This window comes from Pinus tabuliformis, chromosome 3_1, assembly GCF_031772625.1.
Source record: "Pinus tabuliformis cultivar Carrire ecotype Pingquan chromosome 3_1, CPIR1, whole genome shotgun sequence".
NCBI lineage: Eukaryota > Viridiplantae > Streptophyta > Pinopsida > Pinales > Pinaceae > Pinus > Pinus tabuliformis.
Window position 1 is genome coordinate 927,078,682 of NC_142301.1, and position 288,358 is coordinate 927,367,039.

At 38.7% G+C, this 288,358-nt stretch overlaps 1 protein-coding gene and 1 pseudogene across 1 annotated transcript; one reads left to right on the forward strand and one right to left on the reverse strand.

Moving 5' to 3' along the window:
• Nucleotides 1-5,250: 5,250 nt before the first annotated feature.
• LOC149190781 (uncharacterized) lies at nucleotides 5,251-234,842 on the reverse strand. Its single transcript, XM_089410591.1, has 8 exons — nucleotides 234,825-234,842; nucleotides 234,482-234,637; nucleotides 169,713-169,799; nucleotides 85,788-85,883; nucleotides 84,868-84,888; nucleotides 34,677-34,769; nucleotides 5,720-5,750; nucleotides 5,251-5,604 (listed from the first exon to the last, which is right to left on the reverse strand). The coding sequence occupies exons 1-8, from the start codon at nucleotides 234,840-234,842 to the stop codon at nucleotides 5,417-5,419; spliced, it is 690 nt and encodes a 229-aa protein (XP_089266717.1). The 3' UTR covers nucleotides 5,251-5,416.
• A 30,300-nt stretch (nucleotides 234,843-265,142) lies between these two features.
• Nucleotides 265,143-266,708, forward strand: LOC149190782 (putative E3 ubiquitin-protein ligase ARI1 pseudogene; annotated as a pseudogene).
• Nucleotides 266,709-288,358: the final 21,650 nt, after the last annotated feature.

A 288,358-nucleotide genomic window follows, 5' to 3' on the forward strand; every position in this document is an offset into this window, starting at 1 on the left:
GCAGTAATACCTCTCTATTCTGAAGCAGATATTCAAAAAATCTGCCCCATGAAACCCTCTCCAGCACAACTGAAGCACTGCGTCAACCCTCTTAGCCTCTACGTCAGCCTCAAAACCCTTTGTGTCAGCCCTCTGAGGCACTGCACAGCCTCTACAGCCTTCTGCATCACTCCTGCTTCCCTCTGCATGGATGATTCAGGCCCTCTGGCCTCTGTGTAGCTGCTCTAGCTTCTGCATCTGCCTCTTTACCTCTGCATTGGTCTCTCGGCACTATCTCTACCTCTCTATCTAGTACTCACTGCCCCACTACAAACTGATCACTGATTCAACTTTTCTTAGCAAACCCCGCTCTAGAAAATCGAATGTCTAATCGCTGGTGTATTCTCCAACTGACCCTCAAACCTCCTCATATACTTTTCATGTTGGTCCTTCAACAGCAAAGATTACATCTCTAATCAACCGCTAAGATTAGATTTCGCTTGATCCATGTCATTTAGAACCTTCTAACCCAGTTTTATATTAATACCTATTAATATTTTATTTTTCCTAAGTTTAGACTTAGGAATTCCATTAAAAATATTAATTATTTTAGTATCTCCTTAACCGGGTAGAATCTGCCCAAACCATTTAAGGGTCTTGGAGATCTCATGTGCTTTAGCCTCTCCAACAATTTTCATGGCTAGAGCACATCCGATGCTACCCCAAATCAACATTTTTGCCTCTACTTGGGCCCTTATTTCCTTGCACAACTCCTTGAGAAATTAGGCCCCTATTATTTAGGAATTTCTCCAAAAATGTTTGCCCAATTCCCAAGTTTGATCATCTGATGCAACACTTATACACACAAGACTAGTCTACAACTGATGTTACATTGCCTTGGAAACTCCACCACAACCGAGGAACTCGAATTCTTTACATGCACTAGCTATTTTAGGTTGATTGATCAGTTAATTGGATGATCACTGAGTTAGACTGAAGTCTCACTGCACAACTGACCTTCCACTAGTTCTTCCAATAGTCAGAACTAGTTTAACTGAAAACAACTTGAAATAACCGTCCTTGATTACTACAAATTAGCAATCACACATGCTTAACCAATGTTGCACGAAGCGGAAGCGTTTTTTGGAAGCGGGGACGTCGAAGCGTCATTTTCCAAAAATCTAGGAAGTGAAGCGTCCGCGGAAGCGTCTGCTCTATATATATATATATATATATATATTTATATTTATATTTTTTTGCATTTATACTCAAAACAAACATCCCAAATACCAAATTAATTGTAGAAGACATGAAAACATGCATATTTTTGCATAAATCAAGATAGATATAACATCCATTGTACATTAATGATCTAGAATCTAGATTCTTCTCCTCTTGTCTAGCCTTTGCCTCTACCTCGATTGTCTAGGGATATTAGTCAACATTGCCCAATTTTGATCAAACTACCTAATTCAAGACTTAAAATATGGTAGAAAAAGCTTAACATGTTTGATCGATGATTTTGACTTGATTGAAAGGTAATTTTTTGCTAAGGGCGTGCCGCATGACAAAGGAGTTCAACAATTAACACCACCAACTCTAGGGTACATATAGGGCTTGGTGCTCTTGATTAAATGCTAATCGCATACCTTCATACTTGATATAGTCTAATGAAATGCCACAATCCCATTGATCCTAAATTCCTGAAAACTGTTAAGTCTGCTGAATTCTGAATAGGATATGAAATTATATTTTCTCCATATGAAGTCCAATGAGGCTGGAACCATTTGAGAGTGGTTTAAGTAAAAGGATGAAAATGAAAAATAAAGGAGAATGTCACTTTTACTTTAAGAATTTAACATTACCATGAGGGAGCATTTGCTATATTTATATTTTTTTTGCCTTCATTCGTCACCCTAACCCAAGGTGGACCCACCCCCAACAACCAAACTCACCTAAAATTAAAAGAAAAATTGAAAAAAAACGATTTTCTAAACGCTTTTCTGGAAGCTTTTCTGGACGCGTACGCTTCCTCCTCCGAAGCGCCACACTTCCGACGCCCGAAGTGCCATACGAAGCGCGCTTCGACGCTTCGGGAGTGGCACTTCCGTATAACGCTTCCAAATTTCCAGGAAGCGGCTAAAAAAGCCAAACGCCGCTTCCGGCCAAGCTTCCTAGGCAATTCCCTATGGGACGCGCTTCGGGGCTTGGAACCGTGGGGGGGGGGGGTGGGGGGGGCGCTTTGTGCAACACTGTGCTTAACTGAACTCTAACTCCTCCAACTCGAATTTACTGAGTACACTGGGTGACACAAGCCATGTCACATAAGTTAATCGCATCCAAGTTGTATGTTGATGTGTAAATTCGAATTTTCTCAATTTAATCAAGGCAAAATGAAATTGAGAATTTCTTACTGCATTTTTCAACAGTCTTGCCAGGTAGCCTAAATAACACCTGGATCTATGTTGAGTTAGTGTCGTGGCAGGTAGCCTAGATGACACTTGGATCCTATTGAGTTAATATCTTGGGAAGTAGCCTAGATGATACCTATTGGTACTTTTGTAGGAAGCCTAGATAGTACCTAGATACGTTGGTAGTTAGCCTAGATGGTATCAAGATCTCTAGCATTGTATACGTTGATTGTAATACTATTCTTAGAACATTTCAACTTGAGGTCATTTTTGTATTGTTTGTACAATTATGAATACCTCCCTAGTTAAGAAGGAGTGTTGAAATATGTAACTAGTTTCGGTCTTCACAATTGTACTTCTATGCATTTTATGTAAAAAGAAAAAAGAAGGAAAAGAAAGAGAAAAAGAAAAATTCTTTTTCAAGCATGGGTTTCATGCTCAAAAAGAATTTTATTATTATTATTTGTATTAGAATATCATGTTCTTCATGCTTCTACGATTTGTTGAGTCAAAGAGTCAAAGTCCTATTTGGACCTCTTGAAAGGAAAAAAGTAAAAAGAATTTTTATTATATAATTTTGGGTCAAAGACCACTCTAGATGCCAAGTTGGCCTACATGACAAGTCGTCCCTGCCCCAATGGATGTTTATTTGCACCCCTCTGAACAGTATAAATAGAAGATGATATGAGATCATTTGGACACACACTTGGAGGTGTTCCTAGTATGAAATTTTGCAGAAGAAGAAAGACAAAGTGGAGGGACGAAAATGGGAGATTGAATTTGGAATCTAGAGGTGGTTTTTATGTGGTCATGGGTCTTGGATGTCTCACTTTGATCTGATTTATAAGAAGATATTTTGATTGGGTTTTCCCTCGCTAAAATTCTATATTTTGTGTTAGTTTGATTCTATGATATTCATGTTTTGCATTTGATAATTATTTGATGGAGAAGAACATAATTAATTTAAAAGATGCCAACAAAATTCACAAATAATTATCAACAAAAGAGAAATCTAATAATCATAGGAAGCCTCCCAATTTCTCAATAGGGTGATGTTGCAGGTATGATCAAATTTGATACTAGATTTAGTTGTCTTTGAGATGAGTTTGGTAGATCTAAGAACCCTTGGATCATGTTTCTTAAATGACTGAAACCAAAAATAATTTTTTCCATCTCATCCTCAAGATTGTCAAAGCCTTGTGTCTTTACTCCAACTCTCCTTAACCACTTCAAATAATTTATCCAATCAAGATTTTAATTCTAAATTCATAACCATTTTAGATTCCCCACAATGAGCTCACTCTTGAAAAGTCTGGAAAATGCTACACAAGTGCACATGGGATATTAACAAATTTTCAATATCTAGTTTGGTAGAATGGGAAATAATGAGTAGGTGGCTTTAAAACGATATGTTAAAGTAATTTTTTAGTTATTGATACAAATTTTACTAGAAATGATAAAATTTCAAAAATGGATTATTTATAATATAAAACAATTTTACCATAAAGGAGGATGAGGTCAACTCTAAAAAAAAAGGCACAACTCTTACAAGTCCAGAAGGTACATGGCTTGAACATTTTTCACTATGTAACCCCTGTGAAGGTCCCACTCAGATTTTGATATCTATTAATCGAGATAGCTTGAATATCTATTAAAATTGAGTGGCTACAATTTGGCCTAGAATGAGAGTTTCCATGAATTTGAATCTCCATGAATTTCGACATCAACGAAATCTTATATCCAAAAAGTGTCCTCCATGAAATTTGGCATTCACAAACTGTGGTGCAAATTCTTGTAGGGTTTCATGAGAAAATGACTACTCTATATATAAATTCTCTTCTTCAAGTGTTATAACAACTTCCCTTGAATTAGGCTGCCTAAGTGGTAAAATCTCTTCTAGGTGGTCCTATTAACCCCAAAGTGACCAATAAGAAAGTTTACACATTTTAATACATTTGAATAATCCCATCACTACCTAGCATGAGTCATTGCCTTTGTGGAAGCATAAAAAACATGGAATACTAATTGCAATTCAATTTCAATCCTCCTTGAATGGAGTTTACCCATAATAGATTGGTGTCAAAATATATTGAATGACAAGAAAATGAGACTAGTAGCCAGCATTGACAAAAGCATGTGAGCTCATCTGACATTGATACAAGGGGGTTCAAATTGGCTTATTGGTCTTTTGGTTTCCCATTTGGAAGATGCCTAGAAATTTTTGTTTATTAAGATTAAGAAAAGTATTTTCAAATGCATGGATAAGGCTGCTTTTTGAATCATTGCTCCAAGATGTTGAGATCCTTGAGCCTATGACTTGTAGATAGGAGCTCAATGGACTGCACCATTGAACTTTAGCATGAAGCTGAGCACCTTCTCAACAATTGCAGCACCCCTCTCAAACAGTGCCTCGACCTATAATCAGCTTAAGATGCCAATACTATTAAGTCTCGACCTTTCAAGATATCAGGATTTGAGAGCATAGAAAACCAACTAGATGATGCCACCGTGAGGTAAACAATAGCAGCAGCCCTTTAGGATTGATATATTATTATGTTGAACAAGTCTTCAGGCCTAGTTATGTATTTAAGCTTTTGTTCTTAGTGAAGTGTTTCTAAAGACAAAATCTCAGTTTTTATCTCAGGCAATTAGTTGCCTTTATTTTCCTCGTCTCTTTTTCAGGTTGACTAGAGTTAATTTGAAGTACATTTGAAAATTATTGTTTTCCGGTTAACAGAGTCATTTAGTGTTTAAAATTCCAAGCTGCAGCACAAACTTAAGACAAAAGACGTTTAAAGAAATTTAAAACTGGATTTTTTAGCTCAACCTTTTTGAGATTTCAATGTTAGCACAATTGAGGTGCACACTGCAAATAAATAGAGTGAATGTTGGTTGTCATCCAACCAGATGATAATGAAAAAGAATGAATTTTACACAAGTGTAACTGAATACATCATTTACAATAACATACCAACACTTTACAACTTTCATCAGCACAGTATCAACTAGGTGATCATATGATATCACTAAATATCATGAGTGTTTACAATAGGCTCCACTTTAACAATCAGTGGTTGTTGAAGATCTAAACACGGTTCACTTGCAAGTGCAGAGTCCGTGAATGTGCAAATGATATCAACCTTTCCCTCATTTTCCTGGATTGCATCATTTAATGCCTTCCTTGCTACTCGATCTACCAAAACCATCAGAACCACTGAAAAAACAAGGAAAATCTTCAAGACTTGATATAGGCTAACATGATTAATGCACAGGGGGGAAAAGTCCTGTGTTGTAATATATATGTAAAATTGTAATGGAGGCCAACTTACCAGTTGATACAAATCCTACAGTGAGTAATATCTGCATTATAAACAGGCAAAAGAGAATGTTAAGACTATAGTAGCAATATGTAAGGATGACGCTTCCTATTCTGAGTCCCTAGGCCTATAAAGCCAAATATGAAAGATGAACTAGTCTACAAGTCCAGGAAGTATTTATTTCAATTTCAACTGTGTAGATGGTTGCTTAATATGGTGTCCACCTATAGAAGAAACAAGCAAAACTACTTATCTATGCAATTTCTTAAATAATCATAATTTCATTTTACAAGGATAAAAGACTAAGAACCAAAGCAAATGTACAGATATGGAAAACCTGGGAAACATAACTGAAAGCAAATCTGAATAATCAATGTTAAAATCAAATAGATATACTTCTCGAAATAATCTCTCAAATAACTTCATCGAAATAGTTCTAGGCATTCTGCTTATGTAAGGAACAGAAAGAAGCTGAATACAAATCTCAACCATCCCATCTGATTGATAGATATTTCAGTAAAGCTTCATACCAACTTGAAGAGCACAAAAGACAATGGAAATAATTATACTGTAAATAAGGAGTTGTAATTTTGCCAGTTAAGAGATTTTGCACATTTAAAGATTCACAAGACATATAACAGTGTCAAATCCATTCCTAATGGTCTGAGGAGCACAAAAATGTCCCTACAACATGGATCATTTCAAAAACAATCAAAAGAGAATATTTGTCCAAGGCTTTTGCAGATTGAACCTTAAATAGTGGGTTGAAGGAAATGTAACTAGGTTCGGTCTTCATAAATGTACTTTTGATATTTTTATTTATTCAAGAAAAGAAATATTATTTTCATAATATATGTCAATGAGTTTCTTGCTCATTGAAGTAGGTGTAGCACATGTTAAAGTGCTATAGGTGAGTCAAAGAGTCAAAAGAATTATGTTGAAGACCTTAAGGGTATGTTACGTTATGTGTATTTATGTATAAGAGTCAAAGAAGACACCTCCAAGAAAAGTCAAGTCTCCTCCTAGCAAAGACACCATCAAAAGAAGCAATGGCACCATTAAAAGCACCCATCGAAGCAAAGGAAGTCAAGTCGGCCTCAAGGCAGCAAGTTGGCCTAAAGGAGGGACAGTCCTCTATATATAAAGGCTGTCCACTCCCTCAAATGACAAGAAACTCACTCTGAAATCAGCGAAGGTAGAGGGCCGAAAAAGGAGCCAAGAAAGGGACGAAGAAGGAGCCTCTAGTGCAGCGAAGAAGCAAGAAGGAAGAGTGAAGGTTTTGGGACTGTTTTAGGGCCAATACCAGCCACACGTGCGAAGAGAAGGAAGGGCTATCTGCGGTTAGGACAGCAGCAAGTCACCTCCCATCATACCTCATTGTTTGGGCTACAAACTAGGCCTACTAGGCCTCCTATCTAAGCGAAGAAGGAAGGACCTCAAGCAAAGGAAAGAGGAGCCATATAACATCAACAAGACCTCTCACACGTGCGAGAATTAGGCCTACAGTGTTGTCACACTAAGCCTACCACTATACATCAAAAAGGGACTCGTTGATCAAGAGAAGGAAGGAGTATCCTTAGGTGAAGGATATCATTAAGTACAAAAGATAAGTATCTCTTCTAGAAGGTCTACTAACAGTGGAAGGAAGAACGAAGTACTGGAAGAAGGATGAAGTGCCAGGGAACGAAGTGCCAGAAGAAGGTGGACAAAGTGTCGGGAAAACATAGTGCAAAGAAAAGGAAGGACTTGACTTGTGCTTGGAGGATCTTCTAGTCAAGGGTCTAGGGTTTGGCATTGATCAAGAAAGAAGATTCAATAAGAGAAAACTTACCGAAGGGTTTTCCTCTCAAGAGAAGAGAGGTTTTGGCCCTGGCAGAGAGCCAACATCTTGTGTTCTTGTTTTATGTTTTGATAGCAGTTTGATGAAGCACACACACATGCATTAATAAGAGAAGAAGAAGATTAAGCTAACAAAGACAAATTGTAAAAATACTTCACAAATTGTTATCTAGTCCCAAATAATCACTCTACACCTAATTTCAAGGGATTCTTCAACACAACACACCATAGGGATGTGGCCCCAGGGTTTGATGATGCATTTACCACATCTTAGTGACAGGGTGATAGATGAGGATGTCCAATAGCATCTCCAATTTCAGACTTCAGAGGATGGCATGAGAATGCCCCCCATCAAAGGGGGTTATTCTAGGGTATTCCAAGGATGTTCGTACGAATTGGAGACTTTGGTGTATCTTCCGATTAACACAAAAGACAGCCAACCATTTCTTATGGCTTCCCTTCATATAATAATAAGAATAAGAAAATTATGCACGGAAATAATAGTGGCTTTCAATCCTAAAGAAATGTGGGCCCTATTATTTCTCTTGAATAGCACACACCTTCCAAAAACAACACTTTTTGAGCTTCGAGGAGCATTTTAGAGCTTACTGAAGCAGCAGAGTTTAAGTTGGAATGTTGAAAGGAACAAGTTGGGACTGAATACAAGTCTAATTAGTAGATTTATATTCATATTTCCAGGTTTTCTCTTCAGTTTGAGAATTTTAGATTTAAAAGTTATTATTTATCGTTTCCTCTTGTAAAGCCCTGCATTCAACCAAACGCTACAATTTCAAAATATCCATTCAAGATAAACAACTCAAAGGCAGAATGAATCACACTTCTGGAAATAATGAATGGGAGGAAAACCATATTGGATAAACATGAAGTGAGATTGGAGTTGGGAATGGAATCTCATGCCCATTCCAATCCCTACCGTCAAAGGCCAAGAATACTTTCAATGCAACAAAACATCTTGTTCTTCTGTGATCATCAAAGGCATGTGAGAAAAAACATAGGGCATCATTGTGAAAACACGTGTACAATATTATCCTGTACGAGAAGACTAGTGAGGAAAAGGTTTTAAAGCTATGTTGCAGGAAATGGTCCCATGGTGTTGTGCCGGTGCCGAAACTCCACAAAACATGGAAACTTGCCCGAAATGGCAAAACGCCGTCGGCCATAACATACAACATTCCAAAATTCGGAAATGTCATATGGTACAACCTGCAACATTTTAGTGTCATTTCAGGCCAATTCTGCGACTTTTCAACACAATTTTTTTCTTTTGTGGGCCGGGCCCATTAAAGCACCCAGTAAAGGCATGAGGCTCTTCTACAACCAAGAAAAGATACAATTATCATTAAATTTAATTTTAATTAACTCCACAAACTAATTAAACCAATTTTACATTATTTTCCAAAACACAATTACAAATGTCTAGAAACCCCAATAGCCTGCTTTATATAGGAAAGAACTTCATTCACTCATTTCTCAGACATTCCTCAACAAGAGGAGTTTTGATATAAATCTGATATGAAAATATAAGACAATGCAAATAAACCAAAGAATAACAATATTTGAATATAGAAATGCTTCTTTATTGATCAAACCCTTAAAGTAGGGCAACACCATACATTCACTCCTTAAGGAGAACACTCCACAAGCCATATGCCTGTTCATACAATAATACTTGACATCCCTCTGTTAGCGCTTGAATTTGGCCTCAGGCTGAAAAAAACAAAATCCAAGGCAACATCAAACCACTTAGCCTCGTAGCTAGCCCTACGGGGCAGGAGAGGGCTCTCTACGGGTCTATCTCGGCAAAAGGTCTTCAAAGGGCGGAGATGACCAATAAAGAACACTGATCTTAGGCTAGTAAACTCATTGAGAAGGTTTGATTTCAGATTTTTAGGGTTTTGGTGGAAAACAGAGGGAGAGCAATTTCGGGTGCAGGGATGGGACACAGCTTTTGCAGAGGTCTTTTTGGGGCAAGGTAGGAGATTGTCTTGATGCCTTTGATTTAAGTGAATGGATAGGATTGACCGGTGAGGAGCTAAAGAGAGCAAGAAACCATCGAGAGTTCTCTTTAGACAGAGGAAAACATAGATATTAAGCAAACTTAAAGGCAGAGCATATAAATTATGAATTCTACCTTAACACTTCATTTACTTAATGTGCAGAAAAGAAAAGTGGAAAAATGATACACATAACAAATCTTACAAGTACATGAGAGAAGCACACCATCAACACAAATAACCACAGGAATCCCAAATAGTGCTGCAAAACCCTGGTCTTTCCTTTGCCAAAATTGCAGAGATACAAAGTGTAATACAATAGAAGCTTATCCCTCAAGAGTCCAACCTCTCCAACCTCTGAAAATGATTGAGAAAATACATAATATAGGCAAGCCAACCTCTTCCCTTGCCTCTAGGGGTCGAGCTCATCATTATAGGAGCTGTTTCAACCAATTCTAAACAAAGAACTACAATCTAGGCAGTCAAAACAACTTGCCTCTATAAGCTAGGAAACCAATTCATTCATTAAATGTTTGCCTTTTTATGAATGAATCTTCTAGAAGAGATAAATAAGTGCCATGACATCATAAAATTACATCAATTACATCAAAGAGGGTGAAAAATCCCATCACAAGTCAAAATTGGTCAAAGTTGGGCGAATTCCTGAGCTGAAGGTGAAAAATTGAGAAATTGTCCTGATGCGTAGCGCCCCAATCCTGAACGCGTAGCGCGCCTTTGAGCCAACGTTTGAGGCACTTCCCGGCATTCAAATGAGGCAAACGTAGGCTTGTTGGAAAGGTCTAGATGCTGAATTTCCAACCCAAGTGGAATTTCTCAATTTGGTGGTCATTTTCCCCTGCAAAATTGCAAGCTCCCAAGACTGCTTCTTGTGTGTCCAAAAAGTGGCAGAAAGTCATTTTTTGCATGTTTTTTGACCTTCTGAGGGCTCAAAACCTGATGAAATGTCTTGTCCATTGCTGAGCAAGTGTAATTTTTCATGAAAAATCCAAAAATGCTGAGTTTTTGAGAAATGGACTTGCCCATCTTCAGGGTAGCGCGCGGCGCGTTACGCGTTCAGAGCAAAAACCTGTGTGTGGCACAAAAAATTCACAATTGACAAAATTTTCTCCAAATTTCTTGAAACTTCCGTTGGGAGTCCCCAATCAAGTACCATGCTCAGTCAAAAAGGCTTTGGCCAAAATTTGGAGTGGATCGGGCCTTTTCCGTCGTTTTAGTGCCTTGGCCAACCTCCTTAGATCTGACGATTGTAATTTTGACATTTCTCTAAAACCATGACACCTGTGCAAAAAGTGAAGGAGGTTTTTCTTCCTTGGCCTGTTGTGGAAAAAAAACTCTCTCAGTTTTCCAAAATTCATATTTGATTGCTCTGAAACGGCTTTTGAGTGAAACTTATCCCGATGTGTGGAACAAGGGATTTTGTCGAAATGAAGCAAAATGAAGGGGATAAGAGGCTTCTAAATTCTTGGGGAAATTTTTGGAAGTAGGGAGGGATGTTAGGAAGTAGGGGAAAGTGGAATCACGGAGATCGAGTGAGGGGAAGGTGTATGAACATCAGGATACAAGTTTTGCCGATGATTTGATCGTCCAAGAGAAATTGCCTTCAAAACCCTAGGAGAGGGAAATGACCTTACCTAGGCGCAACTGAAGCATGGACAAGGTGTAAAATGACTCATTAGACACTGAGATGATAATGAAAACCCTATGAATGATGATAGACTCAGCTGAATAGTGACATAGATTGGCATTTGGGCAACTTTGAAAAGAGTGAGAGCAAACCCTAGACCTAATGCCTAGTGACCAAATTTTGCTTGAAGACTCACTGAAATGACAAAATTTGACCTTGACACTTCAAAATCACTTTGTAAGAGCACGTTTGATCACTAGAGGAAGACTGGAAAGACTGACACTAACACCCTCCATGTGGAGTCTCTAGCCTCTATATAGGCCTCATACATACAATACCATGGGTCTTTACCATGGTTCCCTCATACCATCGAAGTAATATCATGGACCCATTACATTATTACTAACTACTTGTGGTCCCTTACATGATATGGGTTAACCACCTTATTTATTACTATGGCCTATCCCATTATTATATTATTACCTTGGGTACCTCCCTTTCTACCCAATATTATCCCCCCTAGGTATATAACATTCCACCCCCCTTAGCATATTTCATCCCCGAAACATGGGAAGAACACAAATAATAAGATCTACTCAAAAGAGTAGTCCACTGGTGCCATGCACGTGCATCTAGCCATCCAAGAGAAAGGTGAACCCTCGATTTCGCTGGTGCCTCGCTCGCTTGAGATGGAAGTTGACCGTGGCAGCTCTTCTGTGTTGATGTGTAGTAGGTGGATCTTCGCTCCGCTCTATCTATCATGTGGGGGTTGTTGTCCTTGTGGCTAATTGGTTGCCATCTTGTTGGTTGTTGTCTTGCGGGGTGATGTGGGTGATGATATGTTGAAGTTATAACCCACGGTGTCTTTTTCTTTAATTCACCCCTTACTGGAGCCTGACTGTTATCTAGTGCATGTTGTGGTGCTTGCTGTGGTGTCTTATCTTCTAATATTACTTCAACCACTGAACCCTCCTCTGATGTATCAGCACCTGTAACCTTTTCTACTTCAGCCTCTATTTGTGTTTGATTGTCGATCATCACTGGCTCATCATCTAATATGTCAGACCCTGGAACATCTTCTGCTTCAGCCTCTTTGGACTCTACCTATTTATTAATGGAAATATCCTGTAATGTAATTTTCTTCTTTTTATACCAGAGCTTCAGGAATTTCTTCTACACATTAATATTGATAGTACCCATTGATTCCATCCAAGGGTATCCCAAAACAACATCCATGTTATCCATATGTGAAGCATAAAAATCACCATGCAACACATACTTATCCATAGAAATCTTCAAATCCTTATACAATTGAACATTTTCATCATCCACTTGTGTGTGTTCAATGTGTTTTGCTAGAACTTGCAATTTTTTTGCCAAATTAACATTGATAAAATTATGCTTGCAACTAGGATTTATAGAAACAATGATCTTCTCCTTCTGAATCAATCCATGAACCTGCAATAAGGATATACCAGTAGGAAATAACCCCACATGTTTCCCCTTATCTTGTTTTCTAGCCTGAGACCATTTGTCCATAAGGAGTTTTTCCATTTCTTCATTTGAGAATTTGGACAAGCCTATGATGCCCAGTGAGTTCCACCATATGGCGGCCTCTTCTTTCAAACCAATTGGTACCATAAACTTCCATCCCTCCTCAAATATGTTCTTTAGTTTTTGTATGAATTCTTCAATAGTAGGGCTATCATCTTTTCCAGTAAAATTTTCCATGAAGAGGGTTTGAGAAAAATTCACTTACGTGGCGAAAATTTGAAATGGCCACAATTCCATCAATATTGCTCAAAATCCCTACTAAGACCTGTTTTTGGAAATGGAGCAACCATTCTGCATCTACCCATGTGATAGAAATCCTGATCCAGGAACTGGAATTTCAGATTTACGCTACAACTCTCCCGTCGTCACCAAAATTTCTACAAAAAAGAGCTGACTTTAAATCAGCGATATCTCCCTCATCCGAACTCCGATTCGACTGATTTTTTTTTGAAATTGGGTATTTTTTCTCAAAAAATTCAGATCTCCAATTAGATTCTATAGATCTTGCACCATAACGTCCAGATCTGTGCCGCAAACTCGCTGCCCCGAAAAATTGTCTGCAACACCACTGATTTTTAGATCAGTGATATCTCCTTCATTCGAACTCCGATTCAACCGATTTTTTTTTGAAATCGGGTATTTTTTCACAAAGAATTCAGATCTGCAATTAGATTTTGTAGATCTTGCACTAGGAGGTCTAGATCTGTGCTGAAAACGCGTTGCCCCGAAAAATTGTCTGCAACCCCATTGATTTTTAAATCAGCGATATCTCCTTCATCCAGACTCCGATTCGACCGATTTTTTTTTGAAATCAGGTATTTTTTCACATAGAATCCAAATCTCCAATTATATTTTGCAGATCTTGCACCAAAATGTACAGATCTGATCTGCAAACTCACCGCCCCCGAAATCATGCAAAAAAAAAAAAAAATTCTCCATTTTTTTGCCCAAGAAAGTGTTCAGATACCACTTGATATAGATCTTATATGAAAATACAAGACAATACAAATAAACCAAAGAATAACAATATTTGAATATAGAAATGCTTCTTTATTGATCAAAACCTTAAAGTAGGGCAACACCATACATTCACTCCTTAAGGAAGGAGAACACTCCACAAGCCATATGCCTGTTCATACAATAATCCTTAGCATCCCTCCATGTGGAGTCTCTAGCCTCTATATAAGCCTCATACATACAATACCATGGGTCTTTACCATGGTTCCCTCATACCATCAAACTAATACCATGGGCCCATTACATTATTACTAACTACTTGTGATCCCTTACATGATATGGGTTAACCACCTTATTTATTACTATGGCCCATTCCATTATTACATTATTACCTTGGGTACCTCCCTTTGTACCCAATATTATCCCCCCTAGGTATATAACAAGCTTTCTACAACAACAGCAAGCATTTTACTTGTGTTTTGGAGCACTGGAAGCAAGCTTTGGTGCATTTCAATCAAAAGTACAGTTGTGGGCAGCAAGAAGGGTGTGGGCAGCAGATTTCTTTGGTGAGTGAGTTTATTTACTGCTTTTGCAGCATTCATGTTAAGTTATGGTATGTTCTATGCTTATAACATTTTACTTCTTTTTCTTATTATATTCCACAGATTAGCAATCACATGTACATAAAGTAAAGTGTAGATAGAACATTAAACGATCGATAGAAAACAAGCCAAAACAAGAGACACAAGATGTGGCGGCTAGCCAGGAACAAACCCCACAATGTGTGGGGAAACCCTTTGATCAAATCTTCTTTTATCTTCAATAATTTAGCAGAGAGAAATATTAAAATAAATCTGATTCATATCAGCAGTAGCAAACCCTAGATCAACAACATCATCATTAGCGGCTGCATTAACAAACTAGGGCAGACGATATCTCACAAACCGGTCGTCGGATCGGCTTGATTCCACCACCAAAAGTTGCGGCTTCCAGAGGAGGTTCAGATGAACCTACAACGCAGTTCAGATGAGGAGATCTTCTAGTCCAGTCAACATTAGTAGCTTCATTATCAAACTAGGGCAGTCGATATCTTGCAAATCGTCCGTCGGATTAACTTGATCCCACCACCAAAAGTTGCAGCTTTTAGAGGAGATCCAGATGGACCTACAGCGTAGTTCTAAGGAGGAGATCTGATGGTCAACACTAATCAAACTTTGGATCTGCAATTGTAGGTTCAAGTTCAACAGCTTCCGGCTTCACATGTGTGAGAGAGAGACCCTTTTCTGTGTAGTATAGAAGAGACTCTTTTCTGCGCAGTAGAGAGAGAGAGAGAGAGAGATGTGATGAGATGAGTGAGTTCAAATGAGGAAAAGTCTTATATTTATACACAATGTTGGTGTTTGAATAGATGCGACTGTTGGGCTTTTGAGCCTACATGAGTTGTAGGTCGGCTTGATAATAATTCCATAATCAAAATAAATTCATATCTCCATGAATACTTATCGGAATCGGATGATCTTTATATCAATCCTACGCCTCTCGACAAGAGGAATCTAATAAAAATATTATCAACCATGAATAAGATGACCCACATGAAGTTTTGCCCTAGTTTCCAATTTTAACACTCCCTCTCAACTAGGGAGAACTTCATCTACAATCTGTCTATCGGTCGTTACTATTCATCCATCAAATGCATTGCCCTGTACAGCCTAACCCTTGACCTGCTCTTCTCTATTCTGCCCTGTACTGATCTGTATGGCTCTGCTCTGTTATGTGCTGCTCTGCTTTGTTTTGTTCTGCTCTGCTTTTGTTCGAATTATGAAGAAGAAGAAATGATCGAGGATGTATCATATTGACTCAAAGTTAGTCTCAGAGTATGTACCACTGGTCCCAGACCAGTCTCAACCGACCCGAAGTCAGCGTCATAGTGAGTACAACTCCACTAGTCCCAGACCAATATCATCCTCCACTAACTCAAAGTCAGTCTCAGAGAGCGTACCACTGCTCCCAGACCAGTCTCAACCGACCCGAAGTCAGCTTCATAGTAGGTACCACTCCTACCACTCCAGACCAGTCTCAACCAACCCGACGTCAGCGTCATAGTATGTACCACTCTCATTGGTCCCAGACCAGTACTACACTGGCACGAAGTCAGTCTTAGAGTATGTACCACTGGTCCCAGACCAGTCTCAACCGACCCGAAGTTAGTGTCATAGTATGGTACAACTCCTACCATGGGTCCCAGACAAGTATCATTGATCCCAAATCAATGGAGGTCATCCTAGCGTAGGGAGTACAGTAGATACAACGATGCATCCATCGGTACTACTATGGTCCCTAACTTCATTTCCCTGCTCATTGATCAAATGAGAGGTACTTCCCATGAGTCCCAGACTGCATGGGTAGGATGCCTCGACAAGAGAACTAATCAATCCCATCCTCACAGGAGAACACATCAATCCTGCTACAATCGCCATGGAGAACACATCAATCTAGGCCTCACAGGAGAACACATCAATCCTGCTACAATCGCCATGGAGAACACACCAACCCAGGCCTCACAGGAGAACTAATCATCCTTCTACACAGGAGAGTGAATCATCCTATTCCACAAGAGAGCGAATCATGTTGTCCCACAAGAGAGCGAATCATCTTGTTCCAGTGCGCACCACCAGGGGAGCGTGAGTCACCCTGTGGTCGTATGTTGCTCCAATAAGAACCACAAGCCCTCAAAGCTCCCAGAGCTCAATGTATGCAACATGTAGGACCCTTGTACAAGGGTTTCTTGACGACTCCAAGTCGTTTGGGAAAATCACAGCTTAGATCTTTCCTCAGGGCTTTAACAAGGTGTATCGACCTGTACATCATCTTAATGCGATGGAGCCTCCTTCCTCATCGACTTACCATATCCTAGATGATGTCTATCTGTGGGAGAAATTGATGAATACGAGATTCCTCAATAATCGAATCCCACCTCTGGTTGTTACAGAGAATCACAGTGGTATGTGTTCAAACAGCTCACTGAAGAGCTTCCACAACTAGGCAGCTTCATACGAGATCATACTCGTAGATATGTATCCGATCTCAGCGGTGTTTATGGCAACCAACTTCTGCTTCCTGCTCATTCATTATATCGAAGCAGAGTCCAAAGAGAAACAACACTAAAAAGTGCTCCAGTGATCCTCCACACTACCTGCCTAATCAGCATTTGAATAATCATGCAGTTTCATATTTCTGGCAGTGTATCTAAATCCATGAGAGATTGTGTCCTGAAGACATCTCAAAAGATACTTGGCACCAATCTAGTGAGGCTCAACCAAATATGAGCTCATAATGCTAACTGCAAAACATATGTTCGGATGGAGGTTCACCAAGAACATCAACGCAAATGAGTTTTTGAAACTTAGAGGCATTTCCCAAATCTGGTCTGACATCACTACCATATAGCTTCTGAAAGTTAAGATCCTTGAGATAGTCACAGGCTTGCAGTCCACCATACCAAATCTTTTCAGAATCTTCACCACATATTTTCCTTGAGATAGGAAAATTTCCCTTGGCTTCTGCCACACTTCAAGTCCTAAGAAATAGTGCATCAGTCCTAGGTCCTTCATTTCAAATTTAGAAGCCAACTCCCTCTTACATTTGTGAATGAGAGGGTATGCACCTGTTAGAAAGAGGTCATACACCAACACCTAGTATGAGAGACTTGTCATCTTCAACCTTAAAGTAAAGGTTAGGATCGGCTTCACTCCTAGTGAATCCCAGCTTCACCAAGTAGCTACCGATCCTCTCATACCATGCTCGGGGTGCTTGCTTCATCCCATAGAGAGTCTTCTTCAACCTGCATACATGAGATTTTCGATCATAAATCTCAAATCCTTTGGGTTGCTCCACGTAGACCTCTTCTTTGATCGAGCCGTGCAAGAACACGGTCTTGACATCCATCTGATGTAGGTTCCATCCTTGTGCAGTGGCAAGGGCTATGATCGAGCGGATGGTCGTATATCTGGCAACAGGTGCAAATATCTCATCATAGTCTATACCTTCTTTCTGGGAGAAACCACGAGCAACAAAACAAGCCTTATACTTTTCCGTACTTCCATCTATTGCATGCTTTATCTTGTAAAGCCATTTGGAAGTAACAACTATCTTGTCCTAGGGTCTAAGAACTACTTCCCAGACATCATTCTTCATGATAGACTCATATTCTTCAGTCATATCATCCTTCCATACTTGATGCTTGATGGCATCTGAGAATGATGAAGGCTCATTTTGTATGATCATGCTCATGATGGTCAAGTATCCTTGATACCTATTAGGTTTCTTACTTTCACGAAAGGTTCCTCGAGGTGTAGCATGTCCTTCAGCATCATCAAGTAGCCCCCTAAGCCATGAAGGCCTCTTCCTAGAAGAGGAAGGCTCATGTGGAGGAGGATCAATCGGATCCATGGGTTCTTCTACATCGGGCATTGATTCATCATCCTTTTCTTTCGGTTCCCTAGTGTCGGCTTCTTGAGAGCTTCTCAATGTCGGAAGATTGTTCACCTTGTTGAGAGCCATATCTTCATCAAAGGTGACATCATGACTAATTACAACTTCCCTTTGACCATTACATAGATTCTATAGCCTTTAGTATTTTCACCATAGCCCACGAAAAATTCCCTTCTTTCCAAATGCACCCAATTTATTTCTTTTCTCTTTCAGCACATGAAAATATACAGGGCTTCCAAAAAATTCTATAATGAGAAACATCAGGTTTCTTACTAGTGAACTTTTATTCAGGAGTCTTGGAACCCAATGCTTGATGAGGGCATTGATTTTGTACATATACAGCAGTGTTTGCAGCTTTAACCCATAGAAACTTCGGAAGTCTTTGATCATGTAGCATGGCCCGGACAGCTTCAATAATTGTGCAGTTCTTCCTTTCTGCCACACCATTTTGTTTAGGAGTATATGGTGTAGTAGTCTCCTTCTTGATGCCAGCCTTTTTACAAAAATAATTGAACTCATTAGATTCATATTCAGTCCCATTATCAGTTCTTAAGATCTTGATCTTCTTTTCGGTTTGATTCTCGATTAGGGCTTTGAAGTGTCGAAACCAAGAGAACACTTCATCCTTCTTTTTCAAGAAGTATATCCAGGTCTTTTGAGAATAGTCATCTGTAAAAGTGAGATAATATGAATATCCTCCCAAGGATTTCTCAGGCATCATACCAGATATGTCTGAGTGAACTAGTTGCAATATATCGGAGCTCTTGCTTTGACTTGAAGGGAATGGTCCCCTTTTGAGCTTTCCTTCGACACATCCCAGACATACACCTTCTTTCTCTATTCGGAATTCGGACATCCCTGTCACCATTTGTCTTACACCAAGTAGAGCTTTATAATGAAGGGGGGCAAACCTCCGATGCCAAAATTTGGACTGAAGAGATGTGTCATAAGACATGACACCTATTAGACTTCCATCGACTTGATATAATGAATCAACACGAAACCCAGGAGTAAAGGCATCTTTATCATTATTTTTCCATATACGTACCTTGCCATCGCTAAAGGTTACCTTGTAGCCTTTTTCTTCCATTGAAGAGATGGACACCATGTTCTTTTTGAGGTCAGGTGCATTTAATACATTCTGGAATTTCTAGCCTTCTTGAATGATTGTCCTCTTCCTTGATTCCTAGCTCTCCTCTTACCTTTGCTATTGAATTTGTCATTCCTTTGAGTGCCATCAAAGGGATTTTGATCATTGTCCCGGTGTGAGTCTTTTCTATCAGGGCACTCCCTTGCATAGTGACCTACTTTATCGCAGATGTAACATCATCCTTTTCTTCCATCCTTAGGTCCAGCCTTTCCTTTTGATTTAGTCTCGAAATTATTTATTCACTTAGCATGAGAAGAAAAGGTAGCAGAAGGACCTTTAGGCAAGGGCATTTCTTGCTCTTCTACTCTTGTTTCTTCTTGAATTCCTCGAAACCAGGAATTATATTATTGTTCAGAAGACTAGTCCTGAACACGTACAATTTGGATGGTAATCCTCCAAGAGTCGTGAGTGCCATTTCTCTATCAGTAATAGTCTCCCCAATAGATAGGAGATCGTTCTTCATCTCGGTGATTCTTAAGAAGTACGCTTGCATACTCTCATCTTTACCCTTATGAATTTCCTTCAGCTTATTTCTAAGAAACAAAACTTTATTTGCATCATTAACTTTAAATAAACTCACCAGTCTATCGTAGATTTCCTTGGAAGTGTCCAGTTCAGAGATGTAGGCCACCAAGTTCTTGTCAATAGAGTCCCGGATGATCTTCTTTGTTTTGACTTCTCCATTTTTCCATTTGTTCTAGGTAGCAGTGGATGCATTTGATGGAGGCTCAACAATATTGCCTCTTACATGGTCTAGCACTCCTTGATCTTCTAGGGTTAGATCGATAGACATCTTCCATCCGTGATAGTCAGCTTTCTCACAGAGCTTGTCTTCGACAGGAAAGAGTGTTGAGGGCCCCATAGTTCTTTTAGGATAGCCTTGTCAATCTTCACTTTGGTGATTGCTCTTGCTCTTGCTCGGGCTTTGTCTTCACCACATCTCTGATCCCATGTTAAGTTATGGTATGTTCTATGCTTATAACAGTTTACTTCTTTTTCTTATTATATTCCATAGATTAGCAATCACATGTACATAAAGTAAAGTGTAGATAGAACATTAAACAATCGATAGAAAACAAGCCAAGACAAGAGACACAAGATGTGGCGGCTAGCCAGGGACAAACCCCACAATGTGTGGGGAAACCCTTTGTTCAAATCTTCTTTTATCTTCAATAATTCAGCAGAGAGAAATAGTACAATAAATCTTATTCATATCAGCAGTAGCAAACCCTAGATCAGTAGCATCAGCATTAGCGGCCTCATTATCAAACTAGGGCAGATGATATCTCACAAACCGACCGTCGGATCGGCTTGATTCCACCACCAAAAGTTGCAGCGTCCGGAGGAGGTTCAGATGAACCTACAACGCAGTTCAGATGAGGAGATCTTCTAGTCCAGTCAACATTAGCGGCTTCATTATCAAACTAGGGAAGTCGATATCTTGCAAACCGTTCGTCGGATTGACTTGATTCCACCACCAAAAGTTGCAACTTTTAGAAGAGATCCAGATGGACCTACAGCGTAGTTCTAAGGAGGAGATCTGATGGTCAACACTAGTCAAACTTTGGATTTGTAGTTGCAGCTTCAGGTTCAACAGCTTCCGACTTCACATGTGTGAGAGAGAGACTCTTTTCTGCGTAGTAGAAAAGAGACTCTTTTCTGTGCAGTAGAGAGAGAGAGAGACATGTGATGAGATGAGTGAGTCCAAATGAGGAAAAGTCCTCTAATATTTATACACAATGTTTGTGTTTGAATAGATGCGATTGTTGGGCTTCTGAGCCTACATGAGTTGTAGGTCGGCTCGATAATAATTCCATAATCAAAATAAATTCATATCTCCATGAATACTTATTGGAATCGGATGATCTTTATATCAATCCTACACCTCTCGACGAGAGGAATCTAATAAAAATATAATGAGCCATGAATAAGATGACCCACATGAAGTTTTTCCCTAGTTGCCAATTTTAACAATCCATGGCTTCTAAAAGTGGTATTTTTAGTGCTCATAGAGATTCTCAAGCAACCAAGAAGCAAGAATACCATCCACTTTGGAAGTATGTTGCTATGTAAAAAACTAAAAAAATATGTAATTAGGGTAATTATGTGATTGGGGCATGATCAAAATATCATGCCCCTTCTCGAAAAGCCGCCCAAGGGCCTATTTAAGTCGGGGCCCTTCCCTTCTTGTAAAAATACATCATTCAGCTTTTAATACTATATATAGATATATATATATATATATATATATATATATATATATATATATATATATATATATATATATATATATATATATAGATATATATATATATATATATATTTCTCTGTAAAGTAAAAATATTTTTGTTCCACATGTTACCAAAGTCAAGCAAATAGGTGATGAAAATTCATCGGAATGGAGGTGAAATTTATGAAAAATTCTTAGGACCTGTTGACCATGTACATGTCAACCGTCCAAGCTGCAGATTATAAAGTAGTGGATCAAAATTTTTAAGTAAATTTCATCATTGTAATCCCAAATTCTACAAAAATTTTGTAAATGATTCTAGTATGACTATTAAGCCATGTAACAACACCTAGGTAAGCCTATGGTTCTTTTCAAAGGGTTTCATCCTAGAGAGTTTTTTAACCTCCCCAAATTATGTGTTTGTAAACACAGATAACTAGCAGAGTTTTTCTCCCAAATATACCCCAAATCTAGGGTGAAGCTCATTGACGAAGTCTTGGGTGAGTCCTAGTGTGTATCGAGTCTATCTATTTTCTCATGCTATATCATGTGTCTTGTCACAAAATTTGATTGACTCTCAAGTGGTCTATGTCTATGTGTATTTCCCCTTCTAAGGGTTGATATTGTAATATTTTGAGAAAAACGTTATCTAGGAATATTTTTGGTAAATGGTTCTTCATAATTAGAACACCATTACCAAAATATTTTTTAGATACACATAGAGAGTGGAAAAATAATTAATCCCTTCTTGAGTCTTTTTCATTTAATTTCTAGCAAAACATAAAAATTAAATTAGCCAGAAATTATCCAAAAAAAATAAAATGAAGCAAAAATTAATTACCCTCCAAGTTGAAAATTCATCAAAAAAATTATTTGAGGCTACTTTTAAAGGAAAATTTCAAGTCAAAGATAAAATTCCTCATTTCCAAGGCAGGAAGACCCAGTCCAGAAATTCATTGGGGCGGAGAAGAATATTTTCCTACCAGATCAATTTTTTTGGGGCCAGACAGAGAATTATTTTGCAAAAGTAACGATAATTCTATTCTTTGAGGTCCTCCAGCACAGAGAACAAGGAAGGTAGAATTATTTTGGAGATTTGTGCTAGCTAATCAAGGGTTGGAAATTTTTAGACAAGGATCAAGCCATAGATCGATGGAACTAGTCATTATTTCCACTTGAGGGATTTTTCCCTCTCCTTTCTTGATATAAGGAAGGTCTCAAGCTCCTCATTGTATTTTTATCTCACCAGATCAAAAAAAAAATTGTACTGAGCTAAGGTTTATTGGAATTTCTGCATTAATAAAGACTTTGGGGTTTCAATTCAAGTTGTCTCTCGCTTAATGATTCAAGGTCTTTGTTGAATGTGTTTCATGCTCTAATTTATGTTATTATTGAAGAACATTATTTCATAGCCAGTGGTTGGACTATTTATCAGCACAAACTTGCTTTAGGTGTTGGGCTAGAGTAAACAATTAGAAGTTGGTGGATCTAGCAAGCATCTCTAGATCACTAGCCTATTTGTATGAATCGTGTGAAAAATCGCTTGAAATGCAGCAACTAGAATTAACTCTTCTGACTGAATAAATTATGAAATTTATTTTGTTACGAAAAAATTACGAATTAATCACACCGCAATTTCTTCACAAAAAAAAATGTTGTAGGAAATAAATTGTTGGAAACTGAGAAATGCTAGCACACAATAAAATTAACACAATTATTTTTGGACAATTGTCCCCGAAAAACCCAATGTGGGAAAACCGGTGCAACAACTAAGGGTTTTTATTAATATGCAGCAATGAAATTCTGAGTACAATAAAATGACGCCAAACTGGCGTTTCTATTTGAGAGAAATACTGGAAAAATCAATTGAGGGAAATTACCCTCCTCTCCAACTAATCCCGCAAAAAACTGAGCCTCAAAAACTGGATCTCCAAACCCTTATGTAGACCTTTTTGCACTGCCTCTGCATAAACCTACTCGCATTAGCTGGAAACAACCTTTGAAGATAACGTCTAGCCTATTGTTGCCTCTGGAAGTGATTCTCCCGGCCTCCTAGAAATTTTCCTGGCCACTGGAAGCTGAATTACCCACTCTCCTAACTGAATCAAACTTCCTTTCTTAAGGCTCTACACAACACCTGTGCAACTCTACACAACGCTTGTGCAACCTCCTAGAGAAATAACTCGACCTCCTCTCCTTACTCTCTGAAACTGGAATCATTGTCTTCGTATCCTTTCTGGCTCGAACTCTCTTCATCTGCTCGACCTCTGAAGCTGAATAGCTCGACCTACCAAGGAACTTGAACTACTGGCTTTCGCTTTGTATGTCTCTCCATCTACCCATTGACCTTCTCTTATAATCTCCAGTTGAGTCTTCAACGACCAAGATTAAAACTTAATCGATGGCTAAGATCATCTCCAAGTCAATCCATGTGAGTTTCTAGAGAATTCTCACTTTTCTCAATTAATTACTATTAATTAACCAAATTTCCTAAGTTAAAAAATTTAAATGATGGTCAATTAATTTAACTGAGCCATCTCTAAGTGGAATTTCCATAAACGATTTCTAGATTTTGAAGAACTCATGCATTTTAGCCTATCCACAAAGTTTGAGACTAGAACACCATTTAATGCTACAAAAACCAACACTCTCTCTTAGCGAGGAAGGTGTTCTCCATGGAAAATTTTAGGGGCTAATGTTCGCCCAGTGGGCTAATTTTCCATGATTTTTCCACAAAAAAGATTCGCCAATTTCCAATTTTATAAAAGACGATTCGCCCAAATTTTAGAATATAAAATTATTTTACCTTAGAAATCGCCAACATTGTATAGAGGCTATATATAAAATCATTATAAATTTGAATAATTTTACAAATATATCAATAAACATTTTATAGTTTGCATATTAGGGATTAGTGAGATTCGCCAATGTTTCTAAACTTCAAGAAAATTTTCCATCCTTAAAATTTTCCTTGGTGTTCTCCAACTGTCTCCATAACATCCTCTATAAATGTTGCTAATGTATGACAATTGTAGCTACCTGCCACTTTCCACCAACAACTGTGTTAACTCTGATTCATCTGCCAATGATTATAGCTTAACCATGTTGCATTGTGTTGCTACTGACACTACACTGTACAACCTACATTGTTGCCAACTTTGCATCGGCACTACAATCCAACTAATATCCCCTCTTACTATTGTTGTTGGTACTGCAACTGAGAAGCATGCAAAAATACTAAATCAACTGTGTTTTTGTGCTGCAATTCTCTCTCAAGTCTCTAATTGCTACTAGCCTCTACACTGTCCACTAGGAAATCTGTGTTGTTGTTGATTCTGCATTGTGCCTCCTGCACTGCAATCAATACTGCTCTACGCTCCTCAGCATTTGACTGTGACTAATCTACAACTATCACTCTGGAACTGACTGCATCAACTAACACTGATCCTCCTACTACTAAACACTATGGACCCTTGTAGCAAGGGAAATGATCCAAGAGAAAACACCAACTGATGCTTACCTCGATGGACCCTGCCTCGCTTTGCACAACTCTGGAATCTAGAACTCAATGTCTCCCCACCTCTCGCCTGGAGGTATAGCTGCATACAAAGAAAATTGGTCCTCTAATCTAGAAGACAATTGATCTATCTCTACGAATACTGTCGCCTGATCCCGCTTCTCCTTCTTTTCCTTCTTCCTTTGAGGACATTGAGTACTGTAGTGGCCAAAATTGCCACACTTGAAGCACTTATTTTTGATAGATTTTTATTCTTCTTTTTCTCTCCCTGTGAGCCTTGTCCCTGACTAGGACCTTTTGCCTTCCCTTTCGATGCAAGGGCTACATTTTCTTCCTCCTTCACACCCTTCGATCCTCTACTGCTACTACCGCTTACGGAGCTCTTTACTAGAGCTCGCCTCATCTCCTCTTGTGTGATATTTTCCCACATCTGGTCCCACACAGGCAGGCGATCTCACCTAGAATTCATTGGACAAAATTCTCCCATTCCTCAGTGACACTATTGTGGGCTAAATGCACAAGTTTTGTATTTGGAAGTGCTCTTCCTATGGTTGCAAGCTCATCTAGGATATCATGAATTTTGGTGGGAAAGGGGTTGATGGCTTCACCCTTCTACATATGAACATTCCTTAGCTTCTCCTTTAGGAACATCTTCTGTTGCTCGAAAGGATTCTGATATAGTGAGGAAATAGCGTCCCACATTTCTTTGGTCGTATTCTTGGCCACAACATGTGAGACTATATGATCTCGAACTCCATCAAGAATCAAACGCTTTTCCTTGGCCATCTCCTTATTGTAATTAGATAGCTAGTCCACATTTGTAGGTGTTGCAATAGCTTTTTCTGTGTATGTCTCCAGACCATACTCATCCAGTAGGAAGGATATCCTGGCCTTCTAGATACAACAGTTCGATGCACCCTCTAATATGTCCTGATATTGGAGTCTTGCTGAAGCCATCACTGCAAAAACTCGACCTAGGACATAAATATCCCTCTTTAACCTGCTCAGTTGTTGACTTTGCCATTCGCACTCCTTTCTAGAATGAGAAAATGTGTCTACTGCAACTAGAAATTTTGCATTTGTGAAACTAGAAACCCTCTGAGAGAAACTCCCTCTATGTGTGAAATTTCTCTTCCACCCAACACTAATTCTTCTACTGAAAATTGTTGCAAAACCCTATTGCACCTAGACAACAAATCTGCTCTGCGAAAAATACAAGTTATTGTTCTCTTTGCCTACTAGAATCATAGTTTTAAAATTCGGCCAAATCGAATCCGAAACGGCCAAGTTGATCCGAGTCATTGAAGAATTTTATGACTCGGCAGAAAAACCAGTTCGGGAGGCCGAGTCATGACTGACTCGGCCGAGTTATTGCATGACTCGACCGAGTCAATCATGACTCGGTCAACCCGGCCGTTTCCACATCTACGCGGTCAAGTCATTAAATCTAGCCAGTCCCCACAAAAAAACAGCGATTTTAATTTTTTTTGAACTTTTTAACATTTAGCTGATTGTTGGGGACTCCAAGGTGTTTTCTAAATTGGTTAAGTGCTATTTGGGGTCCATTCACCTCTCTTAGTATTGATATGCTACTCAAATTTCATGGTAATGTTAAATTCTTAAAGTAAAAGTGACATTCTCGTTAATCTTCATTTTCATCCTTTTACTTAAATTTTTAACATTACCATGAAATGACTCAGGATGTTTGAGAGTGGTTCCGGCCTCATTGGATTTCATATGGAGAAAGTAGAATTTTAGATTTCATTCAAAATTCAGCAGACTTATCAGATTTTCAGGATTTCAGGATTGGAGGATTGCAATGTTTCCATTGAATTTTGTCTTGTATTAGGGTATGGAACTCGTATTTAACCAAGAGCACCAATCCCTCTTTGTACCTTGATGTTAGTGACATTGGTTGTCGAACTTCTCCAGGATTCGCTCCCAAACCAGGAGCTTCTGAAAATGTCGCTCCAACTCCCGTTTTCGCTCTTGCTCCCCACTTTCGCTCCCGCTCCCAAGTAACACTGAGCCAGATGATGTTGGCAACTCTAGCAGTAGCCAGTAGTACTGGTCATAGAGTTTTGTTGTAGAGGCCATTTATAGCCTCCTTGGTTATTTGTTTTTGTTTTGATCTCTACATCATCATCGTGTATGTATTGGACAATGCACTGGGTGACATTTTGATATAATGGATATATTCATGAGCCTACTTTGATAATATGTTGTCTTCTATCTATATTCTAATGCTGTGTGTTTGGAAACATGAATGAAAATCTTTAAAATTATGTGTTTTTATAAAAAATAAATATTTAATGTATTTTTTACAATGACCGAGTCATTGAAATCGAGTCGGCCGAGTCGATACCGAGTCGGGGTCGGAGTCGGAGTCGACCCTCGGCCGAGTCGGAGTCAGAGTCAGAGTTTTAAAACATTGACTAGAATCACTTCCCCAAACAAATCAAACTTTCCTGTGACCTGCAACTAGAAAATCGAACCCTAACCAGCAATTTGTACTGTTTGGCTAGGCACTGTGTAGCATTTGAAAAATTCGTTCTACTACTCCCTATGAACAGCAAAAATTTTCTTCTTCGACTCTGAGTCTCTTGTCCGTCAATTGTGCTCTGATACCATGTGAAAATTTGCTTGAAACGAAGCAACTAGAAAATTCTTCTAATTGAATAAATTATGCAGTTTATTTTGCTACGACAAAATAACAAATTAATCACACTGCAATTTCTTAACAAAGAAAACGCTGTGAAAAATACAATGTTGGAAACCAAGAAATGCTAGTACACACAAAAAAATCGACACGGTTATCTTTGGACAATTTTCCCCGAAAAAACTCAACATGAGAAAACAGGTGCAGAAGCTGAGGTTTTTATTATTATGCAGTAGGAAAATTCTGAGTACAATAAAATGACACCAAATTGGTGTTTCTATTTGAGAGAAATACTAGCAAAATCAATTGAGGGAAATTACCCTCCTCTCCAAGCAATCCCGCAACAAACTGAGCCTCATAAACTCGCTCTCCAAACCCTTGCGCAAACCCTTCTGCACTACTTCTGCGCAAGCCTAATCGCACTAGCTAGAAACTGCCTCTGAAAATGACGTCTAGCCCGTTGCAGCATTTGCAAGTGATTCTCCTGGCCTCCTAGAAATTATACTAGCCATTGGAAGTTGAATCACCATCTCCCCTAACGGAATCAAGTTGCCTTTCTTGGGGCTTTGCATAGCCCTTATGCAGCCTCCTAGAGAAGTAACTTGGCCTCCTCTCCTGACTCTACAGAACTGGAATCCTCCTCCAGAATCACTGTCCTTTCCCCTCTGCATCTAGCTTGAACTCTCTTCCTTTGCTCGTCCTCTGAAGCTAGATACCTTGACCTGCCAGGGATATTGCACTATTGGCTCTCACTCTGTGTGTTTCTCCATCTACCCATCGACCTTCTCTTATAATCTCCAGTTGAGTCTTCAACAGCCAAGATTAAAACTTAATCAATGGCTGAGATCATCTCCAAGTCGATATGTGTGATTTTCTGGAGAATTCTAACCTTTCTCGATTAATTACTATTAATTAACCAGTTTTCATAGGTTATACTTTGGAAAAATTTAAATGATGGTCAATTAATTTACTTGAGCCATCTCTAAGTGGAATTTCCAAAAATGATTTCTGGGTATTGGAAAATGTGTTTTAGCCTCTCCAAATAGTTTGAGACTAGAACACCATCTGATCCTACACAAACTAACAAATCGAACCCCTGTGAAACGAATGATCTATTTTTCAAGTGTATAGAGATCTTTCAGATGATTCGGCCCTTGGGGAAAACCCGAGTTCATGAACTTTGAGGTGATCACTTTTTGTTTGGACACCGATCTTATCTAACGAATCTATTTTGCAGAGTTTAGGTTTGTACATTAAAATTTAAAGTATTTCTATCAAATTATCTTGCAAAATCTATTCTTGGGCCTGTTGACCAAAGCTTGTCAACAGTCAAAGGAAGAAAAATGCAAACACATGAAGAAATTTTTTCAGAATTCAAAATCATCAGCCAACATAGTTTTATAATTGTAAACCCAATTTTTACAAGTTGCAATGAAAATTATGCTAGTTGATCCAAAAATGGATCCTGAATAAACCTCTAAGTCTAAAAGACTTCATATAAGAGGTAAAGGGTGCCAAATGGCACAAATCCTTCGTAAATCATAGGAAAATGAAAGTCGCAGGATGCTCTCAAAAATAGTCTCATTGCAGAGATCTCTTCATTCTGAATCCAACGCAACTTGAATGGGCGAAAACGAACTTCAGATGCAGAAGTTATCGCATGCAAAAGATGCCCAGTTTCTTTGGAAAAAGAGGCAAATCTTCAAAAAATAGCCTAAAAGGCTTTATGAAGAAAATCGCATCGGAGGAGGTCAAAGGCGGGTTTAAGTGGAAAAGGGGAAACCCCCGATCGTTGATCCCCGACATATCGGGTCGAAGGAAAACAGACGATGTTGCATAAGGAACAGGCCGAGCGATAAGCCGATCGCCGATATCAGCGAATCGCAATCGGCAATGCCATATGGAAAGACCCCGGGCTCATGCAATATGCGATTGTGATTAGTTGCATCGGAGCTACGCAACGACGCGGGGCTATATATATATATATATATATATATATATATATATATATATATATATATATATATATATATATATATATATATATATATATATATATATATATATATATATATATATATATATCTATATATATCTATATATATCTATATATATATATATATATATATATATATATATATATAGATATATATATATATATAGATATATATAGATATATATATATATATATATATATATATATATGCGATGAATCCGGACCAGAAGGGCTTCCGAAATGTAAATGAATAATATTTCAAATCTGCCATAAGGTCGTTATGCGAGAATTTGCATTGTTTTAATGTATTTTAAAATACAAAGGGGAAACCGTGAAACATGGGCATTGCGACTTGCGATAAGCGATTTTAGGCGGACCCGATAGGTTTATAGATGCCACTGCATATTATTTGAAGTCCAGCTAAACGGCCAAAGATGTGTTTTTCGTGTGTTTCTCTGTGTATTACATTAAGGGTCCATTTCTGCACAGGAAGGCAAAACGACCAGTTTTCCCATGCACCGGTCCCTTTCCATTGGAAACGGCCATCACACCTGTGCGTTATGAAGCTCAGAGAGCCACAGAGGCAAAAGGGAATGATTCCTCATGATTGGGGACAAAGGAACAAATGGAAGCCATAGAGCCGAGGGTTCCTCAAAGGCCATAGAGCCAAGCGAAGGAGAAAAAGGAAAAACAACCGAGTTGCCCATGCCGTCAGTTCCTTTCCATTGCAAACTGCTTCTTGTGATGAAACAATCGGTATTTGATGATGGAGGTGGAATGTAACCGATGTGTTACAAAAATCACAGAGAACACAGTTAAAGGAGCCAGAGAAGTGCAAGCAGAGGGATGCTGAGAGAGAGCTGTAACTGATAGAGGGCCAAAGAAGCCAGAGTCGAAGAGCTAGATCCAGAGCGAGAGCCGAAGAGCTAGAATCAGAGCCAAGAGCCAGAACCAAGAGCCAAGAGCCAGAGCCAAGAGCTAGAGCTTCAAGAGTCAGGAGATAAAATGGGATCGGAACCCACTGTTTCTGTGTAAAACAATAGGAGTTGATGTAACGACCCACTATATATATATATATATATATATATTGTTTTAAATAAAATTAATTATAAAAAATTATAATTAGATAAATTAAAAGTAAATCATTAAAATAAATAAATAAATTTTATTTCAAATTAAGATCTTCAAATAAAAATCAAATCACATTTTCTTTATAAAAATCAGACACGTATCATTATTTTCACACGGTGATGGAGGATGTCGGCAAATGAAAACATATAAGGAAGGGACGGTTGGAGGCAGGGTAAGGAAAGGAGGAGAAAAACTTATACACAGAGTTTGTTTATCATCAGGAAGAGTTGGGCCTTACTTGTTATGAGCTTTCTGGGCACGAGGAATAGTCTGCTTCAACTTAGAAGTTTACTGGGCTAAATGGCGAGGTTCTACTCAGTTTGCCTGGGTGGTTTCAGTCTTTTGGTAACCGAAGCAGGAATAGTTTAAGGCCTCATCGACCATAGGATTATAGGTAAGTACTTCCATTGGTTATGTCAATTAAATTTATAAAATTCAGAAATTATTATCACAGTGTCTTGATGGGTAATTATAGAATCATTTATTATCTCTGCAACGGCTGTAGGCTGTAATATTCTGTTAAGTCATACTCTGTTCATATGGAATAGTTAATAAAATTATTCATAGTCTTTACAGTTGAGCCAAGAGCTTGTAAAAAAGACTTATACCATAATCCCAAAGGGCCTAGTCAAGTCGACTAGAGCTCATGGAAACGTAGCCCAAGAGTTGTGGGTGAACTCCTAATTAAATTGTTGTTTCTATGTGGTTGTTTATTGCTGCATTGTTTAATGTTATATGCATTTATATATCATGTTAAGCACATCAACTTACAACACAGACAATAGATTTTACAGCACATAAACAGCCCACAATACATATAAGCATACACCTATAATTGCAAGCATATTATCATTTCCGCATTGGTTAATCAATAAGACTTGGGACTAATTAAACTTTGGAAGTGGGAGAGGTTCTTGTAAGTTAGACAAGAAGCCTAAGTGCCCCATTTTCAGATCACTAGTATGGTTGAGCAATTTCTAGGACTGATTATGCATATTGATTTGTCATAGCAGCTCTTGTTAAACAACTTAGCAAAGATATAAAAACTAAAAGGGCAACTGTTGTTCCAATATGTTATAAGTGTTTTTCAAATCTATTATATGCTTGAGAAGTGTGCCTTAAGGAATGAAACATCATTGCCTTGAAGTAAATTTGTTTGGTGTTTATTTTCCTATGTTTCCTTCTGTGTGTGTGTGTGTTTACACAGGTCAATTCCAACTACTACCACTATAACCTCTAGGTGCCTATGTATTCCCCTTCCATAGGCACAGGTGAATTGCAGGGATTTGAACCGCGAACCTCCTCACACATAACACTTCATTTTCACGGCCACCGTAAATTGAGCTACCCCACAACAGTTACTTGTTTGGACATAACATAAATATGTAACACTATAACTTATATTTTAGATTTAGCCATAAAGCTGAAATTTCACAGGAAATAGATTCAGGAAACCTCAAAGTTGAGACGAAATTTTCTAAATTTGCATTAAAAACCATTCCTCAAAAATTCCAAAGGAAATATGTGCATGTTAGAAAATATTTTCACAGGAGATAGATTCAAGAAACCTCAAATTTGAGATGGAATTTTCTAAATTTGCATTAAAAACCATTCCTCAAAAATTCCAAAGAAAATATGTGCATGACAGGAATATCTATTTTAATTTATGTTGTTTTAGCCTCCTTTCTGCCATCGTTTCAAACTATCAATATCTATGGTACTAGCATGTCTATCTGGTATAAATAAACCCCAATACGAGTGGTGTTACAACAGAGGTTTGGACACCCTGCTTAGGGGTATTCAGACATTTTAATTACCAAAGCCATCATGTTTAACAAAGAGCTCAGATTGAAGCCATACTAGCACCATTTGATAGAAAATTTGTGTGACTTCAATTTCATTTATTATATACTATATGCTCCAGAAATATCCAAAAACTTACAGCCTGTGAAATTCATCTTTCTGCAACTACCATTTTTGTTGGAAAAAGAAGTTACCTAACTTGCAGAAGCTACATATCTCTGCTCCAACCTCTAGTTGAATGTGAAAGTTCTATCACTGCAACATCTGATTTACTTTTCCTACTTATTCTTCAATAAGTTATTTATGAAATTCCTTCAATAAGCATTAAAATCAATTATGTTGCAGATATCACACCATAATACAGAAACAAACACATGTACCATAATCAACACATTGACACAGATATTTTGGACAATAGTCCCCGGAAAAACCCAATGTGGGAAAACCGGTGCAACAAGGGAGGATTTTATTATTCAGCAATTCTTCAATACAACAAGGTGCCAAACTGGCTTACCCACAGAAAGAAAAATTCTCCAGCACTTCTCCTAGTCACAGCGTTAGCTTGGTTGACCTCTGCATGGCTCCCGGACACTCTGCGTCAGCCCTGGGCCTCTCTACGTCACCCACGCAAGTCCTCTAGTGACTACACAGTGTCCTACTACCTCTGCGTCTACCTGAAATTCCTCGCATCTGCTTCTCCTGCCTCAGCGCTGGTCTCTAGTGGCTGATCCCTTCTCTCTGTTCTGTACTTGTTGCCTCCTCACTGCTCACTAGACCACTAGTTTGAATTTTTCAGCTAACCAAGCTCCAGAAATTGAACTCACTGGTCTCCCTCAGTGTGTCCTCCAAGTGACCCCCAGGCCTCCTCTTATACTTTTCTCATTGACACATCAACGAACGAGATTAAGTCCCTAATCAACGGCTAAGATTAATTATGGCTTGATCCATGACTTTTGGACCCTTCTAACACAGTTTTAAATTAATTCACATTAATATTTTATTTTCCCTAAGTTTAGACTTAGGGACTCTATTAAAAATATTGATTATTTTAATATCTCCCAAACTATTTAAAATCTGCCCAAACCATTTATGGGTATTGGAGATCTCATGTGCTTTAACCTCTCCACCAAATTTCGTGGCTAGAGCACATCCGATGCTACCCCAAATCAACATTGAAGCGATGCAAACACAATTTAGAAGAGAAATAAAACAAGTTTCATGTCAAAATTTAGCTCATCTAGACCTGCTTTACAATTATATGAAAAATAAAGGTCATGGTACAAAATATTTTGGAGGTTATGGTAACTTCTCAAATTCTGGATATTGGCTAGAAACCCTCTCTGTGGATCCTAACTTCATAGTAGAATTTAAAGCTTTAATAAATCATAAAGAACTATGGATAAGAGAAAATGAAGATGGATATTATTGGAAAAAGATGCAAACACAATATGAAAATGTAATAGATGTGCAGTTAGATCTAAAAGATTAATATTGTGAATGGCATGATCAAGTGCCCAAAAAAGAACAAAAGCACGTCAACTTTGAGGTAGACTGAAAAAAGGAAAAATAAGTTAAAGAACCCATAAACCATATGTCGCACAGTATTCTGGTTGTATAAGACTATTGAACACGGTGGACAACAATCAGCCACATACCCCATGATCAGTTTTGGAGGAAATTAGCAGAGAATGATCAGGGATAAAGAATGCTTTTAAAGTATAATACATGACAGCTCACTAGTTCTCAGCCTTGTAATCTTGGTAGATTGCATAAACAAAGACAATCCATCATACCCAAAAGAACATGAACATTGTTCAAGGAAATTGACATATTTACATATTTCTATGATCAGCACATTAACTACATAAAGAGAAAGGATCTTACAAAAAAATAGTAGTCTTTTTGCTTTTTCTAATATCCTACAAAACTCTTATATAAAAAGTACCCTGTTCGTTTATGAGCCTTAAGAGATATTTACTTACCCAATGAGCCAAGGAAATGTCCTTCCATCCATGGGTGACATAAGAGAGGTCCTTGATAGTAGTTCCAACATACACGAGAGCAAAAGTGATGGGCTGTAAAAATAAATAGAAACTGTAAAAAAAAAAACTTTTATACATGATACGAAAAAAAGCATTTAAGATGTGACAATGAAAACACTATCATATTGCTCTTAATATTACATTAGCATGTTGAATGTGCAAGTCTAGTGTACAAATGGACAGTTATGTAGTATGTACAAATATCAAAGAAAACATTTGAGGAATGTTCACCCTAATTCTGATTAATTGAAACACATGTCAAGCATCTTGATCCTATGAATGTGTTTACATAGAAATTGGAAACCATAATAGTTATAATTATATACCAAAGCATAGGTGTACATCCATTCTGTGTCGATCATTCCTTGGTTCCATATTTGCAGCCAAAAAATAAAAAGCAACATAAGGAATTGATGGATAGTGTAAACATGATAAGGAAAACAGAATCTATAAAAATATCTAACAAAGTACAGTTCTAATGTATTTAAGTAGATTTGAAGTTAATTGTTACATATATAAAGATAATCATAATAAAATAATAATAACAATAAAATAATGAAAGGTCACGTTTACAAAAAGACGTGATTTTAATGAAAAGGCACCCATTTAGATTATTCATATGGGGTATGTTGTGGCACAGAATGTCTAGGCACCGCGACAACAACTTAGATCGGGAGCTATCACCTTGATCCCCAATCTCTCCATTTAAGTTGTCTCCCTACAACAGACTAAGGGGGGTAGACCCTACAGAAATGAAATGAAGAAGGACCAGTTGGGAACCAACCGGTCTAGGAGACATAGTTGAGCAACCAAATACTTCTTTAGATCTAGCAAGAATTAAATGATTTGATTTAGACAATTGATACAAGTGCCTTGTGGAGTCAACTATCTTGCTAAGAAATTTAGGACCAAGTACAAGATGGACAACTACGACTAAGGAAAATGTTATTATGATGAAAAGAGATGCAATATGAAATTAGCAAAGGGATGAGTGAGCAGTCTTGAGGTAAGATCGTTTAAGACTCAAGTACTTAGTATTGATTAAATTTAGGACAAGAGTACTTAATGAAACAAAGATACAATCTTATACAAGAAAGTGTGCCAAATATCTCAAGAGCCAATAAGATACACAAGACAACCAAGATGACTACAAGATATATGCTCTTAAAGAAAGATCACTAATATGCCAAAATTTATGATAACCACAAACTAATAATGATATTAGTAATACAACGCCACAGACCGCTAATTTATAGATAAATTCTCCAATGGCTAGTTTGTTTGATCCTTGTCAAAGTAATCTCGACCGTTGAAAGTTAATTGATTATCTTTAAATCTCGTTCGTCGAAATTATTTTTTTTGATAAATTTCAAATTTTTCATTTAATTCACTTTTAATTAACTCAAAAATAATAATTTTGAGTTAATTACCTCAAAAAATTGACTTTGACTTAACTACCAAGGTCCAAGATTTCTTAAAATTTTCAAAATTCCCTTCGCCCGGGACGTCTAAAAAATTATTTTTTTAAGACCCACGAATTTTGCCTTTGAAAAAATTAAATTTACCTATAACATAAAATTAATTAAATTTCCAGCTTAGGATTTTTAATTTTACTTAGCCAGTAAAATTTAATTAATTGACTTATGAAGGGATTAATTATTTTTCCAACCCTCTAATACTTAGCCATGGTGTCTAATTATGAAAGACCATGCACTAAATATTTTTTATATCAAGATTTTACATTTTAATTCATGAAGAGGGAAAACCCGTTCATTATAGAACCTAAAAAAAAATAAAAAACCCATTTATGGGACACAAAATATAATCCAGTAGACCAAGTGACCTATAATAAAATAATCTAGCCAATTAACTAGGATTATTCCCAAATCACTTTTGCATAGACTCGATCTAAAACACTAAAACTCACCTAAGATCTTAGCGACAAAATCCATTCCATCTTTGGTGTAAGAGTGGAGGGAAAAACTTTGCCGATCATTTGTATTTAGAGACACAGATGAATTAGTAAGACAAAAAATCTCCTAGAATGGAAATCGTCACCAAAACCATAGGTTTACCTAGGTTGTTACATACAGACGTGATCATACTGATATTATTTACATTTTACATATGCAAAATGGATTGACATATTCCTAAAATTGTCGGTTGATGATGAAGTATGAATGGCACAGGCACCCGAACACAATGGATCATTTTTGCGACAAAAGAGGTGTACTGCTATGGGGTCGTTGACACAAAGTGGTCAACATCTGGCTCTACTTGGGGACACATTGCTTCATCAGAGGAATGTGAGAATCCAGAATCTGCATCCAAGCAACACACAAGATTATATAAGTAGTGTCCATCCAAAATTCATCATATAACATTAAGCACATGAAAATAGAAGCTCTTCATTTATTAACTATTCTACTAACATGAAAATATAAATTTAATCTAACTACAAAGTGAAAATGCTGAAATAACAGGGTGTAAGGTTAGAGATACAATACAAAGGATGCCTTGTGGCATCAGATGTGTTCAATATAGTGCATACTGAGCATTTGTCTACTTTCAGGCAAATCTGTGGGTTGTTTTTCGGATGTGCCATGTCCAATACTGCATACGGTAGGACTTTGTCTTATCCAAAAATCAAGTTGCTCGGGCCATCAAATGCATCAAACCACTTTCTTTATTCTTTTTCTTTTTTGCTTCAGGGTTTTCTTTATTTGAAGGTGTATCGCTGATGATGTGGAACATTCTACTTGAGAACTTTTAGACGAAGTATTTATGATATTTGTGACATGCCACTCTTCATTCTGCATTTGTTCTATGATAAATGATGGATCAGTTTCACAAGTGTTATGAGTTATAACTTGATTCTTTTCAATTTCTTCTCTGATCATGTCACGCTAGCTAAATCTTCGTTAATGGGGTCAGCCTCTTTCTCAGGATATTCACAACAAAACGGGACCTACTTTAATGGATCGGGATAGTTATGATCTATTGAAATCTCCTTGATTTTCTAACATCTATCATCTGGATCAGAGTGAAACTTTTGTACCTGTGATTTCCTTTCTTCCAACCTTTTATGTATTTAACTCATTTCTTTGGCATGCCTTACTATTAATGTCGCTCGATTGATCTCAATTTTCACGAATCTGTCTTGCAAAGTGATATGATTGGCCTCCATAGTTTTCATTTCCTATGTGCTTTGCTTCCATTGCAACCATATGATTATGAATAATGGACATCTGATTAGAATGATTTACTTCCATTATCTTTAATCTGTTCTGAAGAGATATTTGACTAACTTCCATGTCCTTTATAATTTTATAATTCTTCTCTTTCATGCCCATGAAGCAATTTTGCATATAGTTTATCTCTTTCTCATGATAATTCTGCATATCGATCCTCATAGCCTCCATCTTCTGAACACACTTTTCTACTAGGGTGGCTATGCGATCAAAGTGATTAATTTCCATGATCTTCATTTCCTTAATATGTTTTTCTTCTATGGCCAACAACTTATTTTGCATAGAAATCATTTACCTGGCGTCATCTTCTATTAATCTAGCTTGGTTATGTTCCAGGTTCTTAATGAGATGAGTCTGGTTGTCTTCCATATTCTTGATTACCTACACTTGATTTAGTTGCATATTCTTCTCATGATCAAAGTTATTGATACTATAGGAAGATGTAAAAGATCTAATTTCTTGACTATGCTCTTTAACTTTTGCCCAATTTTCCTGAGACAAATTATATTCTTTACCAACAACATTGACTTGATTATTTGTTCTTGCCATTCTACTATCTATGATTCTTTTGACAACATGGCAACTAGCCTCTTCATGAAAAGCATTGCATGTCCTGCAATAAGGCAGAGCCTCATTCACTCGATTAGTAGATTCACGCGGATTGGGAGGCCTCTGCTCACTCTATTGGCTTCTTGTCTGCCAAGTATTATTGCTTTGTTTATTATTGTTAATCCTAGGCTGAAAATTATGTGTTTGAGCTCTTTCCATCTGGATCAACCTACACTGCAAAGTACTTATTTCCTTGGCATGGTTAGAGATTAATTTCACTTGGTTAAGCTCCATGCTTTCAAGTTTTTGCAGTAATTTTTGTATAGGGTCGTCATCTGATTCTTTAACCTCTTTTTATTTAGGTTCTTTCAATTTGGTCGAAGCCCTATCAAAACCTGGGATTTGAGTCTTCCCAGATGCCTTCTTATCTTTTTCAAGCTCTATAGCTAAAGTCTGAGCAACTTTATAATCACGATTCTTAGTTCGTCTCAATTCGTAAGATGTATCAGGATTTAAGGCATCAATATAAAAATATAGAAGAGATTTATTAGGAGGCTTATAATCTGTAGATATTTCTTTAATAGATTATAATACCATTAAATCTCTTGTTGAACTCTTCAACCATCTCGTTTTCTCTTTTTTTTATGGCATTGATAGCTTTTACGATATGTCTCTCTTCTCTCTTATCTCCATACTTTTCCTTAAAGGCATTAATAATCGCTTGCAAAGAATCAAATGAATTATCAGGATTTTCCGTAAATCAATCCAAAGCATCTTCCTCCAAGGTAAGAACAAAGAGGCTCATTTTAACATCTTCGTGATTATAATCAATATCTCTTGCATACTTACCTACCCAAGAACCAAAAGCTTTCAAACGAGCATCAACACTAATTGCATTATTGCCCTAAAAAGAAGGCAACCATTTGTCAATCCCATTCTCTGGAAGATCATTAGGATAACCTTGAACATTACCAAAGTTACAGGGGGGGAACACATCCATGATGCCTTGCCCAAAGGGAAAAGGAGAGGCGAAATGGATGCTAGAGAGAGAGATCCTTGCTCAAGAAAAACAAGACATCCACAGGAAGCGAGCTTCTAGCAAAAATTCTTGTAAGAAATGAAAGAAGTGGAGTCGCCACTTAAACATGAATCGATATCCAAGATCCAAATGAAAAAAACGAAAGGCTAGTCAGGGAGAAGCAGATGGATATCAAGGAGGGCTTCTTGCCTAAGGAACAATGGATGAATAAGTGGAGTTGCCATCCAAACAAGAAACAAACTGAAATGTCCAGGTGCTAAAAGTGCAGATGAAAGGATTAATGAAATGACGAAAGATAAGGTGATGAAAAGATGAAGAAAAATAATGGCGCCAGAAAATGTGCCATTGATGGGAGAAATGATTAAAAAACTGACAAGATGAAGATGAATGTCGTAAAGCCAAGGTCCAATAAATTGATCCCCAGAAATGGCACCAAAAAATGTTGGTGTTGCCGACAAAAATAATAAATATGAGATGAGGAGAATGAAGATAAAATGTTGTTGAAGTGCCGAGAATAAAATATCCCCAGCAATGGCGCCAAAATATGTTGGCGTTGCTAGAAATAATGATAAAGATGATATGAGGAGAATGAAGATAAAATGTCGTTGAAAAGCCAAGAATAAAATATCCCAGGTAACGTCGCCAAAAAACATTTTCACACAAAATATCTACGCACCGCAGCAATAGCTCAAATCAAGGGTTGTCACCCTAATCCCCAATCTCTCCATTTAAGTTGTCCCCCTACAACAGACTACGGGGGTAGACCCTACAGAAGAAGGACCAGTTGTGAAAAACCGGTCTTGGAAACACAGCTGAGCGACCAAATACTTGTTTAGATATAGCAAGACTTAAATGACTCGATTTAGACAATTGATACCCATGCCTTGTGGAGTCAACTATCTTGCTAAGAAATTTAGGACCAAGTATAGGATGAACAACTGCCACTAAGGAAAATGTTATTATGATGAAAACAGATGCAAGATACGATTAGCAAAGGGATGAGTAAGTAGTCTTGAGGTAAGATCGTTTAACGTTCAAGTACTTAGTATTGATTAACTTTATGACAAGAGTACTTAATGAAATAAAGAGACAAACTTATACAAGGCAAAGTGCCAAATATCTCAAGTGCCAATAAAATACACAAGATAACCAAGATGACCACAAGATATATGCTCTTAAAAAAAGATCACTAATATGCCAAAAATTTATAACAACCACAAGCCAATAATGATATTAATGTCAAGAAAGAGAACTAGAGCATTTATCCAATTTATGCTTCAATGACAATTCTTCAATAAGATTATCAACGCTCCCTTTAGACAATTAGGATTCTTCCAAGATAATGCCAATGACAATTAGATTCAAACCATTCAATTATCTTCATATTACTCAATATTATGCAAATGGAGTAAATCAACTTCAATGCTACTTAGCTCAAAGATAAGTATATTTCAATATAATTACCATTCACAAGTGAAGGCATGAGAAATGCTTTAGAAAGATAAATATCGACTATTCCCAACTTAAATGTTCTTTAGGGAAGCAAGCTTATATATGTGATTTTGAAGTAGAAAATCAAAAGACAACAGACACTTAGACTCAAAATCCAAAATCCAAAAAACCACTAAAATTTGCTGATGTAATCTATGCAAACAACTGCCCTTACAAATGAAACAAAAGCACTTATTTTCAGAGATGATATCTATGACAGTAGTTATGTTTTCAGAGACAATAAAAGTACCAAAAAAGAAAAAAAATTATGACAGCAAAGAAATCCTTGTTGCAAACAAATATATTAGTCCTATGAAAACTTGTGACAATCACCTTCACAATGATGTTAGAGCACTTAATTTTCAGATATTGTTTTTTAGGACAGCAGTAAGAAAAACTTTAGGACAACAACAAACAAATGTTATGACAACAGCAATATGACAATGAAAACAGTAAGTTATCAATGCTATCTTTATGCCAAAAATTTACCAAAAATTTTCCAAACTCGTCCACATGAATTATAAAAGAAATTTCGAATCTGATATACTTATTACAGTCAACAATTAAAATATGAAATAGGCTTAATGATAGATGCCAAACTCAAGAAATTAATTCCTTAATGTATTAGACAACTTAGGAACTTATTTTAGGATAACCCACATGAAATTTTGCCACTGTTATATTTCAGACTTCATAAATAGAATGATTCAAAGATAACAGTCACCCAAAAATGTAGATCTAGAACAAATTTTTGATACCCATCAAACATAGGTGACTTATTAATATATTTAGCAATTTTTTGAACTAATTTCAAACCACTTAGGTGTGTTTTTCACCACTATTAGAAAGTTATATGACTGTTGTAACAAACAATGATAAAAATACGGTTTAGAGATCAAACCCTTAGTCCCTAGGCCTTAAAGATCACTTGCCCAAGTTGCCAAAAAAAAATCAATACCTGAAAAACTATTTTTTACCAATTTTTTTACAAAAATACACCAATGATCAGTTTCAGAAAATTTAAATATTCAGATCAGAATTGGGGCAAGGGGAATCTAGGGCCAATGAGGGCTAGCAATAGGTCCAATACGGCTAGCGATGGGCTAGGAGAATGCAAATCTGGGCTTAGAAGCCCCAAAACTTGAAACCCTTTTTCTGAAAACATTATTTTGCCTTCAGATGCAAAATCTTCAATGGCTGGCCCTGCAAAAAATTTAGAAACTAGATCTTGCCCTTCAGGGCCCAGATCTATCTTAAAAGCCAAAACTTTTCTCAACTAATCTCAGATTTGAAACCTTTAATGAAAGATCTTATCGTTTCATCCCTATAAACAAAATTTAGAGGCTAGATCTTGCCCTCTAGGGTCTAGATCTAGCACAGATCTAAAGATCTCCTTGGTTGATTTCTCAAATCTATTCCTGCAAACAATCTTTGAGCCCAAATTTTCCCCTCCGGAATCTAGATCTAACTCAAATATGAAGATTTTTTTCGCTGATTTCTCAGATCTATTCTTGCACAATGAAATGAGAGAAACCCAATACCCAATATCTACAAAAATAGAGAAAATCCCAAAAACCCAAGTGTTAAAATTCAAAATTATGTTACAAAATTTCAGATCTACACAAGTAAATAACAGATCTATACAAACAAAATTACAGATCTGAGGAGTATGACTCGAACTCCACTCCCAGATCTGTAGATCTAAGGCATTTTCTAACTAGATCTAGCTACTTAGCACAATTTTTTTTAAGATAACTAATTTTTTAAATTTTAGGTACTGGCCCAGAAAATCCCTATAAAATATATTTATTTAGATAATCTCTGAGTTTTAATTCGGAAGGCTCTCTAGATCTTAAGTTTCGGGAGTCTGCTAATCCAACCGAGGACTTCCCCAAACACCCAAAATCTCTGAATAAAGATGACTTTTGCACACTTAAAATATAAGCCATCAAATAAATAGAGGTATAAAATAACGATTAAATCTTCAAAGATTGGAGATACCTGCCAATCAAATAAAAATCTTAATGTTATCATAAAACCCAACAATTTAAGCAAGATACATGTGTAATAAATTAATCTACAAGAGTTATTAACCAGCGGCTTATAAATAAAATCAACAAAAAATTAAACACACATTACCATAAGATACTAGAGAGGAATATTGTCATCAAGTAAAACCCCAAAGACTTTGCGTTGTATTATTCCATAAAAGTTTACAAGACCTTCAAGAGCTAGTACATGATCAAAAGATCGCATGAAAAATAAACTGACACCGACCTCCAATTTATAGATAAACTTTCAATGGCTAGTTCACTTGAACCTCGTCAAAGGAATCTCGACCGTTGAGAAATATTTGATTATCTTTTAATCTCATCCGTCGAAATTATTTAGTTTTTGAGGAATTTCAAATTTTTCAATTAATTCATTTTTAATCAACTCAAAAATAATAATTTTGAGTTAATTACCTCAAAAAATTGACTTTGACTTAATTACCAAGGTCCAAGGGTTCAAGGTTTCTTAAAATTTCAATATTCCCTTCTCCCCAAATTTTATTTTTTTAAGACCCGCGAATTTTGCATTTGGAAAAAATAAATTTACCTATGACATAAAATTAATTAAATTTCTAGCTTAGTTAGGATTTTTAATTTAATTTGGCTAGAAAATTTAATTAATTGACTTATGAGGGGATTAATTATTTTTCCAACCCTCTAATACTTAGCCATGGTGTCTAATTATGAGGGACCATTCACTAAATATTTTTTACATCAAGATTTTACCTTTTAATTCATGAAGGGGGAAAACTCGTTCGTTATAGACCCTAAAAGAAAAAATGCTCATTTCTGCGACACAAAATATAATCCAATAGACTAACTGATCTATAATAAAATAATCTAGCTAATTAGCTAGGATTATTCCCAAATCACTTTTACATAGACTCGATCTAAAACACTAGGACTCGTCTAAGACCTTAGCGACAAAATCCATTCTAGCTTTGGGGTAAAAGTGGAAAGAAAAACTCTGCTAATCATTTGTGTCTAGAAACACAGATGAATCAATGAAACAAAAAACCTCCTAGAATGGAGATCGTCACCAAAACCATATGTTTACCTAGGTTGTTACATACAGATGCGGTCATACTGAGATTATTTACATTTTTCATATGTAGAATGAGCTTACATATTCATAAAAATGTCGGTTGATGATGAAGCCTGAATGGCACGGACACTCGAACACGACGAATCCCTTTTGCGAAAGAAGGGGTGTATTGCTATGGGGTCGTTGACATAGAGTGGTGAACAAAGCCCATCATTGCAATGCATCATCATCTTATTTATTTCTCTTTTTATTGATTTTTCTTTGTATTACTACTACTCGAAGCTCTAGGGAATGGGAGCATGTTGTGAATGATGTGAAACGGTTATTACTCCCTTAAAGGTGGGGCAGATCATCACCCACCAAGGGTTGGGACATGCATGGGATCCTTTAATGATGTAAGGGGCACTCATGGGCCCTAGAAACTAGGGTGATGGCCATAATGATAAGGGGTAGGGCTCATGCTTGGATTTTTCCCATGTGCTATATTAAATGTCCAGCCCATCTTTTGCATTTTATAATTTTCCTTTTCTTTTGTTTCTTGCTTGTGGCCATGATGTGCTTTTAACTTTTTTTTAGCTGCATCAACCTCTAGGGCAATGTTTGCAAGCCCGACCCATATATGTGGCCAAGGGGATGGGGTGTGTCAGTGCCTTATGGACCCAAGTGTCATGTGGACCCATGGAAGGGAAATGGTGGAATAGGGCTTGTAATGTGCGGAGGAGAGTGAAAAATGTGGAATGTCAAAACAGGACTATGCTACCAAAACCAGGATTTCCCAAGTAGTATCTTTCCTAAATCCATGGCCCAATAGGGGAGATCCCACGGGACTAGGATTGAAGATTAACCCCCATTTAAGGTGAGGGAACAAAACCACAGTCAAAGCCCTTCCTTTCAAGTTATCTAATAATCCATGCCCAAGATGCCCAAACGGAAAAACAAGCATAAGCACCCAATTGCACAATGAAAAACATAGCTTTTGGATCGAATTGCACACCTTCTAACATATGATCTTGAAAAATGGGTGAGGAAACATACAACTGATGTAGGTAGTAGAGATAAAGTGGCACATCACATCGGCTACAAGGTGGTTGTCAGGGGTTGCTGGCCGCCAGCTAGAATAAGATGAATAGGAGAAAAATTCTCGTAGCAGTAACCACTTTTGGTGGGTAACATCTGGCTCCAACTAGGACATGAGCTCACCATAGAGCGTATGATCCATGTACTTGAGCGGGGAAGTCATGAGAACTCCAACAACCTCCTGGGATGTAGACCTATATCCTGCACACCACAAAACGACTATTAGAAGCATGTGCACTGGGCGTACTTGTATCACCCATATTTTTCATCAAATAATAAACCCATACATAAAAGTAAATCTATTCTAAGATGTAAGATTAATCTAAATGCAATCTATTCTAGCATGAAGACATAATATAATGATAGTAGTTATGCAAACATGATATGCAATGCATCCTACACTACTATTTATAACATATAATGTCACATATCTAGGAAAGAGTGATTTGGTTAGCTTTGACCAGTGAAGGCCAAAGTTTACCATCAAGATTAGCTATATAATAATATCAAACACCAACCTTCCTATGGATCTTGATAGGAAGAGCGTGATCACCCACTAAAACCATCTCTCCAACTTGGGTCTCCGTCTTAGTTTTAGGGACACATTGCTTCTTAGGTTTTGGTGGTTTCGAGGAAGGCCTTTTTAGGAGACATAGTTCCTGAAGAGGGAGAAGATCATTGGGCTCATATGGCTTACCTAGGTGTCTTGTCTTAGGTTGTTGATGGGCTATGGAAAGGGATCTAAATCCTCATCATGAATAGGGAGTTGGGGTTCCCTATATAAGATGAACGGGGTTCCATCAAGTTGGGGAATGGTAGCATATGATAGGTCCATTTGCAATTGGCCACCTATAGATGCGCCCCACTTTATAGATAACAACACGTCCCACATATTCCAAATATCAATCACAACATTCATTAACATAGGTGTATATTTGTTTTGAGCTAGGGTAACCTTGGGATCTTTAATAATCCCTTACACAGGGATGGATCTAGAGTCAAAACCACAAACATTCTTGTACGGTCTAATAATTTCTAACTCTAATTGATTCAGGACCTTTAATGGCATAAGGTTCGCAGCGACCCCAGAATCCAACATGCAATTACGGAGGAGAAACTTATTTATAGCTAATGTTAACAAGAATGGCTCATGCCTGATATTAGTTTTGAACATATGGATATTTTTTAGCATAATACGAGGATATTCATCATCATCAAACCCCAAGGTTTTCTTGACCTATCTTTTTTGGGCGGGAAGCTTCACAATCTCTTTTATGGGAACTTGCATGGTCATTTTTCCCACAACACTGCCAACACCAATGTCTAGCTCAACCTCTTTGACCTTGGATTGGTGCTTTGGCTCGCTTTATGTAACTTTTTCTTGGGAAGTGGTTTCTTTTGACTTAGCTTGGGTGTGTTTTTCATTTTTCTTCGAATATTGCATCCCCTTGAACCTTCCATTATTCGTTGTTTAAAAGCGTAATGACATGTGTAATCATAATTTTATGTAATTGATGTAAATATGAAAATAAAATTACTTTTTGTAATGCTTGATTGATGGGTTTCATGCTCAAGGAATTTTATTTTAGTTGAAGCTCCCATTGCGAGCTATTAGGTTTGGTCATCAAGTCATAAAGTCTAGTGAGTCAATGTCAAGGATTGAAGACCCATTTGGGCATGTTACATATGTATTTGAGTCTAGAAGACCCTCCAAGACCGAGTCAAAGCACCTCCAACGATTCGGCCTTCATCGTCCAACAATTCATCCTAGAAGCAATTGCAAGTCGGCCTCAACTCATGGTTAAGAAGCCTATATAAAGAGACACTCGGCCTCTCTCAAGGACACACATTACACTCATCATTCAAGCTCAAGGAAGAAGAAAAATGTGTGAGATAAAGGAGGATGAAAGAAGACAAAGAGATCGAAGTTTTTGGGATCAGTCTTTGGGTTACTTTTCTCCACATGTGGGAAGATATTTAGGGTTTCAATCTGTTGCAAAAAGGTCGAGTTGTAGCCACATCAAAATGTCAAAGAGTGGTGTCAACAAGGTCTAGTTTCAAGGATGAATTCACTCGAAAAGAGAAGGAAGCATGGTGAAGGAAAAGGGAGATAGATCTCCCCATTATCTTCTCTCTCATGTGATCTAAGGTTTCTGAAGTTGGGCCGAAAAGTTCCAAAAATTGCACAGAAGCCAAAGTTGCTGGAAGGAAGGACAAAGTTGCAGTAAGAGTGTTGTTGAGGTCAAAAAGTGAGGTCAAGGAAGAAGTTGCTTTGACTTAAGGATTGACTTGGTCTTGGAGGATTCTTGGTCAAGGGTCTTGGTCTTGGTCTTGGTATTCATCAATTGAAGTTTCTATAAGAAGAAGAATTCATCTAGGTTTTCCTCTCAAGATTGGAGAGGTTTTGGCTCTGGCTGATCGCCTACATCTTGTGTCTCTTGTCCCTTTACTGTTTATGGTTTGGTAGTTGTTTCTTGAAGATGAACACTATAATAACATAAGTCAAAAGAAGAACCTAATCTAAAGAAGGAAAAAGCATTCAAAAATAGTTATCATTGCTAGAGAAGTCCCCTAATATCTCTGCCCTAGATTGCTCTACATGCTATCAAAGCTAAGGTGACAAATAAAGGAAAGGGCATCTCATCAAGGTGTTGGAATTTCTAAGTCTATCCATTAGAAATTCTTCCTGTACTATCTGATTTATTTCTTCCTACTTGTTCAGTTACTTGACAAGTTATTTACCATGTAAATACTGAAAATAAATACAAGTACAGTGTCAACACTTACAGATCATCAATTGAAAGAAACAAGAACACAAATGAAACCATTGTTTTTGGAATAATGTCCCCAGAAAAACCCAATACGGGAAAACCGGTGCAGCTATTCAGAGGGTTTTATTATTATGCAGTTTTCATAATACAACTTGGGTGCTAGAAATGGCTCACCCAACAGAGAATGCCCTAGCAATAATACCTCTCAGTCGGAGACAGATATTCTGGCTAAATCACCGGATGAACGATCCCACAACAACAATACAACTTCTGTTGCTTTGCGTTACCTTGATAGGGACTACATCACCTTCTCCAGCTCTCCAGCTCCAATCTGTCCCATGAAAATCTCCCATCGCTACCTCTAGGGCCTATGTCAGCCTCTCTGGCCTAGCGTCAGCCCGGCATCAGCCTCTCAGGGCTCTATGTCAACCTCTGGAGCCTCTACATCTCACACATTAGCCCTCTTTGGCTCTGTGCAGCTCCTGGCTGCCTCTGCGTCAACCTCTCCCGACTTCTGCGTTGATCCTCCTGGTACTAACTCTGCCTCTCTGCTATGTATTCACTACCCTCAACTGCAACTCAGATCACTTCACTCAATTTCCTCAACAAACCCTGCCCCAGAAAATCGAGTTCTTGATCTCTCTTGGTGTGTTCTCCAACTGACCCTCAAGCCTCTTCTTATACTTTTCTCGTTGGTCCATCAACAGCCAAGATTAAATCTCTAATCATCCGTTAAGATTAGATTTGGTTTGACCCCTGACTTTTGGACCCTTCTAACACAGTTTTATATTAATACTCATTAATATTTTATTTTCCTAAGTTTAGACTTAGGAACTCCATTAAAAATATTAATTATTTTACTATCTCCTAAACTTTTTAGAATCTGCCCAAACCATTTCTGGGTCTTGGAGATCTCATGTGCTATAGCCTCTCCACCAATTTTCATGGCTAAAGCACATTAGATGGTACCCCAAATCAACACAAGGGACACACAAGCACTCAAGGATCAAATCTCAAAGGATATCAAATCAAAAGTCAAGATCTACAAAGAAGTGTCAAAAACCTAGATCGAAGAAGAAGTCTACACTAGAAGAAGTCTTGGGATCGTCAAAATGTTGAGAAATCTAAGGGCCTGATATGTTAATGATTTCTCTATCTTAGATAACTGCTTATGAAGTATTTATATCCTTTTACTTATTCAAACAAGATCCTTTCATATGTGTATGTTTATTAACTTCATCAACCACCTATCATGCATAATAAGCAAAAGAACAATAACAGAAGATATAGGCAACAGCCAGGGAAAAAACTCTCCAACCTGAGAAGAAAACTTGCGGTAATTCTTCTTATAGAATCTTCACTTAACAAAATTTCCAAGACCCATACAAAGACCCTTTGACCAAAGTCTCTCCAAGATCAAGGCTAGAACCTTCTGCTATTACTGTCCTTTGACCTATTGTACCATATATCAGATATGCAACTATAGAAGGAAGGATTAGCTTCCTTCTTCCTCCAAGCTTCACTTGTCCAAAATAGTTCACTTGTCAAGCTTGTTGTCCTCAACGCTTGCCTTTAGACAAGATGATTTGCTTCCTTGATGTGAATTGTTCAGCAACCCTAGCAGCAGACCTGAAGATGTCATTGTCTTCGCACGTGTGAGTGAGCTACTTGATCTTGTAGCCTCCTCCTTGCCTCTCTATACTTGGAGCTTCCTTGTAGACCAACAACCAAACTCTTTAGGCCTCAAATCAACCCTTTTCATGAAGATGACCTAGGACTGTAATGCAGCCCTAATTGTGACATGTTCCTTTGCACGTGTGAGAGGTTTAGGGCTCTTCTAGCCCTCCTAAACTTTCACTCTACTTGTCTTTGCTCTTCAAATAAATCTGCCCTTCAAATAGACCCAAGATCAAATTGTTTCCTTGCTAATGAGAGCATATAAGATGATGCCCTAGCCTCGCACGTGTGGACAGATTTCCTGTGGTTATAGATGGAAAAACAGAGTTCTTTCTTGTTGACCTGCAGCTCCTTGATTGACCCTTTCTTCGCACCCTTAGATAGACTACTCTGCATAGGAGGGAGACCAAATTGAAGTGATGAGAGTATATATGAATGAGGGAGGTCAGGCCCTTATTTATGGTCCTCTCAAGGTTGCTCATTAGGCCGACATGACTTTTCTTTAGGCTGAATTACATAATTGATTTAGCCGACATGAATATAATATATTTTTGCCGAAATTACAATGCCTTTTTATCTTCGCTTGGAGGAGACTTTTACTAGCCATTTGTCCCTGAACTTGGAGGAGATATTCCACATGTTTCTGTCCTTGATCTTGGAGACACAAACTATATCTTTTACAAGTGTAATTGTTTACATCAATGACACAAACCTATCACCTAGCATAGAGCTCTTCAATGGGAGCTACTACAAACAAATTCTGAGCATGAAACCTAGGACTCAAATTTACAAAATATTTTTCTAGATACAATTTACATCATTTACATTGGAATGTGTCGTTATGAAGACTGAACCCAGTTACACTTTCTTCAACACAAAAGACCACAAAGACCCTACTCAAATTGAAGATACCTACAAATCAAAGAATCTTGAAGGCTATTCATCCAAGAGAAGCAAGATCAAGGACGTTGTCATCATATTCAAAAGGTTCTAAGGAAATCTCCCTCTCGTTGAAGCAAGGTCCTTACCATTGAATAAGATCATCAAAGAAGTGTCAAGACACCATCAAGAAGTCATTGATCATCATCAACAACGACATCACCATCAAAAGGATCTAAAATGATCTCCCTCGTTGTGGAGTCAAGGATCATTCTTGAAGAAAACTATCTTCATCAAGGAGAAGCTCTCTATTATCCATATCATCATCAAATTCAAGGAGGTAGCAAGTGGAAGAAGCATCTTCATAAGTAAGTATATTTATGTCTACATCTGAATGTATCAAAATGACTTTTTGCAAGGAAAGCAACAAATTGGTTGGGGCTTCAATCTATCTTGCATGGAAGAAGAGGACAGATATGAATCTCATTGAAAATGAGGTTATGGATCATGTCAGAGGCTCTATCACCAAACCATCAGAAGAAGATGCTCAAGCACTTGCAATGTTTATGAAAGGGGAAGTAAGGGCTCAAAGGATTTTCATAGAATCCATCAAGAATCCCCTCATCCCATATGTATCTAAACTCGAAACTTCAAAAGAAATATATGACAAACAAGTAGAGCTATTTTATGTAAGCACTACGGGAGAAGTTATCTCATTAAGGCAAGAACTCTGCAAGTTAAGGATATCAAAACAAGAAGAAATAGCCTCATACTTTATGAGGATATCTGAAATTAGGTATCAGTGTCAAGATCTGGGAGAAATAATATCTAAGAAGGAGATGCCCACCGTAGTACTAAATGCACTACTAGAGGAATGGGGTAACTTTACTTCAAGCATTTATGGGAAGAAAGAAGCTACTCCATTCCAGGATCTGCAGTCACTATGCAAGATTGAAGGAACCAGGCTGAAGGAAAAAACTTATGTAGGATCAAATGAACAAAATCAAGCATACGCTGCTATGTCAAAGAGAAAAGGAAAGTTTGGAAAGTTTGGTCCTCAGAAAAGGAAGAAGAATATGGCCAGGGTTCAATGCTATGGATGTCAGAAATATGGGCATTGCAAGAAAGATTGTCCCAAGCTCAAGAAGGATAATAATAAAAGAAGTAGAGAGGAAGCCCATCTCACCAAAGAAGTGGAGGAAGTTGAAAAGAAGTCCAAGAAAGAGGAAGTAAAAGATCTCTACTATGACTAATATAGTCTTCATCACATAGTTATTTTCAAGTTTTTGTTTCAAATTTTTCTGTTGTAAGATATGGCCATCATGAGTTACTATGGAGCATGATAGCATGCATCATGGCATCATAGAAGCATGGAAAGCAAGAGCTCGTGAAATCATCGTAAAGAAGCTGAAAGATAGAAGTTTGTGGCAATCACCTATGGAAGGATATAGCTCTTGGTAACCTCATTAGAAGCATAAGTGGTACTTATGAAAAAAGATAAAGTCATCTAGTACAAAGCTCATCATACATCAAAGGAAACATCTGCTAGATAAGGATATTCAAGATCCTCTGTTGGAATCTTCATTGGAAGGCTCACCAATCAAAAGGAAGCAAGTGTTTCATCAAGAATTCCAACTTGTGGGAATTCATGGGATGGTGGAATGATGTCAAAAGAAGTGAAGCAAATCAAGGAATTGAAGGTCTTTCAATCAAATAAGTTGTTGAAGGGAATCTAGATGACCTAAAGGAAAAATGAGGTATGTATGCTTGTATTTGACAAAATAGAGTCATGTCATATGGTTGTAGGTAACATGAATGAGTGCTTTACCTCAAGAGCATGATTAACCATAAGGATCTCTTCCTTTGAAAGGATGCAAGAAGGCATGGATCACACATCGACTAGATGAAATCAACATAATATGTCCTCATATGAAATATGAGGTGGTTGACGAAAATTGGAGGAACTCTAATTGGAAGTTCCTAGAAAAGAAATGTGTGAAGAAAGAAAGGAAGAAATCATGAAATATGCAACTATGGAAAAGGCGATCAACATCCAAGGACTGAAAGGTTTGACTATGATATCTCCATGAAAGATATGAAGACCCTGATGAAGTCTGAAAAAGAAAGAGACCCTTGACAGTATATATTTTTTGGAGATTTGTCAATATGTATGTAGAATGTTGATGCTCACAAGAATATGTCATGATGAAAGACCATCACAAAGGTAATTTTTTATTTAATGTTCATTTCTTATTTTTGAATAATATCTGGATGGGCTTAAGCAAGGCTTCCAAGGGAAAAGTTGTTGATGTCTTCCACCACTAATGACCATGAAGCAGGATGGAAGATCCTTAAAGAAACATGGCACGAAGGAAGACCGGATATGGACTAATAGATCACTTTCCGATGAAATGAATGATGACATGACTGACATGACTCATGAATGAAAGTGATGGATGATTTGTGCCCTACGAGGAAGTCCCAAAGATGTAGACTCTATGACAAAGAAGAAATTCATGACATCAAAGGAAGGAATTCTACAAGCAAACTTTACATCTCTTCTAATGATTACATTTTTGGATTTAAGTGGAAGAAGTCTATATCATTTGACATCTTTAGAATATCCAACAAAAATACATTTTTCACTCTTAGGTTCTAAGGCTTTATGTTTCTCATCTGGAATATGGGAACATGCTTCACTTCCAAAAACACGAAAGTGACTTACATCTGGTTTAATTGAGCTCCATGCTTCTTCTAGAGTGATATTCTTTAAAACCTTAGTAGGAGTGCAATTTGCTATGTAATTTACACAGTTAATTGCTTCTGCCAAAAAATCAAGACTAAATCCTTTAGATTGAAGCATACAATTAGCCATTTCCTTTAATATGTGATTCTTCCTTTCAGCTACACCATTTTGTTGTGGAGTATATGGAATAATGTGTTGCATTTGAATTCCATGCTTAGTGCAAAAGTTGATGAATTTGTTGCTAACATATTCTCTGCCATTATCAGGTCTTAGCTTAAGAATTTGATGTCCAAATTGTTTCTCAACAAAGGCCTTAAAGGCCAAGAACATGTTAAATACTTCACTCTTGAGTTTTAAGAAGTATACCCAAGTGCGTCTGGAGAAATCAACAATGAAAGTTAAGAAATACTTGTAGCCAGAGAATGAAACAATTGGAAGTGGACCACATAAATCACTATGCACAAGCTATAAAGGCATTGAGGCGTGCCAAGAGGCACATTTTTCAAAAACTATCATGATGATGTTTTCCGAATACACATCTAGAACAAACACCAACTCTGCAAGATATCATAGGAAGACCTGTCACCATATTTTCTTTACATAGATTTTGAAGAGAGCGATAGTTTAAGTGACCAAATCGCTCATGCCAAAGTTTGCTCACTTCATCATTATGAAAAAAAAATACCGATGGAAGGGTTGATGACCCAAAGTTGTTAACCTTATACAACCTTGTATAATCATCAGCAATTCCAATAGCTAAAATTTGTCTAGGATCTCTTAGGTCCTTAATTACAACATCGTGAAGTGAAAATTCAATGGTTTTACCTTCCCCTGAATGAGTTATTAATATACAAATAGAAGGTTGCAGGATAAGGTTGGAACACATAATACATCATTAAATTGGTCATTGCCTAGAAGAATAGTTCCAGTCCCTACAACACTAAGAGATCTATCATCACCAACATATATATTTTTGATGTTACAATCATTTAAAGAAGAAAACATGGTTTTGTTTTTTAGCCATGTGATAAGAAGCTCCAGAATCAATGAGCCACTCATGAGAATGAGAAGAAGAAGATACGTTTAGTGCATAACCAGACCGAGATGCTTGAAAACCACATGCAAAAAGTGTTATTCCTGAAGATGAAATTCAAGTTGAAGAGAGCTCCAAATGGATGTTATGTTTCTTCATTGTTGCTTCCAAGGCTTTCATCTTCTTAAGGCATTTGGATTCAGAGTTGCAATGTCTGTCAGTCTTCTTCCCTTTGTTTTTATTCTCCTTATCATTTTGTTGAATTGATTTTTCATTTTGAGACTAAAAGTGCTTAGGACCCTTGGTTGGTTTAGGACCATTCTTTTTAGGATGTTGCTTCTTAGGATTCTTTGAAGTTGGTTGCTGCTAGACGGCTAAGGCTTTCTTAAAAGAGTTTCCAAGATTAAGAAGACCAAAATGTAAGAGTTTCTCTTGTTCTCTTATTAAAGAATCACAAAAAGCATCAAAAGAGCGGGACTTGTAGTCTTGTCCTTAAGAAATAAAGGCTTCTTTAGTAGAATGGAAGGTGGAAACAAACATAGAGTAGGCTGGTCCCAACTTAGTAAGAATAGAATAGATAAGGCTGACATCTTCTTTCTTAACCTTAACACCTTCCATAAGAAGTCCAAGCGTCTTGAACTTGGACAAAAAATCTTCAATGGAAGAAAAATTATTGGGGTCCAACATAAGCAACTCATTTTCGAGTTGATGGGCTTTAATTTCATTTTTAATTCCAAAAGCTTTATTGAGTTGTTTCATTGCTTAATCAAGGGTATCAAGTTTTGCGATATGAAATCTAAGATCTGGAGAAATAGACATCCCTATCAACCCGCATGTTTGATCTTACCTATTATCCCATTTTGCTTGCTTATCTTCATCTTTAGGTTTAGACTCTTGGCCTGAGGCTATTCTATAAAGACCTTTACTTCTAAGTAAATCCTCCATGTAGGACACCCATTGGAAGTAGTTGGTGTTGTCAAGAATAACTTGGCATGGACTTTCCATTTTAACAGAAACTAAAGCTATAAATGCTGAAACTAAGTGTTCCAATGGAAAAATCTTGAAAAATTAGGCCGATTAAAAAAAAACGGCTTCCGGATGAAGAAGTTATGGTTTTTTGAAGAAAAAATGTTGAAGATGTCAACGAAGTACGTGAATGTGCGGAAGTGAATGATAATGTTATATTTTAAAAAAAAATCCCCCCTTTCCAAACTTAATCTAATTAGCTCACTTTAAAAAAAAAAATTATGTGACCCACTTTTATAAATAAGTGAAAGTCACTTTTACAATGGTACTTTATGAGTTACCCACTAAATTGTAACTTAAATAAAAGATAAAGAGACTTTAGAATTATAAGTGACTCACTTTTTATAATGGGTAAGAACACTTTTACATAAAGTAACTTTAAAACATAAGTTACATGTGTTTTTGAAAAAGTAACTCAACAAAAAGAAAGACTTGAACGCAAGACCTCTATTCTCATAAAGTAACTTTGGACCAAGTGAGCTAGTTTAAAAAGTTAGTAATTTTTAGAAAAGAGGAAAGGGTTTTTTTTTAGTCACTGAAACTTTGGAGTGCATGCTTACTTGAGAAAACCTGTTTTTCTACAAAACAAAAAACCACACAAACCAAAACAGACATGCAAAAAAAACCAAACCTTTTGTCTTGAAGTTAGATTTCGTTGAAAACTAAATATTTCCTTGAATGTTTCTGATTTTTCAAGATCACAGTAAGGTACAGCGGAAAAGAGCATAAGCATGAGAAAAATCCTTCCTGTTTCTGATTTGTCCAGATCGCACAGAGTCGCGGGGCAAAGAGCATACGGAGAAATGAAACGTATGGATCCAATAATAAAAAACAGAGAGATAAATAAACCGAAATAAATAGAGAGATAAATAAAAAAAAACTACAAATAAAGACTGTATACCTCCAGATCTTAAAAATGACGTAGCTATGGCTACCAAAAACCTTTTCATTTGAAACGAAAGGGGTTCCTCACTAGAGCAAATGCTCCTAACACAATAGAGCAGTCCTCTCGGCCCGAAAGCGGTCAAAAATAGTAGATCTAGGAAACGATAGTGTACTGGCTTCGGATTTGGATCATCAACAAAGGCGACCCTCAAATAGCTCTGATACCATGTAGGAATTTACAGGGTAAGTTCCTCAGATAGAACACCAAAGGACACTGCTCACAAACAGATCACAAATCAATACACTAGCATTATTAACGTGGTTAAAACACTCAAAGAGAGAAATAGTCCACGGCTTGAGCCAACATGGCCACTTCAGGCAATTTATTAATGTAAAAGAAAGAAAATTTACATAAGCTTCTCTCATGAACAGTCACCTTACAAATGACCCTCCATTCTCTTTAAATAGAGATCATGGACCAATTGGGTATTAAGCCACGGATCAAGTGTCGGTAATACCGAGGAGAGAATGAACCGTCAGATCACTTCATGTCTAGAACATATCGTGACTGTCGGATTGTAGGTTACAAAAGTACATAGTAAAGAAACACACTTTACCTAACTCTACATTAGACCAAGTTATACTTAACTATTTCCTATGTGTCGGAATATCCTAATAAGTGTAACATGCTCTTAAGGTCTTCAACATTTTCTTTTGACTATTTGACTCAACTATAGCACTTTAACATGTGCTAGACCTATTTCAATGAGCAAGAAACTCATTGACATATATTATAAAAAATAATATTTCTTTTCTTGTATAGATACAAATATCAAAAGTACATTTATGAAGACCGAACCTAGTTATATTTCTTTCAACAAGGAGCGCCAAAGACTGAATAGCGCACAGCAGATTTGGCAGCAGTGCAGAAGGCATAGAGTAGAGGTCAGCAGTAGCGCAGAAGATTCTGAGGGTCAGGGCAGAGACTAGCAGCAATCAGGTTTTAGCATTCACATGGTATCATACTGAACATAGTTAGTTTAGTAATTTGGAATGTTTTTCCATTGTTGATGCAACAGTAGCAGCAGTTTGCAATGCAGGGGAATTTGGCAGTGGCAGTGCCAACAGCAGCACGAATGTAGAATTTTAGAGGGAGTTGCAGTACGGATGCAGTGTTGATAGTGGCAGGGTCAGCAGCAGTACAAATGCAGCATTTGCGTAGTGGTTGGTGGACAGCATGTCAAACATCAATAGCGTAGAGGGAGATGTTATAGAACAGAGTGATGCTTCAGCAGCTTGCATTGCTAGAGCACATTCCTCACTAAGGGGGAGAGTTCATTTCTGGTAGTGTCGAATGAGATTTAAGTCTCAAATTTTGCAGGTAGGCTTAGGCACATGTATTCCAAAGAACCCAGAAAGGGTTTTGGGAAATTCCACCCAGAAAGAGTTTTATTAAAATAATTGATTCTTTTTAATGGGACCCTAAGTCTAAATTTAGGAGAATAAAATAATTAAAGGGTATTAATATACACAGTGGGTGTAACTTCTAGAAGAAGACGAGGATCAAGCTGAAATGATCTAGTTATTGATTAACTTTTAATCTAGGCCATTGAATGTCAACGAGAAGATTATTTAAGGAGGCTTGAGGGTCATTTGGAAAGACACATGGAGAGAGTTCAGTGAATCGATTTTCTGAAGCAGAGCAGTTGCCGAGAGATTTTCGATAGTGAGCTTTTGCAGTGAGGGGCAAGGATAGTTAGGTTGGAGTATCTTCTCCAGGACCCAGGATCAGCGGCAGAGAGGTGGAGAGACACCAGGAGGAGGCAGCGCAGGCCCGAGAGGGGTTGAGACTAGGCTAGAAGGGCCCACACAGAGCTGGCGTAGAGCCAGAAGGGCTCACGCAGAGGCAGCGCAGTCTTCCAGTGCAGAAATCCGAAATCTACCGAGGAGATGAGATTTCTGAGCCGGGACAGCTGGAAACTACTCCAGAGGGCAGTCGTTTTCGAGTTGGGCTGACACAGAGCTTGTTGAGCTTGACGCAGTGCCAATGCAGAGATAGTCAGGGACAGTTGGTTCAGCAGCCAGAACAATCAGAATTGCCGAGTAGAGTGAGGTAATCTCACTAAGTTTTATGCCAGTTTATTTTTCTCTGTAACTGGATTGTTGAAAGGGCATCCAGAGTTGTATTCAAAAACTATTGCTTAATAATATAAAACCCTCAAAGCTACTGCACCAGTTTTCCCGCATTGGGTTTTTCTGAGGACATTTGTCCAAAAAATATTGTGTCACTTGTGCATCTTTCTTTATTTGTTATGTTCTTGTTTTGGGTAAATTAATTAATTAAGTGGAGGCCGCAGTGTGTTAGCTTTGATATTTGTTGTAGGAAACAGTAAATAATTTGTATCAGTATTTAATAGATAGGAGATGTTTAATCAGTTGCTGCAATAGGTGATGCAGGTGGGATTCTTGAATTTTCACAGTAGCTGGGAGCAGAAAAGTGTGAAGTTCAAGAAGGAAGATGGAATCAAAGTTTTTAGGTCTCTCTCTGTTAAAATTGGAAACTAGGGCCAAACTCCATGTGGGTCATCTTATTAATGGCAGCTGATATTTTTCTTGGATCCCTCTCATCGAGAGGTGTAGGATTGATCTAAAGATCATCCGATTCTGATAAGTATTCATGGAGATATGAATTTATTTGTGTTATGGGACAATTCGTCAAGGTCGGCCAACAACCAAATAAACCCCACATATGCTCAACGTTTTAGTATAAATAGAGGTACCTTGAAAGTCATTTGGATACACTCACTTGGGATCTCTTCCTCTCTACTTGTCTTTGGGTTTTGGTGACAGGGGAAATCCTAAGGGATAACGCTGCCCTCATGGAAAAAGGTTCTACGATATCTAGAGGGAGTGCACTAGGCTCTATGTTGCCCTAATGAAGAAGCCCTAGACACAAGAGGAAAGGGAGATCTAGCACGGTGAAGGAGGCCTAACAGCAAACCCTAACACAATCCTATCATGCCCTAATCTATATGTTGTTCTGGAAGGGTTTGAGACATCCCTTAGATGCAGCAAAAGGGATACCCTAACAGCAATAAGGAGGCTCCCATTCGCTGCCCTAACCTACCCTCATACGTTGTCCAAAGGAGCCCTTATATGCTGCCCTAATCCGCTGTCATAAGGAGGCCTTAAGTATGCCCTAGCTGCAGATCTAAGGTAGGCTTACAACTGAGATAAATGTGCCCTAGCCGCAGATCTAAGTGGAGACTTAGCCACAGATGAAGGAGAGCTCTAGCAGCCGTTAAGGGAGAGGTCTGGCCGTAGTTAAAGAGAAGCTAGATCCACAGCAAATGAGGAGACCTATACGCAGCTAGGAGAGGAGGCCTAATCTACAGTCAAAAGGAGCTCCTATATGTTATCAAAGGGAAGTCCTAATCTGTCGTCAAACATAGCCAAGATCTGCAGCAGAAATCTAAGTGTTGTAAGTGACAGCATGGAAATGTGTGTTGTAGGTGTTACAGTGGGACAACAATATAGTTGTGCATGATCATAACATGGACAGCAAGGTACAGCGTGTCTAAATAGGACAGTTGCAAGCATGATGACAATGGGACAGCAATGAAGCTTGGTGGAGCAAGCAAATAGGACAGTTGCAAGCATGATGACACATGGGACAGCTACAAGCATGGTGAAACATGGACATCAGTAGCATGGTGAAGCATGGACAGCAAGGTACATCAAGTCTAAATAGGACAATTACAAGCATGATGACAATGGAATAGCAATGAAGCTTGGTGGAGCAAGAAAATAGGACAGTTGCAAGCATGATGACACATGGGACAGCTGCAAGCATGGTAAAACATGGACAGCAGTAGCATGGTGAAGCATGGACAGCGACAGCATGGTAAAGCATGGATAGCAACAAGCATAGTGCTGCAAGTACACAAAGCAGCAATGGTGCAGCAAGCACATGGATGACAGCATGGTGCAGCATTGGCACAAGGTACAACAGTGCCAAACACTGGGACAGTAGTGCCGCATGGTGCAGCACGGTGACCTGCAGAATGATGACAAGGTCCAACATAATGATAGGTGAAGGAGTCACCTTGGAGAATCAGTTGAAGCACCATGTCTTCAACTGATCTCATGTATCATCTTCTTAGAGATGATCTATGCTCTTATCTAGATAAGTCAAAGCGTTGTCTTCTATTGTAAATGTACTATCTCTCTCTCTCTCTCTGTTGAACTATTGAAGAACGTATAATAAGAATTGATCAAGGGTTTCCCCGCATTGGGGTTTTTCCCTGGCTAGCACCACATCTTGTATCCTCTTGTCTTGGCTTGTCTTTTGCGATTTATGTTTATGTTCTATCTGCAATTTACTTTAATGCTGATGTGATTGCTAATCTGGAAAAGATATTGAGCTAACTGTGAAAATTGAATTAAATTGCTCTAAGCATAGAACATACCTAAACTTAACATGGTGTCAGAGCTGAGGTGAAGAAAATGCCCAAGCAAGAGTGAAAGAGCAATCACCGAAGATAGTTGGGAAAGGACAAAAGAATCAATGGACTCCTCATCCCTCTTCAAATTAACCAAGGGTGAAATCGAAGCAGAGAACATTATCAGAATGGCGCAGCAGAAGCCTATTATGGCCTACCTAAAGATCACTTCATTGGGAAGTTTAGATCTAAGGGTGGAAGGAAAGGCATATGACTTGTTCGGCCATTATGTGAAGGAGTGTCCAAATGGTAGGGGCACATCGCTTGATGATGATAGCAATCATTCTAGGGACATCTTCAATGATCAGAGGAATGACAGGTAACAGCTGACTCTTCAGAGAAAGCAAGGAACTCTAGGTATGAAGAATCAAATGTTGTTTCTGATAAGATAAAGAAGCGTTATCTTGTATTGGCCCTCTCCTTCAGATTCTTTGGGAATCCAGCTTATTGATTGTAGTGCTTCAACACACTCCATCGGATAGAAGGGTGTTGTCTCTAATTTGGTAGAGATGGAAACAATCGTGGGATTATACTTGGAGCCGATGCCACCTATCCTGAAAAGGGTGTAGGGAATGTTACCCCTCAATTGAATCAGGGTAACTCGATTCATTTACAGAATCTCTTTTATGTACCTGATCGCAAGAAGAACCTGGTGTCCACTTCGGCATTGAAAGTCAAAGGTCACAGGGTGGCATTCATCGATGGAAAGGTACGTGTTTGGAAATAGAATTTTCAAAGATGCTTTTATCTTTGAGTTCAGGGTTGGCAATTTGTATCAAGTTGTAGTATGGTCCATTGGGGACCATGTCAGTTGACAGATCTCATCTATAGCACCAGAGGTCTACTTATGGGGCTCTACCCGATGTGAGTCAGATGGTGACTCGGATGCCTAAATTCAAGAAAAGTATGAAGGTACATGTCTAAGATGTACCGAAGGAAAATCTTACAAGGGGACCATTATGCTCATGTAGTAGGTCCACAGGTTTGGAACATCTGAGGAGTTTGAGATTCATGATTGGGAATCTCATGTGTGCAGGTAAGCCCTCTATGGCTTGAAGAAAAACACCTCGAGTTTGATATGAGAGCATAGTTGTCAGATGAAGTTGAGATTCACTAACAGTGAAGCCAACCAAATCTTTGTTTGAAGGTTGTGGATGATAGACCTCTCATATCGGCACCTTCTGAGGATGACCTATTTCTGAAAGGTGCACACCCTTTCATTTACAGAAGTAAGAGGGAGTTTGATTCTGAATGTGGAATGATCAACTACAACACCGTGACTACCTCAAGGATCTTAACTTTCAGAAGTTATATGGTAGTGATGCCAGACCTAATTTGGGAAATGCCTCTGATTTTCATAAACTCATTCGCATTGATGTTCTTGGTGAACTTCCGTCCGGACATATGTTTTGCAACTAGCATGATGAACTCATATATGGTTGGGCCTCACTGGATTGGTGTCAAGAATCTTCTGAGATATCTTCAAGGCACAATCTCTCATGGATTGAAATATAGTGCCAGAAATATGATGATGCATGATTACTCAAATGTTGACTAGGCAGGCAGTGTGGAGGATCACTAGAGCACTTCTTAGCGCTGGTTCTCTTTGGGTTCTGCTTCAATATCATGGATAAACAGGAAGAAGAAGTTGGTTTCTATAAGCACCACTGAGACCGAATACATAGTTACGAGTATGATCTCGTATGACGCTACCTGGTTGTGGAAGCTCTTCAGTGAGCCGTTTGTACACGTGATGAATACCACTGTGATCCTTTGTGACAACCAGGGGGGATTCGATTGTTGAGGAATCCCGTATTCGATGATTGCTCCAGCAGATAGACATCAGATACTACCTTATGTGGGATATGGTACGTCGATGAGCGAGGAGGCTCCATCACATTGAGACTGATGTACAGGTCGTAGACATTTTGTCAAAGCCCCAGGGAAAGGTCAAATCTATGACTTTCCTAAACGAATTGGAGTCATTGAGAGACCTTCTTATAAGGGTCCTGCATGTTGCATGCATTGAGCTCTAGGAGCCCTGAGGGCTTGGGGTACTTACTGGAGCAACACACGACCATAGGACGACTCACCCTCCCTTAATGGTGCACTGTGTACAGGGTGAATGGCTCAGCCTTCTCCTGTGATACCCCAAGGCGACTTTGGGACATGATGATTAGTTACACTATCGAGGCATCCTACCCATGTAGTCTGGGACTCATGGAAAGTACCTCTCATCTGATCAATGAGTATGGAAATGGGGTTAGGGACCATAGTAATACTATTGATGGACACATCGTTGTATTTACCGTACTCCCTATGCTAGGATGACCTCCATTGATCTGGGATCAATGAAATTGATTTGGGATCAGTATGAGTGGTTTGAGACACTCTCTTGTGATATTGATTTGGGATCAATAAAATTGACTTCGGGTCAGTAGAGAATGGTATGAGACATTCTCGATCAATTCTTCTTCTTCATGGTTCAGCAGCGAAAAGCTAAGCAGAGCAATGCAGAGCACTGATGGCAGAGATAGTACAGTTAGACATATGGATCAGCGGATGGAGTTCTCCCTAGTTGAGGAGTGTTAAAATTATCATCTTATTAATAGCAGCTGGTATTTTTCTTGGATCCCTCTCATTGAGAGGTGTAGGATTGATCTAAAGATCTTCCGATTCTAATAAGTATTCATGGAGATATGAATTTATTTGTGTTATGGGACACTTCATCAAGGTCGGCCAGCAACCAAATAAACCCCACATGTGCTCAACGTTTTAGTATAAATAGAGGTGCCTTGGAAGTCATTTGGATACACTCACTTGCGATCTCTTCCTCTAATTGTGTTTGGGTTTTGGTGAGAGGGGACGACCTAAGGGATAAGGTTGCCCTAATGGAGAAAGGTTCTATGCTATCTAGAGGGAGTGCACTAGGCTCTACGCTGCCCTAATGAAGAAGCCCTAGATGCAGGAGGAAAGGGAGATCTAGCACGGTGAAGGAGAACTAACAGCAGACCCTAACGCAATCCTATCATGCCCTAATCTATAAGTTGTTCTGGAAAGGTTTGAGACAGCCCTTAGATGTAGCAAAAGGGATACCCTAACAGCAATAAGGAGGCTCCCATTCGCTGCCCTAACCTGCCCTCATACGCTATCCAAAGGAGCCTTTATACGCTGCCCTAATCCGCTGTCATAAGGAGGCATTAAATATGCCTTAGCCACAGATCTAAGGTAAGGTTACAACTGAGTTAAATGTGCCCTAGCCAAAGATCTAAGTGGAGACTTAGTCGCAGATGAAGGAGAGCTCTAGCAGCAGTTAAGAGAGAGGTCTGGCCACAATTAAAGAGAGGCCAGATCCACAGCAAATGAGGAGACCTATACGCGGCTAGGAGAGGAGGGCTAATCTACAGTCAAGAGGAGCTCCTATAAGTTATCAAAGGGAAGTCCTAATCTGCCGTCAAGCATAGCCAAGATCTGCAGCAAAAATCTAAGTGTGCTGTAGGTGACAGCATTGAAATGTGTGTTGTAGGTGTTACAGTGGGGCAGCAGTATAGATGTACACGATCAAAGCATGGACAAATAGGTACAGTATGTCTAAATAGGACAGTTGCAAGCATGGTGACAATGGGACAGCAATGATGCTTGGTCGAACAAGAAAATAAGACAGCTGCAAGCATGATGACACATGGGACAGCAAGGTACATCATGTCTAAATAGGACAGTTGCAAGCATGATGACAATGGGACAGCATTGAAGCTTGGTGGAGCAAGCAAATAGGACAGCTGCAAGCATGATGACACATGGGACAATTGCAAGCATGGTGAAGCATGGACAACAGTAGCATGGTGAAGCATGGAAGGCATCAGCATGGTAAAGCATGGACAGCAGCAAGCATAGTGCTGCAAGTAAATTGGGACAACAGTATAGTACTTGGTGCAGCAAGTACACAAAACAACAATGGTGCAGCAAGCACATGGGTGACAACATGGTACAGTAGTGGCACAAGGTACAACAGTGCCAAACACTAGGAGAGTAGTGCAGCATGGTGCAGCATGGTGAGGTGCATAATGATGACGAGATGCAACACAATGATAGGTGAAGGAGTCACCTTAGAGAATCAGTTGAAGCAATGTATCTTCAACTGATCTCATGTATCATCTTCTTAGAGATAATCTATGCTCTTATCTAGATAAGTTAAAATGTTGACTTCTATTGTAAATGTACTCTCTCTCTCTGTTGAACTATTGAATAACATATAAGAAGAATTCATCAAGGGTTTCCCCACATTGGGGTTTGTCCCTGGCTAGCGCCACATCTTGTGTCCTCTTATCTTGACTTGTCTTCTACGATTTATGTTTATGTTATATCTACAGTTTACTTTAATGCTGATGTAATTGCTAATCTGGAAAAGATATTGAGCTAACTGTGAAAATTAAATTAAATTGCTCTAGGCATAGAACATACCTAAATTTAATACTCTCTCTCTCTCTCTCATGTGCAATGAAATTCGGAAGTTGCATCGAAGTTGGGAAACTACATCGAAGCTATGAAGTTGCATCAAGGTAGAAGTTGTGAAGCAGCAACGAAGTTGTGAAGCTGCCTCGAGGTCGAAGATGTGAAGTTGCTAGGTTGAAGCTACTGAAGGTGCTAGATTGAAACTACAGTCCTAAAGCTGGGTCGAAGTTATGAAGCTGGGGCTCGAAATTCTAGGTTGAAGCTGCATTTGAGAAGCTGGAACTTGGTAACTTTGGAAGAGATTTGTTGATTTGGGGTAGCATTGGATGTGCTCTAGCCATGAAAATTGGTGGAGAGGCTAAAGCACATGAGATCTCCAAGACCCAGAAATGGTTCGCACAAATTGTACCCGGTTAAGGAAATATTAAAATAATTAATATTTTTAATGGAGTTCCTAAGTCTAAACTTAGGAAAAATAAAATATTAGTGGGTATTAATATAAAACTAGGTTAGAAGGTTCTAAAGGACATGGATCAAGCCAAATATAATCTTAGCCGTTGATTAGAGATGTAATTTCGGACGTTGAAGGACCAACAGGAAAAGTATAAGAGGAGGCTTGAGGATCAATTGGAGAATACACCAGAATGATCAGTCATTTGATTTTCTAGAGCAGGGTGTGCTAAGAGAAATCGAATCAGTGATCAGTTGCAGCAAGTGGCAATGAGTACGAGACAGAGAGGCAGAGATAGCATTGAGAGACCAGCGAAGAAGCAAAGAGAAGTAGACACTGAGCCAAAGGGGGCCACGCAGTGGTAGCAGAGACTGCGCAGACGCCAAAAGGGCCTACGTCATCTATGCAGAGGCTACAGGAGTTACGCAGAGAATCGTAGAGGCTGCACAGAGCCTCAAAGGGTTGATGCAGTGAGTTTCAGGCTGACGCAAAGGCCAGGAGGGTTAACTCAGTGCTTCAATTGTGTTGGAGAGGGTTTTGTGGGGTAGACTTTCTAAATATCTACTTCTGAATAGAGAGGTATTACTACCGGATAATTTTCTCTGTCGGGTGAGACAGTTTAGCACCCAGTTGTAGTCATAAAGACTGCATAATAAAATAACCCTCAGAATTGTTGCACTAGTTTTCCCAAGTTGGGTTTTTTCGGGGACGAGTTGTCCAAAAATAACAATGTCACTTGTGTGTTTGCTATTTCTTTTAGCAATTGATCTATAGATGGTTGAGACTATATTGTCTTTATTTCGGTATTTATATGTTTTAAATAACTTGTCTGTAATTAACAAGTAGGAGAAATAAATGAGAGAATACAGATAAAATTTCTAACGAGTGATACCTAGAAATTTCAACATGGTATCAAAGCCAATTTGCAGATCACAGGAGAGCTGAAGGCACCAGCTAAAGTAGAGCATTTGCAGCAGAAACAGTTGTCCCAAGTGACAGAAGTTGTTCCTTCCAGAAAGCGGCACAAGAAGGATTGACGCAGAGGGACTGCCTCATTAGTTCGGGCCCAAGAGAGGCCAGCGCAAAGGTTGAGGAGGGCAAAAAAGGCTCATGAAGAGCCATGCAGAGACTAGGAGGGTCGACGCAGTTGGCTAGGGGAGCATTTCAGCCAGTGTCGGGATTGCGCAAAGCCTACAGGCTTAGTCCTTAAGTTGTTAGGGCAAAGGAAGTTGTGCGCAGATTGCAGGGAGTGAAGCTGGTGGGGTGTTGTTGCTGCTGAGATAGAACATTACCTAATGGGGAAAAACCAAGGTAGAGGGAGTTGGTACCTAGGCGGATTTCTAGCCAAGAAATCTAGACCGGTGTTGCAGGTGAGTAGGAGATCGGAGAGGTGTGACTCGACGGTTGGTAGGTGGATTTCCAGGAGGGAAATCGAGACTCGGAGGGAGTCTAGCAGAGAACTTCCAGAAGAGAAGTAGAGACTCAAAGGGAGTCGAAGAGAGAACCTCCAGAGGGAAATAGAGACACTGAAGAGTCGAAAGGGAGAGCAAAGAAATGGCCAAGAATGGACTGAGGGATCAGGACAGGCTGCATGGAGCATCCAACTTTTTGGTCTTGAAGACCAGGAACTTGTCCATTCTAGATAGACATTACATCAAGGCCTTCGCCTTGAGAACAGTGGGTATCCCAGTTGACCCAATTGACAACGAAAAGTACGAGGAGGCAATGGCCAAGGTGAAATGCATCATCCTTGATGGGGTCAAGGATCATGTGGTCCAGCATATTGCCGAGAAAGAGATGGCAAAGGAAATGTGGGACACCTTGAAGACATTGTACCAACATACTTATGTGCAAAGGCAGAAGTTACTTGAGACTCAGCTACGATCATACTAGATGCAGAAGGGGCAGCAGATACATCAATTCCTTGGTAGATTGAAGGAGATCCGGGACCAACTAACTTCCATAGGGGCCACGCCGGATCAGGAGTTGATGGTGAGGACCGCTCTAAACACAGCCTCTGAGGAGTGGGACTGTGGGAGACATTTGTCCAAAGGATTCTAGGTAGAGCGAATCTTCTAGATTGGGAAGGATTGTGGGCAGCTCTTCGCCAAGAAGAGATCAGACGGTTGTCCAAGACGGGAAGTAACAGCAAAGGAATCCGAGTCAAGAAAGAGGAGGAAGACGATGCAGCTCTGGCATTTGCAGGGAAGCAAGAGAAGAAGAAGAAAAAGGACCTCTCCAAGATAAAGTGCTTCAACTATGGGAAACTGGGGCATTATGCGAACCAATGTCCAAGGAAGAAGAATAAGGGAGAGGCGTCTAACTCCAAGGCAGCGCCAGCGAAGGCGGAAAAGGAGGTATAGGAGGATGACATTTGTGCCATGAGTGCTCATGTACCTATAGAGAAGAGGTGGGGAGACATCGAGTTGTAGTCAAGACGACTACAAGCAATGAGGGGCAAGATCCTTGAGGTACCCAAACATTTGGATCATACATTGATACGGGAGCCCCGAAGTGAGAAGTAGCAGTTTGGCGAATGTCGGTAGAAACGGATGCAAATGAAGCGACAGAGAGTGCTACAGTGTAGTAGTCCCAAGCAGCGCAGAGAGGGTTGCAGTAGTGCGAGAGGCATAGAAGAGGTTGCAACAGTGCAAGATGGCAACAAAGAAGTTTCCATCGGTGCGAGAGGCAGGTAGTTGTTGTAGCAGCGCAGAGGCAATAGAGGGAGCATGAGATAGTGACATAAAGAGCTTCAGCATCGGGAGTGTTTCTAGCCTGACAAGGATGTCAATAGTTGGGTGGATCAGTTACTTACTTCTTAGTTACTAACTGAGTTGCAATGCAATAGCAGTAAGCAGTAGCACGATGCAACATGATGAGAAGGGGTTGCAATGCAAATGCAGTGTTGGGAGAAAGGACCGGCAGCAGCACAGATGCAGAGGGAGTTGTCATACGGATGTGGCAGTGGTAGTGGCAGAGCCATGGGCAGCAGTACAGGATGCAGTAGTGCAGAGGATGATGGGCGGGGAGACCTAGCATCAACACAAGTATCGGTGTTGTATAACCAGAGTGATGCTCAGTGTGGAGTATTACTAGAGCATAGTCCTCGCTAAGAGGGAGTGTTTATTTGGGGTAGCATCGGATGTGTTTTAGCCATGAAAATTGGTGGAGCAACTAAAACACATGAGATCTCCAAGACCCAGAAGTGGTTTGGGCTAATCCTACTCGGTTAAGGAGATATTAAAATAATTAATATTTTTAATGGTGTTCCTAAGTCTAAACTTGTGAAAAGTAAAATATTAATGGGTATTAATATAAAACTAGGTTAGAAGGTTCTAAAGGACATGGATCAAGCCAAATCTAATCTTAGTTGTTGATTAGATATGTAATCTCGACCGTTGAAGGACCAACAGAAAAGTATAAGAGGAGGCTTGAAGGTCAGTTGGAGAATACACCAGAGTGATCAGTCATTCAATTTTCTAGAGCGGGGTTTGCTAAGAGAAATAGAATCAGTGATCAGTTGCAGCGAGGGGTGGTGAGTACGAGACAGAGAGACAGAGATGGTGCCGAGAGACCAGCGCATAAGCAGAGAGAGGCAGACATTGAGCCAGAGGGGGCCATGCAGAGGCAACAGAGACTGCATAGAGGCTAGAAGGGCATGCGTCATCCACGCAGAGGCTACAGGAGTGACGCAAAGGGGCATAGAGGCTGCGCAAGGGGCTAATGCAGTGAGTTTCAGGCTGACGCAGAGGCCAGGAGGGCTGACGTAGTGCTTCAGTGGTGCTGGAGAGTGTTTTGTGGGGTAGACTTTCTGAATATCTGCTTCCGAGTAGAGAGGTATTACTGTCGGATTATTTTCTCTGTCAAGTGAGCTGGTTTGGCACCCAGTTGTACTCAAAAAGACTACATAATAAAATAACCCTCAGAATTGTTGCACCGGTTTTCCCAAGTTGGGTTTTTTGGAGGACAAGTTGTCCAAAAATAACGGTGTCACTTGTGTGTTTTCTATTTCTTTCAGTTGTTGATCTGTAGATGGTTGAGACTGTATTGTGTTTATTTCAGTATTTATATGTTTTGAATAACTTGTTCGTAACTAACAAGTAGGAGAAATAAACCAGAGAATACAGATAAAACTTCTAATGGGTAATACTTAGAAATTTCAACAATTATCTATAAGAAAGAAGAGCTAACTTGGTGGAGGAGGAAGGTCTTTTGGTCTAAGGTCTTGGTCTATCTCAATTTAAATCTACTAAAGGAAGAGGTATGGCTGGGTTTTCCTACATCTTGTGTCCTTGATCTTCATGTTTTACTTTGATAATTGCTTGATGTAAAGAAGATAAAAGAAGAACATAAAGAAGTTAATAAGAACATAAGAATATCGCAAGTAATTATCAATATAAGAAAATATTTTTTCCTTTCCGATTTTCTAACAATGCATGACAAAATCAAATGGAAACATTGCAATCCCCTAAATCCTGAAATCCTGAAAACCATCAAGCTTGTTGGATTTTGAGTGAGATCTAAAATTCTAGTTTCTCCATATGAACTTCAATGAGGTCAAAACCACTCTCAAACATCCTAAGTCATTTCATGGAAATGTTAAAAATTTAAGTATAAAGATGAAAATGAAAGATGCAGGTAACATCACTTTTACTTTAAGAATTTAACATTACCATTGATTGTCAGCATTGCTAGGGTTGAGATGAGTGAGGCAAATGAGAGGGGAAGCATGCTTTTAATGGTTTGGAGGGGTTGCTTTTGGAGGGAAACAACACGTAGTTTCCCTCAAAACCACTAATGCATGCCCAAAATTGTTGCACATGGGGTTTGCTACCACCCTGGTAATGAACCGGCTGGATTATGATAAACAGAGACAATTTATGGAAAAACCAACAGGTTTAGTCATAAAGTGGTCGATTTATGGTCAATTAATAGAAACATTGGCCCCTATAGATCAAAAAACCAATTTTTCTACCAGTTCAATCCCTCCAGGAAATCAATCGGCCGGTTTGACTGGTTTCTGGTTTGAACCACTCAGTTTTCATTCTTTGAATATTGTGGTCATGTCCCACCCTTTGAAAGCTTCACCTAGGCAATCTCATCCTTAATCGAATTGTAGGACCTTGGTGGGATTTTCATGAGGACTCGTGGTTTTATTGGAGCCTGCATTGGTAGGGGTGTTCATCAGTGTATGGACCAATCTAGCCTGCATCATGGTGCACATGTCATTCCACATGGTTAGTGTCTATAGAGTCTATAGGTGACCTAATGGTGCAATATTACTATGACAGCTCTCACAGTGAAGTAATCTCATGTGACAACTTTCATGTTTCCCAACCTAGTTCATGATTCCCAATGCACAATGGTCCAGGTGGTCAAAATTTCAACCAAGTCTCATATTAGAGATCATGATGAGAGGATTCCATGCCACGTGGAATTTTCCCGATTTAAGCATCAGGTGGCTAATTATAGTTCAATCAAACTTGGTCAACATTATAGGAAAAACTTCCAGGGGAATTTTCACGTAAAGAATTTTGTTGTTTGTGACATGCATGATGTTGTCAAAAATGGTTTACTCGATGAGATGAACAAAACCCATATTTCAGATTTTGCAAATCCTCAAGGGCAGCACAGATCATCCACTTGGGCATGATGATGTGGCAGGATGATTTTTTAGGAGGCTTGACTAAAGCAAAACTTCACAAAATTTGACGTATAATATGTCAAAATTGGTCTACTGAATGAGAGGAGAAAAACCCATGTCTCGGTTTCTCCAAATTCCCAAAAGTGTAAGAGCTTAAGCAAGGCATGATGACAGGACATGCAAGTGATGATGTGCATAATATTTTAATCTAATTCTATCTTGCTAACAAGTAATTATGTCCTAAGAAAGTTCTCTGTCATTGAGGAGATAATACGCTATGTGGAAACAAACAATTAGATCCTTCCCACTTGTTTCTTTTATTTTGCAAGTGAATTGATCAAAGGATTTTAAAGTACTTCAAAATGTGGATTTACTACTCCGAGAGTTTTTTATTTTGTCACACACAGAGGTCAGAGGTTGGAGATGCCACGAGAGGAGGCTACTACTAAAGAGGGTTGAAAATTTGCAAGATGTGTTAAGCAATACTGGGGGCAGTTTCCGAAAGGGCCAGGCAAACTCTCTTGACAATAACTGAGCATAACGAATTAGAGAGACAACTACTTCACACTATGACAAGAGGTGAGACTCCAAGGCATAGTTATTGTTAGCACCTAAATCTGCCTTAGGCTGAAGGAAGGCAAAAATTAGGGTAACCACAAACCACACTCAGTCTGGTAGCTAGCCCTACCAGAACAGGAGAGGGCTCTCTCCGAGTCACGCTCAGCGAATATATAAGCAAAAACGGTCTGAGATGACTTACAGTGAAATATTGATCTTAGGCTAGTAAGTGAATAGGGATACAAGAAACAATTTTCATGAATGACCGAGCTTCTGGGATGGTATGGGACCAACGGTTAACAAGGAACAAAGAATTTAATACAAAGGCACAAATTATTCCGAGAGGCAAGGCAGGCGGAAAATGTAGCAATTTAGTTTGAGGTAACATGGAATGAATAGATTGCTGAAGAAAGTGAAAAGGGCATAGTTACATGAATCCTTTTCAACAGAAGAAAAACACTGAACATGAAATTTTCCCACAGGCAGAGCAATAAAATTGAGTTCTACCTAATCTCACTCAGATAATTTCACTGGAGATGAACATGAACTGAATTATGAGACGTAAAGAAATACATATGAAAACATAAGAGACACATATGCTACACTCACAACCACAAGAATCTCATGAAACAGAGTCGCTACCTTTCATTAATTCTCTGTCAAAATTACACAGTGAAGAAACAGAGTTTCTTTCCCATAGTCTCCCACAAGTTACAAGCCAACCAACCCCTTGCAAATAGCTTGCATACAATATATAGAATGTGTAAGGAAGAGATAGAACGCCCAAGGGTTGGGGAGTTACTCGAATCATTGCAAAATGGAGATGGACAACCAACCATCAGCTACAGGTGCAGCGCTACAAACATGACATTTGGCTTGGGTGACCGTTTTCCTTCCTTCGCCACTTGGATAGAAGCCAATCTGGAGAAAAAATACTTTAAATTCCGACTTTGGTGCCAAAAAACCTAAGTGTAGATGAGCGGGCCCACTTGGAGAAGTCACGAACCGAAATTTCGTGAAACGGAAGCAAATTGGGCAATTTTTCCTCTGTGCGCCGCGCTACTTTGGGGCTTGTTTTTGGGCACTTGCAGGTGTCCAAAATGTGCCCAAGTGGGCTTGTTAGAAAGCCTGTCCTATCTACTTTCTAACCCCACTGGAATTTTTGAATTTGGTGCTCATTTGCCCCTCCAAATCTCCATTCTCCCAGGACTGCTTCCTGTGTGTCAAAAAAGGGGCAGAGAGGCCATTTTTGGGTGTTTTTTGACCTTTTGGAGGCATACCTTGCCAAAATTTCTTGTTCGAGCACCAGTAGTCGTGATTTTCCATGCTGAATCCAAAAATGCAAACCAATCCTCATTTGGAGCTCTAGAATTTTAGCGTCGCGCCACTGGGAGAAAAACCCTGTGTTTTGCCCAAAAATTTGTCATGTGACCAAAAATTCCCCAAATTTCTTGAAATTTGGGCTAGAGATTCCCTATGGGGTGTTATGATGGGCCAAGGAAGCCTCAGCCAAGATTCGAAGCGGATCTTGCTCTTTTGCCTCTTTTGCCTTTCTCGTTGCTTTCCTCAATTTCGCCTCCAAACTCCTTATCCGGGCCCTTGCACTCATGTTTCGTGTCCTGTAACGATAAGCCATGTGTCTTAGTAAGGCAAGGTCCTGATCAGCCTTGTCCAGAAGCCTCTCCAAGTGCATGTTCACGCTCTCGAGATGGGCCTCCCGATCCTCATTGATTTCTTCCTCCAATGATGTGAGCTCAACCCTTCTCCTTTGAGCAGCTTGGCGATGTTCACAAATGTTTTGCAGCTCCATAATCGCCTGCTGATCCTCAAGCTGCTTGTTTCTCTGCTCCAGGTACTTCATGTTCCACTTGGTCCTCTCCAAGTCAAGGGATAAGGACTCAATCACTGATTGCTGCTCTTGGATGATCTCTGTAAGCTCTACATTTGTTGGTTTTGTATCTGTCTCATCATCATGGAGGAGAACGAATTCGGTCTCTCGTTCACCTGATGGCCCTTCCTCCTGCACTGGCTCCTTACCTTTGCCCTGCTCATGTGATGCTGATGTTAGAAGCAAGGCCCCTTCCACCCCGGTTGGAGATAACACTCGCTTTGCTGCTGTAAATAAGGGTCTTCTGCCTCTCTTATAGGTGATGACTGCTGGCATAGTAGCAGTCTCATGGCACTCATACTGATGGGATGGGCCACCTATCTCATGCCCTGCCTTTGATACTACCTGTGGAGCGCTGAAGAAGTCACGGGAGATGAAGTCCTCCCAAGCAATACCCTGCAATCCCAATTGATGATCTACCAAAATCCGGATAAGAGCAAAGTGATAAACACTGTTAAGCTGTTGTCAAGGGGTCTTTTGCTGTATGAAATTTTTCATCCTCTCTATGTTCCCGCAGATGAAAAATGGGAGGTTCATCATTCGCACCCTGGTAAAGTGCATGAGCAACCTGATGTGATAGGCATAAAGGTGAGAAAACCTCCCCTCACAACTGAAGTATTTCATGATCAGTTTCATGAGCGGAGCATACTCATCTCTCAAAAATATGAACGGGAAAACTCTCGTGAGCTGACTCAAACAACTGCCTTAATGTAAGGCTCATAATGATGCCTCTCCACCTTCTTCTCCTTATGCCATTGTTCTCCAACATTTGGTATGCTTGTTGCCACTGATATGGCTTCGGGTGTCAATGTGAAAGTGACCCCAGCCAAGATAGACTGACCTCCATGTAGGTGAAGTGCAAAAAGATGGGCCAACTCATGATGAACTCTGACATTTGCCACCCTTTGACAAAATTCAAAACATGCTAAGTGCTAGAAACATGACATAACAAGAGGGCATGCCTGCAACTCGGTGAGGGTGTTTGGCTCATCTCTAACATGTTTGCCACTCCGGTGATGTCTCCTGGGGGCCTGTTCTCCTGAAGATGTATCACTGTGGGTCCCCTCCTCATATTCTGATGAACCCTCGGATGCCATGACTGTTGTTTTGTAAACTGAATTGAGGCTGCCCTTTGATTATAGTGAAGCTGGAGGTTGCTTTGACAATCTGCCACCAAGGGGACAATTAAAAAGGGAGTATTAGGAGGGAGATAATATAATGGGAATAGGGGTTTATAGGAGAATTTTGTTTAGGGATATACATGGGGTTTTGGGGTATTTTGATAGGGTAGGTTTTGTGTTTTTGGCAAGGTAAGGTTTTAGGGTTTGAAAGGTAGGGTTTGGGATTTATTTAGCAATAGGAAGAGGGGAAAGGGAGTATGATTTTGGTAGTGTTAGGGTAGTGATTATGGGGACAATGGCATAGGGGAATAAGGAACAGGGGTAGGGTAGGAAGAATAACCTTGGCAGCAATATCACTGTAGCACAAACCCTAGCATAATGGTTTTCTTTGGTGTCTTCTTTGTGTTTGCTTTATGAAAATTTTTTGCATTTTATTACAGGCATAAAATCATCATATTACCCATAAAAATTGGTGCACAATTGAATTTAGGTAGCCTACCTTGCAAATAGAAGAGCTCCACAAAAAATTTGAGTGGATTTGGTAGGTTCTGGGCGCTTTATCCCTATGCGCCGCGCGCAAAGCCCAGTGCGCCGCGCGCTCTGAGTGCGCCGCGCCAGTGGTAATTTTGAACTGTGGGCGGGCTCTGTGTGCGCCGTGCCTGGTGAGTGCGCTGCGCCCGGTGAGTGCGCTGCGCTCCTGCCTGTGTGCGCCGCGCACCCAGAAATCGCCTACACCTGCTCCAAATTGCTCAAATCCTCAACTCACGACCTTGCAACGTTTTCCCAATGCCTTTGATTGCACAATGAGCTTGTTTCATGATGGTATTTGTGTATATAAGCTTGGAGGTCATGTTTTAAATTAACTTTTTCAAAAAACCCACTTTTCTAATGTCCTGTTCAACACCTTTTCACTTACTTTAATATAACCCTGATTTTAACTTTTCCTCTGAAATTTTGGCTCAAACGATGAAATCTTCGACGCTTTTTGCAGGGATTGCATGACAGAGCATCTGGTCACGGGAACCATGACTGCCCCTGAAGAAATCAACTGTCGACTCTTTTTGAAAATTTTTCCACAAATGACACTATTTGACTTTTCTTCAAAACAGAGTTTTGAAGAACCGTCAAATTTTATCAATAAGATGATGGAAATCTGCAGATCGTTACTTTGCAAGAGCATCCCTCTGGCATGCATGGCTTTACTGGACATATTAAAGACCAAATTGATCAATCCCTAGACCTAATGACCAAAAATGACTTTTGTCTTTTAAAGGACCAGACCTTGACTGTTATGGACCTTTTGATTATTTGACACAAAGACATAAGCCAGCAGGAGCCATACATGAGGGGAAATGACTAGCATGACTTTCTCCGTCAGATCATCGCATGCCCCTAGTGGAATGCAGCTGAGTGAATGGAGCGGGACACCTAAAATTGAAATGCATAAAGAGTTTTGATCTCTGACGGAGGACTGACCAGACCGACTCTAACAGTTATAATTTCAACTGTTGCAAATACTAAGAGGGGGGTGAATCAGTATTTCTTATCAATTAGTATATTTTTAATTCCACAAAGCATTAATGGTTATTAGCATCAGATAAAGATAAACATCATCAACACCATTCAACAATGCATAACAAATAGAGACAATAGACATAGAGACTTTTAGGTGGAAACCCCTTCAGGACAAAAACCATCGAACGCTTCTTAATATTTGTTTTCAAAATATTTACATCAAGTTTCCAACTCCAACTAAAGGAGTCTCCAACCCCTTGATTTACAAGCTCCAACCTATAGGACACTCCAATGCCCTTTTTACCACTTGCAACTGGGAGGATGCCCCAACCCCCTATTTACAGGCTCCAAGTGAAGGTGCTCCAACACCCTGTGTACCAAATACAATTGGATGGACGCCCCAATGCCCTATGCAAGCTCCAACCTACCCTAGCACCACCCTGACGCCCTAGAATGTTCTCAGGCTCCAACCTAAAAGGAGACTCCACTCTCTTGCCTTGCACCACCCTAATCAACTGGCAGACCACATTTCACAATTTTCAAATTGGATCCACATGTGCTCGCTATCAATACAAAGGAGTTACTATACAATAAATTGTTGTATAATCAATTTTGCCTCTACTCAAACTGCATATCAAACCGTAGTTGTTGAACAACTTTTTCCTCTCTTTGTTATGTCCAAAACCTTAGCTTGCTTTTGCATCAAACTCTATCAGTGATCAATTCACTAGTTCAGCATCTCTGCAACAAGTAATCAATCTGATTTCTTCACAACTGTTAAACCCTAGCACTGCTCAGCAACACATCAATTTCAAACAATGTCAAATCTATAGATCAACAAGAAGCCCTAAATCGACATCATCTCAACTTGTGAAACAAAAATCCTTAAATGAACATCATCTCAACTTGTGAAACAAATCCTACTAAAACCCTAGTCGTAGCATAGGCATCAATAATCTGCTCTGCATACTTTTGGTCAAAGCCCTAGCATATCCACCCTCAAAACTGGACTGTTATGCTTCTTTCAAATTCCAATTTTGAACAACCAATGCTCCCAAAAATCAAAAATACTATATGTAAAATTAAATGTTTGACAAATTAGCCCTTCTAAAGTGCCCCTCTACAAAATGGCAATGATTTGGCACTGAAGCTACAAAATGTAAAACGTTGATCCACTAACTGTTAGACAAAATGAGAAAGATTGGACTTTGACTTTGACTAATGTATTGAAGTCCACAACCAATTGGGCTCCACTATTTTGATTACCATAAATGTGCTTTATTCAAATTTGATGTCCGATTACCTTTTATCAGCTCACGCATTTATCAACAATTAATATTTCCAGCCAAATCAGCATAGCGCTACAGGTATGTATGTGTCAATTCAGGCACCACTCGAGCTGTCAATGATTTAACGTGTTAACAAACTGAAGCTACAAATGTTTAAAACAGTTTCTCCTTCAACTTCAAGTAATCCGTGAATATAACCTTTATCAACAGCGCACAAGTCTCATGCTTTTAGCTCATACGCACAGGTCTCACATTGATATAGAGTTAATCATCTGTTCCTCTGTCTTTATTGCAGGGGTGACTGTGGTACAGGACTTATTAGAAGCAAAACATGCCTCTATAAATGTGAGCTAGAGTAACAGAACTTCATCGTTTTGAAGCATGCCTTTCGTCTAGCAGATGTAGGGCTAAATCTATTACAAAAGTTTCACACAAAAACAATTTGTATCAAGTCTTCAACTCACTGCAAACGATGTCACTGTAATTATGGTCTTTACCTGAAGATGTCACTTAATTAACTGGTCGAACAATTGTTGATGTGTTCTAGAGAAAAGATCAGATGGAGCAATTCTTCCTTCTTGTTCAAAGAGCCACAAAATTTGGAAGCCTTATTCTCAAACTCTTGCTTATACAAATTGTGAATTTACATCCACAGAGGTAGCTTACTGATGCCGCAGATCAGATCTCTTGCAAACCTTTCCCTAGTGAACCGAAACTCCTTCCTGCAAGAATCCATATTCTCCTTGGATTCGCTGATCAAAAATCATGAGACCGAGCTTCAGAGATTGGTCTTCTAAGGCTAAGAAACCTAAAACAAATTGATCCTTATTGTCCTGTAATAATAGCTCAAGGATGAATGCCCTAGAGGGTTGAGTAGGATAGCCCAGAACTTTCAATCTTCAACCAAAACGAAATTGATCCTTGTGCACAGAGACGTTACCATTGAGAAGACCGAATCTCATAAATGAAAACAAGGCTACTTTGTTGGTTTATAATGATAAGTTTTTGCTTCATGGTTGTTGCCCTAGTGAGTCGAAGACATAGACAAATGCGCATAGAGAACTGCAACCAAATTACCAAATTAAACCCTTACAATCAAATAAAACCAAAACCCTCTCTACTGATCTTACACTATCTCCTCAAGGGCCAAAGTATTTCAAAGATTAGTCACTAGATAAGCAATGAACTTTCATATTTTGGAGGTGAATATGGCTTCCTTTTATAGACTTAGGAAGGGTTTCAAAAGATATAATGAGTTCCTTATTTTCAGGGAGACTCCAAATTCAAATTTAAATTTTGGAGGGAGACACCACTCATATGGTTTTGAATCTTGACCTTAATTTGCCTTTTAGGCCTAAAACCCCTTCTCTTCTGATTTATGATTAAGATAGACTTGTAAAATCCTCCATAATAAACTTTTGCCATAAATAAAATCTTTTGAGAAGAGCCTTGTAGTTTTGACCAAAGAGATGCTGCCACCTCAACACCTTTTGGGGCTTTTGCCCCCAAATTGGATCCTTCAACTTCAATCAAGTGTAGTTTACAGACAGTGAGGGCTTTTATGACGTGCCACATACCATTGGAAACTACTCGACAAGGAGAATCCATCAAGGATGATTTTGAGTTCAATTTCACAGCTCTTCATCTTTAAAAACCACGACGAATGCAGGGCTACTACGGTTTCCATCCATCCTTTGATTGGAGCTTCCAATTGACGCAATCTAGACAAATATTAAGAGCGTTCATTAACTAATGCTTGTTGATTTGGGGTAGCATTGGATGTGCTCTAGCCATGAAAATCAGTGGAGAGGCTAAAGCACATGAGATCTCCAAGACCCAGAAATGGTTTGGGGAAACTCCACCCGGTTAGAGAGATATTAAAATAATTAATATTTTTAACGGAGTTGCTAAGTCTAAACTTAGAAAATTTAAAATATTAATGGATATTAATATAAAATTGGGTGAGAATGTTCTAAATGACATGGATCAAGCCAAATCTAATCTTAGTCGTTGATTAGAGACTTAATCTCGATTGTTGAAGACTCAATGGGAAAAATATAAGAGGAGGCTTAAGGGTCAGTTGGAGATACACCAAGATTGATCAGTTAGTTCGATTTTCTGGAACGAGGTTTGCTGAGAAAATTCGAACAAGTGATCTGAGTTGTAGCGAGGGGCAGTGAGTGAATAGCAGGGAAGCAGAGATAGTGTCGGAGGGCCAGCACAGAGATTGAGGAGGCTACGTAGAGCTAGCACGAGCCATGCAAAGGGCCAGAGAGACTGCGCAGAGGCTAGGAGGGCCTACATAGGTGACGCAGAAGGCCAAAGAGCCAATGCAGAGCATCAGAGGGTTGACGCAGAGGGATTCAGAGCTACTCAGAGGCTAGGAGGGTTGACAAAGAGCCTCAGACAAGCGTTGGAACGTTTTTCGTGGAGTAGACTTGCCGAATATCTGCTTCCTAAGAGAGGTATTACTGCCAGATAGAAATCTCTATTTGGGTGAACCAGTTTGGCACCCAGTTGTACTCAAGAAAGTTGCTTAATAATAAACCCCTCAGAACTGTTGCACGGGTTTTCCCAAGTTGGGCTATCCTGGGGACGATTGTCGAAAAATAATGGTGTCCCTTGTGTGTTTGTCTATTATTTCAGTTGATGATCTGTAGATGAGTTGAGACTGCATTTGTGTTTATTTTCAGTATTTATATGCTTAAATAACTTGTTAAGGAATAAACAAGTAGGTGAAATAAAACAGATGATGCAGGAATAATTTCTAACGTGTTAGACTTAGAAATTTCAACATGGTATCAGAGCATTGCAGGGCACAAGAGAGCTGAAGGCACCAGCTAAATCAGAAAATTTGCAACATAAATAGTGGTCCCGAGAGACAAAAGTTGTTCCTAAGCAGAAAGCAGCAAAGAAGAATTGACGCAGAGGGCATGTGTCATCATTTCGAGCCAGAGAAAGGGCCAGTGCAGAGGCAGTCGAAGGCAGAAGAGGCTCACGAAGAGCCACGTCATGATACTCAGTTAGGTAGGCTTGACGCAGTTGGCCAGAGGAGCAATTCAGCCTTGCTAGGATTGCGTAGAGCTAAGAGGCTCAGTTTCTTCAGTTGTTCGGGCCTAGGGAGCTGTGAGAAGATTGTGGATTGGGAAGTTGGTGGGGTGTTGTTGCTATCAAAACAGAACAATGCCTAACGAGACAAAACCAAGGTAGAGGGAACCGCTGCCTTGAGGGACTTCTAGCCAAGAAATCCATATTTGAGTTTTGCAGTTGCAAAGAGGATCAGAGAGGAGTAGTTCAATAGTTGGTAGGAGGATTTCCAAAAGGGAAATTGATACTTAGAGGGAGTCCACGAAAAGAGCAGAGATGGAAATGAATGGACTGAGGGATCAGGACAGGTTGGATAGGGCGTCCAACTTTGTCATCTGGAAGGCCAGGATCCTGTCTGTTCTGGATACACATCACATCTAGGGCTTCACCTTGAGAACTGTGGCTATCCCAGTTGACCCAGCTGATAATGAAATTGATAATGAAAGGTATGAGGATGTAATGGCGGAGGAAAAGTGCATAATCCTTGATGGGGTCAAGGATCATGTAGTTCAACATATTGTTGAGAAGAACACGGCAAAGGAGATGTGGGACACTTTGACAACATTGTATCAGGACACTTCCGTGCAAAGGAAGATGCTACTGGAGAATCAGCTGCAGTCGTATCAAATGCAGAAGGGGGAGTAAATAGATCTATACCTCAGCAGGTTGCAGGATATTCGGGACCAACTTACTTCCATAGGGACCATGCCGAATTAGGTGTTCATGGTGAGGACTGCCCTGAATGCAGTCTCCGAGGATTGGGAGACATTTGTCCAAAGCATTTTGGGCAGAGTTGATCTTCCGGGATGGGAAGAGATGTGGGCAGCTCTTTGCCAAGAAGAGATCAAATGGTTGACCAAGGCAGGAAGTAGCAACAAAGGAGGTCGAATCAAGAAAGAGGAGGAGGATGCGGCTCTGGCATCTGCAGGACAGCAAGGGAAGAGGAAGAAGAAGGACATTTCCAAGGTGAAGTGCTTCCATTGTGGGGAGTTGGGCCATTATGCAACTCAATGTCCCAGGAAGAAGAATAAGGGAGAGGCTTCTGACTCCAAGGCAGCTCCGGATAAGGCGGAGAAAGAAGTTGAGACAGATGACAACTGTGCCATGAATGCTCATGCACCTCTAGAGAAGAGGTGGGGTGATATCGAGCTCTAGTCAAGAGGACTACAAAAGATGAGGGGCAGGATCCTTGAGGTACCCAAACTCTTGGATCATATCCAGCTATGGGAGCCCCGAGAGACAGTAGTAGGATGACAGATGTCGGTAGAAGCAAGATGCGGATGGAGCGACAAGGCAGTGCTAGAGTGTAGTGGTCTCTAGCAGCATAGTGAAGGTTGCAGCAGTGCGAGAGGCACAGAGGTGGTTGCAACAATGCAGAAAGGCACAGAGATGGTTGCAGCAGTGCGAGAGGCACAGAGATGTTGCAGCAGCGTAGAGGCAGCAGAGGGAGCACAGGATAGCAGCAGAGGTAGCTTCAGCATCAGGGGGCTTCTAGCCTGACAAGGATGTTAGTAGTTGGGTAGATCAGTTACTTACTTCTCAATAACTGAGTTGCAGAGAAGCAATTAGCACTGGTAGTGTTATGGGAAGCACAACGCAACATGATGAGAGAGAATTGCAGTGCAGATGCAGTGTTAGGAGGAAGGACCAACAGCAGAACGGATGCAGAGGAGCTATAGTACAGATGTAGCAATGGCAGTGGCAGAGCCATGGGCAGCAGTACAGAAGGCAACAATGTAGAGGATGTTGGGCAACAGGCCAAGCATCAGCACAGGAACTAGTGCCGAATGATCAGGGTGATGTTCAGTGATGGAGCATTACTAGAGCACATTCCTCGCTAAGAGGAAATGTTGATTTGGGGTAGCATCGGATGTGCTCTAGCCATGAAAATTGATGGAGAGGCTAAAGCACATGAGATCTCCAAGACCCAAAATTGGTTTGGGGAAATTCCACCCAATTAGAGAGATATTAAAATAATTAATATTTTTAATGGAGTTCCTAACTCTAAACTTAGGAAAATTAAAATATTAATGGGTATTAATATAAAACTAGGTGAGAATGTTCTAAATGACATGGATCAAGCCAAACCTAATCTTGGCCGTTGATTTGAGACTTAATCTCTGCCATTGAAGACTCAACAGGAAAAGTATAAGAGGAGGCTAGAGGGTCAGTTGGAGATACACCAACACTGATCAGTCAGTTTGATTTTCTAGAGCGGGGTTTGCTGAGAAAATTCGAACAAGTGATCTGAGTTGCAATGAGGCACAATGAGTGCATAGCAGAGAGGTAGAGATAGTGTCAGAGAGCCAACGCAGAGATTGAGGAGTCTACACAAAGCTAGCAAGAGCCATGCAGAGGGCCAAAGAGACTGCGCAGAGGCTAGCAAGGCCTGCGTGGGTGACGCAGAAGGCTAGAGAGCCAACGCAGAGCATCTGAGGGCTGACGCAAAGGGTTTCAGAGCTACGCAGAGGCTAGCAGGGCTGACGCAGGGCCTCAGGGGAGTGTTGGAAGGTTTTTCGTAGAGCAAACTTACCAAATATCTACTTCCGAAGAGAGGTATTGCTGCCAGATAGAAATCTCTATTGGGTGAACTAGTTTGGTACGCTAGTTGTACTCAAGAAAGTTTTTTAATAATAAAAGCCTCAGGACTGTTGCACCGGTTTTCCCAAGTTGGGTTTTTTCTGTGACGATTGTCGAAAAATTACGTTGTCCCTTGTGTGTTTGTCTATTATTTCAGTTGATGATCTGTAGATGAGTTGAGACTGCATTTGTGTTTATTTTCAATGTTTATATGCTTAAATAACTTGTTAAGGAATAAACAAGTAGGTGAAATAAACCAGATGATGCAGGAGTAATTTCTTACGTGTTAGACTTAGAAATTTCAACAATGTTAGCATGAATGACAACACCATTCAACATCAACAACAACCAAAAATCAAAGAAATTCAAAATCTCTTTTTTATTTTCTACAGCTAGGGTAGGATTTACTTGATGGTTTTAGTTACATATCAATTTTAAGTTATCCATTGGGGAAAAGTAGCAAAATTGTCCTAAGTGACCCCATTTTTTTATACAAGTTTCTATTTCCTTCATCTTACACTTGTATCTAGCCTTTTGGTTGCAGATCTGCAGGTTAGGAGGGATCTTCCTTGTTGGACCTACATTTTCCAACCACCACAGACAAGCTCTATGGGCCTATGGGTGAGTATCATATACTAGAACTTGATATTTTGAGCTCTACATTGATTTATAGTCATTTTTCTTACATTAATGTTGAGTTTCTTCATTTTCCAGCTGTTAAAATCGTTAAATAAATTTCTGGAAATTTTCCTAATAACTGAAAATAACCCAAAAATCTGAAAATCAATTTCCAGCTAGCTAGCTGCAAATCCCACACTCTAGGGTAACTCTCTAGAGGTATTTTTCACTCAGTGGATTGAATTTTAAAATAAAATAAGTTGTTGTCCCTACGTGTTTATGCAGACTTTACAGTCTGTCATATAGGATAGCAAGTTGTTTTCACTTCTAACATTTTAACTAGGCAGCAGAATTGATAAATAATACATATTTAGTTAGGATAAATTTAGTAGACCAAAATACATAGGTCACGTGCCATATCTTTGAGTTATTTTGGCTACTAACATCTCTTGTTAGTAATCTGCACTATTTTTAGCACTACTTTATACAACACAACAAACAGATCAAGAACACTCCCACCCAATTGACTCCATATAAGGCAGTAGACACAAACCGGAGTTGTTGCGGGATACATAGCGACTCCTCCATTGGTTGTTTAAGGGTGTCGGGCCTAAATAGCAGGGGCTTAGTCCAAGGTGACCGTCAATCTTGCCAAGACCTTAACAACAGTGCCGAAAAGGTTGGTAACACTACGTTCGACAATTAGAGGAGAATGAATAAAACAGTTGCAATATTCTGCAACTCAGGAATATATTGTAGATAGATTCACCAATCTTATCTTCCCAATCCATATAAGTTTGTGTATCTCTTTTATATACCCATTTTGATGACTGGTGCCACCCAATAAACACTGAAGCAAAAATTCTTTGGCACATGTGCTAGAAACTCTCCATCACCATACTCAACCAACATGCGCAACCATGACAGCTCACAAATAATGGAGTTAACATGTATCTGGGGTGTATCACCACCCCATTTTACTAACAAATGAGACCCCTTTTGACTAGATTTATGTTATTTAGAGAGAAGATTTATATAATTTATTGTCAAACTATCATCTAGAAAATCAGCAAAATGTAAACTGGCAGTAGTTTTGTGATATTTAGATAGTTCCTTGAAACACAAAATTGAGAACACATGATTTCTCACTTACAAATGAGGGGGTATCAAATTCAACCAAATGTTTGGTGTAGATTTTCAGTGCAAAACAGTTTCCTTCACAGTGAAATGATAGCACAGCAATACAATTCAAGAGACTTTACCTATTGTTTTATTGCAAATAGTTATCATGTAACAAATCGGATAGGTGACAAATGCATTAATTTTCAAGAATGAATCTTTGATCACTTATGAAATAAAGAGCTACATACTTTGTATCAGTGTGGCAAACATCTTGTTGGCTAAAATGTCACCGAGGGTCTGGAAAAGAAAATATTGGCAACATCGAGAAAATATCGCAAAATATCGGTAAAATTTTAAAAATAATAAAAATATTAAAATAACAAAAAATATTAAAAAATTACAAAAATATTGTGTGGGCAATATTTTTCAATTGTCTCGCGAGAATATTATGACATTTTCAGGGATTAAAATATCCTGATATTTTGGGGCAATATTATCATTGCCATGAAAAAATCGCAAAATCGTGATAATATCATGATGTTTGCAACACTGTATATGTCTAAGACAAACAGGTAAGCATGCATGACATTAAGCTTTAAAGCGAATCAGATCATAAAACTCTCACAGCTCACAGCTAACACAAAATCCAACTCCATAGAGAATGCTTCATAACGCAAAGTTCATTTCTTTATCAATCAAGAAGCCACTATGTATTCTCCAATACTGATAGGAATTAAGGAGAGAAGATAATTTAGAATGTTGAACGGAAGTAATGGTGCAAGTCGAAGAAGCAAAGTAATCTGCAATAAGATAAACAAAAAATGTTCATATCTATTCTTCAATTCCACTACATCGTTTGTACGAATGGAACCTAACAACTTGAAAATTAATGCAAAGAGGAAGAATGGATGAGGAAGAAAAGAGAAAACCTTGCATGAAAAAACAAATGGCAAAAAATCATGTCATAAAAAAAATCGAATGATCCATAAAAGTCCCATTTCATACTTCGAAACCCACATTCTCTAGGGCCTGTCATGGAACAACATTATTACTAAAGGTTTTCTCTTCTATAATCTATTTTAATTTCTAGGGTTACCCTTTGGGTTCCCTTCCTTTTCTATTTGTCTACTTTTTCTCTTTCATCAACCAAAAAATTTTAGACCACTTTGGAGATGCTCTAGGCACTCATTGTTGTCAACCACCATCCTTCCTAGTCTGATCGCCTTATTTTGGTCATTTGTACACATTAGCATAATTTTGTTTCTAAAGAAATGAAACCCCAAAGAAGAATAATGTTAAATTGACCCTAAAATGACTTGCAACCCTGACTTGAAGAAGGTAAAATCACTATGAAAGACCACCCAATAATGTTGTACTTTCTTCTAGCATCATTTTACGCTTAACATATTTGTAAAAGCATTTGAGGCAAGTATAAATATAGACGAAAAAAAGAAGTTCAACACATAGAATCAAACAGCATTCAAAGTAACAATGAGCTCTAGGACTATTGTGTCTACTTGTTCAAGAGACAAATCTAGACTCGAATATCAAATTGGGTTAGCACATGCCAAGGGACTAGATATAAGCACTCATTCACCTACAAATAGAAAAGCACATTATAAGAACACCCCCTATGACATGAACAATTCAAAAAATAAATGCATGTTATTTAACAAAATGAAAAACACAAAAGCATCTTCTAATGCAACTAATGTAGTAAAAGAAAGAATTTTTAAGAAAAGTATTTTCCTTTGGTCACATTTTCTACACTTGGCATGAATGCTTGAAAATATATGAAAACAAGTTTAGAAAAAGATACGACTAGGACATAATTTTAAATAAAATGTAAGATTAGAAATAGTGTGATCCAGTGCTGTCATATATAGGAGTGTTGCGAAAATCACCATTTTTTTATGAGCCAATTAAATAGAAAAAAATTTATTTTGAAAAAATCGCGATTTTTGCAAAAAAAAATCATCATCCGATAGGGAAAAATCATGGTGTACAGAAACAATGACTTTTTAAAAGTAAATTTGGGTTTTTTTTGTTTCATTTTGCAATCAGAGGCAAGGGTGAGAACTAAGGAGGAGGAGAACTAATCTACAAGGGTGAGAGAGGAGAAAACCGAAGGAATTTAGGATCCCAAGCAAAGAAATTTCGAATTTGGACCGAGTTTCTTCAACAGGGTGTGGATTTCAGATATGGGCATCAAATTTGGCCATATTTTTTTTTGTTTTCTCCTTGTTTTTCCTTAGGTTTCAATCACCCATATATTTTCCATGATTTTTGCTTGGGTTTGAGTGTACTTTTTTGCCATTTTTGTTGTATTTAGTGGCAAGGTTATTTTTGTCAAAATTTCAAAATGTTGATTGTTAATTTTATTCGTTTAAATTCTTCTTGTGCCCTAGTTTTTTAACATGATTTTTGGTTGAGTTTGAGTGTGTTTTTTTTGCCATTATTGTTGCATTGAGTGGAGGATTTTTTTTGGTCAAAAATTCAGAATATTGATTGTTAATTTCATTTGTTTATCTTTAAATTCTTCTTGTGCCCTAGGTTTAAACTCCAATCTTACATTAAAACTCGAGGGTTCAACAAAGTTATAAACATGCCAAGAAAATTGGACCCTATGTGGCAATTTGGTGAACCCAATAAGGGGTTTGACAGATCAAATTTGACTTGCAAGTTATGTGGGTAGCATATGACACGGGGCGTGTCTCGATTGAAATTCCACCTTGCACAAATTCCTGGACATGAAGTAGGGCTTTGCAGAAATACAAATGCAAAAATCATCTGAAAGCCCTCAAATCATTAGAAGATATAGAGACAACCAAACTGACCAAGGTAACTCTGAAGAAGCAAATGGCAACGGGTGGAGTGGTGGGAGGTGACCGTGAGAGTGGTTCTTCTTCAACATCAATTTCTACAGTCAACCCCACAGTTGCCTCATCATTTTTTGTTCCTAGAACCACACATGGTGCACAACCATCTATCAAGTCAACTCTTAAAAAAAGGAGAAGGAAGAAGTTGACAAGCTATTGGCCAGGTGTCTTCTTTGGAGTGATTTTCCCTTCAGCATTGTCAGGAACAATCTATTTTTCCAGCTCGTGATTGATGCTATTGCTATTGTTGGCTCAGTGTACAAAACCCTTTCCTATGATGACTTTAGAGGCTGTATTTTTCAGAATGAAAAGCCCAAATGCGCTGCAAGATTAGAGGAGTTCAGGGCATCATGGACATAGGCGGGATGCACTATGATGTCAAATGGTTGGACTGATCAAAAGGATAGAACCCTTATTAACTTCTTGGTTAATTGTCCCAAGGAGACAATGTTTATGAAATATGTTGATGCATCTACACATATCAAAGATGCACGACTATTATGTGATTTGTTGGACATATTCATTCAGGAGGTGGATCCACAACATGTTATCCAGGTCATTATGAACAATGCTGGAAATTATGTCGTTACTGGTGGGATGCTTATGGAGAGGCATCCTAACTTATTTTGGACACCTTATGTTGCACATTGCGTTGACTTGATGTTGGAGAACATAGGAAAATTTCCTTTTGTCAAGGATATTGTTGAATCATCAAAAAGCATTACAAAATTTATATATAATCATGCATTTGTGCTTCATTTGCTAATAACATTCACCAACAACAAGGAATTGGTGCGCCCTGCTACTACACGGTTTGCCACTAGCTTCATATCTCTTCAATCTCTCTTTAATTCTTTGTGGGATGTGAAAATAATGTGTCTTCCAGAGTGGCATGTTTTTTCATTTAGCTACAAACCAAAAGGGAGAGGCCATATTCATGCTAGTTTCATATTAGGGAAGCTTTTAGCAGGAGTGCAGGAGATGTGTGTTGATTTGGGGTAGCATCGGATGTGCTCTAAACCTCAAATTTTGCAGGGAGGCTTGGGCACATGCATTCCAAAGAACCTAAAAACCATTTTGGGATATTAAAATAACTAATATTATTAATGGAGTTTCTAAGTCTAAACTTAGGAAAATTAAAATATTAATGGGTATTAATCTATTTGTGGGTGAATCTTCTAGATAAAGATAGAGATCAAGTCAAAATGATCTGAGCCTTTGATTAGGAGTTAATCTAGGTTGTTGATTGTCCAACAGGAAGATACAAGAATGGGCTTGAGGGTCATTTGGAAAATACACAGAGATCAAAAGATCGAATTTATGAATTGAGAAGTTGTCAGCAGGAAATTTCGATCGAAGAGATCTTTTGCAGTAGAGGGGTAGGGACATTGCTCCAGAGGAAGATTTCCAGATCCGGAGAGGCAGTAGCAAGAGGCTGAGTTATTCCTAATGCAGGAATGCGTGAGTGCAGGAACACGCAAGTGCAAGAACTCGCGAGTGTAGAAACGCGATTGCAGGCAACACGAGTGTCGGGGTTGCTTAGGGAATATCTCTGGCAAATTTTCTTGTTGTTTGGATTACCAGTTTGGCATCCATAGATGTACTCAGATTTCAGTACTGCATAATAAAATAAAATCCTCACTATTGCTCCGGTTTTCCCACATTGGGCTTTTTCGGGGACTTTTGTCAAAAAATAATTATCATTGTGATTGTATGTGTGCCAGTATTTTACTTACATTTACTTTTTGCAATGTTTTAATTGTGAAGGCTGCAGTAGAATATATTTCAATATTTGTCGTAAATACTATAGATAACTTATTTCTAAGGTAATAAGTAGAAGAAATAATATCAATCACTGCAGTGGGATTTCTATTTAGAAATTTTCACATGGTATAGAGCTACAGGGAAGCAGAAAAGAGAAGCCAAAGGATCCAGCGTTGAGAAGAGAAGGAAATTTTAAATTCCTACAGGGGCAGAAACTCGAATCTCCCAGAGGATTATGCAATTCAAGCCCAGGAGATTAGATTTCGTGGGAAAAACTCTCTCTAACTAAGTCAACAGAGAGGTAAGTCTTTCCAATCGAAATTTATAAGTGGTAGAAGGGACAGCGCAACGGAAGATTCAACAAGGAGGATTATCTCACATGGAATGCAGTTTTTCCTACAGTAGTTGTTGGGATAGGTTAGCGTCAAAAATTGGCACAAAATGGATACTCAAAGTGTCTCCAATTTATCTACCAGATTAGATGAAGAATTCACATGCCTAGCAAATTCAGCATCAGCGAATGTTTGGTAAATTGATAGCTCATTGTGAAAATTCTATCACTGCAACAACTGATTTATTTTACCTACTTATTTCATAATACAGATATCAAATAAATTATGTTACGGATATCACATCATAATACAGAAACAAACACATGCACAAGATTTAACACATGGACACAAATATTTTGGACAATCAGTCCCCGTAAAAACCCAATGTGGGAAAACTGGTGCAGCAAGGGAGGATTTTATTATTCAGCAATTCTTCAGTACAACTGGGTGACAAACTAGCTTACCCAACAGAGAGAAAATTCTTCAACACTTACCCAGTCTTAACGTCAGTGTGGCTGACCTCTGTGTAGCTCCCAGACCCTCTGCATCAGCCCCTGCCTCTTTGCGTCACCCACGTAGGCCCTCCAGTGACTGCACAGTCTACAGCCTCTGCGTCTACCTCTCCAACCTTTGCGTTGTTCCCCTGGTGTTGTTCTCGACTCTCTGTTTCGTACTTGCTGCCTCTTGCTGCTCTCCAAACCACTAGTTCGAATTTCTCAGCAAACCTCGCTCCAAAAATCGAACTCACTGGTCTCCCTCAGTGTATTCTCCAACTGACCCTCAAGCCTCTTCTTATACTTTTCTTGTTGGTCCTTCAACGGCCAAAATTAAATCTCTAATCAACGACTAAGATTAGATTTGGCTTGATCCATGACTTTTGGAACCTTCTAACCTAGTTTTATATTAATACCCATTAATATTTTATTTTTCCTAAGTTTAGACTTAGGAACTCCATTAAAAACATTAATTATTTTAATATCTCCCAAACCGGTTAGAATCTACCCAAACCATTTCTAGGTCTTGGAGATCTCATGTGCTTTAGCCTCTCCATCAATTTTCATGGCTAGAGCACATTCGATGCTACCCCAAATCAACACTCATATCACTAGATTACGATAACATTTCTCGAGCTATCAAGAAGAACAAATGGACTTCCAAATAACTATGGGAAACATAACGAAATGTACTCCAGTAGGGCGAGGTACCATAGATTTTCAGACAAAAACAGGGACCAACATCCGAGCCACCAATGTCTTGCATGTGCAGGATTAGAAATGAACTTAATTTCAATATCCCAGTTACAGCACAAAGGATATGATGTATACTTCATCGGAAAAAAAGCATACGTTAAGCATCCAAGCTAGAAAAAGAAAAAGTAAATTGGGGTTTGAAGCAATAAGTTGTATAGGTTGCAGCTCGAATCGCTAATGGCACTAGTAGGCAACAACTATAATGGTGAGAAGGAGAGAAATGAATTATGGCACAGCCGAATGGGGCACTTACACCATGGAGCACTAAGGATGCACAGAGAGACTGTTACAGGGTTACCTGTCCTTAGTAGTCAACATGATGACATGTGCAGAGGATGTGTGCTAGGAAAGTATGCTAAAGCAGGTTTTTCAATAAGTAACAATAAAGCAGAGTGTGTATTAGGATTAATACACTCAGATATCCATGGTCCTATGTCCACAAGGGTTTTTAGTGGTGGCGAATACTTCATCATTTTTATCAATGATCACTCCAGAAAAACCTGGATCTATTTCTTAAAGACCAAGGATGAGATCTTTGATCGTTTTCGAGAGTTTAAGGCTCTTGTTGAAAATATGACAAGAGCATACACTAGGGTCGAGTAGAATGACCGGCACCAATATATCCTCAAAAGGAGGAAATGCAGATGCTTCTCAACAGACGAAACGATGGGATCAGGGAGAAAATTTGGTTGAGTCTCCCACCACCAATGGAAGAAAGAGCAAAGAAGTGTGGAAAACACTGAGGGACGCAAAGGAGTTTGTTGGAGCTCCTAGAGCCGAGAAGAGACAACGTAGAGTCTAGAAAACTAGATCAATACCAAGCATTAGTAGCTCAGATTGAAGAACCCTCTAGTTTTCAGGAAGTTGTTCAACACCAAGTATGGGTGGATGCCATGGTGGAAGAATACAACTCCATCATGAAGAATGATGTCTGCAAAGTAGTACCAAGACCAGAAGATAGATCAGTTGTAAGATCGTGATGGATCTACAAGATCAAGTATGATGTAGATGACAACATAGAGAAGTACAAGGCAAGGTTTGTAGGAAAGGGGTATGCTCAGAAAGAAGGAATAGACTATGAAGAGACCTTCACCCCAATTACTCGACACACCACTATCAGGTCTATTATATCCCTAGCAGTTCAAATGGGATGGGAGATTCACCAAATGGATGTCAAGACAGCATTCTTAACAAAGTGATAGAAGAGGAGGTGTATATAGAATAGCCTGAAGGCTTCGAAACACATGAGAAGAAAGCTCATGTTTGGAGGTTAAACAAAGCCATGCACGGGCTCAAGCGGGAACCCAGAGCATGGTATGGTTAGATTGATAGTTACTTGCAGCAGTTGGGATTTTTCAAGAGTGATGTTGATCCCAATCTCTACTATTTGTTGGTAGAGAATGAGCCACTTATTCTGGTACTATATGTGGATGACTTGTTCCTAACTGGGTCATCCAGGCTCATCCAAGACTGCAAGAAGAATCTTGAAGCCAAATTCGACATGAAGGACTTGGGATTGCTGCATTATTTTTTGGGGTTGGAAGTTTGGCAGAAGAATGGGGAGATCTTCCTTGGACAAGGAAGGTACGCCACAGAAATTTTGAAGAGATTCAGAATGCAGGATTGCCGACCCATGGCTACTCCCATGATCACCAACTAGAATAAAATAGATGCATCAGAGGACAAAGAAGTAGATCCCACCTTGTACAAGCAACTCATTGGGTTGCTTATGTATCCGGTCAACACTAGGCAAGACAATTGTTTTGTTGTCAACACTCTTAGTTAGTTCGTGGTGGAACCAAAAAGGGTGCATTGGGCTGCAGCAAGGCACATTCTTAGGTATGTATGTGGAACAGTCAGATATGGGTTGAAGTACTCTAGAGGGGAAGATGTCAGTTTGAATGGGTTCACTGATGCAGATTAGGCAGGTAATTCAATAGACCGAAAAAGTACCTCAGGGTACTGCTTCAGTGTTGGATCAGGGATGCTTGGTGCAGCAGGAAGCATAAATCGGTAGCACTAAGTTCAGCATAAGCACAATATATGGCAGCCAGCACAGCTACGTGCGAAGCCATATGGCTCAGAAGCTTGCTTGTGAGCTTATTTAGAAAAAATATACAAGCGACCAAGGTTTACTGCGATAATCAAAGTTGTATCAAACTCTTTGAGAATCCAGTATTTCATGATCGGTCGAAACATATAGATATCCATTGCCACTTTATTAGAGACTGTGTTCAGCGTGGGGCAGTACAGCTACAGTATGTTCCCACAGGAGAGCAGGTGGCTGATATACTCACAAAGGCTCTCGAAAGAGCTAAGTTCACTCAGTTCAAAGAGTAGATGGGTATGGTTGAAAATTCGTTTCAGTAGCAGCCGCAGTTTGCAGTGCAGGGACAGTTGGCAGTGCCAGTGCCAGTAGCAGCACAGATGCAGAAATTCAGAGGGAGTTGTAATAAAGATGTAGCATTGGCAGTGGCAGTGTCAAAGGCAGCAATACAGTAGCAGCAGCAGCGCAGTGGTTGGTGGACAGCATGTCAAACATCAGCAGCGTAGAGGACAATGCTTCAGAGTCAGAGTACTATGCAGTAGCAGTATCTTGCTAAAGCACATGCCTCGCTAAGAGGGTGTGTTGATTTGGGGTAGCATTGGATGTGCTCTAAGCCTCAAATTTTGTAGGGACGCTTGGGCACATGCATTCCAAAGAACCCAAAGACTATTTTGGGAAATTCCACCCAAAGACAATTATATTAAAATAATTAATATTTTAATGGAGTTCCTAAGACTAAACTTAGGAAAAGTAAAATATTAATGGGTATTAATCTAATTGTGGGTGAATCTTCTAGATAAAGACAAAGATCAAGTCAAAATGATTTGAGTCTTTGATTAGGAGTTAATCTAGATCGTTGGTTGTCCAATAGGAAGATATAAGAAGGGACTTGAGGGTCATTTGGAAAATACACAACGAGATCAAGAGATTGAATTTCTAAAGTGAGAAGTTCTCAGGAGGAAATTTTGATCGAAGAAATCTTTTGCAGTAAAGGGGTAGGGACAATGATTCGCAGGAAGATATCCAAATCCGGAGAGGCAGTAGCAAGAGGCTGAGGAACTCGCGAGTGTAGGAACGCGCAAGTGCAAGAACGTGAGTGCAGGAACGTGCAAGTGCAGGAACTCGCAAGTGCAGGAATGCGAGTGCAAGCAACACGAGTGTCGGGGTTGCTTAGGGAATATCTCTGGCAGATTTTCTTACTATTTGGATTGTCGATTGGGCATCCATAGATGTACTCATATTTCACTGCTACAAAATAAAATAAAACCCTCACTGTTGCAGTAGTTTTCCCACATTGGGATTTTCCAGAGACAATTGTCCAAAAATAACTGTCATTGTGATTATTTGTGTGCCAGTATTTTACTTACATTTACTTTCTGCAATGTTTTAATTGTGAAGGCTGCAGTAGAATATATTTCGATATTTGTCATAAGAAAACTGTAGATAACTTATCTCTGAGGTAATAAGTAGAAGAAATAATATTAATCACTGCAGTAGGATTTCTATACAGAATTTTCACAGTGTGTAGCATTATTGAACCTTTGTTAAATGTTCTTCGATTAGTTGATGGAGACAAGCTCGCAATGGCTACTTGTATGAGGCCATCGATAGGGCCAAAGAATCCATTCGCAGCTATTACGATGATAAGGGAGTTGAGGGGTTTGAGAAACAACAACTGATATTGACAGTGATTGATGAGCAACGGAAATACACTCCATTGTCCCATTCATTATGTAGGGATCTACCCAAACCCCACATTTTCTTACTCCAGTGGTTTCATATTTGATGCTGAGGTCATAAATGGATTCTTCACTTGTGTTTAGAAGATGGTGTCATCTCCAATAGAACATGCAGAAAATTTCTAAAAAATTGAAATATAAAGGATGGCAGGTGGCACATTTAGCTTTGACATGGCTATCCATGATAGGAAAACCAAAATGTCAAGTAAGATTTAGTATGTTTAATTTTCAATTTCATTGTCTCTTCATACCTTTCTTCAAATTTCAAATTTCAATTTTTTTCTTATGTTTCTCTTATTTGTTGTAGATGTGTTGTGGAGAAGCTATGGTGGTAGGGTACCCAATCTCCAAAAGTTTGCCATTCGAGTGCTCCGCCAAACATGTAGCTCCTTCGAATGTGAGCACAACCAACGTGTATTTGAAAAAATACACACCAAGCACAAGAAGTTAAAATTTTTCTAATTAATTTTTTGAATTCATCAAATAATAAAAAATCTAATTTATTATTTTTTTAGTTATTAATTTATAATTTATGACCCTCGTACATGTTGGAGTCTCGGCGCCTTAACAACATGATCTATGTCTACTACAATCTCTAATTGTGGGTGAAGCAACTTGAGAGGAACCCTGATGCAGAGGCCATCTCATTGGTTAGGAATCGGCCCCTGATTGGTTAGTGGAGGTAGTGGAGGGAGTAGCAACTGTAGAAGAGGAGCAATCAGAGGAGGAGGTGACACCACCTACCATGGTCACCGATAGAGGACATGGTCTACCTCCTCCAGCTCCTTGTTCTTCAACTTCTAGAGGACATAAGAGTCCAACGCCAACCCCAGGGATTTTTCGTCTAAAGGGAAAGCTATTACATTTTCTTGCAAGAGGGGCAAAGGAAATCATTAGTTGCTTGGTTCATTTCATTGTATATGACTTGTGACATTAGATACATTATTATATTTTTTTGTTGATATTTTGAGGTTGAGTCAAGACTCAAGATTCAGAACATGATTCATTGTTATGTGTGATGTAGCACTAGACATATCACACATCTTATATATTAGTTCTTTTTTCATATTTATGTGTCAATGCATTTATTTTATGTTGTGGATGATTTAGATACAAAAAAAATGAAAAAAGAAATGATTATTTTGGTATTATTTTAATTTTTCCGATTTTTTATGAATTTTTACGATTCTTTCCTTTTTCGGACCCTCGTTGATTTAATCTCGATCATGATTATTGCAAAATTGATATATAGCACTTTAAGTGGCACTTCTCAAGTCTATGATTGAACATCAATATGATGTAATAAGTATCACCCTCGATATTTGCATAATGAACAAACAAGTAAATTATTGTACAAATATAGGAGGATTCACATAGACAAGATATGACACGTGTATAATATACTTTTATGAAACTAGAAGCAATAACACACTACATTTTTATTTATGTATTTAATATTCAATATGCTTAATTCCGTTAAATACTACCACTTAACATTAAATGTGATCGTTATTAGAATTTATTGAACATTAACATTTAATACTTCTATTTAACACTAGCATTAATATCTTGAATTTCCTCATGGATGCAGATGCATGTTGTTGTCACCTAATGTACACCTCAATGTGGGCAAAATCACAATCCCACTACATGTAATATTAGAGGCGCAACACTCAGATCATGGGTTCTCACCTATTCCTTACTCACTCCATTAAAGTTCTCTCCTAGACAAGCTAAGGGGGGTAGTCCTTAAAGATGGTTATGAAAAGGAAACTAGTTGGAACTATTGAAGAAAGTGTAACTAGGTTCGGTCTTCATAATGACACAAGCCAATCCAAATGATGTAAATTGTATCTAGCAAAGTATTTTGTAAATTTGAATCATAGGTTTCATGACCAAAAATGTATTTGTCTTTGTAGCTCTCATTATGAGCTCTAGATAATAGGTTGTCATTAATGTTTACACTTGAAATGTATAAGTATGACTCCAAGATCAAGGGCAGAGATCTTGGAAAGAGATCTTAGAAATTTTAAAGGTTTCAAGCCCTAGCAAATTATGCAAACAAATGAAGCCACCTGTTGTCGCCTTACACACACACCTAAGTTAGTAATAAAAGCCCTTAACCCCACAAGGTGTGGTCGGTGGCAAAATCAAGAGATGTGTATGTCACCTATTCCCAACTATCTATGTTTAAGCTCTCTCCTAGGCAAGCTAAGGGGGGTGGTCCCTAAATGAAAAGCTAAATTAAAAAGGTGATGTGAGGTTTCTAGGAGATGTCAAGGTTAATTTGGATTACTTAAGATTATGAGCAAATATGATGAGCAATATGAAATGAAATATACTTCAATAACCATTAACACATAAATCAAAGGTGAGCATATGAGACCAATGCCTTCAATATTGCTTTAAAATAAATAACACTTGCTCTAAAATGAAATATTTCAAAGTGAAACACAAGTAACCTTGTGAATCAAGAAGATGTTAGCAAGATTTAAAATTGTTTCCAAAGAAATGCCTTCAAAATATAATCATTCACAGTGCTAGAGCATGTAAAGAGGCAAATAAAATAACTTGCAACATAAAACAAGCTAAAACTTCACTTTGCAAAATGAACAATATGCTACTTGCCCAAGTGAGACAATAAATTCAAAACATTTTCATCATGACAAGTATATAAATAATTTGCAAGTAAAATAGCTTGAAAAGTAAAATGTGTTAATATGTAATGCACATAACTAAGGTTATATGCAATTATCTTGGTTAATTTTAAGCTAAATGCTTAATCTAAGTGAGAGATCTTCCTTTTGAACTCTTGCCAAAGGATAAAAATTGGGGTGACTGTAAGAAAGGGGTTGGGGACATGGCAGTGTCGTTAACAATACCCTTCCCCTTAGTCTTACGAGCCAGCATGTGCCTTCGTTCCTACAAGGGGACAAGCCACCTCCATAATTGCAAGGTCACACACTCTTTACCTTACTTTGTACCAGTTGGAAGAATTTTCCAAGAAATTATTTTCCTTATAATGTCTATCAACCAAGCTTATGCTTGGAGGTAAATTAGAAATGCAAGCTAATCTAAAATGCTTAAATGAAATGCAAGTAAGTTCTCCCAAAGAAGTATTAGATTTGCAATGTTTCACAGTAAGGAAATGGAGCTCAAGAATATATTACAAATATAACTTTCAAATGGGGATTAGCTTGTAAGTAAATTAGAATTATGCAATCAATTTGTTTGAGAAACAAAGTTGTTTCAAGCAGACAATAGAATGCTCCAATATTCAAGATAATAATGAGCATTTAGAAATGAAGCATGATCTCAATTATACATGAAACAATTTGTTACTGTAAATAGAAATGAATTAGTAAACAAAATTAAGGCTTTCTAGAAACTAAAATGCTTGCATGTGAAGAGTAGATTGTTCAAAGTAAAGTGCTTGTAGCTCAAACCAATATATAAAATAGAGAATGCAAAGCCTTAAGTTGAATTGTAGAAAACTTATCTAAACAAAATAAACCAAGAGGCTGTATAAATTTTAAGCATGCAATTAAAATGGAAACCAAGGAATGCAAAAATTAATCCACCCACAGAAGGGATGTCATGGGTAAAACCTAAGCTCCCACATGAAAAATAGATCTTTATTAGTTTTTATACAATGGGTAGAAGGCCCCCTTAATGGGCTACCCAAAAGATGTAAGGGAAAATTACAAAATATGAGTCTATAGGAGCCAAGATCTCTTTCAAAGAAGTGGCAACCACAATGGCCAATGAAAAACTCTTGAAATCTAAAACTTTCAGGTGCCCAAAGGCCCATGGCCAAGCTAATTTGTTGTTGTCGAAGATTTCCCACAGCCTCCCTAAATTTGATGCTCAAGTGCTCTTGGGGTCCTACAACAAATAGTTAGAGTTTCAAGTTTTAGCTTCCTCAATCCTGTCAACACAAAGTGTGAGCGTAGTCCATAGATAAATCTGAATTTTCTCTGCAAAACCAACACTCAAACTTAATGGAAAGGAGAGAGAAATGTTAGCAAATATAATCTACAAACATTCTACAAAATTTAGACTAAGGAATTGGAGCAAAACTCCAATTCTTGCTTAATTAGCACAAGAATAAAATTGTTATTAGCACAAGAAATTGAGACAACTGATTTTAAATAAAAGTGGATTTTGAAATACAAGCTAAAAGACAAGGATCCCTACAACACAAAATCGTAAGATGATGCCTTCGGAGATGACAAATGCGGGCTCTCCAATGAACTTGCTCAAGAGTGGGATGATTCCTCCAAGAATTTCCCTTCGCACTTGAGGCTTGATCCAACAGATGTCTCTACACAACTTCAAATATAAATTAAATCGACATGGGTTAAAATAAAGACAATGATAAAGAGATCTTAGAAATTTATTTGAAAATCAACTAAAACTTTCTCTTAAAACCAAATGTCAATGTGAGATAGCTACATATTAACAAATCTCTAAAAACAATATGGAAATCATGGACATAATAACCTAAATAGAAACATGAAGCACAATGATCAAGATATTACCATGCTCAAGAAGAACAACACCTCATAAGTGAACCCCAAAGTCTTTTATTGCAATAGAACATGAGTGTACATAAGAGCAGAGCTTTCGCAAGCATAAAAGCTTGTTTTTTCAATGGATACATAGTGAGAGCCCATGGTTCTAGTATATAGAAGTTTGGGAGTCAATCTCAAAGCAAATGGTGACAATCCCAATGCTCCTTCATGCAAATTTGAGTCTCCCAAGTTGCATCAAGAATCCCTCAAGCAAAATCGAATTCCATGATGAAATGACAAGTGTAGAAGGGTAGGGACACATGGGGGGATAATTTCCCACAAAAATCTCTACCAAATAACTCTCCCAAATCCTCCCAAATGTGCATTAACTCCACAAATTCGAATTTTCCAAGTAAGCAGCTTCCTCTCTTATTGCCAGAAATTCGATTTCCTTGAGTGAGCCATGTATTTATGATGCAAGGTGCCAAATCATCCTCCACTTGTCATTTGACTCATTCCTTTGACTTGAGATAATTTCCAAGTCATTTTGTCACATGGAGCTATTTATTTTTCCCATTTAATTTATTTTTGGCTTAATTTATTACCAAATTTCCTACTAAACTTAGGAAAAGTGGGTTTCCAGTGTCTAGAACATATTTTGAACCCCTCAAAGTGTGTCATAGTAGAAATTTGAGTGTGGGAGGTGTAATTTTGATCACTCATAACCCATACAACTTCTCTAGACATCACTTATTACATTTCGTATACAAAATTTACTCCAATTTCCACTCTGCGGGAAATTTTAAAAATTAAGAAATGCCCCCCTAAACCTAATCAAATTCGATGAAATTTTTTGTGTGATCTATTATGGTAATATACAATGACCCTAGACACTAGGACTCACCCAAGGCCTCAACATCAATCCGCACTCCGGCTTTGGGGTTATGCTTGGATGAAAAAACTCACTTAATTATTAAGTCCTCGTAAGGATATGATAATTAACCAAGTGAAAGAAACCTCCCAGAGTAAACTCACTTCATGACAAGGTCCCAAGCTACCTAGGCATGTTACATGACTCGACTCCTCATACTAGTATCACTTTTACATTGTCCCAGTGGGGCTTGTGGAATTCGAATTCAACAGAAAAAGATGAGAAGAAGAAGCTAGAGTTTAAAAACTTTGATGATAATAAGAACTCTGATGGTACATTGAGGCCTCTGATACACCCTTGGGCATGGAGTCATCAAAAAATATTCAAGTGCCACTTCAGTGGTCAACACCACCTTCAAACCCTAAAATGCCTCTCACTCCATGTAAAAAAATACAAGCTTCTAGGCTCACAGCTTAGACAAAGGTTTCTCCGCTTTGATGCTTTAGTGACCAAATAGCTCACGGCCTTCCCGAAAATTACCCAAAAATTGATTAATTTTTGTTAAAGTTTCAAGGGTAATTCAATTAAGGTTCAGGGGTTTGCAATTTCCTTCTTCAAGCTCCTTTCGCACTAATCCAAGAGGAGCTCTCAAGGAGCTCTCATCCTTAGAAGAAAAAGGGTTCGACTTCTCTAAACAATGTGTCAATTTAAATCAGAACTCCAAGGAAGGACCTTTGGATTAAACAGTGATTGAAAGCCATGCCAAACCAGGGTTATGAATTCACTATCAAAGAAAGGTTAGTATACCTTCAAATCAAGGAAAAGATACAACCCCTAAAAACCTACAGCCTAGATCTGGAAAGCATGCAATGCTTGCAGCCTTAGAAAAATCTATGGAAATGAAACTTTGAGCCAATAAAAATCGCAATGTGATTCTTCAGAGGTTAGCTAATAAAATTTGTAGACGAATCATTGCAAAACAAGGTGTTAGATGAAGCAAAAATAAGATCTCAAGAGTCAAAACCTCTGTGGCTTCTCAAGATGAAAGTGACCTTCCCTAAAGTTTATTATCAAACCCTCATCAAAAATTATGCCAATGGATCAAAGGATCAAGAGTTTGAGGAAGCCTGCAGCCTTCCTAAAAAAATCTCCAAGTTCTCTGCAAACCAAATATGGTTATAGACAAACCTTTAAGAATTATTTGCAAAAATTCTATACATTAAACCTTTTATAAAAAAATTGTTGAAAATGCATACAAGAAGACAGAGGTTAGAAAATATTTTAATGGCAATGGAATAAGTTCCTATAGGGCTTGTGACCTTGTGGGAAAGTGATAAAATGCCTATGGCCTTCCACAAAGGGTCTCAAAATAATTTTTTAAACCACAAATTGATAGCCAAACCCTAGCGGATACCAAGTAAAACCTTCCAAAACAAACGACTACCCCAGAAAGCCAAATATGAGGAGAATAGAAGCCAAAACCCCAAGCAACCCCTTTGAAACATTCTTCTTGAGAGGGTAGGAAGACCTCTTGAGATAGCGGCCCTCAAGGAGATGAGTCTTGAGATTGAACAACCCTCAAAAAGGTGTGACGTGAGGCCTTAAACCCTAGCCATGTAGGCTAGGTGAGGGCTAGGCCCTTCTTCTTACTCGCTTTCCTCCAAAGCCTTCATGGATGACCTGCAAACAAAATAATCTTTAAAAAACCCACGCTCTCTCTAGACCTGCAAGGAAATAAAGGTGAACCACACAAATATATACAAGAGAGCGATAGATATAAAGGGTTAGAGAAATATAATTCACAAATTATTACAAACTTTACAATGGAAATAGCTCTTTAAATAACAGATATATCATTGAAATGCCCCCTTTTATGTGAGAAATAGAAATTTAATTAAAATTTTGGAGCTAGTGGCTAGAAACCCCCTTTTATAAAATTAGAATGATGGATCTCTAGAATACCCACTATGGGTTCTCAGTTATTATGTGTTGAGTGGATGGGTGATTTAAACAAGAGCTTCCCCAGAATGCCTAGCTCAAGTACTCGGTTGATTAAAGCAAGATCTTCCCTAAGTCCTTGATATCTAATCAGAAAAAGTTCTACACAACCTCGAAAGATTTTGTTACATTCATAGGGATTGGATGGCACAAAGAGAAAGAACTCTAGTGGTTCAAACAAGAACCCACCAGATCTAATTAGTCAGCTACGTTTTCCCAATCCAAATAGAGGTAGCAAAAAAATGACCAATAAATCCATATGGATAATAAATATAATAAACTTTAAAACAATAGTACAAATTTGAAAGCACATTATTCAAAATACATTACCATAACAAGATGAGAAGAACACCATAGTTTAACTACAAAGACTTTTGCTTTATTGCTCAATACAAAAAATTATTACAAGACTAGCAGAGCTTCTTAGCCAAGAGTAGTGTTACATCACAATACAATGAGGAGCACATGCTTTCTTCTATAGAAAAATGAGAAATCTAGATCCCCCCTCCAAGCGGAAAACAACTACGTCCAAAGATGTGCACAACTTTGACTTGATCCTAGAGAATAAGAGCTAGTTGATGCTTGATACATGCCAAATATTTAATCATGTCCCTTGATCTAGAAAAAAAATTTGAATTTGTTGATGAAGTCTTTGATCCCGGTCCAAAAAATATTTTTTCCAGCTTTTTCTCCTTGAAAAATACCCCTTCAATTAACCATCACGGTCCAAAAGTTTGACTTTTTCCTTAAAAAAACAATTTTTTCCTTTGATTGAGGGCCTCAAAAGAATTTTCTTTAATTTCATTCCTCGAAATTCTCTCATTCCATTTAACCACCTAGACCAAAAAAAAAGATTTTCCTAGAGAAATTATTTTTTCTAATCCAAGGAAATTTTTGTGGGATTTTTCTGCCTTGGAAATGAGCCTTTCAAATTTAATCTTCCTCGGAAATGTCCACTTCTCCAAAAATTCGTTTTTTCACTTGGAGAGAATTTTTATTTTCCTTCATTTTAGTTTTTTGACCATTTTGGCATTTTTTTACCATTTTTTGCCAGAAAAATCAAAAATAAAAATAATTTGAGGAGATAGACATGATTTTGACCCTCAAAAAATTGTCTAAATAGAAAGTTGAGTTGTAGAGGTACTAATTATTAGTACCCTACCCCCATCAGCTTCTATAGACATTACTTTTTCAATTTATATCAAAATAATTATTAAAATCCCGACTAATGGGAAATCTTAATAATTAACATTAGAAACTTAGAATTTACCAAATTCTACAAGACTCAAGATATGATCTGCATGATAAATTTACATAGACTCTACACACTAGGACTCACCTAAGACATCACCATCAAGCCCCACCCTAGCTTTGGGGTATATTTTGGAGAAAAACTCTCCCAATTATAGGGTTTATATAACACGAATAATTGGTGAAGGGTAAAAAACTCCCTAGAGTGAAACTCATTGGTGAAAATCTTAAGCTTAACTAGGTGTGTTACATGGCTTTATAAACATACTAGAATCATTTTTACAATGGCCAGGCAGGGCTGTAGAATTTGAATACAATATAAGGCCAGAAGTTGAAAGATGATGATGAAATCTTCAACACTCTAATTTCTCTTTGAAAAAAATTAGATTGTTCTCTACTATGGAGTAGTTGACCCTTGTGTGGTCAACATGTGTGAACAAGAAAATTGCCCACAAAATATTATGAAGTCTCTATCACTAAATTTGTGTGAAAATCAGGTTCAAAGTTGGTCACAAAATTGAGATGTGTGATATTTTCACATGCCATTCAAGCACACAAGGTTGCTCTCTAAAAAAGTATTTCAAAGACTACTATTTTACCAAGAAAGAAGCCATAACCTATGAATACCCCTAACAGGGAGCCAAATCACAAAGCTAGGAATTGTTGAATTTTCTAAGTCTGACACGTTAGAAACCCTTCATACACTTTATTGATTTATTCCTACCTACTTGTTATGTGAATTAACAAGTTATTTACCATGTAAATACTGGAAATAAATACAAGTACATGCTCAATACATTACAGATCATCAACTGAAGGAAATAGAAACAACCACACAAGTGACACTATTGTCTTTGGACTAAAGTCCCCGGAAAAACCCAAATGTAGAAAAACCGGTGCACCTACCTGAGGGTTGATTTATTAAGCAGTTTCAGAATACAATCTAGGTGCCAAATCCGGCTCACCCAACTGAGAAAAATCTCGGCAGTAGTACCTCTCTACTCGGAAGCAGAGATTCCGGCTGAAACCCCGGAAAAATACTCTGGCAGCTCCACAGCTCCAATCTGCCCCACAAAACCACAGCATCAGCCTCTAGGGACTGCGTCAGCCTCTCTCGAGCCCAGCGTTAGCCTAGCGTAAATCTAGCTTAGCCTACGTCAGCCCTTTGCGTCACCCACGCTGGCCCTCTGAGGCACTGCGCAGCTCCTAGTTGCCTCTATGTGAACCCTTGGCTACTTCTGCATCCCTCTATTTTGCTACTATGTTGATCCTCCTGATGCTATCTCTACCTCTCTGCTTCTGTATTCACTGCCCCTCAGCTGCAACTCTAATCACTCTCTCAACTTTCTCAGCAAACACAGCCCTAAAAAGTCGAAATCTTGATCTCTTGGTGTGTTTTCCAAGTGACCCTCAAGCCTCCTCTTATACTTTTCTCGTTGACAAATCAACAGCCGAGATTAAGTCCCTAACCAACGACTAATATTAGATCTGGCTTGATCCATGACTTTTGGACCATTCTAACACAGTTTTATATTAATTCACATTAATATTTTATTTTCCCTAAGTTTAGACTTAGGGACTCCATTGAAAATATTAATTATTTCAATATATCCCAAACTGTTTAGAATCTGCCCAAACCCTTTCTGGGTATTGGAGATCTCATGTGCCTTAGCCTCTCCACCAATTTTCCCGGCTAGAACACATTCGATGCTACCCCAAATCAACAGGAATAAGGAAGTGGAATTAGATATTGACATGGGTAGTGCTAAGCAAAATGGCCATTCAAGTTCCCAACAAGGAAATTGTCAAGATCCCATCCCAAAGAAGGCAAGTTAAGGCGTTAGGGCTTAATGATGATGACCCTCCTATTATGTTGGAAAACCTTCCTTTTAATAAGACTAACCCTGGTCATGAGCAATTTCTATTGACCTTAGCCATTAATAGGTTTCTCCTCCATAATCGTTTGCTTGATTTTGGGGCTTTTGCCAATATCATGCCATTACAGGTCATGGATCAACTTGAATTAGACATTACTCGACCTTATAGGAATGTATGTGGCTTTGATTCTAGGTCCATTCCCGTCCATGGCCTCATATAAGATCTCAAAGTAACTTTAGCTCATAATAAAGATATTTATATGCTAATGGACATTGTTGTGATTGATATACCTAATGTTTGGGGAATTTTGTTGTCAAGGAAATAAGATGCTTCCATTGGTGGACAATTACAAATGGATTTGTCTTACGCCACCATCCCTCAATCTGATGGGTCTCCATTTATTCTCTATAGGGAACCCCAACTCCCTATTCATGTTGAAGACATGGACCCTTTCCCATATCCTGATCAACATTCTGGGGTCAATGATTCGAAGCCTCCTACAAGCCAATCCAAGCATACTAATCCTCCTTCTCAAGGTGTGTGCATCATCAAGCGTCCCAATTCAAAAGAGAATGTTCCTTAGAAGAAGCGGGTACAAAAGCCCAAGAATGAACTTAAGGTTGGAGAATTGGTCTTGGTTGACAAGCATCCTATCCCTGTCAAGATCCATGGAAAGGTGGGTATAGGGTACTATTATATATCTAGACTTGATGGAGAGCTTTGGCCTAATCTTGTGAAGGCCAAGCATATCACTCCTTTCTCGGACACTTGACTTGCATGTCATGTGTGTTAGTGTAGGTGCATTGCATATTATGTTTGCATAGCTAACATCATTATATCATGTTCTCGTGATAGAATAGTTGCATTTAGATTAGAATTGCACATTAGTATAGATTTACTTTTCTGTATAGATTATTATTTTGATAAAAACATGGGCAATAAAAGCACGCCCTGTGCACATGCTCCCAATAGTTGTATTACGATGTGCAGGTTATAAGTCTACGGTCCTAGGAGATTGTTGGAGTTCTCATGACCTTCCCATTTGAGTACATGGATCATGCACTCTATGGTGAGTTCATGTCCCAGTTAGAGCTAGATGTTGCCCACCAAAAGTGGGTGACCACTCGGAGAAGCTTTTCTCCTATTCATCTCTTCCCCACACCAGCCACCAACCCCTGAGAGCCACCTAGTAGCCAATGTGACATCACTTAGTAGCTGATGTGACATGCCATTCATATCCCTACCACCTGCATCAGTCATATGTCCCCTCGCCCATTTGTCAAGATCACATGTTGGGGGCTTCTGGTAAAAAGGTACTTTAGTCATCTTGCATTTGGGTGTTTATGCTTGTTTATATTTTGGGCATGGGGCTTGGATTATGGGGTGTCTTGGAAGAAAGAAGGGTCTTGATTGTAGTCATGTTCCCTCACCTTAAATGGGAGGTTAATTTTCTATCCTAGTCTAGTGAAACTGCCTCTAATGGCATAACGCTTTAGGAAGGGGCATTATTCGGGAATCCATGATTAAGATAGTGTGTTCCATCTATCCCTTTTTCATACTTATCACTCCACTTCATACATTACATGCCCTTATTCCAACTTCCTTCTTCGAGTCCACTTGACCATGGGTCCATTGGATCTAGCACACACCCTATTGAAGAATCTAACGCAATGAGATGTAGAGTGATTCTTCAGGACTAGATAACAATTTGTGAAGTCTTTTTACAATTTGTCTTTGTTAGCTTAATCTTCTTCTTCTCTTATTAATGCATGTGTGTGTACTTCATCAAACTGCTATCAAAAACATAAAACAAGAACACAAGATATTAGCTCTCTGTCAGGGCCAAAACCTCTCTTCTCTTAAGAGGAACACCCTTTCGTAAGTTTTCTCTTATTGAAGCTTCTTATTGATCAATGCCAAACCATAGACCCTTGACAAGAATATCCTCCAAGCACAAGTCAAGTCCTTCCTTCTTCCTGCACTTTGTTTCTTGGCACTTCGTCCTCCTTCTTCTGGCACTTTGTTCCCTAGCACTTTGTCTTCCTAATTCTTTCAGCAACTGGTGATAGACCTTGTTATGCTTAGTTCCAAAAGAGATATTTCCCCCTGATCCTTAGTGAACTCTTTCACATGATGATGCCCTCCAACCGAGTTCCTTCTTGATGTGAAGTTGCAAACTTTATGTGACAACACTACAACCATATTTTTCGCATGTGTGGGAGGTTTCCCTTAGTTTTTTTACCTTTTCCTTCTTTGCTTGGGAGAGTCTCTTCTTCGCTATAGTGGGAGGGCTTATAGGCCTTAGTTTCTAGCCCAAACAATGAGATATGAGAAACTTTGATGTCGTTATTGTAGTGACCGCAGACAACCCTATTTTTCCTCGCACGTGTGACTGCAATTTAGTAATTTACCCTAAAACAGTCCTTTGGATTTCGGTTATTTCTCCTCCTCCTTTGCTGCACTAGAGGCTCCTTTTGAACTCGACTTTTCCACCTTTTATTTGACTTCACTTGCTCGCCAATTTCAGAGATGATTATGCTTTCTTTGGAGGAGTGGACAGCCTCCATATATAGAGAATTGACCCTCCTTTAAGCCAACTTGTTATGCTTGCTTCAGATGTCTTCTTTGGTGGTGTCACATGCTTGGAGGAGACTCTTTGATGGTGCCTTTGCTTAAGAGGAGACTTGACTTTGCTTGGAGGATCACTCTTTGACTTCTATACAAACATATACATGGTGCAAAATGCCCTACACATCCTCAAAGAGTATCGGATGCCAAATGATTACCCAATCCTCCCAATCTTTCTTCCCAAGTGATGACAAGAATGTTGTGTCTATCACCTCCTCTCAATTGAGGAAGACATGCCCAAGTATCCTATGACAAGGTACTTGTCCAAGTTCCTTTGTAATTGGGCACTTGTTATAACTCCCTCTATGGACTTTTCCATTCATCGGCAACTTCTTCTTTGTGGGACCTTCAGCTGCTTGATCTTCTTCTTTCCTTCGATGTCATGAAGTCTTGGTTCGAACTTCCTTTTGGTAGGGCACCATCCATCGATCATTTTTCTTCCTTCTTCGTCATGTCATTGCTTTCTTCATGGAAAGTTTCTTCTTATCATATATTAGCTTCTCTTGTCATCTAGCTACTCCTTTGTCATCTTGTCCATGCTTCAGAATACTCTTCTCATGGATGCTCCGTTGAGCTTGCTTGTTCCCATGCTTTGATCTAGTAGCCCTTCATGACTTCATCCTGATATTGCTTCAACATTGCTTTGCTTTTGTTGGATGGCTTCTTCATCACAACATCTTTGTAGAGTAGAATCAGTTATTTGCACCTTTCATATCTCCAAGGCCTTCATAGGTGTCAAGGGTCCTTCCTCCCTTTGTCAGAGTTGTCATGCCTTCTTTCGAGAGATATGTTCAATGGTTCTTTGTCAAATAGTGATTCTTTGTGATCATGGTGTTCTTCACATGCTTGATCTCTTTCTTCATTTGCTTCTTCTTTGATAGATTGGTCAACCACTTTTTGCTCCTTGTGAGAGCACTTCTTCATTACTTACTTCTATGACTAGTTAGCATTTCTTCTTTACTTGCTTCTTAGTCAGCAATCTTATACTCCTTATGTGAGTGTTTTCTTTTGTTGACCTTCATTACATTGTAGTACATGCCTTTGAGCATCCCATTGGTGAAAGAGATTATTTCCAACTTGATCATGCTATATAACTATTCCCATGACTCAATAATATACAAATGATAACATGACTAAACTTTGATGCATACATACCTCATCTTGATTCTCCTTTGATCATCTTAGCTTCATTTGCTTGTCCTTGGTGTAGCCCTTCTTGCTTCATCTTAGCTTGCCTACATATCATCCTTTTCTTGAATCCCATGAATGGGATTCCCAATGAGACATCTGCTTTGGTTCATGAACCTTCTTTTGAAGATTCCATCATAGAATCTTAAAGACCCTTGCCTTGCAAATGTTTCTTTCCTTTTGATGATGGAGGTCTTCTAAGATTCTTAATCATGGTCAATTTTCTTTCATTGTAGATGAGGTCCTATTCTAGGTATGCTCCTTCTACATGAATATCTTGAGCTATATCTACCATGCTCCTATACTCTAGAAGATATTGCTAACCATGCAATTTGTTCTCATTTATAAATGCTCTTTCTACATGAGCATCTAGAACTCTATGTACTTCATGCTTCTAGATTCTAGAAGGTGTTTCTAGCCATGCATTTTTATTCGATTCCTACAAGCTCCTATCCTACTCAAAACTTTGAAAGAAGACTCTAAGTAAAGAGTTTATCTAGGGTTTCATCCAGAATATCTGCTTCCGAGTAGAGAGGTACTACTGTCGAGATTATTATCTATTGGGTGAGCCGGTTTTGGCACCCAGATTGTATTCAGAAACTGTATAATAATAAAACCCTCAAATAGTTGCACCTATTTTCCCACATTGGGTTTTTCCGGGGACATTGGTCCAAAAATAACGGTGTCACTTGTGTGCTTTTTTTGTTTCCTTCAATTGATGATCTGTAATGTGTTGAGCATGTACTTGTATTTATTTTCACTATTTACATGGTAAATAACTTGTTAATTAATGTTAATTTTAGGTATGTTCTATGCTTAGAGCAATTCATTTCAATTTTCACAATTAGCTCCATATCTTTTCCAGATTAGCAATCACATCAAAATTAAAGTAAACTGCAGATAAAGCATAAACATAAATCGCAGAGGAAAAGAGCACACAAGATGCGGCACTAGCCAGGGACAAACCCCAATGTGGGGAAACCCTTGATCAATTCTTCTTATATGTTCTTCAATAGTTCAACAAAGAGGGAGAGAGAGATAGTATGTTTACAACAGAAGCCAACACTTTGACTTATCTAGATAAGAGCATAGATCATCTCTAAGAAGATGATACATGAGATCAGTTGAAGACATGCTGCTTCAACTAATTCTCCAAGATGACTTCTTCACCTATCATTGTGTTGCGTTTCGTCATCATGCTACACCTCACCGCGCTACACCATGCTGCACCCATCATCACTATGTTGCATCTCATCATGCTTCATTAATCATGACTGTACTGCATTATGTGCCATTGCTGCACCATGTTGCCATCCTGACCTATGTGTTGGTTGCACCTTGCTTGCTTGTTGTCCCTTGCTTGCTTGTTGTCCCAAGCATGCTTGTTGTCCTTAGCGTGCTTATTGTTGCATGCTAGTTGTCTCTTGCATGCTAGCTGTAACATTGCATGCTTGGTGTATTTTTTGCTAAATACCATACAACTATCCCAATGTTAGTTAGCTTTACCTTACATACTGCTCTTCTTCATAGACAGATGCTCTGGCTATTTTGGCAGTTCCCGACAGTTCTGGCAGTTCCTGCAGTTCCGGTTGTTCCTGGCAGTTCCGACAGTCCCAGAAGTTCCAGCTTTTCCGGCAGTTCCAGCTTTTCCTGCAGTTCCAGCTTTTTCGGCAGTTCCAACACTACTCTGCTCTAATCTACTGAGCTCTGCTCTGATCTATTGAGCTCTGCTTTGATCTGATGCACTGCTCTGATCTTTCGAGCTCTGCTCTGCTCTGCGTTTATCTGCTGAGCTCTGCTCTGCTTTGATCCGCTGAGCTCTGCTTTGATCTACCTAGTTCTGCTCTGCTCTGCTTTGCTCTGCTCTACAGAACCATGAAGAAGAAGAATTGATCAAGAATGTCTCATACCATTCTCTACTGAACCAAAGTCAGTTTCATCTGAAAAGAGTGTGTCACATCACTCTTACTGACCCGAAATCAGTGATATTGATCCCAGATCAATATCACAAGAGAGTGTCTCAAACCACTCATACTGATCCCAGACCAATGTCACAAGAGAGTGTCTCAAACCACTCATACTGATCCCAGATCAATGTCACAAGAGAGTGTCTCAAACCAATCATACTAATCCCGGATCAGTTTCATTGATCCCAGATCAATGTCACAAGAGAGTGTCTCAAACCACTCATACTGATCCCAGATCAGTTTCATTGATCCCAAATCAATGGAGGTCATCCTAGCATAGGGAGTACGGTAGATACAGTGATGCGTCTATCGATAGTACTACTATGGTCCCTATCCTCATTTCCCTGCTTATTGATCAGACCAGAGGTACTTCCCATAAGTCCCAGACTGCATGGGTAGGATGCCTCGACAAGAGAACTAATCATCCTGTCCACAGGAGAACGAATCATCCTGTCAGTGGATGCCACAAAGAACTAATCATACTGGCCCACAGGAGAACTAATCATCCTGTTCCACAGTCACCACGGAGAACAAATCATCCTGGCCCACAAGAGAACTAATCATCCTATTCCATAGTTGCCACAAATAACAAATCATCTTGGCCCACAGGAGAACTAATCATCCTGTTCCACAGTTGCCACGGGAGAACTAATCATCCTGGCCCACAGGAGAACTAATCATCCTGTTCCACAGTTGCCACGGGAGAACTAATCATCCCAGCCCAAAGAAGAACTAATCATCCTGTTCATAGAGCACCACTAGGGGAGGGTGAGTCACCCTATGGTCGTATGTTGCTCCAGTAAGCACCCCAAGCCCCCCAGGGCTCCCAGAGCTCAATGCATGCAACATGCAAGACCCTTATAAGAAGGTCTCTCAATGACTCCAAGTTGTTCGAGAAAGTCACAGATTTGACCTTTCCCCGGGGCTTTGACAAAATGTCTGCGACCTGTACATCAGTCTCAATGCGATGCGGCCTCCATGCTCATCAACTTACCATATCGCAGATAAGGCAGTATATGATGTCTATCTGCTGGAGCAATCATCGAATACGGGATTCCTCAATAATTGAATCCCCCCTTTGGTTGTCACAGAGAATCACAGTGGTATTCATCATGTGTACAAATATCTCACTTAAGAGCTTCTGCAACCATGTAGCTTCACACAAGATCATACTCGTAGCTATGTATTCAGTCTCAGCGTGCTTATAGCAACCGAATTCTGCTTCCTGCTCATCCATGATATCGAAGTGAGCATTCGAATAATCATGCAGTTTCATATTTCCGGCAGTGTGTCTCAATCCATGAGAGATTGAGCCCCGAAGATATCTCAGAAGATTCTTGGAACCAATCCAGTGAGGCTCAACCAAATATGAGCTCACCATGCTAACTACGAAACATATGTCCAGACAGAAGTTCACCAAGAACATTAACACGAATGAGATTATGAAACTCAAAGGCATTTCCCAAATCTGGTCTGACATCATGTAATATCCCTAACCCGGAATATTCCTCAAACCCCAACAAAAACCCCAACCAAATATGTGCAGATGATATAATAACCCAGAAATGACAAAATAACAGGGGTACAACATATAATAATGTAAACAGGAAATATAAGCAGATACATCAACAAATGCAGCGAGAAATGCTAAGCCATTTTATTATACTGAGCAATAAAATGAGTACAAGAGGTGATCAGACAGATGGCACCTCGACTTGCACAAGGCAAGTGAAGAAATACTCTCAGAATAACAAGGAATGGCCTCTCTGCGTGGATGTTGTTGTTGTGCTGCTACTACAACTAGAAAACAAATGATGATTTGGGGTTGCTCTCCTCCTCAGAAAATGCTAAAACACTGGAATCGGGCTCTACTCCAAAAACCTAGAAAAACCCAGAAAGCTTTCCTCGAATAGCAGACCCTCGAAAATCGCCCCCTTGGGGAATCTGTGCAGTCCCTCAATGCTCTGCGCTACCATTGACAAAACCCTCCAGAACTCTGCCTGAAACTCTGTCAAAATCCTCCAAGATGCAAGGGTTGATCCCCTACTCAATCACCCAGCATAAATCCTCCTGCAAAAACCCCAATCCAACACTATTGCCAGAAATAACTGCGTCCCTCTCCCAGTAGTGCGCAGGCCTCCAAAACGTTGTTGAAACTGTTACTGGAATACTGATAAAACTACTGCTAAAATGCCAAAGGAAATACCTTGCCTGAGCAGGCACTCAAAGGCCCCCGGGGCTAAGGGTGAGATCTTCGAACGGAGACACTCAATGCACTAAACAGTGCTGCAAACTAGCTAAACAGCCAGCGTGCTCAGAACTCGAAACGACTAGCTCAAAATGCACATAACCGAATGATCCAAAATGAGGGGGCTCCTCTCTATTTTATAGCCTCTGCCTCTCAAAATCCCTAGGCCCACCTCCTCCTGCGTGCTTCTCCTATTGCCACGTGCTCTTCCCTCCTGCGCAGTCTCTCCATGTGTCTGTGTGGGCTCCATTTCTGCGTCCCCCTTTGGCCCCCTTGGCTCCCCTTTAAGTCACAACGTTGTGCTACCTAGGATGTGAATTTTTATTCTAAAGTGAGTTATGTCCCCCTTCCTCACTTTTTTATTTACAAATAACTATAAAAGGCAAAAATTGAACAAAATCGAATATTCCAATTAGCCATAGCTAATTAGGAATATTACACATCACTACCATATAACTTCTGAAAGTTAAGATCCTCGAGGTAGTCATAGGCTTGCAATTTATCATTCCACATCCGGAATCCAACTCCCTCTTACTTCTGCAAATGAGAGGGTCTGCACCTGTCAGAAATAGGTCGTCCTCATAAGGTGCCGGTATGAGAGGTCTATCATCCACAACCTTCGGGTAATAGTTTGGATCGGTTTCACTCCTAGTGAATCTCAACTTCATCATACAGCTATCAATCCTCTCATACTACGCCTGGGGTGTTTTGCTTCAAGCCATAGAGGGCTTTCTTCCACCTGTATACATGAGATTCCGGATCATGAATCTCAAACTCCTCGGGTTGTTCCAAACCTGTGGACCTACTGCATGAGGGGAATGGTCCCCTTATAAGATTTTCATTCAATACATCTTAGACATGTACCTTCATGCTCTACTTGAATTCAGGCATCCCTATCACCATTTGACTCACATCAGGTAGGGCCCCATAGGTAGACCTCCAGTGTTATAGATGCGATATGTCAATTGACATGATCCCCAATGGACCATCCTACAACTTGATACAAATTGCCAACCCTAAACCCATGAGAAAAAGCATCTTTGAAAATTAATTTTTTTTAACATGTACCTCTCCATCGATGAATGCCACCCTGAAACCTTTGACTTCCATTTCCGAGATGGACACCAGGTTCTTGCGATCAGGTACAAAAAAGATATTTTGTAAATGAATCGAGTTACCCTTATTCAATTGAGAGTTAACATTCCCTACACCCTTTCCGGGATAGGTGGCATCGGCTCCAAGTATAATCCCACGAATGTTTCCATCTCTACCAAATTAGAGAGTGCACCCATCTATCCGATGAAGTGCCTTGAAGCACTACAATCTATAAGCCAGATTCCCAAAGAATCTGAAGGAGAGGGCCAATACAAGATAACACTTCTTTATCTTATCAGAAACAACATTTGATTCTTCATACCTGGGGTTCCTTGCTTTCTATGAAGAGTTAGCCATTTCCTTGATGACCTGCATTACCTGTCATTCCTTTGATCATTAAAGATGTCCCTGGAATGATTGTTATCATCATCAAGTGATGTGTCCCTGCCATTTGAACACTCCTTCACATAATGGCCAAACTAGTTATCTGCCTTTCCTTCCACCCTGAGATCTGGTCTTCCAATGAAGTGATCTTTAGGTAGGCCATATTCCACTGCGCCATTCTGATAATATTCTCTGCCTCGACTTCACCCTTGGTGAATTTGAAGAAGGATGAGGAATCCACTGATCCTTTTGTCCTTTCCTAACTGTCTTCAGTGATTTCTCTTTCACTCTTGCTTGGGCATTGTCTTCACCTCAACTCCGATTCCATGTTAATTTTAGGTATGTTCTATGCTTCAAGCAATTTATTTCAATTTTCACAGTTAGCTCCATATCTTTTCCAGATTAGCAATCACATCAGTGTTAAAGTAAAATGCAGATAGAACATAAACATAAATCGCAGAAAACAAGCCAAGACAAGAGGACAGAAGATGTGGCGCTAGCCAGGGAAAAACCCCAATGTGGGGAAACCCTTGATCAATTCTTCTTATATGTTCTTCAATAGTTCAGTAGAGAGAGAGAGAGATAGTACGTTTACAACAAAAGTCAATACTTTGACTTATCTAGATAAGAGCATAGATCATCTCTAAGAAGACGATACATGAGATCAGTTGAAGACATGCTGCTTCAACTAATTCTCTAAGGTGACTCCACCTATCGTTGTGTTGCATTTCGTCATCATGCTGCACCTCACCGCACTACACCTTGTTGCACCCATCATCACTATGTTGCATCTCATCACACTTCATTAATCATGACTGTACCCATCACTGTACTGCATTATGTGCCATTGTTGCACCATGTTGCCATCCTGACCTATGTGTTGGCTGCACCTAGCTTGCTTGTTGTCCCTTGCTTGCTTGTTGTCCCTAGCATGCTTGTTGTCATTAGCATGCTTGTTGTTGCATGCTAGTTGTCCCTGGCATGCTAGCTGTAACATTGCATGCTCGGTGTATTTGCTGCTAAGTAGCATACAACTGTCATAACTCCATGAATACTTATCGGAATCGGATAATATTTAGATCAATCCTACACCTCTCGATGAGAGGGATCCAATAAAAACATCAGCTGCCATAAATAAGATGACCCACATGGAGTTTGGCCCTAGTTGCCAATTTTAACAATTAATCAGAACAAGTAGGCAAAAATAAATCAGAAAGTACATGAAGGGTTTCTAACAGTTAGACTTAAGAATTCCAACATGGTATTAGAGGATGGTTGCAGATCATAGAAGAACTAAAGACATCATCTGAGCAGAGCAGCAGCAGCAGAAAACAGTTGTCCCGAGTGACAGAAGTTGTTACTAGCAGAGAAGCAGCATGGAAGGGGTGACACAGTGCCTGCGTCATCAAGTTTGAGTCGGGAAGAGGATCAACGCAATGGTAGAGGGGAGCAGACTCAACCTACACAGTGTCGTGTCATCTTTCTCAGTTGGAAGGATTGACGCCCGTGGCCAGGAGGTGCAGATTTTGCTAGTGCCAGGATTGCACAGAGCCTAGAAGCTCTAACCTTCAGTTTGTTGGGGCTTAGGACGTTGTGGGTAAGTTGCAGAGTGAAGCTGGTGGGGTACTGTAGTCAGAACAGTACCTAACAAGGCAAGGCCAAGGAGGAGGGAGTTGCTACCAAGGATTCCTAGCCAAGAAGTCTGGATCAGTGGTGCAACTGCACTAACGATCGAAGTGGGGGCATCTCGACATTGGCAAAAGGGTTTCCAAGAGGGAAATCGAGGCGCAGAGCGAGTCACACCAAGAACTTCTAGGAGGGAAGTAGAGGAGTATCAAGATGGTAGTGAACGAGGTAAGAGACCAGGACAGACTGGACAGAGCCTCAAACTTCGTAGTCTGGAAGGCTAGAATCTTATTCGTTCTAGATAGGAACCGTCTCAAGCAATTTGCCTTAAGAACAATAGCGGTCCCAGTTGACCCGGCTAATAACGATAAGTACGAGGATGCAATGGCAAGGGCCAAGAGCATCATCCTTGACGGGGTCAAGGACCATGTAGTACCACACATTGCTGAGAAGAATACGGCAAATGAGATGTGGGAGGCCCTAAAGAAGTTGTATCAGCATACTTCCATGTAGAGGAATATGCAACTAGAAAATTAGTTGCGATCATACCAGATGTAGAAGGGAGAACAGATCGACACCTTCCTCGGTCAATTGAAGGAAATTTGGGATTAGCTGACTTCCATAGGGGCCATGCTCGATCAAGAATTGATGGTGAAAACAACCCTAAACGCAGTCTCAGAAGACTGGGAGGTGTTTGTCTAGAGCATACTAGGCAGGGTAACCATTCCAAATTGGGAGGAAATGTGGGCGGCTCTTTGCCAAGAAGAAATCAGAAGGCTAAGCAAGGTAGGAAGCAGCGACAAAGGGATCAAAATCAAGGAGGAGGAGGAGGTGGATGCTGCCCTAGCATCTGAGAGAAAGCAGGAGAAACAGAAGAAGAAGGACCTCTCCAAGGTCAAATGCTTCCACTGTGGGGAACCGAGTCATTATGCAACCCAGTGTCCAAGGAAGAAGAGCAAGGGAGAGGCTTCCGAGACCAAGGCTGTGCCAGCAAGGGCAGAGAAGGAAGTGGAGATAGATGATGACTGTGCCATGTGTGCTCACACACCACTTGAGCAAAAGTTGGGAGACATCAAGTTGTAGTGAGACAGACTACAGGGGATGAGGCGCAGGATCCTTGAGGTACCCAACCACTTGGATTATACCTTGCTATAGGAACCCTGAAGAGGAGTAGTAGGATTGGCGAATGTCATTAGAGACGGACGCGAATGGAGCGAAACAGGGAGCTACAGTGCAGGAGTCCCAAGACAGCGTGAGGCAGCAGTGCGAGATCCACAGAGTTGTTGCAACAGCGCAGAGGTCAAAGAGGGAGCACTTGTCAGTGATAAAGGGAGCTTCAGCATCAGGAGTGTTTCTAGCCTGACGAAGATGTCAGAGTTGGGAGATCAATTACTTACTTCTCAGTAACTGAGTTGCAGTGCAACAGTTAGCAGTGGCAGTGCTATGGGCTACATGATGCAGCATGAGGAGGGGTTTTAGTGCAGGTGCAGCAGGGCCATGGGCAGCAGCGTAGATGCAATAGTGGCAATGGTAGGGCCATGGGTAGTAGTGCATGATGCAACCGTGTAGAGGATGTTGGGCAGCAGGCCTAGAATCAGCACAAGGACTGATGCAGGATGATTAGCGTGATGCCTAGTGAGGACTATTACTAGAGCATAGTCCTCGCTAGGAGGGAGTGTTGATTTGGGGTAGCATCGAATATGTTCTAGCCACGAAAATTGGTGGAGAGGCTAAAGCACATGAGATCCCCAATAACCAGAAATGGTTTGGGCAGATTCTAAATAGTTTGGGAGATATTAAAATAATTATTATTTTTAATGGAGTCCCTCAGTCTAAACTTAAGGAAAATAAAATATTAATGTGTATTAATATAAAATTGTGTTAGAAGGGTCCAAAAGTCATGGATCAAGCCAGAGTTAATCTTAGTCGTTGATTAGGAACTTAATCTCAATCGTTGATTTGTCAACGAGAAAAGTATATAAGGAGGCTTGAGAGTCACTTGGAGAATACACCAGAGTGATCAATCATTCTATTCTCTAGAGCGGGGTTTGCTAAGAGAGATAGAATCAGTGATCAGCAGCGAGGGGCACTAAATACAGAAGCAGAGAGGTAGAGATGGTACCAAGACTATTAGCAAAGAAGCCGAGAGAAAGAGACGTAGAGCTAGCTAGAGGCCACGCAAAGCCAGTTAGGGCCCACGCAAAGGCAGCTAGGAGCTGCGCAGTGCCTTAGAGAGCCAGCGAGGGTGACGAAGAGGCTCTAGAGGCTAACACAGTGCCTCCAAAGGCTGACGCAAGGGTTATCGGGCTGACGCATGGCCAAGAAGGACTGACGCAATCTCTATAGGCAGACGGTAGGGTTTTTGTGGGGCAAATTGGAGCTGGGAGCTGTCGGAGTGTTTATCCAGGGTTTCAACTGGAATATCTGCTTCCGAGTAGAGAGGTACTACTATCGAGATTATTCTTTGTTGGGTGAGCCAGTTTTGGCACCCAAATTGTATTTAGAAACTGTATAATAATAAAACCCTCAGATAGCTGCATCGATTTTCCCGCATTGGGTTTTTCCGGGGACATTGGTCCAAAAATAACGGTGTCACTTGTGTGCTTGTTTTGTTTCCTTTAGTTGATGATTTGTATGTGTTGAGCATGTACTTGTATTTATTTTCAATATTTACATAGTAAACAACTTTTTAATTAATTAGAACAAGTAGGTAGAAATAAATCAGAAAGTACATGAAGGGTTTCTAACAGTGAGACTTAGAAATTCCAACATTTTGTAGTGTCCATATTCTTGGCATCCATAGAATTGGATTTTGGACATATCTTTGTTGTTTGTTCTTCGTGGACCAAATTTGCAAAATTTTCCCTTTCTCTTGGCCATGGTAGCAAATGCTTGCTCCTTTAATCCCACATCTCCTTGGCTTTGAGTCTGGTTTCCTCTGTTTTGCATAGAGACCACATTTGACTTAGTGTGGTAGCTTCCTTCTTGGCATATATGCTAGATGTGAAGTTGCCCCAATCCTCAGGTAGAGCATTGAATACTACAGTTGTCATTTCTTTGGCGGACATGACTTCCCCTAGCTCTTGAAGTTGATCTCTCATCTCAGAGATCTTCATCAAGTAGGGAGTTATTCCTTTCTTTGTTATCTTCATCTTGTACAATTCATTCCTTAGAGATCACTTCTCCAGCTGTGGATACCGAGAATAGCTCTACTAGCTTATCATAAATTTCTTTTGATGTCTCAAATTTGGAGACATAAGGAACGAAAGAGTCCTTGATAGATTCTATTAGAATCCTTTGAGCTCTTGTCTCATCCTTATTATACTTGGCTAACGCTTGAGTTTGTTTCTTAGCAGGGATAGTGATATTCCCTTTGACATGTTCCAGAAGTTCATTCTCCTTGAGAAGTAGATCAGTCCTCTTATTCCATGCAAGAAAGTTATTAGTACCTAGCAATTTGTTGCTTTCCTTGCAAAAAGACATTGATGTATATTCAGAAGGGGACATATACTTACTTGATAGATTTTGAAATGTAGTTGACTTCTTTTCTCCTTGATGTCTTCATGGCTTGCCTTCCTAGGCTCTTGATGTCTTCATTGCTTGCCTTCCTAGGCTCTTGATGTCTTCATGGCTTGCCTTCCTAGGCTCTTAATGTTCTTTAAGTTGCCTTCTCCAAGTGGAATTGCTTAATGATGAGATTTGCTTGGTAACTTGTAGATGATGTAGGTCCCTCTTTGATCTGCTCTTCTATGTAGGTGCCTTTGAGTAAGGCTCTTCTTCTTCCTTGATGAATGATAGATGGTAGACCTTCTTGTCCTTGAATTTATTGAGACTTCTTGACTTCATGCTTCAACTTTGTAGATGTCCTTCCTTGATGAGTCACCTTATGAGTGTTCTTGAGATGCCCTTTCCTTGATGTGTCACCTTAGCTCCGATTCCATGTTGAAGAATCTAGGGCAATGAGATGTAGAGTGATTCTTTGAGACTAGATAACAATTTGTGAAGTCTTTTTACAATTTGTCTTTGTTAGCTTAATCTTCTTCTTCTCTTATTAATGCATGTGTGTGTACTTCATCAAAATGCTATCAAAAACATAAAACAAGAACACAATATATTAGCTCTCTGCCAAGGCCAAAACCTCTCTTCTCTTGAGAGGAAAACCCTTCGGTAAGTTTTCTCTTATTGAAGCTTTGTATTGGTCAATTCCAAACCCAAGACCCTTGACAAGAATATCCTCCAAGCACAAGTCAAGTCCTTCCTTCTTCCTACACTTTGTTTCCCGGCACTTTGTCCTCCTCCTTTCGGCGCTTTGTTCCCCGGCACTTTGTCTTCCTACTTCTTTCGGCAACTGGTGATAGACCTTGTTATGCTCAGTTCTAGAAGAGATATTTCTCCTTGATCCTTAGTGAACTCTTTCACATGATGATGCCCTCCAACCGAGTTCCTTCTTGATTTGAAGTTGCAAACTTTATGTGACAACACTACAACCCTATTTTTCGCATGTGTGGGAGGTTTCCCTTAGTTTTTTTACCTTTTCCTTCTTCACTTGAGAGAGTCTCTTCTTCGCTATAGTGGGAGGGCTTATAGGCCTTAGTTTCTAGCCCAAACAATGAGAGATGAGCAACTTTGATGTCGCTATTGTAGTGACCGCAGACAACCCTATTTTTCCTCGCATGTGTGACTGCAATTTACCCTAAAACAATCCTTTGGATTTCGGTTATTTCTCCTCCTCCTTTGCTGCACTAGAGGCTCCTTTTAAACTCGACTTTTCCACATTTTATTTGACTTCACTTGCTCAGCGATATCAAAGATGATTATGCTTTCTTTGGAGGAGTGGACAGCATCTATATATAGAGAATTGTCCCTCCTTTAGGCCCACTTGTTATGCTTGCTTCGGATGTCTTCTTTGGTGGTGTCACATGCTTGGAGGAGACTCTTTGATGGTGCCTTTGCTTAAGAGGAGACTTGACTTTGCTTGGAGGAGCACCGTTTGACTTCTATACACACATATACATGGTGCAAAATGCCCTTAAGGTCTTCAACATTTTCTTTTGACTATTTGACTCACCTATAGCACTTTAACTTGTGCTAGACCTATTTCAATGAGCAAGAAACTCATTGACATATATTATAAAAATAATAATTCTTTTCTTGAATAAATAAAAATATCAAAAGTACATTTATGAAGACCGAACCTAATTACATTTCCTTCAACACCCCCTTTTCCTCATATTTGGGTCGAGCTTGGAAATTTTGCCCCAAGAAGTTGTTGCAACTAAAAGAAAATAATGGCCAAAAGCAAGAAACAAAAGAAAGAAAACTATAAAAATGCAAAAGATGGTCAGGACGTTAATATTAGCATGTGGGTAAAAGCCAGGCATGAACTCTACCCCTTATCATTATGGCCATCACCCGGTTCTTGGGGCCAATGTTTCGCTATCACACTATCGAAAAGGAACCCTTGCATGTACCTACCCCTAGTGGGCACTGAACTACACCACCACGAAGGGGGTAATCATTGCTACATATCATTCAAAGAAGGTTATCATTTCCTATAGCTTCGAGCAATAATATAAAGAAAAAGCAAAAGGCAATAAGAGGGGTGGACAAAAAAAGGTCGAGCTAACTCACACATCCATGATTACTCCCTCCTCACATATGTATGCCCCGAATGTGGAACTCCTCATCATTGATACCCCTTTGACCATGGTATTTGGCCTTGCAACCCCTTTTTCCCCTTTGTTTCATCATTAGTCACATGACACCTATTGATTGAAGGGAGGACTGACGACATCTCACTTCCCTTTGGGGGTTGGAAATGCTTAATAGAGTTGTCTATTGACCACTCCTACCTGTAACACCATTACATGACTAAGGGCCCAATTTTGGAAAAGAAAACTTGTATGAAGTGCTTGGTTCACTTATATGCAAAAATGATTAAATGCACCTAATGTCTTAAGTTGCAGCACTGGAAATTGTGTGTGATTGGCAAGTGGTCTCATCATGGGTTGGGAAACTTGATTGAGGCCCACGTCCACCAAAGGATCATATTGACACCCACAGGTGTTGCATTCAGAGACATGGGTCCCCAAACATTCATAGAGCATGAGTTGCATTCACGGACACCTCAACACCCACAACTTTTGCACTTTACCCTATATTATTAATAGGATGATGTACTTGGACCAGTTTGCCCCAAGCTGACTTACCATATATATATGGTGTGGCAATTGATCCAGGACCCAGATGACGCTTGTCTCATTCATTAAGACATGGGACGACTAGTACCACCTTCAAAACCCCCAGCATTGGAGCAAAGACAAATATTTAAACACATGGAGACCCATGAGACCAAGTTTGTACCCCAAACTACATGTGGGGTTCCACAAGATGATTAGCACCAAGAAAGAGTAGCCAACCCCTCCATCATGATTTTAAACACTCTCTACATCACTCACGGCACCATTTGGCCTCAACGCCTTCTCTCTGGAGGCCTACGCATGCATGACGTCAACATTTCAGTCGTCCTTTAGGAGATTTTATCATTTGTTACATCAGCTACTACGTCAGCATGAGACCTAGAGGCGTTTTTAGCACATCAATTTATGATTTTAGGGGCTTGTCGGCAAATTTAGAGTTACAAGTGTTGTTGCCCGGATTGAATAGGCACCGCTACAATGCTCAGGACTGGGGTTGTCACTCTGATCGTCACCCACTCCGTTCTAATTGTCTCCCAACAACAAGCTATGGGGCGTAGTCCCCTATGGAATGAGGTGAAGGAAAACAAGTAGGAAACCAACTTTTTTGGGAGACACGGATGAGTGGCCTGGCCACTTGGTTGAATTTAAGCAAGATTACTAATTCTATTAGCTTTTAAAGTATGAGACCAGTGCCTTAATGGAGTCACAAATTCTTGCTTATAGTAAATTGGAACCAAATGACCGGATGGACACCAGATGCTTGAAATGATTAACTAACCTATATGATGTGCAAGTCCTAGGATCTATGTGTGATGCAGTGATCTTGGTTATTTTTAGTTATATGTCTAACCTAAATGTAACCTTCCCTTAATGATTTTGAAGTTGGGGTACAAGGTAGATTGTAGGAAGGAGGCTAACAAGAAGCAGACTAGTGCCTGATTAACGATACCTTTTGTTGTGCTCCTATCACCCAGTGCCTCCGGTGCTGTAGAGATTGTGGCTCTAACAACTGCAAGGTCACCGTGTTAACCACCGAAGAGTTCCAAACCCCTCAAGCCAGATGAGAAGGGTTTCCCTAGATCTCTATATACCTAGCTTATGCTAGGAGATCTATTATTATTGCAAGCTAGATCTAGGATGCTTAATGCAAGATGATGAGTGAAATTTATCTTGAGTTAAGATTGTTTAAGTTACTTAAGTACTTAGCGAGAATCACTTATTACAAGAGTACTTGACAATGATGAGAAGACAATCTTCAACAAGATAAAGTGCTTTAGAGCACAAGTGCAAAATTCAATAAATTCCCACTAGATGTTTAACCAATTAAATCAACTTATCCACAAAGGTATGAGATGCCAATCACAGTAATGTCAATGCTCAAAACAACTTTAGATCACCAATGAGAAAATAGTTAGATGTTGGAGTGCTTTTAGTGCAAAATTTAGAATTTTTTGTAAAACTAAAAGCAAGCCACACAAGTGTTAGATCCCAATAGTCAAATCAGCAATATCACATCAGAAAATTCAGCATTCATTAATGTTATGACAGTAGTAAGGAAATGCTAAATAAATAATGCTTATGCTTGCCCAATATCTACAAAAATTGGCCTAGGTGCCAAGTAATCTTGATTAACTAAACAAACAGATGTATTAGGGCCTTCAAGGTATGTTCTTCAGTAAATTTTCAGATCCGAAATATTTGTTACAACAGTAGATTAACCAACAGATCAGCAAGCAAATGATATCAACACCAACACCCAAAATGCTCAAAAATAGTAAAAATTCACCAAACTTGACAAAATCAATTTTTAGGGCCTTTAGAAGATATGACTCAGAGAATTTCAAAACTGATATATTTATTACAGCAATAAATAAATGACAAATCAACAAGCTAATGAAGCTAAGAATAGTGTCAAAATTGCCTAAAAGAAGCAAGAGTTCACTGAAACTAAAAAAAAATAGTTTTTTATCCGATTTAGGTGTATGCTTCAGAAATTTCAGGTCTGAAATTCTCAGTTTTACAGTAAATTCCAGCCAGCATAAAATTAGATATAGGCTAGATCTAAGATGACCAAGTGGCCAAAATTCATGAAAATTTAGATTTTACAATTTTAAGCGATTTTGACCATTAAACATGTGATTTTATGGCTTAATTATTACTGAATTGACTATTGTAATAAAACAGAGATAAAACTAGGATTTAAAGGTCAAACCCTAGGCCCAAGGACTTCAAGAACCCTCGGTCAAAATTTGTTGAAATTTTGGGATCAAGTTGCCACTTGAAAAATAGAATTTATGAGCCTCAAAACTTGCAAAACCACCGAGTATTCAGTGCTAAAAAATCAGAAGGGTTTTAGAGCAGATTATGGCAAAAGGAGCCAAGAAAAGGCAATGTTAGGCCAAGGAAAGCCAGTGTTTGGGGATAAGGAGGCTAGAAAGGTAGATCGGGGGTCAACAAGGCTAGAGGAGGCCACAAGAAGGGAACATTGAAGGAGGAGGAGCCTCAAAGTCTTGACGCTAGGGTTTCTGATGTAAATTAGGACCAAAAAGAGGATGGCTTGCCCAAAGGGTAGCCATTTGGGCTAGAGGAGAGTAGCCGTGTGGCCTATGGCCCACATCTAGACCTATTAAGGCCCTAAAGCCCTAACGTTGGGCTAGGAAAGGAAGGTTGAGGCCTCTTGAGGCTACAGCCTGCCCTAAAGGGCTTAAAAAAGATGACATTGAAGGGCTCTTGAGGCTGACGCAGGCCAAGGAGGGGAGATGCTAGCCCTAGGAGGGTTGGATCTAGGCCTGAGAGGCCTGAAAAAGTAAAACCCCGGTCTAAAAAAAAAATTAAAAAAATCCTTCTTTGGATCTGAATTTTACCGAAAAATCTTCAGTGAATGGCCCTATAAAATTATCTAGAGACTAGATCTTACCTTCAATGGCCTAAATCTAGCTCTTCCTTCACTTGATCCATTGATCCCTTGATCTAACCTCTAAAAAATAAAAATACAACACCCAAACCCCAAATATATACAAAATAAATCTAAAAAAAAGCTCCAACCCAAGTTAGAAAAATAATTTACAATTAAAATTGCAAAATTATTTTACAAATTATACAAGGGTTTTTAAATGAATTTTGAGAAAATAATTTTTATAATATTTTTCCTTTGATGAATGGTTCAAAATGCTTCAGAAAATTTATGCTCACTATACCCTTAGTGAAGATTTAATCCACCGTATAAAAACTAAGGATCTAAGTAAAATGATCCTCACCCACACTCTGTGAACTTGGAGACCAAGGATTGAGTACCTGCAAACACTATGTATTATCTGAAAATAATCACATAAAGCACAACATAGGAAGCTCGTAGTCAATACATACCTCAAATCAACGAACAAAAACACCTCGAGTTGCACCTCAAAATCTTTTATTATAGTAAAAAAAAATAGTTCCCAGCGAGACAATAGTTTACAAAAATGTTTCAGCAACAATATTCTAGCAAGATCCCAAGCTACTATAGACTCAAATGACTCTAATTTATAGATAAATTTTCCAAATGGAAAAATAACAACTAGTTTCTTTGATCCTTGTCAAAATAATCCTGGTCGTTGATAAACCCCTGAAGATCTTTTAACCTTAGCCCTTGATTTTTTTTTTTTGAGGAATTTTCAAATTTATCATTTAATTCCATTTTAATTAGCTCAAAATTAATTATTTTGAGCTAATTTCCTCAAAAATTTGACTTTGACTTAACCACCAAGTTTCAAGGGTTTAAATTTTCTTGAAATATACAATATTCCCTTGGTGGAGGACCTTTAAAAATTGATTCTTTTAAGACCCACAAATTTTTTCATTTGGAGAATTTATTTCCTAAGACAATTTAAATTTGACTCTAATTAATTAACTTTTGGGCTTAGGATTAATTTTATTTTGCTAGAAAAAATAATTAATTTACATATGAGGGGATTTAATATTTTTCCTACCCTCTAATACATAAGATTTTACATTTACAAGATTCAAATAGCGAATACACATTTTGCTTAGACCCTCTCAAGACACATAACCCATCTGTGACACAATATGATCAAGTAAACCAAGGGATTTGTAATAAAATAATTAGCCCAAATAGCTTAAATTATTCCCAAACCACTTTTACATCAGAGTCGACTAAAAATATTAGGAATCACCTAATAATTCGACAATAAATTTCACCCTAGCTTTGGGGGTTTAAGTTGGAAGGAAAAAACTCTTCTGATTAGTCTTGTTTAGAAACACAAGTAATCAGGGAGGCTAAAAAACCTCATAGGCTGAAATTCGTCAACAAAATCATAGGTTTACCTAGGTTGTTACATAGACTCAAGGTTTTACTAAGATCATTTACATTACATAACTTGCAGAATGGGATAACCATGAGACATGGACTGCTAATATGTGATCTGATCTTTGTTGAAAAAATTGGTACTTTCACTTCCTTGGAACTTTGACAGTTTGAGTGCAACAAGGAGGACACATATATATATTACCAATCACTCATTTGATCTCTCATATTGATTCGACTAATCCACAGGCGTGTGATATCAGAAGTCCAATTAAATACGTCCAGGGTTACAGGAGTGCAGGCTCAAAACAAGATTAGAAACCCAATTCGATACTAAAGAAATGCAGACTTAAAAACAATGAAAGTAGATGCCCATTTCAAATTATTAACACTTCTTAATTACATTTAGACAAAATATGCCACAGATCAAGAAAGATATTTGACTGAAATTTTTACTTCTTCATCGATCTGAAACAGTGGCCCAACGAAACACTTTAAGGTGAAACTATAAACCAAAAACCCTTGCATCCCACTCAGAAACAGCGTCACAGAGGATTGATATTGAAGGTCGTAGAGTATGGAGTTTTTAAGCCTTGATCTGGATGTGATCATGCTTCAAAAAACTTCACTGGACAAGAATATTAAGCTTGCAAAATTTATCCATATGAATCCTAGACAATGCACCTCCAAGCCCTCGCTGATCAACGAACAAGGCAATCTGTCATTTGATTTTTCCACATAGCCGAAAATCACAAAGCTCATTCACTTCAAAATACTTATTCGTTCATGGCCTATCAAATCTTGACTTGATCCAGAGATGTGAGGAGCAAAGAATTACTGCTGAAACTTGAGATGGAGGAAGACAAACTGCTTGGTGATTGCAATCTTTCTTGCTTGGGCTTGTCCCAAACAATGCACCTACAACTTCCGTTGATCAAACAACAAGGCAATCTGTCATTTGATTCTTCCACATAGCCGAAAATCACAAATCTCATTCACTTCAAAATTCTTATTCATTCATGGCCTATCAAATCTTCACTGATCCAGATATGCGAGGAGCACAAAATTAGTGCCGAAACTTGAGATGGAAGAAGACAAGTTGCTTGGTGATTGCATTCTTTCTTGCTTGGGCTTGTCCTCACCTAGTTCTGATATCATGTTAAATTTTAAATTAACATGTTCTTTGCTTAGGTCAGTTACTTCATGAGCCAATTATTTATTACATTAATCCATTAGCAATCACATTAATCATTATCTTATAACAGTCACTGATGAAAGAACATTCAATATGAAAGCAGAAGACAAGAGAACACAGTAATTGGCACAAGCTAGGGAAAAACCCCAAGGTGGGGAAAACCCTTTATCAATTCTTCTATTATTAATATCAATTGTTCAGCACAGAGAGACAGTAGAATAAAGATGACTTGCCAATTGAAGATCTAATAACCTTTGCGCATCAACAAGACAGGTTAGAGCATGCAAACAACCCTAAATCAAAGATCAAACAAGGTACATCCTTTTCTCAATGAACTAGGGTTTGAGGTAACCCTGTACCAATCGCATGAAGAAGCCCTTGATCAACTGCGTTGATCCTTCATGTGGTTGTGGCTTGAAGGGAAGAGTCTCCCTAGGCATCACGACCCCTGAAATAAGTGACTCAATCTCTTGTTGTAGCAGCTCCTTTCCTGCAGCCTGAACAGAGACATAAAACACCCAGAACTAGCATTGAAACCCTTCTAACTCGTAGCAAATCATCACAAAGGCTATACCCAAACTTGGCCTCATTTATTGTTCTCGAGTTCGATCCTACAATGACAAGTAGGCCCATGCAAACTGCCCAAAAAATCCTTTAATTCATGCGGCTGTCTCGCATAAGTAGCTCGGCCTTGTGACAGAATAAGAAACCCAAAACAAAACACTCCTTCATCCTCCTTTTGAACTCAGCTACCTCAGACACACTTGTGAGCCAATTTGATGTGTGAAATGAGGTTGTAGGCACTATTACCCACCATTTTGTAGGTGATATCCCTAGGAGAAAAAAATTCTCCAAGATGGTCCTCGGTCAGCAGCCAGCAACCCCTTGTAGCCGCCAACTAGTGCGTTGTGCCACTTCTCCGCCACTTGAGCTAGCCATGTGGCCCCTCACCCATCTGTCATGATTGTATGTTTGAAAGTTGGCCTCCCAAACCTAAAGCTATGCCTTGTCAATTGGTAATTGAGTATTGTAGTTTGCTTATCATGGACACTTCTAGGCATGGATTAATGGGGGGGATTTGGCAAAAAGAATGGGCTAGGTTTGTGCTCTTGTCCTCTAGACCCATTTTTGGATATTAACCTTCGATGCTAGTCCTGTGGGATCTCTTTTACTAACCATTTGGCTTTAGGATGGTATTTCACGGGAAACCCTGATTTTGGTTTCCTGGTCTCGCTCACTCATACGCATATATTACCCCATTTCCACTCATTATCACCCCATTCATCATTTCTCCAACCTGGGTCCACATTCCTCCACTAGGTCCACATAGGGTTAGCTCTCTCCTTTGCCTTGCCCACACCTTGGGTCAGCCCTGGAATGATGCCTCGGAGGTTGATGGAGCTAAAAAGAAAGGTAAAAGCATAATTGGCCACATTCAACAGGAAAATGTACCACAAAATGCAAAGATGGTCGGGACAAACACATTTAGCATGTGGGCAAAAGCCAATACATGAGCTCTACACCATCATCATGGCCATCACCTTGGTTCCTACAAGTTCTATGAGCTTCCTTCATCATATAGGAACCCATGATTGTCCCAACCCCTGGTAGGCAATGAGCCGCCCTACCTTAAAAAGGGGGATCCACTACTACATCTCACACATCATGCTCTTACCCCTTTAGCCCCGAACAGTTAATTAAAGAGAAATCATAAACGAAAAAAGGCATATAAAGAAGGGTAGAAAATCAAGGTCGAGGCACCTCATGTACCACGATTTCTCCCTTCTATACATTATAAAACCAAGTGTGGGCTTCTCTTTTATTGGTTGCCCTTGCACCCCAACATGTGGCTAAGGGTTGCCCCTTCTCATCCCCTATTTAATTCACCTATCTATCACATGCCACCACCTTTTCAAGGATGTACCTTGAACATATTATCCCCTTTAGAAGTAGAAACCACCTAATAGGATACTTGGTTAACCCCATTAGGAGTTTAGGAGACATTGGCACATCCCAAAGCTCATTTTGGAAGGGCAAGCCATTATGAAGTCCCCACCTGTGGTCCATGGTTGGTAAGCTCCTCATTAGTTTATAAATACAAGTGAGATGAGTTCATTTGCTCATCATCTCTTTCGATTGGATCTCTTCTCTCTCTTGAGAATTTCACACTTTTTCTTGGAGGATGAATTGGAGCTTTATGGATGAATTTTGATTTTAAGTATGGGGGATTTACGCAGCGCATTATATTAGATATCATTTTTGGGATTCAACTGCGTTAAGTAAGTCATTCAAACGTATGACCATTTCCATGAGAGGTAGTCGTAACTGACTAATTTCTCATGATTTTTGAATAGTTCACTTAGCACTCATTGCATCGGGTGATGCTCACAGGGGTGAAGAAGTGGGATTGAAACTAGTGAAATGTGGAGAACGAATCACATAGCATCAATCATCACTTCCGGGGCTTGCACCCGGTAACCAGGACTTCCCAGGAGGTCACCCATCCCAGAACTCCTCTGGCTCAAGCGCGCTTAACTGTGGAGTTTTTCCCCACAAGTGATGATTGATGCTATGTGATTCGTTCTCCACATTTCACTAGTTTCAATCCCACTTCTTCACCCCTGTGAGCATCACCCGATGCAATGAGTGCTAAGTGAACTATTCAAAAATCATGAGAAATTAGTCAGTTACGACTACCTCTCATGGAAATGGTCATACGTTTGAATGACTTACTTAACGCAGTTGAATCCCAAAAATGATATCTAATGAATTTTGATGTTTGGATTTGGTTTATCTTATCTAGCAGCTTCTCTATTGTCAAATTGTTGATGGATGGATATGTTCTATTACATGTAAGTAAATGCTCTGAATGTTATTCTTGTTTTACTTTGTCATATAGATTGGATTGGGTTTTCGCTATTTTTAGGGCTAATTATTGCATGCATTGACTGTTGAAATTGTGGAATTTTGTCTCTATATAGTATCTCTCAATGTATGGGCCATGTAATGTGAATGAAATTTCCTAGGGATAATTCTATCAACAATTTCATCTTGATAAGCCATCATCTTTTGCAAGTCGAAGTATAAAAGTTGTAAGGTTGCTTCCCTTTTCCCTAGAAGGCTAGCGAAGTAGTCTTAAGGCCTCCTTGACTAAGAAACATGGTCCTCATTCATATTTAGCATAGACTCCATTCTCCCAAGGCTAAGTCACTGATCTACCAAGAGGTGGTCACCCAAAATCAAATCTTTTTCACCTTTTCCTAGGTCTAGCCAAGTTGGGTCAACTAGGGCATCATTTTTCCCCCAAAATAGCCCTCCAAAAGGTTCGATCTCCTAGCCTCGCGCTAGTGTGTCCTCAAGACCTCTTCCAATTTTGACACCATTCCAACGGTGTAGTTGTGAGAAAAGCCAAGCACTAGCTCTGAGATCAAACTTTGCCCTAGTATCCCCAAGGTTAGTGCCTCATAAGATCAATTCAACACCTTTGATTGAAAAATATTTCTTTGATCCTTCCCCCTCCTTGTTTGGGTTAAGAATATCATTGGTTGCTAAATCCTTGCCTCTTGACATAGGTTGGGCCCACCTGGTCTCATGTGGTCCCACTCCTTTGAAAAGACAATTCTTCAAGAACCACCTGGGATACCAATTTCAATAAGGATTTTAGGGATTGGGAAACTCTTTCACAAGTCATATCCCATAAACCTAGCCCTCAAATCCCCACATCCTTCTCCTAAAAGACATTGTACCTTGCTTAGAAAGCAAGCAAGCTCCATTCTTCAACCTCTTATGGAAAGGGATTATTTGGGTCACTTTACATTCACTTGTTGATCTATCCTTCATTTGTGACTCCATATATATCAGGTCTCCTCCCATCGGTGAGAGTCTGTAAATAGTAGGGAGCCTTAGCTGAGGTGATAGTGCACTGTGTCTCCACTTGTTGCCCTTGCTCTAGCATTTGACCCTTTAGAAATCCCTTTTAAGTCCCCTGCTAGTTTGAGCAGTAACATTTTGGCATCATTGTCACAGACACGAAACTTGTGCTTTGTTCCCCATACGACATTATTGATATATCATTTAGAGACTCCATTGGAGGAACAAAGTCCTAGTTCCTCATTGAACTTCAAAGTCAATGCTTGTAGGGTGAAGCAGGCATTTGTGAAGGCATTTTAATTCACCCTGGCAACTCCATTTTGGCATTATATGCAAGATCATGAAAAATGGTTAAAGAAAGTATCCACGACATTAGCCTCGAAGAAGAACAAGACCTATGGAAAGATTGGACTCGTGGTCTGAGCTTTGTGATCATCTAATAGAGCACGAGAACGAGGATTTCATAATTATTATAACAGGAGCAGGTCAAACCTCAACAACATAAGGAAGGAGTATGAAGAAGGGCCCACAAATTATCTCTTCTTGGAGCTTGCCTATTATACTGGTGCATTTAATTCCTTGTCTCATTGTATCAAAGAAAAATATGGCTCATTACCAAAAGAGGATTTGGATCACCAGGATGACCAAGAAGATAAGGATGATGGGAAAATACCAGTTATGGAATTGAGGGCCAATAGCAGTGAAGGATGATGAAGAGTTGGATCCTAAAAGCCTCCAAATCACGCAAGAAAGAATGGATGAATATAGGAGGTCATGCAGGGGGTTAGTAAGGGAATGTAATTCTAATGAAGTATTCTCCCGTTTATATGATGAAGTGGTGAAACTTCATAAGATGAAATTTGAATATAAAGAGAACCCTACTAATGCTCTCCTGTTAGAAGAATATTACCAAAATCATGTAACAAATACCTTAGTCATTATTCTTCAAGAGAAGAGAGAAGAAGAGAAGTCTCGCTTGTCAACCAGCCAAGCTGAAGATGACCTTGAGGATCTCGACAATGAGCAAGAAGATGATTCGTCGTTGGGACCCCAAGATGGCCAGGATGATTTTGAGAGCACATGTGTTGAGGAGAATGAGGCTATGGAAAGTAAGGCCAAGACTGACCTTACCTCTCTCAAGGGTATCACTCATGATGACTCTCCTTTTGAGAACCTTGAGGAAGGTGATCCCATGAGCTCCTTGGAGGATTACATTGGAGATTATTCCGCATTGAAAAGGAGAAATGGGAGATTGTTGGGCATCAATTTGATATTGCTCCCATTTATGATACTGACAAAGAAGATAAGAATGATATTGGTTTTCCCTTTATCCTGGGCATTACTTGCGATGACATACCCATCTATACCCTTCGAAAGGAGAATTATTATTTTCCATTGCATGAAGAAGGACATTTTGAAACGGTTGATTCTCCTTTTGATGAAAACCAAATCTTTGATGCTTATAATGAGGAAAGCAATGAGGCTCCTACCTACCCACCTCATGATTATATATTCAAATCGCTTGAGCCTTTAGATTATGGGGAAGGAAAAACCGTTGAATATGACACTTCACCCTCCCCTTTGCCTTTCCCTCTTGTTCATCATCTTGAGTCTTCCTCAAGTAAGTCCCTCGTCCCTTTTGCTATGACCTCGAGTGACCATGCCCCTTTTCCCCTTTCTGAATATGGTGTCAAGGAAGAACCCTTCATTGAATATACCTTATCCCCTTTGACTCACCCACAGGGTTTTGATCACTCCATGACCTCCCCTCTTTGATGTGACCATCACATTGAGCAACCCATTTGTTGCACTCATTCTTTCTCTCACCCTTCGTTCCCCTCTCATCACAACCATGTGACATCTTCAAAGTATGATATTACAAGCAGTGATTGTGATGAGGAGTTCTTAACAGTGATCTTTCATTCCACCATTGTGTACTTCGAAGGAAAGCCTGGGACCTATACATCGACCTACTTTCTTTCTCCTAGAACTTCCCTTTACCTCAGATGGAGATCATGTTTTGCTGCCTCCCACCTGCTTCATCCGCCATGTGACTATGTCCACATTTGATTTGTGATTTGTTACATGAGTAATCATACTGACAGGCATATGTATATTGATGTGATGATATGTTGGTTGCATTTGCTTTATGATTACACTTAGTATTAGCCTTACTATATGCATGTTAGGATAGGATGCATTGCATGTTCATTTTCTCATTAGAACTAACATCATATGATATTTCTCATGGTAGATTAGATGCATCTAAATTAAAATTTGCATATTTTATTTTTCTGTTGATTTTATGGCCTAACATTAAGCATGTGCGATCATGAGACGCCATGAAAGCATGTTGCCCCGTGTTCTTCATCTCTTATATGTGTAGGTAACAGGTCTATGGTAACCAAGAGATTGTTGAAGTTCTCGTGACCTCCCGTTCAAGTAGCTTCATCCACTTCTTTGAGAGATCACGTCCCAGTTGGAGCCAAATGTTACCCAACATTTTGTGGGTGATATCCCTAGGAGAAAAAAATTCTCCAAGATGGTCCGCAGTCGACAGCCAGTAGCCCCTTGCAGCCACCAACTATCTCATTGTGCAACTTCTCCACCACCTAAGCCAGGCATATAGCCCTTCACCCATCTGTCATGATTGTATGTTGAAGGTGGGCTTCCCGAACCTAAAGGTATGCCTTGTCATTTGGTAATTGAGTATTGTAGTTTGCTTATCATGGACACTTCTGGGCATGGATTAATGGGGGGATTCAGTGGAAAGAATGGGCTAGGTTTGTGCTCTTGTCCCCTAGACCCCTTTTAGGATATTAACCTTGGATTCTAGTCCCATGGGATCTCTTTTACTGACCATTTGGCTTTAGGGATGGTATTTCACAGGAAACCCTGATTTTGGTTGCGTGGTCTCACTCCCTCATCTGCATATATTACAGCATTTCCACTCATTATTACACCATTCATCATTTCTCCCACTTGGGTCCACATTCCTCCATTGGGTCCACATAGGGTTAGCTCTCCCCTTCCCCTTGCCCACACCTTGGGTCAAGCCTGGAATGATTCCTCGGAGGTTGATGCAACTAAAAAGAAAGGTAAAAGAATAATCGGCCACATTCAACAAGAAAATATACCATAAAATGCAAAAGATGGTCGGGACAAACACATTTAGCACGTGGGCAAAAGCCAATACATGAGCTCTACCCCATTAACATGGTCATCACTCTAGTTCCTACAAGTTCAATGAACCTCCTTCATCATATAGGAACCCATGATTGTGTCAACCCCTTGTGAGCAATGAACTACCCTACCTTAAAAGGAGGCATCCACTGCTACATCTCACACATCATGCTCTTAACCGTTTAGCCCCGAGTAGTTAACTAAAGAAAAATCACAAAAGGAAAAAGGCATCTAAAGAAGAGTGGTAAAATTAAGGTCGGGGCCACTCATGTACCACAATTGCTCCCTCCTATACATTATAAATCCACGTGTCAACTTCCTTTCTCATCCCCTACTTCATTCACCTATCTATCCCCTTTAGAAGTAGAAACCACCTAATAATATACTTGGTTAACCCCATTTGGAGTTTAGGAGACATTGGCACATCCCAAAGCCCATTATGGAAGAGCAAGCCGTTATGAAGTCCCCACCTGTGGTCCATGGTTGGTAAGTTCATTTACTCGATTTCTCTAATGACTTGTTGTACTAGAAGGCTAGGGGACACATTGGATCTTATGTAGGATTGCAGATGGTCTCCATCTTGGGTTTGGTCTCCCTATACAGAGTCCTAATCCTCCAGAGGGCTACATTGGCACATGTAGGGTGTGTGTTAAGAGCCATGGGCCTCCACAACAGTAGACAACACTCCATGGATCCCTCAGGATGTCCAGAGATAGCTCGAGATTCACCTATTGGACGAGGAAGATGCACGTGGTTCACCTTTGCCCGATCAGCCCCACAGATGTACCATGCACTTGGAAATTGACCTAGTACTTGTAGGATGATGTGGCATCACCAACACCATCATCAAAGCCCTTACAGATGATCTACAGGCATCTTCGTCTCATTTGGAGACCCATGAGGTTGTTATTGTGCCCCCACACCCACTAGAAGCACCACAAGTTTATTGTTTGGAGAATAAGGGACCAACCCCTTGTCCAAGTCTTTTGAGGGTCCTATTCTTCATTATGGCACCTATGGACCTCATCAGGTCACTTGGAGGGCCCTACGACATGTATTATTCATCATCTGGCCTCTTAAAAGACTTATTATTTCATTTGTGACCAATTTTGGTGGGGTTGTCACCAAAAGTTAGATTATTAGCACATTATTTTATTTTTGGGTCTTCTGTAGTCCAAGGAGACTAATTCGAACTCCTCATTAGTGTATAAATACAAGTGAGATGAGTTAATTTCCTCATCATCACTTTCGATTGAATCTCTTCTCTCTCTTGAGAATTTCACACTTTTTGTTGGAGGATGAATTGGAGCTTTATGGATGAATTTTGATGTTTGGATTTGGTTTATCTTGGAGTTTCTTTATTTTCAAATTGTGGATGATTGGTATGTTCTATTACATGTAAGTACATGCTCTGAATGTTATTCTTGTTTTACTTTGTCATATACATTGGATTAGGATTTTCGCTATTTTAAGGGCTAATTGTTGCATGCATTCCCAGCATAAATTGTGGAATTTTCTCTCTATATAGCATCCCTCAATATATGGCCCATGTAATTTGAATGAAATTTCCTAAGGATAATTCTGTCAACGAATTCATCTTGATAAGCCATCAACTTTTGCAAGTCGAAGTATAAAAGCTGTAAGGTTGCTTCCCTTTGCCCTAGAAGGCTAGCGAAGTAGTCTTAAGGCCTCCTTAATTAAGAAACAAGGTCCTCATTCATATTTATCATAAACTCCATTCTCCCAAGACTAATTCATTGATCTACCAAGAGGTGGTCACCCAAAATTAAATCTTTTTCACCTTTTCCTAGGTCTAGCCAAGTTGGGTCACCTAGGGCATCATTTTTCCGACAAAATAGCCCTCCAAAAAGTCGATCTCCTAGCCTCTATTGCGTTGGTGTGTCCTCAAGGCCTCCTTCAATTTTGAAGCCATTCCGATGGTGGAGTTGTTAGACAAGCCAAGTCGTAGCTCTGAGATCAAACTTTTCCCTAGTATCCCCAAGGCTAGTGCCTCATAGGATCAATTCAACACCTTTAAGTGAAAATTCTTTCTTTGATCCTTTCCCCCTCCTTGTCTGGGTTAAGAACATCATTAGTTGCTAAATCCTTACCTCTTGACCAAGGTTGGGCCCACCTGGTCCCATGTGGACTGACTCCTTTGAAAAGACAATTCTTCAAGAAACACCTGGGATACCAATTTCAATAAGGATTTTAGGGATTGCAAAACTCTTTCACAAGTCATATCCCATAAACCTAGCCCTCCCACATACTTCTCCTAGAAGACATTGTACCTTGCTTAGAAAGAAAGCAAGCTCCATTCTTCAACCTCTTCTGGAAAGGGATTATTTGGGTCACTTTACATCCACTTGTTGATTTATCCTTCATTTGTGACTCCATATATACCGGTTCTACTCCCATCAGTGAGAGTTTGTAAATAGTTGGGAGCCTTAGCTAAGGTGACAGTGGCCTAAGTCTCCACTTGTTGCCCTTGGTCTAGCATTTGACCCTTTAGAAATCCCCTTTAGGCCCCCTGCTAGTTTGAACGGTAATAGGCACCTCTATATATATACAAATCATTGGGACTCAAGTGACACGATCATTGGGCTTTATGATGATGAGGCCCACAATGACAATTTGCACGTGTGGGCATAAATTCAAAAACACACTTCTGCTTGTCCAAATTTGATTTTCCTTAAGTCAATTTTGGTCCTCTCGAAAAGAGGAATTTAATGCAATAATCATCTACAACAGATGAGTTGTCCAATAGTGGAATATGTCCCTAGTTGCCAATTTTAACATTTAGTGATGTTGATGCACTCACTAGTTAAGATGCCTACTTTTGTGATTGGGATGTTGATAAGATGTCTTTGAAGCATGACTTCCTCTTATTATGCTTGTATTGCTTGTTGACGTACTTTTGGTATATGATCTTCTTCACGCGTTGATGTTACTTTGTTGATTGTTGGATCATCATATGGGGTTTCCATTGTTTGTACTTCAACATTCAAATATTATTTTACTTCAAATGGTTTGGCAACTCGATGAGTTGTGATATTAAATGTATCTGTATTTGTTTTGTTCTCCTTAACTTGGATTTTTTCACATGAAGACTTCGATACTTCTTTCTTGATAAGTTGTTATGACTTGTCTTTCAACAATTTATTTCCACCTTTTAACTTCTTAATCTTGGGATCAAGTTTGAGCATGAATTTTGAGTTGAGATATTGCTTTGCTTTTATCCACATCAACTTTGTTAAATTCTTTTTGCATATTTTACACTGACTTTTGTTTATTTTGAAGGATCATGTTTGAGATATCGTAAAGGTTTTCTCATGTTACTGAATCTGACTCCAATGTAACGTCCTATAATGTTATTTTATTTTCTTCTTTTTGTATTTATGATTAAGGTCCCTAGAAATTTTTCCTAGGGTGAACCAAAAATTGTGTCACTATCATCGCAAAATAAGGATCTAATAGTGAATTGTGATACAAAAATATAATCTTCAATGTTCAAGTGTACATTTCTTACATGAATTTTCTTTTCATCCCACGAGTCCATCTTTTCAATTATATTTGACTTGGGAATCACTAACAGTTTAGGACATTCAAAAGTAATATAATTATTATCCGCAATATGGTAAACAAAAATAGCAATATCTTTTCCTACAAGTATCATTTCTAATCTCAGTAATAGGAAACCCATTTTTTATGATATTAGGAAACCTTTCATTTCCTTCATAATGATACTCCATTTTGCTTTCACCAAAATTATGTAATATTTCACTTAAACTTGGTACTCATTTTTGCCTTACAAGAATGTGTGACATTTTTTAAAAATTATTTCAATATCTTAATTATTTCAAATAAAATGTAGCTTACCGATTTTGTAAAATATCCTTGAATATTTTTTGACTCACTACCTCAATGATAGCTATTTTTGTTGATTTTTGTAGCATTGGGAAGTATTCTCGCATGCCTAAGTCATCTTGAAGAAAAATAAAAATAAATTTACTTTTTGGGGCAGCAACTCAACCCAACAATGAAAGAGTGTGTCCCTTGGGCTGACACACCCCCATTCGACTAGTATAAAAACAAGATGTGAAATTTCATTTTGGTAATCATCACATCATCTCTTATGACTCTTAGCGACAGCCAAATGTGTAACAAAAGGACATGTTGACTGAAGTTTGAGCAAATTTATTTGATGTCTGACCTATCCATTTGACTAGGCAATTGACCACAGAAAAATGTTGCAATTGACCACAGTTGACTGCAAATTGACCACAGGGCCGAGTTGACTACAGACCTGAATTTTATTACACCGAAGTTTGACCAGACTTGACTAATTTGACTAGTTTTGACCAGAACTATCCCATTTTTTATTTTGACCAAGTTTGACTGGTATTTTGATTTGGATATTAGCATAGATTTCTAGAAAAGTTGGATTTGTAACCTTACTTAGGGATAATTTCTCCTAGAAGAAAAGTTGTTGGGTATTCTCCAAAGTGTGGCTTTCCCAAGATAAATGTGTTGTCTCTATTATGAATGGTTATCTTTCTTTGATCTTTATTGTTTCTACTGCATTTACTATTGAAATTTTCTTAACTGTAATTGCTCAATGATATCAGTTAAAATACATTGTATGGAAATCATTAAGACGTAATTATCTAGCTGAAAATTGTATTCTACTGTGCATCTTCTAGAAAATTCAACATTATCAGAGGATTGTTGAAAGAGCAGCCATTAAAGTCAACCTAGTAGACAAGTGAACAGTGGCTTGACTACATTTTTGATCTCTAACAAAATGATGCCATGTCTAAGAATGGAAGACAGTTTGAATGGCCTTAGCAAAAATACCATGCAATAAGCAAAATACCATGTAATAACAATAACTCTACTTAGAAAATTAACCCTTGGATCAAGGGTTTCTCCTCTAGAAAATATGCTCCAAACACATGCAATAATCACAATGGAGGACCTGAAGTGATCTCCCCACAATAGCCAACTAGGGTGGCACTCGAAGTCCATCGAAATCAGCTAAGAGTTTTGCTTGAAACCCTTGCAGAAGACTCCATTGAGCCAAGTCGAATTTCATAAAATGCTCAATAGAGTAGGATGATTGTGAAGTGACCTCCTTCTAGAGAAACCAAGTGGAAGAGAATTTCTGAACTACTGAGAATTACTTGTGAATGTATTAGGTCTTCTTTACAATTTAATTCACTTTGTCAAGTATTACACTTCAGAAATTAAATGAACAATAAGGAGAAAGAAGAGATCGCAATGCACAATAACAAGAGAGACCAGAATTAGGTCAAAGACCGAGGCAAAACCCCACAAGGGGGAAAATCCAAACAAATATTTCTTAGAGAGTTCATTCAACAATACATAAAGACAAGGATTATACTGACCCAAGAAGGATTCAACAACTAAATGTCCAACAAAGATCACCAAGGAGAGGTTGATCCTCTCATCACATCATAGAAGACGGTCAGATTAGAACTCAGATCTCGGACCCAGACTTCAGATCACTATAATAATAAGCAAATCTCGGACATCAAACTTCCGATCTCAATGATAATAAGCATATCTCAAATACCAAACTTCAAATCTCGAATACCAGACTTCAGATCTAAATGATAATAAGCAAATCTCGAACCTCTGACTTCAAATCATAAGTATAATGAGAAGATCTCTAATCATTGATTTCATATCATAAATGTAATGAGCAGAACTACAGATCTCGGACCACTTCATAAGTTCATATTGGAGAGCAAATGAGTATTTTATGTGTGTTCCAATTGCATACAAAGGATAGTGAATTAACCTCTCTATCTAGCCATCATGTGATCCGAATGAGTGAGTTTCAAGGCAAGCCAACTAGCCATCATCTGATTTGAATGAGGGAGTTTCAAGGCAATCCAACTAGCCATCATGTGATCCGAATGAGAGAGCTTCAAGGAGAGCCAATTAGCCATCATGTGATCGAAATGAAAGAGTTTCAAGGCAATCCAACTAGCCATCATGTGATCTGACTTAGCACTTATGGAGCCACTTGAAAACATAAATAAAATAAATTTTTCTTCTTTCCAAAAATACATTTTGACCAAATCAAAAGCATGAAGAACATGCTAGAAACAATAATAATTTTGTTCTTCTCAAGTACAATGATAATTATGAAGACTGACCATAGCTACACATTCTTCAACACTCCCTCTTAGTTAGGGAGGTATTCATAATCATAGTCAAGATGTAATACAAGTTGAAAGGTTCTCTAAGAAGGGATCAATATTAGATCAACACCATCAAAAGATTACGAGCATCACTACCCAGTACCAAATCATGATGGTACTCTTCATGCATACTCTCCCCAAGAGACAACAGTCAATTATTGTCTCATAAGTTCACAGCTATGGTACCATATAACTCAATCAGCTAGCACTGCAGAACTAGAGTATTGCCTTATTTGTGCATGGTAATAATAAGCTCTTTAGAGCCAGATATTGGGAGGCTCCTATCCAACTCGGTAGCCTCTAACCCCATTCTCCTATCCAAGGCATTGTACTCGACTCAAGGGCCACAGACCTATCTAGGCCACAATACAAGACTCAAGGGAATGGTTATTTTCCTTTAGCTCACTCGTCATAGTGTCAGTTACAAGAAAATGCCCATCTTCCTATCCAGGTATCATTGTATTGACACAGGGATGTTAAGCCCTATACAGGTCAAATACATGACTCAGGAAGATGCCCATCTTTCTATACAGGTCAGTGTACTTGACACAACAATGTTAAGCCATATATAGGTCAAAGTACAAGACACAAAAAGATGCTCACATGACAATTCTCCCTATACAGGTCAGTGTATGAGACACAGGGTAATAACCCTATATAGGTCATAGTACAAGACACAGAGAAAATGAATGTCCACGATGCTGATAATCCATCAAACCATTCTTCCTACACAGATCACATTGACATAGGGACTATAGTCATATCTAGGTCAGTGTGAAACAAGAAGAACAACACGATCTAAGAAGATCACTACTCCCTCTTAGCTAGAGAAGCAATCTACTCAAATCACGGCTCATCTTTGAAATACACAAACATTCCTTTGGGCAGAGGTTTTCAACTGTTTTCTCATCAGTGGAGATATACTAGAGCTTCACTGCTCCTTTTTGTACCATGTCATGAAAGTAGTGATACTAGGTGCCATCATGCTTTGACTTGCCATGATACACTGGATTCTTATACAGCTTCACAGAATATCATTGTGGTATCCAAAATCAAACCAAACAAATCAGCAAGCAACGTCAAAAGCCAAATTCCTTCATGAGTCACTACACATGCTGCCATACATCATGCCTCAGCAGAACTTTGTGCCATAGAAGACTGAATTCTACTGATCATAGGAAAGCCCAAACAACCTTCGATTGTTCATTTCTTATCAGCGGTACTTTTGGCATAGTCAGAGAAACCTAGTAACCAGATCTTACCATGAGTAGCATACTTCAAGCAGCAGTCAACAGTACCACAAAGGCATCTAAGAACATGCTTTTCTATAACCCAAAGATCATGCTAGGGTTCAATTTAACTCGACATGTTTTGTTAAAACTGGCAACTAGGGCCAAATTCCACTTTGGATAGCTCCTTTGAGGAAGATAATTATGGCATTAAATTCCTCTTTTCAAGAGGAAAAAAATCGACCTAAAGATCATCAAATTTGGTTAAGGAGAAGTGTGAATTTGAATTTATGTTTCTTTCATGCAAAACTAACAAGGTCAACCTCACCTATATGTCGATTCAATAAGCCCAAAAGTCACGTCTCTTCAACCCATTGAATTGTATATATAGAGGAGCCTTCTCCCTCATTTTAGACATATCAAAAAGGCTTGGATCTATGTCTAAGGCAGCCGAGGTCTTCAAGGAGGTCGAAGGATGGTCAATTTCTAGGTTAACTTTTGCACTAGGGCCGAGACTCTCTCAGATGGACAGTCGCAGGTCTAGACAATTTTGTATGGGCTATCTTATCCTTGCAGGTTCATGTTCAGGAGCAAGATGGCAGGCCGAGTTAGTTTTTGGGCTTGTCTATGGTTAAGATAAAGGAGAAACCGTCTCCTTATGAGGTCAACAATGTAAACTTTGAAACGGGAACTATAAACTCAAAACGGGAACTCTGGCCCAAAAACCCCAAAAAAACCACAAAAACAGTGCTCAAAACGAAAAGTGTGTATACTGGAACGATGTTTTTTTTTTTTAGGTGTCAATTTTGTGGCTGTTTTAAAAATGGCAGTGACTACGAAATTTTCTACGAAATTTTCCTGCAAAATATAGCTTCAGAACGAAAGTTTTGATACTGGAATAATGATTTTTTTTTTAGGTGTCAATTTTGCGGCTGTTTTAAAAATGGCAGTGACTACGAAATTTTCTACGAAATTTTCCTGCAAAATATAGCTTCAGAACGAAAGTGTTGATACTGGAATAATGATTTTTTTTTTTAGGTTCAATTTTCATACTTTTTAAAAAATGCTAATAAAACCAATTTTTTATGTCTCAAACAAAGTTAAATTTTAAGGAAAAAACACATTAATGTTTCTGGTAGAATATCATTTTGGGCCGCCCCCTCCCCCCCGCAGCCCCCCGCCCGGGCCGCCCCACCCTCCTCCCCCTCCCTCCCCTGCCCGGCCACCCCACCCCCCTCCCTCCCCCTCCCCCCCCCGCCCCCCCCTGCCCGGGCCACCCCACCCCCCTCCCTCCCCCTCCCCCTCCCCCTCCCGGCCCAGCCCGCCCTCCCTCGCCACCCCCGGGCCGCCCCGCCCCGCCCGACCCGGCGGCGGGTCGATTCCCGGAATCAAGATGAAAGTTTGTGTATCATGCAAGATGCAAGAGACATGCCCAAAGTATTTATCATATAACATGAACCAACGTCAAAACAATGGGTAGAGGAATAGGTCATTTGATAGAGAAATCACCTAGTCACTAATTTCACCATTGTCTACTAGTGATTAGTCTCAATCTTGTACTGTGGGTTATGGGAACACTGCACCCTTTTACTACACCTCTAATCCATCCATGCATAGTCAATAAATAATTGCTTTTTACTTTTGTGCAAGCGAAAAAAAAATTTCAACTTTCCTTTGATTTCCCATCAAGAAAATCACAGAAAAGCATTAAATGGCGGGGGATGAAAAATTGTACCATATAAATTCACCAACACTTCTCACACCATTCAACTCCAACGTTCACCAAAAAGTGAAGTATGGACTAGAGAGTCTTGCAAATTATTGTGAAGCATGTTCCAGAAGCAGAGATCATAGAATTAGGAGATGGCACCTACAAAATCCGTCTGTCATATTGCTTCAAAGAAATGGTTGTGTATCGAGAGCTAAGAAGAGCTCTGAAAGAGTCCCCAACCAAGCCCATCTATTCAACCTTTTGTTCATAGAATACAAAGTTCAGATATTTTGAAGACAACTCCTCCAAGGTATAAATTCCTAGCCTGCAACAATCTCTTCACTTTTGGAGGAAAACAATACTACAAAAACCATAATGCAGCTAATGGTCAAGACCATCAGAAGGAGAAAAAAATCAACTCCAAAGATCATGATCAGCACAGTCTAGTTTCAAGAAAAAAATCAAATGGAAGGAGGTCGATTGCAGCAGCAGCAACAACAGAGCTGGTGACAACGACTACTAAGTGCAAAATGTGGAAACACTGAACCTAGTTAATTTGATAAATTATTTCAAGCAAGATGCACAGGATTTTGTTCAAACACAATTGGAACTATCCCAGAAGCCTTACTGGGCAAAAAAAAATTACGATGGTGATGATGAGGGAGAGATGATATCTTGTGGATTGAGTAAAGTTGTGCCTCAACAATGTATGAAATAAAAGGAAGGCGATCTTCAAGATGAGAAGAATTCTTTTGAACTGCAGTTATGGTTTTAACCAAATTATTGATTTGGGTTTTGAAGGATCTCAATTCTCACTCGGACGGATATATTCTGGTGTCACAGAAATTATAGTTTCATTAACTTAGTGCAAAGTGCCCATATAAATAATAAATTGTCCTATTGATATTCTTATCATTGTTGCTTTGATTATTCTATCATAGAAAGTGTTGGCCAGGATTGAATGTTGATTTTGGTTTTTGTTTGCTTCAGAATCAATAGAATTCATAAATTTTAATGACTCTTATTCTTGCATCTTAATTCCTTATGGTTTATGTTCACCCATTTTTATGTTATTATAGATTTGAGGAATATTTTGATATTTGGGAAATAGAGGGAGGTGAAACAATTGGGTTTGCTATTGTTTGTTCCTGTGATTATATTCATCGTATTCTGAAAATATTCATGAAACTTGTATAAAATTAACTCCAACTCTTATATTTTATTTATGAATTACTTTAAAAGATATCCACCCATTAAAACGTAAAACTGCCTTTTTGGACGTGGACGTGGAGAAGAGAACTTCCTTTATATTACATCAACCAGTTGCTCACACAGATAGCTTCAAAATAAAATACAGTATACGATATGAATTTCAAAACAAATGGTTAATTAATTAGATAATATGAAACATGCATCCACCCAGCCTAAAATAGAATTGTAAATAATTGAATTAACTAGATTGAAAAATTAACTTTCCAAAAGTTGTAAAAGAAATCAAACTGCAAAGGAAATAAAATGAACACACAAAAATAGAAATAAAGACTAACTAAAATACACAACACCTATTCTTATTCTTATTGCAGTGGATCTTGCATCCTAAAAATATAATTTCGACTTAAACCACAATAAACTAAGAAAACTCAATAACCCACACATTCACACAAGCATATATTTATGAGACTGAAACTAGAATTGTGATTTGAGAAAAATCACCAAGAAATTTAAACCCTTTCATTCTCAAGTGGTTCTATATTTATATGTTCGTTATTATTGTCATAAGTAGTGGTTTTAACATGTTACTAACTTTATAGAGCTCACAACCAAACACACAAGTGGTTCCTGGGATTCTTGCTACATCGTATGGAATTTAGAATGTTGTAGACTGTATATTATAATATCTCACCCCAAATTCATCCAAGGCATCTATTGATGGCACTGGTTTCCCGGATCTATGCATGCATATAGAAGGTAGTAAAAATGGATCTACAAATGTGGGATTATAGTAATCTTCCTTCCCTCTACAAATGTGGGATTTTAGTAATCTTCCTTCTCACAGTCAAAACCATGAATTGCATATTTTATTATCTTCCCCAAATGGTCCTAAGAATGAATTTGTTGCATTAATTTCACTGATTTAAATTAGGTCAGAAGCACGTGGAGGAAGGAAACACGTAAAGCAACGCTTTGTGTTTTTTTTTCAAAGTATTGTGGAAGTATCTTAATGGTAAACACCTTTTATTTTGATTATGAAAAATTAAATTAACATTATCAAACTTAGAAGCCAAGTTTAGTCCCTAGAATTATGACCAAATTTGTACTCAAATTATAGGGATCATAGTGTCACAGTTGAAATTGTGGCTTTTTAAGTAATACACTATGACCAAATTTGTACTCAAATAATAGGGATCATAGAGTCATAGTTGAAATTGTGGCTTTTTAAGTAATACAACGTGCTTTTGTAAACTGGGTCCTAATCAATATAATGGTGAGAGATAATCAAAACCTTGTGCGGATTGGGGAGCTATAGAAATTTTATTTCATTAATTTATTAGTGTACATATTGTATCATGTGGCAATATAACAAAGTTTTGTGTTACAGGCTTGAAATTATGTGGGGAGATATTTGTTAACATGGCTAAATTTAAATGCAACAGGACTTATAAAGATGGATGGAAATTATTGAAATTAATAATAACCTTACTATCTTTTATTAACTTTATAATTGGCCATTCAACTAGTGGTTTTCTAGCATCTTCTAATTAACTTTACAAGTGGTTTCTTCATTGGTGGTTCCTTGCATCCTCGTTGACAATGGAACCTCCAGAGGGGCGGGTCGATTCCGGGAATCGACCCGCCCCTCTGGAGGTTCCCCGTGAGAAATCTATTATGATAGTTGAACGCCATGATGGTCAAAGACAACGGAGTAAGCTATACTACGACTTTTGGAATTGACGTGACCTTCATATGGATGATAATACATGCATAAATCTCCATATGGTTAAGGAGGCCATTGAAGTGTTGCCGATGAACACATTCCGTGGTAGTAATCCCCTGAGAATAGTGATTCTGCATACATCAACAAAATGAACATTGTGGCTAGATGGTTGGGTGGAAAATCTTGTGGCAGGATTGATATACTTGATCCTGAGCATGACATCGCAGGGTCTATACACATTATATCGAGCAGAAAACAAGCCTGGACCTGCAGAGAAGAAAACAAGAATTTCTATGCCCTTACAGTCTGTGTAGATCAACCATTCATACATTTGTGCCAGTTTCATCCCATTGTTGATAGTGACCAGAAATCGACCAATAATTGTTTGCACCGAAGACAATAAATGTGCTTCTGGTTCTTGAGGTTGCTTGGTGTCTGAAACACCGTGTTGCACTTTCCATACAATTAAACACATTGGTAACATCTATGTGTTGCTCATGAATTCTTTGAGGATGCAGGCCATAGAGATTGGTTTTGGGGTTTCACGCTACCCAGCAAATTGAATCAACCAGCGATTAAGCAATCAGATCTATCTATCCTCTCAGAGATTCAGATCCAAAGAGATGTGACGCGTGAGGTTGTCGCTTGCTGTGATAGTAGAGGTGAAGAGGATGACATATTTGGATATGCCATTTAGGTCGATTATCGTTTTATAATGCATATAGATATAACACGTTGACAAAAAAATTTAAACAACTATTTCGAATGAATTTTATTAAATTATTATCCTGCGAATGAATTTTATTAAATTATTATCCTGCGGCAGGCAGGTATAACGCATATAGGTGCAACACATTAGATATGCGTTGTCTAATGCATATAGGTATAACACATTGGATATGCGTCGATTATTAATTAATCAACCATTGACAAAACAATTTAAACAACTATTTCCAAAATTCACATGTGAATTTAATTTATTTTTTACATATTTTCATTTTAGTTTTATTTGCACTTTAATTGGTTATGCCTTAGTTTTAGCGTCGATTCCGGGAATCGACGCTAAACGATTCTGGTATTGTTTGTTTAGCGTCGATTCCCGGAATCGACGCTCAGCAAGAAACTTACAAATGTCTGTCGATACAAATTCCTTTGTTTGTTTTTCTTGGATCGAATGATGGCCATATTGATGATTCTGACGTTTCCTGGTCGCAACAACAAAGAATTTCAAATGGACGTGAAAAAATTGAGCAAACAACAGTGACGAATTTCGCGAAACACCGAACACACACTTGCAAAATGAAAATACTCTCTTCGTATCTCCGAATTAGAAAATTTTGGAGGTGATTACTCTTGATGCTCTAGATTATATGTCAATTTATAATGTAAATCTTCTTGCAGGTCGACAGCCAGGCCTATAAGAATTTATACATTCTTCACAATGGTTCTTGCTGGTCTAGTCCAAGGTTGTGCTGGGCCTCCGAATTAATTTTTTCACGATGTGAGTCGAACATTTCGTTAATCATGCATGATCCTCTCTTACAAGGGAGAAAGAATTGCTTTATTGCTTTTATAAAAATGCTTGATACTTCATTTTTTGTTTTCGGGTTCAATCCAAATAACTTTCACACTCCCATGATTGCAAATCAACAAAATGACTACACGACTGGATAAACACATACATCGTGCATCTTCTATTTCGTGGTTTAAGTGGACGTCCAGTACACGGAGAGATCTCATGTAGGAAATCGACGGAGTTTGTTTAAGTGGATCTCATGTAGGAAATGACTTTTATATTTTTATAATGTATTGGAGTAAGTCAAGGGTGGTGTGACAAATTTAAAAATTCATATAAATTACAGATATCATTACATGGTAGAAATGTATAAATTCCCATCATAATATCAAATTTCATGCATGAAATAATCTCAATGTCATTCAGTGATTAAATTCAAAGTTCGGTGCCGAACTTACAGTGCTTATAATCCTTATTAATTAAATTTATTGCAAACCTCAGCATCGTATTTAAATGTTTGCAGAGATAAGTCAATGCTACGTTATTTTTTTACAATTTCAATGACATGATTTATATTATGTAATTGGAGAAAGTTAATGTCATTGTGACCAATTTAATATGAAATTCATATAAAAAATACTCCAATGTCAATTTCAACTTGATAGCTACATTTTGGCTCGGATCTTTGGTAATTTTCTTACAATTTCAGTGTTCAGAATATTATATATGTAATTGGAGTAAGTTAAGCTTGGTGTGACAAATTTAATATGAAAATCATATAAAGTTTAAAGGCCCCGCCCCGCCCGAGGGGCGGAGCGGGGCGGCCCGGGGGTGGCGCTGCGCGGGCGCCGCCTGCGCATCGTGTCTGGTAATCTTAAACATGTTTTATGGTGAAGTTTGGAGAGCTTTGATGGTCGTAACTGTAGTTTTATTAATAAACTTGCTGTGTAATAACGACTTCGACTTGTTCGCCATGTGTGTAATAATGACTTCGATAGTTCAAATTATTGACTCAAATTTCGTAATAATAATGATTTTGTTAATTAAAATTATTATCAATTATCGTGCAATCGATATGGCTTTAAACTAAGTTAAAGGAATAATTTTGGTCTTCATTCATGGTAGCAATAATGACTTGGATAAGTTATATTATTGTGAGTTGTAATAATCATCTTTTAGAAAATTAAAAGCATTATCAATTTTCATCAATATAAAAGAGGTTTCAAAGATTCAATTAATTTAAGCGATATTAATTTAGGTATAGTTATAGGAGAGAAAATTATTTTTTAATAAAATAAGTTAGTTTACAATAATTGATTGAGAGGGGAGGGGGTTTGTAGAGTTCTTTCTAAAGACTTTTAAAAATATGTTGGATATTCACGCTGCTAGACTTTTTTAATGACTCTAATGAATATAGTAGGTATTTATGTTGTTTTTATAAATGTAGTGATTTTAAAGAGGGAGTTGGGCTTATTTCATATTTCTTGTTAATGCGGTTAACATTTTGTTGAGCTTGTGATCACTTTTTGAGTTCAAAGTGCTTGACTAGTCTACTACATTTAAAACCAAATTTTATTTTCAGGGCTTTATATTTTCAAGTATCCTTCACACTTAGTCAAGCTTCTTTCAATCTTGTAGCAATTAGCAATGTTTACAATGACAAAAACTTGATTGTTTCATTGCTTCCCAAGCTTTGTTCTAGCCCGGTTTTCAAATTGAGACCCTTGTGTACTTGTTTGAATGCCTTCTTTAGTTGATTCTCCAATCAACCTCCTCCAGAAAATTTGATGTTTTCCTTGGTTGATCTTTGCATCAAGGCAAAACAAAACAACAAAACCCTCGAAAAACAAACATAAGTCAACACCGTTCGATCACCCCTCAAAGATCTGACGGATGAGGCTCATATCGGGGCGAGAACCTGCAACCACGTTAAAATTAGAATCGAACCCAATGAGGAAATACGGACCATTCTAAAAGGATTTTGGGTTTGAACAGGGGGATAACCCTCGAGCATGTAGTCCACCCGAAATCCACCGATTCCCACCATGAAGCACAACAAACTCAAAGGATAACACTCACCTTGACCTACATAGATATCCTTAATCGTCGAATCTCCTCGGTAGATCTAACGGCGGAGGAAGACATCGCTTGACCTACATACATATCCTTAATCGTCGAATCTCCTCGCTAGATCTAATGGCAATTGAGAAAGATCCATTACAATGCAATTTCATTCAGCAAAGAATTAATGCTCTTCAATTTCTTCGAGATGCAATGCAAGAAATTGGGTTGAACAAAGGGGACTTTAGTGAATCACGTGTGGCAAAAAAGGCAAAGGAACCCCAACCACCATTACATGGAATGTTTGGAAAGACATATATTGCGAGATTTGCAGACATCAAAGACCCATTAGAAGAGGAAAATGAGCAAAATGAAACATAAAATATTGTGGAAGAGGACAATGATGAAACTCTAGAGGACGAAGAATTTGGATTACGTTACATTGTTGATTAAATTTAAGTTATGCTTGTAAATCAAGCTTTGCAATGTTTTGACTTTGACATTTTATGAGAAGAATAAACACTCAATTAGGGTTGTTATATGTTCAATATTGGTAATATGTGATTTCTGCATTGATTTTTAAGTTAATCATTATTTTTTGAAAAAAACAATAGTTATTATTATCTTTTTGACATGTAATTCATAAAAAAAACTATTATTTGACCATTTTTAGTTAATATTTTTGTATAAAAATTGTGATTTTGACATGTTAATTCTAGCAAAAAATTATCAAAACATTTAGTTTTTTTGTTATATTTATGTTAAAAATGGTTATTTTTTATGTCCATTGTTAAAAAATGTTGTTTTTTAGAAACAATTATTTCATGTGGATTGAAAAACTAATTAAGGATGTCTAAACATGTAGATTATCTAAAATTCAAACTATCGACTTTCTAATTTAAAAACGCAAAACAATAAAAACCCCACTAAAAAAAAAAAAAATTAAGATAGAGAACAAGAAAATATGAATACAATGACGACTTCAAAAACTATCAAATTTAGAAAATAATTTTTTACATTTCACACACTAGAAAATTTAAAGTCAAAAAATAGGTCTTTTAAAAAAAGGGTGTGATGCAGAATACTCACTTTTTAAAATCAGGATGAAAATCACTACCATTCACCGAGCCTCACCCACTTAATGCACATGAAAAAAATTAAAGTTCCAAAAACCATGTTCTTAAAAAAACATGTGTATTCTGCATCAACACTTTTGAAAATCGGGTCATTTTTTTGCCACCTCTACAAAACGGGTAACAGTATCAGTTCCCGTTTCAAATTTTACATTGTTGGTCGCATCCCTGACCTATTATCTCAGAAAGGGCCATTGTATATATAGCCCAATAAAGGAGGTCGAGATGCCTTGTACAAGTAGAGACCAACCCTAATGGAAGTTTCTTGGATATTAAGCTCAACCACAGTTATGAGGAGGTGTTTTGGTGCAATCATAATGGATGACAGTGATCCTTAAGCAAACCTAACCAGACTTGCCCTCTTCAGTTGTTTGTCTCCAGTTCATGCCAGGATTACAGTTTTGAGTAGATCATTCATTTGTTTAAGGGCTGTAATGATTAGATCTTCAGATTGACAAGTCAATATTGACTTTGAATCATTGTACTTTTTCTCTCTCTCTCTCTCTGTTAAACATTTGATGAGTGATAATAAGAAGATTTGATCAAGGGTTTTCCCCTGTCTTGAACCATATTCTCGTGTCCTTTCTTGGCTTGTCTTCAACATTTATCATTTATGTTCTTTTGTCAGTGATTGTCATATAATGTTTAATGTGATTGCTAATGGATTAATGAGCAAATGGTTGAATGTAGTAACTAACCTAAGCAAAGAACATGTTTACTACAAAGCAAAAGTGAGATCCAATATTGACCAAGACCATTAACGAATCAATTAGTTGCCTGAACATAATAGAGAATCATATTCTTTCCTCTTCCTCATGTTCGTTACCATGGGAGTTGTCATGGGCTAGCATTCCATCTATCCAAACATCTGCAAGATCTTGATAACATCCTTCCCTTGCCCAAGAGAAACTACATTAGATTTCTCCAAACTTTCAATCTTAAATAGTAATGCCACGATCCTTCATTCAGCAGCCAACTCCCTCTTATGTTGAAGAATCGGATCTTCATAACATGACAGAAAAAGGTCATCCATACCAAGAAGCAAGGCAACAGGATCATCCTTCACAATCTTGACATAAGGGTTGGAACCAGCTTCATTGAACCTTGTTAAATAGGCATTAAATAATTTGATGAACCAATCAGTGGATTTCATCAATTCAACAGTAGAGCTTCTTCAAATTCCTCATCATGCAGATGTCCATGGACATACAGTCCACCAAGTAGATCCAAGATTCTTCATCCAACTCTTAACAAAGTTAGGTCATAAGCTCCTAGAAGGCTCATCTTCAACAATTCTTAGTCGAAGTTTCAGCTGGTTCGAAGTTACTGTTGGGTCGAAGTTTCTGCTAGGTCGAAGTTTCTGTTGGGTCAAATTTTTTTGCTGGGTCGAAATTCTGTTGCTAGGGAGGTTGAAGATCAAATTGTTAGGTCGATGTTACTAGAAGGTTATCATCTGCAAAAGAAAGGAAGGGATGACTTGGTGATTGGAGGAAGTTTGTGTCTAGGTCAAGAAGTCTTGGATCATCTCGTGAAATTATTAAAGGAAGAGTTGTTGACTTGGTTTTCCCCTAGATAGGGGTTTTGCCCTGGTTGTCCGCCTACATCTAGTGTCTATGATCTTCGTGTTATTGTTTTGGTAATTGCTTGATGAACTAAAGTAAAAGAAGAACATAAGAAAGTTAAAAAGAACATAAGAATATCACAAGTAATTATCAACATAAAGAAAATCTTTCTGCCTTTTGATTTTCTAACATGGTATCAGAGCTAAGGTGAAAAAGAAGGAAAAAGGCAACTTGAAGATCTATTAAAAGAAGAATAAGGAGTTTTAAGAAGTTGAATAAAGGGTCATCAAGGAAAAGGATCATATAAGAAGTCAAGCCTACCAACTTCAAGAACAATGTCTAAATCAATTAAGGGAGAAAACAAATTAAAAGGAGCATCCAATTACATGGCATGGAAAAAGAGGATAGGTCTCATCCTTTAGAAGAATAAAGTCTTGGATCTAGTCAAAGGAATAGTAAAGAAGCCTACAAATGAGTCAAGTGATGCAGAAAAGGCAAAGTTCAGAGAAAAAGAGATATTGGCCATGACACTAATGGTGGATGGAATAAAGGATAACCTCATCCCATATATATCCAACATAGATTCTGCTCAAGAGATGTATGAGGCATTATCCAAATTATTCACAATCAAGAATCTTGGTCAAATAACAAGTCTTAAGAATGAACTAAGAACTATAAAGATGACAAAGGAAGACATTGTGGCATCCTTCTTTGTAAGAATAGCTAGAATCAGAGATGAACTCTAGGCAATCGATGAGATAGTACCTGAAAAGGAGCTTGTAATCACTGCACTTCTAGGATTACCAACATCTTGGAGTGTCTTCTCATCAAGTCTCAACAGTTGGAAGGAAACTCCTACATTCGAACAATTATGGAATGCATGTAGTCAAGAAGAAGTATGAATTTCATTAGTAAGCAACAAAGAGAATGAAGAGGAGAAAGTTTAAAATGCCTATTCCACTCATCACAAGAAACAAGTGTTGGAATTTCTAAGTCTAACTGTTAGAAACCCTTCATGCACTTCATTGATTTATTCCTACCTACTTGTTTTGTTAATTAACAAGTTATTTACTATGTAAATATTGGAAATAAATACAAGTACATGCTCAACACATTACAGATCATCAACTAAAGGAAACAAAACAAGCACACAAGTGACACCGTTGTTTTTGGACCAATGTCCCTGGAAAAACCCAATGCGGGAAAACTGGTGCAGCTATCTAAGGGTTTTATTATTATGCAGTTTCTTAATACAATCTAGGTGCCAAATCTAGCTCACCCAACAAAAAAAAATCTCAGCAGTAGTACCTCTCTACTCGGAAGTAGATATTCCCGCTGAAACCCCGATAAACACTCCGGCAGCTCCACAGCTCCAATCTGCCCCACGAAACCCTAGTGTCAGCCTCTCTCTGTCCCAGTGCTAGCCCAACATCACTCTAGCTTGGCTTGCGTCAGCCTCTGGAGGCACTGCGTCAATCCTCTGGCCCTCTGCGTCACCCACGCTGGCCCTCTGAGGCACTGTGTAGCTCCTAGCTGCCTCTGCGTGAGCCCTAGCTGGCTTTACGTGAACCCTTAGCTACTTTTGCGTCCCTATCTTCCGGCTTCTACGTTGATCCTCCCAATGCTATCTCTACCTCTCTGCTTCTATATTCACTGCCCCTTAGTTGCAACTCTGATCACTCTCTCAACTTTCTCAGCAAACCCAGCCCCAGAAAGTCGAAATCTTGATCTCTTCGGTGTGTTCTCCAAGTGACCCTCAAACCTTCTCTTATACTTTTTTCGTTTACAAATCAACGGCCGAGATAAGTCACTAATCAATGGCTAAGATTAGATCTGGTTTGATACATGACTTTTGGACCATTCTAACACAGTTTTATATTAATTCAAATTAATATTTTATTTTCCCTAAGTTTATACTTAGGGACTCCATTAAAAATATTAATTATTTTAATATCTCCCAAATTGTTTAGAATCTGCCCAAACCATTTCTGGGTATTGGAGATGTCATGTGACTTAGCGTCTCCACCAATTTTCGTGGCTAGAGCACATCTGATGCTACCCCAAATTAACACAAAGGAACCTTCAAGAAGTCTAAAGGGCCTAGAAGGAAGGTATACATATCTAAAATTGAATGCTACAATTGTCACAAGATGGGTCACTATAGAAGCGATTGTATTGAGAATCCGAGGAATAGAAAGAGATATTGGGATCAAGCAAATGTTGTTGAAGAAGGATCTCCAAAGAAGAACAAAACCAAAGAATCGTAAATAAAGGACTTATACTATTAAGTCCCTCTACTCTAAGTTTTTGAATTGTTTTGTATTTTGATTTTTAGTACTTATAGGTTTAACATGCTTTGGAAAAACATTGTTCAATTGTTTTGTTGAAGTTATAGGTATCCCTCGAGATTGGATTAAGAGGGAACCCTCACCATTTTTCCAAAGATAAGTATCTTACTCCTTGTATTATCTTTCATATTTGGTTTTCCTTTTCTTATCTACATATGTTTATACTAGATGCTAATAACATTTCTTCTATATTTTTCTTGTTTAGGAAAACCTTGCTAATATGCTCAAGAGCTATGGAGAAGAACTCACAAGACAAAGCATTGGAATTCATGTCCTATAAGGTTGATCTAGAAAACAACTCAAAGGTATGTTTTAGATCATAAGTTTTGTTCTCTTCGTGATAAAGGTATATTCATTTAAATTTGCTTGGCATTATTAACAAGTTTTATGTCTAGGACCTTTGACTCATAGAGATTCTTGTTTGGGTGATTAATTATGAGACTGAATCTACCCTCATTAAAAACATGATGTTTGTGGAGCCCTAAAAGGTTCTCTGTAAAACCCTAGCCTAAGGGTATGCTAATATAAAAACCCTAATCTACATAGGGTTACTAATGAAATCTAGAAAATACTATTCTTTTGATGTTTGGGGTTTTGATGGTAATGTCATGTTTGGAGTTTTAGTATTATTATGGAAACCCTAGTCTTTTAGGGTTGGATGGTAATGTGTTCCTAGACCTTGAGGTCTTGGTAAATTAGGGTTTATGAGTAAAACCCTTATGTATCGAGAGTAAGCTCCTTGGAATGAAACCCTAGGTGTATGTTTTTCTGTATGATCGAAACCCTGGCCTAATCAAGATCATTATAAGTTTGACTTTAAAATGTATTGATATTTGTGTCTTGGGCTTACCTAATGGATATTGATATGCTTGTGCATGATTATGAAATCCTAGATATATGTGCTAACCAAATTGTTGATGCTTATAGTGTGCAAAGTCTAGGGTTTGTAACTAAGCCCTAGTAAAAGTTTGATATTCTAGGATATGATGTGATGATATTGTTTTAAATGTGATGATAAAATCTAGGGTTTACAAAAAGGTTGGTCATATTGTTGAAACCTTAGATTGTGTTGTGATTGGTTTTGATTGTTGAAGCTTAGTATCTCAAAGATGGAATCTAGGGTTTGCATTAAATCCTAGTAGAAGTCTAACATATGAATTCTAAAGTTGTTGGATGCATTGTAGAATTATACTTGTTTGAATTGCTTATAAGGTTTGCAATATATTATAGTAGAGTATGGCATATCTTTGGAAGAAATATTGAAACCCTAGATATAATGAAGATTGTTATCTTCATTGAGTTGCTCGAAGTTTATGACAAAACCCTAGCAAGAAGTTGAAGTATAAAAGTATGTGTCTCTTGTTGATTATGAACCTAACTAAGTTTAGGTATTTGATGTCTAAAGTCTAATGCTTCTATATATGTAGTTGGTTGTACTTTCTATCTAAGTTGTGCAGGTACATAATCTTCAAGATGCTGAAGATATTCGTAAGTAAAGTTGATTTGATTGATAAGCATGATAAAGGAAGTTATATGAATGATGATGATCAAGATGACTTTGATAAGAAGGATGGAAGCCATGAAAGATTCTCCGATGTCATAGAAAGAAGTTGATCTCCCTAAGTTAAGAGGGAGTCTAGATAAAAGAAAGAAGGATATATCCCCAGTTGAAAGGGGGTATATTATAGTCATGATGGATACCTTGAAGAAATTGGAGAATGCATATTGAGGTGTTGCTGAAAGAAGGAAAGCAGGATCAGGTTGAAGAATATGTTGCTGCATGTGAAGTAGGAAAGGAAGCTATATGATTGAGGAATCTTTTGTCAAGATTTGTTTGGGAAGCCTCTAAGTCCTATTGTGATAAACTGTGAAGCAACATCAAGATGTTTGACCCCAAAGGTTTGTGTTTACTTATGTGTAAGGTTGTTACTGATTGCGGTTGTGATTGTTTAGGTAAATCTCTCGAAGTTTGGAAGCATGCTCGAGGTTACCAATTTGTTTGATCGGGAGAGATTTGATGTGTTGAGGCATTGTGTGTAAAATGCATGGGAGGACATCTGGTTGGCCAATGTGTTGATGTCTATTTCCCGAAGTAGGGAGGGTGGCATTGGTCATAGATCTCTGACCTTGCATTGCACACCTAGTTCCTTGGGTTGATGGTTAGCAAGTAAGCCTAATGGTACCTAGAGAGACTGAAATCTTTAGTCCATCTTAGTCCCACCAAGATAGATTTCCCTAGTCAGGAATCTAGTCTGTGGCATCGTAAGTGCCTAAACTCTTCATGGTTCATAGGTTTTGAAATCTTCCATGTACTTGTATATGTATGTATGAGTACCTCCCCAGTTAAGAGGGAGTGTTGAAGAATGTAACTAGGTTCGATCTTCATAATTGTATTTGAGTCATAATGAAATGTATTTATCAAAAGAAAGAAAAAGAATTTTTATTATTATTATTATTATTACGTGTTAAAGCATGGGTTTCATGCTTGGGTCATCATCTTTTAGGTCAAAGTCCCCATTGAGGACTTTTAGGTTTTGGCATGAGCCATTAGAGTCATTGTCCATTTAAAGAGACCCTTCTTGGGCTTTTGAATCATGTAAAAAGAATTATTATTGAGTAAAATAAGTCATTTGTCACCTCCACACCAAGTCGGCCCTTACCTGATCAAGTTGGCCTACATGAGGGTAATTCGAACTCCAGAAAAGGGTATATATACAAGCAGTTCAATTCATTTGGAAGACACTCTCACACAAGTTCGATATCCAAGAAGAGGAAGCAGAAAAAGTGTGAAGTTGCAGAAGGAGGAGATTTGCTAGAAAAGGAAAATCGAATTTTTTTGGGTTGTCTCTCTCTCACACGTGTGGATTTACTAGGCTATTTACTGGGTCAAAATTCTGCTGCTGGGAAGGTCGAAATTCTGGATTCTGTTGGGTCAAAGTTTCTGTTGGGTCAAACTTTTCTTCTAGGTCGAAGTTCAGTTGCTGGGGAAGTTGAACATTAAAGTTCTAGGTCGAAGTCACTAGAAGGTTATCATCTGCAAAAGAAAGGAAGGGTTGACTTGGTGATTGGAGGAAGTTTGTGTCTAGGTCAAGAAGTCTTGGATCATCTTGTGAAACTATTAAAGGAAGAGTTGTTGACTAGGTTTTCCCCTAGATAGGGGTTTTTCCCTAGTTGTCCGCCTACATCTAGTGTCTATGATCTTCATGTTATTGCTTTGGTAATTGCTTGGTGAACTAAAGTAAATGAAGAACATAAGAAAGTTAAAAAGATGTTAAGATTAGGTATGTTCTATGCTAGAGCAATTTATTTAAATTTTCACTGTTAGCAATCACATCAGCATTAAGATAAACTACAGATAGAACATAAATATAAATCGCAGAAGGCAAGCCAAGACAAGAGGACACAAGATGTGGCGCTAGCCAGGGACAAACCCCACAGTGTGTGGGGAAACCCTTTGATCAAATCTTTTTTTATCTTCAAAGTTCAGCACAGAAAGAGAGAGAGAGAGAGAGATAATACATTTACAATAGAAGTCAACACTTTGACTTATCTGGATCTGAGCATAGATCATTTCCTATAATGATGAGATCAGTTGAAGACATTCTGCTTCAACTGAATCTCCTAGGTGACGACTTCACCTATCCATTTCGTTCATTTGCTGCACCTTACCGTGTAGCACCATCATGCTGCATCATGCATATTCATGCTTCATGCTGCCCATGATGCCCATGCATTATATCAAGCTTCATGCTACCCATGCATCATCATGCTTCATGCTGCCCATGCTGCCCATGCATTATATCAAGCTTCATGCTACCTATGCATCATCATGCTTCATGTTGCCCATGCATTATATCAAGCTTCATGTTGCCCATGCTGCCCATGCATTATATCAAGCTTCATGTTGCCCATGCTGCAATAATTTGCTTGTGTTGATATCAGCCTTAGCTGCTTGCTATGGCTTGCAGCCTAGAAAAGCAGCTAGGCTATAGTTCGACACAATCCCATTATACACAGCATATATATAACCATGACTATGTTTACCTCTTCATCATTGCGGCTCGATTACAGTGGTACCCTGGACTTCTTGACATGACTATGACTGCCCAACGTATAACCATTCATGAAGTTGTTGCGTATCCACTTGCGTGTATTAATGTGTGTGTATATATTCATTGAATTTGCTGCGAATCCACCTGCGTTGTGCGTATATATATATATATATATATATATATATATATATATATATATATATATATATATATATATATATATATTGCTTGAATCATGTGCCTCTATGTATTAGGGCCTGCGTATGTCCATGACTCTGTTCCATACGTCATGAAGCATATATATATGATTGCGTGGCTACTATAGATTCATTCCCATATGCGTATATGATTGTGTTCCAAGATATAATGACTGCATGGTTGTGACCAGCGGCGTATTAGCTTCTTATATCAATGACAGTGTATACGTGACCTTCATTGATTGCATGTAATCCTCTTCAGCGGTTCTATATACCTGTCTGCGGCTTGGCTTCATATGCCTTGGCTCTCTTCAGCCCACAGATCTGTGGCTTCTTAACCCCTATAGACTGCGGCATACTGCAGCTGATCTTTGTTCCCCTTTTTAAGACAGCAGCTCCACGCCTTAGCTGCGGTTTCACCTCCTCGTGACTGCGGCATGTGGTTTGACTATCTCTGCTCTGTGTATGGTTCAAGAACAACATCATATAAGTATTTACAAGAACTGTGTATTAGTAATTGTTGTGCGTATAGAAGATGACAGCGTATAGAGTCCATTTTTTGTGCATAGTTTCTTTCATTGCCAACGTTCATTCCTGTGCGTTAGAGCTACGACATCATAGGCTAGCGTATATTTTCATGGTGTCTCTCTCTTACTCCGAAAACCCAAGACATGGAGAAGAGGAGATCACCTCAAGAATGTATCTAAATGACATCAAATCCTCTTATATTTATACTAAAATGTAAGTGATGAATAGACACGTCTATTGGGCTTCTTGAGCCTATGCAAGAGATGGTCGGCTTGATAATAATTACATAATCAAAATAAATTCATATCTCCATAAATACTTATCAGAATCGGATGATCTTTGGATCAATCCTACACCTCTCGACAAGAGGGATCCAATAAAAATATCAGCTGCCATAAATAAGCTGACCCACATGGAGTTTGGCCCTAGTTGCCAATTTAACACTCCCTCTCAAGTAGCGAGAACTCCATCTGGTGATCCATAAGTCTGACTGTACTATCTCTGTCATCAGTTCCCGCACTACTCTGCCCAGCTCTGCTGGCTCTGCTCAGCTCTACTCTGCTCTCCTCAGCTCTGCTGGCTCTGCTCAGCTCTGCTCTGCTCTGCTCAGCTCTGCTCAGCTCTGCTTAGCTCTGGTCGCTCTGCTGGCTCTGCTCAGCTCCGCTGGCTCTGCTAGCTCTACTCTGCTCAACTTTGCTCTGCTGAACTATGAAGAAGAAGAATTGATCGAGAATGTCTCATACCATTCGCCACTGACCCAAAGCAGTCTTAGAGTATGTACCACCGGTCCCAGACCAATCTCAACCGAAGTTAGCATCATAGTAGATACAACTCCTACCACTGGTCCCAGACCAGTCTCGTAGGCTCAGAGAGTGTACCACTGGTCCCAGACTAGTCTCAACCGACTCGAAGTCAGCGTCATAGTATGTACCACTCTCACTGGTCCCAGACCAATACTGTACTGACACGAAGTCAGTCTCAGAGTATGTACCACTGGTCCAGACCAGTCTCAACCGACCCGAAGTCAATGTCATAGTATGGTACAACTCCTACCACTGGTCCCAGACCAGTATCGCAGTCTCAGAGAGTGTACCACTGGTCAGAGACCACTCTCAGCCGACCCAAAGTCAGCATCATAGTATGTACCACTCTCACTGGTCCCAGACCAGTACTGCACTGACACTAAGTCAGTCTCAAAGTATGTACCACTGGTCCCAGACCAGTCTCAACCAACCCAAAGTCAACATCATAGTATGGTACAACTCCTACTACTAGTCCCAGACCAGTATCATTGATCCCAGATCAATGGAGATCATCGTAGCGTAGGGAGTACGGTAGATACAGTGATGCATCCATTAGTACTACTATGGTCCCTAACTTCATTTCCCTGCTCATTGATCAGATGAGAGGTACTTCCCATGAATCCCGGACTGCATGGGTAGGATGCCTCGACAAGAGAACTTAATCAATCTCGTCCTCATAGGAGAACACATCAATCCTGCTACAATCGCCATGGAGAACACATCAATCCAGGCCTCACAGGAGAACACATCAATCCTAGTACAATCGCCATGGAGAACACATCAATCCAGGATTCACAGGACAACTAATCATCCTGCTACACAGGAGAGCGAATCATCTTGTTCCACAAGAGAGCGAATCATCTTGTCCCACAAGAGAGCGAATCATCTTGTTCCAGAGCGCACCACCAGGGGAGGGTGAGTCACCCTGTGGTTGTATGTTGCTCCAGTAAGAACCGCAAGCCCCCAGAGCTCCCAGAGCTCAATGCAACGTGCAGGACCCTTTTACAAAGGTCTCTCGACGACTCCAAGCCGTATAGGAAAATCACAGGTTTGATCTTTGGCTTTGTCAAAATGTCAACGACCTGTACATCAGTCTCTATGCGATGGAGCATCTTTGCTCATCAACTTACCATATCCCAAAGAAGGCAATATCTGATGTCTATCTGCTGGAGCAATCGTTGAATACGGGATTCCTCAATAATCGAATCCCAACTCTGGTTGTTACAGATAATCTCAGTGGTATTCATCATGTGTACAAACAGCTCACTGAAGAGCTTCCCCAACCAGGCAACTTCATACGAGATCATACTCGTAGATATGTATTCAATCTCAGCGGTGCTTATAACAGCCAACTTCTACTTCCTGCATCGAAGCATAATCAAAAGAGAACCAGCATTGAAAAGTGTTGTAGTGATCCTTCACACTACTTGCCCATTCAGCATTCGAATAATAATGCAATTTCATCTTTCCAGCAGTGTATCTCAATCCATGAGAGATTGTGCCCTGAAGATATCTCAGAAGGTTCTTGGCACCAATCCAGTGAGGCTCAACCCAATATGAGCTCACCATGCTAACTGCAAAACATATGTCCGGACGGAGGTTCACCAAGAACATCAATGCGAATGAGTTTATGAAACTCAGAGGCATTCCCAAATCTGGTTTGACATCTCTACCATATAGCTTAATATCCTTGAGGTAGTCACAGGCTTGCAATTTATCATTCCACATTCGCAATCCAACTCCCTCTGTCTTCTACAAATGAGAGGGTCTGCACCTGTCAGACATAGGTGTCGGTATGAGAGGTCTGTCATCCACAACCTTTGGATGGTTTGGATAGATTTCACTCCTAGTGAATCTTAGCTTCATCAGACAGTTGTCAATCCTCTCATACTACGCCCTGGGTGCTTTGCTTCAAGCCATAGAGGGCTTTCTTCCACCAGTATACATGAGATTCTTTATCATCAATCTCAAACCCCTTGGGTTGTTCCAAACCTGTGGATCTGCTACATGAGGGGGAATGGTCCCCTTGTAAGATTTTCCTTCGGTATATCTCAGACATGTACCTTCATGATCTTTTTGAATTTAGGCATCTCTGTTACCATCTGACTCACAGACCTCCGGTGTTGTGTCAATGGACATGGTCCCCAGTGGACTTCCTGCAACTTGATACAACCCTGAACTCAAAAACATCTTTGAAAATTCAATTTTCAAACATGTACCTTTCCATTGACGAATGCCACCATAAAACCTTTGACTTCCATCGCCTTTTCAGGATAGGTGGCATCGGCTCCAAGTGTAATCCCACGATTGTTTCCATCTCTACCAAATTAGAGAGTGTACCCTTCTATCCGATGAAGTGCCTTGAAGCACTACAATCAATATGCCAGATTCCGAAAGAAACTGAAGGAGAGGGCCAATACAAGATAACACTTCTTTATCATAAACAAGATTTGATTCTTCTTACCTGGGGTTCCTTACTTCCTTGAAGAGTCGGCCGTGTCTTGATGACCTGCATCTCGGTCATTCGGACACTCCTTCGCATAAGGGCCGAACTCATAACCAATACATCTACCTTTCCATTCGCCCTTAGATCCGAACTTCCCAATGAAGTGATCTTTAGGTATGCCATCAAAAACTTCCACTGCGTCATTCTGATAACATTCTCTTCTTCAACTTCACTCTAGGTGATTTATGAGGAACCCATTGATCCTTCTGTCTTGTCCCAACTGTCTTCGGTGATTGCTCTTTCACTCTTGCTTGGGCATTGTCTTCACCTCAGCTCTGATTCCATGTTAAGATTAGGTATGTTCTATGCTAGAGCAATTTATTTAAATTTTCACTGTTAGAAATCACATCAACATTAAGATAAACTGCAGATAGAACATAAATATAAATCGCAGAAGACAAGCCAAGACAAGAGGACACAGGATGTGGCGCTAGCCAGGGACAAACCCCACAGTGTGTGGGGAAACCCTTTGATCAAATCTTCTTTTATCTTCAAAGTTCAGCAGAGAAAGAGAGAGAGAGAGAGAGAGATAATACATTTACAATAGAAGTCAACACTTTGACTTACCTGGATCTGAGCGTAGATCATTTCCTATAATGATGAGATCAGTTGAAGACATTCTACTTCAACTGAATCTCCTAGGTGACGACTTCACCTATCCATTTCGTTCATTTGCATGCTGCATCATGCATCTTCATGCTTCATGCTGCCCATGCATTATATCAAGCTTCATGCTACCCATGCATCATCATGCTTCATGCTGCCCATGCTGCCCATGCATTATATCAAGCTTCATGCTGCCCATGCATTATATCAAGCTTCATGTTGCCCATGCTGCAACAATTTGCTTGTGTTGATATCAGCCTTAGCTGCTTGCTATGGCTTGCAGCCTAGCAAAGCAGCTAGGCTATAGTTCGACGCAATCCCATTATACACAGCGTATATATAACCATGACTGCGTTTACCTCTTCATCATCGCAGCTTGATGACAGTGGTACCCTAGACTTCTTGACATGACTGTCACTGCCCAGTGCATAACCATTCATGAAGTTGTTGTGTATCCACTTGCGTGTATTAATGTGTGTGTATATATTCATTGAATTTGTTGCAAATCCACCTACGTTGTGCGTATATATATATTGATTGAATCCTGTGCCTCTATGTATTAGGGCCTGCGTATGTCCATGACTCTGTTCCATACGTCATGAAGCATATATATATGATTGCGTGGCTACTATAGATTCATTCCCATATGCGTATATAATTGTGTTCCAAGCTAAGTCACCTGACACGGGGATTCGGGACACATAGGATTCGAGATTCGTGGTGTCGGATTCGGACACGCTGACCCCCCGGAACAGGACACATTAGGACACGTTATATATTATTTTATTTATATATATATATATATATATATATATATATATATATATATATTAAAAATTAGATATTATCATATTTCTTACACAAATTTTAATTAATGATACAAATTTATTGATTTCAAACATAGATCTTCATCTATAGCTATTAGCATGCATAGTACATACAAAATTCAAATACATGTCAATCTATTATCTATTTCTTATGCTTGGCCCTCTTGCCACCACACGAAATGTCTAATTTTTTAGTCTTGTTGGAAAAACAGGATCTTTGTCATTAATATCACCCTCTAAGCATTAATATCCAGAGGTATCTTTGTCATTACCTCTGTATCTGTATAGGGATCTTTGTCATTAATATCACCCTTTAAGCATTAACATAAGATAAAACAAGCATAACATGTCAAGTCAAGATTTTGTTTGAGTGATGCGTACCATTTTAGGAGAGTCATGATACGGGGATTCGACAACCAATGTCACTAACATCAAGGTACATAGAGGGATTGGTGCTCTTGATTAAATACAAGTTCCATACCCTAATACATGACAAAATTCAATGGAAACATTGCAATCCCCCAATCCTAAAATCCTGAAAAACTTATAAGTCTGCTGGATTTTGAATGAAATCTAAAATTCTACTTTCTCCATATCAAATCCAATGAGGCCGGAACCACTCTCAAACATCCTGAGTCATTTCATGGTAATGTTAAAAATTTAAGTAAAAGTGACATTCTCCTTAATCTTCATTTTCATCCTTTTACTTTAAGAATTACAGGACACGTTTCCCAAATCGTGACACGCTTTTGAAAATCGTGACACGACCTCGGATTCGACGTGTCGGAAAAGGACACGACGTGTCATATGCTTTGGACACGAATCATGTCGGATTCGCTGGATTCGAGATTCGTAGGGGGTTTAGGACGAATCAGGTGACTTAGGTTCCAAGATATAATGACTGCGTGGTTGTGACCAGCGGCGTATTAGATTCTTATATCAATGACAGCATATACGTGACCTTCATTGACTGCATGCAATCCTCTTCAGCGGTTCTATATACCTGTCTGCGTCTTGGCTTCATATGCCTTGGCTCTTTTCGGCCCACAGATCTGTGGCTTCTTAACCCCTATAGACTGCAGCAGATCTTTGTTCCCCTTTTTAAGACAGTAGCTCCACGCCTTAGCTGCGGTTTCACCTCCTCGTGACTGCGGTTATGACTATGGCATGTGGTTTGACTATCTCTGCTCTGCGTATGGTTCAAGAACAACATCATATAAGTATTTACAAGAACTGTGTATTAGTAATTGTTGTGCGTATAGAAGATGACAGCATATAGAGTTCATTTGTTGTGCATAGTTGCTTCCATTGCCAATGTTCATTGCTGTGCGTTAGAGCTATGACATCATAGGCTAGCGTATATTCTCATGGTGTCTCTCTCTTACTCCAAAAACCCAAGACGTGGAGAAGAGGAGATCACCTCAAGAATGTATCTAAATGACATCAAATCCTCTTATATTTATACTAAAACGTAAGTGATGAATAGACACGTCTATTGGGCCTCTTGAGCCTACGCAAGAGATGGTTGGCTTGATAATAATTACATAATCAAAATAAATTCATATCTCCATAAATACTTATCGGAATCAGATGATATTTGGATCAATCCTACACCTCTCGATGAGAGGGATCCAATAAAAATATCAGCTGCCATAAATAAGCTAACCCACATGGAGTTTGGCCCTTGTTTCCCATTTAACGAAAGAACATAAGAATATCACAAGTAATTATCACCATAAAGAAAATATTTCTAAAATATTTCTACCATTTTTATTTTCTAAAATAATGCTCATATATTATATGCTTGTTAACTTCTTGGAGTCAAGTTATTTTTTGATGAGTATCTCCCTCTGACTTTAGTCTCCTAGAAATTCACTTTTCCTTTATTAACTTTCGACTATGGACCAACCCCCTTAGTTTTAACTAGGAGAAAGCTTAAACAGTGAGAGTTGGGAATAGGTGACAGCCCCATCTCTTAGTTTTGCCACCAAGCCACACCATGTTGGGTTAAGGGTTTTTTCTCACTAACTTAGGTTTGTGTGCAAGGCGGCAACAACATGTCCTAAGAAATCGTTAGAGATCCACCCTTGAGGGAGGACATATGTTTGATCTCCAATGTGTGTTGTTAGTATTATTAATATCCAATTCAGATATTTTTAATTTTCTACGAGATAAGTTAGAAGTGATTTATAATTAGATGCTTCCTTGTAATTACATTTTGACTACCAATGAGAATATATTATTGAGAAATCTAGGGCATAGGAAATAGGTGGTTTCTCTTTGATGATAACTACTTGTGAATACTTTTTACTTCTTTAGATTAGGTTCTTCTTTGCCTTATATTATTATAGTGTTCTTCTTCATCAAACAATTACCAAACCATAAACAATAATGAGACAAGAGACACAAGATGTAGGCGATCAGCCAGAGCCAAAACCTCTCCAACTTGAGAGGAAAACCCAAATGAATTCTTCTTATAGGATCTTCAAGTGACGAATTCCAAGACCAAGACCCTTGACCTAACCAACCACTCCAAGACCAAGTCACTAGGCTTCTTTGAGAAAGTTCTTCTCCCTTGAGTCAACGATTGTCAAACTACTTGCTTCATCTATGATCTCAATTATCCTTCAAATTTTGGCCTATGACCTCAGACCTACAACTCTTAGCCTCTTCAGAAACCCTAGTTGCAGCAAGTGGGAAGGATCACCACCAATTTTTGTACCCTTGTTCCCTTCACTTGGATGGAGACTTCTTCTACTTCAATTCGGCTTGTATTCTTGACTTGTTCTCTTCCTTAATTCAGCCTCCTAAGATGATTGTGACAATCTCAACTTCTTCTACAACAGATGATACCACTCCTCCTCGCACGTGTGAGAGATATTAGCCCTAAAACAAACCCAAAACAATTCGCCTTCTTGTTCTTCCTTCTTCGCTTGGAGAGAGGCTCTTCTTATGTGATTCTCGCACTTCCTCTTTGAATTTGGATGCTTGATTGAATGGTCCTTCAAGTGAAGCCGATTCCTTCTATATATAGTGGTCTGCCCATGAAAAATAGGCCGACTTGACCTTGTAACTAGGCCAACATGCTATTCTAGAATCATCCTCATCCCTTTTTGAAAGTCGACTTGAAGGAGTGCTCGTGACAAGATCTTGGAGGATTAATGACTCAAACAAATTCTCTTTTACAATGTGTAACATGCCTAAATGGGTCTTCAATACATGACATTGACTCACTAGACGTTATGACTTGATAACCAAACCTAATAGCTCTCAATGGGAGCTTCATTTACAAAATAAAATTCTGTGATCATGAAACCCATGACTCCAGCATTACAAAATAAATTTAATTTTCTTCTTTATATCAATTACATAAAATCATGATTACACATGTCATTACGAAGACTGAACCTAGTTACATATTTCAACATATATTGTACACCATTCACATATTTATCTCACATATGCATTAACCATATACTATTATAGATAAAAATGTTCATAAATATTTTTAAAATCATACAAAATTAATTTATGTATTGTTTAATGTTGTCGTCCCGTCTTCATCACCCTATCCTTGAAAAACTTTATGGGTATCCTTCTCCTGTGCACTCCATCCCAATATGAACCCATCAATCTTAGTGTAATATAGGTAATATAGGCCACACAAACAAAACATTCAATAGATATTTACATATTCTCATGACATGTCACTATATGGCTTATAGATTACATATTCTCATGACATGTCACTATATGGCTTATAGGATGACCCTGAAATCGTTACATTTGCGATAAGGATACAAAAAATCAAGCTGCAAATAAAAGTTTTTATAAAAAGTTAAGATAAAACTGGTATTAAAAAGACAAAACGCACAATCAGTTGGGTATTTAATGATCAATGAGCCACCAAAAGCAGAAATTTTAAAACCAGCATTCACACAAATGTGTTACCCACTGAAAGGAGAGCATAAGGACCTTAAATCCTGATCTTTGAATGGCAATAGCTACAACTTCAAACTTTGGATAGTTCTTCAACTTGGAAACTACATAAGACCTTCCAACCTGCATCCAATATCAAGGATTAGAAACTCTCTTCCATCAGATTCGATTAATCAACATGATTATTTATCGTTCTTTAAGAAAATAGAAAGATGTTTAGTCCCTTGACAACATATAACATGGATTTCAAAGTGCAGGATGTCATCAAGAACTCATATTAATAGCCCCCAATTGGTAAAACACTGAACTTTCAAGAATTATTTTACCAGGAAATAAAAAAAATGCTCTGGTGACACAGAGTTTCAAGAATGAACACAACCCTTGCTTTTAATAGGATTTACTTGACAAACACTTTTAATAGGATATGCTGCTAGTTTCCCCATTAGACTTGTTTGGCATAGTGTAACAGTACAAGCACCATGGCACCAGGTATCTCTGAGGAATTTTTACCATATTATCACAGGGTCTACCTATTCAGATGCTCCCCGTGGCACCCAACATGGATCAAAATTATATTTAGCTTATATATGCCGAAAGTACAAGTTCTTCTCATTTCCAAGACAAATGATAAAATGAAAAATGCACTGCTACAGTATCTGATGTGTTGATTTTGCAAACCTCTACAAGTTAAACACTTTCCAAGCCTACTAAATGACACTTATAACCATTCATTCTATATGGTTAAGCCTGGTCCTTAGCATTTTCTAGCAACCATCAGCATGATACATGAAAAAAAAATAGTCAAACATAAATTACATTACTTGTATACAGTCAGACTTCAATATTTAATCATTGTCAAATATTTCATACACAATCAGCATTATCTGTTGAAGTTGTAACTAGGTTCAGTCCTCAAAATGTCATTGATACATTTATTGTATTTATATATGTGTCAAAGCATGTTCTTCATGCTTAGAGCCAAAAGAATTTGTTATGAGTCAAAAGAAAAATTTAGAAGGGCTTGTTCTTCATGTCCCTTGTAGAATAAATAAATATTAAATTTGCCAAGTACCATTCATCTCTCCTAGATGCCAAGTCCGCCCTCAAGTCGGCTAAGCTACATGAGGCACCCATTCGTTAATAGAGAAGACTACATATAGCCTATTAGCATACCTCAATTGGAGCATACAACATACCATCCAAGTCATCTATTTCTTGAAGTATATAAGGAAGTAAGAAGGCTGAAATTCATTAGGACAAGGAGAGATTTATATACCATCGGTCAAGCAAGAAGAAGAGATTAAAAGAACAGTTTGAGTCTCTGTAATATCTTCCAGTGGAATATGAGATTTTCTGAGTGATAGGTTTCTGTGGACAAGAAAAATTTCTGAGGCATACTCTTCTGTGGACAAGCGAAATTTCTGAGGCATACTTTTCAGTGGACAATTGAATTTTTTGAGGCACTGTATTTTTGGACTATACGAGCTACAGGAAGACCATCACCTCTATATAATGCAAGCTACAAGAAGACTATCATCTTTGTATTGGTTGGCTTATCCTGTGTTGGAAAATCAGAACGGCAGAAAGATTTTATCTATGTTGATAATCACTTATGTTATTCTTATGTTCTTATTAACTTTCTTGAGTTCTTCTTTTATCTTAGTTCATCAAGCAATTATCAATAACAATAACACAAAGATCAAAGACACCAGATGTAGGCAGGCAGCCAAGGAAAAACCCCTATCGAGGGAAAAACCCAGTCAACAACTCTTCCTTAATAATTTCACGAGATGATCCAAGACTCCTTGACCTAGACACGGACTTCGTCCAATCACCAAGTCAACCCTTCCTTTCTTCTACAGATGATAACCTTCCAACAACAATTTTGACCTAGCACTTCAATCTTGCAGCAGCAGACTTTTAACCCAGCAGAAAACTTCGACCCAATAGCAGCAGCAAAAACTTTGACCTCTCCAGCAGAACTTCGACCAAGCAACAGAACTTCGACCCAGTAGCAAAACTTCGACCTGTAGTGGATCTTCGACCCAACATGACTTCCATATTCCAATAAATCCACACGAGTAAGAGAGAGACAACCCAAAAAACTTTGACTTTACTTCTCCATCAAATCTTCTTCTTCTTCTGAAACTTCGCACTTTTTCTGCTTCTTTTTCTTGGATATCGAAATTGAGTGAGTGTCGTCCAAATGAATCAAACTGCTTGTATATATACCCTTTTTTGGAGGTCAAATTACCCTCATGTAGGCCAACTTGATGAGGTAAGGGCCAACTTGGTGTGGAGGTGACAAATGACTTATTGTAAGGTCCCTTCCTAAATATTTTGCTAAGAAAATCACAATTTTGTCATTTTTGTCAATTTTGGGCCTAAGGTAGTTTTGGAGGAAAGCATTTAGGACAAGGGGTTTGAAATTATTCTCTGAAGCGAACAAAGTTCCTTCTACAAATTTAGTTACTCCAAAAGACTTGGAATATCAAATTATCCATTAAGGATATAAATATTATATTAAAATGAATAAGAATTATAATGAATGATTTCAAATGAGAACGAGAGGGTTGCTTATATACCAAGCAAGTGTCTCTTCATGAAGAGTCATGTCCTATTAGACATGCCTCTTCAACCTAATCACTAGCTTAACTAACTATTATTTATGATTATTATCTTTTACATTATATTTATATTATTTATATATTTTATTCGTTACATTGCCTTCTTCCTCAAAAATCTTTGTCCTCAAAGCTTGTCGATGAAAAAGGCTTGATCTCTTTTTCAGCTTCGAACATCTTTCTCTCTCAGAATAGTCATCCTCGTTGATACAAGTTGATATGATCTTCTTAGTGACAAACAAAATTGTCGCACTAAGAAGGGATCAGACCATCCCAGATTAATCTTCTGTATAGTACTCTGATCACTGGAATTTTGTAACGACTTGTTAGCATAAGACTGAATTGATTTTACATCATTATTCTCTGAAACATCAATTTGTTGTTTCTGGTCTGAATGGTCCCGATACGTAGCATGGTTGAGTTGTCTACTCTCATGATTCGGATGTCGATATGGAACTTCTTTGGTTTGATTTCTCCTTACTGGGCATGTGCCAATTTTTATATTTTCTTCTGGCAAAGATGTTGTTGAGATGGTTATGGAACATTCACTTGGGATGTTCATTGTCTGAATTGCAACATCTACATGTGTCGTTTCTTCAACTGACTTGTCTTCTTGAGTTGTCATATTCACGCGATCGGTTTTCGTTCCCTTATTTTCAACTTGAACAGTTGCCACTAGAGATTCTAATACTTCTACTTGAGTGACTTGTTCCAACTTATCTTTTAATGCTTTCTTATCCACATTAAGTTTCTTAGTTTGATTGAGCAAACTTTGATTATGGTTTCTCAGACGTAAAATTTCTTTAGTTTTTGATTGATCAACCTTATTTTCAGTGTTTTGAATTTTAAGTTTTTCATCTTTTAGATCTCTGATTTGTTCTAATAAATTTTTATTTAGGTTCTTTAAGCGTAAATTTTCCTCTTCTTATTCTGATAAATGCTGCTTGAATTCTTTCTTTGAGACTTTAGTCTTCTTCACTTGTGCCAGTAACTTTTCGACGTGGTCCTTGAGACGAGAAATTTCTTCATCCTTTTCCATTATTTCTTTATAATGTATATCCACAAGATTTTTATGTTCACATTCTAACACTTCCTTGCTTTGTTGAATTTTGGCTATTTTGTCATTCTCTTGATCTTTTAGCTGCACTTTCTCAGTACACTGGATAACATCATTCTGTGGAAGTGATGATGGATGTAGAGAATCGAAGAAGGAATCCATTCTCTTTCTCTTCTCAATCTGTTGCTCAAATATTGTAATTAATTGTTCTATATCTCTTGTGATTGATTGTCTTTGTTCCTTACTCATGGATTCCATTATTTTTCTTTTTCTTCACTTCTTTTATCTTCCCTTTTTTTTTTCAACAATTTTTTTTTCTATTTTTTTTGTAATTTTTATATGATATATTCTCTCTCTTTTTTTCTCTATTTTTTTATTTTTTCATATATATATATATATATATATATATATATCAAATATTCTCTTCTTCTTCTTCTTCTTCTTCTGTTCACTCTTTTAATAAAATTTTTATATAATAATAATTTTTTTAATATATATAATTATAAATTATATATATTATATAATTTTAATTTATATATATTATAAAATTATAATTATATAAAATTTATATATACTTTTTTGAGACCCGCTTTTCCTTTTATATGTAACTATATAAGGCTTATATAGTATCCCTTTTTATAATTATAATAATATTTTTTTTTCTCAGAAAATTTGGATGAGACGTGACTCTTGGTACGGTCACAATCTTTAGATTTGAACGATTAAAATTATTTAGATCACATTTTTTTTCTCCAATGTTATCAAAATATCTTTTACTTTTAAAATACCATGGGTTGTTTCTAAAACCTCGGTTAATGTTCTCCACGTAAAATGTAAAACTTACCACTGGTTTCTAAAACCAGGGGCAATTACCATTTGTTTCTAAAACCACGGGCTTCTCTACGTAAAAAGTCTTAAATATACTTGAAGAGGTTCCCACTTATCTTTATTATGCACTTTTTATCAATAATGCAAAATCTCATATACGTAAAAAGTCTTAAATATACTTGAAGAGGTTCCCACTTATCTTTATTATGCACATTTTATCAATAATGCAAAACCTATATATATATATATATATATATATATATATATATATTTTCACTTTTTTTTTGGTTTGTTCATAATATATTATTTCCTTTCCTCTTATTTTTTATATACCCTTCTTCTTTATTCTTTATTATTATTTTTTTTTAATAGTAGCAAATGGCCAAAGACCTAAAAAATGGAGAATCTCCCAATGTGTGGCGAAACGCTTCAATTATGACAGCAACAATGTTGATGATAGTTCGATAGCCAAAGGCCTAGATAGGAGAACGAGCTTTGTGCACTGGTTAAGCAACCTAGAGGACCGAACTGCTCTGATACTAAATGAAGCGAACAAAGTTCCTTCTACAAATTTAGTTACTCCAAAAGACTTGGAATATCAAATTATCCATTAAGGATAAAATATTGTATTAAAATGAATAAGAATTATAATGAATGATTTCAAATGAAAACAAGAGGCTTGCTTATATACCAAGCAAGTGTCTCTTCATGAAGAGTCATGTCCTATTAGACATGTCTCTTCATGAAGAGTCATGTCCTATTAGACATGCCTCTTCAACCTAATTACTAGCTCAACTAACTATTATTTATGATTATTATCTTTTACATTATATTTATATTATTTATATATTTTATTCGTTACATTCTCCTAGTGGAATGTGGGGATTGTTTCTCCATGAAAAACACACTCCCTTAATTAAGAAATTTGTATGGCTAAGGAAGGAGTTTGAATTGCCTAGTGAAGGGGCCCACAAGAAGGAAGGGAGCAGCAATTATAAATAGGAGGAACGCAACATCATTTGGGGCTTTTGATCATTTGACAAATTTTATTGTTGCTCAAGTTGTTCAGTTGAGTCAGAAAGTGTTGTTGAGCACCAGAGTTTCCCAAGGAGGAAACTCACCCTTTCTTCGATGGACTACGAGTGCCACCCTAGGAAGTCATCACCATTGTCTTGTGGAGGCAGGGAGAGGCATAGCACAGGTGCCACGAATTTTTTGAGCTTAGCTGGGATGCAGAACTAGAAGCTACGCAGTCCCTTGGAGAGTTGGTGCCGGGAATTAGAAGCCACACAATTTGCTGGACAGTCCTTGTCAAATTTGTTGGACGAGAGGAGAGAATTACAGGAGCAGAAGGAGCCCACTTCATCAGTACGAATTTCTCTTGCAAGGCCTACGCAGCACTATCCCAGCCCTATGCAGTATTTGAGTGGAGTTGTTGTGGGTGGCCTTGGTTGGAGGGATTTGGAGCTAGTTTGTTTTGTGGGAGTTAGAAGGGTTCCTAGAGGAGATTTTCCACTGTTTTGGAGGGTTGTAAAGATAGAAATTCTTGCCAGTCAAAATTTACTAACAGTGGAGAAGTGCTAGGAATTTGGGGTCACATTTGGAGCATCAAAATTAGAGAAAACCCTTTATTCGTTTTTCTGGGTTTTTAGTGGGGAGCTCAAATTTAATTTGGCAAAATTTTCTAGGCAGATTTTGAAGGCCAAACAATGGGTCCAAGTCAGACAGCAATGCAGAGTTTCTAGGGCCAGTGGAGTACCTTTCAGGAGGGGTCGAATTCCTTGTTTCCGGGCAATATTTCATCACTTGGGATTGTCTAGCTTGCTTTGGCAAGCCCAAGTGCACTTGTTCTTAAATTGTACCCTCTCAAAGAATTAATAAAATCGTTGGTTTTGGAGCATTTCTGGCGTAATTCTTATGGATGTCTAATGTCTGTTTGAATTTTTCTACATGCTCTTGTATTTGCTTGAATTTGCTTAATATCACTGTAAGAATTTCCATTAGGAATATTATAGTGGTATCAGAGCATGTTCCTGGCCAGTTGTGGGCTTGAGAGCAGGTGATGACAGGGTCATTTACTGGAGCAGTGTATCGGCATAGAGGCAAAGGTAGAGGTAGAGGCAAGGGACGAGGTAGAGAGGGAGAACGAAACCCCTTTTCTTATATGGAGGTGGAAAACTTCAGGGGCCACATGGACAATCAGGACGACAACGAGAAGCCTAGACAAGGGGGCCAAAACCAGATTTTAGAGGAGTTGTTAAGAGCCAACCAGAAGATGTTGAGGCAAGGGCAACTCATGATGGACATGATGCAACAGGTGATAGGGTTGCAGGTGAATGGGAGACCAGAGGGAGAGCACCATGGTGATGGGGGTTCCAGAGCTGGAGGAGGTAGTCATCCCTATCAGCCCCCACACATCCCTCTGCTTGGTCAGGGAGGCCATCCCATCATGCCTCATTTTGTGGGTGAGCCAAACCCCAAGAGGGAACCAAACCCAGTTGCAGATTTGGTACATTCAATTGCATCCAGTATTGATGAGTATGAGGGGTTGGATTTCAGGATTAAGAGGGTGGTCCTTTGGGGAGTACATACACCTAAAGGAGAGATGTACCACTGGGGCCGGGACACATTATAGAGGGGGACAATCTAGCCAAGAGGTACAGAAGATAGCAAGGAAGGTCACACTCCCCAACTTTGATGGATCAGCCAAGAGTTCAACCAGGGCATCGGTGCAGAAGTTAGACACATACTTTCACCTAAATCCCATGTGTGAGTCGAATGTAATCTGGTTTTCTACTCTACATTTGGAGGGTGATGCCCAAGAGTGGCAGTACCATGGGCTGATTACATTGGGGCATATCCAGATCACTTCTTACACAAATTTCACCTGGAGGATGATTGAGAGATTTGAGAGGAAGGACCCAAAGCTACACTTAAGGGAGTTGGCCCATCTAAGGCAGATTGGCAGTGCAAAGGCCTACATTTCGAAGTTTCAAAGACTGGTCGTGACGGTGATCGACATTTCGGAGGCTCGATTGATCATATTGTTTGTGGATGGGCTTGTTGAGCCACTACATCGTTGGGTGAGGGCGTACAAGCCCACATCACTGATGGAGGCTATCTCCAAGACCCGAGATGTGATTGACGCAGTGCCCAAGACCAGTGCTTTCATCCCCACTAGACCCACTACTTTGTATGGGAACTAAGATACTAGACCACCTCAGAGGGATGGAGGGCATATCCAGTTGGACGAGGGACCTCAGAAGGAGGAAGCTATGCTTCACGTGCCAGGAGCCTTGGGCACAAGTGCACCAAGGGAAAGGCTCATTACATTGAGGTGCATTCAGACAGTGAGTCGAAGGAGGAGTTTGAGCTGGGTGCAGAACAGGGAGATGAGGGGGGACCGTCATCAAGGGGAGCACTACCACCACCTAGGGGAGGACCGTTTGCTCCAGTAGGGGGAGTTCTTGCTTCACTTCGGGGAGTCACGAAGTACTTGACACTTTAGATCAAGGGGACTATGTAGGGGCCGCGAGTGTCAACCTTGTAGACAGTGGGGCCACCCACAAATTTATCAATGCCCAGATGGTGGAGAGGAGGGGCATTCACACAAAGACATTTAAGGGGTTCTCGGTTCTCGGTGTTGGTGCCATGAGACAGGGCCATGCAGTGCATGAAGTATGTTCCCATCTTGATGGTGACGATGGGGAACTACTCCGTCACTAATCACTTCTTTGTAGTTGATGTTACGGACACCAACGTGGTGATGGGTGTCCAATGGTTATACTCGTTGAGGAGTGTCACTATCAATTAGCAAAAGCTTGAGATGGAGTTTACAAGTCCAGCTGGGAAGCTGGTAGTGTTGAGAGGGATGCACTCTTATCCACCCCAGATAGTTTCTGCTCACAGGATGGCGGCAAATCTACGACATGGAGACATAGAGTGGGCGGTGGAGCTTATGATCTCAGAGACAGGAGCTCCAACACGACTTGTGCATCCAGACATACTAGCCTTGTTGGAGAGCACCAAAGGGTTTTTGGGGAGATCCCACCAGGGAAATCGCCAAACCATGGATTCGAGCACACTATTGAGTTGGAGGAGGGGGTGCATGCGGTCATCATTACTCCGTATAGGCACCCCAAAGCCTATCGGGATGAGATCGAATGGGCCATACAAGAGCTACTGAGATTAGGACACATCAAGCATAGTTCAAGTCCCTTCGCTTCTTCTGTGGTGCTGGTGAAGAAGAAGGATGGGGCACGCCACATGTGCATTGACTACACGGCCCTCAATAAAAAGACCTTGAAAAACAAATACCCTATCTCGCGCATTGATGAGTTGATGGATGAGCTTAGACGAGCGAGATACTTCTCTAAGATAAATTTATGCTTGGGGTATCACCAAGTCCGAGTGAGGGAGCAAGACATCCCTAAGGCTACCTTTCGTTGCCACTATGGACACTTTCAATTCTTGGTGATGCCCTTCGGGCTTACCAACGCTCCAGCTACATTCTAGTCTTGTATGAACCACGTGTTTCGTGGGAAGTTGCAGCGCTTTGTCCTTGTTCTCTTTGACAACATACTCATATATAGTCGGACTTGGTAGGAGCACCTTCAGCACTTGGAGGTAGTACTTCGCATACTAGAGGAGCAGCAGTTGTATGCGAAGATGTCCAAATGTGAGTTTGGACTGACAGAGATGTTGTACCTTGCGCATGTGATTGGGGAGGACAGAGTGAAGGTACACCAGGAGAAGATCAAGGCCACCTTGGATTGGCCAACACCCAAGAATGTGACTGCGTTGAGAGGGTTCCTGGGAATTTGCACTTACTACAAGAGGTTTGTGAGGGGATTCTCACAGCTTGCAACACCCCTCACCGATTTGACAAAAATGGGGGCTTTTGAGTGGACGCAGGTGGCACAGGAGGCTTTTGAGTGCCTCAAGAAGGTCATGAGTAGTTGTCATGTTTTGGCATTATCGGATTTCACATGGCAATTTGTACTGGATTTTGATGCTTCTAGTGAGGGAGTTGGCGCCGTGTTCACACAAGGAGGCCATCCTATTGCATTCGAGAGCGAAAAACTACTACCTCACGAGCAGTGTACTTTGTCTACGACAAAGAGATGTTGGTTGTGAAGCATGCGCTTGCCAAGTTCAGGCGATATCTCATGGGAAACCGATTCAAGGTGAACACTCACCAAAACAGTCTTTGATTTTTCTTAGAGCAGTAGTCAGTGCAGGAGAGGCAGCAGAAGCGGGTGAGTAAGCTCCAGGGTTATGACTTTGAGATCAAGTATGTTAAGGACTAGCACAACATAGTAGCAGATGCAATTTCTCAGAGGCCTGCAGTACTATCTTTGATGGACATTACTCACAATTGGAAGGCTCAACTTTTGGTTGAGTATTCCAAGGACACGTAGGCTTGTGAGATATTGGATGGCACACACAGGGATGACAGGTTTAGGGTGATGGATGAAGTGATTTACTACAAGGACAGGATATACTTGGTGCCAGGATTTGAGCTCAAGGGGAAGATTATGCAGGCAGCTCATGATTCCCCTCTAGCAGGACACCCTGACTTCCTCAAGACATATCGTGCCATCAGGGAGAGGTTCTCATGGCGGGGACTCAAGGGAGATGTACTGAGACACATTCAAGAGTGTGTAGTCTGTTAGAGGAATAAGGTGGAGTTGTCAAATCCCACAAGTTTACTACAGTCGCTCCCCATCCTGGAGAGGAAGTAGGAGATTGTGTCCATGGACTTCATCACGGGGCTCTGAAAATGCAAGTGCGAGATGATGATGTGAGCTCTGAAGATGATGCTTGTATATGATGATAATAAGCCCTCTTCTCTAAAGTCATCTGACCTCATTGTATTTATAATGTTCAAGACAAAGTTTCATCTCTGATTGAAGCTTCAATGGCATCCGAGTTACAAATGTATTGTATGGTAATCCAAGCTATAGAAGAGGACTGAAGTTCTGAAAGTGATCCAAACTGTGTAAGATCGAAAGTTTGTTACAGTAGTATTTTTGCATCGAGAAAAGCCACAAGTCCATAAAGTATCATCACTTTGACTAGAAGTTCGATCACCAATGAAAGAATTTGAGTTCTATTCGGGCCCCATGATGATGACCTGGTTCCGAGCTTATATGAAGGGCATTGAATTCTTCTTGACCTAGAGGAAGATGGAACTAGTTTGTACCATATTTTCTCTATGTCAAAATCTGAATCACTTTTATGGTGTCATCTTAGTTCTCTCTCTATTATATCCGAATTAACTCCATCACTACATCATTGTGACAAGGAAAGCCCAAGACTCTGTGAAGGAAGTCTCATGTTTTATATTATCATTATGTTGTTTGCATCAACATTCTAAGCTGACTAGGTCAATTTACAGACGAGCGAAAGCTATAAATCCAAAGATTGCTGCTTGAAATATAAGGTCTGTTGAAGCTACCTCACAATAAATATTGTCAAGAAGAGGAGGTTTTGATCAAAGTCTTATACAAGACTATTATAAGTCTAAAGACATGTTGAAATTTTGAAATCAAAGTATGCATGCATTGACATGAATTTCTACAACAATGAATGGCTCAATATCTCAATATTAAGAACCCTTAAGAGACAGTCAAGTTGCAAATCTGTTGATCAAGGCCTCGAAGTTTTTTTTTAAAGGGCTTTGCTAAATCTAAGATGTCTCGTCAGGCCTGAAATACCAAAGGGCTAAGATCTTACATGAATATTTGTGTATATGCTTAAGACCTATATGATATTACAAGAGGAAATATTGTTGTTACAATGACATAGTGATAAAATAGTTTCTTGATCTAAAGATCATTGCAAGCATATGGCTTTGGACATTGGAAATATATGCAAAATTGTTGAGACATAGTAAGAGGTTGAATCTCCTCTTCAAATCCTAAAGGTTGATCAAATTATGAGCAAAATGCATCTTCTGATATCATGTTGAAAGATTGAGACTTAATAAGATTGCAAAATCTAGGATTTGGAAGAATGGATTTCTTGACCAGGTTCTTGGAATATTTTGGGTTAGTAAAACCCTAGTAAGGGTTTGAACAAGAATTCCCTAGGGTTTATGGACAAAACCCTAGGTCTGATCACTCATAATGTTCATATTGAAATCGAGAATGATGAATTTGGAAAAGAATGCAAGGATGAGTGGGATTGTAAACCCTAGACTAAGAGAATTATTAGGGTTTGGAGTTAAAACCCTAGCTAAACATTGTTAACCCTATCTAGATTCTAAACAAAAAGGGTTGCAGAAGGAAGCCTAGGGCTTATGAATTGATTATTTCTGCTTGAAAGAAGAAACCCTAGCTCCTAGATGAAATGACATATTGATGCTAAGGTTGATATGCAGGTTGAATGGAAGAAGGCTAAGATTAAGAGGAAGCTAACAAGTTCTCAAAAGATAAGTATCTTATATCTTTCTTTAAATCATTAATATTGTTGATATTTTTCATGTCCTTGTGTATCTTGTTTCGTTGTATTTGTTCTTCCATGGCCTCCTAGAGACAATTGCAACTACATAGTGAAGATTGTCAAGGCTGTAGAAAATTGATGGAAGAACAAAGTGACAAGAAGACACGTGATTGGATGAACTATGGACTCAGAGGCAACAGACAAGATCACCCTGATTGAAGCATGTTTGTGATCTAAGTGACTTCCAAGATGAAGATGGCTAGAAGCTTTGAAGAATGATGTTGTTTTGAATATGTTGAATATGAGCCTGTAATTTTTCTGCTACGGACTGATGATATGTTTCTGACAAGGGTTGAGGACTTATGTGTCCAGTGTAAGAGGGAGTTGTTTTTGTTAAAGCATGAACCTGGTGAATATTTGTTGCGATTTGGTATAATGAATTGCGTGTCCATGGAGATCTCCATGATGAAAAAATTGAAGAAGCCGCAAGACTTTGTTGTTGACCTGGTTGATACATTGATTGGCTCATTAAACTATTTGTTGCATATTTTGATGTTTGCTTCTATGAGAAGCCACGGCTAAAGTTTAATAAATCACTAGTTGTGCAGCCTATTGTTGTCTATTGGATTCGACCACGGTATATTTTTTTGTTGTTGAGCAAGTTGTTCATGATTGCTTCTGTGAAAAGCTTGGAATCGTTGAGATTGATAGCATCATAGATCTTCCTTGCATTGAAGCTAAGAAAAAATAGATTATGGTCGGAACGATTGCCACACCGGCTAATGAGTTTAGTTAGGGTGCTTAGATATGAGGCATGAAGTGATCCCTTAGGTCAATTGACTAAGAGACCAATGAGTTTGGTCAGGGACACTGATTTTGTGATCTCTCCCTTGGGCAGTTGTTGAGAGACCTATGGATTGGTTGGGGAGATTGATCTTGAGTTCCCTTCCTTGGGTCATTGACTGAGAGGCCAATGAGTTTGGTCGGGAAGGATGAGTTCTCTCCCTTGGTTCATGGACCGAGAGACTATATAGTTGGGGATTGAGATAGGGATTCCTCCCTTAGGTTGTGGACCAAGAGACCTTGTATATGGTCAGGAGATGGACCTTGTGTAACCATTGCATATGGTAGGAAAGTTTGGGCTCATGAACGATATTGATTGATGGGATATGTTTGATGCAATGTATTATTCCTTACAATCATACATGTACATTTGCTCTCGCACTTGGGTAGTCGTTGAGAGACCTATGGATTGGTTGGGGAGATTGATCTTAAGAAAGAATGAAAAATACCTCTTTGCTTCAGAGGGAGTGTTGGAAATTGAGTAGCCATGGCCAGTATAATAAAAATAATAATAATTTTGAAAGTATGCCCCCACAAGGGTCAAATCGCTCCCCCCCCCCATCAAGTCGACCTGGCCCTTGGAGGCACCCTTTCAACCCCTTTTGAAGACTATATATATGAGAGATCTCGCTCTCATTTGGACATCGAATCATCTCAAGTTTGATCTATGTTACAGCGAAATTAGAAAGAAGAAAAGGTCAAAAAATAGAAGGATGAAGGAAGTGGCTTGGCACTTGTGGGAGGTCTCTGTTGTCCTAGTTAGTTGTTATTTTTGATGTTTTGTTTCTAGAACAATTGAAAAACATTGACTCTCTCTCATAATGAAAGATTTTTGGGTTTTTCCCTTGTGGGATTTCCCTGGATGTTAATTTTAGGGCTAGATTGTTCTTTGTTATAGATATGTCACTGTTTCTTAGTTGTATATAACTTTGTCTCAATTGATTTGCACAAAATAGAGGAGAGTAATGCCACTGTAGAATTATATGCACCGCAGATTACAAGACAGCGATGCTACTAAATACAAAAGAGCAATGCTACACAGAGTATAGAGAAGTGCAAGATTCATGCCAGAAAGAATACAATGCAAGCTTGTAGAATGCAAGCCATAGAGGTCATCTATAAGAATCGATCCACAGAGAACGACTCATAGACAAATAACGAACCATAAAATTTGAGCCACGGGAATCGTGTCATAGATATACATAACGAGCCATAGATACGTGGCCCCAAGGAGAATATGTGAATCACTGTAATTTTATTCCCAGAGTTAACAATACAAACCACTGATCCATACTGTAAATCGATTGAGCCAATGTAAATAGATTTGAACTAACAGAGATGTGATGTCAATCAGAGATGTAAAGTATAGAAATGTGATGTCACAGAGGATCGATGCCAATCAAATATGTGATGCATAGAGATGTGTTGTCACAAAGATGCACTTTCTTTGTAACAAGGAATGTGATACCACTGAATCCGAGCAATGCCACTGATGTGAATGTGATGCCTTAGTTATAATATTTTTTATGCTTCTATTTAATTGCAATGCCTCTATATATTTGTGATGCCCCACAAGTCTCATGCCATACGAATCAAACCACAAATCAATGCCATGCGAAGTTTCCATAAGAAAATAGGGAGTCACTGTAATGTTATGATCCATATAGAGAGTGTGAGCCACAAGTAAAGCAAGCCTCATAGATAAATCGAACCACTGAAAATAAATGCAAACCCCAAACAAAGAAGCCAAGCCATAGATATTTGCATGCCATACGAACCACGAAGGCATATGAGCTACGAAAGCATACTACTTACATTGATCAAATGACAGATTTTTATAGTAGTATTCCCATTCTAAAAGTTGCCTCTTGGAGGCAAGCTGACCTAAACCTGAGCCATCAATTTGTGAAGTCGACTTGGGTCCTATGGAAATTCAAATTTTCCTATATTTTAATATTTAAATATATCTCCAAACGCTACTTTCCCAAGTGCCAAATTTATCAATAGTAATTATTTTGTACAATTTATAATTCTTTGGGGCAACAGGACTTCCTTTGGGGTCTCTGGCTTTCCCTTTGGGGAAATTCATCTCGAAGCTGCCCAAATTTCAACACTAGCCTCAGGCCTAATTTTCTTTGTCTCTTGTCTCATTGTCTCATTGTTATTTTCTACTGCTCTACTGTGAATAATGGTTGAAATTTTTGTATGTATCACTGCTTGACGATATTGAATATTGATGCTAATAAATCATTGGAAGTAGTTATCGTTAAAGAAAATTGTTCTAGTTTGTTTCTACTGGAAATATCAACATGTGCTCTATCACCAGATCTGTGGGGTCTTGATGTTGGATCCGCATTTCAGATCTAGATATGTATACAGATTACCCCATATCCATGTAGGATCCATCACGTAAATGGATCCTTGAAACCCGGATATGGATCCAATGCTTTTGAATCCCAAGCAAATAACATTAGACTTTTAGGATTTTTTAATTATTTTTTCAAGGATATTTGCCATTTGTTTGAAACCCTAAAAAGGCAGTCTTCTATTTAGAATTTTAGTTAGATTACTTATTATTAATTTGTGGGCTATATAGATGTATAAGTTATTAATTACCTATAACCTATAGGCTATATAGCACAAGATAATGCTAGCAGGAAAGGTCTAAGACAACAAAATTTTCAATTTTCAATTTTTGATAATGCTAGCAAGAATTTTACGGAAAAGCTTTGAGGCAATATTTAGATAATGGTATATGTTACATACATAATTTCCAGTTTTCCTTCTATGAAAAGGATGGCTATGTCATTAATAATTTAATTATATCAATCGCATCCAACTCTAGATGGAGACTTCTCGTAAAACAAGTATGACTATTAAAGATGCAAACCTATAAATGCTCAAAACAAAAAATTTGAAAATGCCCTCACATTAGACGAGAATTTAATACAAACCTAGAGCTTTGAGCAGTAACACTTAGGACACGAGACTTTTAAGCTTTTCATAATACCTTTCTTTAGAACAGTGACTGACTTAGATAGATGTGAGGTCAAAGTAGACTTTTTGTTGGTATATTTCCAGAGCTTTCCTTTGGTTGCTTGTTTACAAAAACTGGCTCAACTACTCAAGAGATTCGGATTGTAAAGATAACTTCAGCCTTATCATTGTAACATTTTTTCTTCAAAATCTTCATCGTGGTAAGATTCCAGGAGGCACTTTACATCATCATAAGATTCTTTGGTTCCCTGGGGCTCTAGGTCTTCAAACAAGATTTGAATTGTACTGAGATAAATGACTTGACAAAGCATCTTCGTCTACTTTGGCTTTTCGAGGTTTACTTTCTGAGAAAATTTGGTCCAGTGAAATTTTTGAGGCATTTCGAACTCTTGGACTCTTAGGTATCCTCGTTTAGTCTCCATGTATAGCCATTATTCTAGAGCGTTCTTTCTTTCTATAAAGGGTCTTGGTTACAATTTCAAAATTTGGTCTTCACTTGATCAGGTTCAATAGATTCAATACTCTAGTATTTTGAAGAGAGATACAGTCATGTCATTGTCCCTCAGAGGCTCAGATTTATCATTTTGCTTTGATCATAGTGAAAAATTTGGATGTCAAAGAAAAATTAGGATGCCTCAAGGATTTGCAAAACTCAAGAATCACAGAGATGTCATTTTGGATGCCATATAGAGGTAATGCAACTCGGATCTGAACTTCTTTTAGATTGCAATAGGCTCAACTTGGTTACCTTTGATTCGAATCTGAGAAGATTTCAGTTATCACACAACACAACTTTTGTTTGCTTCTTATACCACATGAAACTCAAATTTGGACTTGGTTAGTGATATTGTATCTTCATTATATAAACTTTGGATGCTTGCTGCCTTTTTATAGAGGTTCACTTCCAATACTATTACACAAATTTGGGCTTGCCTTTTATGCCATAGTGGTCTGAAAACATGTCACAATAACATTCAACATACCCTTCTTCTACACAGATACATACAAAACTTTAATGGCCTTGAACATTGATAAGAGAACTTGGTGTTGATTTGTGGTAGCATCAATGTGCTTTAGCCATGAAAATTGGTGGAGAGACTAAAGCACATGAGATCTCCAAGAGCCAGAAATGGTTTGGGGAAATTCCACCCGGTGAAGGAGATATTAAAATAATTAATATTTTTAATGGGCTCCTAAGTCTAAACTTAGGAAAATAAAAATATTAATGGGTATTAATATAAAACTGGGTTAGAAGGTTCTAAATGACATGGATCAAGCCAAATCTAATCTTATCCGTTGATTAGACATGTAATCTCGGTCATTGAAGACTCAACAGAAAAAGTATAAGAGGAGGCTTGAAGCTCAATTGGAGATACACTGGAGTAATCAGTCAGTTTAATTTTCTAGAGTGGGGTTCACTAAGAGAAATCGAACCAGTGATCAAAGTTGCAAGGAGGGGCAATGAATGCATAGCAGAGACGCAGAGATAGTGTCAGAAGACCAGTGCAGAGGCAAACGTAGAGCCAGAAGGAGCCACGCAGAGGCCAGCAGTGACTGCGCAAAGGGCCAAAGGGCCTGCGTGAGTGATGCAAAGGCTGCAGAAGTGACGCAGAGGGCCAGAGAGGCTGAGCAGAGCCTCATAGGGCTGACACAGTGGGTTTTGGGCTGATGCAGAGGTCAGGAGGGTTGACGCTAAGCCCCAGAGAGGTGTTGGAGAGAGTTTCGTGGAGCAGACTTTCAGAATATATGCTTCCGAAGAGATTTATTACTGCCAAATAGATTTCTCTGTCGGGTGAGCCAGTTTGGAACCCAGTTGTACTCGAGAAAATTTGCTTAATAATAAAACCCTCACAACTACTGCACTGGTTTTCCCATGTTGGGTTTTTCCAAGGACGAGTGTCCAACAATAACGGTGTCCCTTGTGTGTTTGTCTATTTCTTTCAGTTGCTGATTTGTAGATGGTTGAGACTGCATTGTGTTTGTTTCAGTATTTATATGGTTAAATAACTTGTTCAGTAATTAAACAAGTAGGAGAAATAAACCAGATAATGCAGGAAAATTTCTAACAGGTTAAACTAGAAATTTCAACATGGTATCAGAGCAGATCACAGGAGAGCTGAAGGCACCAGCTAAATCAAAGAATTTGTAGCAGAAACAGTTGTCCCGAGTGACAGAAGTTGTTCCTAATCAAAAAGCAGCAGAGAAGGGGGGACGTAGAGGTTCTGTGTCATCAGTTCGAGCCAGAGAAGGGGCCGATGCAAAAGCAGTGAGAGGCAGAAGAGGTTCACGAAGAGCCACATCATCCTGCTCAGCCAAGTAGGAGTAATGTAGTTGGCTAGTGGAGCGATTCAGGCACTGCCGGGATTGCACAAAGCCTAGAGGCTCAGTTCTTCAGTTGTTGGGGCATAGGAAGTTGTGGCAAATTATGGAGTGTGAAGTTGGTGGGGTGTTGTTACTATTGAGGCAGAACAGTACCTACTGGGACAGAACCAAGGTAGAAGGGAGTCGCTTCCTAGGCGGATTTCTAGCCAAGAAATCCCGATCAGTGTTGCAGGAGCAAAGGGGATCAGAGAGGTGTGATTCGACTACTGGTAGGAGGATTTCCAGGAGGGAAATCGAGACTCAAAGGGATTCTAGCAGAGAACTTCAAGGAGGGAAGTAGAGACTCAGAGGGAGTCGAAGAGAGAACTTCCAAGAGGGAAGTAGAGACTCAGAGGAGTCGAAAAGAAGAGCAGAGATGGCCATGAACAGACTAAGGGATGAGGATAGGCTGGACGGGGCATCTAACTTTGTCATCTGGAAGGCCAAGATCTTGTCTATTCTAGATAGACATCGCACCAAGGCCTTCGCCTTGAGAACCATGGCTATCCCAGTCGACCCAGTTGATTACGAAAAGTATGAGGATGCGATGGCCAAGGCAAAGTCCATAATCATTTAATGTTCTATCTGCACTTTACTTTATGTACATGTGATTGCTAATCTGTGGAATATAATAAGAAAAAGAAGTAAACTGTTATAAGCATAGAAAATACCATAACTTAACATAGTATCAGAGCTGAGGTGAAGACAAAGCCCAAGCAAGACAAAGAGCAATCACCGAAGAGAAGATTGGCAAAGCTATCCTAAAAGAACGATGGGGTCCTCAACACTCTTTCCTGCCAAAGACAAGCTCCATGAGAAAGCTGACTATCACGGATGGAAGATGTCTATCGATCTAACCCTTGAGAATCAAGGAGTGTTGGATCATGTGAGAGGCAATATTGTTGAGCCTCCATCAAATGCACCTCCTGCCGCCAGGAACAAATGGAAGAATGGAGAAATTAAAGCGAAGAAGATCATCTCGGACTCTATCGACAAGCGCTTGGTGGCCTAAATCTCTGATCTAGACACCTCCAAGGAAATCTACGATAGACTGGTGATTTTATTTAAAGTTAATGATGCAAATCAAGTTTTGTTTCTTAGAAATATGCTGAGGGAAATCAGGAAGGGTAAAGATGAGAGTATGCAAGCATACTTCTTAAGAAACACCGAGATCAAGAACGATCTCCTATCTATTGGGGAGACTATTACTGACAGAGAAATGGCACTCACAACTCTTGGAGGATTACCATCTGAATGATATGTGTTCAGGACTACTCTTCTAAACAATAATGTAATTCCTGGTTTCGAGGAATTAATGGCTAGATGCATTCAAGAAGAAACAAGGGTAAAAGAGCAAGAAATTCCCTTTCCTAAAGGTCCTCCTGCTGCTTTTTCTTCTCTTGCGAAGAAAAGAAATCATTCCGGATCGAAATTGAAAAGAAAGGTTGGACCTAAGGGTGGAAGAAAAGGACGATGTTACATTTGCAATAAAGCAGGTCACTATGCAAGGGAATGCCCTGATAGAAAGGACTCTCACCGTGACGATGATCAAAATCCCTCTCATGGTAATCGAAGGGATGGAAAATTCAATAGCAAAGGTAAAAGGAATGCTGGAAATCAAGGAAGATGGCAACCATTCAAGAAGGCTAGAAATTCCAGGTATGAATCTAACACTGTTGACAATAAGCAGGCTAAATATTATCTACCAGCTGTTCTATCTACCTCCACTCCTTCGGACTCAATGGGAATTTGGCTCATTGATAGTGGTGCCTCAAGACACTTCACTAGTTACAAAGAATTACTCCATAATCTGGTAGAGAAAGAAACTAACCTGGAAATTGTCCTTGGAGATGACATGAAATACCCCGTGAAAGGTATAGGCAATGTTTCTCTCAAATTGAATCAAGGTAATACGATTCACTTACAAGATGTATTATATGTACCTGATCTCAAAAAGAACTTGGTATCCATCTCGGTAATGGAAGACAAAGGCTACAAGGTAACCTTCAATGATGGCAAGGTACGTATATGGAAAAATAATGTTAAAGATGCTTTCACTCTTGGGTTTCGAGTTGATTCTTTATATCAGGTCGGTGGAAGTCCACCAGGTGTCATGTCTTGTGACACAACTCTTCAGTCCGAACTTTGGCATCGGAGGTTTGCCCACCTTCATTACAGAGCTCTACCCGATGTAAGACAGATGGTAACAGGGATGCCCGAATTCCAAGTAGAGAAAGAAGGTGTATGTCTGGGATGTGCCGAAGGAAAGCTCAAAAGGGGACCATTCCCTTCAAGTCAAAGAAAGACCTCTGATATATTACAACTAGTTCACTCAAACATATCTGGTATGATGCCTGTGAAATCCTTGGGAGGATATTCATATTATCTCACTTTTACTGATGACTATTCTCGAAAGACCTGGATATACTTCTTGAAAAAGAAGGATGAAGTGTTCTCTTGGTTTCGACACTTCAAAGCCCTAATCGAGAATCAAACCGAAAAGAAGATCAAGATCTTAAGAACTGATAATGGGACTGAATATGAATCTAATGAGTTCCATGATTTTTGTAAAGAGGCTGGCATCAAGAGGGAGACTACTACACCATATACTCCTGAACAGAATGGTGTGGCAGAAAGGAAGAACCGCACAATTATGGAAGCTGTCCGGGCCATGCTACATGATCAAAGACTTCCGAAGTTTCTATGGGCTGAAGCTGCAAACACTGTCGTATATGTACAAAATCGATGCCCTCATCAAGCATTGGGTTCCAAGACTCCTGAAGAAAAGTTCACCGGTAAGAAACCCGATGTTTCTAATTTTAGAATTTTTGGAAGCCCTGTATATTTTCATGTGCCAAAAGGGAAGAAATAAATTAGGTGCATCTGGAAAGAATGGAATTTTCGTGGGCTATGGTGAAAATACTAAAGGATATAGAATCTATGTAGCCAGTCAAAGGGAAGTCGTAATTAGTCATGATGTCACCTTTGATGAAGATATGTCACCTTTGATGAAGATATGGCTCTCAGCAAGGTGAACAATCTTCCGACTCTGAGGAGCTCTCAAGAAGCCGACACCAGGGAACCGAAAGAAAAGGATGATGAATCAATGCCTGATGTAGAAGAACCCATGGATCTGATTGATCCTCCTCCACATGAGCCTTCCTCTTCTAGGAAGAGGCCTTCATGGCTTAGGGGGCTACTTGATGATGTTGAAGGATATGCTGCACCCCGAGGAACCTTTCGTGAAAGTAAGAAACCTAATAGGTATCAAGGATACCTGACCATCATGAGCACTATCATACAAAATGAGCCTTCAACATTCTCAGATGTCGTCAAGCATCAAGTATGGAAGGATGCTATGACCAAAGAATATGAGTTTATTATGGAGAATGATGTCTGGGAAGTAGTTCCCAGACCCCAGGAAAAGACAGTTGTCACTTCTAAATGGCTTTACAAGATAAAGCATGCAGCAGATGGAAGTACAGAAAAGTATAAGGCTCGTTTTGTTGCTTGTGGTTTCTCCGAGAAGGAAGGTATAGACTATGATGAGATATTTGCACCTCTTGCCAGATATACGACCATCCGCTCGATCATAGCCCTTGCCGCTTCACAAGGATGGAACCTACATCAGATGGATGTCAAGACTGCATTATTCCACGGCTCGATCAAAGAAGAGGTCTACGTGGAGCAACCCAAAGGATTTGAAATTTATGATCGGAAATTTCATGTATGCAGGTTGAAGAAGGCTCTCTATTGGCTAAAGCAAGCACCCCGAGCATGGTATGACAGGATCGACAGCTACTTGATGAAGCTAGGATTCACTAGGAGTGAAGTCGATCCTAACCTTTACTTTAAGGTTGAAGATGATAAACCTCTCATACTGGTGTTGTATGTGGATGACCTCTTTCTAACAGGTGCAGACCCTCTCATTCTCAAATGTAAGAGGGAGTTGTCTTCTGAATTTGAAATGAAGGACCTAGGACTGATGCACTATTTCCTAGGACTTGAAGTGTGGCAGAAGCCAGGAGAAACTTTCCTATCTCAAGGAAAATATGTGGTAAAGATATTGGAAAGATTCAGTATGATGGACTGCAAGCCTGTAACTACCTCGAGGATCTTAACTTTTAGAAGTTATATGGTAGTAAAGTCGGACCAGATTTGGGAAATGCCTCTGAGTTTCATAAACTCATTCGCATTGATGTTCTTAGTGAACTCCTGTCTAGATATATGCTTTGTAGTCAACACATTGAGTCAACATATGGTTGAACCCCACCACATACATTGGATTGGTGCCAAGAATCAGTTGAGAATCGAGATATCTTCGTGGCACTATCACTTACAGGTTAAGATACACTGCCGGAGATGTGACACTATTTGGATACACAGATGCTGACTGGGCAGGCAACGTGGAGGATCGTAAGAGCACTTTCGGGTGTTGTTTCTCCTTGGGATCTGCTTCGATATCCTGGATGAGCAGGAAGCAGAAGTCGGTGGCCTTGAGCACCACCGAAGAAGAGTATATTATTGTTAGCATGGCATCCTGTGAGGCAGTTTGGTTGTGAAATATCTTCAGTGACCTGTTTGGATTTACATTGGATACCACTGTGATCCTTTGTGACAACCACAGTGGGATTCGTTTGTCAGAGAATCCCGTATTTCATGATCGCTCCAAGCATATCGATATCAAATACCACTATATTCGAGATCTGGTGCAGCGGGGAGCTATAAGGCTCCAACATATTGATACAGATGAACAGGTCACCGACATTCCGACAAAACCCCTTGGGAAAGTAAAATTTTTGACTTTCCGAGAACAACTTGGAGTTGTTCAAAGACCCTCCGATGAGGGTCATGTATGATGCATTGAACTTTGGGAGCTCTAGGGGGGTGCGGGGTGCTTCTTGGAGCAGCATATGACCACAAGATGATTCACTATCCCTTGGTGGTATACATGTACACCCCGTGGTGACATTGTAGCAAGATTTATGTGTTCTCCTGTGAGGCCTGGATTGATGTGTTCTCCATGGCGGCCTGGATTGATGTGTTCTCCATGGCAATTGTAGCAGGATTGATGTATTCTCCTGTGTAGATAGGATTGATTAGTTATCCTATCGAGGCATCCTACCCATGCAGTCTAGGACTCATGGGAAGTACCTCTCATCTGATCAATGAGCAGGGAAATGAAGTTAGGGACCATAGTAGTACCGATGGACGCATCGTTGTATCTACCGTACTCCCTACGCTAGGATGACCTCCATTGATCTGGGATCAATGATACTGGTCTGGGACCAGTGGTAGGAGTTGTACCATACTATGACACTGACTTCGGGTCGGTTGAGACTAGTCTGGGACCAGTGGTACATACTCTGAGACTGACTTCGTGTTAGTGCAGTATTGGTCTGGGACCAGTGAGAGTGGTACATACTATGGCATTGACATCAGGTCGATTGAGACTGGCCTAGGACCAATGGTACATACTCTGAGACTGAATTTGAGTCAGTATGATACATCCTCAATCATTTCTTCTTCTTCATAATTCGGAAAAAAGCAGAGCAGAATAGAACAATGCAAGAGCATAATAGAACAATACAGATCAATATAGGGCAGAACAAGACAAAGCAGAACAGGAAAAATAGAGCAGAGCAGGGCAAGGGACATGTTGTACAGGGCAGTGCATTTGATGGATGAATAATAACGACTGATAGACAGATTGCAAATGAAGTTCTCCCTAGTTGAGAGGGAGTGTTAAAATTGGAAACTAGGGAAAAACCTCATGTGGGTCATCTTATTCATGGCTGATAATACTTTTATTAGATTCCTCTCGTCGAGAGGTGTAGAATTGATATAAAGATCATCCGATTTCGATAAGTATTCATGGAGATATGAATTTATTTTGATTATGGAATTATTATCAAGCCGACCTACAACTCATATAGGCTCAGAAGCCCAACAGTCGCATATATTCAAACACCAATGTTGTGTATAAATATAAGAGGACTTTTCCTCATTTGGACTCACTCATCTCATCACATCTCTCTCTCTCTCTATTGCGCAGAAATGAGTCTCTTCTCTACTGTGCAGAAAAAGGTCTCTCTCTCACACATGTGAAGCCGGAAGCTGTTGAACCTGAAGTTGCAACTGCATATCCAAAGTTTGACCAGCATTGACCATCAGATCTCCTCCTTAGAACTGTGTTGTAGGTCCATTTATATCTCCTCTGAAAACCGCAACTTTTGGTGGTGGAATGAAGTCAATCCGACGGACGGTTTGCAAGATATCGACTGCCCTAGTTTGAAGCCGGAAGCTGCTGAAACTGAAACTGTAGCTGCAGAAGTAAATTTTGACCTGCGTGCAATAGAAGATATCCTCATCTGAACTGCGTTGTAGGTTCATTTGAACCTCCTCTGAAAGCCGCAAATTTTGGTGGTGGAATCAAGTCAATCCGACGGACGGTTTGCAAGATATCGACTGCCCTAGTTTGAAGCCAGAAACTGCCGAAATTGAAGCTGCTACTGCAGAAGTAAAGCTTGACCTGCATGGACTAGAAGATCTCCTCATCTGAACTACGTTGTAGGTTCATCTGAACCTCCTCTGGAAGCCGCAACTTTTGGTGGTGGAATCAAGCTGATCCGACGGTCGGTTTGTGAGATATCGTCTGCCCTAGTTTGATGATGAAGCCGCTAATGCTAATGCTGCTGATCTAGGGTTTGCTACTGCTGATATAAATCAGATTTATTGTACTATTTCTCTCTGTTGAATTATTGAAGATAAAAGAAGATTTGATCAAAGGGTTTTCCCACACATTGTGGGGTTTGTCCTTGGCTAGCCGCCACATCTTATGTCTCTTGTCTTGGCTTGTTTTCTGTCAATCATTTAATGTTCTATATGCACTTTACTTTGTGTAAATGTGATTGCTAATCTGTGGAATATAATAAGAAAAATAAGTAAACTGTTATAAGCATAGAACATACCAGAACTTAACACTTTACAAGATAAAGCTTTCAGCAGATGGAAGTATGGAAAAGTATAAGGCTCGTTTTGTTGCTCGTGGTTTCTCCCAGAAGGAAGGTATAGACTATGATGTGATATTTGCACCTCTTGCCAGATATACGACCATCCGCTTGATCATAGCCCTTGTGGCTTCACAAGGATGGAACCTATACATCAGATGGATGTCAAGACCGCGTTCTTGCATGGCTCGATCAAAGAAGAGGTCTACGTGGAGCAACCCAAAGGATTTGAGATTTATGATCGAAAATCTCATGTATGCGGGTTGAAGAAGGCTCTCTATAGGCTGAAGCAAGCACCCCAAACATGGTATGAGAGGATCGACAGCTACTTGATGAAGCTGGGATTCACTAGGAGTGAAGCCGATCCTAACCTTTACTTTAAGGTTGAAGATGATAAACCTCTCATACTGGTGTTGTATGTGGATGACCTCTTTCTAACAGGTGCAGACCCTCTCATTCTCAAATGTAAGAGGGAGTTGGCTTTTGAATATTAAATGAAGAACCAAGGACTTGAAGTGTGGCAAAAGCCAAGGGAAATTTTCCTATCTCAAGGAAAATATGTTGTGAAGGTTCTGGAAAGATTCGGTATGATGGACTACAACCTTGTGACTACCTCGAGGATCTTAACTTTTAGAAGTTATATGGTAATGGTAGTGATGTCAGACCAAATTTGAGAAATGCCTCTAAGTTTCATAAACTCATTCACATTGATGTTCTTGGTGAACCTCCGTCCGAACATATGTCTTGCAGTTAACATTGTGAGCTCATAGTTGGTTGAGCCTCACTGGATTGATGTCAAGAATCTTCTGAGATATCTTTGTGGCACAATTACTAATGGGTTAAGAGACACTGCCGGAGATGTGAGACTACTTGGATATACTGATGCTGATTGGGAAGGCAGTATGGTGGACCGTAAGAGCACTTCCGGGTGTTGTTTCACCTTGGGATCTGCTTCGATATCCTGGATGAGCAGGAAGCAGAAGTCGGTGGCTTTGAGCACCGCCGAAGCAGAGTATATTGCTGCTAGCATGGCCTCCTGTGAGGCAGTCTGGTTGTGAAAGCTCTTTAGTGAGCTGTTTGGATTTACATTGGATACCACTGTGATTCTCTGTAACAACCAGAGGTGGGATTCGATTATTGAGGAATCCCATATTTGTCGATTGCTCCAATAGATAGACATCATCTGGGATATGGTAAGTTGATGAGCAAGGAGGCTCCATCGCATTAAGATGATGTACAGGTCGATACACCTTGTCAAAGCCACTAGGAAAGATCTAATTTGTGATTTTCCCAAACGACTTGGAGTCATCAAGAAACCCTTGTACAAGGGTCCTGCATGTTGCATACATTGAGCTCTGAGAGCTCTGAGGGCTTGTGGTTCTTACTGGAGCAACATACGACCACAGGGTGACTCACCCTCCCCTAGTGGTGTGCTCTAGAACAAGATGATTCGCTCTCTTGTGGGACAAGATGATTCGTTCTCTTGTGGAACATGATGATTCGCTCTCCTGTGTAGCAGGATGATTAGTTCTCCTGTGAGGCCAGGATTGATGTGTTCTCCATGGCGATTGTAGCAGGATTGATGTGTTCTCCTGTGAGGCCTGGATTGATGGGGTCTCCATGGCGATTGTAGCGGGATTGATGTGTTCTCCTGTGAGGATGGGATTGATTAAGTTCTCCTGTCGAGGCATCCTACCCATGCAGTCTAGGACTCATGGGAAGTACCTCTCATCTGATCAATCAGTAGGGAAATGAAGTTAGGGACCATAGTAGTACTGATGGATGCATCGTTGTATCTACTGTACTCCCTATGCTAGGATGACCTCCATTGATCTGGGATCAATGATATTGGTCTAGGACCAGTGGTAGGAGTTGTGCCATACTATGACGCTGACTTTGGGTCGGTTGAGACTGGTTTGGAACCAGTGGTACATACTCTAAGACTGACTTTGTGTCAGTGCAGTACTGGTCTGGGACCAGTGAGAGTGGTACATAATATGACGCTGACTTCAGGTCGGTTGAGACTAGCCTGGGACCACTGGTACACTCTCTGAGACTGCGATACTGGTCTGGGACCAGTGGTAGGAGTGGTACCTACTATGAAACTGACTTCGGGTCAGTTGAGACTGGTCTGGGACCAGTGGTACACACTCTGAGACTGACTTTGAGTCAGTGGAGGATGATACTGGTCTGGGACCAATGGAGTTGTACTCACTATGACGCTGACTTCAGGTCGGTTGAGACTGGTCTGGGACCAGTAGTACATACTCTGAGACTGACTTTGAGTCAATATGATACATCCTCGATCATTTCTTCTTCTTCATAATTCAGACAAAAGCAGAGCAGAATAGAACAATGCAAGAGCAGAGCAGAACAGAGCAAAGCAACACAGATCAGTATAGGGAAGATCAAGACAAAGCATAACAGGTAGAATACAGTAGAGCAAGACAAGGGTCAGGCTGTATAGGGCAGTGCATTTGATGGATGAATAGTAACGACCGATAGACAGATTGCAAATGAAGTTCTCCCTAGTTGAGAGGGAGTGTTAAAATTAGAAACTAGGGAAAAACTTCATGTGGATCATCTTATTCATGGCTGATAATATTTTTATTAGGTTCCTCTCGTCGAGAGGTGTAGGATTGATATAAAGATCATCTAATTCCGATAAGTATTCATAGAGATATGAATTTATTTTGATTATGGAATTATTATCAAGCCGACCTACAACTCGTGTAGGCTCAGAAGCCCAACAGTCACATCTATTCAAACACCAACATTGTGTATAAATATAGGAGGATTTTTCCTCATTTGGACTCACTCATCTCATCACATTTCTCTCTCTCTCTACTGCGCAGAAAAGAGTCTCTTCTCTACTGCGTAGAAAAGGGTCTCTCCCTCACACATGTGAAGCCAGAAACTGCTGAAACTAAAGCTGCAACTGCAGAAGTAAAAAGTGACCTATGTGGACTAGAAGATCTCCTCATCTGAACTGCATTGTAGGTTCATCTGAACCTCCTATAAAAGCCACAACTTTTGGTGGTGGAATCAAGTCAATCCGACAGATGGTTTGCAAGATATTGACTGCCCTAGTTTGAAGCTGGAAGCTGCCGAAACTGAAGCTGCAACTGCAGCACTAAAGATCGACCTGCGTGGACTAGAAGATCTCCTCACCTAAAATACACTGTAGATTCATCTGAACCTCCTCTAGAAGACGCAACTTTTGGTGGTGGAATCAAGCCAATCCAACGGTCGGTTTATGAGATATCGTCTGCCGTAGTTTGATGATGAAGCCGTTAATGCTGATGTTGTTGATCTAGGGTTTGCTACTACTGATATGAATCAGATTTATTATACTATTTCTCTCTGCTGAATTATTGAAGATAAAAGAAGATTTGATCAAAGGGTTTCCCCACACATTGTGGGGTTTGTCCCTGGCTAGCTGCCACATCTTGTGTCTCTTGTCTTGGCTTGTTTTCTATCTATCGTTTAATGTTCTATCTGCACTTTACTTTATGTATATGTGATTGCAAATCTGTGGAATATAATAAGGAAAACAAGTAAATTGTTATAAGCATAGAACATACCATAACTTAACAACAAATAAGGTTGCAGCAGTGCAGGAAGGCACAAGGGTGTTTGCAGCAGTGCGAGAGGCACAAAGGTGTTGCAGCAGTGCAGAGGCAACAGAGGGAGCAGAGGATAGCAGCAGAGAGCTTCAAAATCAGGATGGTTTCTAGCCTGAAAGGATGTCAGTAGTTGGGTAGATCAGTTACCATCATCTCAGTAACTGAGTTGCAGTGCAACAGTAGCAGTGGTAGTGCTATGGGCAGCACAATGCAACATGATGAGAGAGGGCTGCAATGCAGATGCAGTGTTGGGAGGAAGGACCAGCAACGACACAGATGCAAAGAGAGTTACCGTACAAATGTAGTAGTGGCAGTGGTAGAGCCATGGGCAGCAGTACAGGATGCAACAGTGTAGAGGATGTTGGGCAAGAAGGCCAAACATCAGCACGGGTACCATTTTCAGATGATCAAGGTGATGCTCAATGGTGGAGTATTACTAGAGCACATTCGTCGCCAAGAGGGAGTGTTGATTTGGGGTAGCATCGAATGTGCTCTAACCATGAAAATTGGTGGAGATGCTAAAGCACATGAGATCTCCAAGACCTAGAAATGGTTTGGGAAAATTCTACCCGGTGAAGGAGATATTAAAATAATTAATATTTTTAATGGGTTCGTAAATCTAAACTTAGAAAAATAAAAATATTAACGAGTATTAATATAAAATTGGGTTAGAAGGTTCTAAATGACATGGATCAAGCCAAATCTAATCTTATCCGTTGATTAGAGATGTAATCTCGACCATTGAAGACTCAACAGAAAAAGTATAAGAGGAAGGTTGAGGGTTAGTTGGAGATACACCAAAATGATCAGTCAATTCGGTTTTCTAGAGTAGGGTTTGCTAAGAGAAATCGAACCAGTGATCAAAGTTGCAGCGAGGGCCAGTGAGTGCATAGCAGAGAGGCAGAGATAGTGCCGAAAGACTAGCGTAGAGGCAGAGAGGCAGACGCAGAGCCAGAAGGAGCTACACAGAGGCCAGCAGTGATTGTGCAGAGGGCCAGAGGGCCTTCGTGAGTGACGCAGAGGGCCAAAGAGGTTGCGCAGAGCCTCAGAGGGTTGATGCAGTGGGTTTCAGGCTGACGCAGAGGCCAAGAGAGTTCACGTTGAGCCTCAGAGAGGTGTTGGAGAGAGTTTCGTGGAGCAAACTTTCAAAATATATGCTTCCAAAGAGTGGTATTACTGCTAGATAGATTTCTCTGTTGGGTGAGCCGGTTTGGTACCCAATTGTACTCAAGAAAATCTGCTTAATAATAAACCCCTCAGAACTGCTACACCAGTTTTCCCAAGTTGGGTTTTTCCAGGGACGATTGTCCAAAAATAACGGTGTCCCTTATGTGTTTGTCTATTTCTTTCATTTGTTGATCTGTAGATGGTTAAGACTGCATTGTGTTTATTTCAGTATTTATATGGTTAAATAACTTGTTCAGTAATTAAACAAGTAGGAGAAATAAACTAGATAGTGCAGGAAAATTTCTAACGAGTTAGACTTAGAAATTTCAACACTTGGGTTTGAGACCTTGGCAAAGCTCTCATGTCCATTATAAGGCTTCTTATGACTTGAACTAAGGCAAAAGACTTGACTTCCCTATAGCCTAGCTCTGATACCATGTTGGAAATTCAAATACAATGATGAAAATCTAATCATGATAATTACTTGTGAAGATACTTATTGTTCCTTGTTAGTTTTTCTTTATCATTCATCAAGTAATTGTCAACTTGACCATTTAAGTACAAGAGAAATAAAGATCACAATGCACAAGATACAAAAGACACCAAAAATTAGGCCAGAGGCCAAGGAAAAACCCATCAATCCTTTCCTTGTAAAATCTTCCATCAACAAGAGAAATCCAAGTCATAAACAAATTGACCAGTAACCCAAGTGTCGAGTCATCTCTCCATCAACAGCTTAAATTTTGCCACAATTTTTTCCACAAGTTGTATCACAAGATGCCACATTCTTGTCTTTAGATATCACATCCCACAAAGATAGATTGTCTTCAGAAACTAGCTTCGCATTCTATAGAGACATAGTCCTTCAAATAGCTTGCATTCACTGAAATAAAATCCTTCGCATTCCATAGGAATATAGTCCTTCAACTAGCTCACATCATCACAAAAAGAAAGGTGCCACAGATAGCTCGAATATCCACAGAAAATTGGAACTCAGAAATTTTGTATTACACGAAAGTTTTGTGCCTCGGGTAGCTCGTCTAGCTACAGAAAGTTATATCCTCAAAAACTGACATTCCATAGGGAAATACTGCCTCGGATACCCGAACTTCTACCTCAAACCCTTCACTTATGCTTCAAAGATATGGTTGATCTGAATCTGCTTGTGGAGGAGAGCAAATAGGCCTTATTTATAGTTGTTTGTCCATGCGAAGGGACACGTCTCATGGGCAAGCCGACTTGTTCCTCTCGACGGTAGACTTGATCACCTTGGGGGCATAAATATACTTTTAAAATTCAATTATTTTGTTTTCTTTTTAATGTCGAAAAGGGACATGACAAAAACAATTTTTCTTTTGACTTAAGTAAATTATTTTTGTCTATTTTATAAGATCATAATGACAAATATACGTTATGAAGACCGAAACAAGTTGCAACTCCAACACAACCCCTAGATCCATATTTTTGGAGACCTCTACACTCGACTTGGCAATGGAGGAGCCCAACACATGCCCTAAAAGGGCTTGGGCAGGCATGACGTCAACATTTTGACTTCCTTGTGGGCTAATTCTTATATTTTGCATTCGCAGTGAGGTTGGCATGTAACCTCAATTAGTTTTGCCCATCATTTTACAACTAAGAGGGGCTCTTAGGCTAAATTAAAGATCATTATATATTAGAGAGAGATCATTTCTAATCTCTTATCATCATCACTTGGAGAATTCAAACTTCGTAGAAGAATTCAGACTTGTCTCTTTTTGGCTATTGAAGATTCTTGGAATGCATTTTGATGTTTGCAAGCTATTCTGGATTGTCTTTGGAACTATTTCTTTGGTGAATGGATAGATATACTACATGTTATCTTGTAAGTGCATATTGTTGAAGATTATCATTTTGAATTTGTCTAATGTATGGAATTGTTACTTCTAGATTATGCTTGATTGTGCCCTAATTTGTTGAAAATAAATTTTAATGGCTATCTAGTTGAGAATTGCATATGTTACTCATTGTATAACATGTAATGAAGCTTCCTAGTGGAGGAATCTTATAACTCTCCATCAATCTCCATTTATCATTGAGTGGGTAAATGATCGAATTTTGATACCTAGGGCATCAAATTTCAGCCTCCTTAGCAAAAAGTTTGGCTTATCTATTGTTGACAGCACTTTGTCAACAGTGCAAGGAAGCATAATGCAAAGACATGAAGAAGATTTTACAAAGTTCAAAGTCATCAACCAGCACTATTGTATCATTGTAAACCCAATTTATGCAAGTTATATTGTAAATGATGCTCGTATGACCATTTAATTAGGTAACAACACCTAGGTAAGCCTCTGATTTTGGTAATGGATTTCATTCTAGGAAGTTTTTTAACCTCATCGAATTGTGTGTGTTTCTAAACACGAATAATCGGTAGAGTTTTTCTTCCAACTTAAAAACCCCAAAGCTAGGGTGGAATTCCTTGACAAGGTCTTAGGTGAATCCTAGTGTTACATCGAGTCTTTTGTAAAAGTGTGTCTAGGAAAAATTTAGGCACATTTGGCTAAATTATTTTATTACAAAGTTACAAACCACTTGGTCTATACTAGATCATATTGTGTCACAGAATTGGGTGAATTATTGAGGGTCTGAGTCTAAATGTGTTTTCCCTTTCTAAGTGTTGATTCTGTTATAATTTGATGTAAAAAATATTTGAGTACATGGCCCCTCATATTTAGACACCATGGTTGAACTATTTGAAAGTTGAAAATAATTAATCCCCTTTAATGTCAATTAATTAATTTTTCTAGCAAAATTAAATTAAATCCTAAGCTAGAAAATTAATTCATTTTGAGTCAAAAAATAATTATAGAGATTAATTTCTCTCAAAGTAGAAAATAATAAAAAGTTCGTGGGTTAAAGGAAAGCCAATTTTTTGAGGTCCCCCACCAACAGAAAAATGGATATTTTAAAAAAAAATTGAGTAGTTGGACCTTGGTAGTTAAGTTAGAGTCAATGGGTTTTAAGAAAATTTCAAATTTTTCTTCAAAATAACAAATTCGACGATGGAGATTAAAAGATGATTAAGCTTTTTTCAATGGTCGAGATTATTTTGACAGGGATCAAGCCAACTAGCTATTATTTTCCACTTCAGGGGTTTCTCTATATAAAGAAGTCATTTTGCTTCTATTTGAGTATCTTTGGATGATGTAAAATTTTGTAATGTTGGTATTGAGCTATTTCTGCTAGAAACATTTCTATATCATTATAGAAAGACTTTGAGGTTCAGTTCATGGTGTTTTTCTTCCATTGATCTGTGGTATGTGCAAATTATGTGTTTTCCTATATTGTGCTAAAAATTTTATGAACTTGTTATTTCATTTGTCGGTGATAAGAGCATTATATTGGTAAAATATTTATCTTAGGTGATTTGATTCACTATATGATCTAATAGTTCTATTTGAGAAAAATTATAGAGATTTGCAGGTACACTCGCGTTTGGGCTCCAAGTTCACAAACTATGGGGAAGAGCCGACTATGTTTGAGCTCTAAGATTTATGTATGGTATTTTAATTTTGCAAGAGTTTTAGCCAATATTCAATTTTTTTGAAAAAGGTATTCATCCACTGCTATTACTCAAAAAATATTTCTCCAAAATTTTAAATTTGCAAACATTGTACATTTGTAAACTATTTCTAAGTCATTTGTTTTGGAGCACTTGGGATTTTATTTTGGGGTTTTATATTTTTGTATATAATTGGGGTTTTGGAGTTCTTTGATTTATTTGTGCAAGTGAGCTTTAGATTGATCAAGAATATTTTTGTTGGGGTTTTGAGGCAAATCTAGGCCTAAGAAAGCAAGATCTAACCCCAATTTAATTTGCAATCTCAGCATTCAACAATTTTACAATGATTTTGTGGAGAAATTTTTATTTGCAGGGGTTTCGAAATTTTTTTGGCCCTAAGCCCTAGCTGTCCAGCCCTTTTCCTCTTGGTCGTGAGCCCCAGAGGGCTTCTTAGGCCCTCGGCCCCCTTGTTTACCCTAGCTGCAGGCTCTTTGAGGGCTCGGCCTCCCATTAGGAGAGTCATCCAGCACCTTGGAGGCCTCAGCCCCCTCTTTCTAGCCGAATTGTGGGCTTAGACTGCCCTTAGGAGCCTTCGGCCCCCTTCAAACCCTTAGCCACAGGCCTATAAAGCCTTTCCCTTGACTGCTAGCCCCTAAGAGGCCTCTTCCAACCTTGCGTTAGCCCTATTTGGCTTGACGTCAAACCTAGAGGGCTTACTTGCACTTGTCATGGCCTTCTTTGCCCTCTTTCCCTTCATTTATGCCCTTGTTCAGCACTTCTAGCATCTCATTTATCATTTCTAGCCCTAGTCTTGGGGTTTCATAGCCTTCTAGCCCTTGCCCTAGCCTTGTATTCAGTCATCTCTGATTTTTGCATTGTTTGAGTGGGCTAACATTATGGTTTTGCAGAAATATTATAGCTAACATTGTGGTTGCAGGTAGCCAACCTCATTGGAAATCAAACTAGCCCTCAACTAGGCCTTTAGACCTCTTGGTTTGCCTCTCTTCCTCTGATTTTCTTCTCTCATTTTTTTCGTTACAACCATTTTTTGCAGTCACATAACTCTAATAAATTCATTAAGATCAACCCAAAGATCATCTAATAATCACTCAACGTAATTAGCTAATCATTGGAGCTATTGTGACATTGATAAGTTGGCAACTTGTTGGTTTATAAAACACTGAACCATTGATTTTCTGAGTTATTTCAAGTATGATATACATCATTTTGAAGTCTGATATGAGCATTAAAATCTGATCTATCGTTTCTAAGCAGTATTATAATCATTGGTAATCATTGGAAAGTTGAATGCATTAATTATCTAGCTTATTTTGGCATTGTGCATTGTCTCTTGACTGCTGATATAAAATTGCAGACCTCTCAAAACAAAGTTGCAGCAGTAATAAACCACATATAAGTCTTTAGATTTGGCTAATAAACTCATGTAAGTCATAACCATTGATGGTTGAAGTGATTTGGACTTAATATTTGGTCATTGGCATCTATTTTCATTCTTGCATTCATACACAAGTGCTCTAATCAAGTTTATAAGTGTTTAATTGGCTAAATTGCTCTAAGTGGCATTGTGGATTAATCTAATTTCTCATTGGTATTGTCTTTTGGGTACATTGATCATTTATTTGAGTATCTCTTGTAGGCAAGTTGTGTCTTTGATTGGCATATTGGTTATTGCACTTGAAAATTACTAATTGTATTAAGTAGCATTGATCTCGTCGTGTTTATCTCTTGAGCTAATTGTCTAGTAATATTACCGAAAACATTTTCTGGTGCCATTTAATTTGAGCACTTTCTCTTGTGGTTGAGATTGTTTATTGTTTAAGTATTCAGTTGTTTATAATTAAAGATCAACGTAATTGGGTACATAAGTAGCCACATAATCTCACCTTAAGAGCACTCAAATCTTGCATTTGCATCTTAGGATTCATCTCTTGCATTAATTAATTTACTACCAAGCATAAGCTTGGTCGATAGAGATATACGCTCACCTTTCTCATCTAGCTTGAGCTGTTTAGCACCTCTTTAGTGATTAGCGCGGTGACCTTGCAGTCATCAGAGCCACAGCCTCTGCAGTATCGGAGGCATCGGGTGGTTAGAACCTAGGGGGAGGTATCGTTAACCAAGCCTTTGCTTGCTTCCCCTTGGCTTCTCTCTCACAACCTACTCTAGAGACTAGCTTCAAAATAGTTAAGAGGAAGGACATATCTAGAATAGACATATAACTTAAAATAAACCAAGACTTTGCATCTCACTTAGATTGTAGGACTTGCATCTCATTTAGAATAGTAAAGCATCATTAAGCAACAACTATTCATCTGGTAACTTGGTAAAAATCTATCTTAAGCAAGTATTTGACTCCATTTAAAGCACTAGTCTTTCACGATAATCTAATCAAATCATTTAACTTGCTAATTCAACCAAGTTGCTAGGCCATTTAGTTGTGTCTCTCGGACTTGTTGGTTGCCAACAAGTCTCCCATCTTCACATTTCATAAGGACTACCCCCCATAGTTTGTTGCAGGGAGACAGCTAGAATAGAGAGGGCGAGGATCAGAGTGACAACCCCACTGTGAGCATTGTCGCACCTTGCCTGTACAATTTGGGCAACAACATCTATCACATCCTGGACTCCATATGCCTAAAGGACAAGGCACTAGTCCAAGTTTTTGGTGATCATCCCAAAATTCTCTCCATAAACTTCTCTCCTTAAATTCAATCCTTTTAAGGCTAGAGAGAAAAAATAGGGCTTGGAGCGAAATTTTAGGGAGAAGGTTTTTTGGTGGTTTGAGAACCTAAACATCAAGAGGTAGGTGTTGGCTATATGAAATATCATTTTGGTGGGCATCCACTCAAATTTCATCCATAAAATCTCTTGTCCTAGGTGTTTCCCTAAGAGAGAAACCCTAGTTTCTTCTCCCTCAACTTGAAGACTTTCTTGATGGTTTCATGAGCCTTGGAAAAGCTTATTATCTTTGTAAGAAACCCTTTCTCTTTGTTCTTGACCTTGTGAATACCTATCACCATCGAAAACCTCAAAACCCTAGGTCTTGAACCTTGATATCTAGGACTTTTCTTAGAGAGTGTTTTGCTTCCTTGAAGCCTTGAACCATTATTGAGTCTCTTTCTTGAATGGGATCTAGCTTGATCACTTTGTGCCTTATACCTAGCATATCTATTTTAAGTTATCGTATCATATCAAGAATCCTCCCATCAATGAAAATCCATAAAGAGCAAGGGGCCTTTGCTCTAGTGATAGTGGGCCATTACCTCATTGTTAGCACTTGGTTTAGCTACTTGTCTTGTAGGGTTTCCCTCTCAAAGGCCTACTAGATTTTGTGGTAACAATTAATGATAATTAATTAGATTAATTATTGTACTTTTCCTAAGCTAACCTTAGTAAAGAAATCATCATATGACTTACTCCACCAAGCAAGTACCTAAAGAGGATATCAAATATCTTCTACAAGCTAAGATACTAAGCCAATGTAAAAGACCTTCCGAGGCTACAAAATCAAAAAGAGCATATCCCATGCTCCATATGTTAATGTAGTTGGCAATTTGATGTCTGCAATGATCGATATTAGATTACTTATTAGACATGCAGGGGGAGTATTGAGCAGGTATATGAAAAAACCAAGGAAGGAGCACTGGACAGGATTGAAGAGGGTTTTTAGGTATTTGTGTGGCGCTATTAGTTCTAGATTGTGAAATCAAGGAAGTCCACGATTGGAAAAAGCGTTGAAAACACATAGATTTGTTGATGTAGAGTAGGATGGAGATCTAAACCGCAAAATGTTTACAAGAGGCATGTGTGTAGCCTATTTGGAGAAGCAATCAATTGGATGAGAAAGAGACATTTTGTAGTGGCACTCTTAGCTACAAAATTTGAATACATGGCAGTCACACATACAACCAAGGAAGCACTATGGTTAGAAAGATTGTGTTTAGGTATTCGGTTAGTACAGTAAGTTGTAAGGATAGATTGTGGTAGTCAAAATGCCTATTCCTAGCAAACACCCCAACTTATCATTCTAAGACAAAGCATATTGATGTTCGGTATCACTTTATGAGAGATGTGGTTGAAGAGAAGAAGGTTTTGTTGATAAAGGTGGGCACTTTGAAGAATGTTGCAGATTCATTAACAAAATTTGTGTGCAAAAATAAGTTATATTCATGCAGAGAAGCAATGGGCATTTTTGCCTAGGATCTTGATCATGTATTCTTGCAAACCCTTATAAGAAAAAAAAAACAAGTGAGAGAATGTTGTGTATGTGACATGTGTTACATTGTTTGCATAATTAGCCCCATGTGCAATTCATTGCAATGGGTGTAGTCGAGGATTCACAATAAGGGTCGTGGAGGGATTGAAGCCCTGTTTCACCAAAGGGTTGCAGGTTGGGGGGTGGGGGGGAATGTGGTAGCCCCCATGCTAGGGTTTTGGGACTGCAACCCCCCAAAAAAATAGTGGGCTTTTCCATCCATTTTTTACAGTTTTTGGTACTTGAATTTTTCTTTTAGCAGTTTTGTGGCGCATGGTGCTTCAACTCGTGGTTTTATAATTCTAGTTAAGGAATTATGATTGCATTCTAATCCAAGGTTAATGGATTGAGGGTTTATTGATATCACAAGATAACACATATTGTATACTAACATTGTAAAGATATAATATACTAAAAATGTTTCAAGTTTTCCTTGTATTGCATCTTGATTTGTGTAGCTTGGGAGGTACTCTGACAACCCTAGTGCATTGGATTTGGGAGAAGTTGACTCACAAGGGCTTTCTAGGCAGTGTACCCAAGCAATGGGTTTTGCACCCAAAGTTGTGGGCGTGAAACCAAGTAGAGAAATTGTTTGTTTATGAAATCTACCTACTTAGGAAATACAATGATAAACAAAGCAAAAATATACATGCAACACATAAAATTCAACATGCAGTGAGTGACCCACAAATTTAGCCAAGAAATGCACAGAATTGTGCCATTTGATTATATATATGCAAGTGGAAACTACAAATCTGAATGGGGGTGTGTGACCCTGGCCTTGCTAAAGCAAGTTTGACAACCCCAGGTGAGAAATTATATTTCCCAACTACTAGGAAGTACTTCCCCTTCTATTTCTACATTGGCCCTGGAAATTTGCAGCTGTTGATTGGAAGGACGATGTTGTTTGCACCCTCTAGAGTGCTCCAAAAACTCTGCGAAATTAGCCACAAGCGCTACGAAGATTGGGTTGTTGTACATATTTGTACAATATTTTGTAAAAAGTTGTCTATACTTGTGCATGTGTGATTTACTGCTTTATATTTTCTGTTGTGCAAAGTAGCTCTTGTTGAGATTCTTGGTTTGGCAGCGTCAGAGATTCTAAGATTCCAACCTATACCCAAGATCCTAGAAATTCAACAACTCCAAGCCCTAGTCATTCTTGTATAAGGGCTAATTGTAAGGGCCATGATCCTTGTTATGGGAGCCCTATGTTGTTGTATTAAGATTTGTAATATAACAAATTTTCGGTTAAAAATTACCTTGTCACTGATTTGATTCACTACTATATGTTTTCCGTTGTGCAAAGTGCTTGTGATGTAGCATTTGAGTGTGTTTGTGATCGTGATCTCAGACATAACCCTGATTCTTAAGTGTCGTGGAAAAATCAACATTGCATTTCCAAGATAAAATCTCCATGCTAAATGAGCATATGTGCCATTGTATCTTCCCTATTTTTATTAAGGATTTGTTTATAGAAATTAAAGTTACAAGGTTAAAAACAACATCATACCAAGTTACACAAACTAAAAACCCTAGATAGGGTTACATCACATAGAAATTAAGCAATAGCAGTCACTGATATTAAAAGTAATCGATGCATTTATTACAATGACATTCACCTCTCTTATAAAGAGACTGGGAAATATTATTTGTCCAAAATCCAAAAAGCTAATAATACTTAGAACCATAAATTCTATAGACTAAGTCACTGACATGACTTTTTTACACATGTAACCCTTATATTCTAACACACTATGGATACACTATCTTATGAACTCAACAAATTATAACTGCTTTATAAAGAGAAAAGGCCAAATTTACATCAATCACAAAAATAGAAGTTTACTTGTTGCTCCCTTGTTGCCTCAAAATCTAGCAGGTCTTGTGAGAGGCCTCACAAGACAAGAAAAACTACTACACAACAATGAGGTGGATGCCACTATCACCTCAGCATTTCACCCCCTGCTCTCTAGTGGAATTTCACCACATGGGAGGCTTCGTAGTATAGGTCACCTAAATGGTATTCTAGGTCAAAAGGATCAAGGTGACACTTTGGTAGGCTTAATCAAGGTACTCAGACTAGGAACAAGGCTCATTCTTTGTGATAAGGAATAATGTACCTATGAATAGACCTATAAGGTAAGACTTGTAGCCTAGGGTTTACAAGATATCATCCAAAGAAAGCACAATTAGGCATACAAGAGGAAGAAAAAGATTTTCTTGAAAGGTATGATCAACAACAAGATCTAAAAACCTTCAAATGACCTTAAGTTGAAGCCTAAATGCAAAATTAGGGATTTTCATGCCCTAGAATTAACTAGGGTTGATGATATTAGCCCTAGGGAAGTAGTTTCAACCATCCAATTTGCAATATTTTGATGTTTTGAGGTCAAGCAAAGTGAAACAACTTATAGCTCAATGTCTAAGCCCTAGTTGAATTCAACCTGAAACCATAATCCTAATTGGCTTTCCTTGAAGGGATGAAAGTCTAGGCGACAGAGAAAAAGATAAAGTTACATATGTTTTGATCACCATGATGGACATCAGTGTCTTCTATCTACTTGGGTGATGGATTCTTAAGGATTTTGACCATGAAATATCAAACCCTTGAAGGGAGTAAGAGAGAAAGCCCTAAGTTTTAAGTTGTTATCCCTAACTATCACTTTATCATGAGATAAATTTACTATAATAAGGCTTGCTAGGAGGTTCTCTAGGGAGTTCAAGGATACAAAATTAAAGCATGCAAAATTTATGAAGCATTCATATAAATATAAGCATTTAAACATGGAACATAGAAAACCTAGCAATAATCATTACATGCAATAATCATAAATGATATTCAACAAAAATTACTCACAATATATCTAAGCACATGCCTTTTCATCCCAAAATGATGTCTCCACAACAAGCACTAGTCTCCAATGGCCAAAAATCCACATAAGATCACATCCCCGCACATCTCCACAAAGTAGCGAAGTACAAACAGTTGAGTTGAGTTCTCTAAGAGAGGCCAAATTCCACGCAAGGGATAACGAATAAATGACAGAGGTGATCCTCTATTTATATGAGATCTACCTATCTTAATTTCTAGCTAAAATCCCATACACAAGTTTGATTTTTAAGTGCACAAAATTATTATAAGCCAACCCATTAGCTTTACAACCAAGATATGCCAAAATAAACCCACACATGTGAGTTGTGGGTCTAAAAAGGTGTTGACATTATTGTTATGAATAAAATATAGATATAAATAATGTAAATATAAATAATAATAACACATCATAAATAATGATTAATTAGTTAATGAAGAGGTATGTCCCTAAGGACATGACCATTCATAAAGGGACACCTGCCTAGGGTATATAAGCAGGCCCTCGCTCTCATTTGTAACATGATTCTCATTCATACATTTTAATATATTCTTGTATCTTCAATGGATATCTTCATATTCCAAGTGTTTTGGAGTGTTTAACCTGCTATAACAAACGTTATTCGTTACATTGGTATCAGAGCATTCCTCTAAGTATAGGAACTTTGTTCCTTACATTGGTATCAGAGTTGTTCGATCCTCTAGCTGCTCAACCATTGCACCAGAGCCACGTTCTTCGATTCAGGTCTTTGGCTGTCGAAATTCATTAACTTTGTTGTTGTTGAAACGTTTCGCTACAAGCTTTTGTAGGTTCTCCATTTTTCGATATCAGACCTTGGGTCATAAATAAATAAATAACAATAAAAAAATAAAAATAAAAATAAAAAATCCAAGCTTGAAAAAAAAGAGTCAAAGAGAAAATTTTTATAAAAAAGAGTCAAAAGAATTCTTAAAAAAAGGGGTCAAAATATATATATATATATATATATATATATATATATATATATATATATATATATATATGGTAGAGAAAAAAAAAGTGTTAAAAAAAAATTAAAAAAAAAAGTCTATATAGAAAAAAAACTACATAACAAAAAATATATAAAAGTTATATAAAAATAAATCAATAAAAATTTAAAATATATATATATATATATATATATATATATATATATATATATATAAAGGGAAAAAAGTAAATTAAAAAAAAAATAATACAAAAAAATAAAGGACCAACTTACCAACTCTGACGTCCTGTTGATTTGGGGTAGCACTGGATGTGCTCTAGCCATGAAAATTGGTGGAGAGGCTAAAGCACATGAGATCTCCAAGACCCAAAAATGGTTTGGGCAGATTCTAACCGATTTGGGAAATATTAAAATAATTAATATTTTTAATGGAGTTCCTAAGTCTAAACTTAGGAAAAATAAAATATTAATGGGTATTAATATAAAACTGGGTTAGAAGGTTCCAAAAGACATGGATAAAGCCAAATGTAATCTTAGTCATTGATTAGAGATATAATCTCAGTCGTTGAAGGTCCAACGGGAAAAGTATAAGAGGAGACTTGAGGGTCAGTTGGAGAACACACCAGAGTGACCAGTCATTCGATTTACTAGAGCGAGGTTGCTAAGTAAAGTGAAATCAGTGATCAGCAGCAAGAGGCAGTGAGTACTGGCAGAGAGGCAGAGATAGTGTCGAGAGACCAACGCAGACGCAGAGACGCAGATGCAGAAGCCAGAGCAGGCCACGCAGAGCCTAGCAGAGACAGTGCAGAAGCCAAAGGGCCTGCGTCATCCACGCAGAAGGTAGCAGGAGTGACGCAGAGGGTCCCAGAGGTTGCGCAGTGCCTCAGAGGGCTGACGCAGAGGGTTCTGAGGCTGACACAGTTCTTCATTGTTGCTAGAGAGGGTTTCATGGGGCATATTTTCTGAATATCGGCTTCCAAATAGAGAGGTATTACTGCTAGTTATTTTTCTCTGTCGGGGGAGCCAGTTATATACTGCATAATAATATAACCCTCAAAATCATTGCACCGGTTTTCCCGCATTAAGTTGTCCAAAAATAACAGTGTCACTTGTGTGTTTGTTATTTCTGTCAGTTGTTGATCTATAGATGGTTGAGACTGTATTGTGTTTATTTCGATGTTTATATGTTTAAATAACGTGTTTGTAATTAACAAGTAGGAGAAATAAACCAGAAGAATACAGAAAAAATTTCTAAAGGATAGACTTAGAAATTTCAACACGTCCCACCAGACATACCACCAAACCGTCCTCGTTCACAACGCCTATTGTCTACTGCTAACGTCGTCGACATTCTGCAACAGTGGTCATTACCAACATTCTAGCAGCCAATCGTCTTTTGTGAGTCGTCATCAGCAGCACCACAACTTTGTCGACACTGTTGTTCATACCTTGTCACTTCATCTGTATGCTAAATAAGACTATTGGAAACGAAGTAGGAAGGTGAATTCCTCTACCAATGTGGAAAGAAGGAAAACGTAATACACACGAGAAAAATTGGGAACATTATTAGACTGCTTACTCATCAATCACTGATGTATAGGGGTCCAAAATCACTACTACAAGGGCTCTTTCCAAAAAATTGTTTTTGAGATTTTATCCTATCGAAGGTACCATCGGAACTATAGTCTAACAAAAATTGGTAAGAAAAAAGATAATAATAATTAATCGAAGACAATCTTGATGTCGGAACTCTTGTAAATCCATATGCAATACCAAGAATTCAACTTCTGAAGCAGGAAAATTATACAAAAACGATTGGTGAGCAATAAATATTCTCATGGAATTTCAAAAATCCTAATAGCATAGTTGCCTATGGAAATGGTGAACAGTCACAACCAAGTTAAAAAGTCGTGACTATAGATCTACGATTACATTAACACAATTACATTGATTACATAAATATATATTAAGGTTTAAAATAAATAAAAATTAGAAAGTATTGAAATACACAAATTTGAAAGGAAAAAGAAAATTCAAAAGGATTCGAAGTTCTACGTCAAAGTTCAAAAGGGACAAAATTTTATTGTTCCATTACCAAGTCAATACTTATGGTCTATTTGAAGTATAAAAGTACACATTAAAGGAGAAAAGTAAAGAGTTTTTCTTTTGAAAAAGGGTGATATATATTATATAGACTTTTATATAAAGTGTATATAAACTTAGAGGGGTTACTTTTTAAAGACCCTAAGCTCATGTGCACAAAGCAAAATGGAATCAATCACTGACAAGAAAGAAATTGAGTCTAAGTCAGAAATGAAAGAGGGAAGATTTCCTAAAACTTTTAGTGTATGTGTTGGCGTGCCTTTTAAAATCAAAAGATCACTTGCAGGAAAGGATGTTATCATCTCTAGCGATCCTACTCAAAATAATAAGTATGTTAGTATTGAATGTGCTAACCAATTAGTGATTTCTAAATCGAACATAATTGAAATAATGGATTCAGTGAGTAACAAACAATATAACATAAGCAATCTACAACTAAGCATGGAAGAGTATATTCTTGTCTCGCAATTCATTGTTAAATCCTTATTTTGTGACAATAGTGACATTATTTTGGGTTCACCATGGATGGAATTACCAGGATCTTTTACCTTAAATATGAAAAAGAAGTTTTTGACATTTCCATACAAAAAGAAAAAGATAACATTACAGGATGTTACAGTGAAGCCAGATTTCGTAACACCAGAAGAAATGTAAGATATCTCAAAAGTAATTTCTCAAGAAAGTAAAAAAGTAATATAAAATATGCAAAGGGAAATTGAAAAAATTACCACTGACAAAAATGATGAAATTACTCGTCTTAAGGAACATAGCGATAAATTACTCACTCAAATTAAGAAACTTAAAAATGATAAGCAATCATTGGAAAATAAATTAGAATAACTCATCATGAAAGATGTATCGAAGTTGTTAGATGTATCCATCCAAATTGAAGATAAGGGAGCGAATATCGATCCAGTCAATATCACGACTCAAAAAGAGGACAAACCAGTTGAGGTAAAAACATATTTAGATGTTACAATTCAAATGATGAAAAATCCAAATGAGGATTTTGTAATCGACTCAACAACATCAATATTTGAAGTAAATCAGAAAGTTGTCACACACAGGATAAGGGAAAATCAAACCACAAGAACTCCATATTGATATTTGAATTACAAGAGCAGACAACTCAATCAATCTGCATATTTGTATCACTCAGATCAGAAACAACAAACTTTTGTTCTGAAGACTACTAATGTTAGTGCAATTCAATGTTGTGATAAAAGTTCACACGAAGTATCCAATAACTGCAAGATTTTGCAAAAAATTGATTTAAGATGGTCAGATCCTTCCTTCATGCGAAAATTTTATATATCACTCTAAGGATCATATCAACTTGTATCAACGAAGATGACAGTTCTGGGACGAGAAGACATTTGAAACAGAAAAAGAGATCAAGCCTTTTCATCAACAAGCTTTGAGGACAAAGCTTTTTGAGGAAGAAGGCAATGTTATGAATAAAATATAGATATAAATAATGTAAATATAAATAATAATAATAATACATCATAAATAATGATTGATTAGTTAATGAAGAGGTATGTCCTTAAGGACATGACCATTCATAAAGGGACACCTGCCTAGGGTATATAAGCAGGCCCTCACTCTCATTCGTAACATGATTCTCATTCATACATTTTTATATATTCTTGTATCTTCAGTGGAGATCTTCATATTCCAAGCCTTTTGGACTGTTTAACCTGCTATAACAAACCTTATTCGTTACAATCATGCCCTTTTATGGCTCCAAATGCTCCATCAAGGCAAAGACAACGTTCAAAGTGTCTCCAAGCATCATGATCATCCTCCATTCGAGGGTAATCCCCAAATCAAGCATCGAAGCAACTCCAAGGGTCCAAAATCCAATTGTGGTTGTTGCATGTCATCTCCATGGGTGTCAAGTAAGCAACATGATGCCTCCTCTCTCCAGTTTTAAGGCTCCATTAGGTGCAATAAGCCCTCCTCAGTCATCCTAAGGATGACCATCCTCATTTGGGCCTTGGATCATGGCATGCCCATGAAGTAGTGTCATGGCCAGCCTAGGAGCATGTTGGTTCCACTGGTACATCATCAAGAATCCTCCATGCTAGGCAAGAAAATCCCAACGTTTTAGCTCCTATGGGTGCTCTTGGATGTATATCAACTGCTCAAGTCATCAAAAAGCCAAATACTTAGACAAAAGTGGGCAACGCTACGCCTACTAAGTCATCATGCTCTCTAGAATGTAATGTATGACTTGGACATCATGTGGAGTGTGATGCCCCCAAGGTCTCTACTACTCTAGACCACCTGGAAAAACAAACTCAAACTCAAGTGAAAGCAACCATTCATAAAAGACCAAGACCATAAATGCATTTAAGTGGACCATACTTAAGTATTAAGGGCATATAAATACTTCAAGGCAAGATAACCTTCAAATATTTAACTAGACCAAATCCAATAAAGGTGTTCCCTACCATTGTAGGGTTGGCTAAGTAGTCAACTCTATTAGATGCTTCTAACCCCCAGGGGGGTAGCATTTCCAAGGTTAACCTTTCAATTAATAGGTCTTGATGTAAGTAAGTGGCAATGGAGGCGAAAGACTTCATGACCAAGTGCCATGGTCAGGCAACATCCTAGTGGGAGTCCACATCTAGAGAGTATAGATGTAATGGATGAGCAATTGTCAATGCATGAGTTACCCTACTCAGCCTACTTTTTCCACCACTTTGGTGTGCCTTTTACTTATTTTTTATAATGCTTTTTATTTTGATGCATAGCTCAAGGATCAAAGCTTCCTTTTTATGATGTAACGTTTAATTTACCCCTTAAGATGAGGTAATTTATCACTCATCAGTGTGGGAACACGCAAAAGTTCCTTTTGATGGGATGGAGCATCAAGTAGTTAGGAATTGAGTCATGGTTAACGAGGAGGGTATGTCCCAACCATCTTTTGCATTTTGATTTTCTTTTTCTTTAAATGTCACCATATCATGTTTTTTTGTTCTTTGATTGCATCAACCTCCAGGGAAATGTTTTCGCGCCCTACTCACAGATGTGGATAAGAGGGTGCCACATCCCAATTAACCATGACAGTTAAACCTGAAGAATGGAGATGGTATCAAGGGAAAATAATGTGATATGGAAAATGTTAAGTGTGGTAAGGGAGAATTGTTGATTTTTGGTAGCATCGGATGTGCTCTAGCCATGAAAATTGGTGGAGAGACTAAGGTGCATGAGATCTCCAAGACTCAGAAATCGTTCGGAGAAATTTCACCCAAATGAAGAGATATAAAATAATTAATATTTTTAATGGGGTTCCTAAGTCTAAACTTAGGAAAATTAAAACATTAATGTGTATTAATATAAAATGGGTGAGAAAATTATAAATAACGAGGATCATGCCAGATCTAATCTTAGCCGTTGATTAGGGACTTAATCTCGTCCATTGAATCATCAACAGGAAAAGTATAACAGGAGGCTTGAGGGTCACTTGGAGATACACCAAGTTGATCAGTCAATTTGATTTTTTGGGGCAGGGTTTGCCGAGAAATCGAGTTAGTGATCTGTTGCAACGAGGGGCATTTCGGCAAAAGGTCGAGAATACGTAGCAAAGAGGAAGAGACAGTGTCAGAGAGACAGCGCAGAGGCAGCCTGGGTTGACACAAAGGCAGCCAGAGTTGACGCAGAGGTTTGGAGGGCCAGCGCTGGTGACGCAGGAGGCCGAGAGACTGACGCAGGCATACGGAGAGGCTAGCAGAGCTGACGCTGGGCAGAAAGAGTTGCGTTGTGGTGTTTTCATGGGGCAGACTGAGAGTCGAGAGGCAGACACAGAGCCATAGAGGGTGACGTAGTCCCTGGAGAGTGACGCAATTCCAGAGAGAAGCTTGGAGTAGCTTTTGCTGTCTAGCTGAGGAACAATCAAAGCCACTATGGGAATCATCATCCAGTTGCTGATCAGTCGGAATATCTGTCTCCGGAGCAAGGTACTTCTAGTAAGGAAAATCTCTGAAGGGCGAGCCATTTCTGGCACCCTAGTTGTATTCAGAAAACTACATAATAATAAAACCATCATATCTGTTGCACCGGTTTTCCCACATTGGGTTTCTCCGAGGACGATTCTCCAAAAATAACAGTGTCCCTTGTGTTGTCTCAGTTTATTTTAGTTGTTGATCTATATGTTTGTGAAGGCTACAAATGTGTTTATTTCGATATTCATGCATATAAATAACTTGTTAATGTAAAAGACAAGTAGGAGATAATAAACCAGATATTGCAGTAGAGGTTTCCGATGTATTAGATTCAGAAATTTTCACATCTTATCAGAGCAATTGCAAATCACAAGACTGAAGACACCAGCAGAAATTTGAAAATTTGCAGAAGAAGCAGTTGACCCGAGAGACAACATTATTCCAGAGCAGAAGCAGCAAGAGAAGAAGTGACGCGGAGCCTGCATCATTATTTCGAGCCAAGGGAAGGGCCAGCGATAAGGCAGAGAGAGGCAGAAGAGACTCACAAAAATTCACATCATCCTTTTCAGCCATGTAGGACCGACGCAGTTGGCCGAAGGAGTAGATTCAGCCTTTGTCGGGATTGCGAAGAGCCTGAAAGGCTCAGTTTCTTCAGTTGCCAGAGCTAAGGGAGCTGTGAATATTGTGATTTGAGGAGCTAGTGGGGCGGTGTTTTTGTCTATGCAAAACAGTGTCTAAGGAGACAGAATGAAGGTAGAGGGAAGCATTACCTCGACGGATTTCTAGCCAAGAAATGCAAATCCGAGTTGCAGTGGCAAAGGAGGATTGGAGAGGAGTGATTTGACACTTGGCAAAAGGATTTCCAGGAGGGAAGTCGAGACTAAGAGGGAGTCTAGAAGAGGAGTAGAGATGGCAGTGAACGAATTGAGGGATCAAGACAGATTGGATGGGGCTTCCAATTTTGTCATCTGGAAGGCCAGGATCTTGGCAATCCTAGATAAACATCGCATCAAGGATTATACCTTTGAAAATCATAGCTATCCCAGTTGACCAAGCTGCTAATGCAAAGTATGAGGAGGCCGAGGTGAATGCGAAATGCATGATCCTAGACGGGGTCAAAGATCATGTCATACCACATATTACTGAGAAGAACACAGCAAGGGAGATGTGGAAAGCCCTGACCACCTTCTACCAGGGCTCTTCCGTGCAGCGGAAGACGCTGCTAGAGAATCAGTTGAGGCCATATCAAATGCAGAAAGGAGAGGAGATAGATCACTTCCTCCTCAGGTTGCAAGGAATCCGCGACCATCTTACTTCTGTGGGCTATACACCAGATCCAAATTTTATGGTCAGGACTACTCTGAATGCAGTCTCCAAGGATTGGGAGACGCTTGTCCAAAGCATCTTGGCCAGAGCGACTCTCCCTAGTTGGGAGGATATGTGGGCAGTTCTTCGACAGGAAGCGATTAGGAGGTTGACCAAGGCGGGGAGTAGTGGTAAAGGAGTTTGGGTCAAGAAAGAGGAGGAGGAGGATACGACTCTAGCATCTGTAGGATAGCAAGGGGTTCAGAAGAGGAAGAAGAAGGGCATCTCCAAGGTCAAGTGCTTCAACTGTGGGGAGCTGGGACATTATTCATATCAGTGCCCCAGGGAGAAAGGCATGGGAGAATCTTTTGATTCAAAGGCAGCTCCAACTAAGGCGGAGAAAGAGGTCGAGGTTGATGATGATTGTGCCATGAGTGCTCATGCACCTCTAGAGAATAGGTGGTGAGACATCGAGTTGTAGTCATGAGAACTACATACTAGGGGCAAGATCCTTGAGGTGCCCAAACTCTTGGATCACATCCGGCTACAGGAGCCCTTAACGACAGTAGCATGATGACAACTGTCAGGTGGAGACAAGTGTGGTGGAGCGGCAAGGCAGGGCTAGAGTGCAGAACCTTGTAGCAGCGCAGCAGAGGTTGCAGCATTGCGAGAGGCACAGAGATTCTTACAGCAGCACAATGGCAGCGGAGGGAGCACATTATAGTAGCAGAGGTAGCTTCAACATCACGAGGCTTCCAAACTGACCGGGATGTCAGTATTTGGGGGAAGTCAGTTACCTACTTCTCGATAACTGAGTTGTAATGCAACAATTAGCAATGGCAGTGCTAGGGGCAGCATGTTGAGAGGGAGTTACAATGCAGATGTAGCAGTGGCAGTATCACGGGCAGCAGTACAGGAAGAAGTAGTGCAGGGGATGTGAGGCAGCAGGCCAAGCATCAGCACAGGTACCGATGCAAAGGATCAGTGTGATGTTTCTATGATGAAGCATTACTAGAGCACATTCCTCGCTAAGAGGGAGTGTTGATTTTTGGTAGCATCGGATGTGTTCTAGCCATGAAAATTGCTGGAGAGGCTAAGGCACATGAGATCTCCAAGACCCAGAAATCATTTGGAGAAATTCCACCTGGATGAAGAGATATTAAAATAATTAATATTTTTAATGGGGATCCTAAGTCTAAACTTAGGAAATTAAAATATTAATGTGAATTAATATAAAATGAGTGAGAAAGTTCTAAATAACGAGGATCAAGCCAGATCTAATCTTAGCCATTGACTAGGGACTTAATCTCAATCGTTGAATCGTCAACAGGGAAAGTATAAGAGGAGGCTTGAGGGTCAGTTGGAGACACACCAAGTTGATCAATCAATTAGATTTTTTGGGGTAAAGTTTGCTAAGAAATCGAGTTAGTGATTTGTTCCAACGAGGGGCAGTTCGACAAAAGGCTGAGAATACATAGCAGAGACGCAGAGATAATGTCAGAGAGACAGTGCAGAGGTAGCCAGAGCTAAACGCAGAGGTTGGGAGGGCCAGCGCTGGTGTCGCAGGAGACCGAGAGAATGATGCAGAGCTGACACAGGCAGACACAGAGGCTAGCAGAGCTGACGTTGGGTAGAAAGAGCTATGTTGTGGTGTTTTCGTGGGACAAATTGAGAGTTGAGAGGTAGCCGCAGAGCCATAGAGGGTGACACAGTCCCTAGAGGGTGACACAGTTCCAGAGAGAAGCATGGAGTCATTTTCGTTGTCCAGCTGAGGAACAGTCGAAGTCACTGGGGAATAATTATCTGATTGCTGATCAGCCTGAATATCTGTCTCCGGAGCAAGGTACTTCTGCTAAGGAAAGTCTCTGAAGGGTGAGCCATTTCTAGCACCCTAGTTGTATTCAGAAAACTGCATAATAATAAAACCCTAATATCTGCTGCACAGATTTTCCCGCATTGGGATTTTCCGAGGACGATTGTCCAAAAATAACGGTGTCCCTTGTGTTGTCTCAGTTTATTTCAGTTGTTGATCTGTATGTTTGTGAAGGCTGCAATTGTGTTTATTTCGATATTTAGGCATATAAATAACTTGTTAATGGAAAAGACAAGTAGGAGATTATAAACCAGATATCATACTAGGGGTTTCAACTTTCTGTTGTATTAGATTCAGAAATTTTCACAAGAATCGACACACTATTTCAATTTAGGTCTTCCAAGTAGTGCCTTTTCGAGAACCCTAAGGCCTTAAGGAAGGTCCCACAAGACTATGATTAAAAATTAACCCCTTACTAAAGCAAGAGAAAAAGTTTATATTCAAGATCAGTGAATCAACCAGATCACCCCTTTATCCATACTAAATGCCCAAAAAGTAAAAGCAGTCGGTTACAAAATTATCAAAGTACATGTTGAGTGGTAGCCCACCTTCGTCCAAGAGGAATGTAGAATGGTGAGAGGTGTATGACTTGGTGCAAATGGTGGGGGAACTCGCATATCATCATCATTAAGCAAATGTGTAGGGTTGTTGGTAACACTCACAAGTTTTTAAGGAAGAAACTTGAAAATTTTGTGAGAATTCAGCAAATATATATTTCAGGTTTGAAGTCCTTTGTAGGACACACTAGAATATTTTTTCCTTCACATAACTAGGAATATCCACCTGAAGCTAGCATGCACTAGCCTGAAGAGAGAGGAACTAACATTGGCATTTTCCCTATATGTTTCATTTGATCACTGCAGGATTAAGCTCCCCAAGGATAGTTTCAAGTGATAATAGGTCCCAAATCTTTAAGGCTGAGCTTAGGCAGCAAAGAGTGAAGACTCGCACCCCGAGGTTGTACTCACCTCAAGGTAATTGTAAAGTTATTGTTTTGTAAGATAAACTTGTATTAAGGGAATTATTTTGCAAATATTCTTTACGTAAAGTTTTGAGAATTTGCCAATCCAAGGAGACTTGAGACAATGGGGCTCATTTGTGACCTAGAAGGAACTCATTGGTTCACTTATGAAAGGAATCTAGGCATTGTTGTTGCCCGAATTGCATAGGCATTGCGACAACGCTGAGGACGGGGGTTGTCACTTTGATCCCCGCCCACTCTGTTCTAGTTGTCTCCCAACAGCAAGCTATGGGGAGGTAGTCCATATGAAATGAGGTGAAGGAAAACAAGTTGAAAACCAACTCGTTTAGGAGATACAGATGAGGGAAGAAGGCCAAGCGGAAGGGCCGAAGAGGATGGAGGGCCTACGACAGGCCTAGGAGGGTCAAAGAGGAGGCTGCAAGGCCTTTTAGGATTGTAGCTAGGGAGAAGAAGGGAGGTCGCACCCCCTAAGGGTCACGGCCAGCCTTAAGAATGTTGAAAAGGTTGATGCAAGAGGCCAGAGATGGGACGCAGGGGGTTTGGAGGAGAAAATCATAGCTACGAGCCCTGAAAACCTTGAAACACTTTCTCAAAAAAAAATTATGCTTCAGCTCCTTGATTTTTCTAAAAAATCATCTGTGGAAACCGTGCAAAAAATTCTGAGACTAGATCTTATCCTCAAGGGCCTAGATCTAGCTCTTCTTCCACTTGACTCCTTGATCTAACCTGCAAAAATAAAATTTACAACAACCAAACCCCAAATATATACAAAATGAATCTAAAAACTCCAACCCAAGTTAGAAGAATAATTTACAAATAAAATTACAAAATTATTTACAAATTATACAAGGGTTTTTAAAATAGATTTTGAGAAAATTATTTTTTATGATATTTTTTCCTTGAAAGAATGGCTAAAACGCTTCAACAAAATTCATGCTCACTATAGCCCTAGCGAAGATTCAATCCACCATATAAAAACTAAGGATCCAAGCAAAGTAACCCTTGCCCATAGTCTATGAACTTGGAGACCAAGGACTGAGTACTTGCAAACACTATGTATTATCTCAGAAAAATAATATAAAGCACCACATAGAAAGCCCGTACTCAATACATACCACAGATCAATGAAAAAGAACACCTCGAGTTGCACCCCAAAGTCTTTTATTATAGTAGAAAAAATAGTTCCCAGCGGGACGATAGTTTACAAAATGCTTCAACAGCAATTCTAGCCAGAGATCAAGATGACTAGACACTCAACTGACTCTCTAATTTATAAATAAATCCTCCAAATGGAAAAATAACAGTTAGTTTCTTTGATCCTTGTCAAAATAATTTTGGTCGTTGATAAACACTTCAAGATCTTTTAGTCTTGACCATTGATTTTTTATTTTTTCGAGGAATTTTCGAATTTATCATTTAATTCCATTTTAATTAGCTCAAAATTAATTATTTTGAGCTAATTTCCTCAAAATTTTGACTTTGACTTAACCACCAAGGTCCAAGGGTTTAAATTTTCTTGAAATATACAATATTCCCTTGGTGGAGGGCCTTTAAAAATTGACTCTTCTAAGACCCACGATTTTTTTCATATGGAGAATTTATTTTCCTAAGACAATTTAATTTGACTCTAATTAATTAATTTTCTCACTTGGGATTTACTTTTATTTTGCCAAAAAAAATAATTAATTTACACAGGAGGGGATTTAATTATTTTTCCAACCCTCTAATACATAAGAGTTTTCATTTACAAGACTCAAAGAAGGAATACACATTTGTCTTAGACCCTCAATACACATAACCCATCTGTGACACAATATGATCTAGTAAACCAAGTGATTTGTAATAAAATAATTAAGCCAACTAGCTTAAATTATTCCCAAACCACTTTTACATCAGACTCTACTAAAAACACTAGGACTCACCTAATAATTTGACAATAAATTTCACCCTAGCTTTGGGGTTTAAGCTGGAGGGAAAAAACTCTTCTGATTAGCTATGTCTAGAAACACAGGTAATCAACGAGGTTAAAAAACCTCATAGGATGGAATTTGTCATCAAATTATAGGCTTACCTAGGTTGTTACATAGACTCAAGGTTTTACTAAGATCGTTTACAATATATAACATGGAGAATGGGACGAACATGACACATTAACTGATGATATGTGATTCGATCCTTGTTGAAAAAGTTGGTACTCCCGCTTCCATGGAACTTTGACAATTTGAGTGCAACAAGAACTACTTACAACAACCAAAAGGTCACACACTCCTTGACAAGGATAATATCTTTCTTTAGATAAGGGGGCAACTAAACTTGAATTCATGGGAGACTTTGTGTTCTTTATAAGAATAATGAAGAATAAATTCAAGCCAGATATAATAAGTTTGAAAAGAGCAATTATCCAAACCCAACAATAGTAGATATTTTGGTTTTCTTAAATTATTCATGTAACTAGAAATTATATGCAAAAGGAGACAAGTTGTGGAATAAAGCATTCATAAATGGCATTGACATACTAAACATTAGATATTATGTCTAGCTCTCTAATTCTAATCACACATTTTGTCTCTCGGCACTCCTAAGAATTCAAGTCATAGTGGTTGGTTAACAGAACAATAATTTGGCTCCTAAGGTACCTTACTATATCAAATAAATCAAGGGATTTATCCGATGTAGTAACAGACCTAAGGAGCCAAATTCACCTAATCAGTCACCACCAACAATTTTGGAAACATCTGCAGAATCCAAAAAAAGACCTCATATTTGTTAAGAATGGTGTGATCCCCATTTCTATCCAGAACCAACTCTTATTTTGTCGTTGATCCAGTTGGTTGGGCTCAATAACCCTCATGGGGATTGCACCTTACTTATGTGGGCCCATAACTCCTCTTGGGGAAACCAGGTGACTTACATCGAAAGAAATAATAAGTCATGGACGCAATTAGAATGGTTGAAGGAATAAGACACAAAACCAGGGAAGTTGTACAGCATGGCTAACACTAAAAAGGAGTAGTCAGATGGTGCTAATGAAGTATGATATAGCCTACCCTCTAAGGAATTGACTTCATATTGCAATGTTACAAGCATTTAGATGCTTTTTCATAGAAGAAATATAGTAGGATCTTATTCCAATATTGATGTATACTCTAAAGAAACTCTCATATATTTTGAATTTTGTCACCTTTTTGGCTTCAATAAACCCTAATTAACTCAGTCCTCCAAAACATAAACTTGCACAACAACCTAATCTCTCTCACTACCAAACTCGGCCCTTTTGACCTGAGTAGTTCAACCTCTAGGGTTATTTGTTTGACCCCTTCCATTTGTCTCACACAACTACTTCGACCTACTCCTTAAGCTGCCAAATCACCTTCGTAGGATTAACATGGATCAAAAATTTAACGCTCTTGGAATGGATGACACCGCTAAATCCCTCAAGCTAGTGGGAGAACCTTCTTTGATATCATTGTAATATCCCGAAAAATAATTTGACGAATTTTTCCAAGACTTTGCTTCAGAAAAATAAACCATAAATTTCTTTTTCCAAAACCCAATCAAGTCGCATAATTTGCACCATTAAATTATCGACATAGCACACAAGTTTTGCAATGTAAAAACCCAGAAACTACAACTCCAATTCAACACAAGAAAGAGCGGTGAAAACTCAGCCTTACTTTTATTAATATGCAAAATCAAATTGCATGCCAATAATTCAATCTCAGAACCTAGAATAGATTTGTAAATGTCCCCTACTACATGGCATGCTTGGCTAGATAATAAGTTGAATTTGTGGCCTCCAAAGATGAATGCAACAACACAAAATTTGACCTCCTAAATTTTTCTTCTCCAAATGTTGTGCACCTGTGAGAGATCTGACTGACCTCTCCTCGTGATCTCCACGTTAAACCCTAGCGAGTGGATCTGATTTGATCCCTCCTCTTTGACTGGCTAGGGTATATAATCCCATTACCGAAACCCCTCCTGACCAAAGCAGCTAGGGTGGATCACTTACCACCAAAACTAACCCTCTACATAATGTGGGCTCTCACCTAAACAAGCTCCAAAATCTCAACTCAACAACAACAAAACAATAATCCAAATGCATACCTAAGGAGTGAGATCTCATTTCCTTCAATAATCATGGGCTATCAGAATACCTATGTTGCACAGGGACCCGTCCCCACCAAAATTCATGGTGTTCCCTTCGTCTCGACGATCCAAGTACATTGGAATTCGTCGAAAACTTCCTCAATTGGCCAGACACTCCATCACGGACTTGGGGAGTTCCAGGTCGTCCCTCAAAAAATCAGAGACTCTTCAAGGGACTTTAGGACGTCCCCCAATATCATGCACATTAAACTTTTAAAACATTTGTTGAAATTTGATGACTAAAACGTTTCGTGCAATCCCAACCCGGTTTTAATTTCACCTTGTCACTCCCATTCAGTTAAGTGCCCTTTTCCATAAACATACATTCAACATATAGAATTCTGGAAATGAAATTTTCATATTAAAACACATGGGACTATGAACACATGTTGAAAATAAATATGGACATAAACAGACCAGCAACACACATAAAAATACATAGGCGTTTCGTCAACTTAGACCTAGGAAAAACCCCGTCAATCTTCTCCAAGAAAAACCTATTAGAGAGCTCTTCAAATTTATTTGTCTTTCAAGTTCAGAAAAATACATTTGCAAACAAAACAAAATAGCAAAATACAACTTATCTCTTCAGCTCAAAACTCCTTGAAAACCGTGCCCACTTTGCCTCGATTTCCATGCCCACTTGAAGTTGAAAATATGTACTATACAGATATGGACTGTATTGTACTGATTATGTACAGACTATACAGATTTTCGTACCGCTATACAAACTGTGTGGATTTTTCAAAAAAAAATCTCAAAAACTTCTCTCAAACAGCGTGCAACTCACATCATTAAATGTTGTTCATACTGTACCTTCTGTTGTCTTCTATGCATTGGTTTTCGTGCCCAGAAATCACTTCTTTAGCTTGCTGCAACAAATTTCTCCTTCAAAACTTTTCTTCAGCTCTCAGTCTCATTTCTCCAATCTACTCATGAAGAATGAATGCAGTCTCTCTTTTCTTTTCCCCTTTTTGTTTCCCTAAATGACTTTTGGGCAACCCTAAGATCTAATGGCTCAGATTCATTTAGATCAAGGGATGAGAATAAATGTGCACTTAATTCTCACTTTCTATATTTCTAACTCACCCATTAAATAAAATACCCACATTCTACTTTATGTCTAAAGTCACTTTTCACTTTATAATTTAACATTGACTTTACCACTTATAAAGTCACACTTAGGAGAAGAATTATTTTGGACACTTTTCCCTAGGTAGAGACTAACCCATAGGAAACCACTTGTCCAAGGTACATTAAAAATCAACACTCCCTCTTACCAAGGAAAGTGTTTCTCACCACACCCATCTTGTCCCTAAAATGGACATGCTTGCCTCTTGGCAAGGACTTCGTGAGAACATCGGCCACCTGCTCATTTGTTGATATATACTCCAGCTTCACTGCCCCCTTCTGAACATAGTCCCTGATGAAATGATATCTAGTGTCAATGTGTTTTGACCTGTCATGAAACACTGGATTCTCTGTGAGTTTAATGCAACTCTGATTATCACAGTGAATAACCGTCGGTCTCAACTCTTGATCAAATAAGCCATACAACAACTTGCGAAGCCAAATGGCCTCACAACTAGCCTGGCTAGCAGCCATATACTCAGCCTCAAAAGAGCTTAAAGCAACTGACTTTTTCTTTCGATTGAACCACGACACAATTGCCGAACCCAATCCGAAGCAACACCCTGAAGTGTTTTTCTTGTCAGAAGCGTACCCTACCCAATCTGAATCTGTGTAACCTGCCAACCTCACTCCATCTCCCCTCCTATAGTCCAGACCATAATAAACAGTCCCCTGCACGTAACGAAGAATGTGCTTTGCAACTACCCAGTGCACCCTCCTGGGCTCAAACATGAACTGGCTAAGTGTGTTCACTGCAAAGCATATATCTAGCCTAGTGTTGACCAGATACATCAAGGAACCAATAAGCTGCCTATACAATGTGGGATCCACCAAACTAGAATCTGAAGCATGAAGCTTCTTTTAGTTGGTGATCATAGGTGTAGACATGGATCTACAGTCTTCCATATGAAATCTACTCAACACATCCACAACATACTACCCTTACCCCAGAAAGATATGCCCCTCCTCCTGCCACACCTCAAGCCCCAAAACGTAATGCATCATCCCAATGTCCTTCATCTCGAACTCCATAGCAAGATCCTCCTTGCAACCACTAATCAGTCTCTCTACCCCAGTAATGAACAAGTCATCAACATACAACACAAGAATGAACAAATCATCCCCTACAACAATGTAGTATAGGTTTGGATCTGCATCACTCTTCGTGAAACCCATCTGCTGCAAGTAAGAATCAATCTTCGAATACCAAGCTCTCAGAGCTTTCTTAAGTTTGTAGAGTGCTCGCCTCAACCGACATACATGGGTCTCCCATCCAAGTACCTCAAAGCCTCATGGCTGCTCAACATACACCTCCTCCTCTATAACTTCATTCAGAGATCTGGCCTTCACATCCATCTGATGGATCTACCAACCCATTTCTGCAACAATAGAAATAAGGGACTAGATAGAAGTGTACCGAGCTATGAGAGTGAAGGTCTCATCATAGCCAACTCCCTCTATCTGTGAGAACCCTCTAGCCACAAACCTAGCCTTGAACGTCTCAATGCTGCCATCTGCAGCATGCTTGATCTTGTAGAGCCACCTGGAAGTCACAACTGACTTGCCCTTAGGCCTAGGCACTACTTCCCAGACATTGTTCTTAATGATAGAGGCATACTCTTCCACCATAGCCTCTCTCCATACCTCCTGGCTAGCAGCCTCCTCGTAGCTAGTAGGCTCAGAGTCAACAATGTTGGTAGCCTTGGCTAAATAACTACAAAACCATTTTTGTGGCACACTCTCCCTGTTCACCCTCTTCGGAGGACCAACAGACTCTTCTTCCTTCAAGGTGTCTTGAAGCCACTTGGGCCTCCTCTTCCCTGAAAAAGCTTCCCCATAGGGAACCTCAACCTCTACCCCCCAGTCTGGTGAACCTAAAGGTCTACCAACTGACCCTGGTTTGCCTATACCATCACTTGTCCTCATTGTACTCACGTGATCTCCCATAGGCCCTCTCCTCCTCGAACTTCACATCCCTCCTAATCACCACGCTTCGTTTAGAAGGAATGAAGATCCAATAGGCCTTCGAAGTCTCGTTGTAACCCATAAGATACCCTTCTCTGCCATGGGTTCCAGCTTTGTCCTCTGCTCCTTGGGGGATATAAGAATATGTGAGACATCCAAAGATACGAAGATGTCCCACATGAGGTTTCTCTCCAATGAAAGTCTCCTCCGGAGTCATATTCCTCAATCCTCTGTGAGGACTTCTGTTCTGAAGATAAACAACAGTATTGCAAGCCTCAACCCACAAAAACAAAGGCAACCCCTGATCATGAATCATCGCTCTAGCAACCCCAACAATAGCTATGTTCTTCCTTTCAAACACCCCATTCTACTGGGGGTTGTAAGGAACCATGAACTCTCTCCTAATGCCCTCCTGTGCACAGAAGTCAGAAAACCCACCATCAGTGTACTCACCACCATTGTCTGACCTCAAGACCTGAATCTTCCTACCTGTTTGCTTTTCCACAAGAGCTTTGAACTCTTTAAAGCGACTGAAGACCTCACCCTTAGTCTTCAGGAAATATATCCAAGTCCTCCTAGAGTAGTCATCAATGAATATAACATAATACTCATAACCACCCAAAGACACATGAGACATATGACCATTAACATCAGTATGAATCAAGTCCAGTATACCTGTAGATCTGTTGTCGCTCGCTGGGAATGGTAACTTGTTGCACTTGCCCAAAGCACACCCTCTATAGAGCTCATAATGTTCGACACTGAAATTAGGAACTCCAGTAGTGATCTCCCTTAGTACTCTGAAAGCTCCATGATGCATATGTGCCATCCTTCGGTGACATAACTCGCACAAGTCTCTACTGTTGGTGGTACTAGTGTGAGTGCTACCAGATGTGCTACTCACTAATGCTCCTGCCGACTGAAAACTGAACCTGTATAGTTTCCTAGAGAGGGCTCCAATCACTTTTGCCGAAGTGATGGAAGCTACCCTGGGATGCATCAATACCTGCCCTCCTGAGAAAGTGACGTCAAACCCCTTCTCCTCCATAGCAGACACTAAAATCAAGTTCTTCATCCCTGGAACATACAAAACATCCATGACCTTCAAAAGAGGCAAAGACTCCCTCTCAAAGGTCACAGTCCCCACACCAATAGCTCTCACAGTGCGGTCATCTCCTAATACAATCTCAATATCAAGTGCCCTCTCTGCAAGCTCTGAAAAGAACTCTCGTGCACCTGTCAAATGGCAGGAAGCCCCGTTGTCTATGTACCACACATCGGATGATGTACTCCTATAGATGTAGAAGTAATAAATGCAAAGTCTTTGTCAAACTGTGAAGCAAACTGCTCTACCTCTGTTGAAGCTGCAATACCCTTTTTCCCCTACTTCTTCCTCTCAGGACATGTAGCAGCATAGTGTCCCATCTTCTGACATGCCCAACATTTGACTTTGGACATATTTGTATCTTTCTTCTTCTTCTTCTCCTTTCCTTTAGCCCCTTCTGATGAGGCCCCTTTCTTGGCCTTCCCTTTGTTCTTCCCCCTGGTTGTCAAGGCTACATCCTCCTCATCTGATATCTTCACCCCACCACTGCCAATCTTTTGTATCTCATGTTGCACACAATCATCCCAGAATCTGTCCCAATTGAGAAGATTCTTCCTAGAGGTAACAGCATCTCCAAAGACCTCCCAAGACTTAGGAAGTCCTGCTACAACTATCCTAACTAGCTCTGTGGGTGCAACTGCCTCACCAATAATAGTCAAATCATCACGTACATGTTTGACCTTGCCAAGATAATGAACTACACTTTCAGCCTTTGTCATCCTGATGTTCTTCAATTGTTCTTTGAGTACCATCTTCCTGCTCTCATTGGTACTCTTATAGAGAGTTGTTAGAGCTGTCCACATCTGATATGCATATGTGTTTCCTCTCACCTGAGGAACCACATGATCCTTCAAACTGCATCCATCAAAATACTTTTTGCCTTTGCATTATTTTTTCTGAATTCAGAAAGTTCATCTGCAGCAATAGGAGGTACAACCATTGGCTGCACCATGTCCCAAATTGTTGCCTCCTCCAACACTATCTGGATTTTGTCCTTCCAAACGGCATAGTTGGATATCCCATCCAGTTTGTCTTCTATCCTTAAGAACATGGCCATGACTGCTGTCCAAAATTCACAAAACCAAGAAAATGGAGAAATGAACTTTCCAGCACACCTTGTTGTCCGAAAAGTTCAGTCTGTGTGAAATTTCACCTTGTTGTCCCAAAATATCAGTTTGCTATCCAAACTAAGTTTGTTGTCCCAAAATATCAGTTTTCTATCCAAACTGGATTTGTTGTCCAAAAATTTAGTTTGTTGTCCAAACCATTGTTTGTTGTCCCAAACTACTACCTATTGTTCAAACTGCAATTTTCAGCCTGTAGCTCTAATACCATGTTGAAATTTTATGAATAAAACGTTTCCTGCAATCCCAACCCGGTTTTAATTTCACCTTATCACTCCCATTCAGTTAAATGCCCTTTCCCATAAACATACATTCAACATATAGAATTCTGGAAATGAAATTTTCAAATTAAAACACATGGGACTGTCAACACATGCTGAAAATAAATATGAACATAAACAGACCAACAACACACAAAAATACACACAGATTTTTGGTCAACTTAGACCTAGGCAAAACCACTTCAATATTCTACGGGGAAAACCTGTTAGAGAGCTCTTCAAATTTATTTATCTTTTAAGTTCAGGAAAAATATATTTGCAGACAAAAGAAAACAACAAAATACAACTTATCTCTTCAGCCCAAAACACCTTGAAAACCGTGCCCACTTTGCCTCGATTTCCATGCCCACTTGAAGCTGAAAATATGTATTGTACGGATACATACCTGTACTGTATGAATTTCATACGAACTATATGGATTTCCGTACCGTTGTACAAACTGTGCAGAATTTTCAAAAAAAAATCTCAAAAACTTCTCTCAAACGACATGCAGCTCACAGCGTTAAATGTTGTTCGTACTGTACCTTTTGTTGTCTTCTATACCTTGATTTTTGTGCCCAGCTTTGCCCAGAAATCACTCCTTTAGCTTGCTGCAACAAATTTCTCCTTCAGGACTTTTCTCCAACTCTTAGCCTCCTTTCTCCAGTCTGCTCATGAAAAATGGATGCAGTCTCTCTTTTCTTTTCCCCTGTTTGTTTCCCTAAACGACTTTTGGGCAAGCCTAAGATATAATGGCCCAGATTCATTTAAATCAAGGGATGAGAATAAACGTGCATTTAATTCTCACTTTCTATTTTTTAACTCACCCATTAAATAAAGTACCCACATTGTACTTTATCTCTAAAGTCACTTTTCACTTTATAATTTAACATTGACTTTACCACTTATAAAGTCACTTTCACTTTATAAAGTCACACTTAGGAAAAGAATTATTTTGGACCCTTTTCCCTAGGTAGAGACTAACCCATGGGGAACCACTTGTCCAAGATACATTAAAAATCAACAAAATTTAAGTTAAAAAAATAAATTTGAAAAGCTAACTTCAAAACATTAAAGTCAAAAAAATAAAAAATAAATTTTGAAACCTAAACCATATCGCAACCTCAACCTATCGACTAAACTAAACCTATTTCATACACACTAAACTAAACCTACCGCATACTACACACTACACTACACGACAACAGCAAAGGTAAACACTATTACAGAGACACGACAACAAAGGTAAACACAACTTGCGAAGGTTGCAGGTAAACATTGAGCTTGAGCAAAAGTTGCAGGTAAACACAGGTTGTGAGGGTTGCAATTAAGAGTCGATCGAAGTCTAAGACAGTGGGCGAAGGTAAGCGTTGAGCAAAGAACTCCATTCATGGCGGCAAAGGTAAACAGAACCAAGAGAACTTGAGCGAAGGTTGCATGTGAGGTAAAAGTCAAGCAACAGGGTGAAGTCTGAGACTCTTAATTCGGGATTTATTGTTAAATTTTAATGACATATTCATTTTTATAACTTATAGTCACTATACTCCATGAATTAATTTTCCTTCAATTTGAACTTGTCTCTTTCTCCATTTTGGTGAAAACCCTTTTCTTGGCATGAATCATTGAAATTTCCCTATGCCAAAATCACCACGACTTTAGTACCATGTTAAATATATGCAAGAGACAAGTAGGAGAGATAAGATGATATATCAATGTGCTACTAAATTATTAGTGGTGTTGTCTATATACGTAGCAAGTTCCATTATTCATTTTAGGAACCAATCAACTAATTTCCTGAATACATTAACATAAACATCATCTATTATATATAACGTTTTCACTTTATGACATTATTACTTTTGTACATAACATTCGTTACTCCTGAAATAAACATCATAATGGCTAACTCATCTTTAACGCTTAATGTTCTAAGGTAAATAGATGGAATGGTAATACTCTTTGTGCTCTGTAAATAATAGTGATTCTGAATGATTATGATGTACATTAAATTAATGACAGGTCTCGCAAGTTTCTTAATTTCTAGACTCTTAATTTGAGATTTATAATTAAATTTTAATGACTTGTTCATGTTTACAGTTTATTAAATTTTACATTTAGTCTTTAAAGTTTAGCTGCTATTTAAATTTTGTAATGATTCATCATGCATCGTAGAATGATTATGTAGACAGTAGTAGAATGTAGGCTATAGCAGACTAATAACACTTCTTAAGTCCTTGACAATGGGCAATGATGACGAGATTTGTTTTTGTGATGCGAAATGATGATTAGATAGTATTAGACTTTAGTATATTATTTTGTAATTTGAATTTCAAATAGTAATAGTTTTAATTTTTATATTTTAATTTATCATTCATGTTTATGCTGAATTACTAAATTTTATTTTAATTTTAATTTTTTAATAAATATAAAAATTAGTTGTTACACTCGCCTTCCCCAACCTGATGCCCCTGAAAATTTGGGGGTACACTCTAGCTGTTCCGGAAACTCATCCCACCGTACCCCCATCCCCCGTCCCCACAGCCAGTGCAACATAACAGAATACCATGGGTTAATACCATGGGTCTTTTTCTTCTTTTATTAAAGTGACTTATAATATTATTTTTCCTTGGTAACCTTTTAATTAATTAAATCCTCGATATGACATCATTGCTTTTTATGATATGGCCTATGGGAATTGCTAGACTACTTAGTTACTCTCTGTTCCCAATGCTCAAAAAAGGGAACATTATAGAGGAGTAGACAGATGGTGCTGATGAAATACGATGTAGCCTACCCTCTAAGCCATAGACTTCATATTGCAGTACTTCCAGCCTCCTCCCTTTCCCGTTTTTCTTACAAGCATTTAGATGTTTTTTCATAGAAGAAATACAAGAGGATCTTATTCCAATATTGATGTATACTCAGAAGCAACTCTCATATATTTTAAATTTTGTCACCTTTTCTGCATCTTTCCCTGCTTACAAGTATAGCTGAGGCAGCCTCTACTTTGTACATTTAACAAAGAAGCTTGTTACTTGAGAACATACATTTTGAGCATGTGCACTATGTTATTTATTAACTCTATATAAATAATCTGATGTCAGTTCTGTAAAAATAATGTGCATTTGTAAGCTCAGGCCCTTGTATTTTAGTGATCCTTGACAGACCAAGAAAATATCAGATCGTCTTCAAAAGAAAACAACACAATAATGAATCTATCCCACAGAGAGTCAACTAACCATTTTACCAAGAAGAAATGCAGCTGTTGCACCAGCAGTAGATCCCATAGAGTCTGCAACAAATCCAATAGGCAGCCCAAACAGGTAACCACCTCCTATCTGCAACACATATGCAGCAGCAAATATAGTAAAAAACCAAAACGGTAAAGCATGAACCTCTAAATACAAAACCCACTAACTTTTCAGCTTAGGAAAATCGCCTCATGCATAAATTCCTAGAATACATAAATAAAAACAAACAGACCATACCATCCAATGGTTGTGGACGCCAGTAAAAGTTTAACCAGTCCTCCTTATTGAGAAATTATTATGAATAGATTAGGCATTAAAAATGAATAATCACCTTATTGCTACTTATCATGTGATCGGTGTGACATTGGAATTCATTAGAACAGCTCTTATTCATTTTTGGACCGTTGTTTGCTAGTGTATGTGTAAATTTTGTTAGTATCAGTAAAATAAACACTTCAAATTTTAAAGGCATAAAAAGGAAAGCAGAACTGACTCACTCAAAGTGACTAAGAATGTGAGCATAATTCCTTCATTGATAATTAAAAAAAGGCATAATTTATATACATATTCTCAGATGAGAATATGCAGTGAACAGGAATCGTGAAAAGAAATAGTAGTGCACAAGGTAAAGTATCTAAGATATCTCCAATCCAAATTCAATTGGTTTAGAGCCTCTAGCATTAAGAAGGAACCCTTCTTGAAGTTTGAACCCTTTCATGATTAACGTAGTGCTTAAGGTTATGAATAGTGCTGCTAGAGCATAGAACAAAGCAGAGAGTAGGAGTCTAGGAGTGGTCCTTCCCAAAAATGTTCATGAAGCAAACCATTCCAGTGACCATTCCATACACACACATATATACTAGATTTAAGCATCAACCAATTAGCACAAATCTCAAGACTTTATAGCAAGCACTTAAACATCTAGAAATTACAAAGTCATATAAACATCACTCCTGATTCAGAAAAACGGTTAAAAATTTAGGCATACATATTTAACCTGTGTGGGGAGTGTCCAGGGCAGTGCCATGAAGCACATCTGCCTAGATCAATGTTGAAAACTTGGAATCAGCAAAAAATAGGTGACTATCCAAAAAACATCGTTTTGGAAAAATTGGTGAAGAAATCGTAAAAAAATGGCAAACATAAAAAAATACATAATATATTCATTTTTTTAAATTTAAAACATGTAAAGCAACAACAAAATTAGATAAACACATTGGCACATAAATATGGAAAAAGCGCTGATCTATATATATATATATATAATCTATGTTGAAACACAAATTTGATAAACACATTGGCACATATATCAGCTCTTTTTCCATATTTATGTGCCAATGTGTTTATCTAATTTGTGTTTCAACATCGATTTTATATATATATATAATCAATGTTGAAACTGTAGCTTGAAAAGTGATACTGTATTGGTTAGGTGCCATGGCATGTAGTCAATCACCTAAATTAACTTCTACAACTAAATTTAAATATTTCCTAAGTTTGAACCTTAGGTTAATGCCAATAATTTAATATTGACTTTACTGGAGAACTTTTAGGTCAATGATAGATTAAGTCTTGACTATTGATCTCAAGAGTGGAGAAGCAATCTCAGTCCTCTATCACTTTGGAGATTAGGTCAACCGCTATATGATGAGGAAATCGAGCTATTGAGGGTGCACTTGACTTGGCACAAAAGAGAATGGGCCTTCAGCAGAAAATCAGAGGGTCGAACTGACAACAAAAGAGGAACAGCACACAAGTTGACTTCAATAGCAGCTAACAGGGTGAAAATATCAGGTTGTACAGCCACAAATTTGCAGGGTTGAATAGGCCGAATTTGTTGGGTCATACAGCAATTTCTCTAAGCCAAATAAGGAAAAGTCTGAGTTTTCTGTTGTTGTAATTTTCTGCGAAATTTCCCTTGCTGTAATCATCATTTTCAGAGGTTGAATAGAGCAAAAGTTTGTTGGTTTCTCCACAATGGGGTTTCTAGGGTAAAATTATGTCATATTGTTAATGTGGTTGGTTTTATTGTTGTTTTTTCTTTTGTTGCGCATGTTAAGTTACGAACCCAGTGTGTTTGGTGTATAAAAAATCAGATCTGAATTTTATTTTTTGTTCTGAAAATATTTTATTGGGCACTAAATTTGTAATATCCCCAATTTTTGGATTGCCTTGTGGTGAGATTCGGAGGGATTTCCAGAGCTTATGTCAGCCAGGTCACAAGAGTAGGATTACATTATTAGTGGCAGTGTGTTTGGTGTATAAAAAATCAGATCTGAATTTTATTTTTTGTTCTGAAAATATTTTATTGGGCACTAAATCTGTAATATCCCCAATTTTTGGATTGCCTTGTGGTGAGATTAGGAGGGATTTCCAGAGCTTATGTCAGCCAGGTCACAAGAGTAGGATTACATTATTAGTGGGTCGGAGGGTTTTCAGAAGTTTTATGGCTAAGTTACCGGAAACACCTGAAGAAATTGCAGAATACGATCCTTGTTCGAAACGCCGTAAAAACGTTTTTGTGCTGTTTCAAAAAATCGAAAACTTCAGATTTGGAATTGGATATGTTTCCAAGTGTTTTTAATTTTTTTGGATCTGTTTCCAGATTTAAATAGTGATCGGAATCCACACTTAAAATGTTAAAACACATGAAAATTTGTTCAAAAATTTATACAAACGGAAAAAGATAGATGTTCAAAATTACAAACAGAAGGGTTTGATTAATGTCTTCATAAAGAGATTTATTTGAGCGATAATTTTCAGTTTGGTTAAGGTTTTGTTAATTGTCATTGATTTTTCTCTTGATTTCATAAATCCCTCCAATATAACAAATCTTCTCTAGCCAATCTTTTGCCTGCATATAGTCAAGAGACCAAGTTGACATTGAAAAGATTGAAATGTTCAAATAGGTCTTGACAGAATATCCCATTGATCCCATGGGCCTTTTAATTGTCATGCAAGGAAAATAGATACCATCTGCCATGCATGACACATTCTTTGAAGGAGTTGGACCTGAAAGCACAAAGGTTGTAGCATTTCTAATTACACTACTAATGATGATGATAATATGTTGAATGTTATAATAAACGCTAATGATGATGACAATGTTTATGCTGAATTGATGATTATGATTTGTTTATGTTGAATTCATGATGATAATTATGTATTTTTAGATATAGAATCCAGATTCTAAAAGATGAAAGGTAATATATATATATATATATATATATATATATATATATATGCCGTTTCCTTGCCATATCGTATCCAGATTCCTGGATTCGATATCGTAATATATATATATATATATATATATATATATATATATATATATATATATATGCCGTTTCCTTGCCATATCGTATCCAGATTTTTTGAAAATTTGTCGTATCCGTTTCAAACCCCGTATTTGTATCTGTTGCCGTATCCGTTTCAATGCAACTTAGTTTTATGGGGGACAATTGGGATTGATTACCATTTTTCATCATTAGCATCAGTTCTGCATAGTTTGATCTTCGTTCCACTGCATTCCGAAAATTTCTAATAAACGGATTTATTAACAGGCATATTTTAATTAATTACACTTAAGGTGTTGTTTCAGGATAATTAATTACACTTAAGAGCTCCCATGACAGTTAATAATATAGTTTTTGAGTCATCAAACACAAGTCAGTGAAAATCTCTAGGAACTACTGATAGAGGAAGAAGCGCGAGAGGAAGTAGCACAAGAGGACAGAGCTCATTTTCTAGAAACTTACAATCTGACTCAAGGGGATCATCCTGGGTTAATTGTTAGGGATGTGGAGGACCGCATTTTCAGCGTGATTGTCCAGAAGCCTCATCAGTTGTAACACATAGAGCAGGAAAAGGGTCATCATCAAATACCCAAGGCAATCATAGAATCCATGCAGTAGTCAACAACAACCAGGGAGAACATCAGCCCACTGTAGTGGAATCCTAAGGTACTATTAACAGCATAAAACTCAAAATATTTTTTGCTATTGGTGCTACTGATAGTTTCATTTCATCTTATGCATTAAATAAGTGTGGGTTGGCTGCCTACAAGCAAAACAAATTCAGACAAGTGGAAATTGCTTTAGGAGAACTTCAATTCATAGATTTAAGTGTTGAGGAATGCAAAGTTGATCTATGGATTTGTTCGACTAAGTTAAAAGTATATGTCACAACCCTAGGAACTTATGACCTCGTCATAGGGATGGATTGGTTAGAAACTCATCAAGCTTGGGTAGATTGTTATGGGAAACGAATTCTCTGCATAAACGATGAAGGAGAGACAATCCAACTCCAAGGTATTAAGAGCATGGAAAATTTTAGGGGCTAATGTTCGCCCAGTGGGCTAATTTTCCATGATTTTTCCACAAAAAAGATTCGCCAATTTCCAATTTTATAAAAGACGATTCGCCCAAATTTTAGAATATAAAATTATTTTACCTTAAAAATCGCCAACATTATAGAGAGACTATATATAAAATAATTATAAATTTGATTAATTTTACAAATATATCAATAAACATTTATAATTTGCATATTAGGGATTAGTGAGATTCGCCAATGTTTTAAACTTCAAGAAAATTTTCCATCCTTAAAATTTTCCTTGATTAAGAGGAAGGTATCTTTACGCTTCACATTGGTAATGCAAACGAAGCGTTGCTTAAGAAAAGGATGTCGGGTATATGCCATACAGGAAGTAAGCAAGGAGAAAGGACTGTCCTTGGAGCAATATCCGATGCTATCTAAATTTCTGAATGTTTTTCCAAAGGAACTCCCAGGATTACCACCTGAATGGGAGCTTGATCTTACAATAGAAATGAAACCTGGTACAGAGCCAATCTCTAAAACACCCTACAGAATGACGGCCCCTAAACTTTAAGAGTTATGAATCTAGTTGAAAGAACTATTGGATATAGGACACATCCAACCTAGTACCTCTTCTTGGGGTGCACTTGTAATTTTTGTCAAGAAGAAGGATGGTTCCTTGTGGATATGCATAGACTATCGAGACTTAAATCGATCTACAGTAAAAAATCGGTATCCAATGCCTTGAATTGATGACCTCTTCGACCAAATGAAAGGAGCTTTTGTCTTTTCAAAATTCGATCTACGATCAAGTTATCATCAGTTAAGAATTAAGGAAAGTGATAACTTCAAGACTGTGGTTTGAACACGCTTTGAGCATTATGACTTCACAATGGTACCATTTGGGTTGACCAATGCACCAACAGTGTTCATGAACCTTGTGAATAGTGTTTTCCACAAATATCTCGCACAATTTGTACAAGTCTTCTTAGATGATATTCTCATTTACTCCAAAAATGAAAAGGAGCATGAAGAACATTTGCGAATAATATTATCTTGTCTCAGGGAACACCAGTTATATGGAAAGTTATCTAAGTGTTCCTTCTTTCAAAAGAAGATTCATTACATAAGACATATTATATATGGTGAAGGGATCTCAATAGATCTTGAGAAGGTAAAAGCGTGTTGAAATTTCTAAGTCTGACACATTAGAAATCCCTACTACATTATCTGATTTATTTCACCTACTTGTTTATTCCATTAACAAGTTATTTATACATAAAAATACTGAAAATCAACACAACTGCAGCCTTAACTCATATACAGATCAACAACTGAAATACTAGACAAACACACACGGGACACCGTTATTTTTGGACAATCGTCCCCGAAAAAACCCAATGCGGGAAAACCGGTGTAGTAGTTGTAAGGGTTTTATTATTAAGCAGATTCTGAATACAACTTGGGTGCCAGAAATGGCTCATCCTTAAGAGAATATCCTTGGCAGCAATACCTCTATTCGGAGACAGATATTCCAGCAAATCAGCAGTCGGATGAACAATCCTATAGTGATTACAGCAGTTGCTTGTGTTGGACAGCAAAAGTTGCTCCACACATTCCTCTAGAACTGCGTCACCCTCTCTCGACTAATCTGCTCTCAGTCTGCCCCACATACTTCCTCAACGCAGCCTCTGAAGCTCTCTGCATCAATTGCGTCAGCCTCTATGGCCTTTGCGTCGACTTCTTTGGCCCTCTGCGTCCTTTGCGTTGGCTTCCTTAGCCTCTGCATTAACCCTTGTTGCCTCTGCGTCAGCCTTTCTGGGTTCTGTGTTGACTCTTCCGGCACTCTGCTGCCTCTCTGATATGTATTCCTCGACCTCTTGTCGAGCTGCCCCTCATTGCAACAGATCACTTGTTCAAATTTTTTTAGCAAGCCCCACTCCAGAAAATCGAACTAACTGATCAATCTTGGTGTATCTCCAACTGACCCTCAAGCCTCCTCTTATACTTTCCCTGTTGAGTCTTCAATGGCCGAGATTAAGTCTCTAATCAATAGCTAAGATTAGATTTGGCTTAATCCATGTCATTTAGAACATTCTCACCCAGTTTTATATTAATACCCATTAATATTTTGATTTTCCTAAGTTTAGACTTAGGAACTCCATTAAAAATATTAATTATTTTAATATCTCTCTAACCGAGTGGAATTTCCCCAAACCATTTCTGGGACTTGGAGATCTCATGTGCTTTAGTCTCTCCACCAATTTTCATGGCTAGAGCACATCCGATGCTACCACAAATCAACACTCCCTTTTAGCGAGGAATGTGCTCTAGTAATGCTCCACCACTAAACATCACACTGATCCTTCCGCACCGGTACCTGTCTTGATGTTTGGCCTACTGCCCAACATCCACTACTCTGTTTCTTCCTGTACTGCTACCCATGACCCTACCACTGCCACTGCTACATTTGTATTGCATCTCACTCTCAACATGTTGCATCATGCGGCCCATAGCACTGCCAATGCTAACTGTTGCACTGCAACTCAGTTACCGAGAGGCAAGTAACTAATCTACCCAAATTCTGACATCCTTATCAGTCTGGAAGCCTATTGATGTTGAAGCTACCTCGACTGCTATCCTGTGCTCCCTCTGCTGCATCTGTGCTGCTGCAACCACCTATGTGCCTCTCGCACAACTGCAAACACCTTTGTGCCTCTTGCACTGCTGCAACCACCTTTGTGCCTCTCCCACTACTGCAACCCCCACTACGCTGCTACAGATCTTTTCACTCTAGCACTGCCTTCTCGCTCCATCGCATCTTGCTTCTACCCGACATTCATCATCCTACTACTGTCGTTACGGGCTCCCATAGGTGGATATGATCCAAGAGTTTGGGCACCTCAAGGATCCTGCCCTCAGTATGTAGTCCTCCTGACTACAACTCGATGTCTCCCCACCTCTTCTCTAGATGTGCATGAGCACTCATGGCATAGTCATCATTAGTGTCGACTTCTTTCTCCGCCTTAGCGAGAGCTGCGTTGGAGTCAGAAGCCTCTCCCTTGTTCTTTTTCCTGGGACACTAGGATGCATAGTGACCCAGCTCCCCACAATGGAAGCACTTCACATTGGAGATATCCTTCTTCTTCCTCTTCCCCTGTTGTCCCGCAGATGCTAAAGCTGCATCCTCCTCCTCTTTCTTGATTCGACCTCCTTTGCCACTACTCTCCACCTTAGTCAACCGTATGGTCTCTTCTTAGCGAAGAGCTGCCCACATCTCTTCCCATCTTGGAAGATTAGCTCTACCCAAAATGCATTGGACAAATGTCTCCCACTCCTCGGAGACTGCATTTAGGGTGGTCCTTTTCATGAACTCCTGATCTAGCGTGGCCCTTATGGAAGTAAGTTGGTCACAAATCTCCTGCAATCTGAGGAGGTATAGATCTATCTGTTCCACCCTCTGCATCTGATACGACCATACTTGATTCTCCAATAGCATCTTCCGCTGCACGGAAGTGCCTTGATACAATGTCATCAAAGTATCCCACATCTCCTTTGTTGTGTTCTTTTCAGCAATATGTGGTACGACATGATCCTTGACCCCATCAAGGATTATGCCCTTTTCCCTTTCCATCGCATCCTCATAATTTTCATTATCAGCCGGGTCGACTGGGATAGCCACAGTTCTCAAGGCAAAGCCCTTGATGCGATGTCTATCCAGGACTTCCAGGATTCTGGCCTTCCAGATGACAAAGTTGGAAGCCCCATCCAACCTGTCCTGATCCCTCAATTCGTTCACTGCCATCTTCGCTCTTCTTCTGGACTCCCTATGCGTTTTGACTTCCCTCCTAGAAATCTCCCTCTAAGACCTGATTTCCCTATTGGAAATCTTCCTGCCAACCGTCGAACTACTCCTCTCCAATCCTCTTTGTAACTGCAACTCGGATTTGGATTTCTTGGCTAGAAATCCGTCAAGGTAGCGACTCCCTCTACCTTGGTTCTATCTTGTAGGTGTTGACTTTGGGTAGCATCGGATGTGCTCTAGCCACGAAATTTGGTGGAGAGGTTGAGGCACGTGAGATCTCCAAATCAGGAAATATTAAAATAATTAATATTTTTAATGGAGTCCCTAAGTCTAAACTTAGGGAAAATAAAATATTAATGTGTATTAATATGAATCTGTGTTAGAATGGTCCAAAAGACATGGATCAAGCTAGATCTAATCTTAGCCATTGATTAGGGACTTAATCTCGGTTGTTGATATGTCAACAGGAACAATATAATAGGAGGTTTGAGGGTCACTTGGAGAATACACCAGAGTGATCAGTCATTCTATTCTCTAGAGCGGAGTCAAGGATCATGTCATCACCCATAATGACCCAGCTCCCGACAATGGAAGCACTTCACCTTGGAGATATCCTTCTTCTTCCTCTTCCCCTGTTGTTCCGCAGATGCTAGAGACGCATCCTCCTCCTCCTCTTTCTTGATTCGACCTCCTTTGCCACTACTCTCCACCTTGGTCAACCATCTGATCTCTTCTTGGCAAAGAGATTCCCACATCTCTTCCCATCCTGAAGATTAGCTCTACCCAAAATGCATTGGACAAATGTCTCCCACTCCTCAAAGACTTCATTCAGGGTGGTCCTTACCATGAACTCTTGATCCGACGTGGGCCCTATGGAAGTAAGTTGGTCATAAATCTCCTGCAATCTGAGGAGGTATAGATCTATCCATTCCCCCTTCTGCATCTGATACGACTGCAGCTGATTCTCCACTAGCATCTTTCACTGCACGGAAGTGCCCTAATACAATGTCGTCAAAGTATCCCACATCTCCTTTGTTGTGTTATTTTCAGCAATATGTGGTACGACATGATCCTTGACCCCATCAAGGATTATGCACTTTGCCCTCGCCATCGCATCCTCATACTTTTCATTATCAGCTGGGTCGACTGGGATAGCCATGGTTCTCAAGGCGAAGCCCTTGATGTGATGTCTATCAAGGACTTCTAGGATCCTAGCCTTTTAGATGACAAAGTTGGAAGCCCCGTCCAATCTGTCCTGATCCCTCAGTCTGCTCACTACCATCTCTGCTCTTCTTCTGGACTCCCTATGAGTTTTGACTTCCCTCTAAGACCTGATTTCCCTGTTGGAAATCTTCCTTCCAACCAACGAACCACTCCTCTCCAATCCTCTTTGCAACTGCAACCCGGATCTGGATTTCTTAGCTAGAAATCTGTCAAGGCAACGACTCCCTCTACTTTGGTTCTGTCCTGTTAAGTATTGTTCTGCTTCGATAGAAACAGCACCCCACCAGCTTCCTAATCCACAATCTACCCACAACTCTATAGGCCCCGACAACTAAAGAAACTGAGCCTTCTAGCTGTGCGCAATCCCGACAAAGGCTGAATCGCTCCTCTAGCCAATTGCGTCAAGCCTACCTGGCTAAGTAGGATGACATGGTTCTTCGTCAGCCTCTTCTGCCTCTCTCTGCCTCTCTCTGCCTCTGCGCTGGGCATCTCTCTGGCTCGAAATGATGACGCAGGCCCTTTGCGTCACTCCTCCGTTGCCTTCTTCGTAGGAGTAGCTCTGTCTCTCGAGACACCTGCTATTGCTACAAATTTCCGATATTGTTGATGCCTTTAGTCCTCCTGTGATTTGCAACGCTTTGATACCATGTTGAAATTTCTAAGTCTGACACATTAGAAATCCCTACTACATTATCTAGTGTATTTCACCTACTTGTTTATTCCATTAACATGTTATTGATACATATAAATACTAAAAATAAACACAAATGCAGCCTTAACTCATATACAGATCAGCAACTAAAATACTAGACAAACACATAAGGGACACCATTATTTTTGGACAAACGTCCCCGAAAAAACCCAATGCGGGAAAATCGGTGCAACAGTTTTGAGGGTTTTATTATTAAGCAGATTTTGAATACAACTAGGGTGCCAGAAATGGCTCACCCTTCAGAGAATATCCTTGGCAGCAATACCTCTATCCGAAGACAAATATTCCGACAAATCAGCAGCCGGATGAACAATCCTACAGTGACTGTGGCAGTTCCTTGTGCTGGACAGCGAAAGCTGCTCCACACACTCCTCTGAAACTGTGTCACCCTCTCCCGGCTAATCTACTCTTAGTCTGCCCCACAGACTTCCTCAGCGCAGCCTCTAAATCTCTCTGCATCAACTGCGTCAGCCTCTATGGCCTCTACGTCAGCTTGTTTGGCCCTCTGCGTCCTCTGCGTTGACTTCCTTAGCCTCTACGTCAACCCTTGTTGCCTCTGTGTCAGCCTTCCTAGGCTCTGTGCTGCCTCTCTGATATGTATTCCTCGGCCTTTTGCCAAGCTGCCCCTCACTACAACAGATCACTTGTTTGAATTTTCTCAACAAGCCCTGCTCCAGAAAATCGAAATGAATGATCAATCTTGGTGTATCTCCAATTGACCCTCAAGCCTCCCCTTATATTTTTCCTATTGAGTCTTCAACGGTTGAGATTAAGTCTCTAATCAACAACGAAGATTAGATTTGGCTTGATCCATGTCATTTAGAACATTCTCACCCAGTTTTATATTAATACCCATTAATATTTTGATTTTCCTAAGTTTAGACTTAGGAACTCCATTAAAAATATTAATTATTTTAATATCTCTCTAACTGGGTGGAATTTCCCCAAACTATTTCTAGGTCTTGGAGATATCATGTGCTTTAGCCTCTCCACCAATTTTCATGGATAGAAGCACATCCGATGCTACCACAAATCAACAAAGCAATCATGGATTTGATGATACCAAAAAATGCGCATGAAGTACGAAGTTTTATGGGTTTAGTTGGAACCTATCAAAGGTTTGTAGAAGGGTTCTCAGAAATTGCAAAGCCTATCACAACCCTCCAACGTAAAGGAGTTAGATATGAATGGATTGAAGAATGTCACATGTCATTCTCTGAACTTAAAAGATTGTGAACCAGTGCACCAATCTTGCGAGTACTTGATATGGACAATAATTTTATTGTATGTATAGATGCATCCAAACAAGGATTAGGTGCAGTGTTAATGCAAGATAGAGGAGTAATAGTGTATGCCTCAAGGAAATTAAAGCCTAGTGAAGAACTCTACGCCACGCATGATTTAGAGTTAGACGTCGTACTACTAGCTTTAAAGATATTGAGACACTACTTGATAGGGAGAAGCTTTATGCTCAAAAGTGACCATCAAAGCCTACAATATTTGTTTCCCCAAAGGGACTTGAATGCTGGACAAAGAGGATGGAGTGAATTCCTGAGTATGACTTTGGAATTTCATACATTAAAAGGAAAGAGAATGTAGTGGAAAATGAATACCAAGGACCTTTTTCCTCATACCTATCAAGGTAGACTTGAGGAAGCAAGAACTAGAACATCTCTTGAGAGACGGTATTTAAAAGTGAGATCTAGGCTTGATAGTAAAAATCCAAAAGAACCTAAGTTTGAGGGATATGAACTAGAAGATGATGGAATTTTGCAATTCCATGGAAGGATGTACATACCTGATAGTGGGGATCTCTGAAACACCATCCTTAAGGAAGCCCACAGAGCATTGTATTGTGCACATCTTGGTGTAAAGAAAATGCATGTTGATACAAAGAAACACTTATTTTGGGTAGGCATGAAATGCGATATTGTCCAATTCGTTACAAAATGCCTTGAATGTCAACAAATGAAGGTTGACCATCGTCACCCAACAGGTCTCCTTCAACCTCATGACATTCCCATGACCAAATGGGAGGTGATTTCTATCGTGGGATTACCTTTTACTCCACAAAAGCATAATGCCATTCTAGTTGTGATGGATAAATTAACAAAAAGCGCTCATTTTATTCTCGTAAGAGATACTTATGAAGTTGTTGATGTAGCTCAAGTATTTATAAATGAAATCATTAGATTTCATGGAGTTCCTAAGAAAATCATATCAGATAGGGACTCACAATTCACTTCAAGATTATGGACTTGTATGCAGTCAACCTTAGGAACTCAATTAAATTTAAGTACAGCTTATCATCCTAAGACTGATGGACAAACAGAAAGGGTGAACCAGATATGTTGAGAATGTACGCCATGGACCAGCAAATACAGTGGGAAAAGTACTTGCCCTTGGTTGAATTTGCATACAATAACAACTACCACAGTTCAATCGGAATGCCTCCATTTGAAGCATTATACGGAAGACCTTGCAGAACACCCTTAAGTTGGAATAGATTAGAGGAAAGAGTAATAGTGGGGCCATAATTAATTCAAGAGATGGAAGAACAGGTAAAACAAATTAGACAACGGTTAAAGGAGACACAGGATAGACAAAAGCGTTATGTTGATGCTCACAGAATAAATAGGAATTATGAAGTAGGGGATCAAGTTTTCATCTGCATCAGACCAAATAAAAGTACCATCCAGTTTGGAAAAGGAACAAAGTTGTCACCCTGATTTATTGGGCCATTCAAAATTCTAGAAAAAATTCGACATGTCGCCTATCATCTTGCACTGCCACCCCACTTGCATAAAGTTTATAATGTATTTCATTTATATGTATTAAGACATTACATGACTGACAAATCTCATACCCTTCAATGGAAGGAACTACAAGTATCGGACGAGGGAACCATTTCGGTCGAGCCATTACTTATACTGGAACGTAGGGTTCGACAGCTGAGGAATCATCTGGTAGACCAAGTTAACGTCTAATGGGACAAGTATATCCCTAGATCGACTACTTGGAAAGATACAGAGACCATATGTCAAAAATACCCTAACTTGTGCTATTTTTGAAAAACTTAAAACCTTATTTTATATATGTTTACTTTATTTTAGATACTTAAGACTATTGTTTTGAATTATCCATGTCAAAAGGAACTTTTATTTTGCTGGTACATGGATACCAATAAGAAATATGTTATTTGTTTAACTCTGCTGGTACATGGTATATGCTATTTGTTGAACTCTGTTGGTACAAGGATACCAATTTGAAATATGTTATTTAATTAACATTGCTGGAATATGCATACCAATATGAATTTTAGTATTTGATTAACCTTGCTATGAAATCTAAAGTATGAATTACATTATGGATGAGATATCTATAATTTTAAGGTTTGTGAGGTTTATGAACCAGGGGGACGGAATACGAAACATCTAGGGTTCTAAGCTGTTGCAGAGGAGGTTCGCCATGGAAGAGCGCAAAGGAGGGAGCTCCACTCCCTCCTTCAAACAGGTTGTAACCAGCAGGGGAAAAAAACCTATGGAATATGATAGAGGACATTCAGAGGGAAGGAATAGGAACAGGGAAGAGGAATAAGATGGACAGAAGTCAAAAGAAAATAATATAACTAAAGAAAATGAGGAAGAAGACAAGGAACAGGGAACAAAAAACAAAGCACAAATGGGCCCATGTAAGCCCAAAGCTGTTGTGACTCCCAGAGTTGTTTTAAATGAGCCTACTCTGTAGGCACACAGGGACCACATGCAAACCTATGCAATCATTTGCAAATTCATGGGTTTATGGCCCATTGAAAAAGCTTTACAAATGTGGATAAGGTATCACTGGAAACCAAAAGGAAGCATTGACCTACACCTAGGATCAAAGGATTTTTTTACTGTGGTATTTGTGGGCCCTACTTCTACACTGCAGCAGGTCTCTATATGAGACCTTGGATCATGAATTTTGTTCCAGAATGTGAAACATTCACTTCGGTCCCAATTTGGGTAAGGCTCTATTCTCTTCCACTTGATTATTGGCAAACAAAGTACTTAACAGCTATAGGAAATAAGTTAGAACGATTTGTCAAAGCTTCTGAAGCCACTAAAAAGGGAAAGTACACTTCATTTGCTAGAATATGTGTGGAGATGGATCTCTCAAGAGCTCTACCAGATGAGGTAATATTGGAAGTTTTTGATGAAGAATGGCTTCAAACTATTGATTACGAACAATTCCATTCAGATGTCGCAAATGCCATGAGCATGGTCACCTATTCAGGGATTGCCCTCTCACTAAATTGGAGAATAAGGGTAAATCTAATGCAATGAAAGACTCTAAAAGCCTTCACAAAGTGACAAACAAGGTAAAAGGAAGCAAGAGGGGGTTAAAGACACAAAAATCTGAAGGGCAACAAGACAATCAAAATAGGTTACAAATCCTAGAAGAGGAAGAAGAGTTACCTACAACAGACCAGATGAATGGAGAAGGTTTAATGGGGGCAGGGAAAGAAGAGGACAAGGAACAACTACCAGATAAAAATCTGTAGGCAAAAACATTAGTGAGTGATGCTAAAACAAAAATGGATCATGAGATGACCCAAAGTGAGATGGAAACGGAGGACCAAGAACTTCAGGCGATTCTTGAGACAGAGAATCTAGATCTGGAGGATTTCTTGATTCAAGGAACTAAAGAAGGGATTGACTCTTTACCTCCAGAGGAGTTCAGAAGCGTCCAGCAACTATCTATATGGAAAACACAAAACAAAGGGCCGGAGAGACAAAGAAACAAGGAAAATCAGGGAAGCGAAGGGGTAAAAACGGTGAAATCCACACCAGGATTAGCACCCAGAAACCCAGGAGAAAAAGAGGCAGGAAAAAGCAGAACAAACTATTGATGGAATGTGGAAAGCTAATGATAGACTCAGGTAAGATGAAAGACCTAACTAGCTACTCCTTCACCAATCTTTAATAATGAAGTTTACTTCTTGGAATATTAGAGGTCTGGGTAGTAAAAGAAAACAGAGACTGATTAGTAATAGAATGAAACAAATAGCTCCGGATGTGATCTTCATCCAAGAAACTAAATGTTCCATTCAAAAACTAAAAGAGATTCACAGTAAATGGCTCAATTGTTATGAGTTTCTAGAAGTCAAAGCATAGAATACAGCAGGAGGTATTCTCACCCTTTGGAATCCAAATAAAATAGACATTTTAGATGCTGAGGCATCTAGAGAATACCTTTCAGTGGTCATATAGCCTGTAGGAGATAAGGAAACCTACCTAGTCACAAATGTGTGTGTTCCCCAAAGAATGGAGGGTAAACTCAAATTTCTCGATTCTCTAGAGGAACTCAGAGATAGGTACGTAGGCATGCCATGGATTCTGGGAGGGGATTTCAATATGATTAGATCACTCTCGGAGAAAAAAGGTGGAACCAAATTTCTTAGTAAAGAATCTCTGAAGTTTCAAACTTTTACAGGCAGTATGAAGTTAGTGGACATGGTAACTAGTAATGGCATATTTACTTGGAACAACAAAAGAGGAGGAGAATCTCAGGTAGCTTCCAAATTAGATAGATTTATTATTTTAGAAGACCTTATGCTCAATAATAAGGAAATTTCAGCAAGAATCCTACCCTTTGGAGGCTCAGACTATTGGCCGATTCATTTGGAGGTGCAGAGTATAGGTACTCCCCAGAATAGACCCTTTCATTTTGAAAATATTTGGCTTTCCCATTCAAATTTTACCAGCAACATTGCCAAATGGTGGTCAGAAGATTTGGACATTCAGGGCACCAGAATGTTCCTTCTTCAGAAGAGACTAAAACACATCAAGGTCTGGCTCAAGGAATGGAACAAGAAGGAGCATGGCAATATTTTTGTAGCTAAAAAAGCAGTAGAGGGTAAAATGCAAGAAATCAACCAAGCCCTTATCACAGATGGCTTCAATGAAACCAGAAATGATCAAGCCACCAAATGTAATCAAGAATGGGAGAATTTATGTAAACAAGAGGAAATATTTTGGAGGCAAAAATCAAGGGTTCAATGGCTCAAAGAAGGAGAAAGAAACACCATATTTTTCCACAGAACCACTATGGCAAACAGAGTTCACAACAGAATTTCAGTGATCAAGGACGAGAGAGGTATTCTTCACAACTCTCATGCAGAGATAGAAGAAGCACTTGTTAAGCACTTTCGGGGCATAGCCAAGGAAACATGTCATGACAGAGAGAATTTCATCAGAAACTTCACAAGACATATACCCAGGCTGGTGTCTAGGGAGGACAATTTCAACCTTAACAAGCCAGTAACTGAAGATGAGGTCAGTGAAGTGCTCAAAGAAATGCAAAATGGTAAAGCACCTGGCCCAGATGGTTTCAATGTAGACTTCTTCAAGGCTTGCTGGAACATTGTTAAACAGGATATTCTGAATGTTGTAGAAGATTCTAGGATCAACAGAACTCTTCTGAAAGCTCTGAACACCTCCTTCATTGCCCTGATCCCTAAATAGGAGGCAGCCCAAACTCCTGACAAATTTAGACCGATAGCTTTATGCAATGTGGTTTACAAGATTATATCAAAAGTGGTGGCAAATAGACTCAAACCTCTCCTTCCTAGCCTTGTCTCTGTGGAACAATCTGGATATGTGGAAGGAAGGCAAATTCTTAACAATATTATTCAAGCGCATGAGGTGGTACACTCTCTGACTATCAACCGAAAGGCTGGCATGATCATGCAATTGGATATTGCTAAGGCCTATGACAAGGTGAACTGGAATTATATCAGGAAAATTCTTATAGCTTTTGGGTTTGATCACAACTGGGTGAGATGGGTCTTGGCCCTAGTCACTTCCTCCAGCTTCTCAATTCTGGTCAATGGCTCCCCTTCTGAAACTTTTCTTCCCTCTAGAGGCCTTAGACAGGGGGATCCACTATCTCCCTTTCTCTTCATCCTCATGATGGAAGGACTGGGTCGGTCTATCAAACATGCTAAAGAAGTCGGTAAGATCAAAGGTCTCCAACTTTCTAATAGAGGACAGGCTTGGACGCATCAACAGTTTGTGGATGACACCATGCTGCAGGGAATCCCCACTGTCAAAGAAGCTCAGGCATTCAAACAAATCCTAAATGACTTTTCCAAGGCTTCAGGTATGGAAGTTAATCTCTCCAAATCTAAGATTTTTTTCTTCAATACTAACATTGCCATTCAAAGGAACATTGCTAAAATTCTAGGCTTTCAAAGAGATTCTCTCCCCTCTAAGTATTTGGGGGTCCCTCTAACTGCTAAGCCTCTACTCAAGAGCACATGGGAACCAGTGATCAATAAACTGCAAGACAAAATAAGGAAATGGACTATGAGGTCCTTAAACTTGGCTGGCAGATTGGTGCTCACAAAGGCTGTTTTGCATGTTATCCCAGTTTTTATGCTCTCCGCTCTGTCGGCTCCTAAAGGAGTCTTGCAACTTTTCAGAACCATACAGAGAGACTTTCTATGGGGAAAGGGGGAGGAAAAGAAAAAATGGGCCTTGGTAGCTTGGGAAAAACTCTGCAAACCTAGAAAACATGGAGGTCTAGGATTGGATGATCCAGAAATTTTAAGCAAAGCTTTAGGAGCTAAATTATGGTGGCACTGGCTAAAAGAACCAAAGGCTCAGTGGGCTACAATCTGGAAAGAAAAATATGCTAGCTCATGGCAAAGTGAAGACCTTATAAGAATGGATGGAAATATTAAGGGATCACACATGTGGAACAAGGCCTGGGACAATAGAGGTCTAGTCCAAGATAATGGCTTCTGGGAAATTAGAGAAGGAAACCTAGCTCTGTTCTGGGAGGATAGATGGCAACAAGAACCCATTCTTTTAAAAGAGGATTTGAAGGAACTTAAGGCAGAGGCAGATGCTAAAGGATTCACCAAAGTAAAGGATTTCTGGGATCAAACCAATAATGCAACAAAGTGGAGAACATGGAGGAAATTTGATCTCAGGTATGACAACCCCTTAAAAGCCAAAGCTGATATGCTAATGCAAGAGTTAGATCGAAGGAAAATTCTAGTTTCAGAAGGGAATGACCAGCTGAGATGGGGCAACAACAATGAGGGCTCCTTTAATCTTAAGGAAGCTAAACTCATTCTCCTTGGTCTGGCCTCCTAGGCTCTGGACAAAGCATGGCAAAGACTATGGAGACATCAAGGTTGGATGAAGATAAAACTCTTTATGTGGCTGGTCCAGCATAGGAAGATTTTGACATGGGACAATATTAGGAAAAGGGGTGTTTTGGGGCCTTCCAAGTGTCAACTATGTGAAGCTCAAGAGGAAACAATGGAGCACCTTCTCAACAACTGCTCCTTTTCCTCCAAATTGTGGGAGTCTTTCGCCTCCATTTTCCATCAGTCGGATAGGGACAAAGGGAGCATCATCAATACCCTAAATAAGTGGAGAAGCAATTTTTCGAATAATGAAGTCCTTAGCTTTGCTTGGGCTCTAACGTCAGGCTTCATCATATGGAACATTTGGAAAGAAAGGAATAACAGAATTTTCAAGGATGTTAAAAAACCACCCCTTTACCTTTTAGATCAAATCTTAAAGCAGCTACAAGAGACAGTGGGTGCTATTGTCCGAAATCTCCCTAAGAATCCTCCCTCGGCACCAGATTGGAGAATCCTTTGTCAGCTAGGGTTACAGAGTCTCATTCCTCAGGGCCTGGATCAGAAGATTCTCATTAGAGATTTTGAGCTTGATTTTTGGCACCCTCCCCCCAAAGGTTTTTTAAAGTTCAATGTGGACGGTGCCTCAAAGGGCAACCCGGGTACGGCAAGTCATGGAGGAGTTTTAAGGGATGAAAGAGGGAACATCCTGTTTATTTTCTACGGTCACCTTGGGAGAGCCACCAACAATATGGCAAAAGTTCTGGCCATGGAGCACTGTTTAGAATTCCTAATTCAGGGAAATCGACACAATGTGATTGTGGAAGCAGATTCTAAGTTAATCATCAGCTCGGTCAAGAGAATCAGCTGGGGTACGACATTGGAAAAGGCCTCAAGGAATTGGAGGTTGATCCAGATCTTTCATCGGATCCACAACCACCTTCTAAGCCTCCGCACAATTACTTTTAAACATGTTCGAAGATCAGCCAATAAGCTAGCGGATCTTCTGGCTAATCAAGGAGTGATTTGTGCAGAAGATAGGTTTGCAGTAAATTGGCATGAGCTACCTCAGTACAGTCTTAAGGCGAAATACCAAGACCAAGCCGAGGAAGATTGGTTGGTGTTTCAGAGCAAGACGATGGCAGGCAGAACGGATATCTCAGAAGCGTTATGAGCAAAGGAGAGCACATAATTGGTTTTATAGCGTCAAGGAAGATTGGTTGGTGTTTCGGAGCAGGACGATGGCGGGCAGAACGGATATCTCAGAAGCATTATGAGCAGAGGAGAGCACATAATTGGTTTTACAGCGAGTGATAAGCTTCAGCGGTCTGATGTTCGGAGAATCAAGCTCAGTCAGGTCATCAGCGATGATAGAGCGGGTATTTCTTTTCCAGGAGTTTCTAGCAGGCTGGAAGTTACCTCTTCTCACAATGTCCCTGGCGGAACTATTTTGGCGGGTGATCGAGTGCTGGGAGCCCTTGGCGTCCCCGATCACCGGAACCTTTCACCTCCGATCGGAATACCGGGCCCAAAGTGGTTTTGGGGTGATCGCGAGCCTCGCGATCGGGAAGCTGTTTTTCCCTTTTGGCAGCGATCCCATTCAGTGGACAACACGTGGCAGTGGGGCTGTTTGGAAAACCGCCTCGATCGCACGCTAAATATCGGCATGTTGGGCGGAGCGATATTCATATCAGCCGTTGGATCTTGTGGCAAGGTTCAACGATCAGGATTGATCGTGCTTTTTTTTTGTGGGACCCGATCTTAAGTTATACGATGGCTTTATTTCATTTCGAGTATGGTGGCAATGTTATCTTCCATGTTGATCTCGCTTCAAGATTGGATTTGGTAGATTTCAAGCGAACTTCCTGCTCGAGGGTTATCCCCCCTGGCGAACCCGAAATCCTTTTATGGTGGTCTATATTTTCTCTTCGGGTCAAATTCATGAATTATAAAGGTTGCTTGTTTCTGTTCCGAGATGAAGCCATGTCCATCAGATCGCTGAAGGCGGATTGATCGGTCTTGGTGATTGTTAGTATTCTGAAGGACTAGTTGTTTTGTTTGTGGGCCCTTGGCTCAGTTTGGAGCCTTTGGCTCGGAACCCAAAACTTTGTGCGGCTAGTTAACTCTAGGGCCCACATCTTTTTTGGGTTTTTTGTAATTTATGTAATCTGCTTTTACCGATTCAATTGAATAGAAGGACCGACTCTTGCTTCAGCGGAAAAAAGAGATATCTATAATTTTATTTTATTTTGTATATCGACATGATTGATGATATGGAAATAAAAGAATGACTACATTTTAATATGAAAGCTAACTTATAGATATATGGGTTGGACATGGCCAAGTACGTTATGTAAATGCAAAGATCAATATCATAGACAACAACATATGTGAATTACACAAAAACTGTTATTTAAATACAATTTGCTTTGAATATATTGATGCATATGTGTGGACAAGCGTTTACATTGCAGATAACATCGTTACCAAACCGAACACGTGATGACAAAACTCCAAGAACAATTGAGGCTAAATGAGATTCCATGATAGGGTGATAACCTAGTCCTACTAGGAGGGGTGGAGATGTTGCCCACCGTTATCGTCCAAAACCTGGAGTCACAGGAGGATTGTGTGAGTCAAGCTTCCCTAGATGTGTGATGATTACTGTCAGATGCCTACTGGGAAATCAGGTCAATATAGTCGACACTATTACCATTGGGGTCTATGAATGGTTAAGTCAATATAATTGATACCATGGCATATTCCAGTAGAGGATGGATAGGATGGGAGCAGAAGAGATTAGGAAAGAGAGGATGATTCTAGAATAGTTTGGGAACCTGGCTGGGGCAAGGCATGACTATTATAATTGTAAAATTATAAATGTTCAGAACACAAATTTTAAGCACCCTCATGTTAAACAAAAGAAAATCAATTACAAAACACAATTCTTATGTGATTATACTAATCACTAAATAATTACTGACATACTATATAAACTCTAACTTCGAGAATATTAGCATGCATACGAGGCATGCATATGATAGCTACATATGCATGCATCGCATGCACTCCACTAGCATACGTTTTAACTAATTATGAAAAGTCCAATGAATGAATTATTGAGATACTGAGTAAATACCAAACTTGACAAAATATAATGTATATATTAAGATGGGTTACTTACTATGTAAACCACCACGGTAATATATAAGTAACATATTATCAGAATAAAAAGTAAATACAATGTATTATACAAACTAAAAGGGTAACTATGCAGAAGTGTCCCAAGTGTCCTCCCTCAGCTAGAGCTCACTAATCTCAAGAACTGTGCAGATCTTTCCTCCAGGTTTCTCTCATGCCCTATCCTCCTTACTCTAAAAACTACACAAATCTGTCTACCAAGGTCCCATCTTGCATAAGCCGCTCACTATCTCAACTATGCAATACTGTTTCCTAGTGGCCCGTGTGGAACTTTTCCCCTCAGTGAGGATTGTGCTCAAAAGTTCCTCAATCAAGCTTGAGTTGCATTGTGTGTAGTCTCAGTGACCAACCTCTCTCCCTGTCACCTCGAACTTCACAATGCATAGTTATTGGGCCCTCTTTCCTCGCCTCTAACTTGTCTCAAGCTCAGTCCATCAATAACAATTCATCATCTTATACTAGGGATTTTTTGGATTGATGTTGTCGTGTCATGAGTGAATTGCAGGAACAAGTACACTGTCAAATCATGTTGAGATGATGAAGAAGGAGAAGGAGGAGGAAACATGCTTGAAGACAACCTTGCATCTAGATGGAAAAAGGAACCTATGAAGAGAAAGAAAAAGGAACACATGTATGCAACCACCTCGCAAGACCAAATATCATTGAAGACTCTGCATCATCAAGATATGTGGAGGAGGAATGAAAGCATATCCAAGAACACATATATCACTCAACAGTAAGAGCATCTTGGCATTGCCAAATCAGCAAGTTATTGCATGTCAGTAGTGTCATTTCAAGTCATGTCATGAGTTTTCAAAGGCCAAATCACTATTATGGGCCATGTATATTGTAAATCAAATGTATTGTAAAGTGGAATTGCAATGCGCACACATGAATATGGAGAGTCATGTAAGTTGAAAAGTTATAGGAAGTTGAATAGTCATGAGGGAAGTCAAAGAGTCACAAGGGTCAAGCATCACCCCTTGGTTATATATACCCCCTCATTATATGAGCAACACACTTTTCACCTTGGCCGCTCTCGCAAATCATAGAGAGGTCAGTCAATTTTTTTAGGAGAAAGGAGTGGCTCCAATACCCCACTACTAGGGCCAGTGATGTACAATGTAAATATGTGCCTTGGAAATTTCTCTTAATTAAAGAATCATTTTGAGGCTAGCATGTTTCCATGCATGAATTATGGATGTTTTTAAGGCTATTTTGTGAGCATTTGTATTTCATGTTTTTTCACATGTACTAATATAATTGAACAATTTCAGTCATTTATTGCTTATCTTATTGGGAATGTGTTGCAATTGTTATTACTATTGTCTCATCCTTGTGGAATATTCCGCAGGATACTAGAAAAACCTTTCCTTTCTCATCGGTTGTAATGACCATCACATCTATTGTGGACTACTCCATTGGATGGTATATAGATATTTCCTCATTTATTGGTTGTAACAACTGTAAGATATGTTGTGGACTATTCCTTGGATGCTGGATAGGCCTTTTTTGGATCACGTGTGTCTCTTCCTGGGTGGTACTATTACCCCTCACTTAGAGCCTCACTTTTGTCCCCCGTTTTGAAGTAAGAGAACCTAGACAAACTCACCAAGCACAATCACATTTCTTTTCAAAGATACCATTGCATTACTCTCTTGTGTTGATAGCTAGAGATGAGGAAAACATTTAAGTATTTGGAAATTTTCCCATTATACCAGATGGGAGGTCTGATTGGGACTTCATACTAGGGAGGTCCCCTGAATTTTAGCGGGTCCAGCACTGTCAACATTTATGGTGCTAGAATGAGGGTGGCTAGTATTATATGGTTGATTGTCCCACTAACCCCACTCATCCATATTTTGGTCAGGGCAGTAACATTTTCTCCCTCTCCCCTACTCTCAACTTTGAAGTTGTTAATTCCTCACCACCCAGACCTGAACGTGAAATCTCGTACCATCAGATTCGAGCTCTCTGCCCCATCAATCGTCAATTTGCAAAAGTTGTTGGATTGATTCCGGGAGTAATTTATCTTCCATATTCTCAAAGCAAGAATAAGACCACCCCTAAAAGAGTAGTGGTATCCTCTGTTTAAGAAGCGATCCTCGCCACTCTTGAGCTTGACATCAATGACACTGCATAACTTGACTTCAGTAACAACATACACTACCAACAATAAATGGAATGTAATATTGGTAAGACATATTGTACATGTATATATCATAATAGAGAGTGCATGTTTCAAAAATCTTAATGTGTCTCACATTCAACAATGGGGTACCCTATGTGCATATATATCATAACAAGGTATTTACCATATGCATCTATATCGTGAACCATATTAAAGAAATGATAGCCAACACTCACATCCATCAAAGCAAGTCATCTAACATATGCATATATCATAAATCGTAATATTGAGCATGTCAAAGGTAGGATATCTAATATATTCATACATCTTAATGAGGTGCCAAAAAATGCACATCATTGAAAATTTACACATAATTGACCATATCAAAATAAGGATATACTAATATTAAACTGTCGTGAAAGGCCATCATCATAAGAGTATCAATGCCTCATGTAATATTAATACTCAAAGCATCAACAAAACAACAAGTATCAATGATACCATCAATGACAAATCATGATAGGAACCATCAAATAACTATTAATGTTTTCTAAATTAATTAAGAAATATTAATACTCATCAAAATTGGATTGGTGCAAAGCAGCTAGGTTCGTCATACTTTATGGTTAATAGAAGCGAGGATAAGGGGGATGGTGAGTATAGAACATTTTCTCTTATTAGTTAGACATTTGTTGACATCATTGTCATGTAAGCATGATATCCAAAAGAGGATATTGATCATATACCATAAGTACATACATTTATCATGTCACATATATGTGATGTGGAAACTAAGTGTCCAATAAGGAAACATCACAAAAGAGAAGTTAAACTAATAATGTAAAATGCTCAAATTTATTTGTAGTCTATCAATCACATAATTTGAGTTTAATATAATTGTAAAGGCTATCTTGAGTGTATTTTCCAGACATCCCCTATTATAATTTGAAACTCTAACATATACAATGGAGGGGTCATAATTAAAACAAAAGAAAACAAAAAAATATAAAACAAATAAGATTATATATATATATATATATATATATATATATATATATATATATATATATATATATATATATATATATATATATATATATATTCAAGGGGATAAGGGAAAGTATTTTCTTTTCTGGGGTGTTAATGATATTCTTTCCTATATCTAGGGTTTAAAGCCATAATATAGCAATGAAAATAAACTTAGAATTTATGCCCAAACAAATAAGAGAAATCCATTAAACTACTATATAGGGTTGATCTATGCACATGGCAAGACAAAGGTTGATGTAAATCACTCAATCAAATCTTCCTGCTTTAATCTTACGTTAGAATTAGAACAATAACATATTCAACAAAACTTGATTTTATAACTTGAAACAAATTCATGATTCAATGCACAAAAACATACTAAATTACAAAAATATCAAATTGGAAGAAGGGAAAGAGTTCCTTTTAATTGAGTAAAGAATAGTACAAAAGGATAAAATAAGCCTAGTAACTTGGTGCATGCACCACATTAAATTGTCCTCCACGACTCGGGGAGTGAAGATCTCTACAAATAATATTTTGCTTCCAAATGAAATGAGAGAGATAAGGGGCTCAACTTAAAAAGAATTAAGAAAATCATGTTTCCTTACTCGAAGAGTGATTAAAATAATAAACAAATTAAAGTTTAATATTTTTGTGAGTATAAGTATGCTAAATCAAAGGATCCAATGTACCTTTACAACACTCTAAACGTGCTTTTATATTCTAAATAATTGGTTGAGGATTTCAGAATACAAACTACAACAATTAGCTTATGGTTCAAACCCCACAGAAAATCGTTTATAATGTGTATATTAAAAAAAAATAGTGCATTTTGAAGACATACATAAGTTGCTTTCAAAAACTTGTTTTAATTTTATGAAAATCCCAATAACTTATGTAAACTCAGAAATAGTTTTTTGGAAGAATTCTTCATAAAAAATAAGTCTACATAAAAGAAAGGAACTCCATATTAATCTTGGAAAATATATTATAATACTAATTCTATTTTTCTATAAATACTAATATAGCCAACTTGGCATGGTCAAGTAATTTTCATATTTTTTTTATTAAGATATTTTTCCACTGTCCTTAAACCATGAATCCATCCCACCAAGTCAAATAAATCTACTCTATCAAGCATTAAATATTAAAAGCATTAATTACAAATGTGCAAGAAAACTAAGTATATAAGGTTACAAAGAGTTATGAAATTAAATTATATTAATGTTCAACTCCCACGATTACAAAAGGCTACCAAAAAATGTATGGAATATATTTCATTGATGGGGTCACTTTGCTTGTGTGGTCCATAAGACCTTAAGGCCTATCAACGCATATCTAGAAAGACAGGCAATTTGGGGTTGGGTAGAAAAATCAGTCAGTTACATTTATCACTATAAAATGCACCAATTTGGTCATCTAGGGTGTTGTGAGACTCATAGAAATATGGACCATTGATCTTCATGTTTGATACATATCTAGGCATTGATATTCTAAAGGTTAATAATCATTGAAACACCGGGTTTTGGTTTGTGAAACACTAATTTTTGTTCAATGTCTGCACAAGCATGGAAATGCTTCCAACATCTTACCTTTCCTTCTACTGGTTGAAATTCATCTCCCCATGCAAGAACCATATGTAAGAATCTGATTTCATTGACCCAACACCCCACTCGACCCTCTACTCTATGATATATGTTTGAGTCCCCATGAGCTTGACATCAACGATAATGCGTAGCTTGACAATAATAACATCACAGACTACCAACAATAATATGGAATGTGATATTGTAAGGACATCATGTACATGTATACATCATAATAGAGAGTGCATGTATCAAAATTCACACTATGTTGCACATTCAACAAAGGGGTATCCTATCGCATACATATCATAACAAGGTATCTACCATATGGATATATATTGTGAACCATATTTAAGGAATGATATCTAACACTCACATAAACTAAAACAACTCATCCAACATATGCATATCTCATAAATCATAGTATCGACGATGTCAAATGTAGGATATCCAATATATGGATACATCATAATGAGGCTTCAAACATATGCACATCGTTAAAAATGTGCACATCATTTATCATATAAAAATAAGGATAGACTAGTATTAAATCAAATCATGAGGACGAACCACATTAGATGGTTCGAAACAACTAGGTTGTTGTGAGACTGATATAAATATGGACCATTGATCTTCATGTGTGACACAAATCTAGGCATTAATATTCTAAAGGTTAATCATCATTGAAACACCATGTTTTGGTTTGTGAAACACTACTTTTTGTTCAATGTCTGCATGAGCATGGAAATGCTTCCAACATCTATCTTGTTCTTCTACTGGTTGAAAATCATCTCCGCATGCAAGAACCCTATGTAAGCACTTGATTTCATTGGCCCAACACCCTACTCGACCCTCTACTCTGTGATATCTGTTTGACTCCCTCTAAGGTTGACATCAACGACAATGTGCAACTTGACATTACTAACATCATACACTACCAACAATAATATGGAATGTGACATTGGTAAGACATCATGTACATGTATACAACATAATAGAGAGTGCATGTATCAAAATTCACACTATGTTGCACATTCAACAAAGGGGTATCCTAGCACATACATATCATAACAAGGTATCTACCATATGGATATATGTTATGAACCCTATTAAAGGAATGATATCCAACACTCACATACATTAAAACAAGTCATCCAACATATGCATATATCATAAATCATAGTATTTACCATGTCAAATGTAGTATATCCAATATATACATACATCATAATGAGGCTTCAAACATATGAACATCATTAAAAATGTTCACATCATTGATCATATCAAAATAAGGATAGACTAGTATTAAATTAGATCCGGACAATGAACCACATTGGATGGTTTGAAACGTCGACCAAGAATTAATGATGTGATTAATCTGAGAGACATTCTCATAAATAATATTAAATTTTCATAAGAGGTTATCATTAAAGTTTCAATTCTTCGTGTAATATTAATACTCAAAACATCAAGATATCAATAAGTATTAACCATGCGATCAAAGACAAATCATGATAGCCATCATCAAATAACCATTAATATTATCTAAATTAATTAAGACCTATTAATACTCATAAAAATTGGATTGTTGTATCAGCTTACTCCATGTTTAATATAAATGAGCATAAAAGGGATGGTGACTATAAGACAATTTCTTTTATTAGTTAGACATATGTGTCAACACAACATCATTGTGAGGTAAGCACCATATCTAAAAGGGGTTACTTATCATTTTCCATAAACAGATACATTTATCAAGTCACATTTATATGATGTGGAAACTAAGTATATAATTAATAAACATCACAGAAGAGGAGTTCAACTAACACTCAAATTTCAGTTATAGTGTATCCATCACATAATTCAAATTTAATATAATTGTAAAAGCTGTCTTTGAGTAACTTTACTAGACTTGTCGTTTCATAATTTAAAACTATGACATATAAGACAAAGTAGTCATAATTAAAAGTAAAGAAAAAAAAAAACAAATAAAATATATATATAAATTTTCAAGGGGATAAAGGAAAGTATTTTCTTATGCTATATCCTCCAATAATAATATGGGAATGTACATTCTTGTCCCAGTGTTAATGGGAATTTATTTGATATAGAAAGGGTATAAAGCCACAATATGATAGTGACAAGAAACTTAGAATCTATGTCCAAACAAATAAGAAAACTCCATTAAACTACTATCTAGGGTTGATGTGTGCACGTGGGAATATGAAGGTTGATTATAAATCACTCAATTGCATCATCCTATGTCAACACAATATGCTTTTATTTGATGTTAGAATTAGAACAATAAATTCATAATTCAATGCATAACATCATACTAAATTACATAAATATAGAATTAGAAGAAGAGAAAGAGTTTCTTCTTATTGAGTAAAGTAGTCTAGATCTATCTTAATTTTAGATTTGCTAAGCATTGTGAGGGATCAAATCTCTTAAAGTGCAAACCTTCTTCAATGTGGAAAGAGATTTGATCCCTATTAGTGCTTGGTAGATCCAAAGTTAAAATAGATCTAAGCTAGTTTAATTATTAATTATATTTAATTATAATTAAAATTATAAACATAAGCATAAATATAATTATTAATTATCTTGTTTATTTTTATTTTATTTTAATGTATTTTGATCGAGTCAAAATGTTTAATTAATAATTATAATTATTAATTTTATGTTTTTAAATTTATTGTATTTTCATATAATTTGACCAAATCAAAATGTTTACAAAACATAAAAAGACATTACAACATCTCTTCCATACTTCGCTGGAGGGTGTCGCTCAATACAACAATAATATAAAAAGATAAAATAAAATTAATAAATTAATAGATGCAATACACAAAAATTATTTCCCTCTTCACCTTAGTAGTTAAAATCTTAGCCAATAATCTTTTGCTTCATAACTGAATGTGAGAGATAAGGGACTTAACCAAAGGAAAACAAGAAAATCACGTTTCCTTGCTGGAAGGGTAATCAAAAGAATAAAGAAATACAAGTTTAATATTTAGTGAATACAAATATGCTCAAATATGCTAAATCAACGGATCCAATGTACCTTTCCACTACCATAGATATACTTTTATACTTTGCATAATGAGTTGGAGTCATCGAAATATGGGCTACAAGAATTGAATTAAGGTTCAAAACCCAAAAACATTTATTATAATGAATATATTAAAAAAAATGGTGCATTTTGAAGAAATACATGAATTATTTTTTAAAAATTCTGATAACTTACTTGAACTCAAAAGGGTCTTTTGAAGAATTATTCATGGAAGAGAAGTTTGCATTAAAAGAAAAATAACGAGAGAAATAAATACCATAATACAAACTCTTTATTATGAATAATTGAGTTATTTTCGTATTTTTGTGAATAATTCTCCACTTTCTTCCAACTATAACCGTCTCCCACCAAGTCAAATTAAACTACTTTGTCACCCATTAAATCTTAAAGGTTTCCATTGGGAGTGTGTAGGAAAACTAGTATATAAGATTACAAACAGTGGCAGAATTAAATAGATTAATTGTCCATGATCTATAGGACCTTAATATCTATGCATAGTGAGAAAGACCATAAAGTTGTGGGTGGGTAGAAAGAGTGCATATGATTAATCCCCTTCTCATCACCCATTATAATGTGTATATTTAAATTTTTTTGGTGCATTTTGAAGGCACACTTGAATTAGTTAAAAAAAAACCTTTTGTTTTTATAAAAATTCCCATAACTTATGTAAATCCAGAATTTCTTTTTCGAAAAACCACTATAATAATACCAACTCTTTAGTGTGATATAAATGCTTATATAACTGACTTGACGTGATCCAGTAATTTTGGTATTTTTATGATTAAAATATTTCTCCACTTTCCTCAAACTATGAGTCCCTTGCACCAAGTCAAATTAAACCACTCCCTCAACCATTAAATCTTAAAAGGTTTCCATTACGAATGTGCAAGAAAAGTAATATATAAGGTTACAAACCGTTGCTAAGTCACCTTAAATTTTTACAAAAGGTACAGTGATATAAATAATTTTGGTATTTTTATGATTAAAATATTTCTCCACTTTCCTCAAACTACGAGTCCCTTGCACCCAGTCAAATTAAACCACTCCCTCAACCATTAAATCTTAAAAGGTTTCCATTACGAATGTGCAAGAAAAGTAATATATAAGGTTACAAACCGTTGCGAAATTAAATTAAATTAATTGTCCAATTGCCACGATTACAAAAGGCTACTTAAAAAAATTGTATGTGGTCCATAAGACCTTGACGAGGTATGTGGTGTGCCCAGAAACGGTTTTCATTGACGGGGTGTGTGGTGTGCCAGAAAAAATGGTGTGGGCGGGTAGAAGAAATGTCAGTTACATTTATCGCTATAAAAATGTGGCCATCTAGGGTCGCATAGGATCAATCGCCCGCTTCTCATATTGAAAAATGTGGCCATCTAGGGTCGCATAGGATCAATCGCCCGCTTCTCATATTGAACCCTTTTTGCAATGGCGGACTTGTTGATTAGCGGCGAGGAGGATTTCATAAGCGGAGCTGAGGAGGATTTGATAAGCGGTGATGAGCAGTATCTAGAGGATTTGATGAGCGGTGATGAGCACTATCTAGAGGCTTCTTCCTCCATGCCTGTCCCTGCACAGACCATCCGCCTCATCTCTCAACAAAATTTATTGTCGGAACAGAGAAGGGATTTAGATAAGGTGATGGCAATCCTTGCTGTAAAGGAGCAACGTGCTCGCACACTCTTAATTCATCATCGCTGGGATTTTCAAAGACTTACCGAAAGAGATGTTGAGTGGTTTTTTTCACAAGCGGGTGTTGCAAATAGACCGGAATCCACAAATTCCGTAGTTACCGGAATCTGTGCTGTGTGCACAGAGGAAGATTTGGAGGAGGGGGACACCACAATGATGGATTGTGGTCACACTTTCTGCAATGTCTGCTGGACGAAGCACTTTCTTAATCAGATAAGAGAGGGACAAAGCAAGCGGATAAAGTGCATGGATCCCGAATGTAATGTCATCTGTGATGAAGACATCATAAGAAAACTAGTGGCCGCCAGAGACCCTGAAGCAGCCCAACGCTTCGATCGCTTCCTATTTGAGTCCTATATTGATGACAACGACAGAGTGAAGTGGTGCCCTAGTGTTCCCCATTGTGGAAATGCAGTTCGAGTTGAAGGAGATGTTTACTGTGAGATCCAGTGCGCTTGCGGGCATCAGTTTTGCTTCAATTGTCTGGCTCAACCACACTCTCCTTGCTCCTGTTTGATTTGGGAGCTTTGGGATAAGAAATGCAATGACGAGTCTGAGTCTCAAAATTGGATTGCAGTTAATACCAAGTCCTGCCCCAACTGTGGGAAAAACGTCGCAAAAGATGGTGGCTGCAACTTGGTGACCTGCTTATGTGGCCAATACTTCTGTTGGTTGTGTGGTGGCGCCACTGGAGCTACACATACCCGTACAGGCATTGCTGGGCACAGTTGTGGTCGGTATAAAGAAGATCAGGAGATGGATATTGAGAAGGTAGAACGTGATTTGAAGAGGTACACACATTATTACTCCGGATGGGAGGCACATAAATATTCATTGAAGCTTGAAGCAAAGGAGAGGGAATTATTACAACAGAAAATATTAGATTTTGGAAGCAACGAATCTGGTGTTACTGACTATAGTTGGTTGCTAAATGCAGGGCAAAGCCTAGTCAGATCCAGGCGTGTCCTCGCATATTCATATGTCTTGGCATTTCACGTGTTTGGTGATGAAATACTCAAAGATATAGTGACACCAACAGAAAAGGAAGTCAAGCAAAACCTGTTTGAGTATCATCAACAGCAACTGAAGCAAGCAGTAGAGAGACTTTCAGTGCTTATTCATCACCAGAATTTTATGGCCAATCGAAGGGAAGCTATTGATCTCACTGTCCTGGCCGACACAGGGTGTGAACAAATTTATGAGTGGATCCAAAATGATTTACTGCTGAACCTTGGGTTGACAACACATCGCATTGCTCCATATAACCCCAAAGGTATCCACATACTATCAGATATGATGTAGTCAATTATATATCCATATAAGTCTGAAGGTGTCCACATACTGTCAGATACATGATGTAGTCGATCAATGATAAATCATTTAACTCCATGTATTAGAAAGATTTTGAGTAATGTTTCCTTCTGAAATAAAGTATTTTGAATAGTTTTCGTTCCTCAAAGCGTCTCAGATTTAATGTGTTTGTAATTTTATTGTCATAATCACATTAGTCGTATATGTAATGTGTTTGGAGTGTTATTATAGTGAATAATATTTGAAATTCAGTTAATAATTAATACAGTTTAACTAACAGTAATGGTTTAAAATTTAATTTGAATTAGATGAAGTGATTTGTTTTCAAATATTATTTGAGGAATTGATATGGGAAATGATATTATAATACTGATGTTAGGATTATTGAAGTAGTGGGTTGTGTTTAATTTTTTATATTCATTTATGTTGTATTTAAGTTAAGGATTATTCAAGAGTATATTTTTTGTGAATAGAAATAATACACAATAAAACCAAAGGTAAAGATGAACAATGAGAATATAAAAAGAAAAAGAAGTGCAGTATGAAAAATATTATAAATTGGGAAAGCAGCTTTAAGAAAGAATCAAAGAGATTGATGCAGAAATGCTTAAAAAGTTGATGCAAGAATGATTAAAAAACATTAGGGAAAAGGGTAGTTTCTATATAGGAAGACAAGATAAAAGAAATAAAATAAAATGTAAAGTGTTTGAGGTTTCAAAATGGAGAGATAATCAAAACTAAGAAATAATTTTCTTTTAATGAGACATGAGTTATAAAAACTAAGTTTCAAACTCATATTTATGCATCATATATTTATATATATTTAGTGGGTTCATAAATGGGGACCAGCATTTGATACATTTAACTTTGTTTACTAAGTTAACAAAGAAGACCATGATGAGAGGAATGACCATTATTTAAATGATCTTTACTAGAGTTAATATTTCACAAGGAATACCAATATAAGAGTTAAGGGGACACTGTGAAAACACTTATAAATGTGTGAATTGATATTGATGTGAACTACTCAAGTATTAAGCCCAAAAAATGTAAAAAAAGCTTTAAAGAAATCATATGTTAGGAAAAATATCTCTAAATTTTAATAAATTAATTTCAAATTCATCTCATTAATTAAATTTAATGAATAAATAAATATTCTCCATGAATAGTTTTAGAGTATATGTAGTTTAAATAGCTATTTGTTTTATGAAATCTACAAAAACATATAATGATTTAAAATGTGCACATTATAATACCTTCTATTAAAAAAAATCACCTTGGATTTTATTAGCAAAATAAGATCCAATACATTGTTTAGATGTAAAGTCATCTAAATATTCCATCATATGAATCTGTAAATTCCCATAAAAACTCTAGAGACTTGTAAGCTATAAGCATCTAAAAAAAAATCTCCTATCAAAACTGCAAACCCCCATAAACAAGAATGTTGTTAATCTGCTTCTCCTTTGCAAACCAAAGTAAACCCCACATAGCCATAGCGTTGGTACCAGGCCCCCCATTCCAGAAAATCTCATATTGAGAGTTTTCATTTAGTCTCATAATCGCACCACATCCACACCACATCCACAGTTACCTAGTTGTGCCACCCCATCGCAAAACCCTAAAGGTACATGAATATAGTGAGGATTTTTGTGATATGATAAATCTTTAATGACACCTTGATCCTTGGAGTAATACATCTAGAGAGAATCATGTCACAAATCAAATTTGTGCTAATAATCCGGCTCAAATATACATTTATTGCGCGCATTCCATCTCCCAAATAATATATAATGGAATCTCATTTTATTAATTACATGATACATTCTAAACACTATGTAAATAACCAAAGTGAAATCAGATTACACATGCCTCAAGCCTACATAGTGTCTAACAAAATTAGAGTGAGAATAAGAAAGAGGGTTATTTTACTAAAAATGAAAGCATGTTTTTCATACAAATTCCTCCACTTCACATCATGGAGCTTGTATGATTAACCTAGTTTCATCATGTAAATTATATTTATCCAATAGTTAAATATGAAATGAGTTAGTTGCTTAATTAAGAAGACTGGTTCAATGGTAGCAAGTACTTGTCATAAAGTAAATGAATGTGTTGATTAATAACTTACAAGCACATAATTTTTGGGTTCAAATTTCATAGAATGTTTGCATTACTCATGTTTCATCAAAGTCCATATTAATCTAATTACCATTTAGATTAGTAATATATTTTCTTTCGTCGACTAATGCTTCTTTTGCCAATACCAGCCTAAAGAGTTACGCAGGTGCAAGGAAAGAGATTCTCCTGCTTGGTTTCTAAATTCAAATAAATTTCGATATTTTAAAAAACTGATTCTATAATTTATCACTGGCATGTAAGCATTAACCAATGTCATGTATGAAAAGATCACGTTCTTATGGCTAAACACTTTTTAATTATATGTCACTAAAATGGTTTAAAGCGGTTAAAGGAGAAACTAAAAACAAATTTTAATCCTAATGTTCTAGGATTTTTAAGACGTACATGGGTTGGTCAATACTTTGTTTTTATCACAGTTCTGAATTATTACATTTAAATGGAAATAAAGACAGTAAAATATAGTGTAAAAGCATAATTCTTTAAATCGAAATAAAGATAGTAAAATATAGTGTAAAAGTATAATTTTTTAAATCGAAATAAAGATAGTAAAATATAGTGTAAAAGTATAATTGTAAAATTGGAAGTTCTAAATATAAATAAGAACATATTTAATAAATAGATTTATAAGAGTGATTTCTAATTTTAATTATATAAATGATATGGATTAAAAAGTGATTTAGAGAAGTTATAGAAATTGAAATGAAGCCAAACAAGAATAGAGAGGATAATTAGAATATTAGCCATTGTTAAATCTCTGCCATTTATTTTTAAGTTTATATATATATTCTAATTTCCTAACTTTTATTTTTATCTTGATTACTAATAAACAATTAATAAATTTTTTACTTTTATTTTTATTTTTTATTTTTTTATTTTTTCTTGAATTCAGACTTCTGTGATCCATAATGAATTAAGAAAAGTCTTTGAGTAGAAATCACATAGTAGAATAATAATAATTATTTATTTAATTATTAATAAGTCTTTCGAAGCCTTCTATGGTCTTTCCTTTGATTTTTGCAAACACTTGAGTTCATTTCATGACTTTTATTACAGTCTTTTCACCCATTTCGCTTGTTTGATCAACTGTCATCTTTTGGCATGTTTGATTGTTTTTCCATGCTTGCAGATGTTTTCTCGTGATTTTGAAGGTTCACCTTTATGTACTTGAGTTGTCCTAGCTATGTAAACACATATCGCACTCATACACAAAGTTTTAAGCACTCTCGCACAAGTGTCATCACAGTTGTCCTAAAGCTTATCTCAAGTGTCGCACTTGTCACTTCTTGTTATAGGATAGTCACACAAAGGGTAATGATTTTTCTTATTGTTCTGGTGGTCTATGTTATTGCACCATTAAAGTATGCTAAGTGTGTCATCACAAGTTCACCTTCCTCCTACACTTAACCATTTCTCCAAAAATATTCCTCGCCGGGCAACTCAGTTTCACCGGACCCCAACTTAACTGCGCACTACATAGTCTCAATCCTCAATGATGCAACCTTACTTCCTGGAACTGTGTAGTGCGCAATCACTGTCACCCAGAGCAGTTGCACTATGCAATTCCAGATCTGAGCAGTCTCCCTTCATTCCCATAATTGCACAACAGTTCCTCCTAGTCTGACTTGAACTGCGCATTTCACAATCCTAGTTCTCAAGCTTTTACCCTTGCCTGCTAGAAGCCCACAATGCATTGAGAAGCCAGCCTTCCTTGCGACCCAAAACTATGTAGAAGTGTCCCCCAGTGTCCTCCCTTTACCGGAGCTCACTAATCTCAAGGACTGTCAAGATATGTCCTCCAAGTCTCTCTCATGCCGAGTCCTCCTTGCCTTTGAAAACTGCACAAATCTGTCTCCTAGGGTCCCATCCTGCATCAGCCACTGAGTGCCTCAAATACACAATCTTGTCTCCCAATAGCCCCTGCACAATGTTTCCTCTCAGTGAGGACTATTCTAAGAATTTCCTTAGTCAAGCTTGAGATGCGCTCTGTGCAGTCTCAATGACCAACATCTCTCCCTGTCACCAGGAACTGCACAGTGTGCAGTTACTGGGCCATCTTTCCCAGCGTGTCACCTATCTCGAGCTTAGTTCATGGATAACAATGCATCATCTTATACTAGGGAGTTTTTGGATTGATGTCGTCCTGTCATGAGTGAATTGCAGGAACATGTACACTGTTAGATCATGATGAGATGATGAAGAAGGAGAAGAAGGTGGAAACATGCTTGAAGACCCACCTAGAACTGAATGGACAAAGGAACCTATCAAGAGAAAGCAAAAGGGACACATGTATGCAACCGCCTCTCAATACCAAATATCATTGAAGACCCTGCATCATCAAGCTATGTGAAGGAGAAGAGAAACCATATCCAAGAACACAAATATCACTTGGCAACAACAACGGCTTGACATTGCCACATCAGCAAGCTAGTCCACATTAGCAGTGGCATTTCAAGTCATGTCATGAGTTTTCAAAGGCCACATCACTATTAAGGGTCATGTATATTGTAAATCAAATGTATTATAAAGTGGAAGTCCAATGGACACACATGAATACGAAGAGTCATGTCAGTTGAAAAGTTATAGGAAGTTGAACAGTCATCAGTGAAGTCAAAGATTCACAAGCATCAAACATCACCCCTTGGTTATATATAACCCCTCATTGTACGAGCAATGGAGTTTTCACCTTGGCTCCTCCCACAAAGCATAGAGAGTTCAGTCAGTTCTTTGAGGAATAAGGAGTGGCTCCAATGTCCCACTACTAGGGCCAATGATGTACAATGTAAATATATGTCTTGAAACTTTTTCTTAATTACAGGAGCCTTTTCAGGCGAGCATGTTTCCATGCATGACTTATGGATGTTTGTAAGACTATTCTGTGAGCATTTGTATTTCATTTTTGTTTTCACATGTACTAAGATTGTTGAACTATTTCAGTTGTTTTAGTGCTTATCTTGTTGGGAATGTGTTGCAATGGTTGTTACTATTGTCTCATCCTTGTGGACCATACGCATGATACTAGACAAACCTTTCCTTACTCATCAGTTGTAATGACCATCACATTCGCTGTGGAATACTCCATTGGATGGTAGACATATTTTTCCCTGTTTATTGGTTGTAACAACTGTCGCATCCGGTGTGGACTATTCTGGTGGATGCTAGACAAGCCTTTTTTGGTTCATGTGTGTCTCTTCCTTCGTGGTACTATTACCTCTCACTTAGACATAGTTATGTTGCACACTCACTAGGCACACTCACCTTGTTTTTCGAAGATACCATTACATTACTCTCTTGTGCTGATAGCTAGAGCCAAGGAAAACTTTTAAGTATTTGGCAACCGAGCCATTATACCGAATGGGACTCCTACACCAAATGGTGTGAGGTCTGATTGGGACTTCATACTAGGGAGGTCCCGTTAATGTTCGCGGGTCCAACACCATCAACATTTCTAGTGCTAGAAGGAGGGAGGCTAGTATTATATGGTTGATTGTCCCACCGACCCCACTCATCCATATTTTTGTCAAGGCAATAATTTTCTCTCCCTCTCTCCTACTCTCAACTCTGAAGTTAGTAATTCCTCACCACCCAGACCTGACCATGAAATCCCCAACCATCATATTCAGGCTCTGCGCCTCATTACCCATCAATTTGAAAAAGTTGTTAGACTGATTCCGGGAGTAATCGCTCGTCCATATTCTCAAAATAAAAACAAGACCACCACCACAGGAGTAGTGGTCTCTTCTGTTTAAGAAGTGATCCTTGCCACACTTGAAGAACTAGTAGAGGTTGATGAAAAGGAAGAGGAGCCTCTAATCTTTCACGAATGAGAAGGAGGTAGTCCATTGTATTTGGGTTCAAACTTTGGTGGAGGAGGTGGAGGGGAAGGAAATGAAGGAGAAGAAGAGGAAGAGGAACCAACAAATTCAGAAGATGAAGAGGACGACAACGAAGAAGGTGACATGGCAGGCCAAAATATGTATTGGATGACTCATGGCCCACTGGCACTTCTAGGTGTCTTGCACAAGATGCCAAGACATGCGAGAAGCTATTAAAAAAATATGACGCTCACAAGACAATAAAGGTGGAAGATCACTTAGAAAAATTTTACCTACATCTACAAATGCTTGAGTTACGTTATGATGACGTTTCATGTAGATTGTTTCCACGTACCTCGGATGGTAGAGCACCTATATGGTACCACAACCTTCCTCCAAACTTCATCCAGAGTTGGAGGGCATTCAAAATGATATTTCTTGAGAGATTTATTGAAGATAAGACCCCTGTCATGTTACTAAAGGAGTTGGGTAGTATCAAGATGGAGCAGAAGGAAAAGGTTAAATATTTCAATCAGAGGTTCAACCATATTTTGAACAAGTTTTCGAATGACATGAAACCTCATGACTCCATCACCATCGACTACTACACTTCTGCCTTGCCAACTAGTATTGCATATTTTATCAAGTGAATTGTAAATCCAACTCTAACAGAAAATGATAAAGAGACTATTGTCTTAAAAAAGGACCTGCGTGCAATTGGAGTCATCACAGACGATGAACCCACTAAGGAATCGAAGGACACAAGTAAGAGGTCTCAAATCTCTATGAGAAAGGCCAAGGAAAATGACACGAACAATATTGAAAGCCTTACTCATCTAGTCAAGTCCATGACCACCGAAATGGCTAAACTTAAATAGAGGACAAGTGAGACCACTCTGAGCAGTAAGCCCCCTAGGTACATAAGTGGGCTCTAGAGTTTGCTGTGTTTTAATAGACCTATTGTAGAGAAAACACTTAATCTCTAGTTGCTTGGATTTCGTGTGCACAAACAAAACTGCAGAATATGAAGCACTCATTTTGGGCTTACAAAAAGCCATTGACCTCAGTGTTTTTTTCCTGAAAGTGGTAGCTGACTCTAAAATTGTGGTGCATCAAGTATGTAACACTATACAACATGTGTCACCTCATCTTAAGAGTTATCAACAACAGGTATGATGACTTATTTCTCATTTCCAAGCTTTCAATATCATTTTAGTACCAAGAATGCGTAATGCAACCGCATATGCCTTGGAAAACGTGGCTACTAGGATGTTATCATTAAGGGACAGATTTACTATTCAAATTTTGTATAAACCATCCATCCCAGACAACATAACTAATTTACGCATTTTTTATGATGACCAATAGATACTGTACTTTGATGCCAATGATGATGTATTCAAAGACGCAATCATTGATGAGAACATGCATGAGTAGACTCTACAGGACACAACCAATACAAGCAAAGGAAACCTCATCCCCAAAGGTGTGGTATCACTGGAAAAATTGTATGACCTACAGAATTATTTTCGGGGACCTGTGAATGCCAAGACCCACAATTCTACATTTTCACATGAGCAGATTAGTCTGGGAACAAAAAAGGATCTAAAGTATGTTAATATTGGTACTTTTTGTACACCACAAGAGAGACAAGATTTTATCCAGATATTCAAGCAGTACTGTGATGTCTTCGCATAGATGTATGATGATCTTAAGACATATGACACACGAATAATCCAGCACATGATACCAATCAAGGAAGGGACCAAGCCTTTTTAGTAGAAATTAAGGAAAGTTCATCCAACGCTTGAGCCCCTCATATAGAAGGAATTGAGAAAATTGTTGGGCACTCACATTATTTACAAGGTGTGACATTCGACATGGGCATCTAAATCATCCCATATAAGGAAGAAGTCCGAGGAGATCCTCCTGTGTGTAGATTTCTGCAATCTCAACTGCACCTCAAATAAGGACATTTACCAAGTGATGTCCATGGAGAAAATATTGCAAACAATATCTGGGGAAAAAATGTTTAGATGGTTTCTCAGGCTATAACCAGGTTCTAGTAGCAGATCCTGACAAGCTAAAGACTATGTTTTGTACTAAGTGGGGCACGTTTGCATTTCACCGAATGTCATTTGGGTTGGTCAACACGGGTGCAACATTTCAACAGGAAATGGAAATCGCTTTCCGCGAGCTTATTAGACAAAGCGTAGTGGTCTACCTTGATGACATGAAAATGTTTTACAAACAAAATTCAGACAACCTGTGCCACCTTAAGAAAAATTTTGAGCGATGCTGAAAATACGAGATATTCTTGAATCCAAATATGACTATCTTCATAGTGTTTGAGGGTAACCTTCTTGGACATATTATTGCTAAAATTGGATCAAGGTAGATCTGGATAGGGTTCAGACCATCATGTAGATTCCCCACTTAGTGAACAAGAAAGCTATGCAGTCTTTCTCGGGGATGATCAACTTCCTCAGAAATTTCATCTCTGACTATGCTCAGATCGTCAAACCCATACAGGAGATAATCAAGAAGGGTGCAGTCTATACTTGGAATAAAAGGGAAAAGGATGTGTTCACCTTTACTAAGCAAGTAATAGAAAAAGCACCAGCATTGTACAACTCAGACTTCGGAAAATACTTATTTCTCTAGACTTTCACTTCCGACACTTCTCTTGATTTTGTGCTCACTCAAAAGGATCGGTTGAACAAAGAACAACCTATCTCCTTCATGAGAGTGAGCCTACAAGGACTAGAGCTCAACTATCCCACCATGGACAAGAAATCTTATGTAGTATACAAGGCGGTAAAACACTTCAAACCCTATTTGTTGAAAAACCATTGTATTATCTTTGTTCCACACCCAACAGTCAGATCACTACTTGTTTAGCAAGATTTGGGTGAGAGAAGGGAAAACTCGATGGCCATATTATAGGAATACGATCTTGACATAAAACCAGTTCATACCATCAAGGGTCATGGTCTTTGCAAGTTAGCAGAACAAGAAGTCAACTCACAAGAGGAAGAAGAAGAACTCGTAGGATGGGAGAAACATATCGAAATGTACAATGTTGAGTGAGCCTCTCCCACTTTAGATGGAAACTCTTGGTACGCAAATGTGCACCAATACCTTGAACATCACATCGTACCCTCTCATTTCTCTATGTGACAAAAGAAAGAACTTTGACTCAATGCATTATCATATCAGTTGGTGCATGGGGTGTTGTTCAGAAATAACCACAACGGGATATTGATCAGGTGTATAGAGGCACATGATTCAAACAAGGTTTTACGTGATCACAACAAATTGGTCAAGGAACACTTCGTAGGAAACACTACATATCTCAAGGTCATACGGGCTAGTTTCTACTACCCTACATTATTAAAGTATGTTCATGCTTATGCCGCAAGTGTCTATTTTGTCAAAGGTGTGCCAACAAAAACCAAAAGTCAACAACCCCACTATAGCCCACTACAGTGGAAGAATTGTTTCAATAGTGGGGCTTGGATATCATTGGGGAAATTTTTCGTCATTCATCGAAGCAACATCGATATATTTTGACCACTACATATTATTTCACGCGGTGGAGAGAGGCAGTTCCACTTAAACAAGTGAATGATGAGGAAGTCATCAACTTTATGCAACATAATGTCATCTCTAGGTTCAGTGTTCCTACGTCACTTGTTTCTGATAATTCAATGTACTTTTCCTTGCTAAATATTTATGAATTTTCATTTATAAATGGTATTTCCTTGAAACATTCTACTAAATATTATCCACAGGGGAACGATATTTCTAAATCCATGAATAAGAACCTCATTTGTATCATAAAAGAAACCATATTCTCTGAGTAGTGAAACTAGCACTTCGCTTTAGTGAATGCCTTATAGGCTGATCGAGTCAGACCTAAACCTTCTCTGAATACCTCCCCTTACTTCCTGGTGTATGGAAAGGAAGCCATCCTCCCACCAGAGATCTACTTTCCTGCTCTCCAGTTGTCCCAAGAATTCCAAGTCAAGCCATGTCTTTTAGTTTAGCGTAGGATGGACACTTTGCACAAGCGACATGAAGAAAGGCTGAAAGAAAAAGAAATAAAATTTCAATCCATATGAGTCATATCAAGAGATGGTTTGATAGAAGTATGCAGGGAAAAGTAGTTTTAGTGTGGGTGACTTAGTCTTGAAGTGGGACAAAGCCCATGAGGACAAAGGAAATCACACTAAGTTTCAATCCTTATTGATTGGCCCTTACACAGTCCACAAAAATCTTGGCCAACACACTTATTGTCTTCAATCACTTGATGAGAAGATTGACACTCTCCATGTCAATGGCCAAGACTTAAAACAATATTTTAAATGAAGATCCGAGGTTGCACCTCGCACTATGTACATAGTCTTTCATTGTTTTTTGTTATGTTTTATTCATTTTTCTATTGTTTTTCTTATGTAAATAAGTGTTGTGCCTTACTGCGTTTTGGCTTCTAAATGTGTGTGTAGCTAAAGTTCAAAGGATCTTGTGACACTACAACACTTGGCCAGTCCTGTGTTCATCTTCCTTGTATTGGTTGTATCTTTTTACTGATGAAGTTTTCACGGAAAATACAATCCCTCCATAAGGAGAGTTTTGGTCAACGATGACCCTTTGTTTAGTCTGGGAACGTCTTACCTATACTCAATTTTCTACTTTGATGTTTTCAATCTTATCCAACTAGTAAAAATGGAGAAGGGGAAAATATAAATGAGAAAACCTAAATAAGAGGTATTTATATGCTTCTTTGAAGGCACAACCTCTCACCCTCTCAATAATTCAGGATCCTCTTCTGCCCCAAAATAAATACATGTTAGTGCAAAGTTCTCTTTAAGTAAATAAATAAAGGTGAAAGAAGAGAAACACATCCTCAACAGAGAGGTGAAGAAAGCAACTCAATAGGGGTACTACCCAGGCTCGCTGGTAGTGGAGCAATGCTTGTGTTCCTCCATGACTCTATCGGGGTACTTTCCAGGCCTATTGGAAACAAAGAAACACTAGAGATGAAAAACTATACTCTAAATATATTAAGCTCGTGAGCTAAACTTCCCTTCCCAATTCAAAACATTGTGATGTGGTTGAATCTTATGATGTGTTCAACTAAGAAGGTAGAAAGGGGACCATGTATTCCCATGGAGTAAGTGTAGAAGCCAAATTAATCTGCACGATGAATCAATACTCCCTGAAGGACCCAAACCCTACACTAAAAAATGAACCAAGACAGAGAAGTTGGAATTCAACTAGTGTGTCATCAAGTGTTGTAGTGGCTGCAACAACCTCCAAAATTTTGGCTTGCACTCAAATTTCAGAGACTTCCTTGGTATTTCCACTGATTTTTGCAAACACTTGAGCTCATTTCATGAGATTTCTTAGATTCTTTTCACCCCTTTCACTTGTTTGATCAACTGTCAACTTTTGGCATGTTTGACTATTTTTCCATGCTTGTAGACATTTTCTAGTGATTTTGAAGGTTGGTCTTTATGTATTCAAGTTTTCCTAGCTATGTAAACACTTGTAGAACTCATACAAAAAGTTTTAAATATTGTCGCACAAGTTTCCTCACGGTTGTCCTAAAGTCTATCTCAAGTGTCACACTTGTCACTTCTTGTTATAGGAAAGTCACACAGAGAGTATTTCTTTGTCTTGTTGTTATGGTGGTCTATGTTGTTTCGTAATTGAAGTATAGTAAGTGTGTGATCACAAGTTCAAGTTCTACACAAGTTCACCTTCCTCCCGCACTTAGCCAACATAGATGATGTTTAACCAACAAGAAGCTGATGGATTAATATCATTTCTATCTTTTGTATTATGTTTCTACTTTAACGATTATTGGATATTTGTGGGAAGACAAACTTATTGAATCTTTGAGTTTGTTAGTACTATTTACATAACAATGAAATGTATAAGTAATGGTTAAGGAGGCAGAAATGAAGACACTAGATATGAGAAGTGTAATAACAAACTTTACTATATTTCATTTTGATTAATGCAATTTTGATTTCCTGAGCATCGAATAATCTTCGATCTTTCGCTACAACCCTGATCGGAGAGTCGAGCCCACTCTCCTGATCAAGTTTTGTTGTCTAAGTTGTGTGTGTAGATTTATGTTAGTGGTTTTCGCCTTGCTTTATTGTTGTAATGATTTATTGACTATATTATTGTGAATCTATATTGTTGTTACTATTATTTGCTTTTTGTTATTCACTTATTACGCTTGATTGACAGCTCAATACTGGGTAGGGAACTTGTGGCTTGCATAGACTTTTCATGGTAGCCTTAAAACAATTAACAAGCCCCAGGTTGACAATTAATGTGGGGAAGGGTGAATTCCATAATTCATATCTGAATGCCAACATGGCCCACTCTTCTCATTAGGTGTTGTTGGATTAGTTGTGTGTGTAGATTTATGTTGGCTATGTTTGCTTTACTTTATTGATTGTAATACTATGAATTTAGATTGTTGTTACTATTATTTGCTTCTTGTTATTCAATTACTATGCTTAATTGGCTACTCAATACTGGGTAGGGAACATGTGGCCTGCATAGACTTTTCATGGTAGCCTTGAAACAATTAACTAGCCCTGAGTTGACAATTAATGTGGGGAAGGGTGAATTCCACAATTCATATCTATACACCAACAAGTAGCTATGTGTGGATCTCATTATGTTTTAACTAGTACATGAATGAACAATTTATCTATGACCTAATGGATGAAATGGAAGTGAATGTGTTGAAGCATCAATGCTTCTTAGTGATTCTCAGCTAAGTGTGAGACCCCTATTCTTGTATATGTTATTTACACCTGTAGATTACATATTCGTGATATGTTTGATGAAATTTCGGTCATGGCTAGTACGATTCCAGTTAAGGTATCATTCAAGTGATTGCATTTATACTTTCATTTCTTTGTTACTTTATTGTTTTGAAAATGTCATTCAATTCTGGATAGTGTCCTGGACTCTGGGCCTAAAAACATGCCTCAAATCTCATGGATGTTAGCACAACACCGTGAAAAATAATCCCTAAATGCTAGCTTGAAATCCTATGAGAGCATCCAGAGGTCCTTAAACACTGGCATGCCCATAACATGAGAGTGTCCAAAGGTCAAGTGGTCCAAAATCGCAGTGGGACCCAGGGGTTTGTTAGCAGAATGATTAGATTGGTTCTTGAGGGTCCTAATGCTAATGTTGAATGTCTATATGGTGTATTTTCAGTGGTTCCACTTTCTTAACTTAACTTAGGAGATCGAATCATATCATAGTGGCCTCTTGATTTGAGATCTTTTTCTTATAGATGCATCAAAATTACATGAAACAAAGCTTATAAACCATGGAACTTAAGAGTAGATAAAACAATGTGGAAATAACATGATAATAAAGAAACCATGACACAAAGATTTGATTATGGAATTCATCAAATTTGGACTACGTCTCCGTGCCCTGCTTAATAAAGGGGAGGCCTTCATTCATTAAGTGGTATAAAAAGAGATAAAATTACAAGAAACATTATTTACAATCCTTATACCTCCAAGCTGGAATATGGATGAAGAATGGAGAGCCCAGCGTCTAAACAGACAGTACCACCGAAATCCTGGCAAAAAATCATGCAAAAACGCCTTTCTGAACACCCAATTCGAATAATCGGGCCTTCTGCAACTTCTTGAAACCTCCCTGTTACTCAAGGCTTGCTTCCAGGTCGGGGTATCATGCACTCAATAGATTCTAAACTAATCTGTCATTACTCTATACTTTTCTCTGACACGTATGGTCCTTTATATAAGTTGGAGGCAAAATCCCTCAATACTCGGGCAGTTCCCAAGAAACGACGAAGTTTAGTAAGCAGTCATTTTCCAACAAAGGTTCTTGGGGCCCTGAATATTATGTGGCAACAACCCTTACAAACATGGAAAAACCCCTTTAATTGCATGGTCAACTCAGTGGCTTTTTACTATCGACATTTCCCCATAATCGACATTTTCATCGGCGTATATACCAACCCATACATCAAGCAGCCTGCGATACAGTAGACCCACCAGGAGTATTACACATGACATATAACATATGAGGTCTGGATCCCCCATCGCAAATTGCAATTGGCATGGAACCCAGGTCGGCACTCCATGCTATTGCTCCCCTTCTGCGAACTGCGATTACGATATATATCACATCGCATCTAGACTCCGTCGGGGCCAATTTGTAAACAATGGATCCCCTCTGATTGGAAATATGCAATATCACAATCACAACTAGGATCCTGTCGAGGGCCTATTCATAAACACTTTGCCTTTTTGTGATGGGCAATTGTGATTTGATCACAATGCAGCCATAACTCTTTGGGTCCAATTCTCTTTAAGCCATAGCCTCTTCCTCTTGTTATTTGCGATATGCGGGACCAATCGTAGCCTCCCACTTGGCACTTATCCATTCACTAAGAGTGTTTGCCACATCATCTCTTCCAGCCACCTGTTCAAGTCAAACATCAACTTTGACTTAATCTAGCTTCTTCACATGAACTCAGATTTGAGTGTCGTTCACACCACTGGAATAAGAATGATGAACACTTTGATCCGATGCTAAGTTTATCTAAATTCTGCCACTTTGATTTTTGAGCTTTTTACCTTGCCACTGGTACTTTTTGAAGATCCACCTAGATCAATCCTCCTCACTAAGAGATTTTGGACCAATAAAAGCCTTTTCAGTCAATTGGCAAGTGAGGAAATTGCTCCCTCACTTTCTTTTTCTCCATCCATAGAGATTTACGTGGATGCATTCCTTTGAAGCCAACATGAATGTATTCCACTTCCCCTTGTCATGAAGTTCTAGTTTTCCTGTCGAGAATGATATCTTCCGGAAAATTATCTAGATACATTGGTGCAAAATCATCCATTGTAGGAATCTGTGCAACCTCTTATGTATCCATAATCAATGGAGGTTCATAAAGCTTTAGGCTTTCAACATTTACCATTGAGTACATTTGTATATAAGCAGGCAATTCAAGATGAAAAGCATTGTCTCCAATCTTTGTCTATCCTTGATAATGTGGAGCCATAGCTTGTCCCCAACCTGAAACTTACGGTCAACTCGGTGCTTATCATGTCAAGCTATATACCAAGCCCGACTCTTCTTCAACTGCTCTTATACTACCTGATGAATTACCTGTATACGTTGAATAAAATTTCGTGATTTGTCCTTATCATCTCATTCATTGATATCCTCATCTTTCCCAAATATCATGTCTAAGGGATCCCTTGGTAGATAACCGAAACATGTCTTGAACGATGAGATCTATATGGATGAGTGTGTTGCTCGATTGTATGGATGTTGCATATAGCGAAGCTTCTCATCCTACTGTTGAGGGCCCCGAAATCGGGTCAACAACAAGGGGGATACCCACTTGGTCGGGAACCTGGTTGGCGGCTCCGTGCCCATTTGGTGTAGCGGGTCTGACTGGGGGTAACGGGACCAGCTTCCCGATGCATGGGATGTGTGTGTGTGTGTAGAGTTTGATTATGTTGATTCTGGAAGCATTCTAAAACTAATTTAAATCTAACTCGCAAACTGATTCTAAACTACAGTAATCTAATGAAAACAACATATGTAATCTACACTAACCCGGGATATATCTTTTCCATTATGCGATTTAGAAAGATTTCATATAATAATTGATAATAAAGATCATTCAGTTATCACAAGAATATAAACCATTTAAGATGAACCATTCTGCATAAGAAGTTAAACAAAACAGTTGTGAACAGCACATCGCATAAATAAATCATTCATATGTCAAGCATAAATAAATGAGTCCACCGTACAAAAGTGCCAAATGATAACCCATATGCTCATACATTAACATATAAACAATATCAGCTACATATCACTCTAAGAATATAAGCAAAAATTCGTCAAGAGATAAAAGTACCATTTATGACTGATTTTTGCTCACAGACTTCAAGAAATAACGATTTATCTCTACTTGTTCTAATACCTACTAAGAGTACAGTAGTGCAACATCAGTAGCAGACATTAAAATGCAAATATAAATAAATCTCGATCCTTCCATTCATCAAAACCTCCTCTGAGGGTGCAGAAGTGCATGTTCCGAGGACAAGTTTTTGACAAATTTCTGGACCCTTCTCCAAATGCCATGAGAACGGTTAAATACTACTAACTAATTAATCTTAATTACACAAATTTAGGGAACGGCTTCAAATGACCGCCCTTTTACTAAAAGCAAATTTATTTCTAAAAATCAAATCTAATTTCTAACCGTTTTTGTATCTGCTCCTTAGTGCTGTAAGCAATGCGCTGTTCGCCCTGAAAGAGTCGGCTGGTTGTCCTTTCCTTTTGTTCGAGCTTGATAATTAGAAATGACAAGAGCTGGCACCCCTTTCTGACAGACTAGAAGATATTTTCGAAAACCTTTCTCTAGCTGGGTGTGTTCGCTGTGCGTACACTTAGTACAACCCAGGTTCCTTTCGAACTGATTTTGCTGTTGCTATTTCGGTTTCCGGTCGTGCGAATGACTCAATGAGTTAGGAGTCACGCTGTATGGACAACCCCCTGTATCGAGAATCGCTTCCGTTCTTTGTTCCAGGCTTTTCTGGAGCGTCCTCCTTCTTTTGCGTTTCTCTTTTTGCTTTACCCATTCTGAGCTTCAAGATCTTTTGCAAGCACGCTGCTTTTGTGTGCCTTTGACTCTGAGTCTTAGATAGTCTATTTTCATCAGCGCCTGTTGGGTGATACTCTGGAATCCGCGGTCCTGCTGCATGCGGCATCCATTTGCGGAGGCATCTTCTCTCTGTTACCCCATTGGCGCTTTCCTCTTTTCCTTGGATGTTTCCTGAATATAGATTTATATCAGTTACATGTCTTGCAGTTTACGCAAAGAAGAAGAGAAATAACGAAAAGATTGACATGAAAGCATTAGGTTCTAATGAATGCGTAATTCTGACACTCATCATGATTTGACTCTTCGAAAAACGCGATACAATCATTCTTGGATACTGAAGCATGCGATCATTAATTTCCCTTAAGGTGCGCGCTCAATTTTGGGTTTACCGTTTATGTCGGAGAATTCTTGCGATGAGTCCTTTCTGCGATTGGAATCGCAGTAGCGAGGACTGCGACGTCATTAAGTGTTATCGCAAATTGCCAATATCGCAGATCGCAGTTTTGTATGATCGCAGATCGCAAGATCGCAAGATCGCAAAATTTTCGCTTTATCACTCTGTGCTGCTTATGCGACATTGTGACGCGCGACGTCGCATATCGGCCGTCGGTGATTCCTTAGGTTTTCTCTTTTTGAGCGCTTTTAATGCACGCGATGCGATGGGTTCTCGCGTCGCTCTTTTTCAGTGTATTTATGCGTTTTGGAAAAACGCTTCTCTCTACCTTTGCGACGCGATATAGCTCCTAGGGAGTTAATACAAAAGATTTTTTAAACAAAATATTTTTTTGGATTTTTGGTTAAGGGTCCCCCTTTGCTTGATGTTATTACCAATATCAAACAAAGAGGGGGGTTGTTGGTGACCACAACAATGGCGATTCACTGTGAAGAACCAGTTATCTCTGCTCTTTTTCTATTGATGTTTTCAAACTTCTAAAAAAAATTTCTCAGGAAATTTGAACTTTATTATAAAAAGATAAAAACAAATGATACTTCAAAGAGTCAATGATGTTTTGTTTCAGCTCCATTCTAGCTCAATTACTTGCATCCCCAGATTGTACTCGAATTTAAATCAATCATTACTTGGTCTTGTAAAACATAAAAATAAAGTGTTCTCTATGTATCAATCCTTCTTAAATATGCTACTTTGTCGCAGGTAGAGCCACTGCTACCAGCAGGCGTCCATAGCCTTGACAGGGTTACCTATTATCTAGGAATGATCCTTTATCCTGCCTGAGGTTATGTACAACTTTTTCAGAAAGAATCCATTTCTTGATGCTTTTTCTTTTTTTTATTCTCTAAAGAACAATGTCTTGGTTTGGTGGCCAAATTATGACACAGTCATTCACCTGATTTACACTTTTGCTGAGCAAGCTGGCTCGTGATGAGACCCCTTGTCTTTTGATTGCAACAATCTTGAGTCATTGCCCTGTTTTGGTAGACAGTTTTGGAAAATTCAGCAAGTTATAATATCTGTGATCATGATAAGTTGGCTCGTGATGAGACCTCTTATTCTTTGAGATATAGCATCTTTTTAGGTCATTCCTCTGAATGTCGTGTTTTCCTTCAGCAGGGAGGAAGTCAAATTTTCTTTCCTTAAGAAAGTTTTGGACGACAACTATAGGGCTACTTTTGGTAATGGCTGCTTTCACAGAGAATCTTTATTTTAATATTGATACCTTTCATTGTGCTGACCTAAGACAAATCCTTCACTGAGATAGCTTTCTTTTAATTTAAATTTTTGGAGTTGAAACTATCATCATTTCTGGGTCAAAGTTCTATCGATAATAAAGATCAAATTCTCAAAAGATTTGTTGTTCATAGGAGCCGAAGTCCAAAATATTTAACAGAGACAAGGTGTCTTTAGTAAACGTCAAATGCCGTTTAGACAGAACAAACATTACTTGAGAGAGGCAAACATTCCCTAGGGTCATGTAGAGAATATAAATAACTTTGCCTATCAATTATTGAAAGCGAAACTAACAACCTAGCTAAATTACTCCTACTCCTATTCTAACTATATACAGGAAATAACTAAGTAAAATGATATTTCCAATGGAACCAACGATTCATTATTATTCCTAGCCGTATGAATCTTTCAAGCATCAGTAAAAAGAACCGAATTTCCCTTGGACCGAAATTGTTGGCTAGGGAATAAGAAACTACAACCTCAATTGGAATTCTGTCTGATTTTCTTTTCTCATGAGAAGTTCCTTCCAACTGAGTACCTATTGGATCATAAAAATTAGGATGAATTTCTGATGTGAATTGGTGATTTTTCAATAGGAGGGATAACGAGTCAAATTGTGAAAAGGGTTTTTCAGTTTCGATGGCTTGTAACCCGTTGCTTGTTGACGTTGAGCTTTTAGCGATAATGAAAGTTCTCATATATAAATCGCTAAAATATAGTTTATCAAAAATTTGAAAATTTAAAAAGAAATCCAATTATGTACAAAATGAATGCAAGTGAGAAAGAAATGATTGGGTATTTATACAAATAGTGTTATCGCACAACTGGGAGTTACTTGCAACTTTTTGCTTTTCACAAGAACTCGCCAGGTTTTGTGAATCAGGAACTAAGTCATGATTGCGAACAGGGATGGAGATTTCCTCTTGATATGAATCATAGATCGGAGTATTGTCTTGGATAGTAGAATTATTCAAATGAGCTTTTTCTTTGGGATGAGGGTCAGATGGAATAATTTCTGATCTAAGATGTTCCTTATTAACTGACCCTAGATGAGTTACTTGTGATAACTCAACATCATCACAATTGTCAAAGCAACTATCACAAAAGACTTTACAGTTTTCCCTAGGTTCCTCTTTTTCATTATATGTTTTCAGACAAGGGAGGTCAGGCAGCTCTCGTTTGATATTGATCAAAGGCTGTGCTAAAGTGGTCTCTTTATTTTGAAAACCCAATGATGATTTGTTTGAATAATCCTCTGTGTCTGTTGAGATATGCTTGATATTATGAGGGGGAAAATCGTCATCACTAAAAACATTGGGGTAAAGAGAAAAATGCGAATCTGGAATAATGCATTTAAAAACATCAAGTAAATTTTGTTCATCAGATTCACTATAAGCATCGGGCTTTAGATCATACCTTTTTGTGCCGATATTTTTTGAAAGAGAAACAGTTGGTGGATCTAACCTTGGCATCAGCATTTGTTGATTTGAAATGATATTGTCTGACTCTATGTCAAATTCATCTTCTGGTTCCAAGGTAGTTTCCCTTTCAGTATTTTCGTCTTTGTTTTCTGGTACTAGAACATGCAAGACTCCTAGGCTAGTCTCTGTTTGGTCAGATACAGGAGGTAGGAAATACTCATCACAATCTGAAGATTCTTCATCTGTGAGCTCGTTCTCGAGGTCATATTGTAGACATTTAAGATGAAATCGCATATTGAAATCCCTTACGGGTTCGTCTTGTTTTCGCAGATAGTCGATTTCATCATAGACCTGGTCGTATTCATAGCAATCAAATTCCAAGATGAAAGTCCTAATGAATTGGTCCCAGCTATTGATTGATGCAACTGGGAGGTTTCTGCACCATTTTTAGCTTCCGTTGTGAATGTAAGAGTAAAAATCCTGCATAAAACGCCTTCATCAATTTTCTAAATATCAGAACTCGAAACCCTTTGAATGAATTGCAGGGCATGGTGGAATGCAGAAGAATTATTCTTACCATTGAATTTTACCTGAGACAATAGCCTTACCACATCTGGTGGAGTGTTGGAAGAGGCACGAACATGGATGCAACTCCAAATAGGAATTCTGTGAGCAGCCATCCTGTTTCAAGATTTCTAATTTAAAACATTCCAACAGACAATATGCTCAGGCCCTCCTTCTAGCGCCAAATATGTTGAGGGCCCCGAAATCGGGTCAACAACAAGGGGGATACCCACCCGGTCGGGAACCTGGTTGGCGGCTCCGTGCCCGTTTGGTGTAGCGGGTCTGACTGGGGGTAACGGGACCAGCTTTCTGATGCATGGGATGTGTGTGTGTGTAGAGTTTCATTATGTTGATTCTGGAAGCATTCTAAAACTAATTTAAATCTAACTCGCAAACTGATTCTAAACTACAGTAATCTAATGAAAACAACATATGTAATCTACACTAACCCGGGATATATCTTTTCCGTTATGCGATTTAGAAAGATTTCATATAATAACTGATAATAAAGATCATTCAGTTATCACAAGAATATAAACCATTTAAGATGAACCATTCTGCATAAGAAGTTAAACAAAACAGTTGTGAACAGCACATCGCATAAATAAATCATTCATATGTCAAGCATAAATAAATGAGTCCACTGTACAAAAGTGCCAAATGATAACCCATATGCTCATACATTAACATATAAACAATATCAGCTGCATATCACTCTAAGAATATAAGCAGAAATTCGTCAAGAGATAAAAGTACCATTTATGACTGATTTTTGCTCACAAACTTCAAGCAATAACGATTTATCTCTACTTGTTCTAGTACCTACTAAGAGTACAGTAGTGCAACATCAGTAGCAGACATTAAAATGCAAATATAAATAAATCTTGATCCTTCCATTCATCAAAACCTCCTCTGAGGGTGCAGAAGTGCATGTTCTGAGGACAAGTTTTTGACAAATTTCTGGACCCTTCTCCAAATGCCATGAGAAGGGTTAAATACTACTAACCAATTAATCTTAATTACACAAATTTAGGGAACGGCTTCAAATGACTACCCTTTTACTAAAAGCAAATTTATTTCTAAAAATCAAATCTAATTTCTAACCGTTTCTGTATTTGCTCCTTAGTGCTATAAGCAATGCGCTGTTCACCCTAAAAGAGTCGGTTGGTTGTCCTTTCCTTTTGTTCGAGCTTGATAATTAGAAATGAAAAGAGCTGGCACCCCTTTCTGACAGACTAGAAGATATTTTCGAAAACCTTTCTCTAGCTGGGTGTGTTCGCTGTGCGTACACTTAGTACAACCCAGGT

Bases quoted from the DNA above. Each gene is read 5' to 3' on its own strand.
- LOC149190781 (XM_089410591.1), bottom strand. The intron at 169,800-234,481 runs GTTAGTTGACTC...TATTGGATGCAG, and splicing joins CATTTCTTCTTGGTAAAATG to GTTGGAAGGTCTTATGTAGT. The intron at 5,605-5,719 runs GTAAGTTGGCCT...TTGTTTTTTCAG, and splicing joins TGTAGGATTTGTATCAACTG to TGGTTCTGATGGTTTTGGTA.